This window comes from Callorhinchus milii, unplaced genomic scaffold (assembly GCF_018977255.1).
Source record: "Callorhinchus milii isolate IMCB2004 unplaced genomic scaffold, IMCB_Cmil_1.0 Scaffold11, whole genome shotgun sequence".
NCBI classification, from domain to species: domain Eukaryota; kingdom Metazoa; phylum Chordata; class Chondrichthyes; order Chimaeriformes; family Callorhinchidae; genus Callorhinchus; species Callorhinchus milii.
Window position 1 is genome coordinate 5,481,386 of NW_024704752.1, and position 253,465 is coordinate 5,734,850.

General features: G+C 44.3%; 4 protein-coding genes and 1 non-coding gene across 16 annotated transcripts; 2 read left to right on the forward strand and 3 right to left on the reverse strand.

The window, feature by feature from the left end:
- Positions 1-4,273: 4,273 nt before the first annotated feature.
- Positions 4,274-5,248, reverse strand: LOC103184483 (succinate receptor 1-like). The gene has a single exon (XM_007902496.2). It carries the CDS (start codon positions 5,246-5,248, stop codon positions 4,274-4,276), a length of 975 nt encoding a protein of 324 aa, XP_007900687.2.
- A 7,023-nt stretch (positions 5,249-12,271) lies between these two features.
- LOC103184484 (succinate receptor 1-like) lies at positions 12,272-15,696 on the reverse strand. Its single transcript, XM_007902498.2, has 2 exons — positions 15,664-15,696; positions 12,272-13,285 (listed from the first exon to the last, which is right to left on the reverse strand). Exons 1-2 carry the CDS (start codon positions 15,694-15,696, stop codon positions 12,272-12,274), a joined length of 1,047 nt encoding a protein of 348 aa, XP_007900689.2.
- Positions 15,697-24,449: 8,753 nt separating this feature from the next.
- Positions 24,450-25,439, reverse strand: LOC103184485 (succinate receptor 1-like). Its single transcript, XM_007902499.2, has one exon. It carries the CDS (start codon positions 25,437-25,439, stop codon positions 24,465-24,467), a length of 975 nt encoding a protein of 324 aa, XP_007900690.1. The 3' UTR covers positions 24,450-24,464.
- Positions 25,440-90,045: 64,606 nt separating this feature from the next.
- mbnl1 (muscleblind-like splicing regulator 1) lies at positions 90,046-210,226 on the forward strand. 12 transcript variants are annotated; one of them, XM_042339040.1, is made up of 14 exons: positions 90,098-90,139; positions 125,239-125,281; positions 144,913-145,883; positions 181,420-181,596; positions 187,439-187,477; positions 188,962-189,153; positions 194,483-194,740; positions 195,531-195,584; positions 196,490-196,643; positions 199,314-199,349; positions 199,746-199,808; positions 200,489-200,580; positions 203,402-203,477; positions 206,411-210,226. In XM_042339040.1, the coding sequence occupies exons 3-13, from the start codon at positions 145,710-145,712 to the stop codon at positions 203,456-203,458; spliced, it is 1,296 nt and encodes a 431-aa protein (XP_042194974.1). In that variant the 5' UTR covers positions 90,098-90,139; positions 125,239-125,281; positions 144,913-145,709; the 3' UTR covers positions 203,459-203,477; positions 206,411-210,226. The 12 variants fall into 12 exon arrangements, with proteins under 12 accessions (XP_042194985.1, XP_042194974.1, XP_042194973.1 ...); XM_042339042.1 differs by lacking the exon at positions 90,098-90,139 and adding an exon at positions 111,303-111,561; XM_042339039.1 differs by lacking the exon at positions 125,239-125,281 and having other exon boundaries at positions 90,101-90,139.
- A 32,367-nt stretch (positions 210,227-242,593) lies between these two features.
- On the forward strand, positions 242,594-242,666 carry trnav-uac. The gene has a single exon. It is a non-coding gene; the product is annotated as a tRNA-Val (tRNA).
- The last annotated feature ends 10,799 nt before the right edge of the window (positions 242,667-253,465 follow it).

A 253,465-nucleotide genomic window follows, 5' to 3' on the forward strand; every position in this document is an offset into this window, starting at 1 on the left:
ATGGGGAGAGAGAGTGTGTGTGGGGGGAGGGGGCTAGAGTGATTGAGGGAGAGAGAGAGATTGCAAGAATGATTGACAGAGAGGGAGAGAGAGAGTGATTGAGAGTGAGAGAGATGGGGAGAGAAAGATACAGAGAGAGAGGTGGGAGATTGTTGGCTAACACACCAGGAGAAATTCCCTTCTCTTTTTGAATAGTGCTATGGGATCTTTAACGTCCACCTGAACCTCAGGCAGACTGGACATTGGTGTTACTTCTTATCTGAAGTACGGCATCTCTGACAATGCAGGGCTCTCCCAGCACTGTTGTCAACCTAGACTATATGAGTTTCAAGTCCCGACGTGGTGGTGATAATAATAATAATCCTTGTATTTGATATAGTGCCTTATCATGTCATTGAGATTTCTCAAAACGCTTCACATGATATACTGTAAAGTGAATTGACAGTATATTTTGTTGTCAAATCGCGGCAGCCTTCAATCCCCGACTGTTTGTGGGACACTGCTGTGAGCATTTGGCTGCCACGTTTCGGTCACAAATATACAGTCAATTCAGTTTACAGTATATTCTGTGAAGCGCTTTGCGACGTCGAGAAGACGTGAAAAGTGCTATATCAAATTCAAGGATTATTATTATTTCATATCGCCAACAACAACAAAATTAGACTTGTTTCGCCCCTTTCATGATTGTGCACAGCAGGCATTTTATGCATCAGTTAACCAAAGGCTTGACTTTGGCTTGCTCTGTGCAACTGTTGGAAACTCAGGCCTTTCTCCTTCAACCTCTGACCACTTCCTCTGGAATATTTACTCACTCCCAACATCCGTTTGAAACGAGAAAGAAGTTTCTCCTGGTGTCTTAGCCAACAATCCCCCGTAGCAATGTGCAACGTTCCTATGGACAACTTGGCTCCTATGTTTGCTCACAAAATACACAAACACCTCACTTTGAGGCTTTCTAAGACGCATCGATTATGTGATAAGGCGCTGTATCAAATACAAAGATTATTCCTTGAAGTTAAATCCCCATTAATTAACACACCTTCAGTCATCTTCCCCACACCCCATCCCACTTTCTGTCCTCAACACCCACCCTCAGCTTGGGTGCCAAGCCCAGACTGTCTAACATCTTTCTGATTTGAAAGGCACCATATAAATGTACATTTTTTGTTTAACATGTTAACCACCAGTGATCACCTTCAAGCCCTCCAGTCTTGCTCCACCCCACCTCTGTGATCTCCTAAACCCCTACCAACCTGTCCTCTCCCTTCGCTCGGCGGCTACTGGCATGTTCCACGTCTCCTGCCCTACCCACAACACTATCGGCGGTTTTGCCTTTAGACTTTCTGCCCCACTGGAACTCCATCCTGGAGCCCCTCCACCTCATTCCCTCCCTTGCCTCCTTCAAGGCCCATCTCAAGTCCTTCCTCTTCAACTGTTCCTTTGGTCATCTTCCCACCACTACCTTTCTTGCCCTCCACCCTTCTACTCCCTAGAGGGGTAGATTGCAAGGGGTGTGATGGTGGTTCCTATTGCCTGGTCCAATGCCTTGGGACATCCTTCTGATATGAAAGGTGCTATATAAATGCAATGTTTTATTGTGTGGTTCTAGAGGACTCCCCCACAGTGTGTGAAGGGTTAATGGTTTTCAACATCCACTGAATTCTGTTCGATATAAAAAGAAATATGGATCCTATATGCCCCAAAGTTCCACCCAGTCTTAGCCCAAGAAGATGTTTCTGTCATTAAATGTGAAGACGGTTCCTAGCGTCAGTTTGAAGAATTGTCCACAATTCTGTACATTGTTACCAGTTTCACAATGGAAATGGTCTCTCAGGCTAAGACTGGGTGATGTGATAGTTATCTTATCTGTGATGTCTATCACATCATATACCACCACCTCCTCCTCCTCCGAATTAAGATCCCAGTGATAGACATTATAGATCACACAGCTCTATTGGTAAAGAGAAGGCAGTTTCTCCTGTTGTTCTGGTCAACAATCCCCCAGAGAGAATTGGTCATTCACGCCATGGCTGTTTCAGGGACATTGCTGTATACAAATAGGTTGTCTGTTCTGCAAAACACGCAGTCACTATACTTTACAGTAAATCTTGTGAAACGCTTTGTGGCATCTCAATGGAATGATAAGGCGATATATCAAAGGCAAGGATTATTATTATGAAGTTTATGGAGAAGTTGTACTGCTTCACCACAGCTACAGGGCGCCAACCGGTGGAATTCACCGGTATTGGCTCCTTTTAATAAAGGAACAAAATCCCACCTGGGTCCAGATTGACTCCATTGATGTGGTGTTATCAGAGCTTCCAGAAATTGATGAATTGTTGAATTCCGCCTTGAATTCACTTTTCTGTAGTTTTAGAAAAACAGCTCGGAAGTTAAAGCTGAGCTGAAGAATTTGCCAAATTTTGGACACACTGAATAAGAGTAGACTCATAGAAATTTACAGCACAAAAGAAGGCCAATTGTTTTTCATCCATTCAGTCCTATTTACTTAGTTTACCAACTATCTGAAATCAATGTGATGTAGGTGAAATGTGTTGCCGTAATTGAGGAGAAAGAGTATGTTCCTGTCAGTGTTCTCGTGTCGGTGTGTGTCTGGGTGTGTGACTTTCTTATTAGGTCCTATTTGGTCATCTTTAAAGAGAGGACAGAGGAGGTGCCGGGGAAATTTACTAGGATGAAACCGAGGATGAATGGATTGGACTATGAGTGAAGACTGGAGGACTCCTGTGTTTTATTTAACTTTTTATTTGTGCATCGAACAGAGAATTTAAAGCAAAATCAGTACAAGCTACAGTATCAAGACTTGTACAACAACAACAATAACAACAACAAAATGACATTTGTAAGGGGCCTTTCACATCGGGAGGATGTCTCAAGGTGCTGGACAGACTGAGTAACGGACCTGAGTTGGGGGTCGGGGTGGGGGAGGATGAAGGGCAGGGGGGTGGAAGCAGGGAAATCGAAAGCACGGTCGAAGAGGAGGGTCTTAAGATGCGTCTTGAAGGTGGCGAGGGAGGGGGCAAGGCGGAGGAACTGAGGATGGAGTTCCAGAGGGTGGAGCAGAGTGCCGGAAAGCCTGCCCGACAATGGTGGGGCGAGAGAGGCAGGGGATGTGAAGTAGGCCGGAGCCTGCTGAGCGGAGGGCGCGAACAGGATGGTAGTAATAATAATCCTTACATTTGGATATAACGCTTTTCACCTCTTCTCGACGTCTCAAAGCGCTTCACAGAATAGACTGTAAAGTGAATTAACTGTATATTTGTGGGGGTTTAGGAGGTCACAGAGGTAGGGAGGAGCAAGACTATGGAGGGCTTTGAAGGTGAGGACCAAGACCTTAAACTGTATCCTCTGCTTGATGGGAAACCAGTGGAGGTGGGCAAGGAAAGGTTCACGGAGCTTGGAGCGGGAGAGGAATCAAGCTGCAAAGTTCTGAATGATCTGCAGCTTCTTCGACTATGCCTGTGGTCTTCTCCCCCCACCCCTTGGCTCAGCATCAAACTGCACCACTGTTTAGCATTCCAAGACGCTACCCTGCATGAAGGATACTGGATAAATGTAAGTTGTTCTTACACTTTGAGTTTTCACTCACTCCTTATTCCCTCCCATACCTGCTTATTCCCTTCTCCATTAAGACATCCTCTTAAATGCACGTTATTATACTGCATGGTGCCAATTTAAACCTGTCCCGTTTACAAGCTATTGGAAAGCATGAAAATTTTAGGTGTCGACCTGGCTGAGTTGGTAGCACTCCCAACTCGGAGTCAGAACATTGTGTGTTCAAGCCCTGGGTTGGGACTAGATCTCATAGTCCACACAGACACTTCAATGCAGTGCTGGGTGTGTGATGCATTGTCAGAGGGGCCGACTCCGGATGAGATGTTAAACCAAGGCACCATCTGCCTGTTCAGGTGGACGGGAAAGATCCCCTGGCACTATTCAAAAAGAGAAGGGAGTTTATTTCTCCCGGTTTCCTAGCCAACAAGCGCCCAAATAAAATTGGTCACTCACTCCACGGTTGTTTGTGGGACATTGCTGTGTACAAATTTGCTGCTGCATTTGCCTACAAAATACATAATCGCTACATTTTACAATAAATCCTTTGAAGCGCTTTGAGACATCTTGCTGACAATGAAAGCCACTGTATGAAGTACAAAGATTATTGTTAATCTTGTTTATTACCGGTTGGATTGACGCCAGTTATGGCACCGTGCTGACAATCACTGGTGTTAATTGTCACATCCCGCCCCGTTTGTCACACGATTGTGGTACATGTCTTGGCAGGACCTTGCGGTGAGTAAGCTGGAACCTGTCTCCCGTAAGATGGGAACATTCGGTGGAATAGTGACTTGATGCTGCTCATCAGTGTCTCCCTGAATTGATCTCCCAGTAGGAAATAAAAGATGGGGTTGGTGGCAGCGTTGAGGTAAGCTATGGGCCGGGTGACCGTGTATCCAGCCTTTATATAGGACTTGGTGCAGTTCGAGAAGCCTAGGCTCTCCATCCGAGAGACAATGCGGATATTCCTCATGATGTGGTAAGGAGTGAAGAACATGGTAAAGGAGCCCACAGCCAGGATGACCAGGGTGAGGGGCTTCTCCAGGGAGACGTTCCTATGATGCTGTTTGCTCATCTTCTTCAAGGCTCTGGCTGTCTGGATGCCAGAGAAGATCATGACGCACTGAGGAAAGATGAAGCAGAAGATGGTCAGGCACATGCTGTAAATGAAGTTGTATTGGGCACTTCCCGAGCTGGCATAGTCGGTGCAGCTCCCCCCATTCTGGAGTTCGATGATGACTAACATGGGGATGAGGGCCAAGGTGACAGACACATACAGCAGGAAACACACAAACATGGCTCCCCGTTTGCTCTGAAACCGGTACGTCTTCAGTGGGTTGTTGACCAGCAGGTAGCGATCAACACTGATGCAGGTGAGGAAGAGGATGCTGAGGTACATGTTGTTGTAGAGTAGGAAGCGATCCAGGTGGCATGTGAAGTCACTGAATTGCCATTGGCCCTCATGATTGTACTGGTTGACGAGGAGGGGAAGGGTACAGAGGAATGCCAGGTCGGTGATGGACAGGTTGAAGAGATAGATGTTGCTGCACTTCCACTCCTTCAGGCAAAACACGTAGCCACAAATGACGATGAGGTTCCCGATCAGCCCCACGATGAACTCGATGCTATACATGATCGGCAGGTACTTCGACTCCAGCTTCTTGTTTAACATGAAGCAGGAATCCTGTAGGTTTGAAGCAAACACAGGTTGAATGTTGGACGGGTTGTAACAACTAGCCCTGTGTTTGCCATTGTATCTAATCCATGTCAGCCTGGCTCAGTTGGCGGCTTTCTCGCCTCTGAGTCAGATGATCATGGGTTCCAGCCCCACATCGAGGATTCTGAGCTGATATTCTATGCTGACTCTCCAGTGCAGTGCTATACTGTCAATGTACCTGTGAAGCGCTTTGAGAAGTCTCAACGACGTGATAAGGCGCTATATCAAATAATAATAATCCTTGCATTTGATATAGCGCTTTATCACATCAGAAGGACATCCCAAAGAGCTTCACGGAATTTACTGTGAAATGGAGTGACTGTGTATTTGTAGGCAAACGTGGCAGCACAATTGCACACAGCAACGTCTCACAAACAGCCATGGAATGAGTGACCAATTTTATCAGTGGGATTGTTAGCCAGGACACCGGGAGAAACTCCTCTTTTTGAATAGTGCCATGGGATATTTAACATCCACCTTAACGTGCAGATGGGACCTCAGTTCAATGTCTTATCCAAAGAACGGCAAAACCTACAGACAAGGCGCTCTATCAAACGTAAATATTATTATAATTAGAACTACTCTGTCTGTTACTGTAAATGTGACCAGAATCCTTTGTTGTGTGTTCACAACAGGAACTGTGGAGAAAAGGTCCTCAAATACTGTGGTTCTGACTTCCTATTCCAATTCCTTAATGTGAAGGTCTTTACGTGGTATTTGAAAGTTGGGAGGGAGGGGGCAAGTCGGAGGGATTGGGAGAGAGTTCCAGAGTTTCGGGGCATAATGTCAAAAAGCACGGCCATAGAGGGGGCGAGGGACGAACAGGAGGCCGGAGCCACATGAGCGGAGGCAGGCGGGTAGTTGAGTGAGGTTCAGCAAGTTGGAAAGGTAGGGCGGTGCAAGGGATAAAATAAAGGGGAGAGTTAATTTTTTGGGGTGGTGATGTGATACTTTTCACAAGGCATGTTTTTGTTTACTTTTTGTGCTGGGCTTTAACAATTATCTGATGATTTTAAGTGAGCCCTATCGTCCTGCCCTATGTCTCCCTTCCTGCTCACCTGTTCCAGTCATTAATTACCCTCAGGATAAAGAAAAGCTTCCTGGTCTCTGTCCTGTAATTATCCTATACAACTCTAAACCTGTGTCCTTTTGTTCTATTGTATTGATATATCCGAAAGCATTGAGTTGGGTTTATTTTTTCAATCTCCTTTAAAATGATATGCACCTCAAGATAGAAGTTGATAGATATTTAGGGAGGACACATTTGCAGGGATACAGGAGAGCGGAGGAGTAAGATTAATTTGGACAGCTCTTTCAAAGAGCCAGCATGGACACGATGGGTTGAATGGCCTCTTGTGCTGTATAATTCTACAATTCTATAAGATACTCTCTGAGTTGTCTTTGAAGATTGAAGAGCCTGAGCTTGTCTAATCAATTTCCATAGCTAATTCTTCTAACACCAGAGATCAGCCTTGTTGCTCCCCGCTGCTCTGCCTCTAATAATAACAACAATAATAATACTTACATTTCATACAGTACCTGTCACATCGCGAGGATGTGTCAAAGCACTTGACAAGGTAAACTATAAAGTGTATTGACTGTGTATCTTGTAGACAAATGTGGCAGCCAATTTGCACGCTGCAATATCCCACAAACAGCCATGTAGTGAGTGACCAATGTTTCTGGGAGATTGTTGACAAAAGAGAAACTCCTTTCTCTTTTTGAATTGCGCCGTAGAATCTCGTGCCATAGCACCTTATGTTGAGGTGATCAGAACTGTGTGCAATTCTCCAGGTGGGTCTGATTAGGGCACTGAACAGCCTGAGAATGAGACATGGGATCCAATTCAACAGCACCTAGCACAAGGTTCATTCTGAGAAACACCAGGTTTCTCATGATGAACAAGGAAGCCTTGTGGTGGATGAGAAGCTGATTGCTATCAGCTCCTTGGGTAACACTGTCAGCTCTTTCACAACAACCCCACTGGTCACCCACTAGGTGCTGTGTTCTCAGCTGAGTATGGGTCTAAAGCAAATAATAATAATATATAAGAATAATAATATATATAAGATTTATAAGTTTGATACATAAGAATCAAACAGCATCATGGGATGTTGAACGTCCACCTGAACAGGCAGATAAGACCTCAGTTTAACATCCCATCCGAAGAACAGCACCTCCAACAATGCAGCACATTCCCAGCATTGCATTAGAGTGTCAGCTTAGACTATATGAGTTCAAAGTGCCGATATGGGACTTGAACCAGCAAACTTCTGACTCAGAGGTCCTACCACTGAGCCAGGCTGACATCATTTGAAGAGAAAAAATAGAATAACAATCCTTGCATTTAATGTAGCACTTCAACACATCCTTGAAATGTCTGAAAGTGGTTAATAGGATATTACTGTTAATGTATTGTTAGTGTTCGGAAGTACATATAGTGTCTGGTCATGTGGTTGAAACATCTCAACTGGCTTCACAGATTATAGTGTAAAGGGGATTGACTGAGTATTTTGCGGGCGAAACATGGCAGCTAATTGCGACAGCAGTATCCCATAAACAGTCGTGGATTGAGTGACCAAATATTGATATATATATTTTTTGAAGGGTTTGTTACCCATAGAAAATGATCAGCCAATCTGCTAGGTAAGCATAGACGTGAGCTGTAAGGAAACTTGCCTATGATTATGCTTTTCCCTGGAATCAAACCCAGTTCCTCTTGCTTGGAAGGAGAGCACACTAAGCACTATACTATGGGACCCCACCTGTTGTAAATCCAATTCCCTGATCATTCGCAAAGCCCAGATGTTAAATTCCATCACTAAAAAATGGCTCTGACTTACACTGAAGAGCAGTAAATTCCACTTACCATTCTGGAGTTCTCAGGGGCTTTTGTCTGTCTAGACGTGGTGCATTGGTGCCTTGTGTTTATAATATGATATGCCAGGGAGGGTTAGCAAATACAAGTGTGCTTCCTTTATTATGTTCTGATGCAATTCCACATTTCTATGTACCAATTCATGTATAAACACGCTCTGCACTGCATTTAACTGCTTGTTCATACCGATAGTGACTCAGGCGGATGATATGAGAGAAATAGTGGGAGATAGAGTGATTGACAAAAAGAAAGCAAAAGCAAAGAGTGTGTATGAGAGGGAGAAAGAGCAGAAAGAGTGACTGAGACAGAGGGGAGAGTGCGAGATTGTGTGTGGATGAGAGTGGGAGTGAGAGACAGTAATTGAAAGAGTGTGTATGTGAGAGAGAGAGAGAAGGGGGAGAGAGAGTGTGTGTGTGGGGAAGTAGAGTGATTGAATGAGAGAGGGAGGGAAGGGGAGAGTGAGTGATTGAGGGATAGAGAGTCATTGCAAGAATGATTGACAGAGAGGGAGAGAGAGTGATTGAGAGCGAGATAGATGGTGAGAGAAAAATACAGAAGAGAGGTGGGAGATTGTTGGCAAATGCACCAGGAGAAATTCCCTTCTCTTTTTGAATAGTGCCATGGGATCTTTAATGTCCACCTGAACAGGCAGACCGGGCCTTGGTGTTACTTCCTATCTGAAGTATGGCATATCTGACAATGCAGGGCTCTCCCAGCACTGTTGTCAACCTAGACTGTATGAATTTCAATCCTGACGTGGAGCTTGAACCCATAATGTTCTGACTCAGAGGCAAGAGTGCTGCCAATTAAGTCAGGCTGACACTGAGAGTAAATTTACTATTCATTATAGTTATGGTAAAGGATTGCGTTGCCCTGAGCTTTGCTCAGTTTATTTCATTTAATAATTTGTATTTGACACAGCACCTTTCATGTTGTCTCAAACAGCCTTACAGGATTTACTGTAAAGTGTAGAGACTGTGTTTTGTAGGCAAACGACCTATATGTGAATTTGGCTTTTAAAAGCTTTGCAAAGTTAGTGGTAATAATAATAAAACTCCTTGCATTTGATATAGTGCCTTATCATGTCATTGAGATTTCTCAAAACGCCTCACATGATATACTGTAAAGTGAATTGACTATATTTTGTTGTCGAAACACAGCAGCCTTCAATCCACACTGTTTGTGGGATACTTCTGTGAGCATTTGGCTGCCGCGTTTCGGACACAAATATGCAGTCAATTAACTTTACAGTGCGTTCTGTGAAGCGCTTTGGGATGTCCTCCCGACGTGAAAAGCGCTATATCAAATACAAAGATTATTATTATTATTATTATTACTTCTGTGAGCATTTGGCTGCCGAGTTTCGGGCACAAATATACAGTCAATTCACTTTACAGTATATTCTGTGAAGCGCTTTGCGACGTCGAGAAGACGTGAAAAGCGCTAAATCAAATTCAAGGATTATTATTATTTCATATCGCCAACAACAACAAAATTAAATTTGTTTCGCCCCTTTCATGATTGTGCACAGCAGGCATTTTATGCATCAGTTAAGCAAAGGCTTGACTTTGGCTTGCTCTGTGCAACTGTTGGAAACTCAGGCCTTTCTCCTTCAACCTCTGACCACTTCCTCTGGAATATTTACTCACTCCCAACATCCGTTTGAAACGAGAAACAAGTTTCTCCTGGTGTCTTACCCAACAATCCCCCGTAATAATGTGCAACGTTCCTATGGACAACTTGGCTCCTATGTTCGCTCACAAAATACACAAACACCTCACTTTGAGGCTTTCTAAGACGCATCAATTATGTGATAAGGCGCTGTATCAAAGACAAAGATTATTCCTTGAAGTTACGGTCCCATTAATTAATGCACCTTCAGTCACCTTCCCCACCACCCCCATCCCACTTCCTGCCCTCAACTCCCACCCTCAGCTTGGGTGCCAAGCCCAGACTGTCTAACGTCTTTCTGATTTAAAAGGCACCATATAAATGTCAAATTTTGTTTAGCATTTTAACCACCAGTGATCACCTTCAAGCCCTCCACAGTCTTGCTCCACCCCAGCTCTGTGATCTCCTAAACCCCTACCAACCTGTCCTCTCCCTTCGCTCGGCAGCTACTGGCATGTTCCATGTCTCCTGCCCTACCCACAACACCCTTGGTTGTTGGGCCTTTAGCCTTTCTGCCCCTACCCACTGGAACGCCATCCTGGAGCCCCTCCGCCTCATTCCCTCCCTTGCCTCCTTCAAGGCCCATCTCAAGAACTTCTTCTTCAACTGTTCCTTTGGTCATCTTCCCACCACTACCTTCCTTGCCCTCCACCCTTCTACTCCCTAGAGGGGTAGACTGCAATGGGTGTGATGGTGGTCCCTAATACCTGGTCCAATGCCTTGCGATGTCCTTCTGATATAAAATGTGCTATATAAATGCAATGTGTTGTGTGGTTCTTGAGGACCCCACCACAGTGTGTAAAGGGTTAATGGTTTTGTGTTCAACATCCATTGAATTCTGTTCGATATAAAAAGAAATGAGGTTCCTTCATGCCCCAAATTCCACCCAGTCTTAACCCGAGAAGATGTTACTGTCATTAAATGTGAAGACGGTTCCTAGCGTCAGTTTAAAGAATTGTCCACATTTCTGTACATTGTTACCAGTTCAACAATGGAAATGGTCTCTCAGGCTAAGACTGGGTGATGTGATAGTTATCTTATCATCTGTGATGACTATATCATACACCACCTCCTCCTCTGAGTTAAGATCCCAGTGATAGACGTTATAGATCACATGGTTCACAATCTAATTGTGGAGAAAGAGGATGTTCCTGTCAGTGTTCTCGTATCGGTGTGTGTCTGTGTATATGTGTGTGTATGTGTGGCTTTTTTATTAGGTCCTAGTTTGGTCATCCCACTTAGGAAAGAGATGACAGAGGAGGGTCAGAAGAGATTTACTAGGATGACACTGCGGATGAGTGGATTGGCCTAGGAGTAAAGACTGGAAGACTCCTGCATTTTATTTAACTTTTTATTTGTGCGTCGAACAGAGAATGTAAAACAAAACCAGTAAAAGCTACAGTATCAAGTCCTGTACAACAACAACAAAATGACATTTGTAAAGCGCCTTTCACATCGGGATGACGTCCCAAGGTGCTGGACAGACTGAGTTACAGACCTGAGCTGCGGGTCGGGGTGGAGGAAGGTGAAGGGCAGGAGGTGGAAGCCGGGAAATCAAAAGTATGGTCGAAGAGGAGAGTCTTGAGATGGGTCTTGAAGGCAGCAAGGGAGGGAGTGCGGTGGAAGAACTGCAGGTGGAGTTCCAGAAGGTGGGGGCAGACTAGCGGAAGTTCCGCCTGTCTATTTTGGGGCGAGCAAGGCAGGAGACGCTGCATGAAGGGCCCTCTATAAATGTAAGTTGTTATTATACTTTGAGTTTTCACTCACTCCTTATTCCCTCCCATACCTGCTTATTCCCTTCTCCATTAATACATCCTCTTAAATGCACGTTATTATACTGCATGGTGCCAATTTAAACCTGTCCCATTTACAAGCTATTGGAAAGCATGAAAATTTTAGGTGTCGACCTGGCTGAGTTGGCAGCACTCCCAACTCGGAGTCAGAACATTGTGTGTTCAAGCCCTGGGTTGGGACTAGATCTCATAGTCCACACAGACACTTCAATGCAGTGCTGGGTGTGTGATGCATTGTCAGAGGGGCCGACTCCGGATGAGATGTTAAACCAAGGCACCATCTGCCTGTTCAGGTGGACGGGAAAGATCCCCTGGCACTATTCAAAAAGAGAAGGGAGTTTATTTCTCCCGGTTTCCTAGCCAACAAGCGCCCAAATAAAATTGGTCACTCACTCCACGGTTGTTTGTGGGACATTGCTGTGTGCAAATTTGCTGCTGCATTTGCCTACAAAATACACAATCGCTACATTTTACAATAAATCCTTTGAAGCGCTTTGAGACATCTTGCTGACAATGAAAGCCGCTGTATGAAGTACAAAGATTATTGTTAATCTTGTTTATTACTGGTTGGATGGCGCTAGTTTTGGCACCGTGCTAACAATCACCGGTGTTAATTGTCGCATCCCACCCCGTTTGTCACACGATTGTGGTATATGTCTTGGCAGGACCTTCCGGCGAGCAAGAAACTATGGAAACCCGTCTTCCATAACATGGGAATACTCGGTGGAATAGTGACTTGATGCTGCTCATCAGTGTCTCCCTGAACTTATCTCCCAGGAGGAAATAGAAGATGGTGTTGGTGGCAGCGTTGAGGTAAGCTATGGGCTGGGTGACTGTGTATCCAGCCTTTATATAGGACTTGGTGCAGCTTGTGAAGCCCAGGCTCTTCATCCGAGAGACAATGCGGATATTCCTCATGATGTGGTAAGGAGTGAAGAACATGGTAAAGGAGGTCACAGCCAGGATGACCAGGTTGAGGGGCTTCTCCAGGGAGATGTTCCTACGATGCTGTTTGCTCATCTTCTTCAAGGCTCTGGCTGTCTGGATGCCAGAGAAGATCATGACGCACTGAGGTAAGATGAAGAAGAAGATGGTCAGGCACATGCTGTAGATGAGGCTGCGGTTGGCATTTCCTGAGCTGGCGAAGTCCACACAGGCGGTGATGTTCTCCTCATCGTGGGTGATGTCCTGGGGATCGATGAAGACAAACATTGGTACGAGAGCCAAGGTGACAGACATGTACAGCAGGAAACACACAAGCATGGCTCCCCGTTTGTTCTGAAACTTGTACATCTTCAGTGGGTTCATGACCAGTAGGTAGCGATCGACACTGATGCAGGTGAGGAAGAGGATGCTGAGGTACATGTTGTTGTTGAGAAGAAAGCGGTTAAACTTGCACAGAAAGTCACTGAATTCCCATTGGCTGTTGTTGTTGTACTGTTTGACGAGGAGGGGAAGGGTGCAGAGGAATGCCAGGTCGGTGATGGACAGGTTGAAGAGATAGATGTTGCTGCACTTCCACTCCTTCAGGCAAAACACGTAGCCAAGGATGACGGTCAGGTTTCCGATCAGCCCCACGAAGAACTCAATGCTGTACATGATCGGCAGGTACTCCCACTCCAGGTCTTCGTTTATCTTGGGGCAGATACTCTGTAGATTTGAAGCAAATACAGGCTGAATGCTGGATGTATTGTAACAGCAAGCTTCGTGTTTACCATTGTATCTAATCCTTGTCAGCCTGGCTCAGTTGGCGGCTTTCTCGCCTCTGAGTCAGGTGATCGTGGATTGAGTAACCAAATTATTATTTTTTTCTTGATAGATTATCAGGCATATGGAGTAAGGAAACTTACACAATGTTTCGCCCTGGTCTCTCACCTGTGAGGCGAGTGCTCTAACCACTGAGCTACAGGCTGTATAATACAACAACAACAACAAAATTACATTTATAGAGCGCCTTTCGCATTGGGAGAATGTCCCAAGGCGCTGGACAGTCAAAGGTCAAGATCCATGCATGGGGCAGGGGTGTGGTAGGGGTGAGGGAAGGCAGAGAGGTGGGAGGGCGACCGAAGGCACAATCAAAGAGGAGGGTCTTGAGACCGGCCTTGAAAGAGGCAAGAGAGGAAGCGAGGCGAAGGGACTGTGGGATGGAGTTCCAGAGTGTGGGGGCAGAGAGGCTGAAAGCCTGGCCACCGCGGGAGACATGGAACCGGAGCCCGTTGAACGGATGGAGCGGGCGGGTTGGTAGGGAGTCAGCAGATCAGAGAGGTAGGAGGGGGCAAGGCCATGGATGGTCTTAAAAGTGAGGACGAGGATCTTGAATTTGATCCTCTGAGGGATGGGGAGCCAGTGGAGTCGGGCGAGGGTGGGAGTGATGGGATCATAAAGCCTGGTGCGCGAGAGTGCATGAGCTGCAGAGTTTTGGATGATCTGCAGCTTGTGAAAGGAAGAGTTGGGAAGACCGATGAGGAGGGAATTTCCATAATTGAGCCTTGAGGTGACGAATGCGTGGGTAAGAGCTTTGGCAGCCTGAAGGATGAGGCAGTGGCGGAGTCAGTCAATGTTGCGGAGATGGTGGTAGGCAGTGCCAGTCATGGCGCGGATGTGGGGAAGAAAGGACAGTTCAGGATCAAATGAGACACCTGCGTTACTGAATGGCTTAGTGAGGTTGAGTGTGCAGCAGTGGAGGCTGATGCTGCCAGCACCTGATGTGCAGAAGCACTGGCCTCGGTCTTGCTGACGTTCAGCTGGAGAAAGTTGTCCCTCGTCCAGGACTTGATGTCAGAGAGGCAGTCGGTCAAGGCGCCAGTAGTCCTGGAGTTGAGGGTGGAGGCAGAGGGATAGAGTTGGGTGTCATCCGCATACATGTGAAAATTTACCCGATGTCTGCGGATGATGTCACCAAGGGGGAGCATGTAGAGGGTGAAGAGGAGGGGACCGAGAATAGAGCCCTGAGGAACACCGCATAAAACGGTGCAGGGGCTGGAGGAGAAGCCGTTAGCTGAGACGAAATGGGGCGGTGTGAAAGGTAGGACCTGAACCAGTCAAGGACAGAACCTTGGAGGTTGAGGTGGGAGGAGAGGCGGTGGAGGAGGATTGAATAATCCACAATGTCAAAAGCGGAGGAGCGGACGAGGAGGCAGAGGGAGCCCTGGTCACACATGGTGAGGATGTCATTTGTGACCTTGACCAAAGAAGTTTCCGTGCTGTGGGCAGCACGGAAACCTGAATGGAGAGGCTTATGGAGGGATTGGGAGGAGAGGAAGAGCAAAGCTGGGAGGCAATGGCTCTCTCAAGGATAATAATAATAATGATAATCCTTGCATTTGAAATAGCGCTTCATCACTTCTTCGAGATGTCTCAAAGCGCTTCACAGATTATACTGTAAAGTAAATTGACTACTTTTTGTGTGCAGCCGGTTCAGTCAATTCACTTTACAGTATATCCTGTATTTGGAGTCCTGTAGCTCAGTGGTTAGAGCACTCGCTTTGCAAGTGAGAGACCTGAGTTCAATTCCAGGCAGAGGGCGAAACCTTGGGCAAGTTTCCTTACTCCACATGCCTAATAATAATCCCTCCAAAACCAAAAACAATAATAAATTGGTCATTTTCAATCTACGACTGTTTGTGGGACATTGCTGTGCACAATTGGCTGCCGCGTTCGCCCACAACTATACAGTCAATTCACTTTACAGTGTGTTCTGTGAAGCGCTTTGGGACGTCCTCCCGACGTGAAAAGCGCTATATCAAATGCAAGGATTATTATTATTATTATTATCCTGTGAAGCACTTTGACACGTCTTGAAGACGTGATAAGCCGCTATATCAAATGCAAGGATTATTAATATTATTATTATAGTGCCATGGGATCTTTAATGTCCAGCTGAACAGGCAGATCGGACCTTGGGTTAACGGCTCAGGACCTCAGTTTAAGGGACAACACTTCCAGCAATGCAGCATATCCCCAGCGCTGCATTGAAGCATCAGCCTAGACTGTGTGAGTTCAAGACCTAACTGTGCACTTGAATTCACAATCTTCTGATTCAGAAGCAAGAGCGCTACCATGGCGCAAGCCAGACAAACTCTAGCACCTTAAATTGAGGTGACCAGTACTGTGTGCAATTCTCCAGGTGGGCCTGATCAGTGCATTGAACAGCCTGAGCATGAGATATGGGATCCAACTCAACAGGATCTAGCACAAGGATTGGGTTAAAAAACATCCGGTTTCTTCTCAGAATAAACCAGGAAGTCTTGTGGTGGATGAGAAGCTGATTTCTATCAGCTGCCTGGCTAACACTTACACATTAGTCCCACAGGTCAACTGCTGGGAGCTGTGTTCTCAGCTTAGTGTAGACCTAAAGGAGATAATAATAACATATAAGAATAAAAAACTCACTTCTCTTTTCAAATAGCTCCACGGGTTGCTTAAGATCCACCTGAACAGGCAGACAGGACCTCAGTTTAACATCTCATCCGAACAATGGCACCTCCGACAATGCAGCAAATCCCTAGTGCCGATATGGAACTTGAACCTGCAACCTTCTGACTCAGAGGTGAGAGGGCTACCACTGAGCCAGGCTGACACCAATTTGAAGAGAAACAAAAGCAGAACAATCCTTGCCTTTAATGTAGCATCTTATCATCTCCTCGAAATGTCTGAAAGTGCTCAATAGGATATTACTGCAAAGTGTATTGCCTGTATTTGGAGTACATATAGCGCCTTATCACATGATTGAGACGTCTCAAAGGGTTGCACAGAATATATTCTAAAGTGGATTGACTGTATTTTGTGGGCGAAACGTGGCAGCCAATTGCAAACAGCAGTGTCCCTCAAATAGTCGTGGATTGAGTGACCAAATATTTATATATTTTTTGTAAGGTCTTATTACCCCCAGAGAGCTATCTGCCAATCGACTAACAACTGGGTTCCTACTTACTGTTAGGTAAACAGAGGCATAAGGCATAAGGAAACTTGCCTAAAGTTTCATCTTGCCCGGGAATCAAACCCAGGTCTGTAAATAGTTGGGATTATAGTATAAGAATCATTAGTATTGATCATGTACTGAATAGATGAATTAAGTAGAATGAATTAAAAAAAAAACTGCCATGTGGCATGCATCACACACCCACGGTCCTCGGAAAGAGACACCGAGCTTGGCGGGAGTACACTGGAAGGCGACCCATGGCCACGAAAGACAAGGATAGCTGGATCTGGAGGATGAATGGTAGGCCATCTGTGCTTACAAGGGCATGTGACCTATGGGCAGGAGAGATAAGAACCTGGGATAATTGGACCAGGAGAATGGATGGGAGGCCAGCGAGCATTTAAAACTGAGAAAAAGCTTAAAGTCAGCAGGTCACATGGACAGAGTTAGAAAAAAGGATTGAAACTTCAGGAACGTCTTTTGCAGAAGATACCACTAGTTGGTACAAGGAAAAGCAACTCCCAGGGAAAGAATACCTGGGAAAAGTGCAGGGTGTAGGAAAGAAGTAATGAGAAAAAAAGAGTTAGAACACAGATGGCTGGCGATAAAGAATATAAAAAATTGTAGCCAAAACTTAGAGGTATTCGAGCCTCTGAGGAGAGGAAGGGGACGAACCTCTACGGGAAGGAAGAAGAGCACCTTTGATGGAAAGAGGACCAGTCCAGCTCCCGCCGGAGTGGACCGCAAAGAAGACAAGTTCAGTCCTTGCCGGATTGGACCACCAAAACATGTTTCAGCCAGAAGCAAGCCAGAGCCATTTGCAGCAAACAGCGCACCAGAGACAGTGTTTAACTTTTGTGCCAGCCTTAGAATGTCGTCACGACTTACTGCCTGCTTGGTAGTATCTCTCCTACTTACTAAAACACGCACCCAACATACATACAAAACAGTTCAAGATTATTTAGGCACATTTCATACATCACATAATTTTTTTATATATGTTTAGAATTTTAGTATTGAGTGTATCTTGTTAAGATAGTGCTTTAGTAGTCATTTAAGCGCGACGAGTAATGATAATGCGTCGGATGTAACGTGATGCTTATGCTTATGTGTTTTTTTAAATGATAATAGGTTCTTCGCTTGCGAGGAGAGTGCCATAACCACTATGGTACAACAACCACAAGATTTCATTTATAGAGCGCCTTTCAAGTCAGGAGGACGTCCCAAGGCGCTGGACAGTTGGGTCAGGACCCGAGCAGGGTGGAAATGGTCAGGATGAGGGGAGGGAAGGGAAGGAGCGAGGAGGGTGTAGAGAGTCGAAAGGGGAGCTGAAGGCACGGTCAAAGAGAAAGGTCTTGAGACCGGCCTTGAAGGAGGAAAGGGAGGAAGCAAGGCTGATGGCACAGCGGGATGGAGTTCCAGAGCCTAGGGGCTGAGAGGCTGAAGGCCCGGCCACCGATGTTAGAGCGGTGGATGTGGAGCAGAACGGAGGGTACGGGCAGGTAAGTAGGGGGATAGTAGGTTGGAGAGGTAGGAGGGAGCAAGGCCGTGAATGGCCTTGTAGGTGAGGATGAGGATCTTGAATACAGGACACCACCTGCTGTAAATCCAATCCCCTGATTATTCAAAGTTCACATAGCCCAGATATTAAATTCCATCACTAACTCTGACTTACATTAAAGAGCATTAAATTCTACTTACATTCTGGAGTGCTCTGAGGCTTTCGTCTGCCTGGAAGTGGGGCTTTGGTGCCCTGTGGTTAGAAAATAATACGTTAGCAAGGGTTAGTAAGTGTAGGTACAACTTCCTTGATTACATGCTGATAAGTTCTACGAGCCAACTAATCACCATGAATAAATGTCCTCTGCATTGTATTTACAACAAGAGCCTTAAATCTCACCTCCTGTTAGCCTGTTTTGTCTTAACATTTTAGGTCATGCAGAATTGTTGGTAATGTTTAAATTAGTATTTTTATTTGGGAGCTAAATTAAGGTGTCAGCCTGGCTCAGTCAGTTGTGCTTTTGACTCTGGGTTTTAAGATTGTGGAGTTCTGGTCACCTCCACATCCATCCTTTGAGCTCATATTCTAGGCTGATGCTCCAGTGCAGTGCCAGGGGAGCACTATTTTGTCAGAGATGTTGTCCTTCGGATGAGACGTTGATACGAGGCTCTCATCTGCCTGCTATGGTGGATGCTAAAGATCCAGCAGGACTATTCATAAAGAGAAGAACGTTTCTATAATAATAATAATCCTTGCATTTGATATAGCGCTTTTGAATTGACTGTATATTTGTGAGCCAAATACGGCAGCCAATTGCTCACAACAGTGTCCCACAAACAGTCATGGATTGAAATGACCAGTTTTTTATTATTGCTTTTTTTTCTTGAGGGATTATTATTAGGAGTGTGGAGTAAGGAAACTTGCTGAAGGTTTGAGCCTGCCAGGAATCGAACCCATGTCTCTCACTTGCAAAGCGAGTGCTCTAACCACTGAGCTACAGGATTCCACTTTTCCTCCATCATTTTAACACTATGCTGTTAGTTTTGATATTGCCTCCGATCAGAAACAGTGTGAAAGTCCATAACCAGCAATCCACAGATAGTTTCCTTATTTCTGATACCAGTAATCACAACAAAATCTATTTGATAAATCAAAACATCACAAATCCATGCTCAATAATCATTTTAGGTTTCTACCTTTGAATAATAATTTTAACACAGCAGCCATTTTACGAGTAGTGATAAACAACTATAAAGTGAATGTTAAATATTTTTTCTGGGGAATTGTTGGCCAGGATACCGGGAGAGAGAAACTCCCTTCTCCTTTTGAATAGTGCTATGGGATCTTTCATGTCCACCTGAACAAGCAGCCAGTGAGCTTGGTTTAAAGACACCCAGCACTGCATTGGAGCATCACCTTAGACTGTAAGGTAAGGTTTGAACCCACAATCAACTGACTCAGAAGCAAGACCTCCTTCAAAGGTCAGTACCTTCAGATGACCTGAAGTGAAAGGCGCTATATCAATGCAATTTATTGTTGTTGTAATGCAGCTCCACTGAACTCGGTGATAATAACTGCTTTATTGTTGGTGAAATCAACAATGATAAAATCCACATCCACACATTCTGAAGTCTCCAAGCCTTGGCTCTCGACAACCTGAGTCTAATACTTTCCAGAATTAGATGAGCAAGGTGTATCCCTCCAGGGATAGAGTGCACATTCCATTCCAACAATCTATCCCTGGGATTTACACGTGTAGGTGGGATGCATGGAAATTTCAGTTTGGTTTGGATACTCTTAGGCATGGTGAAGGGTTTCCGCATGTGTCAGACATCTGGTGGACGAAAAATAACCATTCACACGCTGTACAAAGATTTCTGAGAAATGTTAATAAAATAATCATCATGTGATACAGCTCCTAACATGCTGAAATGTTTCAAAGTAATCTAAAGGAAATGATCACAGAGCTTTTTGTTGGTGAACACTTAACCAATTTTCACACAGCAATGTCCCACAATTAGAAGTAGTGTGAAACTTCAATCTTTCTGTGTTTTTCACTGTGTTGGGAAAATATCTCAGCCATCTTGTGTAGATAATAGGATAGACATCACAACTTTTTGGTCAACCTGTAATTAATCATTCCACTTGTAGACAGAGTTATGTGTTATCTTAGTTGATGCTGTAAAGGGGGGCGGTAGGATGGATGTTCTGCAGATGTGAGATCAGATCAGCCTCGAAGGGGATTTTTCATTCAATTGATTTTGTGATATGGAAAAGTAGCTCATTAGGAAAAGGTTGCATTTTACTGATTTGAGGTTGACTGGGAGATATTGTCGTCAAAATTTTCCTATTGATTTTCCACTGAATGAGACCTATACCTTGTATTGCTCTGCATTTGTGCAGTGTCACACTTAGGAAGATGAGACATGGTGAGACATCACCGCAAGACCTTGGATGTTCCTATAAGGTGGCCACAATTGGGCCATAGCATTGCACAAATGAGCAGTCACCATGACTGCAAGTCAAAGCACTTAATTCAGCAACTTCCTGTTTTCCAAACCTCGATTTGCGATTTATGAGAATGAAAATGAACCTTTTTTTTTATTTTCTGAGACGTTACCCTACGTGAAGGCCACTATATAATAATAAGAATCCTTGCATTTGATATAGCACCTTTCATGTCTTTGAGACGTCTCAGAGTACTTCACAGAGTATAATATAAAGTGAATTCACTGTTTATTTCATGGGCGAAATGCGGCAGTCAATTGCACACAGCAGAGTCCAATATAAGTCACGGATTGATGACCAATTATTATTATTTTTATTATTACTTTCTACTAGATAAACAGAGGCATGTGGAGTAAGGAAACTTGCCCAACATTTTGCCCTGCCCGGGAATCAAACGCAGGTCCTCTTGTTTGTGAGACAAGTTCTCTAACCTCTAAGCTACAGGACTCCACAATATAAATGCAAGTTGTCATTGTTGTTATAGCACCTTATCATGTTTGAAAGACTCAAATAATAATTCCTGTAAAGATTAGTGAATGTCTGTGTAGGTGAACGATGCAGATGTTTTGCACACAAAAAGATCAATGAACTGCACTGAGATGAATGACCATTTTTTTGCGAGAGAATTGTGGCCAGGACAGCAAGAGAAACTGTATTCTCTTTTTTAATTGACATGTATCTTGGTTGCTTTGGGTTGAGCGTGGGTCAGAGTTGGATGTGGTCAGGGTTAGGTGGAGACTGGGTTGGGGATGGGGCTTGGATTGGTGGAGGCTGGAGATGGGATTGGGTTGGGGTTGGGGTTGAGTGGAGGCTGGGATGGGACTGGGTTGGTGTTGGGAATTGGGGATGGGGTTGGGTTGGGGATGGGATTGGGTTGGGGCTGGTTTGGGGCTGGGGATGGGGTTGGGGATGGGTTGGGGATGCTTTGGGGTTTGATTGAGTTGGGATTGGGATAGGGTTGGGTTGGGGATGAGTTTGGGATTAGTTGGGTTGGGGATGGATTGGGGTGGGGATGGGTTGAAGATGGGTTGGGGATGGGGTTAGGGATGGCTTGGGGTTGAAATGGATTGGGTTAGTTTGGGGATGGGGTTGGGTTGGGGATGACCTTGGAGATGGGGATGGGATGGGGATGGGGTTGGGGATGGGATTGCAGATGGGGATGGGGTTGGGTGGAGGCTGGGTTGGGTTGGGTTTCGAACCATTGTGTTTGACCACTCTGAGTAGTCACTATTTGTGGGAATAGTTCTTGTAAAGCACATTGAACCTTTTTGATGTTAGTGGGTCTGTATCAATGGCCAGAGTTGTATTGGCTACCAAAGACCACTGTGGTATCAACAACAGCAGCACTTCATGTAGGGTAAAGCTTAGAGGTGGTGAAATACATAGAGCAGATACATGGGTGGGGGAATAATAGCTCAGTCAGTATATGGCACTAAATGCTCCATGATAAATTACCTACATCTTGTCAACGGCAGCGTAAATTCACTCTTTGCATTGTGATCCAGCTGGCCAAAAAAAAATCTTCATTTATATAGTGCCCCTCACACCGGGGAGTGCCTTGGAGCCCTTAATAATGGTGTAGTATCATTCCGAGCTGGGGAGAGAGGGAAGGAGAAGAAAGTCCTAGGTGCAAGCTGAATACGAGCAAAGAGGAGGAATTGAGTCAGGGAGTTCCATAGCTTCGGGCACAGGGGCTGAAAGCAGGGCTACAGTGTGGAGCTGAAGGGACAAGGTACAAGAATAGGGTATAAGCAGGTCGAAGAGGTAATAATAATAATAATCCTTGCATTTTATATAGCAGTTTTCACGTCTTCTAGACGTCTCAAAGCGCTTCACAGAATATACTATAAAGTGAATTGACCGTATATTTGTGGACGAAATGCAGCAGCCAATTGCGCACAATAGTGTCCCACAAACAGTCGTGGATTGAAAATGACCAGTTTATTATTGTTTTGTTTTGGAGGGATTATTATTAGGGCTGGAGTAAGGAAACTTGCCCAAGGTTTTGCCCTGCCTGGAATTGAACCCAGGTGTCTCGCTTGCAAGGTGAGTGCTCTAACCACTGAGCTACAGGTTAGGGAGGTGCCAGCGATAAATGATATGTAAGTATGGGTGAAGATCTTGAAATTGATCCATTCTGCAAGTTTGGCTCGGCAAGGACTGGAGTGATGGGGTGCAGAGTTTGGTACAGGTGAGGAATACGGGTAGCCGAGTTTGAATCAGTGGGACGTTGTGAATGGTGGAGCTGGGGAGATCTGCGAGCCGGGCAGAAGATTAGAGTTTGAAGTGGTGCCACCTAGTGGTTACCATCAGAACCTCAAGTGTGATCTTGGACTTGAGGTTGCGTTAATTGGGAATTGGGACCTGGAAAGAGTTATAAGGAGCTGCACATGTTCTGTTTTTGGTGAGTCAGGTGTCTGACACACAAAGAAACCCATCACACTGCATACGAACATCAAAAAAAAAGCCACACAGACATTTGACGATTTGTTATGTTATTTTGCTAAATGAAGGCATTATATTTAACAAACTCACATAGCTCAGGTGTTACTTCTTACATAAATTATGCAGTAAAATAATCAATAGTTTCCATCAAACAACAAAATATCTTTGTGGCTTGTGGGATAGCTAGAAATCCATTGACTGGCTGACCAATCCAATGGCTTGATCTGTCCAGAGACTGAGTGTTATCATTGACAGCTCAGCGGTCAACCAAGTGTCCAACACACAGGGAAACCCACTACTGTGCTTGAGAGTCTCCAAACCTAAGTGTGTAGGAGTCACCTCCCTGGAGGGACATCCCAAAACGGAGAGTGGGAGGAATAACAATCAACCTTGTATCTAACAGAGTGCCTTTCTTGCCAGGAAGACAGCTCAAAGCGTTTCACAGGATTCACTGTAAAGTGTAGTGACTGTGCATTTATTGACTAACGCAGCTGCTAATTTGTGCACAGTAAAGTCCCACAAACAGCCATGACACGGATAATCGATTTTCTTTGGGGGATTGTCAGCCAGGATTGGTAGAGTGTTTTAGGCACATTTTGCAAACAAAATGCCGAAATCTTTAGTTAAAAAGGCTGAAAATTGAACATTTTGTGATCGGCTAGGTTGGGACCAAGGTCTCTGGTCTGGTTGCTAAAAGTCCATGTTTTGGTCTAGGAAATTATGTGTATTGGGCATCGTGAGCATATCAATTCTGGGAAAGGGAATCCAAAACAAAAAGATACCCTTTTCTTAGGTCCATCAAATTTGCTTTTAAATGTTGTTCTTCTCTCAGCCTTCATAGTGAAAGTGTTCCATGTTCCAAAAAGGATGATTTCCAATGTTGAGGGAACGAGCTGTGAGCAACATTAGATAAGCTCGGGCTCTTCAGAGAAGCTTTTCAGGACAGCCACCACGAAGTTTTTCTTCATGCAGTGAGTAATTAACACCTGGAACAGGTTGCAAGGAAGGGTTGAAGCTAGGAAACTGGGACTCATTTAAAAAGCAGCTTTACACAATGTTAGAGGGATAGTAGGATGGGAATACTTGTGGGATGAAATCAGATGGGCAGAAGGGTCTTCTTCACCCCAACCAATTTTGTGATCTTGTAAACCTCTGAGTGAAAAGATGGCTTTCAGTATTTCCCTCACAACTTCAATCTTCCAGGGCACACGCACATGCCAGGATAAGTCAAAGATGAAAGTCAGCTGACAACATCTGTTGTCTGCCAATATCCCCGGGCAGTGAGACAAAAGGAAACAGGTGTTAGATCAATAATGATTTTTAACATTGCCCCGAACAGGCAGATGGGGGATGTCAGTTCAACATCTCATCTGAAGGACGGCGCTTCTGACAATGCAGTGTTCGAGGTGATGGAAATCTCAGTGCTTTGCTGTTGCCAAAAATTGGTGATATTGTTAACACATCGGTCTTCTCACCAAGCACGAGGTGAATTTCAAACAGATCACCTTCACCCTGTTGGTGAGTGTGTCTCTGAATTTATCTCCCAGCAAGAAATAGAAAATGGGGTTGATGGTTGAGTTGAGGAAGGCGATGGGTCTGGTGACAGCGTAGCTAGCCTTGATGCCCACGATCGTGCATTCAGAAAAGCCAATGCTGTCCATCCGGGACAAGATGCGGACATTCCTCATGATGTGGTAGGGGGTGAAGAGCACCAAGAAAATCACCACGGCCAATATGACCAAGGTCAGGGGCTTCTCCAGGGTGATGTTGTTCGCTCGTTCTTGACTTAACCTGGTTAAGGCCCGGGCTGTCCCTACACAGAAAAAAAACATGACGCACAGAGGGAGGAGGAAGCCACAAACAGTAAGGCACAAGCTGTAGATGAGGTTGTTGCCAGCATTGCCAGAGCTGGCATAGTCCACACACTTAACAACGGTGATATTATTGTGCTCACTTATGTTGTTGGGGCCGATGAAGGTCAGCATGGGGATGATCTCCAGAGTGACAATCAGCCACATGGCCACGCAAATGGCCACGGCAGACTGCTTCCTCTGAAACAAGTGGAGTCTCATTGGGTTGAGCACCAGCAGGTAACGATCGATGCTGGTGCAGGCAAGGAAGAGGATGCTGATGTACATGTTGGCATGAAGGACATAGCGGTTCAGCTTGCACATCACGTCACCAAAGATCCATTTCTTGCCGTTTCCATAATAAACTATAAACATAGGGAGGGTGCAGATAAAGATCAGGTCAGCGATGGACAGGTTGAAGAGATAGATGTTGCTGCACTTCCATTCCTTGAGGCAGAACAAATAGCCACAAATCACAGTCAGGTTCCCGATCAGCCCCACGACAAACTCGATGCTGTACATTGTTGGCAGGTAGTACGTTTCCAAAGCTCCATTGATGTCCGTGCAGGTCTCATTCATTTCCTAGAAATAATAATAATTAATAATCCTTACAATAACAACAACGTGCACTTGTATAGTGTCTTCCACGCAGGGTAGAGTCTCAGAGCATTTAACAGTGGCGGAGCCTGGCTCCGAGCCTGGGGGGAGGTAGCCATAAGCACGGTCGAAAAGGAAGGTTTTGAGGCCGGACTTGAAAAAAGGGAGTGGGGGGGGGAATCGGATGGACTGAGGAGAGTCTTCCGGAGCTTTGGAGCATAGTAGCTGAAAGCGCGACCTCCAATGGTAGAGTGGAGGGTGTGAGGGATAAGAAGGGGCCCAGTGCCAGTCGAGCGTAGGGGCCGGGTGGTGGATTGGGGAGTGAGGAGGTCGGGGAGGTAGGGAGGTGCCAAGAAATGAATGGATTTGAACATGAATGTGAGGATCTGGAAGTCGATCCATTCGGTGATGGGGAGCCAGTGGAGCCTGGCTAGAACTGGTGAGATGTGGGTACGGAGTTTGGTCCAGGTCAGTATGCGGGCAGCAGAGTTCTGAATGAGCTAACTTTTTTGAATAGTGGAGCTGGGTAGCCCAGCGAGCAATGCGTTTGAGTAATCGAGGCAGGAGGTGACAAACGTTTGTACAAGGGTTTCAGCTGCATTTGGGGTAAGATACGGTCGGAGGCGTGCAATGTGGCGGAGGTGGAGGAAGGCGGTCAGGCCCACCTGATTTGGTAGAGTAATTTTGTTAACTTTTGAACTATTCATAGCTGTGTCAGTCTGAGCCTCAAAGCCTGTCTGCTGAGCAGTGTACTGTTGTACAGTGACAGACTGTCAATCAACCAATTCCATTGAGAACCAAGGGAACGGATGGCAACAAAATCAGCATCTTCAGCAATCAGCAAATAGCAGGACTTGAAATTGTGCACAAGGAAGAGAACATATTAAAGGGGAACCTTAAAGGACAAATCCTGACATGGTAAGGCGCCATATCAAATGATCAAATCCAAGTATTGTTACTATATTAATGGTATGTAACACAGCACTGACTGCAAGCTGCATTTGGTTCCTCACCTTCTCTTTGACTCAGTAATGGTGAGTACCTGGATGAAACCAAAAAGGCCCAAGGTGCCTTAATCCTTGGAATGCCAGGCCCCACTCTGAGCACTCCCAGGTCTGGAAGTGACAAAGTTTAGAAAGTTGGCAAAGTTTATACATTAGTTTTCTTATTTCTGGTCAGACCTTAACCTGTCCGCAACCCATTCTTGTCTGTCTTCTGTTTTGTAACTTTGCAGCAAAATTGGGCTGTGCACAAACAGAAGCTGGAAGAAAGGAGCAGATCTGATTTTCCAATATGATCTACATTTATACAGCACCTCTCACATCAGGAGGACATCTCAAAGTGCTTAATGTTAGCTTTTAAAGTTAAATATTACGGTTCATTTGGTTATTTAATATAAGGGTTAATTTAATCATCTTCATAATAATAATATTATTCATAATAATAATCCTTGCATTTATCTGGTCTTTCAGGAGTTTCAAAGCTCTTCACAGAATATACTGTAAAGTGAATTGACTATATTTTGTGGGCAAAATGTGGCAGCCAATTGCTAGGTAAACAAAGTGGAGTAAGGAAACTTGCCTTAGATTTCTCCCTGCCCGGAAATCGAACCCGGGTCCTCTTGCTTGCGAGGCAAGCACACTAACCAATATGCTACAATTACAATTATTTGGATATTAGGGTGAATTTCATTAATTTATTAATGAAGACTGGATTGGTCATCGAATTGGTTGTCTTAGAAATTTGCTAATTTCATGTCTCGTTAATCACAGTGAGAAATTCTGGGTGACTTACTGTTGCCAAATGGAAAAGAACCCTTCACTGTGGCTTATCACAATGAAAGCTTATAAAAGGCCTTAATTTCTATATAAGGTTTCCAGATTTGGTAAGATTTATATTTCATCTACAAGATTCACGATCAATCCACTTTACAGTAAATCCTGTGAAGTGGATGAAAAATGATCCTTCCCTGTGGGTTATAGAGCACTTGCCTCGGAAAGCGACCTGGGTTCGATTTCGGGCAGGGCGAAAAGTTAGCTAAGTTTTCTTACTCCTGGCAGTGAGTAGGAACACGATTATTAGTCAATTGACAAATCACTTTTCCGGGGGTAATAAATCCTTTAAAAAAATTTACATAATAATAATAATTTGGTCACTCAATCCACAACTGTTTGTGGGACACTGCTATGCAAAATTACACAGTCAATTCACTTTACAGTATATTCTCTGAAGCGCTTTGAGATGTCTCGAAGACGTGATAGGGTGCTATATTAAATGCAAGGATTATTTATATCCTGTGAAGTGCTTTGAGGATTATTATTATTATTATAAGATGCAGATCACTCACTTACAATAAGTCAAAGTTTCTAACCGTTTTTAATTTAAAGAGCGTTACAGTACAATGCCACGTACAATTGTACAGCACCTTTCAGGTTGGAATGACATCTCAAAGGTGGAAGGGGGTTAAAAGTTGATGAAGCCCAGTCAAAATGGGTGGGATAAAATCAATGCAAGCTTACCATTTCGCTCAGACTAGTGAAGGGAGACTGCGAGGCTGGCTTTCCTACCTGCTACCTGACAGGTTGTGAGGTAATTTCACAACCTGCATTTTCTTTTTATTGTGACGCACACCCACTGGATTATCACTTACCAGATCCGCAGGATAGCAGGATAGGATAGCTCTGAGTGCCTCGTGTTACTGTGCAAGTGCTTCTGGGCATAGGCATAGACAATGGAATATGATTGTTTCATTTAACGATACCTCACGCATCTTCTTTTCTCTCTTTGTGCAATTGTTTCTGGAATGTAGTGCCTGAACCTCCCCCTGGAAAAATATAAGGTGAACCTTCTATAAGGAACAAGGAAGGGGATTCTCGGAGTGTAAATTCCTCCTTTCTGGCACTCCCCACCCCTTGGCGTTGATGGGCAGGAGCTGTGCAGAAGCTTGGCAACTCAAGGACTTCATTTGGAAAGCCCCGGTATGGCTTTGGGCCTCACTACCTCTGCACTGGTCTGCTTCATATTCCCCACTGCCTAATGACTATCAACAACAACAACAACAACAAGATTCCATTTATAGAGCGCCTTTCACGTCGGGAGGACGTGAAACTGGTGTCTAAAGCCCTAAAGGTCCTAGGTGGACAAGCAGCGGCAATCTAGCCAGCAGTTCAGGAATAGAAAAAGAGGCAGTAGATCTTAGAGTTTCTCATTTATGCCTTGAACTTCCCCTATTAATGCCTTTGTCCATGCTTTTACTGGCTCATTGTTTTTGTAAACTTCCTCAAGTATCATGTGGTTTATTCATCTCCATTGGCTTCTTTCCCCACCGCAGGAGCTGCTCTGAATGGAAAGGGCACACTGAATGTGGATTGGTCCTTTTTGTTTCTCCTGGAAATACTGTGTGGTTTACATAATGTTTATACTGATTGTTGCCAGTTCCTGGCAGCTAACTGTTAATGGTCACGAGGTAGCGATTCAGCGCACAATGGGCCATCCTTCTTCTCCGTTGCCATTGTCAATACCAACAATGCTTACCTCTACAGCACCTTTCACGCAGAGTAAACATCCTGAGTCACTTTACAGAGACCATTCAGAGTAGAGCCCCATAGGATAGTGGTTAGCGCATTCGCCTCACAAGTGAGAGGACCTGGGTTTGATTCCTGGGTGGAACAAACCATTAGGTAAGTTTCCTTACTCCACACGCCTATGTTTACCTAGCAATATGTAGGAACCTGGCCATCAGTCAATTGGTGGATCGCTTTCTGGGGGAAATAACCTCTCCAAAAAAAATAATTTGGTTACTCAATCCATGACTGTATGTGGGACACTACTGTGCACAATTGGCCGATGTGTTTCATCCATAAACACAGAGTCAATCCACTTTACAATTCTGTAAAGTGTTTTGAGATTTCTCAACGATGTGATGAGGCGCTATATCAAATGGAAGGATTATTATTATTAGAGCTCTGTTCCAAAGAAGCTGCCTGTTTGATCTCATCCTTCCAGAAACCCACCCTCCCATCCTCCCCACACAGCAGCAAGTAATGAGCCAGGTCCTGGCTATAACCACTCCTTCTGGTAGCCTGTCCAATCATCGATACCCCTCTGTGTAAAGGAATACTTCCTGATGTCTGTCCTGAAATTGCTCCTCATACTCTTGAACCTGTGTACTCTTGTATTGTCTCCTTGATGCGATCATACCCATCTGGCTCATTCCATTGCTTACTCAGTCTCAGCAAAAGATATTTGTTGCCTCTCCAAATATGACCTGGTCTGCTTCATGTCCCATGCCTTATCCATCCTACCACCGGTGGGCGAGCTATCAGCCATTCTGCTCCCGCTGTCTGGAATTCCATCCCGGAGTTCCTCCGCTTTGCTCCCTCCCTCACCTCGTTCAAAGTCTACCTCAAAACTTCTTTGACCACGTTTTAGGTCATCTTTCCCTTCCCACCCCCTCGGCTCCCACCCTCAGCTCGGATGCCCACTCAGAAGAGTCACATGCTCTGAGACGTCCTACACATGTGGATAGCACTGTATATCGTTTTTTTTTCTCACGCATTTAAGAAAAAAAGTCAAATCTTTAATCTTTGGCCAGGAGGCACATCCTACTCTTTCGCAGTAACATTACAGGCCTATTTAACATCCCCTCATATAGGCAGACATGGCCTTGGACCAATAGAAACATGGCCTTTAACATGTTCTACTACATTTTTCAGAGTGAAAGGAAATGCATTGCAATTTATTGCTTGTTGGCAACACGTCAATCAGTTGTGCTCATGGTGTGGCTGCCAACTCGCAGGTTTCTGGGGATAGAATTTCAAGCCCGTTTGTGTCCAGTTCATTACCACGGGAATTTGGGGCAATCAGTTACTGTCAAGGTGAACAATGAGGCTCTTCCTGCAATCAGATCACGAATGTAAAGTGCGCTTCGCTATTGGACTTAACAATAATAGTAACCCACAAAATACACAATCAATACATTTTACAATACATTCTGGGTGATTGGGCTGCAACATTTGCCTACAAATACACAGTCACTCCATTCCTGTGAAGCACTTTGAGGCATTCTTCTGACATGATAAGGCGTTATACCAAATTCAAGGATTATTTACATATTAACTTGTCAATGCCCCACCCAAGGCTTTGCCTTGACATTTCAATTTCCTGTTGTCAGTTTTATCCTTCAGGCAGAAGAATGGATCCTCAGGTGTCCATTCAAGCACATGTGTTGTCGTGAAGTTACACAAATGTAATTTGTTGTTGTTGGTGTTTTTGAAGTGAGTATTGTTTTGGTCCTCACACCTGAAGAAAACAGATAAAGAAAGTTCTGTATTTTCAGCAAACAGGACAATATTTGCCACGCTCCCTCCCTTGCCTCCTTCAAGGCACGTCTCAAGACCCCCCTTGTTGACTGCGCCTTCGGCCACACTCCTACCCTACCTGCCCTTCACATCCCTTGATCCCCACCCTCCTGATCTGGTCCAAATCTCTGACTGTCCAGTGCTTTGGGACATCCTCCTGACTTGAAAGACACTGCACAAATGTAATTTTGTATTGTACTGTAATGTAAATTTCTATCTTAATAAGGTTCTTGTGATTAATAATTAATAGAATAAAAAGGGGACAGGCAGTGAGGCGGTGATTTGCTTTATTTGCAATATGACTACATAATAATCCTTATTTAATATAGTGCCTTTATCACATCAAAATGTCTTGACTAATGCAGATAGGTTTAAATGGATTTAATAAGAAATTCAACTGGACTTGGGCAGATGTACAATTTAGGCGATTATATCATTTATGAAGATCAGACTTATGAGTTTTACTATATTATTATCTACTATCACTAATACTCTCTGTACTATTTATTTCTTAGCTAAATTAAATTGTAAATTATTTCACCCTCGTTGCATTTGAAATCTTGCTGCGGGCATAAGATAATGGTCCTCAGGACCAGCTGCTGGCCTGCACTATTCCCCTTTCTACGCTACCCACCCTTGCCCATCTCCCACCCGACCTCTCCCTCCTAACAGTGCCTTGACCCTGACCGCTGGCTTCACCATCCCTCCCACACTGGACATGTCTTACCCGACCACTAGTGGTACTCTGGGGCGCATATTGTTATTAAACAGTAAAGAAATACATGGCGCACTGCCCCCATCACCCCGTGTGCTCCCAACCAATTTGATTTTAGACTCCCTGGCCCTGCCTGCCCCACCATATGAGGTTGGGCCTTCAGCATTTCTACTCCCTCCGCCTCGCCCCCTCCCTTGCTTTCTTCAAGGCCCTTCTCAAAACTTTCCTCTTTGATCATGCTTTCGACAGGATAGATTGTGAGTTCAAAGTCCTGATGTGGGTTTTGAACTTACAACCATCTGCCTCTGGCACGAATAGATTACTGCAACTGTCTGTGAGTCCATCGGGTGGAGGTGAATGCAGTTAAAGATTGGTTTGAACAGTGTCTAAGTCTTCGCTCTGTTAGCTGTTAGGGTTTAAGCACATGTCTGTTGCTTTAGTTTTCTCCTTTAGTTCAGTAGTTAGAAAGCAAACAATCATTTGGACTTAATGCTACCTCAGGTGACCCATTAAAGCAAAGAGACATCTGCAAGTGCTTAATGAATGAAGGTAAGAGAATGAGTTTATTGATGCACATCTTTTCAAAGAAAACAGTTATGTAATGAACGTGGCTCAACAGGATGTGTCAAACATCTTTTCGATAATTAGGCACATTAAATGCACATTAATGAAGTAGCTTCGCTTCAGGTCTTCATTTATTGAATGCAAGGTTGGAAGGTGTAATTCTCCAAAGCAAATTAATATGGCATCCACATTGACTTTTCAATCTTAAATAAATGCTTATTTGCTTATATTTTTAATTCATTTTGGCTGGGAGTGGGGATTGAGTTTAGCAGTCTCTGCTGAAATCATTTTTTGGGGGTCAACGAGGTGCCTGGTGCATGTAGTGATATCCAAACCAAACTACTGAGAGTTTCACCTAAAAACTCTTGTCATTGAGAGAACTGTCTGGCAAGCTTTCCTGCTACTTATCCAGCTTGGACCACGTTAACAAGGAGCTGAGTGGAAAGAGTCTTTGCCACCCATGACTGGTCTGCCCTTCCAAATCCTGCCAGGCTGGCTGTGCTGTCATTAGCAGTCTCCTAGAATACTGCAGACCCGCCTGGCTCAGGAACCAAAGACTGCTGCAGAAGGTTGACTTGATTCTGACATTCCATTGCCAAATATGTCACCTTGGAGCTAACTCACCACCTCCCAAAAAATAAATGTATTGCTCTGAGCTGGGGATGACTTGATGGCCCTTACATATGGTTTAGCCGCTCATGTTGGGAGGATGTCTTAAAGCACTTGACAGGATTTACTGTGTCTTTCGCAGATGAATGCGGTATTGCAATTGTGCAATTGTCCCACAAACTGCCATGGAGTGAGTGACCATTTTTATCTGGGGGGGCTATTGGCCAATACACCAGGAGAGAGAAACTCCCTTCTCTTTTCCAATAGCGCCTTAACAGGATCCTTAACATCCAGACTGTTAGGATCCTGAACAGACAGATGGGACCTCAGTTTAATGCCTCATCTGAAGTACAGCATCTCTGACAATGCAGCACCCTCCTGCCCAAAACTGCACTGGAGTTTCAGAATAGAAGATGAGGTCAGAGTCCCTCCGGTAGCTTGAAGCTTCTGATGGAGTGCTGCTGACTGAACTAAGCTGAGACACGATTAAATGTGATGAGGTGAAGGAAAGTGACCATGTTGATTCCCAGTGTTAGGGCTGGAGCTGAGGGTGCACTGTGTCTCGTTGGGTGTGATTTGGAGCAGAGATGCCTTTCCATTTTTCAGCAAAATGTAAATAATTCAATACATCTTGCTCTGGGAGAACTAATTCTTCTAATTAATCAGACAATGCTAATTATTTTCACATGACTCAGCATCCTTCCAGAAATGCTCAAACACACCCTTTGCCCTTTGAGAGTTCTCATACATGCCATCAAATGTTTGTTAATGCTTGTTCATTCTTCGCTGACAACCCAAGGAATGAGTCATACTCTAGCACTCTGCTGAGTTACTGATCTCAGCCTGACACATTTCGTGGAGTCTTGTAGCGTATTGTTAAATAATAATAATCCTTGCATTTGATATAGCACCTTATCACGTTTTCAACACATCTCAAAGCGCTTCACAAAATATACTATCAAGTGAATTGAGCAGCAGCCAATTGCTCACAGCAGTGGCCCACAAACATAAATCCTTAAAGGTAGGAAGGCAAGTGGACAAAACTGTCAAAAAAGCTAATGGAATCTTAGGTTTGATAAATAGGGTGTAGAATATAACAGCATAGAGGCAATGCTAAACTTATATAAATCGTTAGTTAGCCTGAATATTATGTGCAGTGTTGGTCACCCCATTTTAGGAATAGCGTCAAGGCAATAGTAGGGATGCAGAGGAGACTTACTAGGATTACACCAGGGATGAGTGGTTTGGCCTATGGGTGGAGACATTTCTTTCAAGAATAAAGTAGACAGATTTATGTTAGGAAATAATAACTCAGGATACAATACATAGTTTGGGATATGACATGCGACCAGGATGGTGGAAGGTGAACTGAATAAACCTTGGTCTTCTTTCACCTAGCAAATGCTTATGTTCTTATGGAGGAACTGGGACTTTTCCATTGGAACAAAGCAGGTTGATCAAGGTCTTTGGTAACATTACGAGAGGTTTTGATAGTGTCAATAGGGAGGAATTATTTCCACTGGTCGGTGAGACAGTAACGAGAGACAGTAACTAGCATCAATTTAAACTATTTAGAAATGAAGAAACGTGAGGTTAGGAGAAATGTTTTCATACACAGAGCGGTTAGGATATGGAATGTCCTGCTGGGAGTGGTGGTTGTGGCAGAATCCATATTGACTTTCAAGAGGAAACTGGACAGATACCTTAAACAGAGTCAGTGACTGGGGTGTGGGGGGGAAGGACTGGTAAATGGGACTGAAAGGAATACTCTTGAGGGAGCAGCACTGATATGATGGGTCAAATGGCCTTCTTCTGTCCTGTAAATTTCTATGGTTCTGTGTGGTTACAATCTGGCTTTTGCACCCTTTGTGTTAAGGAGGGGAAAATGTGCCAGTGTTTGCATTTGGGGATTACTGTACAAAGCCCCATATGTCACTCAGACTCACAATCAGTTGGGTACACTATGAAACTATGAAACTTCCTCCTGAAGTGAAGGTTTCTATATTATTGTAAATAGTTCCTGCTTTTGCTCAGCTGCTTATCCGGTTCCCTTTTGAAAAACTCCATTGATCCGCCCTCAATAACAACAACAACTTCCTTCACACAGGGTAGGGTCCCAAAGTGCTTAACACTGGCGGAGTCTGACACTGAGGAGGAGGGAGGGGGAGGTGACTGGAAGCACGGTCGAAGAGGAAGGTCTTCAGTGCGACCTGAAGATGAGGAAGGACAGGGCAAGATCTGCCAATTGACTAACATCCCACCTACAGAGGTTTATTGAGTAAGGAAACTTGCCCAAGGTTTTGCCCTGTCTGGAATCAAACCCGAGTCCTCTCGCTTGCGAAGTAAGCATGCTAACCACTACACTACGGGACTGCGCAGTTCCATATGTTGTGGTCCTGCAAATAGCACGTGCTCTTGACTGTTCACCAAAACCTACTAGCCAGCAAGAGTGAACCATGCTATTAGAGTCAGTGTTTGAGGCTCCAGTAAAACATTCTATCCAAATCCTGATGCCCAGCTCTTTCCTTGTACCCTATCATTCTCTTCCTCCACAGAGAACACTGAACGCAATCTCTGTCAATTAAGAGCACCTCACCCAGCTGTGACATGCGGTGCTGCATTCTCGGCTCATGCCCCTTACCCAAGCCACAAGACTGTCTGATTCCTAATCCCCATGTATTTGAAGGCAGCTTGATGTCCAACCTGATATGAAAACTAGGCAGATTGTGAAACCTGAAGGAATACAAATGAGCTTTCTGCAAGTTGCTCTATTAATTATTGAGGCTAAAAGTGTCTCCAGCTGCTCAGAGTTTATTTTGCTTCAGACTCAGGATTGCTATTCTGCACCATTACCAGGGTGAGATACCTGGTGCCCAGATACCTGTGGTCGCTGTGTAACGCTGTATAGATCATTGCATTTTAAAGACAATCTTGTGGGTTGCATTCTGAACAGTTTGTGCATAACCAAATCTCTTTATCTATTTTAGGGGTCAGCCAGGTGTCTGACATATGCGGAAACCCATCACCATGCTTAAGAGTATCCAAACCAAACTGAGATTTCCATGCATCCCACCTATACATGAAGTTTGCAGAGATAGATTGTTGAATGGAATGCGTGCTCTCTCCCTGGAGGGACACAGCCTGCTTACCTAATTCCGGACAGTATTAGGTGCAGGTTGGCAAGTGCCAAGGCTTGGGGACCTCAGAGTGTGTTTGCGGTAACGGCTGCAGTCTAACCAGCAGTTAGACCTCCCTCACCACCTTCAAGACCCACCTCAAGACCCTCCTCTTCGACCGTGCTTTCGATCTCCCTGCTTCCCCCCCACCCCCCTGCCCTCCACCCTCCCCCACCTTGACCCCCAGCTCGGGTCCGTAACTCTGGTCTGTTCCAGCATCTTGGGGCGTCCTCCCAACGTGAAAGATGCTTTACAAATGTAATTTTGTTGTTGTTGTCCAGCTAGAATCACCTAAAAACAACTACTTGTGCATCTATATTCGCTCACATACACACACGCACGTAGATCAGTGTAAGTTGTACTGGGTGCAGTGTTCTGTGATGTTTCAGGACTGCATAAAAGAAAGAAAGACTTCTCTGCATAAAATTAATGTTTACTTTCCCCTCCTAACCTTCATGTTTATATGGTGATTCTCCAAGCTACCGGTAGATGGCCCTAGAGAGGCATATAGACACACAATCATCAGCAGTCAGGATGAAGAAGGCCGTTTGGCCCATTTGATCTCATCCCTGCACATTACCCACCCTGCCCTTCATGGGGACAAGACAGTAACATTCGATAATAATAAATAAGTAATAATCCTTGTATTTGATACAGCGCCTTGTTACGTCTTGGAGACATCGCTAAGTGCTTCACAGAATATACTGTAAAGTGAGTTGTGACTGTGTATTTTGTGGGCGAAACGCGGCATCCAATTGCACACAGCAGTGTCCCACAAACAGTCATGGAGTGAGTGACCAAATGATTTATTTATTGATTTTTAAAGTGATTAAAGACATCCTGCAAATAACTAACAACTGGGTTCCTAGTTACTGCTAAGTAAACAGAGTCACCTGGAGTAAGGAAACTTGCCTAAAGCTTTACCCGCCCGGGAATAGAACACGGGTCCTCTCGCTTGTGAGGTGAGTGCTCTAACTATTACATTACAAGACTCCATGAATATCCAACTGAACAGGCAGACAGGACTTCAGCTTAACATCCCATCCGAAAGTCTTTTCAAATAAATGAGATTATTTCCAGCACACTTATAGCAAATTTATTTAGACTTTGAGTCACATGCTTCAATTTCTCATCAAAGAATTGCAGAAGATGTGATGGATCCAGGGGGGAAAGCGATAGGCGAGGCAGAGGATTGGACTGACAACAGCTGGTTATAAATAGATATTGGTTGGGTGGAGATGGAAGATTGGGTCACAGGGTAATCAGTCTTGAAGCCTTTGTTATTCATAAGGATTATTAATGGCTCTGAAAGGCCTTGTGATGTGAATGTCTGATATTAATTTCTTGATGCCAAGATATGCAGAGAAGTAAAATATCAGTCAAATGGATTTCCATAGCTTGGGCATTATTCTGGACAGATGAGTGGAAAATCATTAAGTATTGATAAGTATAAGTGGAAGAACCATAGAGTTCTGTCAGTGAAATGAAAGCATGATCTACTGCAGCAAGCAGATGGGAGTTCATTCAAAATACAAGTTAAATCCATGAAAACCGTAGAAATTCAGTGTAGATGGAGGCCATTCAGCCCATATTTCCTTCATAATTTATGGACCCATAGAGATTTACAGCACAGATTTTGCACTTTTCACTTTTTCATCCTGAAGACCCTCTGACTCGCTCCTTCCATGCATTCAAAGTACATCTCAAAATACACCTCTGACTGCTTCCATCGGTCATCTTTCCCCTCCCCACCACCCTTGGCTCCCACCTCACCCCACCCAGCTCAAATGCCCACCATGCAGTGTCGAGCGCTTTGAGACATCCTCCCGACGTGTGAAGTGTTATACGAACTGTCTACTTTGACCCTACCTAGTGCCAAAATCAGCGGGTCAGTCTCAGTCAGAGTTTTATCAATGTTTGAATCCCACGCAACCCCCAGTGCGAGTGTCAGCTGGTGACCAATGGGAATATTCAGCGAGATTTGTGATCTACCATTGAGTATTCCATATGGAGGAATTTTGAATTACACAGGGTGTCCACGAAGTTCTCTTACTCCCCAGCTACAATACAAATCGGCTGTCGAATTTGGCTACAAAATATAGTCACAACACTTGACATCAATACTCGGAAGCACTTTGAGATTTTAGAGCTTAGCCACTATCTCATGGGTATTATTATTGTATGGCCATAGCCAGGCCCTGTTCATTTAAATGAATGATTGAAGCAGTTCTGCAATCCCATTGCCAGGCAGATTTCCACTTCATACATGAACTCTCAATGCACAGCAGCAGCTTATGTTTGTGGGAGGTTTTATTGTCTTGCAAACCAAATTCACTGCCCCTCATCCTCACACCACAAGGTTGGTTTGTCCTCTCACTCTCAGTGGCCCCGCCCTCCTTTTGGCCCTTCATTCTAATTGGCCCCTTGTTCCCTTTGGCCCTAGCGGGCATTGGTCATACCTGCCATTGGCCCCTCCTCTCATTGGCCCCTCCTCTCACTGGCCCTGTCCTTCCATTGCCCCCATTTTCCCATTGGTCCCTTGCCCTCATTCATCCCATTGGCCCTCAGCCCCTGAAAAAGCAAGAAACCATAAAAGGATGTGGAAAGGGTTAGACACTTTGGGATATCCTCAGTAGGTTCCCAATTGAAGTAGTAAGACAGTGGTTGGCTTTCCTGGTGAGGTCTAACCTGATCTTGGTAATACAGCGACTGCAGACCAGCGTGGGCTGTGAGGTTGGAAAATGGTACGATCTTAGTCTGGATCATTTCAGTCCTGAAACACTTCTTTACTTACACCCCTCTCTAATGCCTCTTGTACTCTGGAACAGATTTATAATAATAATAATAATCTTGCATTTGATATAGTGCTTTTCATGTCGGGAGGATGTGCCAAAGCGCTTCACAGAACACACTGTAAAGTGAATTGACTGTATATTTGTGGGCGAACGCAGCAGCCAATTGCGCATAGCAATGTCCCACAAGCAGTTGTAGATTGAAAATGACCAATTTATTATTGTTTTTGGTTTTGGAGGGATTGTTATTAGGCTCTGTGTGGAGTAAGGAAACTTGCCCAAGGTTTCGCCCTCTGCCTGGAATTGAACTCAGGTCTCTCACTTGCAAAGCGAGTGCTCTAACCACTGAGCTACAGGACTCCACTATTATTGGGGAGGTTAGAAAAACAAGTCTTTACACAGAGGCTTGAAAAGAGAGAATGTTTAAAAGGCCCAGAGAACATGCAGGATTAGATTGTGTGGCTTGTGTGGAGGTAGACTGACTCAGTAGGTAGAATTCTCGCCTTTGGGTCAGAAAGTTATTGAGACTTTGAGCTCACATTCTAGGCTGATGCTCTCATGTATTGCTAGGGACCTACATTTGGCCTTGGATGAGATGATAAACCAAGGCACCTGTTCAAGTAGACATTAAAGATCCCATGGCGTTACTTGAAAAAAAGAGTAGGGAGTTTCTCAGTGTCCTGGCCAACAATCCCTCGGATAAAATTGGTCATTCACTCCATGGCTGTTCATGGGACATTGCTGTGCAAATTGGTTGCTATATTTGCTGACAAAATATGCAGTCATTGTGCTTTACAGTAAAATCCTGTGAAGCACATTGAGATATCAACTAATGATTTTCATCATTATTATTAATAATAATAAAAAAAGTCTTAGCAGCCTGGAGGGGATGATGGATGGGCCTCAGTATAGTTTCTGTGACGATGTGTACAAACTCTTCCTTTCTGAATGTTTGCGAATTTATCTTAACGGCGGAAGAACAGCTGCATAATAGGACATAGCATGAGGTGACCTGGGTGAATTCATGGTGTCCCAGACAGCCATGTAAGTGATGTCTTGAGCTTTCAAATTCCCTCTCCTGTTGACGTGTTGATGCTGGGCTACACTGTTGTGTGGTTGACGTGAACAGAACGATGGTGCTTTGTACATAACTTCAATGCTAAAAGTCGAACAGTTATCACTTAGCATTGATTCTTTTTGCTTTGAGTTATTTCTTTCATCCCTCCTTTAAGGCACAAGATTAATGTTATTGACTTTGGCTTCTTCACAGTGTGCTTTGCCAAAATGAGTAAAATAGACTGTGAATCAGAAGGAGAACTTTCCTCTCCTCAAATGAGAATTGGTGCACAAATCAGTTATTTATTTATTTTAATGTTTTTTAACTTCAAAATGCCAGTTTGCACAGTCATTCTCTTGCCTCCAGGTCAGAATGCTGTGGGTTCAAGCCCCCATGTTCGGGCTTTGAGCTCATGGTTTAGGCTTCACCCCCTTGGGATGTCCTCCTGACCTGAAAGGCGCTCTACAAATGTAATTTTATTGTTGTTGTTGACAATCCAGGGCAATGCTGAGAAGGGAGGGAGGTGGGGGTGGATGGTGCTCTGCATTGCCAGCTGTGTTATCATTCAGATCAAATGTTATATCTCATTCCTGTCTCTCTGCAGAGTCCTCTTGCTCTACTGTCTTGAAATCATCCTAAAGTATTGATCTGGGTTCACTATTTCAATCCCATTTAACATTTTACACACCTCTTCTAAGGTCCCCTCTGAGTCATCTTCTTTCAAGACTGAAGTTTCTGAGCTTGTATTATCATAACTCATTCCTCTAACACTGGGGATCATCTTCCTTGCTCTCCTCTGCACTGTCTCTAGGGACTGCCCAGACCCTTGCTATATGATCTGTGTGAATCAATCCTATGGACCACTTTTGCCCCAGTAAAGCTCTGGCACGTATCCCAACATGCAATGTGTTAATCATTAACACATGCCTGTGGATGCCATCCTTCAAATGAGATATTAAGCCAATTGCCTGTTCAGGTGGATGTTAAAGATCCCATGGTGCTATTGGAAAAGAGAAGGGAGTTTCTCTCTCCCGGTACCCTGGACAACAATCCCCCGAATACTCACTCCATGTCTGTTTGTGGAATATTGCTTTGTGCAACTGGCTGCTGTATTTTGCCCACAAAGTACAGTCAATCCACTTTATAGTATATCCTGTGAAGCACTTTGAGATGTCTCAATAACACAAGGTGCGATATCAACTGCAAGGATAATTATTATTATCTAAGTGGCAGGCATAGTGGATGAAAGGAAGGAACCTTAATCAATGGTTGACTTTGCAACCCTGAGCCTGTACCCTCTGCTGTCTTGATGTATCTAAAAGTATTGTTTTGGTTTCACTTTCTCAATTCCATTTCAAATGTGGAGTCCAGTAGCTCAGTGGTTAGAACATTTGCCTCGCAAGCGAGAGGACCTGGGTTCGATTCCCGGGCAGGGCGATACCTTTGGGAAGTTGCCTTTCTCTTGCACACCTCTGTTTACCTAGCAGTAATTAGGAATCTAAATATTACTGTGGGTGTGTGTGTGTTTGTGTGCGCGCAAGCGTGCGGGCGTGTATGGTTGTGAGCGAGTTGGGGGGAGGGGGTGCATGAGCAAGCTGTGCGCGCGTAGGGGAGTGTGTGGTGGGGGGGGAATGGGTGCATGGTGTGGGGGGGGTGAACGAGTGTGAGCGAGCGGGGCGGGGTGGGGTGAGTTCTATGTGCTGTTAGCAATGGTCTGGAGGGTAGCAGATGCGATGAACCTCCCAGATGGCCAATGAGGGACAGACGTTTGGTGACTTCACATATTCTTGGCGAATGAGATTGCCTTTCCCCAGCACTGGGCATGTTATTGCTGTATTCCTGAGTTGCATTAAATCAGGTTTCCAGCTGAAACGGTTAATAGCATTTCAGGTTTACCAAAGCCGTCTCTGACTGTACACTGACTGGAGACAGGAAATCGCTGCCTCTCGTTCCGTCCACCTTCTCTCCCCAGACATCGGTGAGTACTTTCTCTCTCTCTCTCTCTCTCTCGGAGAGAATTGAGAAGCTCGTATTGCAGAAACAGGCAAGTAACACACGACAGGCTGGCTGGCTGGTTGGACCCGCTTCACTGCAACAGGTTGCAGGCGATGTGCAAATGTGTGTAATGATTCAGTCCGTTAAGTGCTGAACTGTTGCGTCGAGTTTTGGCAGATTGATGTGATTTCTGTTGCCAGGGACACCTTCCTTTCCACCGGGGTGGGGGGGGGGGGTGGAAATCTGCTGCAGCTAAAGCTGGCTTGTTATGCTTTTGCTGAAAGAGAGAGAGAGAGTACGATGGAGGAGGAGGAGTGAGCGAGCAAGTGCTTGTCACAAGCTGATTGCAGAGTAAATGTGGATGACTTTTCCCCGGTGGATATTGAGGTTGCACAGACTACGCTGATGCTCCAGTGTAGTGCTGGGGTGAAGCACTGCATTGACAGAGGTGCCGTCCTTTGGATGAGACGTTAAACCAAGCTCCTCGTCTGTGCCTGTTCAGGTGGATGTTAAAGATCCTATGGCACTATTTGAGAAGAGAGTTTCTCTCTCCCAGTGTCCTGGCCAACAACTCACTCCATGGCTGTTTGTGGGACATTCATGTACAAATCCCCCTCTCTCACACCTCACTCCTTTCCCTCCCACTTGTTCAGCTAACGCAGGCCTGGATGACCCCCCCTCTCTGTGTCACCATCGGTAGGCGTACCCTCAGCCACTCTCCCCAAACCTCTGGAACTCCCTACCTCAATCCCTCCGTCTCACCCTCTCTTTATCCATCGCTCAATCCCACCTTCAGACCCATCTCGTTGACCTTCCCAGAGTCCCCTCCCTCTTCTCCCTCGCACGGGAGTGGATAGCACTCTGAGACGCTATCCTGCGTGAAGGGTGCTGTGTAAACACAAGTTGTTGTTGCTGATTTGCACAAATTGGCATCCAACTACAAAACACAAAGTCACTACACTTCACGGGAGTACCATAAAAATTATGGCACAGAAGAAGGCCATTCGGCTTATCGTGTCTGTGACACTCCCTCAAGAGCAATCCTTTCAGTCCCATTTACCTGCCTTTCCCCACTTGCACTGCTGTAACTCACTGTCTCACGATGTTTCGATGACTGATATCAAATGCAAGGATTATTTTTATTATTATTTTCTACTAAACCATGAAATTCCTATGCCACTTGGAATGCGATGGGAGTGGAATGCACATTATGGGATGGAAATGGTGTCTCTGTCAGGCCAAAAAACAACAGGTTGCATTTATACTGCACCTTTTATGTTGGAAGGACGTGAAAGGTGCTGTATAAATGGGCTGGACAGTCAAGGGCTTGCACCTGATGTGTGGGTTCTGCACCTGATGAGAAAGGCTTGGTGGGCAAGGTGGGGTAAGGGAGGAAAAATGACCAAAGGCACAGTCAAAGAGGAAGCTCTTGAGATGGGCCTTGACGGGCAAGTGAGGGGATACGGCAGAGGGCTCAGGGATGGAGTTCCGGAGGGTTGGGGGCAGAAAGGCTAAAGGCCTGATCTCTGATGCTGGGGTGGGCAGGGCGAGAAATAGGGAGCAGGCCAGTGCCCACCGAACGGAGGGAACAAGCACATTCGTTTTTAGGGTTTTAAGAGGTCACAGAGGGAGTGAGGAGCAAGGCCACACTATATCCTTGTCTGTTCATAAGAATTACACTGAACATTAGAGCACAGAAACAGACCAGTGGGCCCAACTTGTCTATAGGGGCCCATACTTGTGGAGCCAACAGGTTCCTGTGGTTTACAGTGTGCTTGTTTAGCCTGTGACCGTGCAGTGTCTAAATTCGCAGTGCATATCTAAATTCGCGGACGATGCAAAGCTAGGTGGGAGAGTAAGCTGTGAGGATGACACAGGAAGAATGCAAAGTGAAATAGACAGGCTAGGTAAGTGGGCAAGAAGGTGGCAGATGGAGTATAATGTGGGGAACTGTGAAGTTATTCACCTAGGAAGTAAAAATAGAAAAGCGGATTAGTTTCTAGAAGGGGAGAGACTAGGTAGTGTTAGTGTTCAGAGGGATTTGGGTGTCCTTGTACACCAGTCACAAAAAATTAGCATGCAGGTACAGCAAGCAACTAGGAACGCTAATGCCATGTTGACGTTCATTGCAAAAGATTTAGAATGCAAGAGTAGGGAAGTCTTGCTGCAATTGTTTAAGGCCTTGGTGAGACTGCACCTAGAATATTGTGTGCAGTTTTGGTCTCCTTATTTAAGAAAGGACATACTCGACTTAGAAGGGTTGAGCGTAGGTTCACTAGGTTGGTTCGTGGGATGAGAGGGTTAACGTATGAGGATAGGTTGAGTAAACTAGGCCTATATTCTCTAGAAAATAGAAGAATTAGAAACGATCTTATAGAAACCTATAAGACTCTTAAGGACAGGGAAGATGCCTTGAGACTTTTTCCCCAGGTTGGAAAATTTAAAACTAGGGGTCATAGTCTCAAGATTAAGGGTCAGCCTTTGTTGAGGAAACATTTCTTCACTCAGAGGGTAGTGAATTTGTTGAATTCTCTACCCCAGAAGGTTATGGATGCTCAGTCCTTGAACATATTGAAGACTGAGGTTGATAGATTTCTAATGGATAGAGGAATTAAGCGACATGGGGATAGGGCGGGTAAATGAAATTAGGTTAGAAGATCAGCCATGATCTTATTAAATGGCGGGGTAGGCTCAAGGGGCCGAATGGCCTACTCCTGCTCCTACGTCTTATGGTCTTATGGTGTGCACACGCAGCCATGATTCTGCCTTTAATTAAATGTTCTGAGATGCTATCTGGTGCAAAGAGTGCTATATAAATTCTGGTTGTTGTTATGTTAATCATGTTGTGATCTCTTTCTAATATTCTTCCAAAGTGGTGGATTTTCTTTTTGGTGTAAATGAGCCGAGATGGCTGCAGAAATTGTGATTGATTTTATAAACTTAGGAAATTCAAGTTGATAGTAAAAGTGTGACTTTTGTGAGCCTGAGGGACTTCTATGGTCGCCTCCCCTTCCCCATCGCTCAGTGCCTGCACTGTGCAGCTCTCCGAAGCGCTATCCTGTGTGAAGAGTGCTGTGTAAATGCAGGTTGTTGTTGTTGATTTGCCCCTCTGGGTAAAGAAATCCTTCTTGCCTTGAAGTTGCCCCGTAAGTGATGTTGGGTGGATGTGCTACGATCGGTGTATGTCAGGAGGTCATGGGGTTTCTCTCTCTCTGGGCCAGATTGGCTGCAGGGTTTGTCTACAACCACATGGTCACTACATTAAATTATCACAAAGTGCTCTGTGAAATTATAGGCATGAGTGTGTGACCCTGTTATATCGGGGTATGTTGGAGGCCTTAGAATGAGACCCTATTATATTCCTTATATTTGGTATAGTGCCTATCAAGTTGAAAAGACCTATCAAAGCGCACCACAGGATTTACTATGAAATGGAGTGACCGTTTGTAGATGAATGCTGCAGCCCAATTGTGCACAGCAATGTCCCTCAAACAGCCATGAAAAATATGACCAATTTTTTTTATTTTGGGGGATTGTTGGTTAGGACACTGGGAGAGAGAAACTCCTTTCCCTTTTCCAATAGTGGTCACGGGATCTTTAATGTCCACCTGAATGGGTGGATGGGACAAGCAACAAGCAAAGGGCAGGTGTCCAGTGCTTTAGCTCTAGCTTCTCACATGCCACCCCTGAGAACAGCTTGGGATGGGGGAGGAGAGGGAGAGGTTTCAATGCGACACATTCGATATGATGAATATTGAATTATCACTAAATTCCCTCCAGGGTTGATGAGAGAAATTCCTGCTGACGAGTGTCAAATATAGAGCTGCAGTGTGATAAATAATGGTGAGCTGAATGTGTAATTTGAGATGGGTTTGGATCGCTGGTATGTGTGTGGCTATTTTCTTGTGGTACGCTGAATTTCTCTGGTCTGTGCTAAAGGGAGTTTGAATGGCTACCGCTCAGTGTTGTGCTGATTCATCCCTGCATCAATAATAATCCTCCCCTTTGATATAGTCGTTGAAACATCACAAAGCGCTTCACAAGATTTTACTGTGAAATGCCAGCCACTATGTTTTGTAGGTGATACCGGCAGCCATTTTGCACACAGCAATGCCCCACAAACATCCAAGAAGTAAGTGAACAATTTTATCTGGGGGATTATTGGCCAGGACACCAGCAGAGAGAGAGAGGCAGGGTCTCGGTTTAACGTCTCGCCTGAAAGGCAGCATCTCTGACAATGCAGCACTCCCCTGCCCCGCCACCCCCTCACCCCCAGCACTGCACTACAGCATCAGGCTAGACTATATGAGTTAAAACTTCCGACGTGGGCGTTGAACCCACAACCTTACTGATTCCGAGGAGAGAGTTCTACCCACTGAGTTAGGCTGATCAAAACCTCCTGAATGTAGCCTAATGAGGAAGAAATCCAGCCTGCCTCCAGCCTGCGCCTCACAGTTGGTACTGAGGTGAGGGGCTCAGACCATATGATCACTGTGCTAAACGGTGCAGTGCTATGTGATAGCAGCCGGCCTGCCCTGACTCCCCAGTGTGCAATTTACTGCTTCAACGTGGGAGCAGGAGGCTTTGAGTTGGAAGTCATGTGTGGCAGGCCTGCTCTTACCCTCGCATTCGTATCTTGTATCTTTTACAATTGATGGCAAATTCCTGGAATTGTTTATTATAATAATCATCCTTGCTTTCGATGTAGTGCCTTATCGCGTCGTTGAGACGTCTCAAAGTGCTTCATAGATTGTTCTGTAAAGTGGATTGACTGTGTATTTTGTAGGCGAAACGCGGCAGCCAATTGCACACAGCAGTGTCCTACAAACAGTCGTGGATTGAGTAACCGTATATTTTTATCTTGATGGATTATTACTCTCAGAAGATGATTTTCCAATTGACAAACAAGCAGGTTCCTACTTAATGCTAGGTAAACAGAGGCGTGTGGAGTAAGAAAACTTGCGTAAGGTTTCACCCAGCCTGGGAAGTTGATGCAGTGGTTTATAAACCATCGGTTACCAGTGAGGATCTTTGTCTGACCTTAACACATTAATAATATATTAACAATCTTAACAATAATAATATATAATGTTATAATAATATATTAATAATAACCCCATTTAATATAAAACCTTTCACTTTGAGAGGATGTTTGTGGGACATTGCTGTGTGCAGATCAGCTGCAACTTACAGTCATTACACATTCTTCTGTAAAGCACTTTAAGAGGTTTTGATGATGTGATAAGGCCTCCCACAGTCCCTTTGCCTTGCTCCCTCCCTTACCTCCTTCAAGGCTCATCTCAAGACCCTCTTCTTTGACTGTGCCTTCCGTCCTATCCCTACTCTCCCTGCCCTCCCACCCCTCCCCATCTCAACCTAAGGCTTGGGTCCAAATCTCTGACTGTCTAGTGCCTTGGGACGTCTTCTTGACGTGAAAGGCGCTATACAAATGAAATTTGTTCTTGTCATTGTTGTTGACCCCATGATTTGAACAGCATTGCAGAGCAAATTGTTGTTTTAATCCGTGGAGTGCAGGCAGTGCTTGAGACATTTGTTCTTCATTGTTAGTTATTAACTTCTACACAAAGGTAACTGTACACTGTAGTGTGCGTAACCAGCAGCAAACCCCAGACATAATGCGATTAATTATGCAGAATCTCAGTATATGCAGTGAGGAGCAGGCAGGATGAGAACAGTTACAATAAACACACAGCTCCACGCTGTGTACCTCAAGGTCTCCCATTGTCCTTATAGGAATTGTGAGGAACGCTTTTCAATTCTACATCATCTAATATTTTAATAGTCTCCAGGTCCAGACTGCGTAATTTGGTTTTCCCCATCTTTGCTTCTTAATTGTGCTTCTTTCCTCTGTTGTCTCTCTGTCTGTGTCTCTCTCTATCTGTTTGTCTGAGTCTATCTGTCCCTCTCTCTGTGTGTCTGTCTCTCTGTCCGTGTGTCTGTCTCTCTGTCCGTGTGTCTGTCTCTCTGTCCGCGTGTCTATCTCTCTGTCCGTGTGTCCTGATCGGCAATCTCCCAGAAAATACTGATCATTCACTTCATGGTTGCGGGACCTTGCTGGGTGCAAATTGGCTGCGGTCACAAAACATGTGATATTTTATACCATAATATTTGCACACAGCAAGGTTCTGCAAACAGCCATAATTTGAAAAGCTTTGAAATGAGGCGTTTCTTTGAGGTTCTACATCAAACGCAAGGAATAATATCACCGTCATTACTGTTGCTGTGATATAGATGGTAGGCAACAACCCGCTCATATCTAATATAAAAGAGGCTAGACTATAGATCTGGTGTTTACACTGTGCAGGCTGTAAATCAACCTCAGTAGAAAGGTTCAGTATCAATGAGAGGTCAGGCTGGGAACCTTTGATGTAATGAGCTTTCTGGTAAGCAGTGTGCAAGCGGTCATAATAATATTAATAAAAATTTATGTTGATTTAAGAACGCGGCTCCCAGGTTTAAAATGTCACCGAACTCGTTCACAGTCCAGACCTTCTCTCAGAGCCGTGTCTGCCCAGATCAGCAACTGGCCAATTCAGCCTCACCCACAAGCGCGCGGCTGGTAAAGTGTGGGAATTAATAAAAATTCTCCTGTGAATTCAAACCCTATGTTGGGACTTGGAGCTCATATCATCTGTGCTGACCCTCCAGTGCAGTGATGTGGGTGTATTACATTGTTGCAGCTGCTGTCTTTCAGATGAGACGTTAAACCGAGGTCTGGTCTGTACCAATTCAGGTGGAAGTTAAAGATCCAATGGCACTATTGGAAAATAGAAGTGAGTTTCTCTCCCGATGTCCCAGCCAACAATTCCCCAAATAAAGTTGATCATTCACTTCCTGGTTGTTTTGTAGGATGTTGCTATGCGCAAATTGGCTGTTGTCTTCACCCCCAAAAATAGGGCGTCACTACACTTTACAGTAAAATCCTGCAAAGAACTTTGAGACGTCCACCTGACGTGAAAGATTATTATTGTTGCTTACTGTTGCTCCTTGCACGAGGTTCCAGCAGTTGTAGAGCAGAGGCCAGCAGTTTAAGGAGAGGAAAGGGATAATGAATTAAATATCGGTCTCGGTGAAGGGTTGCTGCTTACAATAAGCGAGGAAAGTAACACGTCGCAGGATTGGAGACCAGGGAGATGTTTCTTGGATGCAGCTTCATGTATTTTAAGATTTGCCAAAATTCAGAAATAAAAAGTTGCCTGAAATTGCCCCATTTAGAACTCTAAACCCACATCTGTTTGGTCTGCTATCTTGGCACATCCGAAACTACAACAACAACAAGATTCCATTTATTGAGTGCCTTTCACGTCAGGAGGGTGATTGATCTGGGTTTAATTTTTTCAATCCCATTTACAATGTCATACATCTCTGTACGGTCCTCGCTTACACCTGAAGAGCCCGAGCTTGTTTAACCATTGTTCATAGCTCGTTCCTCTATCATTGGGGATCAGCCTCGTTGCTCATGGGGTTCTGACTATCAGACATCTTGGATTTCTCAATTTGAGGCGACAGATTTCTGTGATTTGGCCCTCAGGCAGTTGGGTAATTTCTCTGTTTTATTGGGCATTCTTTGTACTTAATTATATTCAGTATAACTGTATTTAGATGTCTACAGGATCGGTGTGTGTGTGAGAGCGCCATCATTTTCATGGCGGATAATGATCTATCTCACCATGTTCGGTGCAACATCTTTTGTAACATGGAGTGAGTGATGGGGAAGTTACTGGTATCAGACATTGTTGCACTCTACTCATCAGCAGCAGAAAATAAAAATTCATTGTAAGAGAAAAAAAATAGGGTGGAGGTAACAATACTTTGTAGGTCAATACAGAGCAATTTTTCCCTACGCTCAGAATAGGCCACTTTACCGCCCCCCCCACCCACCCCACCACCACTCCCCATAACCCACTGTGTTAAGTTGCTTTACAGAATAACACTGTTTCTGAAATAATTTTTGAAACTGGGTCATTTTACAGTAAAGTATTTTTAGGCTGAATCTCAAAAAAGAGTTTTGTTCTGTTTCACATGTGACTTGAATTAAATTCTTGAAAAATGCCTGGGCAAAAGGGCTTTACTGCAAATGAGTTGCTCTCAAACATACGATGACGAGTTTCTGGAACACCCTGCCTGATTTCGAACAGCGAACTCATAATCCTTGCATTTGATACAGCGTCTTAACAGCAAATTGCATAGTTATAGCGCCTTTCATGTCGGGAGGACATCCCGAAGCACTGGACAAATGAGGGGTTTACACAGCGATATCCCACAAACAGCCATGGGGTGAGTCCAACCTTTTGGCTGCTGAGGGCCAGATGCGCTATTTGAGAAATGTCCATAATAATAATAATCCTTGCATTTGATATAGTGCTTTTCACGTCTTCTAGACGTCTCAAAGCGTTTCACAGAATAGACTGTAAAGTGAAATGATTGTGCACAAAACGTGGCAGCCAATTGGGCACAGCAGTGTCCCAGAAACGGTCATGGATTGAAGTGACCAATTTATTGTTTTTTTTTCTTGAGGGATTGTTATCAAGTGTGTGGAGTAAGGAAACTTGCCCAAGGTTTTGCACTGCTGGGAATTGAACCCAGGTCTCTCGCTTGCAAGGCGAGCGCTCTAACCATTGAGCTACAGGACTCCACAATGGGCTGCATGAGCAATATTTTTGTGTTTCCCTTCCAGAAACAGAACATAACATTTAAGTGCTGTGGAGGGAGTTGGTGGGTCAGATGAAATAGAGGGAGGGGGTGTGAGAGGATGAAATTCGGCCTGCTGACCGCCTGTTGGACCACCCTGAGTGGCTAATTTTATCTGGGGGATTGTTGGCCAGGACACTGGGAGGGAGGAACTCCCTTCTGTTTCCGAATAGTATCATGGGATCTTTAACGCCCACCTGAACAGCAGCCTTAGTTTAACTCTAGTGCAGCACCATAATCCGAGCAATGCAGTGGTTCAAAAAAAGTCTTAGGACAACCAGTGAAAAAAGCCAATGTTGCCCACAGGAATCTGCTGTTCCACATTCCAACACAAACAATGACAAAACTCTGTTGTCTTCCCCTGTCGCTGTAAAGCTGAATTCTGTTTCCTTCTATTATGAATGCTGCAAATTGTAAGTGGTGTGAGGGGTGTAAACATGGATAATAAAAGTTACAGAGTGAAATCCTGTCAGGTTTATCAGGAGTAATGCTTTTAATCTCTCTTAAGCCGTAAAGGTTAGCAAGAGGGATAAGCCAATTTGTGTTAGGAAGTTTCCTATAATAGATCGTTTTAATACTTTGCAATTTTATTGACGCTATGCTTGTGTCAGTTGCCCATTAAAATGCGATTTGGTCTGCCACATTCTCCTCAGAATATCCAGAACTACTGAGATGTGGGGAGGGGGGGTGGAAATCACAGGCCTGGAATCTGATTGTGGAGTTCGGAGGATTTAGACACGGAATGAGGTACATTAAAAACACCTTTGCATTTAAGTGTAGTGCCTTTTACCTCGTCGAAATCTCAAAGCACTTCACAGGATTTTTTTCAGTGAAGCGTAGTGACTGCATTTTGTAGGCAAACGAAGCAGCCAATTTGCACACAGCCATCTTCCCACAAACAACAACAAGATTACATTTCTAGAGCGCCTTTCACGTCGGGAGGACGTTTGATGTCCTAGCCATGAAGTGAGAGACCAATTTTCTTTGGGGGATTATGGGGGGGGGGAAGAGGTTTGGCCAGGACACTGGGAGAAACTCCTGTCTCTTTTTCAATAGTGCTATGCGATCTTTAGCATCCACCTGTCCAGACAGACAAGTCCTCGGGTTGATAACATCTCATCTGAAGGACTGCACCTCTGACAGTGCAGCACTCCCCCAGGACTGCACTGGAGTGTCATCTTAGACTGAGTTGAAACTTCTGATCTCACAACCTTGTGGCATGACTCAGAGGTAATTGGAACCACTCTCGCCTCTGACTCAGAAGGCTATGGATTCATGTTTGGAGCTCACAGTCTAGGCTGACATTCCAGTGCAGTCTGGTGGGAACGCTGCAATTTTGGAAATTGAAGAGAGGTTAAACAGAGATACCTTCTGCCTGTTTAGGTGGACATTAAAGATGCTGTGGCACTATTGGAAAAGAGTTTCTCTCTCCCGGTGTCCTGGCTAACATTGCCCGCAATTGATTAGTCACTTCCCACCAGGCTGTTTATGTGACTTTATCTCTTTTACCTTCAAATGCACAGTCACTACACCTGAAATTAAATCATGACGTAAAATCCTGGAAAGGCTATTCAGCATAATATGTCTGTGCTAGTGCTCAGTCCCCCACTGAAGCTCGTTGCTCTAATCTCATTCCCCTGCTGTCTCCTTATCATGTCTACCCATTATGCATCAGATTATCTGTTCAACGCAGAGATGGACTTTTGTGGATCAGAGAAATGGTGTGGTGGTGTAGGTGATGATTCCTCGCGGTCTCTCTCACTACACCTTATCAGACTCTGCTCTCAATGGCAAGCCGTGGGGTTTTTGGGTGGTTAGACACCAGCAGTTATCCCAACGCACACTCTGAAAACCCCCCAAGTCTTGTTTTTACCAACCTGCGCCTAAAACTTTCCAGAATTAGTTAAGTAGGATGCATCCATCCAGGCAGAGAGTACGCATTCCATTCCAGCAATCTATCTCTGGAATTTCCATGTGTAGGTGAAATGCATGGACTTCTCAGTTTAGTTTGGATACTCTTAAGCATGGTTTCTGCAAGTGTCAGTCACCCAACTAACCAAATAAAAAAATCTATTTTTGCTGTATATGAGTTAGTGACGGTCAGTAAACAGTCTAACACTGCTAGACAACAGAAGGCTGGTATTCTGTAGCACAAACATATTAAATCACTGTCGCTTGTTGTTTTCTAAAACACTTGGAGACATCTGTTCCTTTGAGATGACTGTACGAGCTTGGCTGGGGCGGAACGTGTTATTGTGGTTTACGTTAAAGTGAAGTATTGCACAGCGGAGGACAGGGAGCGTGCTGCAAACTAAATCAAACACTGTTACTGACCTTGGTCACCACTGAGGCAAGAATAGATTGTCATTGTTGGTTACACTTGGGACTGGGAGATTGATACTTGGATGGGACCTCATGCTAAAAGTGGGAGGTCAGTGGTGAAATCTTCATATACGGTGATCGCAATCTGCACTGCTTGGTCCCACATAGCCACAGCTGAGACATTTCTACAGGGATTTAATAATAATAATTGCATTTGATATAGCCGCCTTATATCGTCAATGCCTCAAAGTGCTTCACAAGATATACTGTGAGGTGTTGTGAGTGTATTTTGCTGTGCCCACTGCTACCCGCTGAGCCAGGCTGGCACCAATAGCAGGGAAATGAAATTAAAAGATCTAGCGATTATATAATAATCCTTGCATTTGATATAGCACTTTTCACGTCGGGAGGACGTCCCAAAGCGCTTCACAGAACACACTGTAAAGTGAATTGACTGTACATTTGTGGGCGAACGAGGCAGCCGATTGCGCACAGCAATGTCCCACAAACAGTCGTAGATTGAAAATGACCAATTTATTATTGTTTTGTTTTTTTGGAGGGATTATTATTAGGTGTGTGAAGTAAGGAAACTTGCCCAAGGTTTTGCCCTGCCTGGAATTGAACTCAGGTCTCTCGCTTGCAAAGCGAGTGCTCTAACCACTGAGCTACAGGACTCCACTTGGTGGAGTCAAATTGTTGGAAGGGGCTGGATGGGCTGGATGGCCTCCTCCTGTTCCTGGCTCCATTGTAAGAGTAAACTGATTGTGTATGTGAAGCACGTTGAGGAGTGGGAGTCTCTGGGCTGATCTCACTCTGAGGGGACGTGTCTGTTGCCAAGCACTGCCTCAGCAACAAAGCTTGGCGTGGGCATCTCTGTTCAATGAGCAGGTCAGCTCCAGCTCAGACAGTACATAGACAATCACTGGGGCTTCACAGCGCTGAGCTGTGCAATGACATTTCATATAATCGCAGTCCTTGTATCTGACATTAGTTTCTGCATCAAAACATCTAAATTCAGATACAGTAGTGACTGTATCCTTGCTGTCAAGGATAATGACCATGTAGTATGGGGAGACCTGTATTGGTTAGCGGGCTCACCTTGTACCTAGCAGTCAGTAGGACCCTGATTGTTAGTCGATTAATAATTGCTCCAAAAAACATTACTCACTCAATGCACGACTGTCTTTGAGACACTGCTGCGCACATTTAGTTGCCACGTTTTGCCCACGAAATTCAGTCGCTCCACTTTACAGTATATTCTGTGAAGCACTTTGAGATATCTGAATAATGTAATCAGGAGCTATTATCAAAAGTAAGGATTATTATTAGGTGTCAATTGTAGTGACTGTATTTAGAGGGTTTGGGTTAGCTGCAGCACAGTAATAATTTAATCATAAACAATAACAATTTAAGCCAGCGATGCTGTCCAAAATGGCCAATTTATTCAAAAGATTGCTGGCCAGGATATGGAGAAAAACTCCCTTCTCTGTTCAGACAGAGCCACAAGCTCATTAAACATCCCGTGAACAGGCAGATCATTTAATGTTTTGTCCGAGGGATGAGTTTTACCTGTGAAGCAGATGCTGAGATGATTTTCTTGCAGAAAATTGAAGCCTTTGGTTGCAGGAGCACCAGTGTTTGATTGGCTCGATTTGCATTTAGATGGAAGAAAAGTGTGACCTTTGACTTCTGCTTGTGTCCAAAGTCGTCACTGGGAGACGCGTCTAAACAGGAGGAAACTGGGGGAAATATTCCCTGATTTATATTAATATATATCTAATTGTTACCATGGTCTCCAGTTGATATTTTATATACAGTACCACGGTTCACATAAAAGAAAAGGCAAAATACTAAACTTTGCATTTGATACAGCGCCTTATCACGTTGTTGAGACATCTCAAAGCGCTTCACAGAATATATTGTAAAATGTAGTGACTGTATTTTGTGGGTGAAACATAACAGCGAATTGCGCACAACAATATTTCACAAATGGCCATGGAGTGAATAACAATTTAATATAGCACCTTATCCCAATCAATTTTATTTGGGGGTTTGTTGGCCAGGACGCTGGGTGAAACTCCCTTCTCTTTTCCAATAGTGCCATGGGATCTTTAACATCCACCTGAACAGGCAATCGTGACCTCAGTTTAGCATCTCATCCAAAAGTTGGGACCTCTGACAATGCAGTACACCCCCCCTCAACATTGCACTGGAGTGTCAGCTTAGTCTATGCAATTCCACATCCTGACGTGGGGCTTGAACCCCAACCTTCTGACCCCGGAGGCGAGAGTATTACCACTGAGCCAGGTTAAGCTGCAGGATGTTTCAGTGAGGGCTCTGCTCTTGTCTCTTTTCTGGGGAGAGGATCCCACATCCAAATTGACGCCACGTCCTATCCCGTTCCGCTGGTCCAACTCTGGGGCGAATAAACAAATGGAGAGTGTAAAGGTTGCGAATCTCGGACCAGATGCCGTGCAGATGCTTGCGGGCTGATGTCAAGCTTTGGGATGATGTTTCAGTTGCCTGGCAACAACTGAAGCCAGTTGGAATTTATACCAAGTCACTGTTTACACAGGCTTCAGTCTGGCTCAGAGACTATGATGGCTTTTTAACTGATTAACTAACACCAGAGCAGTGTTTCTGGCTGGGTTTGTCCTGAAATTTCAGGCCCTGACGTAGGTCTGCAAACAACACGTGACTTTTGCGACCTATTGTGAATGAGTGAGGAGCAAGTCTGTGGTTTCTGATGCAATCGTGTGTCTGACCCACATGGAAACCCATCTCGAGACCCTCTTCTTCGACCGCGCCTTCAGTCCTTGCCCTCCATGCCTTCCAACTCTCCTGAACCCAACTCCCAGCTCGGGTACAAATTCTTGACTATCTAGCGCCTTGGGACATTCTCCTGACGTGAAGGGTGCAATACAAATGTAATTTGTTGTTGTTGTGCTTTAGACTATCCAAACCTAGAGTTTAATATATATGTTTGCCACCTACATGGAATTCTGTGTCTTGAATGGAATGCATACTTGTTCCCCATAGGGACACACCTTATTCTACACCTGCTTACCTTATTCTAGAGATTATTAAAAGCAGGTTGGTGGGAGCCAAGGCTTGGGTCCCAGAGTGAGCATTGGCCTAAGTGGCTTGCCATCGGGAGCACTGTCTGGCAAGCTTCCCACTGCCAGGCCACCTGGGACCACCCTACCCTTTAATTGATCAATTGGAAAAGAGAAGGGAGTTTCTTTCTCCTGGTGTCCTGGCCGACAATCCCCCAGATAAAGCTTGTCATTCACTTCATGGCTGTTAGTGGGGTCATTCCTGTGTGCTAATCGGCTGCTGTGCTCACACACAAAATACACAGTCACCCCACTGGACAGCACTGGACCTGTGGAAAATCCTCCCGATGTGAAAGGCGCGATATAAATGTAATTTTGTTATTTGTTGTAGCACCATAGAACACACAGAAAATAGCACAGGTCTCCTCTCAGAGCCACTCTGCCCACTGATTAAACCTATTTGTTATATTAAGCCTGGAAATCTCAGTGAATTATTAATATATTAATCACTCTATGATTGCTTTGAGACTGTTTTAAATCTCCAGGAACAGTATAATTCTCAGGACCATTTCAAAGGGCTGATGCAGATAAGAAGTGTTACTTTGATGGACGGTCTCACTTTGAGTGATGATATGCAAAATAAAGACATCAACACATCCCTGGCTGCTTCCGTCACTACCTACAGAGGTGGCAGAATACAGGGTGTAGGGTCATAGGAGCTAACAGAGGTAGAGTGGGGCAAAGCCATGGATGTTATAGACCTAATGATCTACTGCCATACTAAGATCTCCATTTCTAGGACACAGTAATGGTTCCTGGAAACGAAAAAGGAACAACAGAGTGAAGGGCGGAATGATTTTCCAGCCAATCAGAAGGTCTCTGAGGGCTTCACAGGACTTAGAGTGAAGTGTAGTGACAGTATTTTATAGGTGAAGACAATATGCGCACAGCAATGTCCCACAAACAACCACGGAGTGACTGACTAATTTTATCTGGGGGATTATCGGCCAGGACACTGGGAGAGAGAAACTCCCTTCTCTTTTCGAATACCGTAGTGCCATGGGATCTTTTAACATCCACCCGAACAGACAGACGGGACCTCGGTTTAATGTCTCATCTGAAGGACGGGCACCTCCAGGAAAGAAACTTAAATGTGCAGATTTACAAACGGGTTGAATAATGTGGGACACAAATATATATGAAATGGCACAGGGAGGTTTGGAATGGACTATCTTCTCTTAGGGCAGATATGAACAGAGGCACTGTTGTACATATAGAGATTGCATTGCTGACCTGCACCTCATATCCTGTCTGTTCTGTGCTCTGGCAGGTAGCGGTGAACTTTGATGACCTCCCGTTTATCCTGGAAGCTTTACTACCTCCTCTCCAACATGGTCTCCACTCTCTGAACCCTGGTAAGAAAGGCCTTGACGATTAGTTATCCCAGTGCAGGTCAAGTAAAAGTGCGTTGTCTTTCTAATGTACGTGAATAAGGAAATAGTGCTGCACAATAACACTGCAGTGTGTGAAATAGTGTCTCTGTGTAGCTGTCAGTGTGTGATATACAGTTTCAATCATCAGTAAAACGTGTATATTGTAGCTTATTAAATCTCAGTAAACAGATTAATAGAAGATATCATGGAGTAAATTTTGGATCTTTGTGTACAGTGTCATGTTTTCTGTACCATGAAGACATTGTAATAAGATGTTAGAAGAAGACGACAGCTCTTGGACAGTCCAGCCTGTGTTAGAGTGAATTATAAAGTGGCTGACAGTCCAACATTCTCTCGCATCAATGGCAGGAAAGCAGCGATGGATGTAAACTATGTACGATACATTTTAACATTGTGGTTCAACTTAACTTAGATTTACAGAGTCTGTATGGTATGGAAACAGGCCACTCGACCCAACTAGTCTGTGCCAGCTCTATTCCCCTCCACACTTCTATTCTCCTCCCCCACACCCCCCTCACCACCACACTCTCTATTCCCCACCACCACCCTCTCTATTCCCCCCCACCACCACCCTCTCTATTCCCCCCACCCTCCCTATCTCCTCCCTCCCCATGCACCCACTATTCTCCCTCCCACACCCTCTAATCTCCTCTCCCTCATGTGAAGGTCTATCTTTCTCTTGAATGTATCTACACTACCTGCTTCAACTACCGCTTCAGGCTGCGAGTCCCACAATCTCACTACCTTGTGTGTGAAGTAGTTCCTCCAAAATTCTCTTTTTGATCCCCTAGTCACGATTTTATAGTTGTGTCCTCTGTTACAGACTCCCCAACCAGTACAGACAGTCTATTTATGTTAACCTTATCAAACCCTTTTAGAATTTAACACACCTCTATTAGATTGTCCCCATAATTGTCTCTTCTCCAGTGAATGTCACCAAGAGAAATTCAAAGCATTAATGCCAGGTCACACTCTTAACAATATTAATGGGACGTAATGAGTCAGTACAGGAGAGAGGGAGGAGTGGAGGAGGGGGAGAGTGTGGGAGGAGCGGAGGGGTTGAATATATGAAGAATGAATTGGGAGGAGAGAGAAAAGCAATGAGAGGGAAGGATGAAAAGTGTACATTGGGGTAACTGCTGGGGTCTAACCATTTAGCTTGCAATTAAGAGCACTGTTTGGCAAGCTTTCCTGTTGCTTGTCCAGCTAGCACCACCCTACCCTTTAGGGCTTTGGCTTGCAGGATTAACAGGAACTGAGTGGTAAGAGTCCCTGGCCCTAGTTCAAGATAAATTAGCCGTTCACTTTGTTTCAAGTTGTTTGTGGCAACTTGCTAGAGCAAGTAAGTGTCCTGTTTTTTACTGCAAAATCTTGATCATCTGAGAGGTATTTTGACATGATAAATTGCAATACAAAATCCTTGCTTACTTTCTCCGGAGAAAGCAGTGGTGAGCAGCAGCTCCCAGAGCTGTGTGTGTGTGTCACAACTCCCCTGGTGGATACTCCAGTTACTATGTTATAAACAGGGCTCAGTGCAGGCCAGAGGGTTTAACAGGAAACCCCAGCACTCGAGCAATGGAAACATTGAGACTCTGATCGGCAACTAATTCCGCATTCCCCTCGAACGGCGAGGGAGTGCAGAGCCTCTTTGGTTTGGTTTTCGTTGATTTATGTATTCCTGTACACAGCGGCACTCAGAGGTGTGGGATCACAATACAAGGAAACCGTCTGATTTCCCATATTATACCCAGTGGCAGCCGAGAGCATTCGCAGGTCAGCTAGCCGACACCATACAAAGCCCACAAGGAGCAAATCTGTTGAACAGCAATGCTGCTATTTCTTACTCTCTCCTCATCATGTCTGTGCTGGTGCTCGCTCCCCCATTGGAGTTCTCTAATCTCATTCCCCTGGTCTCTCCACATTGTATCTGTGCTGGTGTTCCCTCTCCCATTGGAGCTCTCTACTGTAATCCCATTCCCTGCTCTTTCGAAATACCTTTTCCTCTTATTTTCCAACAGCAGTGATAGCTTGAGTTCAGGAGTAACTTGTGGGAAAGCAACTCTATGTTGTATAACCAAGCAGCGTGAAAAACAACAGGACATTTTTCTTGTGTGATTCACCCCATGAATCATCCCTGTGATATTATCCATCCCCGTCGCCATCATGTCCCCATGGCGGCATGTTATGTTTTCACTGCTCTTTGCTTCATACATTACAGCCCATGTGTTCTGTGGTTCACAATGAGGAGCACCCTATGCTGAGAGACAGAGTTAAAGAAATTGAGGGCTGATTAGATTGAGGTGAATACAATTATAAAGGGTTTGACAGGCTGAATAGTGAGCAACTGTTTCCTGAGGACTAATATTTAATAATAATAATAATCCTTGAATTTGAGCACACAGTCTAGTGCTGCCCTTCGGATGAAATATTAAACCAAAGTCTCATTTCATAGAATCATAGAATTATGCAGTACAGAAGAAGGCAATTCGGCCCATCATGTCTGTGGCAGATCTTTTAAAAGAGCTATCCAATTAAATCCCATTCCCCTGCTCTCTCCCCATAGCTCTGCAAACTCATCCTCCTGAAGTTAACTACTTCTCTCTTAAAAATTGTTATTGAATCAGTTTTGACCACCCTTTCAGGCATTGCATTCCAGATCTGAACAACTCATTGCGTGAAAACAATTCTCCTCATCTCCCCTCTGTTTCTTTTAATAACTATTTTAAATCGGTGTCCTCGGGTTACCTACCCACCCGCCAGTGGAGATTTTAACCTGTTCAAAAAGAGAAGGGAATTTCCCTATCCCGGTGGCCTGCCCAACAATCCCCCAAATAAATAAAATAAAATAAAATTGATCATCGCTGTTTGTGGGACATTGCTGTGTGCAAATTGGCTGCTGCGTTCGCTAACAAAATGCACAGTCGCTTCACTTGATAGTAAATCCGCAAAGCGCTTTGAAACATCCCGACAACATGCTGAGTCGCTGGATCAAATTTGAGGATTATTATTATTATTATTTTTGATTATTAATTTGAAAGATCCTCCTGAATTCAACCCTAATTTGAATTTGAATGGATTGGCATCTTCAGAGTGAGAGAGAAGCTACAGGCTTCGATCCCTGGCCCATCCAGACAAATGGTTAAATGTAAACTTTTTATCTGCCCGGAGAAAATCGCTCAGTCGCTTCATGGCCTTTTTTGTGGGACTTTGTCATGTCCAAATTGGTTGCGGCGTTTTCTTCCACGTACAGTGCGTTCTTCATCAATTCCCTGTGAAGCATTTTGAGAGGTTTATTGGGGATGAATTCAATGCAAGTAATAATAATAATCCCTACATTTGATATAATGCCTTATTACGTCTTATTACCAAACTGACAATTCCATGCAGCCCACCAACACATGGAAATCCAGATAGATTGTTGGAATGGAATGTGCACTCTCTCCATGGATGGAGGCATCCTGGTTACCTAATTCCAGAAAGCATTAGGCACAGGCTGGCAAGAACCAAGGCTTGGGGACCCCACGGTGTGTGTTGGGAGTAACTGCTAGAGTGTAACTAGCTAAAAGTGCATAGCCTGCATTGATAGCACGGTCTGGCAAGCTTTCCCTCTGCTTCTCCAGCTAGGACCACCCTACCCTTTAGGGCTTTGGCTTGTAGGGTTAACAGGAGCTGAGTAGGTGGATTCCCTGCCCCCAGTGAGTGACTGGTCTGCCCTTCCAAGTCCTGCAGACGCACCAGGCTGGCTGACTTATCATCAGCAGTGCCCTAGAATACTGCTGCCATCCTCCCCCCACCCTCCCTTTCTCCATCGCCACGTGTGAACATCAGTTCAATGAGGACACTGCAATAACAAGCGGGCCACTAGATGGCAGTCTCACCAGGCTCATCCACAGCTCCTGTGCCCTGGTTCTGGAGGAGTGGAACCATCGTGTTGCTTGAATCACACGCTGGACGCTTTATGTTAAGATCCGAGAGTTAGCAAAGCATTCTGATCCACATCCCCTTCTTTAGGTTCTGAGCCCTCTCCAAGTCTGTGCTGTCTGAAAGCGAGCATTTCTCAATTGAAGTGTTGTGGCTGCTGCTGTTGCCATTTGGCATTGCTCCAACGGGGCTGACCGAGCGAGGGAGCTGGGGTGACATTAATAGAGATACACTGAGCAAAGAGGGAATCAACGCCAAGTCTAGTTATTAACTCTCTGCTCCCTCACACTATCAACTCAGATAAGACAATGGACTATATTACTAGAAATTTGGAATATAAAAGGCTATCAACTCAGCCTGGCTCAGTAATAGCACTCTTGCCTCTGAGTCAGAAGGTTCAAGCCCCGCGTCGCGACTTGGAATTACATTGTCTATCAGATGACATTCCAATGCAATGCTGGGGATGTGTTGCATTGTTGGAGGTGTCGGTCATTTGGATGAGGGACATTGTATTGCAATCAAATATAAACCAGTTAGAACCTCCAAAAAAAATGGCAACAATAACAAATTGCTTTTTATACGGTGCCTTTCATGTCGGAAGCATGTGGCAGTGTTGGATGATGATGGGGTTTGCACCTGAGCTGTGGGTTGGGATCAGAGTGGGATGGAGGGGTGGTCGAGGCGGGAAGATGACTGAAGGTATGGTCCAAAGGGACGGTCTTGAGACGGGCCTTGAAGGAAGCAAGGGAAGAGGTGAGGCGGGATGGAGTTTCAGAGGGTGCAGCAGAAAGGCTAAAGGCCCGACCTCTGATAGTGGAGCAGGCAGAGTGGGGGATGTGGAGCACTCCAGTGCCTGCAGAGCAGAGGGAGTGGACAGGTTGGTGAAGTTTTAATAGGTCGCAGAGGTTGGTAAGGGGAAGACCATGGAGAGCTTTAACGGTGAGATCAAGAATTTTAAACTCGATCCTCTCAAGGATGGGAAGCCAGTGAAGTTGGGCGAGGATCATCTCATGGAGCTCAGTGCGGGAGAGGACGCGAGATGCAGAGTTCTGTATAATCTGTAGTTTGTGGAGTGAGTTGGGAAGTCCGGCGAGCTAATTTTGCTAACTTTTATTTGACCTGCAAACATATCTGGGGTGGGTCTCGTGGCTGATACTTTACGTTTAGACTAACTAACGGCACTGTCGTGTCACTTTGCTTTAGTACACAAACCGCATATGGGAGACAGGTGTCCTTGAAATCTACAGATTGTGTGGCTCGGGACAATGGCTGATAGATGGTTACTTCACAGTGCAAAATAAGCACATCTTGAATACTGCCCCTTTGTGCACTGACTGAATGCTTCGCTTCGTTTGTTCCTCTTGCTTTATGTTTTGCAAATTAAATTGTGGGTGGATCTGATTTGTAATTATTGCATGAAATTGATTTCTGCATCTGGCGCTCACAAACAGAAGCCAGCTTTTATTCTTCTGCCTGCGATCTCCTCCCATCTCTCCACCCCTCCAGCCGCGCACATGCACACACAGACACACACCCACACACATGTCAAAGTTCCTAAGTGGGGCTCTCCTGAGGCGATTGAAGTGAATTTTGCTCTTAGTCTCGAGGGTTGAGAAGAGTGGGATTTGAGCAAGTCTGAATCTTTGGTTTGTATAGAGCTAATTGTGTGGCTGTTTGTGGGACACTGCTGAGCGCAATTGGCTGCCGTGTTTCACCCACAAAATACAGTCAATTCACTTTATAGTACGGTGTATTCTGTGAAGCGCTTTAGGCATCTCAATGATGTGATAAGGTGCTATCTCAAATGCAAGGATTATGATTATTTTTTTAAATCTCATGAAGGATGTCACCTTGCCTCAGTCGGTAGCACTCTTATCTCTTACACAGAAGCTTGTGAGTTCAATCCCACATCAGGACTTGAAGCTCACAGTGTAGGCTGGAGCTCCAGTGACAGGAAGCCTTGATCATGACATACCTAGAGACCTCCAAAGGAACACTCCAGTCTTTGTGTGTGGCAAAATCAAATAATGTTGCAATCTGGTTCCCTTTACATTGCGTGTCAGTTGGCTCAGTCGAGAACTCTCTCTGCTTTGGATAAGGAGATTGTGAAAGGCGCTATACATACATAGTTTTGTTGTTGTAGGTTTGAACCCATCAGAACTCGGGCGCACAATCCATACTGACACTCCAGTGCAATGCTAAGGGGTTCATTGTCAGAGGTGCCATTCTTTGACTGACTAGCAAAACACGATAGTTGAAGAGTAAGAATATCAAAGTGATGAGGGAGGGAGTAGGGAACTGGGATTAGAGGAGTTAGCTCCAGTAGGTGAGGCAGGACTAGGTCAGGTTCGATGATGATAACAGTAACAGTAAAAGTAATAATAATAATAATCCTTGCATTATCAAGCCGTTGGGACGTCTCAAATCACTTCACAGAATATATTGTAAAGTGAATGAACTGTATATTTTGAGATTGAAATGTGGCAGCTAATTGCTCACAGCAGTGTCCCACAAACAGTCGTAGATTGAGTGACATTAATATTGTTTAAAAAGGGATTATTATCCCCGGTAAGCGATCTGCCAAATGACTAACAACCGGGTTCCTCTTAGTGCTAAGTAAACAGATGCAAGTAGAGTAAGGGAAGGTTTCACCCTGCTCAGAAATCGAACCCAGGTCCTCTCGCTTGCAAGGCGAATGCACTAACCACAATGCTCGATGGGCCAAATGGCCTCCCTGTATGTATGTAATTCACTTAATTAATTATGTAATTAATTAATTACTTAATTAATTAAATGTATGTTTATGATCACACTGCACTGCAGATTAAAATTAAGAATCAGTGATTGACAGCAGCAAATGTGCATTGTACCTGGAGTTTCCAGCCCACTGTTTGTGGGAGTCATCAAGCCTAACCCAAAGTTGATAGCAATATATCCCAGCCTCTTCACTCAACACAAGCCTATAATAATAATAATCCTTGCATTTGATATAATGCCTTATCAGGTCTTCAAGACGTCTGATAGCGCTTCATGGAATACACTGTAAAGTGAATTGACTGCATATTATAATAATCCAGGTATTTATGTGAAGCACAAGGGAAAAAATTGACTATTCAGAGCAAAATAAAAACTTCTGAGAATCACTGAATTGTAAATCTTCATTTAATGAAAACATTTCCCCAGATTAGGCAGTTTATCATCTTTATAGTTTGTGCCAAACCGATTTATCTTCCAAAATGATTTTTCACATGATACTGAACTTCTCAGAAAACCAGCGTGGTGTCAAATTGTCTCATTATCTATTCTAGTTAGGTTAGTTTTTGGCATCTCATCCTCACTCTGTGGGGTTTGTTAATGAGTATCATGTATGTCTGCCTGGCGTACGTGGTAGCATTCTCGCCCCCCAGTCAGAAGGTTATGTGTTCAAGCAACACATCAGGACTTTGAGCTCAATGACTAGGCTGACACTCCAGTGCAGTGCTGGGGGAGTACAGTGTATTGTATGCCCCCAGCAGGTGCTGTCCTTTGAATGAGACATTAAACCAAGTTACCATCTGCCTGTTGAGCTGGACATTAAAGGTCTCATGACATTCTTCGAAAAGAGAAAGTTTTTCTCTCCTCGGGTGTCCTGGCCAACAATTCCATGGCTATTTGTGGGACATTTTTGTGTGCAAGTGAGCTGTTGCGTAAAATGCAGTCAATACATTTTATATAAAATATACAGTGAATTCACTTCTGTAAAGCGCATTGAGATTGTCTCAACCACATGATAAGGTGCAATATCAAATGCAAGGATTATTATTATGTCCTGTGAAGCGTTTTAAGACGTCCTATACCAAATGCAAAGATTATTATTTACCAAATGTCTTATACAATTTCAGCACAATTTGCTTAGTTTTCTATTGAGTGGTCTGTTTGGAAATGTTCTCCAGTCTGACTATGAGATACAGAGGGTATGTGATGTGCAATACTGGAGGATTGTCGTAGAGAGAGAGAGAGAGAGCACAGAAGGTGTGAGGTTGGCAACAAATGATCAAACGTTTAAACGCTCTTCAGAAAGTCGCACTGACTTTGCAAACGTGGAGAGAAATTTTATACGTTCTCTCAAATGGAATGTGGCCAAACTCCCGGCAACAACTTTTTTTGTGCGAGAGCTTGTTTGTATTAAATGGCCCAGGGTTGTGACGGCCGGGCATGTGCTGGCGAGCCAGACGCTAGGCTGAGCCACATGCGTAAGGATATGCCTGCTCCACACAGCTGGAAGCATGCAGTGCCAAGAGTGAATGTTTGGTAACCCTGGCAACGGGAGCGAGGCTGGTGAATCTGGGTGGCTGCTTCATACATTTGGATTCCTGCGTTAACCATTTGTGTCCGCAATCCGGCCCTTTCACTTGCCTTTGGTCTTTCACTGGAGTCTTGTAGCATAATGGTTAGTGAACTCATCTCGCACGCCAGAGGACATGTGTTTGATTCCCAAGCGGGGCCAAACCGAAGGCAAGTTTCCTTACTCCACACGGCTGTTTACCCAGTAGTAAGTAGGAACCCAATTGGTGGAGGTTATGTGGGAAGGCAATCAAGAGGTTCCGTGTTCATCTTCACTTCTCACAGGAAACTGTACAAGGATCTTAGCCTAGACCCTGAGTGCAGAGTTTTGAGGTGTTGGTGTATTGGAATGAATGGGAAGCCTCCACTCTAGGCGTGACCACTATTGTCAGCTGGGCTCAGTCGGTAGCGCTCTTGTATCTGAGTCAGAAGGTTGTGGTTTGAAGCCCCACGTCAGATCTTTGAGCTCACAGTGTAAATATTATTATGATTTTTCAGCGCACTGCTGCATGGTCAGAGGTACTGTCCCTCCAATGAGCCGTTAAACCCGATGTCTGTGCCTGTTCAGGTGGACGCTAAAGATCTCATTTTCACTACCAGAGCCCCTGTCCTACTACACTAAGTGTGTGTTCTACTGTCATATCTGTGCTCACTCTCCCACTGGAGCTTTACACTCTAATCTCATTCCCTGCTCCCTCCCCATCATGTCTGTGCTGGTGCTCGTTCCCCTACAGATATAAAAATAACTATAATTTTCATCTAGAACATGGTGAGCTCCTATTAAATAATCATTCATTAGATCACGCGGCCCACATTAGAACTGCACAAAGCAGCAGAAATTTATCTCTGTGCTGTCAACTGAAAGCTCTCTAACTGCTGTGTACTGTAAGGTGCTGTCTGACTGGCACCTTATGGTATTTTTCTTGTCTTGAGAGGCCTCTGAGGACATCAGCTGATAGAGCATCCAAGCCAGGGTGCACAGCCAGCTGTGAGAAGCTCTTTGTGAAGTCCTCCTGATGCAACAAGCACTGTATCAATGTAAATTGCATTGTGATTCTATTGAGGCACAAAGCGTGGTCTGTAATGCTCAGGCCTTTGCTTGGGCATTCTATCCTGATAGTAGGAAAGAGCACAGCGGCCTGTCACAGAGACAGCGAGAGAACACAAACTACAGTATGTTGTAGTTCATGGAAAGGGGAGAGGGAGGGGTGGGGGAATAATAATGAATAATCCTTACATATAAAAGAACGCTTGCTTCTGATCTAGCGCCTTGGCCTTGGCTCAGTTGGTAGCACGCTTGCTTGCTGTTGCCTGCATTCTGTGCCTTGCCTGGGCGTGTTCGCTGACATGTACACTGCTGTGGGCGCTGCTCACTGCTGTATCAGGAGATGGTTTTAGACTCCAGCAGTCACCCCCAAAAACACACTCAGGGATCCCCCAAGCCTTGTCACTTGTCAACCTGCGCCTAATACTGTACGGAATTGGATGAGCAGAATCCGTCCTTCCAGGGAGAGAATGCGCATTTCATTCCAGATGCCGGGAAATTCATGTGTAAGTGGCATGCATATGTAGAAGGAACAAAATGTGTCCTGTTTGAAGACTTCAACACGGTGATGTGTTTCCACCATGCCAGATACCCAGCTGACAATAAAAGATGGCTAAAATGGCAGAATGGAAAGGAATTGCTTAAGATCACTCAGTTAGTCCTTGGCAGGGACGCTGGTGAGAGACCGAGAAACTGAGAGGAGTGTTCCTCTGAGCCCTGTGGAGTCCGAGCAAGCACTGATTGGGTTGTGATTTGCTCAGTTCGCTGTCTGCGTTAGTCCTAGCCGCCGGAGCCTGGTATAGGAGTAATGTGGAGTCCTGTAGCGTAGTGGCTAGTGTGCTGGCCTCACAAGCGAAAAGACACGGGGTGAAACCTTAAGCAAGTTTCCTTATAATGCACCCCACTCCAAAAAAAAAAGAATAACTCAATCCACGACTGATTGCAGGATGCACTGTGTGCGACTGACTACTGTGTTTCGCCCACAAACACACTTCACAATGTATTCTGGGGGATGGTGAGGCCTTGAGAGATGATACTTTTAGCTGCTGTCTCAGTGAGGGCAGCTCCCACAGCAGAGTGCTTGTGTTATCAGTATTTAAGCAGCATGGAGCTGAGGAGAAACAGTGGCAAGCAAGGAAACCAGATCAGGGAAAAGCCTGTTCATTTCAAGGCAAACAAGGGGGCAGATGGCATTTGTAATAAACATTTCTTTGGCGCAATCTCCCTGCCACAGGCTTGAATCTCAATGAGGACAGGTCTGTACCTGTGTCTGACAGACATTTCAGCAGAGCAGAATGTCTCTACTGGCTTTGCTCTCCCGCTAAAGTCATCCTCTTGCTATATAATCTGCCTTCTCTTTCCCATGCTTCAGTGACCACTAGTGCTGGAGTAGACAAGTGTTGTTTGTGTTGACATTCTGTTATTTATTTATTGTAATAATAATCCTTGTATTTGGTATTGTGCCGACCACGTTGTGAAGACCTCTCAAAGCGCTTCACAGGTTTTACAGTGAAGTGTTGTGACTATGTATTTGTAGGTGAACACAGCAGCCAATTTGCTCATAGCATTGTCTGACAAAAAAACCATAAAGTGAATGATCATAATAATAATCTTTGCATTTGCTATAGAGCCTTATCATGTTCTTGAGATGTCCCAAAGCACTTCACAGAATGTATTGTAAAGTGGAGTGACTGTGGGTTTTGTGGACGAAAAGCCAGTTGCATACAGCAGTGTCCCACAAACAGTCGTGGATCGAGTGACCACATTTTCTTTTTTGGAGGGATTATTACTTCCGGAAAGCGATCCTCCAATCGACTACTTTCTGCTAGGTAAACAGAGTCGTGCGGAGTAAGGAAACTTGCCTAAGGTTCCGCCCCATCCAGGAATTGAACCCAGGTCCTCTCGCTTGCGAGGCGAGTACTCTTATCACTACACTACGGGACTCCTCATATCCTATCTGGGGATATCTTATCTCATATATATTATCTGAGGGGTTGTTGGCCAGGATGTCAGGAGAGAAATTCCCTTTTCTTGTCCTATAGTGCCATGGGATCTTTGGCTTTGCAGGGTTAACAGGAGCCGAATGGGAACAACCCCAGTGCACCTCTGCTTGTACAAGTAATTCTGAAAAGCCGAGCTGGCTGATCTGTCATCAGTGTTGCCTTGGAGTAGTGTCTCAGGAAGCGGACTACCAGACCAACACATTCTTATCTTCACAGCCCTCTGTGTGAGGAAACACTTCCTGACCTCAGGTTTAGACGCCTTGACTTGGAGATTAAGGCACTGCCCCATGTAATGGATACCTGTACCAGATGAAAGGGTTATCCAGTGACCTTTTACAGGATATGTCAATATTTCCAGTTCAAAAAGGAGAAGGGAATTTTCTCGCAGAACAAGTACACTGTAGCAACGATCTTCCCACTCACCTAATCCTGCAAAGCCAAAGATTTCCATGTCATCAGCAGGATTACTGCAGTCCCGCCTGGCTCAGGAACTAGTCTACTGAGACAACCACAGAGGACTAGCTCGATTCTGACATTCCATTGCCAAACGTGTCACCTTAGGGCCAGTTCAGCACCAAGTAGACCCCGCTTACTTCTTCACCCCCCACCACCCCTCCTCGTCCCAGGTGGTTAATTGGTCATTCACATCATGACTGTTTGTGGGTCGTTGCTCTGCGCAAATTGACTGCTGGAGTGGAAATGATACATTACTGGCAGATAAAGGTTGTCTCTTGTTGACAGCAGACTGTCTGGGCAAACTGTAGCCCACAGGGTTTCTCAACAGCCTGAGAACCTGGGACGTTATCAGTTTTGATGGACAAAATTATCATCCAGGACATCAGGAGAAACTGGCTTGTGATTTGTTATTCTTTTCCTGCTTTGCAGCAATGTTCATGGCACTTGCCACCCCGTGAGGTGCCCTCGGGTGGTGGCAGTGTCAACAACATGGCTGCAAAGCAAGAAGAGAACAACAAGTTACATTTGTATAGCACCTTTCCCGTCCGGGGGGGGGGGGGGATGTCCCAAGGTGCTGGACAGTCGGAGATTTGGACCTGTGCTGGGATTTGGGATCAGGAGGGGTGGAGGTCAGTGAGGATATGGGTAGGAGGGTGACCGAAAGACTTGAGACAGACTTTGAAGGAGGCAAAGGAGAGGGCGAGGCAAAGGGACTGTAGGATAGAGTTCCAAAGGGTGTGGGCAGAAAGGCTGAAGCTCCGACTGCCAATTGTGGGGTTGGGCAGAGCAGGGGACTTGGAGAAGGCCGGAACCCGCTGAGCGAGGGAGTTTCTCCCAGCATCCTAGCCAACAATGACAGATGGACAGACAGCAGGAAGCTTACCAATGCTTTGTAAGCTTGTGATGTTTTAGCTGCTTAAACTCCAGTGTCAGGACTCTGGCCAGTACTGGGATCCCAAACCCTTGGGTAGGATGTTGTACAAACATGAGAAAGCAGGAACATTCAGTCCACTGAGCCTTTTCTGCCAAAATTCTTCCATGTTCCGCATCCTGCACCTTCCCCTGATCCCAGGGCCCCACCATATCCCTGAATACTTTCCCTCCTCAAATATCTCTCCTCTCTAAGTGCACTAGCCTGACCCTTGTCTCTGGCTCGCTGTGTTCTAGATTCTGATCACAGATCCTTCCTCATCTCAGTCCTGACCATTCCCCCTGGTTTGATTCCCATAGCGTTGTGGTTCACCTCACAAGCGAGAGGTCCCAGTTTGATTTCCGGGCGGGGCAAAACCTTAGTCAAGTTTCCTTACTCCACACACCTCTGTTTACCTAGGAGGAAGTAGGAATCCGGTTGTTAGTCTATTGGAGGATTGCTTTCCGCGGTTAATAATCCCTCAAAAAAAATGGGGTCACTCAATCCACGACTGTTCATGGGATACTGTTATGTGCAACAGGCTGTCGCGTTTCACCCACAAAATACACAATCCACTTTACAAGATATTCTGTGAGGCACTTTGAGATGTCTCAATGATGTGATGTATCAAATGCCAGGATTATTATTGTTTTAGGGTCACGTTCTACTGATGAACCCACCTAGCTATTAAATTGCTTCCTTAGGAACATAGGAATTGCTACATGATAAAAGACCAAGGTCCATTCTGGTAGTCGCATGCTACAGTAATGGAGATGGTTGATATTAATTATTTTCCTTAAATTCAGCATTGCACAAGTTATGAATAATACAGAATCCCAGAGAGAGAGAAAGAGCGATAGCCCGAGTAAGTGTTGTGGCTTTTCAAGCCTTGAATACCAGGAATTCATTACTAAGAGTGACCATTTGTTGGCAAAGGGAATCCCCTTCCACTCTCCCAAACCACGTGAGACACAGCCAAATCCTGCAAGGCCAAGTTATATTGTTTGCTATACCCAGAAGATGAAAAGCATTATTATAATAATATAATAATCCTTGCATTTGATATAGTGTCCTATCATGTCTTCGAGATGTCTCAAAGCTCTGCACAGCATATACTTAAAGTGAATCAACTGCATATTTTGTGGGTGAAACTCGGCAGCCAATTGTGCACAGCAGTGGCCCAGAAATCTTTGTGGATTAAGTGACCAAATTCTTCTTATTTTTATAGCGATTATTACCCCCGGAAAAGTGATCCGCCAATCGACTAACAAGCGGGCTCCTACTTACTGCTAGGTAAACAGAGGCGTGTGGGATAAGGAAACTTGCCTAAGGTTTCCCCCCTCCCGGGAATCAAACCCGGGTTCTCTCGTTTGTGAGGTGAGCGCTCTAACCACTAAGCTACTCCACAAATGAGTCCAGTGTCCTGACCGCACCCACCGTAACTGGCAACCAGTTCCACTAATTGATTCCTTCTGAGTTAAGAAAACTTCCTGGTGTCTGTCCTGAAACTGTCAACTTGTGCTGCTCGCTCTGATGCATGTGGAATTATGCTCATTGCCATGTGTATCAGCTCCAAATCCCAGTGATCAATGGCTTCCGGCACTAAACTGTGCTAGTGAATATCTGTGCACGAATGAGTCCATATCGTGGGATTTGTGAAAAGCCAGGAATTTCATATTTCCCTTCAGCTTCACTGGGATCTTTGCCAGTTGTCTTCCACTTGTCTTTCCTCACTCTCCTAGTCTGGCTTGGACTCCCTCCAGGCCTCGGCAGTACAGGAGTCTGTAGCTCAATGTGTGGAGGGGAGGGCTGTTTACTCTCATCTCTCTGTGCTCCACTCCCTACCATGCAGACAAGCTGAAGCAGAGCAGAACAATTGGCAGTGGTTTTGCTCTGGGGTTGCATGAGATGTGTACGTCACGAGCATAAATCTTACCCGCACCAAAATTCAACTAAATGTTCAATTTATTTCCAAGGCTGAGGGAGCGGGAGAGTTTATTACATCTCCTGAGAACAATTTTTTGCAATAGTGCGCAGACTGACGCAACAACAAAACATGCCCCCAGCACTAATCACACACAGACACACACGGTGATACCTCCAGACACTTGACTGGATACTTCACTGTCGTCAAGATGTCTCAAAGCACTTCACAGGATTTACTGCAAAGTGCAGTGACTGTTTATTTTTAGGTGAACCCAATAGCTACTTTGCGCACAGCAAGGTCCCACAAACAGTCATGAAGAGTGACCGATTTTATCTGTGGGAACCCACCAGTGCGGTGATGGGGGTGCGCTGCACTGATGGATGTGTCGTCCTTCAGATGAGAACTTAAACTGAGGTCCCAGTTGTCGATTGGCACGGATCGCTTTCTGGGAATAATAATCCCTCAAAATAAAATTGGGTTGCTCAACCCATGACTGTTTGTGGCACACTGCTGTGCATAATTGGCTGTCGCATTTCGCCCACAAAATATAATCAATCCACTTTACAGTATATTCTGTGAAGCGCTTTGAGACGTCTCAATGACGTGATAAGACATTATATCAAAATGCAAGGATTATTATTCCATATTGTGCATCAGGTGCAATCACCGGGGGATTGACTTGTGAACTCTTCCCACAGAGAGGGCCTGTGGCTGCCAAGGGCAGTGTGATCAAGTTTACAGGCAGGCGAGTACGTGAGGAGGGTAAGGCGATTATGTGAGAGAGTGAGGAACAAACATCCTCGGCGTCAGCCTGGCTCAGTGGGTAGCGCTCTCGCCTGTGAGTCAGGAGGCTGTGGGCTCGAGCCCCCCTGTTGGGATTGTAAGCTGACAGTGAAGGCTTTAAACAGCCGGTATGTGCATGTTCAGGTGGACGTTAAAGATTCCCATGACACTATTTGAAAAGATGAGGGAGTTCATTTTCTCCCCTTAACATTTGTCTTCCTATGTCCCATTTCTCTATCAAAATAAATTGATGGATTCTGCTTCATCCCCAGCTGGTGGCAGAGAATTCACTTTCCCACCGCTCTCTTTGAGCGATTTTTTTTCTGAACCTCCCCTTTAATTCTTTTTGTGATATCTTTAAAGCTGGGCTCTTTGGTGACTGGACAGAGAATAGTTGGAAGCATCGTCTCTCATCCTAACGTCATAGGTTTCCCTCCCTTAATCTTCTCAGCAGGTGTCAGCCTGGCTCAGTCAGTAACACTTTTGTCTCTCAATAAAAGGTTGTGGGTTCAAACCCCATCTCGGGACTTTTAGCTCACACAGTCTAAGGTGATGCTCCAGTGCAGCACTTGGGGAGCGCTGTGTTATCTCGAGGTGCCATCCTCAGATGAGACGTTAACCTGAGGCCCTGTCAGTCTGTTCAGGTGGAACGTAAAGATCCCACGGAGCTATTTGAAAAGAGAAGGGAGTTTCTCTCTACACGTGTCCTGGCTAAGAATCCCCCAGATAAAATTGATCATTCACTCCAAGGCTGTTTGTAGAACATTGCTGCGTGCAAATTGGCTGCCGAGTTTCGCCCACAGTCGATCCACTTTACAGTAAATCCTATGAATCACATAAACATTTGAAATGTCCCCCTGATGGGAATCAAATGCAAGGATTATTATTATGATACAGTTTATGATATGATATATTACAACATGTAGGTAATTGCAAGTATCAGGGCTAGAATATGACTCCAGCCTAGCTTGGAGATATCAGTGGCTATGATATTGTATATGGTAGTGTTACAGCTCAGTGTGTGTGTGTTACGATTGAAACCTTGGTCACTAGTAAGCAGTTATTTTCTTCTGGGAGCTGTGCCTAATATTTTCTTTCTGACTCACAACCTTGCTAACTGTGAGGAATTATTAAATTTTTCAAGAATTTCCTGTGCTCCCACCGCACTTTGCTAAATATTTTGACATTAGGCTTGAGGAAATGTGCCTGACATCTATTTCCATCCTACCTCTCCCCTTCCCCAGCCTCACCTGCTAAACCCCACACTCACTCACATTCACTCACATTCACATACACAGGCTCACTCACACAGGTGCCAGCAGGTACACCGACCTTCATCACTGTCACTTCACTCGCTTCCGTTTCTCTGTGAGTTATTGACAGTTACTTGTTTTAACTGCCTTCACCCACCCCCACACACTCATACTCCCACACACACACAAAATCCACAACCACAGGATATGCTGGGGATACGGGTGAGGGCTGTGATTGGGTTTAAATCTAATTGAAGTTAAGAAATTGGAACATGTCGGTACGTGTCCCAAGTCCAGCGCCCGTGTGAACTCTCTGACTTTCAGTGTCTGTCACCCTGCTTTTTGATCCCCCAACACCACTCCCTGGGCCATACCCCTCCCTGGGCAACTTCAGGCACATTAGCCCCAGTTACAGAGTTACATAGAGTTACACCAAATTGCATCTGTATTGTGCAACACCTTACTCCATCGGAAGCACGTCCAAAAACACTGGGACACCAAGATACACAGCTACACTGAATGACGCAGACTGTATAGTATGGAAACACGCCATTCGGCCCAGCCAGTTGGTGCCGGTGTTTATATGCCACACAAGCCCCCACCTTCTTGTTCCCTTCTGACGCACCTGCCCTGGTCCTTTCTCAAGATCACTTAGGAAGACTCTTCAACCCACCTGATCTCATCACTCCAGATCCACTACCCTACCATCACCGTATCAAGCTGGCTTCTAAATGAGTTCCAGTGTCCTGGCTCTTTGGTAACCTGTTCCAGTCGTTAATTACCTCTGGGTAAAGTAAAACATCTTTGTATCTGTCCTGAAATTGCCCTATACACCTCTAAACCCATGCCCTTTTATTCTGCTGCCCTGGTTCATGCTAAAGCATTGTTCTGGGTTTACTCGAGTCCTATAGCTTAGTGGTTTACGTGGAGTCCTGCAGCATATTAGTTAGAACACTCGCCTCACAACTGAGAGGACCTGGGTTTGATTCCTGGGCAGGCCAAAATGTTAGGCAAGTTTCCATACTCCACACGCCTCGGTTTACCTAGCAGTAAGTAGGAACCCAGTTGTTAGTCAATTGGTGGATCTCTTTTCTAGGGTAATAACCCACACAGCGGGGCTAAGGCTGAGCCAGGTGCAAAAAGCCACCAACGTCTTCTGAGAACACAGCAGCACCTGCCCAGCAAGCAGCCTTTTCTGCTGCCAGTATATTGGCTGCGGGAACTCAGCTTGTGATAGATAGCAAGTCAATGTGTGCGTGTCATTTAAAACCTGTTGTGTTTTTTGAGGGGTCAACCGGGTGCCTGACACACTCAAAAACCCATCACCATGCTTTAAGAGTATCCAAACCAACCTGAGAATTCCATACATCCCAGCTACACATGGAAATTTCAGAGATTGATTGTTGGAATGGAATGTACACTCTCTCCCTGGAGGGACAGATCCTAATTCCGGAAAGTATTTGGTGCAGGTTGGCAAGAGCCAAGGCTTGGGCTAACTCCTGGACTCAAACCAGTTAAAACCGCATAGCTTGCCATTAATAACACTGTCTGGCAAGCTTTGCTGCTGCTTGTCCAGCTAGGGCCACCCTACCCATTAGGAGTTTGGCTTGCAAGGCTAACAGGAGTTGAGTGGGATGACTCCCTGTCCCCAGTGACTAGTCTGCCCTTCCTAATCTGCCAATGAGCCAGGCTGGCTGTGCTGTCATCAGCAGTGCCTGTAATATTGCAGACCCACCTGGCTCAAGTACCAGACTACCAAGACTGCCACAGAGGGCTGGTTCAATTCCAATATTCCTTTACCAAACATGTCACCTTGGAGTCAGTTCAGCTCCAAGGAGATCCCGCTTACCACTTCTCCGCAGCAGTTCCCTTAATAAAAATGGTTGCTGGAACCACTTCCAGGTCGTGAAGTAATCATTGACATAATTTTGAGGGTCCTGAGCAGGAATGGTCTGCCCCAGGGACCACACCTTGTTTATAAGGACAAGGAAGGAAACCCCATATTTTCAAGACTTGTACTTGCCTCGCTTTCATTTCCCATTTCAGCTCTCTGAGGTGCTGTCCTCTGTGAGGGCACTATGTGTTGGATTAGGACAGTGTGAGACCCCTATGAGGTCTGGGCTGGCTTTATTGTGTATTTCAGACCTCGCCAATGCTGCTGCCAATGACAGACGATCCACAAACCTCTCTCAGCAGTCTAATCTTAGCAGCGCAGGCTGCAAACTCTAATACAGACAGCTCTGGCAGAAATCTATAGACACATATCAATTGTTAAACCAGATGGAGAAAGTAAATTTGATGCAATCATTTCAGATATACCCATGCAGCAGGACAAGAGGACACAGGTTCACAGCCTCTTATAAAGGGCAGGTCAGGACAGAGCCCAGCCTGATGCAGAGAGTCATTAATATCTGACTTGCTTCAGCACTGATGATTCTCACCGAGAGGCTTCTGACAACCATGGCAGCAATGTGCACTCATACAGTGCCTGTCATTGAGGAAAAAAAGTCTCCAAGCACTTTAGAGAGACAGCGTGAGAGCCTAAGCGATTGGGGGGTGGGGGGAGACAGGATGGGGAGGCCAAGATCATGATCAAAAAAGAGGCTTTTAAATGGGTATTGAGAATGGAAAGATGGAGTGAAGATGAAGTGATTTATAACAAAAATCATCCTTGCATTTGGTACAGCGACTTTCACAGCAGGACAACTCAAAGCTCTTCACAGGAGTTGCCGTGAAATTGCGTGACTGTATTTTGTGGGTGAACATAGCAGCACAATTTGCACACACCAATATCCCACAAGCAGCAATGGAGGATTGTAGGGGATTGTTGGAAAGGACACCGGGAGAGAGAAACTCCCGTCTCTTTTCGAAGAGTGCCATGGGATCTTTAATGTCCACCTGAACAGACGGACAACACCTCAGTTTAACTTCTCATCTGAAGTTCATTAAAATGAATGACTAATTTTATCCGAGGAATTGTCAGCCAGGACATCGGGAGGAACGTCCTTTGATGCTTAAGAGCAGTTCCTTTCAGTGTGATGCCTGACAAGTATTGATGTTTGATGTGTGAAGGCAGTGACATACCCTGCAGGGCAGGTTGTTACCAATCTCACACCTATTCCTGGCCAGGATGAAAGCTAGGCTCAGTGCAGGCACTCTGGCTTCTGAGTCAGAAGGTTGTGGGTTGAAGCCCCATGTCGGGAAAACGTAGACGAAAAAGAACTAGGGTCCATCTAGTTTGCCTTCTACCATCCTGGTAGTCACATGCTACAATAATGGCGATGTTGATAGCAATTAATTCTGTATGGATTAGTCTACAAACCTCCTTCTATTTTCGAGTTGCTCCAGGGAATCTTTAATGTCCGCCTGCAGTTCTGAAGGGTGGCACCACAGCCATGGAGTGAATGATGAATTTTATCTGGGGGATCGTTGGGGAGAACACCGGGGGAGAGAGAAACTCCTTTCCTTTTTGAATATTGCCTTTGTATGAAAAAGTACTTCCTGATTTCACTCCAAAATGCTCTAGCTCTAATTTTAAGATTAAGCCCCCTTGTTCTGGATTCCCCCACCAGAGGAAATAGTTTCTCTGTAGCTAACCTATCAAATCCCTTTATCATTTTAAACACCTCAATCAATCATCCCTCAGCCTTCTAAACTCAAGGGAAGACAAGCCTGCTCTCCCCCTCTCTCTCATTGCACATTTAGTTCCTTGTGCATCAGGAAACACCCTGACTAACCTTTGCTTGGTGCAGAAGGATTGCACTGAGAAAACAACTCACTTGCCATTGCCCAAGCCCTGTATGGACAACCATAAAAGGGAAGAAGTATAATTTCAGTTGTTGGCACTGGGAGTAACAGAGTTAAAATGGGACATTAATAGCCTTAATTCCTATGAAGGTTATAGGTTCAAGCCCTGCATAACAACTTTGAACCCATATAGACCATGCTGACACTCCAGTGAAGTGTGGTGGTGTGCTGCTTTAACAGAGGTGTCATTCTTTGGATTAGACTTTAAACTGAGGTCCTGTCTGCCTGTTCAGGTGGACTTTAAAGATCCCATGGCACGAATGGAAACGAGAAGGGAGTTTCTCTCTCCAGTGTCCTGGCCAACAAATCCTCAGATAAAATTGGTCACTCATTCCATGGCAGTTTGTGGGACTTTTGCTGTGTGCAAACTGGTTGCTGAGTTGGCCTAGAAAATAATCCTGGAAGAATAAGATCAGGTGGCTAATCACTTATCAAGACTAAATATAATAATAATAATTGCATTTGATATAGTACCTTATCACGTCATTGAGATGTCTCGAGGCACTTCAGAGTATACTGTAGTTAATTGACTGTGTATTTTGTGGACGTCAATTGCGCACCGCAGTGTCCCGTAAACAGTGGATTGAGTGACCACATTTTTATTATTGAATTATTTATTCTGATGGATTATTACAGCCAGAAAGCAATCCGCCAATTGACTAACAACTGGGTTCCTAGTTACTGCTAGGTAAACATAGCCATATGGAATTAGAAAACTTGCCTAAGGTTTTGCCCCGCCAGGAATCAAACCTGGATTCTCTCGCTTGTGAGGCATGCGCTCCGACCAATATGCAACTGGGACTGTACAAGGACCTGAGATATTTAACCAATAAGGAAATCTCGATGTGATGTGTCAAACCACTCGGGAGTAATTTCCCACTTAAGCTTCAATTATTGTCAATTTAATTTGAGGCATCTGGCTTTCTATGTATGGAAATCTTCGCTGTTGAGTATTATTTTGAATTAACAATGGCGTACTTCAAAAATGTGATCAATGGCATTCATGCTGTGCTACACCCATATGACTCAATTAGTGGCTAATTCACCCTTGTCCTGCTCGCTTTCAATTGATGGAATTGGTTGAAAGATCATTGTATTGTGAGATTTGTTTCTTGATCTGAGATTGTCCGTCCGGTGTTGATTTTGTAAGTTTCTTTTTAATGACAGATTACATTCTGTCATTCTGCTCGAGTCCTGTAGGGTAGTGGCTAGCACACTCAGCTCGCAAGCGAGAGGGCCCGGGTTCGATTCCTGGGCGGGGCGAAACAGGCAAGATTCCTTACTCCACACTCCTCTGTTTACCTAGCACCCCGGTTGTTAGTTGATTGGTGGATTGCTTTCCGGGGGTAATAATCGCTCCAAAAAAAGGTATTGATCACTCAATCCACAACTGTTTGTGGGACATTGGCTGTGCGCAACTGGCTGCTGAGTTTTGCCCACAGTACAAAGTTAATCCTCTTTACAAGATAATCTGTCAAGCGCTGAAACCTCTCAGCGAAGTGATAAGGCGCTATATCAAATGCAAAGGTTATTATTATTACTGAGGAGTTAATTTCCTTGAACACTCAGGGCAGCAGGTTAGTACCCTGAGCAGAGCTCTGATCTCCTGTGTTCAGAGAGCTTGGTCAATGCGTCCCTCTGGCTCCTGTGAAATTCAATAATTCTAATGCTTAAAAGTAATAATGTGACTTCAATGCTGCAAAGTGAAATGATATTTTAGCAATTGTATTAAAGTTATTTATAAATACTCGGGAGACAAGTGATCAGAACTGGCAGTATGAAGGGCAGCCAGTGCCCGGCCTGCGTCAGGGAACTGGCCTCACAGTGTAGAATGCAAACAGCCCGTTACAAAATGATTAAAATATATTGTTGTCCTAACTGTTAAATAGTGAGTGTGTGTATCCATCCCCATCGATCTGATGTAACAATCCTTGCATTTGATATAGTGCTTTATCATGTCATCGAGACATCTCAAAGCACTTCACAGGATACGCTGTAAATTGGATAGACTGTGTATTTTGTGGTGAAACACGGCAGCCAGTTGCACCCAACAGTGTCCCACAAACAGCCATAGAGTGATCAATTTTATTGGGGGTGGGGGGTGGGATTATTGGCCAGGACACCAGGAAAGAGAAACTCCCTTCTCTTTTCGAATAGTGCCATAAGATCTTTAATGTCCACCTGAAGCAGCAGCTGCGGCAGTGAATTTACTGTATATTTTGTGGGCGAAATGCGGCAGCCAATTGCCTCGCAAACAGCCATGGATTGAGTGACCAATTGTTTTTTAAAAGGGAAAGTAATCCACCAATCAACTAACAACTGGGTTCCTACTTACTACTAGGTAAACAGAGGTGTGCAGTAAGGAAACTCATAAAAGGTTGCGCCCCGCCCGGGAATCAAACCTGGGTCCTCTCGCTTGCGAGGCAAGCGCACTAACCCATGCTCTAATCAATACACTATAGGACTCCACAAGAATGTCTGGCAATGAGACTTAGACCCTATCATAAATACCATATGCACTCTATAATGAGTTCTGCCCTGCGATTCAATAAATAGTGCCCGGTGGAAGACACTGCATTATACATACATTCAGGAGGCATTTAATTGCTCACCAGAGAACCAATCAAGCTACATTTAAAAACAGAACCACGATTCATATTTTGTTGAATTCAAGCACATAAATACAGTACACTTACCTGCCAAGGTGCACACGTCCCATTTTCTCCGGTTTATTTTGGCCTGCCAGGTGTCAGACAGCAACAACAACTTGCACTTATATAGCACCCTCCAGGGTAGTGTCTCAATGCAATTAAAACATCCACCGAAACCCATCGCTGCGCTAATCATCTCCAAATCAGACTAATAAGAGTTCCACATATACACGCTTTGTGATTTGTTTGTTAATGTCCAGGCAGACACTCTCCTATGGTGCTGGGGAAGCGCTGCCCAATTAGAGATGCCATCCTTCGGCTGCGACAAGAAGGAAGCTATTTTTTCCCATTGTCCTGGGTAGAAATGTTCATTCCCTTCATGCCTGTTTGTGGGACGTTGCTATGTGCAAACTGTCTGCCGTGTTCACCTTCAATACACAGTCACTACATTTTACGATAAATGCTGTGAAGCAGGAACTTGCCAAGGGGGAAACTGGAAGAGAGTTAGGGATGTTAGTTGACTTGTCACTCACTGTCTCAAAATGGTGTAAGGCAGCAATAAACAAGGCAAACAGGCTGCTGGGCGAGATTGCTAAATCAGTTGAGTTCAGATCACGAGTCATGCTCTAGCTCTACAGTGCTCTGGTCAGGCCACACCTTGAATACTGCAGACAGCTATGGTCACTGTGACATAAGGGGCTGACCAAGCACCAGAGACTGCATTAGGAGACCAACGAGGCTGATCCCCAGTGTTTGAGGAATGAGATTTTTAAATTTTAAATGAGATTGAAAAAGTAAACCCGGATGAATACTTTAGGATGTATCATGACCACACAATATACAGTCAATTCACTTTACAGTAGCTGTGAAGCACTTTGAGATGTCCCGAAGACGTGATAAGGTGCTATATCAAATGCAAGGATTATTATTATTATGACAGCAGAACAAGTGGACACAGGTTTCGAGATGTAAAGGACAATTTAAGGACAGAAACCAGATGTTTTTCTTTAGAAGAGGGTAAATAATGACTAAACAGTCGTTAAGAAAGGTGATTGAGGCCGGGACTTGTATAAAAAGCAGCTGAATACTGTGATGGGGGTGGGTGGGGGGGGGGAAACGGTACAGTTGGTTCTAGAGGGATAAGACCAGACGGACTGAAGGGCCTTCTTCATCCAGACCGATCTTGAAGGTCGTTAGGATGTCTCAACAATGTGATTAATTGCTGTATCAGATTAAAGGATGATTTTGAAATGGAGTGCACACTTTCTCCCAGGAGAGGTCATCCTGTTCAACTTAACTCTCCTGAAGAGCTTGTGCACAGGTTGGTGAGAGTGATGGTGACCAATAGTTAATTATTAACTCACTTGCAATTTTCCTTTGGCAAAAGAGAATGGTGTAAAGCAGGAAATCAGCCACAACTGATGCACATCAACATCACCCACATCAACATCTTAAACTTGGCAGCTCCTTCCAAACAGTAAAACTGTTCCTCATCTCGGTTCTGCCCCTAACCCCACACACCTCTCTCGGTCATTTGGCATCATTATAATAATCCTTGCATTTGATATAGGGCCTTATCACATTGTTGAGATGTCTCAAAGCGCTTCACAGAATATACTGTAGTGCAATGATTGTATTTTGTCTGCAAAACACGGCAGCCAATTGTGCACAGGAGTGTCCCACAAACAGTTGTGAATTGAGTGATCAAATGGTTTTTTTTGAGGAATTATTATCCCCGGAAATCGACCTTCCAATCAACTACCAACCGGGTCACTACTTACTGCTGGGTAAACAGAACCCAGGTCCTCTCGCTTGCGAGGCGAGTGCTCTAACTAATGCTTGCAAGACTCCACAATCATTGCATTTGGTATAGCACCTTATCATGTCATTGAGACATCTCAAAGATCTTCACAGACTGGAGTGTCATCATAGACTGTGAGCTCAAAGCCGGCGATGTGAGAATTAAACCCACAACCTTCTGACCCAGAGGTGAGAGTGGTACCGACTGATCTTACTGGACTGCCAGGGAAATGGGACATCACAGATTACTCAGTCACATCAGATGCCTGACAGATTAACTGAGGAAACTGAACACCGGACAAGCAGCTACTAAACCATTCTGGAAACTGGATGGAATGGGCTGGCTGGCCATTAGCCGAGCAGGGTCAGAGGTCCCCAGGGACAGATCACAAGCTGGCTACCAGTAATATAATGCACAGCAATGGGGAAAGGGAACCAGCTAACCACATGTCATAAACAGGAAGTCAGCAGGGAGAAGGCTTTTACACTTTTACAATGTTAGTGTTGCAAAGGCTGCTGGTCTTCGACAAAATCCGACCCAGATCCCAGCGCAGGAGGAGCAGGCTTTATTTTGCCAAATAATAATAATAATCCTTGCAATTGATATAGTGTCTTATCACGTTATTGAGACGTCTCAAAGCACTTCACAGAATATACCGTAAACTCAACTGGCTCTATTTGTAGGTGAAAATTGGCAGCCAATTACACACAGCAGTATCCCACAAACAATCGTGGATTGGGTGGCCACAATATTATCGGTTATTAATTTATTAATTAATTAATTAATTTATCTATTTATTTATTTTAAAGCCAATTTTCCGCGGTTCTTAAAACGAAGCTGGCTTTAAAGATTTAACGTGGTTCTGCACCTACTTAACTTTTAAACTAAAATGATCTTTCAGGCTACAAAGGGTGGTGCAATTCCAGATCTATGGAGAGTCAAAACAGGAGACAAAAGCGTTTGTCCTTTAGTGGTTTGAGTGGTTTGAGGCCCTCCTGATTGGCTCGCGTCAGCGCCTCCGCACCTCAGACGTTGACAGCATCAGCATCCAAGGCTGCACTCTCCACCTCTCAAAGCCGGTCAGGAACCTCGGTGTTCTGTTCGACCCTGAGCTGTCCTTTCTCCCTCATATCCGCACCACAACTGGCACCGCCTTCCATCACCTCCGAAATATCGCCAGACTATGGCACCCCTCACGCTGTTGAAACTCTGGTCCACGCCTTTATCACCTCAAGGCTGGACTATGGGAACTCTCTCCTCGCCGGCCTTCCCGGCACCTCCCTCCACAAGCTGCAGGTCATTCAGAACTCTGCAGCTCGTGTACTGTCCCGCACCAGACACCGCGACCACATCACTCCCACCCTCGCTCACCTCCACTGGCTCCCCATCCCCCAGAGGATCGAATTCAAGATCCTCATCCTCACCTGCAAGGCCATTCACGGCCTCGCTCCCTCCTACCTCTCTGACCTAATATCCCCCTACCTACCTGCCCGTACCCTCCGTTCCTCTGACTCCGGTCTGCTCCACATCCCCCGCCCCAACCACCCTACCATCGGTGGCCGGGCCTTCAGCCTCTTAGCCCCTAGGCTCTGGAACTCTATCCCCCAGTGCCTTCGCCGCTTCCTCCCTTTCCTCCTTCAAGGCCGGTCTCAAGACCTTTCTCTTTGACCGTGCCTTCAGCTCCCCTCTCGACTCTCTACCCCCTCCGTGCTCCCTCTCTTCCCTCCCCTCACCCTGACCATTTCCCCCCTGCTCGGGTCCTGACCCAATTGTACAGCGCCTTGGGACATCCTCCTGACGTGAAAGGCGCTCTATAAATGGAATCTTGTTGTTGTTGTTGATAAACTGTTTGGATAGACCTGGCCAAGGGGGAAGCTGAAGGAGATCTAGGGGTGTTGGTTGACTCATCACTCAGTATGTGAAAATAGTGAGAGTTAGCAATAAACAAGGCAAACAGAATGCTGGGCGAGATCAGTTGAAATCAGATCCCCAGATGTCACAGTCAGACAGTGTAGTGCTCTGCTCAGACATACCGAGAGCATTGCACGCAGTTCTGGGCATCATGACATAAGGCACTAGAGACATTGCCAACCCAATCGTTGGCCTCACCCACTCCATCTCCCAGGGAACCTCTGCATTGATTCCCGCAATCAACAAACAACAGCAACCCCAGATTACATTTATACGGCTCCTTTCATGTCGGGAGAATGTCCCAAGGCACTGGACAGTCAAAGGTTTGCACCTGAGTTTTGGCCTGGAGTCAAGAGGGGTGAAGGGTGGTGGTGGTGTACAAATGACCAAAGGCGTGGCCGAAGAAGGTCTTGAGATGGCCTTGTAGGAGGCAAGGGAGGGGGTGAGGTATAGGGGCTCCGGGATGGAGTTCCAGAGGATGGTTCTCCCATAAAATACAGTCACTCCACTTAACACTTAACAGTAAATCTCATTAAGCACTTTGATATGTGTGCTATATAAATGGAAGGATTATTATTATTAAAAGTATGTCCTTTCTGTACAGGCTCGGTGTTTTCGGGTTTGTGTAAGAGGGAGATGAATAGATAGATGTTCCAATGTCTTTGTGGGAAACCATTCGAAGGCTCTGGTTGAGGAGATGGTTCCACTCGCTAGCAGTGTCTGATTGTTATCTCTGCTCTCTTCACATTGCTTTGGCTTCAGTTCCTTTTTATAGATTGAATTTACAAAAAAAAAACACACGCTTAAAATCTGGGTCATCTGGTGATGTGTGCCAGGCCTCGCTGCCTCTGGCTGTGTGAGAACCATGCAATCATTTCTTGTAATCAGTCACTGGTCAGCGATTACCATCACACACATCCCTCATTTTATGTCTCATTTAATAATAATCCTTCTGTCTCATGCAGCAACCTGGCCGATTGAAGCACCTCGAAGCACTTCATATTGTTTACTGCTAGGTGTAGTGACTCTGCATTCATAGATGAACTTTGGCCCATCTGATCTCATCCCAACCTCCTAGAATCCCCACCCTACCATTTCTCCATCACAGCATTGAGCTATTTTTAAATGAGTCCAGTGTCCTGGCATCAACCACCCATCTCAGTAACCCATTGCAGTCATTCTGATAATGATACTACTAAGAATAAGGATAATTAATAATAAATCTTGCATTTGCTACAGCCCTTCATCACATAATTGAGATGTCTCAAAATACTATAAACAACAACAACAAAATTACATTTGTAAAGGGCCTTTCACGTCGGGAGGAAGTCCCAAGGCGCTGAATAGTCAGGGATCAGGACCCGAGCGTGGGGGGGCAGGGTTGGAATGAGGGAGGGTAGAGAGGTAGGAGGGCAGGTGAAGACATGGTCAAAAAGGAGGGTCTTGAGCCGTGCCTTGAGGGAGGAAAGGGAGGGAGCAAGGCGAAGGGATTGTGGGATGGAGTTCCAAAGTGTGGGGGCAGAGAGGCTGAAAGCCTAGACACCGATGGGAAAGGCAGGTCAGGCGGGAGTTATGGAGTAGGCGGAGCCTGCTGAATGGAGGGAATGGACAGATTGATAGGGGTTCAGCAGGTTAGAGAGGTAGGAGGGGGCAAGGCCGTGGAGGGCTTTGAAAGTGAGGATGAGGATTTTGAATTCTATCCTCTGAGGGATGGGGAGTCAGTGAAGCCAGGTGAGGATGGAGGTGATGGGGTCACGGAGCCTGGTCCGGGAGAGGACAGAGCTGCAGACTTTTGGATGATCTGCAGCTTGTGGAGTGAAGAGTTGGGGAAGTCGACAAGGAGGGAGTTTCCGTAGTCGAGCCTTGAGGTGCTGAATGTGTGTATGAGGGTTTCAGTGGCCTAAGGGATGAGGCAGTGGTGGAGTTGGGCAATGTTGTGGAGGTGGGGGAAGGCAGAGCGGGTCATGACACGGATATGGGAGAGAAAGGACAGTTGAGGGTTGAATAAGATGCCCAGTTCCAGACTGGCTTTGTGACGTGGAGTGTGCATCCATAAATACTAATGCTGCCAATGCCTGAGGCGCTAGCGCAAGTCAATCAGGAGGGCCTCGGTCTTGCTAACATTCAGCTGTAGAAAGTTGGCTCTCATCCAGATGTAGCGTAGTGACTGTGCCACCATTGGCGGGAGAGCCTTCAGCCACCCTTTGGAATTCCATCCCCCAATCACTCCGCCTCACCCCCTCCTTAGCCTCCTTCAAGTCCCGCCGCAAAACCCTCCTCTTTGACCATGCCATCAGTCATCCCCCTTTCCCTCTCCTCCCTTCTCCCCCCTGACCCCACCTCAGGTCTGAAATGCTGTACTCTGTCCAGCGCCTTGGGACGTCCTCCTGACGTGAAAGGCACTATACAAATGTAACCTTGTTGTTGTGTATTTGTAGGAGAATGGGGCAGTGAAGTTGCACACAGCAATGTCCTACAAACAGCCGGGAAGTGAATGACCGATTTTTGCCTGGGGGACTGTTGGCCAGAACATATGAGAAAGAAACTCCCTTCTCTTTCCCTTTACTTTCACAAGCACAAGCATGTGCAAAGTTACATCCCCAGACACTGACGTGGAGTAATGCTGTTACATTACTCCACATGCCTGACAATATCCCTCAAGAAAAAAAAACAACAATAAATTGGTCACTTCAATCCACGATTGTTTGTGGGACTCTGCTGTGTGCAGTTGGCTGCCACATTTCGCCCACAAATATACTGTCAATTCACTTACAGTATATTCTGTGAAATGCTTCGAAACCTCTAGAAGACGTGGAAAGCGCTAAATCAAATGCCAGCTTTATTATTCTTATTGTATTACATTTACATCTTCCAGTGCTGGGCAAAACAGCTCCTCCAACTCCATTCCCCAATGGTGTGATTATTGCTTCATATTGAAAGGAAAATATTCCAAACAAGCAACAGAAAGACAATTATTTGGTGTGATTGAGTGTTATAGGGTGCTCTCCTGGCATCTGACTTGATAATAAACATCCTCACCACCAGAGTCTACAGTAAAATCTGGTCAGTATTCATTTCTTTCTCAATTTATTATTACAGTCAGGTTTTTGAATGTTTGCCCCTTTAAACATACTGTTGGGATCATTCAAGGGCATTGGTTCAGAGTCTCTGTGTGTCAATAATGTGCATCAAAACTTTACCACGTATACAGCCCTGGTCACATAAAAGAACCATAGAAATCTAGGATTCAGTAGGAAGCCATTATATTAGCATCAATCCATGCATTTCATACATTACCTTTCATATTGGGAGGATGTCTCAAAGGATTTCTGGGCTTGGTGGAGTCCTGTAATCAAATGGTTAGCTCACTTGCCATACAAGCGAGAGGACCTGGATTCGATTCCTTGGCAGGGCGATACCTTAGGCAAGTTTCCTTACTCCACAAGCCTCTATTTACCTAGCAATACGTAGGAACCTGGTTGTTAGTCAATTGGCGGAGTTAAAAATCCCTCCAAAAATAACTAAGTAGATAAATAAATACATATTTGGTCACTCAATCCATGACAGTTTTTGGGACACTGCTATTCGCAATTGACTGCTGTGTTTTACCCATAAAATACACATTCAATTCACTTTACAGTACATTCTGTGAAGTGCTTTGAGACGTGATAAATAATATCAAATGCAAAGATTATTATTTTATTGTGATGATGACTCTGCAAGCCAAAGCCCTAGTAGGGAGGGTAAACCTAGCTGGGCAAATAGTGAGAAGCTTACCAGTGCGCTGTAACATTAGGTTGGGTTGCTTTAGCTGGTTAAGCCATGTGGTCTTCATTCCTTGGCATCTTAACAATTTAGGCATTAACTCTGGCATGAGATGAACAGGGTGGAGGTTAACCATGATGTAATAGACTTTTGGAACAGGCTCGATGAGCTGAATGGCCTCCTCCTGGTTCTTACCCTCTGAATGATTGCAGCACGAAAAGGCCTTTCAGGTTCATCAAGGCCGATCACTCCACAGATAAAATGTGAAGGCAGATCACATTGAATCTGCTTGATGTGGCCAACCCAGTCATTGTAAACGGCAGAGAGAATCCAGTGTGAGATATAGACTAGAGTAGGGTTTGCTTGTCACTGATGGGCTCGCGGTGGTCTTGTCCTGTCCAGTTCCTCTCTATAGTAGATCCGGATTGTGGTGGCTTTTACACCTCAGTGACCAGTCTGTAGCAGCCGAGCAGAATCAGGCTGATAATCAATGCGTCTCTCCCTATAATAATAATAATCCTTGCATTTGATATAGCGCTTTTCACATTGGCAGGACGTCCCAAAGCACTTCACAGAATATACTGTAAAGTGAGTTGACTGTATATTTGTGGGCGAACGCGGCAGCCAATTGCGCACAGCAATGTCCCACAAACAGTCGTGGATTGAAAATGACCAATTTATTTTTGTTTTGGAGGGATTATTATTAGGCGTGTGGAGTAAGGAAACTTACCCAAGGTTTCGCCCTCTGCCTGGAATTGAACTCAGGTCTCTCACTTGCAAAGCGAGTGCTCTAACCACTGAGCTACAGGACTCCACAATTACATTGAAAAGCTGTGAGTTTGTCCTGCTGGGAGTGTCACAGCGTGAAAGCAGTAGCGCAAATCTACACCGCTGAAGCGAAGAGGGAATAATCTCGTCTGTTATATGTAGCAGTGGGAATCGGGAGCTGGAACCCAAGGCTGGCTCAGAAATGGAAGCAGTGACCTCAGTGGATAAGACCATTAAAAAAGCCAATGGGGCCTGAGGGTTTATAGCTAGGAGTATAGAGTACAAGGATGAAGAGGTCATGTTGAATATAATAATCATAATTCTTGCATTTGATAGAACGCCTTATGCCGTGAGACGTCTCAAAGCGTTTCACAGAATATACTATACATAAGAACATACGAAATAGGAGCAGGAATAGGCCATTTGGCCCCTCAAGCCTGCCCCGCCATTTAATAAGATCATGGCTGATCTTCTAACCTAATTACATTTACCCGCCCTATTCCCATATCCCTCAATCCCTTTAGTTTTTAAAAACTAGTTTGTAAAGTGAAGTGACTGTGTATTTTGTGGACGAAACACAGCAGCCAATTGCACACAAACAGTCATGGGTTGAGTAACCAAATTTTTTGGGGGAGGCTATGATAGGAAGGAGGGAGGGAGCGGAGGCCAGCTTGAGCCTGGCTTTATCTGTGCGTTACAAGCTGAGCAGCAACAGGAGGGACACAGTTCAGGGATTGCTCTGCACCCTGAAACCACCACCCAGATTCTAGGAAAGGGCTCTCACACTGCTGGCTGGCTGGAGCCAGGCCAGATGTCAGCGTTAGATTAGCAGACCGGCCACATTCAGTGTGCCTCAGTAAGAGGAGAAATTAACTATGATCACTTCACAAAGTATACATCAATATTAACCGAAGGCCACGGTTTTGCTTGCATTCACCCGTGATCCTGTGTGTCGGGAGAGTTTGATTTGCTGCACATTGTTTTGTGGTTAGCATGAGGGTTTGAACTATTTTTTTCTTCCCCCCACTCCCCCTATCTCTGTTAATAATAATACTAATTCTTGTATTTGATATAGCGCCTTATTACGCTGTTGAAATGGCAAATGGTCAAAGCACTTTACAGGATATACTGTAAAGTGGTAAAGTGGAGTGACTGTATTTTGTGGGTGAAACGTGCCAGCTAATTGCACACAGCAGCGTCCCACAAACAGTGAAGGATTGAGACCCCCCACATTTTTTATTTGGGGGGTGGGGAGAATTGCTACAACAACAACTTGCATTTATATAGCACCCTTCACGCGGGGCAGCGTCTCGGACCGTTTACCCCCCCGGAAAGCTTTTGGATCTGAATGGCTGGTGCGATCTTTCTGTGCCTATAGCATTTACTGAAGTCTTCTCTTCTCCTCCCACACCCCCCCACCCTCAGGGAGTCTGGCCACTCACGTCTCTCTGCTCAAAGGGGATGTACTGCAATTGGTGCCGAGTTCACTGAAGCCACACTGTCTGATCTGCCACCAACGCTAACAGCCAGCAACAGCCTCCAGCAGGTACGAGCCCAGTTTGTTTTAAACCGTGACATTTGTTTTGCAATGAATTCAACGGAATGATGAAGCAGGAAAACTGTGGGGGTGGGCGGGGGTGGGGAGAGAGCGTGAGCGAGGGAGCGGTGATGTTTGCGGTGGGGGGGCGATTTGTCTTTAACAACAACCAGAAAATAGTTACCAAATGGCACTGTCGTCTGTCGCACTTGAGATCGTTTGGCGAGTGTTAATAGTTCAAGTCAGCATATATCATGGGCGCTGTTTCCAAGCCCTTTAAAGGCTCTGTGTTCGAGTCATCTGTATGACCGTTGCGGTTTCTTTACTGCTTACACAATGATTGAGACCAGTGCGCTCCAGAGTGCCATGTTTTATAAGGGTTTGAAGTGCTGTGGTCGTATGATGTGAGCAGTCAAGGACAACAGTGCAGCTGAGCAACCTTAACACTCTCATAGCGCTGGACCTCAGCACCTGCTCTTGTTATCTCTGATGGAGACCACAGCAGAGGTTCCAGTGAAGGAGGCCCTTCGGCTCTTCTGATCTCCCACTTGCTGATTCCCTGCCCAGCCATTGCCCCACCACTGTTCTGTTAATGACTCCCAGCGTTCTGGCCTCAATCCCTCTTTCCCGGCCTCAACCCCACTCCAGCTGGTGATTGTTCCTCTGTATAAAGAAATACTTCCTGGTGTCTGTCCTAATCCTACCTTTCACACTATGAAACTGTGTCTGGCGCCTGCTCTTACTTTGCTCTCTCATTCCATCCTGTACGCTGTGTTCTTTCCAATGCCAACCTCAGAATGGTGGTGATGATCCTTCACTGAACTTTTCTCCTCTTCACCATAACCGATACACCCAAAGAGCAGAAACCATATTGTTTTTGTGTGTGTGAGTGTCAGTGTGTGTTAGTATACGTGTATCTATTACTACGTGTGTTAATGTGTGTGTGTAAATGTGTCGTGCGCTAATATGCGTGGTGTGTATTACTCTGCATGTTCCTGTGTGCATTAATGTGTGTGTGCATGTTTTGATGTGTGGGTTAATATGTGTGTGTTACTATGGCTATGTTGTGTGTGTGTGTGTGTGTTACTTTGGATATGTTGTGTGTGTGTTACCGTATATGTGTTTTTCTGTGTGTTACTGTGTAAATGTGTGTTTCTGTATGTTACTCTACTGATGGGATTGCAGTCAGTGTGTGTTCCTGTACTCACCCACTTTTTTGGTGAGCCGACAAAAGTCAAAACCCATCACGGTCTTTAAGAGTATCGAACCCAGGCTGAGAATTCCACATATACAACATGGAAATTTCCCTGTGTTCGGAATGGAATGCACACTCTCTCCCCGGAGAAATGCATACTGTGAGTTAGGTTGGCAAGAGACAAGGTTTGGGGACCCCAGAGTTTAGTTTGTTTTGGTCCAACCAGTGAAAAATGTATCACTTGAACTCGGGAGTGGGGTATGAGAGAAGGAGAGTGGGCAAAGTGAGAGAGTACGAGCACAGGGTGGAGAAGGGAGAGTCTAAGAAAGAGGGGCAGGAGATTGTGGATCAAAACTGTGAAAGGGAGAAGGGGGTAGGTGAGGGGCAGCAGGTTTTGGGGAAGAGGGGGTTGGGGGTGTCCCCAGATGGTCATTGGCTCTGTCACCTCTACCCCCCATCCCCCACAGGCCTCCCCAATGGCCTCCCTGTTACTAGTTGCAGAAGGTGGGACGTAACCCGAAAGCAGTGGCTGACTCAAAGGAGGAAGGAGAGTGCGTCTGTGGATCTGATCTTTTCCCTGCACATTGGGCTTCGCTAAACAGTAGGAAATGGCACTTCCACTTTTCTGCTTCCCTCTCGCTGCCTGTAGCTTCTGCTTTCTGTCAGCGCCTTGCAGCGCAGACCCAGGAAGGACATCTCACCAATTGCCATTGAGATCCAACTCTGTCTCCGTCCCTCTCGCTGGTCAATTTATAATATATTAATAATAATAATAATCCTTGCATTTGATATCATGCCTTATTATGTCATTGAGACGTCTCAAAGCGCTTCACAGAATATACTGTAAAGTGGATTGACTGTGTATTTTGTGGGCGAAATGCAGCAGCCAATTTCACCCAGGTGTATCCCACAAACAGTCGTGGATTGAATGACCAAGTTTTTTTCTTTTTGTGAAGGATTATTAACCCGGGAAAGCGATGTGTCAATTGACTAACAACCAGGTTATTACTTGCTGCTAATGTAAAATGTAAGGTTTCGCCCTGCCCGGGACTCAAACCAAGGTTCTCTCGCTTGTGAGGCGAGTGCGCTAACCACAACTCTACGGGATTCCTACTGTAACAGATATGATTATCTTTCACACTGCCTATAATCTCATAACATCACACAGAGCTGCAAGTGTAGTGACTGTATTTTGCAGACAGATGCGGCAGCCATCTTCAGCCCAGCGCTGCACTGGAGCATCAGCCTGGACTGTGAGCTCAAAGTTCTGATGTGTGGCTTGAACCCACGACCTCCCAGTTAATGGTCTGAGGCAGGCGTATAATCTGCTACAAGACTTTTCTCAAGTTGCGACGATTGATTTCTGTTTCCTCGATGCAGCCATTAGCAAAACAAATAATCCTATTTGCCTGAAGCTTGACAGTGGGGACATTGCCCCTTTAATTAGCCCGGCCAAGCCCTGAACTGACTGGAAAAAGCCCAGGGAAGTTATAGCATATCCCAAATGTAATTTAATCTTAATCCTCGTGTTATTTTTGTCTCCAATGTTGCTTAGAATCTACAGCACTGAATTTAGAATCTGCAGCCTCTAATATTTTTTTGAGAGTTTGAGAAAAGGGTCATTACCAGTTTTGTTTAATTCCTGGGGAACGTTTATCGCTGGATTTGACATTGGGGCAGATGCCTGATGCTGTGGAGCCCAGCTCGCTGCTCTCGGCACTCCCTGAGCTAAGCGGCTGCCAGCCTGTGCAGGTGACTGTCTGAGACAGCACAATACCACGTGCACAGTTTGGCTCGAAATGTACAATTTTTTAGATTGGACGACATTAATGGGTCTATCAGATGGACTGCGCTTCTCACAGCATAAATACTGGGCAGACGGAGAGTGGGGGGGAAGGGTGGGAGGGAGATAAAGAGAGAGAGGCTCAGATAGACAGAGATATAGAGGACAGAGAGAAAGAGAGGCTGAGAGAGAGAAGGAGAGAGAGAGACATACACTGTAGACTCTCCACTGTTCTATAACCTTAAACAAAATATACAAAACCCGAACATTCACTGAGTTGGTTGTGATCAGCTCTCTGTGCACCTACAGCACGATGTACAATGTGCCCACAAGACACCAGTCAGTAAACTGTATTAACCAACAGTATTAATCCCCAGGGATTTCACATCCACCCTGAAGCATGTGTGTGTGTGGCGTGTGCTCTGTGTGTGGCGTGTGCTCTCTGTGTGGCGTGTGTGGCATATGTGGCATGTGCCCACTCCTCTGCCCACTCCCTTCACTCAGCTAACACAGACCTGTGGTGCGTCTCCCGAGCCTCTGGACCACCATCGGGAGCCCTATACACTCCTAATCTCTGGAGCTCCCTGCATCAATCCCGCAGCCTCGTCCCCTCTTTATCTATCTTGAAATCCCACCTGAAGACCTACTTCTTTGATCATGTCTATTGTCACTTCCCCCTCGCTTGGCATCCAAACCTCCGACATGCAGCTCCAAAGGGCGCTGTGAAAACAAAGGTTGTTGTTCTTATCACATGTGTCTGTGATGTGACCCTCCAGTGAATGAGACAATATTTTTCCATTTGTAAGTGATTAATTTTCTGGAGATCAGTTGGGTGTCTGACACATGCGGAAACCTATCACTATGCTTAAGAATATTCAAGTCAAACTGAGAATTCTATGCATCCTGCTTACCTAATTCCAGAGAATATTAGGTGTAGGTTGGCAAGAGCCAAGGCTCGGGAATACCAGAGTGTGCGTTAGGGTAACTGCCTGGAGTCTAACCAGCTAAAACTGCATAGCTTGCAATTGGAAGAGCTGTCTGGCAAGTTTTTCTGCTGCTTGTCCAGCGAGGAAAACTACGCGTTAGGACTTTGGCTTGCAGGGTTAACAGGAACTGAGAGGGAGGATTTCCTGCCTCCTGATAATTAATCCACAATCATCAACAACAACAACAAATTTCACGTTGGGAGGATGTCCCAAGGATAATCAGGGATTTGCACCCGACCTTGGGATTGGGTGGGATGCGGGACAAGGAAGGTAGGGGTAGGAGGGTGATCGAAGGATTGATCGAAGAAGAAGGTCTTGAGACGGGCCTTGAAGGAGGCAAGGGAGGGGCGAGGTGGAGGGACTGTGGGATGCATTCCAGAGGGTGGGGGCAGAAATCAGTGATTGCTCGCTGCTGCATTCTACTCGAGACAAGGCGATGCTCTCAGTACTAATGTCACATCGCAGTAAAGAGAGCTCAGGCCGAGGCTTTAATGACTGCATTGATGATAGTAAATTCATCTAGTTCCCTTCACAAGAGCATTGCTCAGAACGTAGAGAAAGGGAACCTCACAACAATAACAACAGAAGCAAAATTAAATTTGTATAGCGCCTTTCACGTCGGGAGGAGGTCCCAAGGCACTGCAACTCACAATCTGCGGGTCTCACATTTATCTCAGCAAGTTAGAACAATTCAAAAGATCTTTACTTGGGTTAAGGTACATTTCACAGCCCACCCCCTCCTTTCATCCCCCTGTCTGTCCATCTCCAGTAAGTTGAATTTAATGAGTTAATTTGATCACTCAATCCAAGATTGTTTGTGGGACATTGCTGTGTGCAATACACGGTCGCTTCACTGAACAGTAAATCCTACGAAGTGCTTTATCAACAACGTGATATGGTGTGATATCAAATACAAGGATCATTATCATTAAACAAGTGCTGCGTAACACTCGTCTCTGAGCCCTCTCCCCTCCCGGCCACCTCTGCCCTCCTGGTTTGCGATCGTCTACCAGAGGGAAGAGTGGCCCACTCTCTAGCCTGTTGATTTCCTTCCTTATTTTAACCTTCCTTATCTCAATCAAATCCCCCCCCCACCCCAACTCGAATTCTCAGCTCAAAGTATGATAACCCCAAGTCATCAGATTGGCAAGTGTCTACTGATTTCAGTGCTTCCTGCGTATAAAGCACATGCCCAGCGTGCCCCAAATGACATCATCGATGCTTCCTGCACATAGTGCACATGTACAGTGCTCAAGAAGTGACACAAGCAATGACCTGACGACCTGGAGGTTGGCCATTTTGCAGGGTGGGAAGATGGCAATGATCCCCAGAAGCCAGCCGGAGGCAGCCCTGTGCCTCCCTCTGGTTGGGGATAGGTAGTCTTCTTCTTTATTCGAATTCAGCTCAGTGGTTTCCTGTGTTTGTGAAAAGTGCTATAAGTGGAGGGCATCTCCCTGTTACTGCTCTCAGCTTCACCTCGCTTGCACTCGCTTTATTTACCCTTGTTATTTTCAGCTCACTTAGTTACCAAGAGCAGAAGCCAGTTTATGGTCCCCCCCCACCACACACACACACACACACATACATACACTCCGCACCTCACTGCGCTTCCTGTCAGCCTGAGCCCCAACGGTCACCACACAGACCGCAGGCACACACACACTCACAAACACACACATACACACACACAAACAGACATACACACTCACACATCTACAAATGCACACATAAACACATACACAATCACACATACACACTCACAAACACATACACACTGACTCACACACAAACATACACTCACTCTCACGCACACATACTCACGCACATACACAGAAACACTCATATACGCAAACACAGACACACATTCTCAGTCTCCAGGCTGCCAAGCTTTCACTCAGTGTGAAGACTAGACCTGGGACAGCCCAACACTCTCCAGACCCCATGTGCCAGATCAAATGCAGTTTTCATGTTCAACGAAAACCAGGATATTTTATGAACCTGGCGTACAGAGTTTTACAACGAAAATATTTATCAATATATTTTAAACAGTTTACTTTGTAAGTAACTGCAGCGAGGTTGTGGGGGGAGTGTGGTGGGGGGGGGCGGGGGGGGTGGTTGGTACTTGAACCTGAGCTCCGGAGAAGGAAGGTGAACAGATTTAGTTTACGCAGGGGGCAGTGAGTGAGTTAGCGAGCACATGTGTTTGTATCTCTCAAAACGCCAAATATTGCTGCGTAACTGAGCTTCATATTGAGCCAGATATCAGTTTTAGAACTATAGAAATATATAATAATAATAATCCTTATATTTGTGAGGATATCCCAAAGAGCTTCACATGATATATTGTAACGAGCAGTGACTGTGTTCTGTGGGCGAATGCACCAGCCAATTTACACACAGCAACATCCCACAAACAGCCATGGAGTGAGTGACCAATTTTATCTGGGAGATTGTTGGCCAAGGCTCCGGGAGAGCGAAACTCCCTTCTCTTTTAGAATAGTGCCATTTACAGCACAGGAAGCCATTTGACCGTTTGTATCTGACGCTGTCAGTTTGATGCTGCGATGGGCAGATGGTCAGGCAAGCATTCTGGAAGAATGAGATCAGATGGACCAAATTCGTCCAATTCAATCATGTGATCGCTTAGCTGAGATGTGTAATGCTAAATGAGAGATGAACAGAGAGATGGAAGATGGGTGTTAATAACAGCAACGAACTAGGAGTGTGAGCAAAGGGCTACGTTTAAGGGGACTGCTGCTTTAAACAGATGGCGTCTAATTATTGCTTCCACACCAGTGTTAGAATCATCAAGGGCTATCTAATGGGCTTTCAGTAATGTGGTCTCCAAAGATATCAGCTCACACCAGGCAGATGGAACCTGAGCTGAAGTGTGAACACTATTCTGAGCAACACGCTCATGAAAACGCCCCCCCACCACAACCCATCCCTACAATGACATGCAAAGGCAATACATGGCAGATGCTTGAGGTAATGAGTCTGAGGTGATCCTAAGAGGAGAATGTGAAGGAAAATTCTACAGTGGCTTAAATGAGTCCAGGGTCCTGGCTCCAACCACTGTTTCTGTCAACTGCCTTGTAATTGTTAATCCCTTTCACATCGCTCTTCGTGTGCCCTCTTGCCCCTATTAAACAAGAGTAACCCTGGGTTGTTTCAGAGGGGTCTGCCCTGTTAACACGCTTATGCCTCTCCTTTAGATAACTAATAATAATAATTGCATTTGATATAGCGCCTTATCATGTCTTGGAGACTTGATAGTCTCGAAGCACTTCACAGAATATACTGTAAAGTGAATTGACCATATATTTTGTGGGCGAAACACAGCAGCCAATTACGCATAGATTGAGTGACCAAATTATTATTTTTTAAAATGCTTTTATTTAAGGGTTTATTACTCCCGAAAAGTGATCCACCAGTCGACTTACAACAGGGTTCCTACTTATTGCTAGATAAATAGAGGCATGTGGAGTAAGGAAACTTGCCCAACATTTCATCCTGCCCATGAATCGAACCCAGATCCTCTCGTTTGCAAGGCGAGTGCTCTAATTACTAACACTACAGGAATCTACGATTGACTTTAGATCAGGGACTTGTGGGGTGGATGGGGGGGTGGTGTGGAAAGTGAATTAAGGACATGTATCTCTATCCACCTTGAGTCACCACTCAGGCTCAAGGAGTGTGAGCCACTGATATCAATCTGATCACGCACACTGTGTTGCAATGCAGCCACAAGAACATTGGCCAAGTACCTATGCATGCTAATTTGTACCCAGAATCTAGGCCATATTGTCCTGGTGACATTCAACCCCCCTGATAAGTGGGCTTCTTAACAAAGACGTGCCACATGTCACACAGGTGCCAGCCCGGTTCAGTTGGTAGCGCTCACGCCACTGAATCACAAGGTTGTGGGTTCAAGCCTAATGTCTGGAACTTTGAGCTCAGTCGAGGCTGACACTCCAATGCAAGTGCAGGGGGTGTGCTGAATTGCAGGAGGTGCTCTCATTTAGATGTGTCGTTAAACCGAGGTCCCATCTGTGCCTGTTCAGGTGGATGTTAAAGATTCCACGACACAATTCGAAAAGAGAAGGAAGTTTCTCTCTCCCAGTGTCCTGGCCAACAATCCCCGAGATAAAATTGGTCATTGACTTCTGAGACTTTGCTGTGCACAAATTGGCTGTCAGATTCATCCACAGCTTATTGGTGCTAGCAATAAGAGCTTCTGTTAAGCTGATGGGCATTGATGGGGGGGAAACGAAGATTGTGTGTGGTGAATTTTGTAAAATTAGCTTCCATTCTAAGTGAGGCTCTGCATTGACACCTTGTGCATTGACACCCAGAGCGGAAGTGCACGCTCCACTGTGCTCATTAATCGGCCACTGGTAGCTTTACCGCCTTTGAGATGCAGATCTTTAATCAGATCCCAAAAGTTGCACTCTTCCACACACTCTGCACATTTTTGCTCTGTCTTCTCAACCCCACAAAGTGATGGTGGTTACACAGACACTATCAGCTCACTCTGTGAAGTCAGTAAGAATGAGCTTACACTGTTTAAGACAGCACACTCTATGTGTGTATGTATGTGTGTGTGTGTGTGGAAAGTCTGGTGCTATGAGCTTGAGGTCTTGAGCTGCAGTTTTTTTGCATTCTGAGCTGGGGAGTGTTATTTAAATCATGTGGTCGATGGGCTCAACCACAGAAGTCTTAAAATTACTCAAGAGGGTGAATTTCCGTTAGCTTTTCACAATGTTACCCTAAAGAGGAGCTGGCTCAGGAATGGCTTCTTTTGAAACGAAACACTTATGAAAATGTCGAACGCTCGGCCGTTAATGTTGAAAGCTTCCAGCCGGAGGCAGCCCCTAGCAGGCCACACTCACCACAACTCTTCCAATCAATTGGGCAACTCAATCACTTACCAATTTTTGGGGGTCAGCCGGATGTCTGATATGTGGAAACCCGTCACCGTGTTTAAGAGTATCCAAACCAAACTGAGAATTCCACCTAGACATGGAAATCCCATAGATTGTTGGAATGGAATCCGCACGCTCTCCTTGGAGGGACACATCCTGTTTAGCTATTTCAAAGTAGGTTGGCAAGAGCCAAGGCTTGGGGACCCCAGAGTGTGTGTAGGGATAAATGCTGGAGTCTAAGCAGCTAAAACCGCATAGCTTGCCATCCATATTGCCTTCTGGCAAGCTTTCCAGCTGCTTGTCCAGCTGGGACCACCCTACCCATTAGGGCTTTGGCTTGCAGGATTAACAAGAGTTGAGTGGGAAGAGTCCCTGGCCTCAGTGACTGGTTTGCTCTTCCAGGAACTGCTATTGAGCCAAGCTGGGCTCATCACTGTCATCCATAGTGCTCTGAAATACTGCGCTTGAGCCTGGCTCAGGAACCAGACTAGAGACCGCCACAGAGGGCTGGCTCGATTCTGACATTCTGTTGTCAAACATTTTATCTTGGAACCAGTTCAGCTCCAAGGAGACCCTGCTTACCTCCCACAAGGAGAATAGTCGCTTACTAATGCAGCACCGAGTTTAAAAAAAAAATCTGCCTGAAACTGTCCAGGAAACGTGCTCTGGCATGGGGGAAGTTAGTGACTTTGTTCAAGCATTTATTTTCTTGTGTAAAAAGGCAGAATTCCTTCCCCAGCTCGAGGCATAATATACACGAGGTGGAGCTCACTGGGAGGGACATGTGATCCTAGGGCTAAGTGTTAGCTGATCTGAGCTAGACCAGCGAGGGGGCTGCAGGACTCACCATTGGTCAGGGAAGGTGGGAAGAACAGCAAGCTGCCCCCAGTGCGCAAGATCACAAGAGAAGTTGAGGAAGACAACTCAGCCCATTTGAAACACATCCACTTAGCGCCTTGAAATGTCCTCTAGATATGAAAAGGCACTGTATCAAATGTAAGGATTCTGAGGTCCACCAGGCCTTGCCTCTTGCCAACCTCCGTGGAATACTTTCCGGAATCAGGTAAGCACGATGGATGCCTCCAGGGAGAGAGTGATCATTCTAGTCCAACAATTTATCTGTGGAATTTCTATGTGTAGGTGGGATGCATGGAAATCTCAGTTTGGTTTGGATACTCTTAAAGATGGTGATGGGTATCTGCATGTGTGACTCCCCATAGATTAAACAAAAAGTAAGGGTTACTATTTATTATTATATATTATAGTCCATGCCCACTCGTCTTACCATCACATCACTCAGATAAACATCTGAATTGAGGCCCGGCTTGAACCACCCTCGCTGTTCCAGGCACTGTCCAGGTCTGTCAGTGCAAGGAGTTACTTGCTGGTGTCTGTCCTGTTCTTACCCTTCACACCTTGAACCTGAGAGAATTGTTCTGGCTTTACTTTCCCAATCCTATTTAAAATTTTGTACACCTGTTCAAGGTCTGCTCTGAGACCTTGTGTAATTGCAGGGCTTTTCAGGGCTGAAGAGCCTGAGCTTGTCTAATCATTTGTACATTTGTAATTTCCTCTGATTAGATGTGGAATTTCCTGCCGGGAGCAATAGTGGAGGCAGAATCCATATTAGCGTTCAAAAGGCAACCTGATAAATATCTAAAAATGATTAAATTACAGGTGGATGGGGAAAGGGCAGGGAAATGGGACTGAAAGGATTGCTCTTAACATCATCGGCACAGACTCGATGGGCAAAATGGCCACCTTCTGTGCTGTCAATTTCTATGGTTCTGAAGTGTCTAGGGCCTGGGTAGCCCCCTATGTCTCAGTGACCAAACTGAAGCAAATGTGGCCTGACCAGAGCACTATATAGCTTGATTATGATGTCTGGGGACCTGAATTCATCTGACTTAATAATGTAGCCAGCATGCTGTTTACCTTGTTGATTGTTGCCTTGTGCTGTTTGGACACGGTGAGCTTGGGTAAAGACATGACCACACTGGATTCTGACGCCTCTTATAATCAACCAGCCATTACCTCTGGTGTCTGGTCTCACAAAGTCTGTGCTTTAACAGTTATATGCTTAATGAGTTCAAGTCACACTTCACACCATCCAGCTGCTTGTTTACGAGATGTTCTTCCCCAGTTGTTGTGATGGCTTTTTCACAACTTGCTCAAATTAGTTAAGCCTGTACGAGCCCTACTCAGCCACTGTCTGTGTGGTAGTTACAGGCCAATCAATAATCATTCTTAGACCCTGGCAGCGAGGATCTGTCTTGTTTTTTTGTGCTATGCCCGGCGTTTACTCTTGTTGCGATCGATAGTAACGGACGCCACAATCAGCAGTCCTGGAAGAAGGGATCAGAAGGGAATCTGGCTTCTGACGGAGATTTTTGCTGAACGGAATTTAATCGCAAAACTCCTTCTCCATTTCTGTGACATTTAATCCTCTGTTTAATCATTGGCTGCCTAGGGCTCTGGGGAAGAACCTGAGCAAGCAGATATTTAGTGTCTGTCTTTATTTTTAACAAAAAAACACTGACTTGGCCACGCTGACCAGAAGGTCGCAGGCTCAAATCCCAGCCAGGGATGAGTTAGCTGATCTCAGCTGGGGCAGTGGCTACCTTGGCCTCAGCCTCTACTCCCAGTTTAGACAGAGGAGGATTATGGTGATCTCTATCAAGCACCAAGGTCCCTTTACTGAAAGGTGTTGTGATGGGCTGGTTTTGGGTAAGGACAGGATCAGAAGTCGCTGTGATGCGTGACCACACAGCCAAACAGCTTGTTTCCTATCTTCTATTAGTCGATCATGCCTTGTTGCAGGGCTGGCATCTGTTGTTGGGTTCTAGAGAGACCATCCTTCTGTTCACTCTGTCTCAGTGACAAGCTCAGTGATCAATCTCAATAGTTTACCAGCTTTTGAAACCCACAAAATTTGCTAAGGGTGAGCAAACTGGCTGCCTCATTTGCCTACAAAGTACAGTCACTGCCCTTTACGCCTTGGGATGTCCTTTGAACGTAAAAGACGCTGTATAAATGTAATTTTGTTGTTGTTACAGTATATACAGGAAGCACTTTTGAGTTTGTTGTGTTCTTCACAATATGAAAGGTGCTGGATCAAATGTAAGGATTATTATTGTTGATAATAAAATGTAAGTGGGGAGAGGCCTTTTTGTTGTTAGTTCTCTTGAGGTGACCATGTTTGTTCACTGAGCAGGTCACTAAACACAGACCTGAATGGTGGTCAGCCTGGTTACAGCTGTACTCTGAGATATTGTGGCCGAAGAACACAAGGTGCTTATTCATCCACTTTAGAAACAATTTGCCTGACAGTTTTCATACAGCAAAACATCTCAAAGGAGCTTCACATGGTCCAACCAGGGTGGGAGAGGTGGAAGGAGAGAGAAGTCAGACAAAAGGTCAAGCTGATGTTTTTTTTTGACGGGTTATGAAAACAGAGGAGGGAGCGGGGTGGATGGATTTAGGGAGAGAGTTCCAGAGGGTGTGTGTGTTTATGTGTGAACAAAATGGCGAAGGCTCATCCTCTAATGGTGAGCAGATGTAGAGAAAGCCTGAGTTGGCGGAGTCCATGAAGTGGGCGAGGAGAGTGGGTTCTGAAGGAGATCCAGTGTTTGGGTGAAGCATGGGCAAAAACAGTGCAACACGACAAAATTAAGCGGGTTCTGTAGTGCTGGTGATACTTCTGTGCAATTTTTTTTTCTCTCTCTGTACAATCTCTGTACAATTAATGTGTGGAATTCCAAGGAAGCTAATGAGCTAGGGAAGCTAATTCAGGAGCAAAGTCACTTACATTACTCACTTCTCCTTTCAGTTGTAGTAAGAGGCATGTCATGTCTTACAGTCCGGAACTTCTGACCTAATTCTGTGTATTTCTACACCTCCTCTACCATCAGTTTCACTACTTGATTGAGGCTGAAGTTAGCACAGCACAGGTCCTGCTGCGACACCATGTACCCACAGGCCTTTGTAAGGACAGACAGGAAGCAAGACTTTTTTTGTTAGCTGGGTGTCTGACACACGTGGAAACCCATCACCATGCTTAAGAGTATCCAAAACCAAACTGAGATTTCCATGGATTCGGGTACAAACCCTTAACTGTCCAGTGCCTTGGGATGTCCCCCCAACATGAAATATAAATGTAATTTTGTTGTTGTCTTTCCGTGCACTCCTTATGCTCTCTGGAGTACACGGCAAAGGCTTGTCTTGTCATACAAAATGTTGGAAGCCTCATTTACTTTCTTGTCAGTGAAGCGCAAGGATGCTTACGTGCACTTGGTGGGGGTTCAGGATTGTGCTCAGCCCCAGGTCCACTAACTTTATCCATCACCTTACAATGGGGGCAGCCCTCCTGTGTTGGGCAGTGACAGAGGTCACACAGATACGGATAAGGATTTGCATCCGAATCCATAGAATCCTTAATTTGGTTTGCATACTCTTAAACATGGTGATGGGTTTTCGTATGTGTCAGACACCCAGCTGACAAAAAAGTCTTGCTTCCTGCCTGTCCTTGCAAAGGCCTGTAAGTACATGGTGTCGTAGTAGGGCCTGTGCTGTATTGTGCTAACTTCAGCCTCACACACACACACACTGCTGTTTCCTTCAGGATAATTGGAATGCCTCCTTTAGAGGAATACTGTCAATCTCTAACCTGCACAGACACTCGGCGAGCAGAACAGTCGAGAATGATACCCTTGAACTCAGAGGAAATTAACGTGAAGCTGTATGAATATCATGGGGGTGTGATATCTGCCGGCAGAATATGTACCACTGGAACTCTCAGTAGGTTTGGGCGTGGACATTACAGAACAGAAAGTGTTAATTTGCTCCACTGTGCCGAATTTAGAGCTCACTCCACCAATTCCCCTGCCCTTTCCCTGTCCCCTTTTATATTCTTCCTCTTTGGATATTTAACCACTTCCCTTTTAAATGCTGTTACATTCTCCATTTCAATAGACATTTGCTTTCTGTGAGTGAAAACCTTTTCCTTAACTCATTCAATGACATATCTGAGCTCACCACTCATATTCCCAAGGCAGCAGCCAATGGGAATAACCTTTCACTCCCGTGTTTTTGGTCAGTTAGGAGTCTGACATATGGGAGGGATTTAGGGAGAGTGTTCCAGAGTTTTGGAGCGTAGTGGCTGAAAGTACGGCCGCCAATGGTGGAACGGAGGTCACGCGGTACAAGCAGGAGCCCGGAGCCAGTCGAGCAGAGGTGGCTGGTAGTAGAGTGTGAAGTAAGCAGGTCAGAAAGGTATGAAGGGATTTGAAGATGAGTGTAAGGATTCCGATACATGGAAATTCCAGAGATAGCTTGTTGGAGCTCCTTATTCCTTTATCCTCACCATGGAACTTTGAAGCCCCAAACCGCAGACAAACATTGGCCCGAGTGTCTCTGTCAGCTATTAATAGAACTCGCACTAAGGACACAAAGCAACTTCAAAAACAAGTTTGATTTTATGAAGCCTCCAATGGCATGTAGACAGCTTGGAGCGTTTTCCTGTAAATGTGCGTTAATCATTCAATGATTCTGTTCACAATGTAAATTCGTCACTGTTGTTTAGACGTCATGTGATGGTGCCAATTTTTGTAAAATATTTTCGTTCTTTACCTTTTCTGAAGGTCTCTAAACCCTTATTTCTTTCTAACAGGTGGAGGGAGGGAGGGAGGGAGGGAGGGTGTTGACCGCTGACCTCGCTCCTCAGCGCCTATTCTCACCTTTGGTCCTAGAATGTTGGCTGACCCTGTCCATGTTGACACACCTCCCAGCAGAGGGCGATCAGGATCTATAAGCCCTAAATTATGTTCTCCCCACCCCAGGGGCATCGAGACCACTTGCAGCGTCCTGTCCATCACCCTTTTTTACTTACCACAACAACTTGCATTTTTATAGCATCCTTCATACAGGGTAGGTTCTTGGCACGCATGACAGTGGCGGAGCCTGACACTGAGCAGGGGGGAGGTGAACATAGGCAGTGTCGAAGAGAAAGGTCTGGCATGATCTGAAACTGGGGAAGGAGGGGGCAAGCTGGAGGATTGAGGGAGAATTCCAGAGTTTTGGGGTATAGTGGCTGGAAGCATGGCCGCCAATGGTGGAGCAGAGGGGATGAGGGGAAGCAGGAGCCCGGAGCCAGTTGAGCAGAGTGGTGGAGCGGGGTGTAAGCAGGTCAGGGAAGTAGGTAGATGCGACGGCATGATGGGATTTGCAGATGGGTGTGAGGATCTTGAAGTTGATTTGTTCTGTGATAAGGAGCCAGTGGAGCCTGGCGAGGCCTGGTGTGATGGAGGTACAGAGCTTACAGCAGGTGAGTGCACAGGTTGCAGTGTTTTGGAGCACTTGGATTTTGTTGATAGTGGAGTTGGGGATACCAGCAAGGAGGGCGTTTGAATAGTTGAGGTGGAAGCTGACGGAAGCACGGACAAGGTGTTCGGCAGCATCGGAGTGATTTATTAAAAAAAAGTCTCTTGCAATTTGCTGTTCTCTTTCGTTCTTCCTGAGTTGGGGAGGGGTAGGCGAGGAGAGGAGAAGAAAATTACAGGAGAGAAAAAAAGCAGTGAAATATTGTTTAAGAAGAAAATAAGGAAATAACTCCACGGAGAATTTGAGATTTTGTTTTTTAAAGGTTTGCTTTGCAACTGTTCAGTCCCTGTATCTGGAACCAATACTTCAATAAGTTTATGTGTGTGGGTGTGTGTGTGGGGTGTGTGCACAATTGGCTGCTGCGTTTCGCCCACAAATGCACAGTCACTCCACTTCATAATGTATTCTGTGAAGCTCTTTGAGCTGTCTCAATAAAGTATCCTTGTGCTATATCAACTGTGAGGATTATTATTTATATTATTAAAGATCTGCCATATCTAAAACTTGTGGAACAGGCTCATAAGCTTAATGGCCTCCTCCTGTTGCCATGTAACCTGGCTCCTACACAGGGTGTTAGCACCAAGGCTTGAGTTTAACTCTTGTTTTGATGATTTTCTTCCCTCCTCAGGTCAGGCCCTTCCCATTAGCCAGTGCTCCACTGAGCACCTTTGCCCACCATTGCGGAGTCCCATCCCGCTCTTTCAGACAGCGATTTGGTAGTGTATCAGCAATGAAGGACACAATCTCACTCAGCACGATCCCTGTCTGGCTGGTGATGTGCTGTAAAGGCAGGGCGTGCAATGGTAAGGAACTGTGAAATTCCACACCTTTACCAAGCTGATAAACTGAACAGTGTCTGGAATTGCACTTTAATGATTACATGTAGAGCATGGGATCTGCTGGGAATGGGTCTGTAGTCGAAATCATGCAATGTGCTCTTTAGACAAACCATGGCTGCAGGTGTCTCTCTGCTCTGACTTCCCCAATCAGGAACAATTAAATCTTCAATGAACAAAAAAATTAGAATAATCCTTGCACTTTATCAAGCTCCTACCACATTGAAATGTATCCCGGGTTTTCTGATAAATGTAGTGACTGCATTATGTAGGCAAATGCAATATGCACATAGCAATGTCCAACAAGTGCCTGAAAATGATATTGCATGGGTTTGGTCTGAGGAGACCTTCTGTTACTTGCGCCCATTTGTTATCTAGGTTTAAAATGTCAAAAAGCCTCTCACTATTTGACGCAACAGTAGAAACTGAACTGTGTATATTTATCAGATCAGATATTGTCACTGCAGTCGCTTAGTTACACGACTGAATTATACCAATTTGCTGTTGATAATTGGCAAACAGATATTCGCATAATTTTCTCACACCATTTTCTGAAATGCTTTCTCAGCCGAAGGACTTACTTTCCCTTGTAGTGGGGGCTTGCATTGAAACATTAAATTGAATATTGTGCCAGTGTTATACAGAAGGATTATTATTGCTAATTCCTTCTTGAAAGCTAATATGGATCCCCTCTTCAACCTTTGCCCGTCAAGGCATTCAACGTACTAACAACCTCTCAGTGTAAAAAAACCCTCCTCTTCTCTCCTGAACTCTGAAATTTCTCACGGGCTTAGCTTTAATGATAGTAATAATAATCCTTGCATTTGATACAGTGCCTTATCATGTTGTTGAGCCATCTCGAAGCGCTTCACAGAATATACTGTAAAGTGAATTGACTGTGCATTTTGTGGGTGAAACTTTTCACCATTTAAGGCCATTGATTTCAAGTGCACAGGATTTGGGACAATTCCTCACATCAGTCTGAGTTTGGAAGCCACAGCTCTTAAAAAGAATCGCCTTCCAAATTAAGATGGAATTAAAGATTTTCTCAAGATCCTGCATGTACTTACACTTTTATCATAACAGTCTTGAGGCCTGAGAGTTTTGGAGCCACATCTCCTCTTCTCCTCTCCTCATCAAAAGGCCTGATACATTTATCATGTGTGATATCCGTCCTCCACACTTATCTCTACTTGTGAGGACAAACACAGAGTGCTGTGCAGTGGAGTTGGGGGAGTCGGGATGTTATTTGACCTCATGGTACAGCAACCCAGCCCAACTCTGTCCTTACTCGTGTATTATTTACACTTTCCAGCAGGGGTCACCAGTGAGCTTAGGAGTGGACATCTGGACCTCTCCCATCACAAGGGCACAGAGGTCAGTTGCACAGTCCATGTGCTGCCTTTGATGAGATGAGTGAGCTGGGCACAGACCGGGGCTCAAACCCTGGGACAATCGCTACCAAAACAATGCCAGCATTTTCTGTTCTGAATGCCTTTTGCGATGAGCTCCCACCACTTCAAGAGTCTCTATCCGGGCTGATTCTGTGAAGAGTGCCTATGCGGATGAAGAAGAGAGAAATTGGAGTGGGGGGGAAGATGGAAACAAATAAAATTTGTTGTTTTTTTTAGTCTAGGACATGTGCTCCACATAATATCATCGGGAAAAAAAAGTAACTGATGAGGCAGGGGATCACAGAGGCAATGGGAATTGGTTTCAGTGTGAGCAGGAACATCCAGTGCTGCCAGGTGTTGGTGTGTTTGTTACAGGTGCACTGTGTGCTGTTTGACTGGTATACACCATTCAAATAGATGGAAATTATCTCTATAAATGATTTGAATCTTTTGGATGCAAATCAGTATTGGCTCCACTCCAGCTCCACAACTTGAGCACTCATCACTGGGGCAGGGAATCAACCCACTCAGCTCCTGTTCACCCTGCAATCCAAAGCTCTAATGAGTAGGGTGGTTCTAGCTGGACACGCAGCGGAAAGCTTGTCAGACAGTGCTTTCAATGGCAAGCTATGTGGTTTTAGCTGGTTGGATTTTGACAGAACAAAATGCACACTCTGAGGTTTCAGAGCCTTGGCTCTTGCCAGCCTGAGTCTAATATTCTCTGGATGAGTCCCTCCAGGGAGACAGTGCATATTCTATTCCAGTATATGGAAATTTCCTTGCATAGGTGGGATCCATGGAACTCTCAGTTTGGTTTGGATACTCTTAAGCATGGTGATGGGTTGGTTACTCATTCCATGGCTGCTTGTGGGACATTGCTGTGTGAAATTGTGCTGCCGTGTTTGCCTACAAATACGCAGTCACTCCATTTCACAGTAATTCCTGTGAATTGTTTTGAGACGTCCTTCTGACATGATTAGGTACTATATCAAATGCAAGGGATTATTATTATTGATAATACATCAAGCTGAAAACCCTCAGCTTTGTGTTAGGTGTTAAGAGTACAGATTCCACCCCACCCTACGATCCTGTGTTTTTTTTAACTCCTGAATTTATTTGTGCATGTCAGAGGTCACGTTGTCAGCTTCATGCCAGATCTCAGACAGCACGGTTGTTTTTTCTGAATGTCAGGGCAGACAATGAAGGTCTGTAGTCTGGCCCATCCACCTCCACTTGCCTGATCCTCCTGATGTGCATGTGGTCACTTGCTCAGTCCGACACCTAATGCTAAACCAAGCCACACTGAGACTGAACAGGTCTGAATTATCTATTTATATTCCTGTATGAGTGCAGACGCACAGTTTAACAGTTAACCATCGTTTATGTGCAGTCATAAATAGCTTAAAGCAGTTAATAGTTATACATGCAGCATCATTGCCTTTGATACATGTGCCTATAATGCCCCAAAATACATCCCAGGAAATTGCTGCCCAGTGTAGTGATTGTGTATTTATAGGTAAATGCAGGGACATAAATGACCAATTTGGAGGATTGTTGGCAAGGATTTGAGGAGAAACTCCCTTCTCGTTTCTTTATGATATATCTGAACAGGCAAACAGGACCTCTGTATATTAATAGCAATCTTTGCATTTGATATAGCGCTTTATCACATCTTGGAGACGTCTCAAAGCGCTTCAAGAAAATACTGTAAAGTCAACTGACTGTTTATTTTGTAGGCGAAACGCAGCAACCAATTAATTGTGCACAGCAAACGGTTGTGGATTGAGTGACCAATTCATTTATTTATTTTTTGAAGGAATTATTTAATATCACATCCAGGGCACAGTACCTCATCACATGCAATACTTTCAGTACATCCAACACTTCGCTGGAACGTCAGACTGGACTGTGAGTTCATAGTCCTCGAAGTGAGGCTTGAACCCAAAACTTTGTGATGCGGAATGGTGGGATTATTATCCCCGGAAAGCGATCTGCCGATCGACTAACCCTAACCCTAAGTGCATCTTATACATAAAGGGGGACTTCAAATGGGATAAATGGGGTAGACTTGACGTGGCGGAGACATAACTTGAGGTGTCATCAAAATCCCAAATATTGATGAGCTTTTATATCACTTCTGAGAGTTGTGCTGCTCCCCGCACCCCCGCCCCCACCCACCGCCCAGGGCAGGGTCAGCCTGGACTGCAAGCTGAGGTGTCACTGTGAGTCCTGAAGCCAGGATTAGGCTGGGGAGTAGTTGTTAGTCTAATCAAATACATTTAGATTCTGGCAACTTTACTACCAAAGTCTTATTTAAAATAGCATAGTCAAATAAAGACATCTTACCCACAGACAACTGTTTAACCCTTCAATTTCTGGAGACAAGTTATTACCTAGTTATCAGCCTCTGCTTGTGACTCATTCACCAAGGATTCTACCCTCTCATGGAAAGGAATAGGGCAGACACCTATGTGAAAGCGATAGTGAACATAATGTCCAGCAGATTATCTTGCATTTGATAACGGGCCTTACTACATTGAAAGGTGCTTCAGAGTTTTTTTGGAGAGTGCTGTTATTTATTTGTAGGAAATCAAAGTAGCAACAGCAGCAATGTGCAATTATGTAGCGCTCTTCCTGCAGAGTAGTAATAATAATAAGGGTAGTGTCTCAGAGTGCTCAACAGCGGAGCTTGGCGCCAAGCTGGGGGCGAGGTGACCGTAGGCACGGTTGTTGAGGAAGTTCTTGAGCGTGATCTGAAAATGAGGATGGAGGGAACACTGCAGAGGGATTGAGGGAGAGAGTTCCAGAGTTTTGGGGGCATAGTGGCTGAAAGCATGGCCGCCGATGGTGGACCAAGGACATGCAGGTGGCAGGAGCCAGCCGAGCGGAGGTAGCAGTTGGTGGAGTGGGGAATAAGCAAGTTGGACAGAAAGGGAGGTGCCAACCTCTCCGATCTAGCTCGGCATCAGGCTGTTAAGTTCTCCGAGACGCTACCCTGCAAAGCAGCCGATTTGCACACTGCACAACGTCCCATAAACAGCAACAAATTGAATGACCAATTTTTTGTCTGGGGGGATTTTTGGTCAGGACACTGGGGAAAACTCCCTTCTCTTTGATTCGTGCCACGGGATCTTTAACAAGCACCCAACAGACAGACGGCATCTCATCTTAACGCTTCATTCACAAAAGGCTCTATATAAATGTAAATTACTGTTGTCGAAAGATGTTTTGTTTAATTCAGCCCTCAGAGGGTTAAACACAAATGTGAGGATTCATGTAAAGCTGGACTGGCTTTTGCATTCATGCGGGAATGGCCTGGGGATGGGGACGAAACACACATACAAGTCCCTACTGTATCTGAATAAGGACATGGCAGCAAATTGCTGGTATCTGACTTCTACCAGTGGAGTTCAGAGGTTATTATAAGCTTTGCATATCAGATGGAAGCTACCAATCAGGTTACATTTGCAGGGGAGAATGGAGCTGTTCCTGTCCAGCTCTTACATCCTCTGGATTCGTTCCCGTTGCAAGGCTGCTCGCCGAGCATAAGATCGAGGTCTGGGGCACAGACCTCAGTGTGCGTGTGCGAGCGTGAGACAGCTGAGGGGCTTTAAACCAAATCCCAAGCCCTCCCGCGCGGTTATGCGCCTCTCACGCTGACAGCGCGTCAGGTAGACCCAGTGCTTCCTGGTAGGGCTTCGCAGCTCGTGGGGGAGGGACTGGGCGCACGCAGATAAGTGTCTGCGAGACTTCTGTTCCTCAGCCCCTTGCACTGCGGAACCCAGCACGCTGTAGCTGCCGTCATGCTCCCCTAAATAACAAGGCCCCTCCGTCCAGGGCAGCTTCATCTCCTCCACCCACTTGAAGCCATGAGTCCCACCGTGCCTCCGGCAATCAGTCCTGTGACTGAGTGCGTCTAAAAGAAATGTAAGAGGTAAGTGTGTGTGTGTGTGTGTGTGTGTGTGTATACGTGTGTGTTTGTGGTGGTGGGGGAGGAATCCTTAGGGAGAGTTGCCGAGGAAGAGAGAATGAGCGGACACTGGTTTGTTTCGCCCACAACATACACAGTCAATCCGCTTTACAGTATATCCTGCGGAGCGCTTTGAGACTTCTTGAACGACGCGACAAGATGCTGGATCAAATGCAAGGATGATGATGATGATGATGATGATGATTGCTGTTATAGCGGTGGGGGGGGGGGGGCATCGAGCCGCTCCATCTTGAGACGGTAACGCAGCAGAAGGTCGAAGCTGCAGTTGCCGAGCGTGAGTCAGACGGCCCCGTCCGTCCCTGTCCCCCGCACGGCCGCAGCGAGGAAACCTTCTCTCCTTCTTTCCTCCTCCTCCTCACTCTCTTCCCCCCCCCCCCACTCCCACCACCCCTTCTCTCTCTCTCTCTCTCTCTCTCTCTCTCGCACATTCCCCCCCTCCCTCCCTCAGTCTCTATCCCCCTTCCCGTTATTCCTCCTCTTGGTGTGTGTGTGGGGGGGGGAGGAGGGAGTGTCCTTACCCCCACCCCCAGCGAGAGAGCAAATACGCAGCTGCGCGTGTTTACCGCCTCCAACCCATCACACCCCGAGACAGACAGACAGACAGACAGACACAGTAGTGGTCGTGGTGGGGCTAACGGCCGTCCACACCGGGGCGGGGGTTCGCGCGTGTGTGTGTGTGTGTGTGTGTGGGGTTCAAAAAAAAACCCCATGTTTTTTTGGGCGGGTACCGACAATTTTTTTTTGGGGGGGGGAAGAGAGGGAGGGAGGGAGGGAGGAGAGAAAAAAAATCTATACGTAACTTATACCGACAAAACTCCCCCCCACCCCCCCCACCTCGAAGATATTTTCCTTACAGTTTGAAAAAGCTCCGAACCATCAATCTGCCGCTCTGTTGCTGCCGCCCATATACAGCGTAGAGAGAGCGAGAGAGAGATACTGAGGGGGGGGGACGGGGGGGGGACGTACGCATCATATTGGGCTACTTTTGGGCTACACACGTATCCGGTTCACTTCTGGTAGCCCAGCGTCACATTGGGCTACTTTGGGCTCGAGAAGCGCCCGGAACGTGGGGCTACTTTGGGCTATTTTTTTTGGTTGGGGGGGGGACGGGGACGGGGGGGACGGACGGACGGGACACTTTGGGGGCGAGAGATGCGCATTTTAATTGCTGGCGGCCCGCGGGAGGCCACGCGATGTTGGGGCTACTTCTGGGACGACAATTTGGTGGACGCGCGCGCGTGTGTGTGTGTGTGAGAGGAGGTTTTATTTTTTAAAGAAATTCTTGCCAACGCGTTATTGGGGCTACGTTTGGGGCTATGATTGGAACTTTCGTCTACAAGTGGGGTTTTTTTTTTGGGGTGGGGTGGGGGGGGGAAATAACCGATAAAAACACATTAACATTGGGGGCGACTGTGAGATGAGAAGAGGGCTACAGACCGATTTGAATCTCTGGCAGAGGGCGCGCGAGCCAATGCGCGCGCAGCGGCGCTAACGGCCGTTGGCGGTCGCGCGTGAGGGCGAGTGGCACGCGGGCCGGACTTCCTCATTGAACTGACTCCGCTGCCACCGCCGCCGCCGCCGCCTTATTTGGGCGGACGGCGCTGTACGCCAGCGCAGCACACGATGGAGTTCGCCAGATGTGTAGAGAGGGGAAGAGCACGAAAGGAAAGGAAAGGAAGACGCCTCGCCTCGCCCTGCCCCGGGCCCGGCCCCGGCCCTCGCCCCGCCTCTGGGAGGGAGGAGAGAGAGAGAGTGAGTGGGAGGGGGGGGGGGGGGGGGGTCGCTCTCGCTGTTGGCGGTGCGTCACTCGACAGCGAGAGTCAGAGCTGCCGAGACAGACAGACACACAGACAGACAGACAGACAGACAGAGGGACAGATAGAGAGACAAACCGCCGAAGTTCGTCTTCCTCTGGAGTTTTATTTCATGCGAAGACGGCGTCCGTTAGCCGCCCCCTGATTTCACTTGTGAGGGAGGAGAGGGGGAGTTGCCCTCCCGGCCCGGCCCGGCCCGGCCCGGGGGTAAGTCACTGACTGACACATGCTCTTCCTCTGCAAATCACACGGTCTCGACAATCTGCACCAGCGTTCACTATATTTTGTAAACCCAAACTAGGGACACGTGTGTGTGTGTGTGTGTATATATATATATATATACGCCACCATTCCTGATGCTGACAGCACTGGGGAAAGCTTGTTGTTGGGGTGTGGGGGAGGTGGGCTTAATGGCTGGGTTTCTCGTGAGGAACGTCTCTGCTTTATTTGGAATTGTACTTGTCTTGTTCTCAGTTTGTTGCTGAACTCAAAACTGGGCAAAATTTGCCTCCAGGGACTACAGTGAATACCTCCCCCCCCCCCCCCCCCCCCCCCCCCCCACACACACACACACACACAGACCTTCCCAGTGGTATGGAGAGAAGATGGATCAAATGGTGCACAGCTCTGCTTCCATCGTTTAATTTCAGACTACCTTCGAGCCTTCGTCTTCGCTCTCCTTCCCTTCTCTCTCTCCTATTCCCCATCTGGTCGCTTTGGGAAGTCCTCCTGACGTGAAAAGCGCCGTACAAATGTCATTTGTTGGTGGTGGTCGCCCAGTACTTACTTTTCCGTGTGTTTGTGTGAGGGTCGGGTGGAGGGTGTTGGATGTGATCCCAAATGAAGAATCGCCTGGGTTGCCCTTTCTGTCCCGCGGCGTGTGGAGGGTGAGAGAGATAGACTAAGGGAGGGAGGAAGGTGGGGAGGAAAATTGATATCTCGAAAGATCTAAACACGATCAGAGGAGGTGGTGTAGCAGTTTAAAATAACCCAGATGTTTGAGTTTTTTCCAGCTGTTTTGAGTCAGTGGCCATAGAGGGATTTAATCTGAAGGAAAAGCGAAGGGAGGGGTTGAGGGATGAGTTTCCTACTGCTGTCCGACTTGCCAGGACCCGGCTTGCGCTGTGTGCCACACCTAGCACCCTCCGTTCCCAGCTTATTTTCAGCTCGAGCATTGCTGGACTATATTTCATTTAATCTGCTTTAAGGGATAATGCAATTTAAAGATCCAGAGGCCTGTGTTTCAAAATCAAACAGTTGGCTGTATGTTTGTTTACATCCAGAACTATCTTTTAATACGATCCACCCCTCAGTACACCCGCTTCACTTTCTCCTTGCTCCCCCACCCCCCCACACTTAAATTCTTCCAACATGCAGTCAGCATGAGCACAGACTCTCTGTGCATTAAAACTGGTTCATGCTGCAACTCCTGGCAAGATGGGGCCTAGGCTTCCCAGGCTTCGTTGCTACCAGTGACTAGTATGTCACGCCACCTAACATTGTAACAGGAGCTCAGCTCGGTATCTCTGATGATTCATTTGCATCATTCCAGTAACTTTTGAGAGAACGCAAAAGATTACAGTATCATTTTTTATTACATTTGGATTAATTTGTCAACCTTTCACTCTACAAAGAGAAATATGAATTCATAGCTGCATCAAATGTTATGCTATTTGGCATTACAGATTATTGAATGAATTAGAAGGAAATTATCTGGGATGATTCAGTTAGTACTATATTCTACTAACAATATCACAGGGTGACCAAAAGGTCTTATTTTTCAGCTACCTTATTATCTGAACATTTTTTAAATTTCTTTAAGACCTATTGGACATTGTAATGGTATCATGACTTATTGGACACCCTGTATTACATTTATTCTTATTTGACATCTGGGTCAATGAGCACATTTGATATCACCACTGTCCAGAAAGTGTTCTGTCTTCTGTTGCCTCCCCTGCTTAAGGAAACAGATGCATCACCATGAATATTGACAGCTCAGTGTTCAGTGAGCTTAGTACAATGATAGTTCCTTGCATCTGATGAAGCACCCATTACCTACAGATGCCTCAAAGTGCTCCACTGTTATTTGCAGTCAAATATAGTGCATGAGGTTTGTGGTGTATAGGTTTGGGAGGCTGGATGCTGGAAGTAACATTTGCTACTTCATCATGTGCCCTTCATCTTCCTTTTGATTTCCCATTAAATGCAGCAGTAGATGTATCAGAGGTTTCTGTTTTGGAGAGAGTTCAGTTGACAACCGAGAACTGTGGTATTTGTAGACTGATTTGTAACTGTGATTGACTAACGGCACAAAGTCTTGATCATCAGAGAGTATTCTGCCTTCTGCTGCTTACCCTGCTCAAGGAAACAGATGCACACCTACCGCCAAACTGGCCATGAATGTGAGCTCCTTTCCTTTCATACACAGGATCAATAGCAATGTGTGCACACAACCATCACTGAAGTGAAGAATGGAACATTCCCTTTCCCTTGGCTCCTACAATTTAGCAGATTTAGGAAAGCAATAGGTGCCCACCTACCACTCACGCACATAGTGTGCATAATAATAATAATCCTTGCATTTGATATAGCGCCTTATGTCTTTGAGGCGTTTCAAAGCGCTTCAACACATATAACATGCACATAACATACACACAATGTACACATAAAATAAACTAATGTCGATCTACTTAAAAACTACCAAGGATCAAACATCTCTTACTTTCTGCATTCTTCTATCTCTCACTCACTAATTCAATAAGGGAAATGGACAACTAATCCTCACAGTAATTAGATGCCGTAACCCTCCAAGAATCGTTTCTCCTGCACCAGCGTATAGCCCTCCATAATGTCCATGACAGAATATATATAAAAAAAAACTTTCATGCATTTAGATAAGGGCATGATGACAGAGCATGGGCGGTGACGGTTTCTTTAGATTCTTTTGATGAGAAATGAGCCATCTGAAAGCCAAGACTATACAGAATTGCCATATCTGGATACGTTGGGGTGTCATTCATTCCTGTGCATTATAATGCTGTCACAGAGAACCACACACAAAACCTAGAATAAACCATATTTTGTTTGCTCTCTTAGTTTCACGGGAGCACTGTAAACCAGACCACCGCACGTAGCAGGTCACTCCACAACATAACAACTGTCTATGTAAAGAAATTCTCTTGATCTACCCCTTTTCTCCTATGCTAATTATCTTAAATTTGGTGCTCTATAGTCGCTGTACCCCCATCCAGTGGAAATAATTTCTTCCTTTTGACTTTAATAAAACTCTCGTAATTTCAAAGACCTATATCAGGACTCCTCTCAAACTCCCTGTTCCACTGACATTTGTCCCAGTTTGACGGCGACTTTCATTTATGTAGCATTTTTCATGCAGGGTAATGGAGTTCCTCTAGTTTCTGCTCATAGATCAATATTGTGTATTAACTTGCTCCTGGGCTTGTAATAACCTATTTGGAATAGTTGCATCAGTGCCAATGGGCTTTCTGCCTTCCAGACACAGGAAATTGCAGAGAGATACTGCTCTGTTACAGGTTTAGGTACCCGAGCCCTGAAATTTCTCTTAGTCTGTGAGGTCATTTTGCCTTAAAATATAAGATTGTGTGGAATTGTAGAAAATTATTTAATTGGAAGTTGATTTGTTTTGTGATCTGCCAGTGGGGGAAACGACAAAAGACTTCCAATTTAAGATGGAAACATTTTCCAACTTTTAAGTGGACTCATAGGCTATGATTGGGTGGAATTCCAGGCTTCGGTGTTACGATTCAAGATAGTGGCTGAAGGAGCCTGCCTTTCACATCTCCTCATTGATAAAATGGCCTCTGATTGCCAATTTAGAGTACACATAAAAAGCCATCAAAAATCATTTGATGAATCACTACTGATGGGGTTGTAAACTGGAGCAAAAAGAATTGTGTAATAACCTGAGTTTGTTCATATGCTTAAGAAAACATTTCGGGGACAGATTTTCACAGATTTGCTCTATGTCTTATGAAAAGTTGATCTTAAAGGCGAGCGTGTGATACTTAATCCATACCCGGGTAGCACATGTTGTGAATCTCTAGTGGACAAAGCAGTCTCATTATGTTCCATGCAAAGGTGCCAATGTTTGTGCTGAAATAGAGAAGGTGCTGCAGTGTTTACTCAAAATTTACCAGGGACGAGGCTTCACAAGCAACCAGTGTTTCTTAGTCTCAAATTTGGGGGAAGGAGAACTCACAGATGGCACAGAATCCATAGTTGGATCTGACAGGTCCAGGGATTGTCATGTGGGGATTTGGGACAATAATGCCACAAGTCATGTTGCATGAAACATTCCATCTGGGTCTAGATTAACTCTATTTTTATGTAGCAGTTTAGAGTGTCCAGAATTTGTCAAAGTCGTAAACACAGCTTTATTATGAAACAGATTTACCATAAATTTCTTTTAAGAATGACAGAAAACCGACTTCAAAGCTAAGATTGAATTCAACAATTTTGCCCAATTCTGGTGTCTTTAAAATGCCACATAAATAGCCAATATCAAGACCCAGGTGGAATTTCACAGCTTAGATAATCATTTAAAATATAATTTTCTCTTTAATGATATTTAAGAGCAGGGGAATTGGACCAATTGGATAGCTCTTTAAAAGAGCCAGCACATGATGGGCTGTGAATGACCTTCTGTGTTGTAAGATTCTATGATTCTATATGACTTAGGGCTGACAGAGGGTTTCTGGTGAGGAAAGTATCCTTTGGCCTGTTTGATCTCATCCTTCCAAAATGTGCACTCCACCATCCTCCCATTAGATCATCAAACTGTTTCTTAAATGAATCCTAGCATCCTGTCCTCAATTGCGCTTCCTAATACTCATTATCAATTACCCACCGTGCAAAGAAATACTCCCAGGTGTCTATCCTGAAATTGTCGTTCACACCCTGTGTTCTCTTGTCGTGCTGTCTTGGCCTAACTGAAAGTGCTGTTCTGGGTTTATTGTCTCTATTTCTTCATCTCTGTCAGGTCCCCTCTGAGATGTCTGTTTTCAAAGCTGAAGTGTCCTAGCTTATCTAGTCGTGCTGCATAGCTCATTTCTTCCACTGACTGCACTGGGGCCTGGATAGCCGCTCTTCATCTTAGCATGAAATGGATCAGGAAGAGGTTGAGGAAGCAGACAGGCTCCACATCCTGGAAAAATGATGTGTCACCTTAGCTGTGATGTTAATAACCATTAACTCGCAGGAAGATGATTTCTGGCTTACGATGATAAGTTACTAATCTTGCCCTATCGCTCGCACAATTGAGAATGGTGAGGACAGGTTTGAATGAAGACCCTACTGGTGCTTCTTTCTTCCCACAACATCCTGGCAACTGGTGATCATAGTGTTAGAAGTGGTCTTGAGTGCCCATGACCTCCTATTGATGACAGCGCAGAGCGCTCGTATTTTTACGATATAGGTCAATACCTCAAGCTTTCTTTCACCTCCTCTGTACGCCCACTGAAAAGCTACATTGCTGGATCCTGTCTTAGATTGTACAGGTAATGCTTGTTTTTATTTCCAGGATTCCCATTAGTTTTATAAGATAATCTCTCACACTCCCTGACTGAGGGAAACATTACTCATAACATGCGTTCCATTGCTTTAATACAATAATAACATGAGCAAACGTATTTTATTAAGTGGAAATGGTTTAAGTTCATTACCATTAAGTTCAAATAAACACAGGAAGTAAGTGTTCAGTGTTGTGTGCTGACAGGCTTTGCCAAAATGTCAGGTGTTGGCGTTGCTTGTTCTGTATTGTGGTGATTTGAAGGCCATTGGGAATAGCATTGAGGCACATAAACACTATTATGGTGCATGCAGTACATGCAATACACAGTCAAATGCCACAAGGCTACTTTTTTTTCAACACCAGTAACTGCATGCTCATCTAAAAATAAAAGTACAGCTTGTTCTGCCAGTAATATACCTGGGCACAGAGCTTCATGTCTGTCAGTCAAAAGCAGCTCCTCTGAATCCCCCCCACACCCCAGTAGTACACTCAGGAGAATAAATAGCAACAATGATAAGCAAAAGAAAGATCTTGAAAGAACTGCAATTTTACTTACTGTATCACATCTTAAAGTAATTAGTGTGAAGTGTAGTGACTATTATTGCAGGCAAACACAGCAGCCATTTTGCACAAGGCAATGTGCCATCAAAAGTTATGGGTGAATGACTAATTATCCATTAGCCAGGACAGCAGGAGAAGCACCCTTCCCTTCTCAAATAGTGCTATGAGTTCTTTAATGTCCACCTGAAAAGGCAGACAAGGTCCTGGTTTAACATCTCTTCCAAAACTGAGGTATTAACCCTATTCTCTTCCATTGAATCCCTTCAATTTAGTAATCTTAACACTGTAAAATATTCTTTTTGACCTTCCCTCTTTAGAATACATGTACTTTGGAATAAAGGTTTAAGGGATTATTCCTATTCAACTTCTGATAGCCCTGCCAAACAAAGGCCCTCCTTGGGACATCCTCCCAGCGTGAAAGGCGCTATACAAATGTAATTTTGTTGAATGGATAGGGTTGTCCTAGCTGCATAAGCAGTGGTAAATTTACCAGATGATGCTTGCAAAGACAAGATGTTAGTTTAAGCTTCAGGAGTGCCCCAGTGTGTGCTCTGGAGTCCCCAAGTTTTGACTCTTGCCAACCTGCTATCGCCTGCAAGCTAAGAAAAGGAGAAGCTGATTGCAGGCAGGAAGTGGAACAATAGCGATGTAGTGTGTCTGTGGTCAGTGCAGCAGTTAGCTAGCTGCTGTAAAGCATCCTGAAAGTGCTTGTCTAGACAAACAGCTTAGGTAGAGAGCTTTCTTCACAATTGTTTTTCATTCCCCCTCTCCTGAAGGTTTTAATTTCTCTTCCCTTCAGTTCCACACGCACCACTGGTACTTCATCCGTGACTCTTAGCAGTCAGTATTTACTGATTATTCTGCTTCAACCGCAGCTCCAGGTGTGCACCAAATGTATGTGGAACATTCACTAGTCTGTTTTTAGCGACTGTTAAGCATGGTGGTGATGTATCAGGCAAACCGAAAAACATAAATGCCTGATTTCCGTCTGTCCACAAATACATGCAAGCACACACACATTACCAATAGATTTCTCATTTGGTTTTTACTAAAAGTATGTTTTCTTTTTCATGGGAATAACAATAATAGTCCTTGTATTTGATACAGCGCCTTATCACTGCTTTGAGGCGTCTCAAAGTGTTTCACAGAATATGCTGTAAAGTGAATTGACTATATTTTCTGGCTGAAACATGGCAGCCAATGGCGCACAGCAGTGTCCCACAAACAGTCATGGATTAAGTGACCAAATTATTATTTTTTGTAGGGATTATTACCCTGGAAAAGCGATCTGCCAATCAACTAACAACCGGGTTCCTACTTACTGCTAGGTAATTAGAAGTGTGTTGAGTAAGGAAACTTGCCCAATGTTTCACCTTGTCCAGGAATCAAACCCAGGTCCTCTTGCTTTTGAGGCGAGTCCTCTAACCACTGAGCTACAGGACTCCACATTTTGTTGATTTAAAGCATTTGTGCTCATTCAAAATGATTATAAATTATTTTTTGAGTTTTGCCCTTGTGTTTTGTTGAAGCCCTCTTGTGCCGCCCACCTTTCCAGGCTAGAGGCCTTACTGACTAGACCTTGATCTTGGAGCTCAGAGTCTTGGACCTGCTCTGCTCCTGAAAGCTTGCCCAGTATTGTATGGTTAAACCTAAAATTACCAAGTGAAACTTCCCCTCAATGTCTTTACAGTCCTTCACATTAAGATGACTTTTCCTTGGAATATGATCACCAGAGGCTCGAAAGCCTGCCAGTCTTCGCCTGTGAGACTCTTTTGTCTTAAATTCAAGACATAGCGGTGGAAAATTCCAAAACCCAGGCTAGGGTGTAAACCAGTTTCCCACCGTTTTTAAAAAGAAACCAGCTTTCAAATGAATGCCAATATCAAAGAATTTTCCACAATTTAGCATCAACTTAAAGTCTCAAAGTGTAAAATTCCTCCTGGGTCTAGATTAGTTATATTTATGTAGCATTTTGAGTGAACCAATAGCAATTCTTACAGTCAGCAAAATATATAGTCAGTTCACTTTACAGTATAGTCTGTGAAGCACTTTGAGACGTCTCAATGTCGTGGATATATCAAATGCAAGGATTATTATAACTGCAGAAAATGAGCTTTAAATTTAAGACTGAATTCAACTGTTTGCCAAATTCCTGGACGTACTGAGGTGCTATGTTAATAGAGTAAATCTAGGCCCAGTGTAATTTCACCCAATGTACCGACAAGGTAGAACTTTGGTGCTCATATGCCCTTCATGTGGTCCATGAAATAAAGATGGATGTTGTTATGCCCTGAGCCCTGTCAATTTGGTCCTCATTCTTTTTGACACGGTATGTTTGAAATCACGTGCTGTATTGGCATCATTGGAGGAGAATTGGCTGGAGGTTTAATGGGGTCATTTTAAATCCAGAATAAACAGGCAAACAAAAGGGGTATTTTCCTTTGAAAGGACCCATTATGCATTTCAGAAATTGCACATCAATTATTCCAGCCTTGAGCTTTCCGCAACCGAGAGACACCCTTCATAATACTTTATACAACTCATGTTTAATTCATTTATTGAATTCACTATTATTTGTGACGATTTTTTTCTCATGAAAGTGCTTATTTTTGTTTTAGATATCGCAAAAGAAAGTGTTATTTTCTTTAATATTTCTTGTTGTCAGAAAAATGTCTGGCTCATTCGATTACTGTCTCGCTTCTGAGTCAGAAGGTTGTGCGTTTGAGTCCCACATTGGTACTCACAGGCTGAGCTGATCACATAGTACATACAAAAACATTGTTGGAAGTGCTGTGCCTCATGTGAGACCCTAAAACCAAGCACAGTCTGCCTCTTCAGGTGGACGTTAAAGATCCCATGGCATGATTCAAAAGGAAAAGGGAATTTCTCTCCAAGTCGTGACCGATAATCCATCAAGTAAAAAGCGTTAGTCATTTACTTCATGGGTGTTTGTGGTAATTGCATTGCGCATAATGGCTGCCATGTGCGCCTGAAAAAAACACGGCCACGTCACTATACATTGTACTCTGTGAAGTGCCTCCAAGTGCCGTTTCGGCAATGTGATTTGGTGCTATGCCAATACAGCGATTGTTGTCTTTCACTTTAGGTCTGTTTGTGGGATCTCACTGTGCGTAAAATGGCTCCTGTGTTTGCCTACAAAAACAGTAAATATGTGACAGCCAATTAATGTAAAGCAACGGAGGATGTTTGATGTGATCAGGGATTCTGAAAAGTGTGGATTCTTTTCTCTTTTCATTGTCAAGAGCTCTGTCCTGTATCTAAAATCTGAAATCAGTAAACTGCAATATTAGGCAATTACAAGATTAAGTAATCAGCCAAGGAAAAACTGCCCAATTGAGTTGCTCTGCACTGGGTATAGATTTGTAATCCTATTGAACCTCAGGACATCTGTGGCTTAACCAAATGTAATATCACTCCTTGCTCTTGTATCAATTTCCTTGCATATTAATAATTCCTGCATTTGATAATTTGCATTTAAACCTGTAAAGAACTCAAAGCCCATCACAGGAAATTGACATTGAGCGTATGTAGTAACTGTACTTAAAGGCTTGCATGGCAGTCAATTTGCACACAGCAAGGCCTCACAAATAGTAATGAAGTGAATGATTAATTTATCTGGAATTTTGTTGGAATACATGGATGAACTCCTTTCTCTTTTCCATGTCCACTTGAACAGGCACAGGCTCAGTTTAACGAAGGAAGGCGCTAACAACAATACAGCGCTTGTTCCACCCACAGTACTGTACTCAGGAGTTGATAGATTTTGGTAGGTCAGGGTATTAAGGGATATGGGGAAAAAGCGGGAAATTGGAATTGAAAGGATTAGTTGAGGTAAGATCAGCCATGATCTAATTAAATGGCAGAACAGGCTTGAAGGGCTGAACAACCTCCTCATGTTCCAATGTTCCTATGTCCTGGACTGTGAGCTCAAAATCATCTGACTTGAGTACGAGAGTGCTACCAACTGAACCAAGCTGGCATCAGTGGCTGGCTGGCCTTCAGTAATATGAATTACACAGAAATTAGGATCTTACAGCTTTAGCACTGACTGAAATTTGAACTAGCAGGGGTCACATGCAGCACCTACCCTGTAATCCAATGACCAAGGGACATATGGCATTGCTGGCAATCAGGCTGCGAGGAAAAGGTCGCCTCAATTGAGAACAGTTTGAGTTGTTGCTCATATGGCAATGTGACTGTAAATCTGATGCAAAATTGTATTCCGTGTTCTTGTGCATCATGTATTGGCAGTGAGCTGGCAGGGAGGCTGCTCCTTGGTTTTGTTCCGTGTCCAGTTCAAGGTTAATAGTAAAGGAGTGTTGTGATCCCAATGCCAATCCACATCCTCCGAGGAGCCAGGCTGGCTGATCTCTCATCAACAGTGCCTTGGAATACTGGAGACCTGTCTGTTTTAGGAACTGGACTACCAACTCTAAAACAGTCCAGGGTGGTTCCAGCAGTGACAATGAGTTAAAGTACCCTTTAGTTTTCTGAGTGGCACAAGTGGCAATGTGGTGACAACCTGTTTACTGATTTTGTTGTTTGCAGAAGGGACGTTTAGCAGTTTAAACAAAGGGGAGCTACTTGGTACCACATTGTAAACTAATAATCTTAATTTGCTTGTTGGTTGCTAATTGCCATTTAAGTACACTATTCACAGCACCCTCCATTCACACGGAATCACGCTGCCTTATAAATTATCCTTCACATGGGTGCTTTGTGGGATCCATTCAGCCCCACCCCTGCTTTTACACACTTGCACAGTTTGGAGTGTTTGAGACTATCCTTTTTGCCAGTGAAAACTGCGTATATCATTAGGAACATTTTCTCTCTTCACCTTCTTTATTCACTTTGTCTTGTTGATCAATAGATAGTATCTATGTATATTGTATTAGATGTTATCGATCTTTAAATGGATACTTGGTATCTGTATGATGTACAGTATTTGTATGTTAGATACATGGTACCATATAGATACCATGTATCTAATATTGGATACATTATAGATACATCTGTTCCAAAAAATAGTATGCCATCAGCTATATTTAATTAACAAATCTTTTAGTTTAAGAGTCAAACCTTGTTGGATTAAGCAGAGCAGCATATAATAGATCTACATGCCCTGTGCTGTAAGGTTGGATTCACAGTTACCTCTTTGCATATGATCAGTAAAATCCCAGCCCGAGGCCCTCTGTGAAAGAAAATGGCTTGCCTGAGTAACTCCTATTCAGATCTTCACCCCAAGGGGGGTTTGTGGAGTCCTGTATCTCAGTAGTTAGAGCACTCGCTTTGCAAGCGAGAGACCTGAGTTCAATTTCAGGCAGAGAGCGAAATCTTGGGCAAATTTCCTTACTCCACACACCTAATAATAATCCCTCCAAAAACAAAACAATAATAAATGGGTCATTTTCAATCTTCGACTGTTGTGGGATATTGCTGTGCGCAATTGTTTGCCGCGTTCCCCACAAATATACAGTCAATTCACTTTACACTGTGTTCTGTGAGGCGCTTTGGGACGTCCTCCCGACGTAAAAAGCACTATATCAAATGCAAGGATTATTATTATTGTTGGGGAAGAGAGATTTTTCCAATAGACACCATATTGATCACTTGATCAAATTTATTTCAATGTGAACTTGTAACTCAAATTAGTTATTGATTTGCCTCCACCAGGTTATGGCTGTCATCTTGAAGAAATTCACATCAACACTTTAAGGTAACCTGTTAATTAACCAGCAACTGAAACCATTGAACCTAAAACATCCGTGACATTGCAGGAAACCATTTCACACATTGTATCCGTGTCGGTGTTTGTACTGCCAGTGAATCCTAATATAATAATAATCAAATAATCCTTATCTCAATTCATTGCCCCCTCTTTCTGCATTTTCTCAGCTATCTGGTATGTCTGATACACCGCACACACACACAATTATCAAAATCAAACTTCTAATTCACAATAACATTGTTCTTGCAAAATAAAGTCTTTGACAAAATGTAAAGTATAGCTGTGTTTTTCTCCACATGACCCATCTAGTCTAATCCCATCCTGTTTACCTCCTACACCCTTTAATATTTCTCGTTTTCAAATTCATGTTTAAAGAATTGAGAGAGACTGCAACAATTTGTGGCAGAGAATGCCATGCTCCCACCATTCTCTGTGTAAAGACTTTTTTTTCCCTTGCCTCCCTTTAAAATCTGTGATTGTTGCTAGTCCATGACTGATTCAGTTATTAGAACCATAGAAATTTACAGCACAGAAAGTCATTCAGCCCATCATGTCTATGCCAGGTCCCATTTACCTGCTGTAGTTTACTCCTTTTCAGGTATTTATCTAGGTTCCTTTTGAAAGCTAATATAGATTCTACCTCAACCACTGTTCCCAGCAGGTCATTCTGTATATCCTAATCTGTATATGAAAAGATACCTCCCCATTTGCTCGTTTTGTATCTTAAATTAATGCCCTCTAGTCATTACCTCACCGACTAAGTTAATCTGGGGACTGAAAACTGAGTTGTGACTAATTGTGACATTAATAACCAAGTTAGTTGCCCTTTAGTTATTAGGCCCGAAACACTAACTATCCAGCGCCTTGGGATGTCGCCCGACGTGAAAGGCGCTATACAAATGTAATTTTGTTGTTGTTGCTGTAGTTTCGCTCCTGGTTATTTGCAGTTAGTTAGCTCCTAATGCTTGTTACTGATTCTCATGATAAAGTCATGATATATTTGACATTGGAATATTTCATATGGAGTTTACCTGAGCGCAACAGGTGCTCTTTTACTGTACGTAGTAGTGTTTTAGTACTATTTTTTTCTAGATCCTTTGTTCACTACTAAATACTCTGCTGAGTCACTACGCCATACTCTGCTTTGAAAAATTGATGTTTTGATGACAAATGATTTGTTATATAATGCCGTTAGAGACTCAACTTCAATAGCTGTTTGTGATGAGACATTCTAACACCCCTCTGTGTAAAACATTGCCTCTAGCCTTCCCCTTTTCCCTCTGGTGATAATCCTCACTTTATGCTGCCTTGATCCTTTTTAGCAGAGATAGATTTTCTTTGTACCATAAAACCATAGATAGCAACTATGTGAAAGTTTGTTAAAATTACTGCCTTGTTTCGCCCATAAAATATACAGTCAATTCACTTTACAGTATATCCTATGAAGCGCTTTGAGACGTCTCGAGGATGTGATAAGACGCTATATCGAATGCAAGGATTATTATTATTAATTCTGCAAAAGGAGATGAGAAAATTTGAAATAAACATGGTGTTCCCTATTCTTATTTATTTGTTCCCTCCCCCCCCACCCTCTTCTCCATGGGGGTGGGGGATGAATAAATAACCACCTGCCTTATTCCGTTTAAAGGAGTAGGCTTGACAGTCGAAATACTTTCACCCTATTTTACATCTGCCTCTCATAACTTATGACCTTTGCAACAAGAGTAGCTGTGCACAGATTAGCAGCAGTTGAACATGACACGGAGCTGACCTAGAACTGCAGCAATGAGAGCTAAATGCTCTGTTCATTCTATGTGCCTGTTATGCCACCAGGACCTGTGCTGAGATACAATCTGCCTTTGGGCTGAGTGGGATGCAGAACTCCAGTTAGGATGTCCATATGTCACAGTGTTTGGATGGCCAGTGTCTGCTTACGATTGGGGCCTGATTAATGGAATGCCGTGTATCACAGGCCCACTCTCATCCAGAGGGGTAATTCTGGAATGCCGTTAACTTGTTATTGCATTACATGCCAGCCAAGTGACTGTGCCTTTCCCACTGACTGTGTAGCAAACCTGCCATTGAAAAAACAGATTTTTCTGTGCTGGCTCTTGCAATGCATATAGCCCACCAGTGATCTTGTAAATGCTGCTAACTGCTCACAGTGGAGCTATGAAGGACTCTGAGATCTATTTGCAGGTACAGTTACAGCTGGGTGAACCCTTCTGCTTTTTTTCCAGAAAGAGAAGCACTTTTTGTTGTAAATTGTGATGATATTGGGGATAACTGACTAAATGTTGAGCCCTTAAGTTTACCTTGGTGTGCACTGACTATGGTTGTTCTCCCACCCAATCTCAGCTAATCCTTGGCACTTGCTGGATCGGGCAGATGCCAAGTACTGATATTTAGAAGGAAACACGTAAATATATTTTAAAAAAAGGAAACACTTGCTTTTATTCAAGGCCTTCTTACTCTCTCATGACTTGTCTTCTTTCCTTCACCCGTGTTAATCACTGTTACGCTGTGTCTGTCACTGTTACGCACAGCAAGGATAAATCTTTCCTTTTCTCTACTTCAAGTTGTTTTGAAATTGGTTTCCCAACTCATCTGGAGTTTTTTCATGCAGACATACAAGTAGACATGCACATAGGCATACCTCCCGTTCCCCCAGCCCCAGATATACACTCTGAGGATGCTTACTTTTGTTCTTGTCTCATTCCTCTTTGTAAAGGTCTGTGGTTGGCCAACACTTTAGACTGTTCCTTATACATTACAAATTGATTTTAATTGCCTGCCCTTCCCCAAGTATTTTATTAAAGGCAGACCCCAGAAATAATTGTGACAAGTTAAAATGATTAACTGGCCTGTGGGCACATGGCCAGTTTGTGCTATAGGCTAGAGCAGAGGTGTACTCTGAAATCACACAAACGTTACCCTGTACTTTGTGTATTTAGAAGCTGGGTGAGGGGCCCGGGATACAAGAACAGCATCACCAGTCTTGCCGAGCAGAGAAAGCCCAGATGTCAAGCATTGGATGGATTTGGGTTTTAAGGGATAAGGGATTTTAGTATAAAGAGGGGGAGGGAGTTTGTAGAAGGAATGTCCAGAGTAGCATCATTTAAGTAGGTGTTATAGATTATAATAGCATAGATTATAATGATTCTTGCATTTAATATTTAATATGTGCCTTTCACATGGGAGGGCCTCTCGAAGAGTTTGTGTTAGAGAGAGAGTGGGCACCAGAAGTGAGGGAAGGATCTCCATGGAACGAGATTGATTTTTTAGAGTTAAAAAAGAATCTATTGCTGAATTGGGTGTTGGAGCTGCTGTGGAGCTTCAATTTGCAGAATGGCGTTCTGTTCATTGTGTATGAGTGTATCACTGACCTGATTCACTCGAAGACATTTTATTCCTTGTGTAGCTACATGCCCTCGCCTGGCCCAAGCTGGAGATTTCTACAATCTTTATTTACAGCTGCAGCAACCCAGTAAAAATGAGCAAACTCCTCTGGCTGTTTGATATTATAATAATCCTTGCATTTGATACCGTGCCTATAACATTTCAAAGTGCTTCACAGGGAAATGCTGTCGAATGACTATTTGAAAATGAACACCGCAGCTAATTTGTGCACAACAATGTCCCATGAACAGCCAGATGGTGACCAGTTGAATAGTGCCATGGGACTTTCTACGTCCACTTGAACAGGCAGTTGCGATCTCTTGCAAAAGACGGCACCTCCAACAAGGCATTGCTGCCCCAATGCTGCACTGCAGCGTCAGCCTGAACTGTGAGCCCGAAGTCAGCAGTGTGGATATTGAATCCAAAACTTTCTGACTCAGAGGTGAGAGCCTGAGCTTGTCAGTTGTTTTGCTGCTCAGCAGAAAGCAGTGTCAGAGTTGGTGGAAGGGAGGCCTGTTCCCGAGCTGGTGGAAGGGAAGCCTGTGTGAGTTAAATAAATAATTGCCTCATTCGGAAGCTGGGTCCAGTGATGCTGGCAGTGGGAGTGTCATTCGCGCTGCGGCCAGCGTCTGTGCAGCTCTTGTGTGATTCTAACTGGATGATGCAGCAGAAAGGGAGCAGGCGCTGACTGCTGGCATACTCAAGGGCACAAAAGTCAGGGGTTTGGGGGTTAGAGGGGAAAGAAGGATAAGCAGTGCATCGTCCTGGGGAAAGAGCTGGCAAATTAACCCCCGAATGCTCCATGGAAATCCCTCAGGCTTCATTTAATTTATGCTGTAGTTCATGCAGACTGTATGTGGGACAGGAATGTAACTGTAAAAGGATGGTAGCATTCTGTGGAATTGCTACATAGCTGAATTCATAGGATTGGTATTTAGATTCCATTGGTTACATTTATGTATCGGAAATCATGCTCAAGTTAAAAAATGCTGATTCTATGTTTCTCTTCTGCTTGTATCCCATCCCATGGGGGGATGGGGGGGGGGCTTGAAATATCCAAGCAATCAAGCACATGCTCAGAAGTTCTGAGATACTCCTGTCAGCTGCTCATCTTATATCCCTGGTTTCCGAAACGTGTTGATGGGGAGACAGGATATGTGTGTGTGTTTTACGTGTCTTTGTGCTGTAATTAGCATGATAGGGAGGTGTCTGACTTGAAAACAAAATTACTAAATTATGTTAATACTGTGCATTTTTCCCCCTATTGATAATGTTTCCTGTCATGAAGGTGTCAGCTTAGCTAAGTGGATAGCATTCCTGTTTCTGAGTAAGCGTCGGGACTTTGAGCTTGTACTCCTAGTGACACTCCAATGCAATACTTGGGGAAGAGGAGCACTGCATTATCGGAGGGATTGTACTTCACACCTTGTACTAGGGCCCTATCTGGCTTTTCAAGTGGATGTTTAAGATCTCGTGACATCAGAAAAGAGAGAGAGAGTTTCTCCTGGCCAACAATCCTTTAGATAAAATTGGTTAGTTCACTGAAACAGAGACATTTCCATGTGTAGGTGGCATGCATATATGAAACTATCAATCTGTTCTGGATACTCTTAAGCATGACGATGGATGTAACAGACATCAGACTGACCCAAAAGTTCTTGGCAGTTTTTTCGGGGCATTGCTGTGTGGATTTGCCTGCATTCACCTACAAAATACAGTCACTGCAGTTAACAGAAGTTTCCGGTGAAGTGCTTCAGGACACTTTGATCTAGGATACATCAAATGGAAGGATTATTATGCAACAATTTATTGAGGGGAAACAACATTGGACCTCAATGGCTTGTAGAGTGTCCATGTGAGTATAGTTTGGGATGTGTTACAAATTATCTGTTCAGTTCTTCCTTTTTTTAAAAAAAAGCCACACTGATGTAGCATATGGTCAACAGACTTGTGCTGACACTCGTTAGCTTACCATGTGGACTCAAAAAAATAAAGCTTGGGCAGATTTTCAAGATTTTAGACAGGAGAAAACAAACTTTAACACACTTCTAAAGCCCCCTACCCCCACCTCCCCAATTTGGAGGCACCTGTGGGCTGTTCAGAGGTGTGATGGCTGATTAAACCACATCCTAACGATTTTGTGGGGGTGCTAGCTGCACAAAGCAAGCTGCAGGCGTGCAGAGACGAGGCCCCTACCAATGTGGTCTTAAGGGGGAAACATACAAAAAAAATTTCGGCATTTTTACTTTAATTTTTAAATTATTGTTTCTTCCCCCACCCCCTTCTTCTCCACTGTTTGAGATGTTTAAGTTCTTGTCTTTTACTTCTAGGGAGGGGAGGAAACAGTTGCACAGATACCCATTGATACCTTAACCTTCCCCAACCACCATTCCCGTGGCCATTATTTATGTGTGAGCGGGACATTTAGTAGCAATTTAGTGACACACAGTTTCTCTTTAAAGATAATATTTCCGCTAAAAGATTTACAGTCAACAGAATACAACTCCAGAGTTCCTGTGAATCTACATTCGGATACACCAAGGGAACAGGACCACAGAGCACAGGCTCAGAGTTGCAAAGGGTAATTTCAGGACACACACCAGGAAGTATTTCTGGATTTAATGGCTGGAAATGGAATTGGTGAAGCTGCGATAGGAGAATTATAAAAGGATATGTGGGCGGCAGGGGGAAAGGCAGGAGAATAGGACTAAACAGAGAATTTTCAGTGAACCATCACAGGCGTGCCACGCTGAATGGTCTGCTGTGCTGTAATGTCCCAGCGACCTGGGATGTCTTCAATTGTGGAGGACGCTATACAATGGTAATTTGTTGCTGTTCTGTTTTTTGTCCTCCGTCTGCCTTCTGATGCCGTTGAAACAGAGACCCTCAATGCCTCTGGAGTTGGGGGAAGTATTGAGGGTTTGCAATAGAATGAATCAGTCAATGCCGTGCAGCAGATATAGAGCTTCCCTCGGTTCCATTGTCCATATCACTCTGGGCTCGGAGCGGATCCTGACAGTGAAAGTGTGGCCTGTAGGTCACACAGCTGCTGAATACACAATAGAACTGACCAGAAGCCGGGAGAACTGCTTTGCAAGGGATTTGGCATGGAGACAGGCAGCAGGAATGACTATCGTTTGTCTGACAATTCATGTCAGCAATGACTCCTCTGCTCACTGCAGTAATTCAGGGGTGTTTACATATTTCGCCTGCTCCTCTCCTATTGGGATATCTCATTCATTTTTCCCTCCGCTGGACTTTGGGTCAAGGGCTCCAATCTGTATCTCTTCCTTTCATGAGCCCTGTTGGTCATAACCAGCACGGTATTGCAGCCGAATACGATCTGTTGCTCACCCAACACTCATGCTCATGGGCTTCCAGCAGAGGGTCTCTAATAATCAACAACAACATTACATTTGTATAGCGCCTTTCACAATGGGGATTCAACTCAATGTAGTCTTAACTCCAGTGAAGTTAAGGGATGCTGGATTGTCACATAAATTACTTTGGATGAGACATTGAACCTATGTGCTTGTTCAGGTGGATGTTAAAGATCCATGACATTATTGAAAAGAACTGGAGAAGTATTTTTGGAAAGGAGGAGAATGGGATGTATCCTTTCTCTTGATCCACATGTTGACTTGGGGGAGTGGGTGGCACAGGTCCTGACATGTGATCTCTGAGAATTGGGTTTTATTTGAGCTTAGACTGAAGACTTCAATTAAGTATTTTCTGATGGGTGAGTGTGAAGGTCCTGTGTGATGCGTGTTTGCTCAGAGCTCCCACACACTTCCAAGATGGTGTGATATCATAGCGCAGAAGACGGTTTGTTCAGTTTACATTGTTATTGTGTCCACAGGACAACGTTAATCTGTACCCAACTCATGTTGTCAGGTGTGTTATGAGTTTCACACAGAGCAGTGATCTCTTGCCTCTTCCTCACATCTCTTTGAGTTAGATGCTGAGGTGCATGTATTGTAATTCAGAGGAAATAAAGTATTTTGCGCTTTGTGATTTCTTGGGTGTCAGGGAATGTTGATGGGATGGTTAAAGTATATTTTTCCCAGTTACTGTTCCACTTCAGGTGTTGCCACAACATCCAGCTACTCTGGCTTGGCTCTGCACTAATTGGTTGATGTTATCCCATGTCAAAGCCTTCTCCCTTCAGATCTCAGCACGTCTCTCTGCGTGGTGCATATTAGTGGTAATTGTATTCCTGTGAGCACAGAATGGGGAGAGGATTGAGCAGCCTAAATCCAGGTTGGAAACTGAACTGAGGCTTACTTACATCAAAACTATGAAAACATTATGCCCGAAGTTCCACCTAGTCCTCAACCTGTGTAAGCATTTTGTCTTAAAATTTAAGATGGCACAGATTTAATCTGGTAGCCGCAATTCTTATTATTCGAAGACAGAATGATCACACAGGCTAAGACTGGGAAGCATTTTGGGCCTATAAATTATGCTTCAAAAATCAGTTGATACTTTTACAAAAAAAGTATTAATTCATACTGTAATATGCAATACAGTTGTCTCCTTTCTAAGGGGCATCATTGAGATTTGATAACAAACAGAAAATGCTAGTCATTACTTCCAAATACCTAACTGTTTTCAAAAGAGCTGCTTTGTGAAAGCACAGACACGCATGATACCGAGGAGCAGATATTTCTTTGCCAGCATGATTCACAGTTTTAACTACAACACGTATTTTTGTTTTCGTAACTATATAAGGAAATGTGAAGTATGCAAGTGAGTACTGTTAACCATTTCTGCCCTGGTGTGGGGTTTAAAGTCCTGTTTGATGGTACTAAATGCCACAGAGATTTTTCAACAACAACCAACAACAACTTGCCTTTATATCATATCCTCACATTGGCTAGTGTCTCAGAGCGCTGCACAGAAGCAGGGTTGGACACCAAGCAGGGGGTGGGGGGCAGGGAGGCCATCATAAGCAAAATTGAAGACGTAGGTCTCAAGGTGAGATTTAAAGTGGGGTATGGATGAAGAAGTCCCTTCGGTCCATTTGATTTTGTCCTTGCAGGACTTTGTCCACCTTACCATCTTCCCATTCCATTGTGGTTACAATTACTACCTGATGTAGCACGATACATTCCCAGATTAAAATCCCACTTTATGCTGAGTTAATGATTTCAGACAAAACAGGAATCAGGGCATTGGACCCGGAAGGGGTGGGGCATTACAGCCTCAAATCCAATACTGATTTGCCCAATGACTGACATTTTACTTGATGTTGGCAAAAGCCATTTTGTCTCAAAATTCAAGTGTGTTTGGGTCTTTCAGAGAACCAGGAAAAGGATGGTGAGTACATTTGTAGGGTTGATATAGGGTTAAGACATCTCAAGGTGCTTCACAAAGATTCTGTAAAGCGCATTGGATGTATTTTGTAGGCCAAAGTGGCAGTCAATTTGCAAACAGCAATGTCTCACAAACAGCCATGTAATGAATGACCAATTTTATCTGGGAAATCGTTGGCCAGAACACCGAGAGAAGCTCTTATCTTTCGCAATAGTGCCATAGGATCTTTAACGTCCACTTGGACAGGCAGATGGGACTGCAGATTAATATTTCGTCTGAAGGATGGCGCCTCCGATAATGCGATGCAGTGTCCCTCAACATGTTCCTAGGCATTAGCTTAGGCTATGAACTCAAAGTCCAACGTGGAGTTTGAATCCACTATGCTGAATTGCTTTAGAACTGCTTGGGTTGTCAGCTTGGACTATGAGCTAATGCAGTGCTATACTGAGGGTTGGAAGGTCTGCATTGTCAGAGTTAATGTTTTAAAAGATAAACTTTCTGAAGTTTCACAAAATATAATTAATTTGACATGAAAGTGAATGTCATTATAAATGCATTAACTCTTCAGATGAGGTTGAAATGTTAAGTGAATCGGCTGGCCATGAAAACCTCCATGGCACTATTTCAAAGAAAATGGGGAGCTTTCCTGTTTGGAGGTTCCCATTCGAAGCAGAAGGTGAAGTCACTTGGCCACTTATTCTTTAAAGAATTGGGCAGATAGAAAATTGACAAAGCCAAAGCTTTATGATGGGTGATAATTGGCACAATCCCCTGAACAAGGTGTTCTCTATCAATCACTGAAACAATGGAGAGACCTTTTCCAATATGGATCTATGAATATTAAGATATTTTCTAAATGATAATAACACAGAAATATCCTGTTTGCTAGCATCAGTGTAATTTGTGAAAGTTACAAACTGATAAGTAACGAGTGGATCTTACAGGGACCTGGTGTGTTTGAAACTAATCCTCCAGAGTTCTGCTTGATCTGGCACCTACTTTACTCCCAATCAATGTAAGTCGGACACACTCTGTGCCCTTGTATGGTCAGAATCCACTGGTTATAACAACAAAAATTACATTTGTAAAGCGCCTCATAAATGTGTTGCTTGCAAATTACACCCTGAAGATCATTTGAAAAGTTATGGGGAGATTTGGGTTTGGACCATGCTGCCATGTTCTAATACAAATCCACAAGTCACTGTACTTTACAGAAAATGCCTTTGAAGTGCTTTGAGATGTTTCAACATTATAGGTAGTATTTTAATAATAATGCAGCAAACGCAGCTTATCCAGTTCCAACTGCACAAAAGCAATACAACCACAATTACCTAGCTGTAAACATGTCAATTTAGCATATCTTTGAAATGTGGGTTATCTGCCACTTTGATTACCCATGGGGTGGAGCAGGGCCAAAGGGGCTTCCAATTCTGGCATCTGATTGAAATTACACTGTATGACTAAGATCCTATATACTCCAGGGAGACCCAGGTTGGTTCAATGTTCAGTGTAAAGTACACTAGGATTAGTGCATATTGGTTTATTGTACTCTAGAGTAGTTTTGCCATTGGCTCGGGGCACTTTGAAATGCTCTCCAGGGAAGATCTTGTTGGTTTTCTATAGTGTTAGTGTGTTAATTGTATGCGACAGGGTACAGAACCAGTACTGTACATTCATGTTAAACTACATTGTGACTATGGCAGTTTAATGTACTGTGCAGGACAGGATACAGGGTAGATAATGTTTACATTGGTTCCATATCCTGCAGTCAAACAGCCTAAATGTGCTGCATTGCTGAAAGTACTGTCCTTCGGATAAGCCATTAAACGAGGTCTAGCCTTCTTGTCCTCTCCCTCCACTTAGCAGGCTGATTCATATCCCCTGACCGGCCCACCCTACCATTGGCGGTCGGGCCTTCAGCCTCTCTGCCCCCACCCTTTGGAACTGCATCCCACAGTCCCTTCGCTTTGATCCCTCCCTTGCCTCCTTCAAGGCATGTCTCAAGACCCTCTTCTTCGACTTCGCTTTCAGCCACCCTCCTACCTCTTCCTTCCAGCCCTCCATCCCCAACCCACTGCTCTGGTCCAAATCCCTGACTGTCCAGCACCTTGAGACGTCCTCCCGATGTGAAAGGCACTATACAAATGTAATTTGTTTGCTGTTATTCAGTAAACATTAAAGATCCCATGACACTAATCTGAAACAGAAGGGAGTTTTCCCAGGTGTCGTGGCCAACAATCTTCCAGATAAAATTGGTCACTGACTTCATGGCTGTTTGTTGGACATTGTTGTGCACAAATTGGCTGCCACATTTGCCTATAAACACACTCACTCCACTTCACAGTAAATCTTGTGAGGCAATTTGAGATGTAAGGTGCTATATTAAATGCAAAGATTGTCTATATTATGGGTGCTTACAGAGATCTTAGATTCAGGTGTTAATTTAATGTACAATATTATGCATACTTAAAAGAGCACTTCTGGAAGGTTTGGGATGCATTTAAAGGTTTAAAGAGTTTGATTGCTGGAAACCTGATATGGAGATCCATTAAAAATAAGTAGTGAGTGTTGATCTGAGGGAGAAGTTTAGACAAACAACCTACCATGTAGATCAGGAATAATGGGAGACCTAATGAGTACAGTACACCCAATAGTTTTCGTGGAGAATGTTGGATTTTGCGAAGAGTGCTGGATTTTGCGGATTCTGCGGACTCAATTTTCTATTGGCCCAGGAAATAACCAATGCCTTCTCACGTGTAAAGTGAAATTGGTAGATATCGGAGAATACAGCTAAATTGGAAACACACAGCTCTATAAACTATCACTGGCTTTAATAAAACCTGTGCTGTTGTGCCACAAGCTGTACCAGCTGGCACCAGTGTCGTCTGGTGGAAAAATCAAGCACTTAATAGAATTTCTTCTACCAACTGAGGCCAAACCTACCTGCCAGGTGAGGCAGGTTAGAATCTGCAACCTTACAGGTGAAACATAAAGGTAAAATTCATTGGTATCCCTAAATATGAAATTTCATCTACAAAAACACAGTTACTACATTTGTGAAACACTTTGAGACATCCTCATGGCGATAAAGGTGCTGTATCAAATTAAGGATCATTATTATTTTTTGTTATTAGTTCTGGGTTTTAAGTACCAGTTATTGAGCAGCAAAGTCAGGTGATATATTGAAGTTAACGGTTAAAGGGAATAATGGCTCAGGCTCTGCAAGGGGATAAATTCCACTGTACATGGATCGAGAAGGGCTTCATCGATCTGTGTGTGTGTGTGTGTGTGGTGGGGGGAATGCAGTCAGTGCTGATATCAACCAATCACAACAGCTTTGTCTAAGACGAAAGAAGATGGTTGCTGTTTGGTTGTTAAAACCACTTCATTTTCTTCTGTAATGTTTTTCTCTCTCCTAATGTGTTGTTCTAGCTGCGGCATCCTGACCAACCCTGTGAAAGTTATTTAAGGTCAGCACTGGCCAGTGACTGAGTGAACATAAGGGCTCAATGCAACATCAACACAGTGCATTTGCCCAGTGAATGTGAGCCAGATATTTTCTAATGGTGTCAAACCCAGATTGTTGGCTGAGAGTTTTAGATACTCCGAACAAGTGATGCGATTCATACCATTATGTGTTAAATAGTGAAGTGTCACTCCCTCCTGCACAAGTGGTTAGCTCACTGACACAAGACTGTTCAGAGCTCTATCTGCTGAACAGAGAAGGTTCGCTCTTTGGTTTATAGCATTTGGAATCAACGGTCTATTCAAGATTGCAGAGCTCATAGGTCACAGATATGGCTCAGGTTGAATGGAGCCCATTGTTCTGTGACGAGCAAAGAATGTATCAGCTGCTCCTCTGCTCTCAAGGAAGAGGAGAGGAACAGCTGATGATTCCTAGTTTGTAATGAACAAGGTTTGCAGAGATGATGAGGCCTAGGTTGGTGACTCAGTGGTTTGTTGGAACCAATTTAAGACAATTGCCAAGAGAGCGAAGGGGGAATGACTAAGAGAATCATTTTTAAGTGGAGAGTTGTTAGGATATGGAATGCTCTGCCATGTGACCTTTCCTTTCGACCACGCCTTTGGGCACCTTCCCCTCCCCCTGGCTCGGTCCCGGGATCCGTAACTGTAAAGCGCTCTGAGATGCCTTCCGGCATGGAGGGCGCTATATAAATCCAAGTTGTTGTTGTTGCAGTGGTTGAGGCAAACATTACCTTTCAAGAGTGAACTAGATATCTAAGAAGGAATAATTTGTAAGGGGATGAGGGAAAAAGTGTTAAATGGGACTGATTAGATTATTCTTTAAAAGAGACAGCACACACGATGGGCTAAATGGCCTTCTCTGCTTCAGGATGTATAGGAGTAAAGTCTGCAGCATTTGCGTTGATTATCTAAGAATTGTATTGTGAAATGTCACAAATTTTACCCCCTAGAAGTTTACAACATTTGCAGTATATTCAGGCTGTTCTGGCGTTTTTCTTCATAGTCACTCAGTGTGATGCTGCTTGTTCACTCACTCTTTCCTTCCAACAAGACACAGTTGCAGAGATTGAGAAAAAGAGGGAGACTGGCACACAGACATCCTAATCAATTCTGGAAGGAACTATCTTGCCTTTTAATTGTCATATTGATTGAGCTTGGCCTCATCATTCAACACATTGCCTGACCCCTGCACAATCCAATCTTGCCTCTTGCCAATGCTCAATTTCAAGCTATTCTTGACTCGTGACCCAAGAGACCACTCTTAATTGCTTCTGCTGGGCAGAAATGCAGATATTTTTAATGTACAAGGTGTCCACACAGTCCTCTTACACCCTGTTACAAAATGATATGAGTGATATGAAATTACGAAGGAGCTAAAACAAGCCGAGGTACATTTCACCTTGTCACTCCATCCATGTTATGGAAGATGTCTCATTGAACATGGCGCCGGATCATTATCTGCCATGAAAATGATGGCGCTCACACCCACCAATCCATCTGAATGTCTAAATACAGTGAAACACTTGTACTGAATACAACTGAATACTTCTAAATACAATTATTATCATCATCCTTCCACATGTTTCAGTTGTTGGTCTGCATATTGTAGAGAAAAAAGATAACAGGACTCTGTGGACATCCTGTACTTGCATACTATGTGTGTGTGCGTGCGTTGGTGTGTCCTCCTTCTTCAAACAAGCTTGGTGCAGAATGTTTGAAAGTGAGAAATTGGTCACCTTTCAATCAAGCTGTGTTGAATGATAAAGCAAAGGTCAATCAGTTCTACAATTAAATAGCAAAATGGTTTCTTCCATCATTGAGAAGATTGGCCTCCACTCCTCCAGGGGTTGATGTGGCATCATAAAGCCAGTGACGCTTGCGAGGCTCAGAGATTTTCATAAACTCAACTATCCATCACTTTTATATTGTATGTGCATCGCCTCAATAAAACAAGACTAATTGTAGTGAGAAGCGGAGCTGAAGTAGCGCTGTTTGAAGACTAGGAGAATTAGTTTGATATGGGTACCACAGGATGGTGTTATAGTGTGATTGACAGAGGTGTATATAACAAGGGATTATTTTCTTGAGAAGAGCTTTAAGGCTGAAGTTAACCAGACAATAACATTCTAAAGTCAGTCTTTGCCAACTGTTATATTTTTCCTGTTATCTGGTGTTCTTTATCCAGCGTGAAGCTATAGCATGTGGCTGTAGAAGAACAAATATCAAAATTTAATAGATTTTCACTCTAGACACATAATAAACTGTTCCTCATTTTTTGTAATTTGTTGTAGGGTGTAGACGGTCACACCTGGGTATAGAAGTAGCTGTGGAAATAAGTATGGTCAGTATGGTTTGTTGAATAAGAAAGAATGCGTGAGTTGGAGGGATTTAGGGAGAGAGTTTCAGAGAGCGGGGAAAGATGGCTGAGGCAATTGATTGATTGAAAGACATTTAAAAGAGAATTACAGAATCATATATTAGGGATTAGCGAAAGGGATTAGAAGGTATGAGAAAAGTACAGAGAATTGGGATAAGGATAGGCATTTTCAATGGTGCAGCAAACCAACACTCATACAGTAGCTGCATTGGATTCCTTCTGTGCTGAAGATTTCTATGGTTTTGCAGTGTGAAATTACAGAGCAGCACCAACTAGAAAACTTTGATGCTGGCTGAAACCCCATCTTGATTAGTTCTTACTCGTCAAATGTTAAAAATGAAATGCATGTGAGCAGCCATAAGGCGCTTGTGACCTGGTCAATTTTGGCTCAGCCTGGTGTGCGGGTGGCTGGGACACATCCTCTTACATAGCGCTCAAGATGTCCTGACTAAAGACTGATGGTGTACAATAGAGATGATAGTCGAGACTGCAGGGTCACATCTTCAGGTGCAGAGAGACAGCTGAGATGGGACCCATAGAGGCCCTCCTGTCAGATTTGTGGAGAGGGTGCTGTCCATGGAGGGGGGTGATAAGAATGTGCTCCTGTGTGGTACATTTGTGGGAATTTCAGGACGTCACCGGGAAGTATTTATTTATCCACAGAGTAGTTAACTTGAAGAGGTTACCGGGAAAGGTGGTTGATGCTAAAATGTTGGATATATTTAAGAGTACGCCTCATGCTGTATTGAGGGGACAGTAGGGTAGAGATTCTCGAAGGATGAGATTTAAAGGCCTTCTTCATCCAAATCTCTTGTTTCTCTATCTTGTGCTGTTCCCTCTGTACTGATGTAATGAAGGGAGTAGTGTGTTTTACTGCCTGATCCAGAAATTGGGATTAAACTTACAATATTGCCGAACATGTTCCTATTCTTAACACATCCTCTTGAACTGCTTTGCAACACAAACACTGATGATGCAAAATAGCCATATGAAGGCTGAATTACAGGCTTAATTAACAGTAGGAACTCATTATGAAACACCATAAATCTTATCGTGCTTCACAGTGTTCCTTGCTGTTGATGCATTGGTGAGGCCCAGGAGTGAGTGGGATTACCTCAGGAGAATATGGTTCTTTTTCATATTATGCTGATATTACGCTGCTGGTGTTGGTCACACATGAGAAGACTGGTTCTGTGCCCTGACCTACTGACTGATTGGAAAAACAAAGCCTGTGAAATGTGTCTTTTGGAGAAGATCCCAATGCCTGTCACTGGTAAAGACTGTGCCTGGGTGATTACCAGTATCCTCGCTGCAGAGCTCCCTTATCAGTGGATTGGGGAATTAACATTTTGCCATTTAGGAGAATAACAACAACAACAACTTGGAACTATGTAGCGCCCTCCACGCCGGACGGCGTCTCTGAGCCCTTTACAGTAACGGATCCCGGGGAGGGGGAGGAAGGTGACCAAAGGCGCTGTCAACAAGAAAGGTCTTCAGCCAAGATTTGAAAATAGGAAGAGAGGGCACGAGGTGAAGGGAGTGAGGAAGGGAGTTCCAGAGCTTCGGGGCTTAGTGGCTGAAAGCACGGCCACCGAGGGTGGAGCGGAGCACTCGGAGGGACAAGGGGGAGGCCAAACCCGGTGGAACAAAAGCAACGGGCACTGTTGTGAGGAGAGAGGAGATCAGAGAGTTGGGGGGTGCAGAGGAATGGAGGGATTTGAAGATAAGAGTGAGGATCTTGAAGTCGATCCTCTTTGGGACAGGCAGCCAGTGCAGTCTGACAAGGACTGGGGTAATCGGGGAGCGGAGTTTGGTGTGGATAAGAATGCGGGCAGCAGAGTTCTGCAAGACCTGGATGTTATGGATGGTAGTGGAGGGGAGACCGGCGAGGAAGGCATTTGAATAGTCCAGCTGAGGTGACAAAGGCATGGACCAGGGTTTCAGCGGCTTTTGAAGTGAGGTATTGGTGGAGACGAGCGATGTATCAGAGGTGGAAGAAAGCGGTGCTGGTGAGGGACCGGATGTGGGGGAGGAAGGATAATTGGGGGTCGAACCTGATGCTTAGGTTGCGTATAATGGTGACAATCTGGATTCACAAAGGATTCCTAAATATTTAATCTTGCCAACTTTAATTCTGTCTTCCCGTTATGTGCATTTATAGGTGTGCATGTAGCATTCCTGAGGTTGGTTGGGAAGCACATCCAGATTCTCTGAAGTCTTTACTTGTATTTCCCTTGCAAATCCAGGTTAAATTCTACATTTTAGACCCATCTTCCAGGTTCAATAATTAATACTACATATCGCAAGCCACAGTGTGGGGAGAGGCTGGGAATGAGGCAGGGAGGGAACTCTTGGGATGACTGCTGAGTTAGGTGCTTGTCAGCTGTTAGCACAGGAAGGAGTGGTGAGAAATGTTATCTTGTTCCCCAATGACAGTTAGGAAACTCACTCTTCAAGCATGCAACTGAACCACAAGGGCCTAAACGGTCCCAGGTGTGAATCCTGCCCTGTGGTCTCAGCCTGGGCAGTTGCTGGAGCTACAATGGGCTGGGGAAGGGAATGAAGTGGCCATGGGTCTCATTCCTGTTCACTGCTGAGTAACTTTGGACCAGATGGAAAGTGAGTTTCTATGCAGGCCTGTTTTCGTCTGTGTCCAGGTTTATGTGTGTGTATCTGTTTGTGTACCAAAAGTCTCTTGACAGCAGTTCCATACGAAGCTCTTTAAGATTTGATAAAGCAGATTAGGATTATCAAATGCAAGGATTATTTGGTGTGTGTGTATGTACACGTGTGTATCTGTCTATGGGAGCTTGTGTAATCCTGTGTTTGTGCATGCTTGTGCGAGTCTGCTTGTGCACGTGCTTGAGTGTGCTTATGTGAGTTCTTGTGAGTGTGTGTTTGTGTGGGAATGCTTATGTGTGTTTGTGTGGGAATGCTTTTGTGTGTGTATGTTTACGTGTTTGTGTGCGCGTATAACTGATTTACTCAGCCTTTTCTGACACATCTGCATCTCAGGTGGTGAAAGGGTTAAAGACGTACAGTGGGTAGTAAATACTCAAGAGGGAAGCAGATCGCAAAGAGACATTGTTTTAATAGGAAACCCTCCCCCCCACCCACTCCCAAACACCCCCTGTGGTGAGATCACTGGGATGCTTTCCTACAGATCTAACATTGAGAATTAGGGCGGTGCTGTTTTTCTGAAGCGCAAGGGAGCCTGGCTCTGAGTACACAGCCACAGCAGCCGCCCTCATTGCACAAGCACCTCTCATGTAAATTTTTTCCCCAAAACATAATTGAGAAGTGATGACATCCCTCAACGCATGAAAAGCTTACACGTACTTGTGCCAAACACTGGCTATCATCTTGGTGAATTATTTGATCAGCTGCAATTAGTAATCAATATTAGTACCTGTTCATTCGCTGCCCCTGTGTGTCTCGCTGCTTAAAGGGCAGTGAGGGCACTGGCCCCTCAAACACCAAAGCTTTTTCGTGAGAACCTGGCACTACGCTGTACAATTTCTTTACTCACAAAAAAATCTATCTTGAACGGGTTGAGCACTGGTTATGGTTGGGGGAGGGGGGTAGAGCAAAAGAGCGGGGGAATGTGTGTTCATCACTTCAGTTGGAGAGTTTTCAATTTTTAGCTCTCTGCCGGCAAATATTTGAGATTTAATTGCACACCGCCCTCTTGCTCTGAGCTAGTGTTAGTTAAACAAACTCCCTCCACACTCTGCTGTGGAAGTGACGAGATGGAGGTGGCTTTTGCTGTAGGGGTGCAGACAGCAGACATGCCCAAACTGAGCGAGGGGCAGGGAGGAATGGGATATTTAGATTTCAAATTACTCTAGCTAGAAAGTGTAGAGTTAGCAGTAAATAGCTCATCCTAGTCTGCTTGCAAATGACAGCAGAACGTGCATAGGTATCAGTAGGGAGAAGACGCTTTGCAAATTCCAAATTGCTATGCTTAATATTTAACGCTAGCATGTAATAGACATGCCCTTTACTTTGGCTGAGGCACGGTTTTGCCAGACGTCCTGACAGCACTGAGATCCCTCTGTTCCCCGCGCAACACGAGCACCGGCTAAAAGAGGTCAGAATAAAGGCAGCTTTTGTTAGGTCTGACTGAGGCCGTGATGTCTTTGACAGACAGACAGACCGCCTGGTCGCTGAGTGGGGAAGATTTAACAGGACGTAAGGAGCAGCGTCTCACACGCTGGAGGCAGGCACAGAATGGTGCCAGTGAAGAGTGCGCTATTCATGGCTGCTTTCCCCCTTGCAGTCGCCGTCCATCCCCCCCCCCCCCCCCCCCCAGCTCTCAGCCCTCGGCCACCTTTTCCCTCCCCACCCTTCAACCCCAGGAGCCAGCCATTGCCTTACCCCTCGTGCAGCAGCTAGCTTCCTCCCCTAGCCCTAGTTGCAGGAGCCAGCACTTCCTCCATTGCTTCCCCCCCACCCCAGGAGCCGCCTGCCTGCCTCACGCCTCCCTCGCAGTGGCCGGACAGGTTGTGTGGGTGTGTCTCAGGCAGGCCAAACTGAGTGGGAAAGGTGCAGGTTCAGGCTGGGAGCTCTGTATGTATGTATATGCTGGGGGAAGGGTGCAGTTGCCGGGAAGCTGGTGGCGAGCTACCGCAGTCAAATTGTAAACTGCATGTTAGGGTGAGTTAAAACACACAAGTCTCCTTGCAGTGGAGTTAGTCGCTTCTGATGGCCGTTCGTGCTCAGAGCATGTGCAGTGAACGTCCGACAAGCTCGACCTTTCATAAGACAGCCCACACTATCGGCTCTCTGCCCAGGATACTGCTGCAATATTTTCCCTAATTGGCTCTCCCTATCATGCACTGCTTCACAAGGAGTGGAAAAGCTTTTTTTTAAAAGAAATTCTCCAATGCTCGGCTGTTTTACACTGCACTGTGAGTGTCCGTGCACAGATAGACTCTGCCTTTGCTCTTGAGGTTTCTTTTTTGGTTTGCTGTTTTGCACACTGTGGGACGGGTGTGGAGTACTGCTTGGTAAAATGTTGATGTGTCTCTTTCTCCTACAGGTTGGTACTGAAAAGTGCCTTTCCTGACGTCCCTGCTGCTTGGAACCGCTTCTAGGGCAGACTGTGCTTTTGCCTTGCTTGCTGCCAATTAAACAGAGACAACAGCACCTCAGCCCTCAGTCTCCAGTGCACTCGCCTCCCCTTCCCTCCCACCTCTCCCCACCCTGTTCCCACCTAGACCCAAAAGAGGGGAAAAAACAGTTTGCAGTGCATCAGCCTGGCATTGCCCTCTGCTGCTCTACTGTAACAATATATATCTAAATATATATATAAGAACAGAAAACTTTCGCTGCAGAATAAAACTAACTTCTGGCTGAAAATCAAGGTTCTTTCAGTTGCCACTGCACACTGGCGATTTTACAATTCAAATAACTTTACTGAAAGTTCAGTGCAAGCGAAGCGATCACCAGCTTTACAGACGCGCTCCAAATTGGCACTTCGGATGGTTGACTGAGGACCCACAGCTAACCTGCGCCAGACCTGACAGATTGGCATCCAGCACCTTGCTGTTAATAGCACTGTTATTTGTTTTTAAAAAAAAGCCTTTTGAAACGACAATCTTAATGACATGAGTTTTTTCTGAGAAGGAAATCCTCTATTTCTATCAAAAGCCTTCTGTAAACTTTTTTTTAAAAAAAGTTTTTTTTAAAAAAAACTGCACGCACTCATAGAGAACGGGAGACTTTGAAAGTATTTTTAAAAAGGGTTTTGTTTTTAATCGACGTTGACGCACCACCGCAGTCTGCCTGTTTTATCTGCACCCTTCGGGAATCCCGCCCTACCTGTAACTCTCAAACATGGCTGTTAACGTGACACAGATCCGAGACACGAAATGGCTGACGCTGGAAGTGTGCAGAGAATTTCAAAGAGGGACATGCTCACGACCAGACACTGAATGTAAATTTGCACATCCATCCAAAAGCTGCCAAGTTGAGAATGGAAGAGTCATTGCCTGCTTTGATTCACTGAAAGTAAGTACAACGTGGTAGAAATACCTCCATTGCTTTCTCTTGCCTGTTGTGCGGTTGAATGTTATGTATCCCATAGAAGTGAGTGATGTGGACCCTGGATCCAGGGTGCGGTAAATGGGGTCAAATCTGCCTTGTGGCTGCTCTCTTTCCCATCCACACCTGACAGGGATAGCCTTGCTTTGCCTAATCTCTTTGTGTTGGTGTAACAGACTGCAAGGCTAGTGGCCTATAAGCTGATGACTAGCAGTTGTATGCGTTGATGGGCCCCCGCTACAGTATTTTATTATGCACATGTGTAAATCTGAATGTGGTTTCTATGAACATTGTCCTGTTTGATGTTCTGAAGCAGTGGTCCAGTGCAGTGGCCTATTGCAAGTAATTGAGATGTCATTTCAGTGTCAGGAGGGAAGATGCAACAATGCAGTCAGAGATGCCAGAGATGTACACACATGCAACTGCCATTTAATGTGTGCCTTCCGACTTATATATTTATATATTTCAGCCACCTCACAAAATGCCAGAACCCCTCAGCTTTATCTTGGGTCCAGGTGCTTAACGAACAGCGAAAAACAACTTAAAATATATGCTTGGAATTTTAGTTAGGAGCGGAAGGGTTAGGCTTGCATTGTGTGCAAGATCTTGCAATAAATAATCTGGATTGAGGCTCTGCTCAGCTGCCCTTGATTCTTACACCACAGGCCCATGCACTGAACCTGGCCTTGAGGCCTGAACAAACTGCCTGAGGCTTATACTGGAGGCTTTGTTTACCCATGGCTTAATATATGAGGCCAGCCAGATCGCATATGGAGTCTGACATATGCGGAACTCATCACCCTGCTTAAGGATTTCCAAACCAAATTGATCTAAATAGATATGCTTACCTAATTCTGGGCAGTATATTGCATTGGTTAGCGAGAGCCAAGGCCCGGGGACCCCAGAATGTGTTTGGGTATTGCTGGAATTCAACTTGCTAGGATCACCTACCGATTTAGGGTTTTGGCTTTCAATTGGAAAGAATCCCAGCTCCCAGTGATTGGCCTGTTTTCCAAGTTTTGCCAGTGTGCCTGTCAGCTGGTCTGTCCTCACTATGCTGTAGTACTGCAGACCTGCCTCCCTAAGTAACCGCTCTGCTGAAATTGCAGAGGGTTGAATCGATTTTCATGTTCTGTTGCGATTTATTTCACCTTGGAATCATGGTGTCAAGGAGACCGCTTACCTCCCCAGTCATGTTGGCTCACTTGACATACATATTGCGCTATTTTGTGGGCATTTTGTTGCCTCAAATGGAATGTATGTTCTGAGATTTCAAGCATTTTGGGGTGTGCTGGTCATTTGGTCAGTGGAAATTTAAGTGGAGTTAATCACTTTTACTGACTTGTTCAAATTAGAATAATGCGGAGGGCGATGTCCTATCTGCTTTTAGAAAAAATACTTCATCCACTGAGATTTTGAGTTTACAGTCTAGGCTGAAGATTCAGTGCGGTACTGGGGAGTGCTACATTGTCTTATGTGCCATGCTTTGATTGGGATGTTAAACTGAAATCTTGTGTGCCTGTTCTTGTGGATGTTAAAAACCCATAGCACAACAACAACAAAAACAACAACTTACATTTGCATAGCGCCTTCAAGTCGGGTGGATGTACCAAGACAACAACAAGAACAACAAAATTACATTTGTATAGTGCCTTTCACATTGGGAGGATGTCCTAAGGCAGTTAGGGATTTGGACCTGAGCTGGCAGTTGGGATCGGAAGAGTGGGAGGGCAGGGGTGGGGGGGGGGTAACTGAAGACATGGTCAAAGATGGGGGTCTTGAGATGAGCTTTGAAGGAGACAAGGAAGCGAGCAAGGCGAAAGGACTGTGGAATGGAGATCCAAAGGGTGGGGGCAGAGAAGCTGAAGGCCTGTCTACCGATGTTGGGGCGGACAGAGCAGGGGACATGGAGCAGGTCACAGCCCGCTGAGCGGAGGGAGTGGACAGGTCGATATGGAGTTAGCAGGTCACAGAGGTAAGGAGGAGCAAAGCCTTCAAGGACTTTGAAAGCGAGAAGGAGGATTTTGAAGCAAATGGGAAGCCAGTGTAGCTGGGCGAGTCATAGAAATAGGGGCACTATTGGAAAAGAGAAGGGAGTTTCTACTGGTCAACAATTCACAAAATAAAATTGGTCATTTCAATGGATGTTTGTGGGAAAATTCTAGTGTGAAACTTGGTGCTATGTTCCCCTACAAATACGGACTACACATAGCTATAGCACAGAAACAGGCAATTCGACCAAACAAGTCCATGCCCACTGCAATTTCCTGTGTAGTCCTTTGAACTGTTCCGACAAAAGGCAATATTAAGCGCTCCAAGACATCGCCCTAATGAAGGAAACTGTATAATGCAAGTTGTTTTTGTTGTATATATTGGTAAAGATTATTATTATATTGTATATTTTTAGTATGTTATATTTTGCACCCCTCTATTACCAGTGATGAAGTGAACTGTTGGCGTTGTAATGAAAATTGCATCACATTCCATTTTAGATTCCAGTTTTGTTTGTGTCTCTTTGTGTCTGAGTGTGAAACGGTGTGTGTCTGTGAGCGTGGGACTCTGTCTGTGAGTGTCTGTACAGCAAACTCTGCCAGTATCAGCCAACCAGTGACGTTGCTGTTTGAGGAAATATTTCAAAATTACCCAGAATGGCCGGAGCCCTGCCCCCTGAGTGGTGTTTGACTGCAAATATGGTAAAAGTATGTAATCCAGGCAAAGATATTCCCTTAACAGGACAGTGAAAGGGACTCGACTATTTGAAATGAATTACTAGAGTGAAAATGGGTAGAGGTTTTTTTTAATACAGGAAGATAATTAGCATGAGTTCACTCTAAACAGGCACCGGGGGAATTTGTAACTTTTTTGACCTTTTTAAGGTTTTACTGGCTAATGGTTCAGATGCCTCTGTAATCAGCGGATTTGCGCTAGGTGTTTTTGTCAGGGCACTGATTTGAGAATGGTACCAGGAATTTCAGAGGGCAAGTTCAGGACAGACACCAGGAAGGTTGGTCGATGCCAGAATGCTGCATTCATTTAAAACGGTTGGATGGTGTGATAGGAGGATGGTAGAGTGGGGAATCTGGACAGAAATGAGCAGAAGGGTCTTAGTCCTCTCTCCTCAGTTTGATTGCCTATGTTATACTGCTTCTTGCTCTCTTTCTCACTCTTAATTACTTTTTGTATATTGGTTTTGTTATAACGTTCAGTTGCTGGTAATACCAGGGGGGAGAAAAATGTGACAGGTGACGTGATATCTTTGGGTTGAAATTCAGCAAATTTAATGGAACATTTAAGAAATATTGCAAATTTACTCTCCACTGTGTTCCACAGCATCCTTAGTCTTGCTGTGCTTCTGAATCCATTAAAGGAAAAGGAGTAGAAGAGAAGTTACCCAGGGGTTAATGTACACAAATCTTTAATGGAGAGAGGGCATGTTAGTAAAGCTGTTAAAGCACATCAAATTGGTGCATGAAGTACAAAGGTAAAGGGTGTAATGCTGAATCTGTTTAATCATTAATTAAGTCACGGTTAGAATATTGTGTCCTGTTTTGGGCATCTAACTCATAGGAAGGATGTCAAGGCCATAGGGAGGTTGCAGAGAAGATTCCCTGGGATGGGAGGCTTTACTTACGAGGAGAAACAGTTTGCTGCAGTGATGGTATAATCAATAGTGTGGGTGTTCTGAAGGATGAGATCAGATGGGTTGAAGAGCCTTCTTCATCTAAACTAATCTTGTGAGCTTGTGCATTGGGATGTTTAATTAGAACACAGAAGGGTGAGAGGAGTCTTGATGGAAGTATTAAATTTTTTTAAGGGTTTTGATAAGGTAAACGGAGGGAAATTTTTCCACTGGTCAGTGGGTCAGTAACAAGAGGACACCAATTAAACAAAAACACTTGGGTTTTTATACATCTCGCCATATTGAAACGCCTCAAAGTTTCAATTACTATCATCAATCACTATCAAGTACCTTAGAGACGAGAATGCTACCAATTGAGCCAAGCTGACTGATACAGCCAACAACAACAAAATTACATTTATAGAGCGCCTTTCACGTGAGGAGAAAGTCACAAGGCGCTGGATAGTCAGGGGTCAGGACCCAAACTTGGGGGAGGGGTGGGGTAGGATGAGGGAAGGCAGAGAGGTTGGAGGGCGACTGAAGGCATGATCGAAGAGGAGGGTCTTGAGACCGGCCTTGAAGGAGGCAAGTGAGGAGACGAGGTGAAGGGCCTGTGGGATGGAGTTCCAGAGTGTGGGGGCAGAGAGACTGAAAGCCCGGCCACCAATGGTAGGGTGGGTCGGACGGGAGACATGGAGCAGGCCGGAGCCCGTTGAACGGATGGAGCGGGCAGGTTGGTAGGGAGTCAGCAGGTCAGAGAGGTAGGAGGGGGCAAGGCCATGGATGGTCTTAAAAGTGAGGACGAGGATCTTGAATTCGACACGAAGCCTGGTGCGTGAGAGTACATGAGCTGCAGAGTTTTGGATGATCTGCTGCTTGTGAAGGGAAGAGTTGGGAAGACTGATGATGAGGGAGTTTCCATAATTGAGCCTCAATGTGACGAATGCGTGGGTGAGGGTTTCGGCAGCCTGAGGGGTGAGGCAGTGGCGGAGTCTGGCAATGTTGTGGAGGTCGTGATAGGCAGTACCACTCATGGCGTGGATGTGGGGGAGAAAGGACAGTTCAGGGTCAAACAAGACACCCAGGTTCCTGACTGGCTTAGTAAGGTTGAGTGTCAGCTGTGGAGGCTGATGCTGCCAGCGCCCGAGGTGCAGAGATGCTGGCGCGAGCCAATCAGGAGGGCCTCGGTCTTACTGACGTTCAGTTGGAACTAAATAGCCACCATCCCTTTGTAGGTTAGAGCCAGCTCAGTCATGATGATTTAATGTAGAATGAAGGGAAAGCCCGGATATGCTGAGACAGATATTGAGTGGGCCTTGTTAAGCAGACAGAAAACAGCCCATGATATAGCAGCATATAAGCCATTGGGAGGAATTTTATGGGAAGGAATACGCTACATTACGATAAGGGACTGAATTGTACAGGAGCAGAAAGAAATGAGGCAGGGCTGCTGGGAAAGATAAGTGCCACAAGGAGTGCAATGTCAGAGTGGCCTCATTAGAGAGAGAGAGATGGAGAATTGTTCATGTAATAAAGCCATTGAGAAACCTAATGACAGCCTGTGTGCTATCATCCTGACAATGTAGCAAGTGCACACAAGAGATAAGACAGTCCAATCTGACTGCCTCTATTGACTGCTCTTGTAACGTATGAATGTTTCACACTTTCAAAATGGGTGTGATTATAATTTTTTTTAAAAAAGGGGAAAACACTAGAGTGTAATTAACGGTCAGAAGAATGAAACCCATGTGTCCTTCCCTCCCCCCGCCCAGGCGTCCCTTAGGAGGAATGGCAATCCTTCCCCAAATTGATAGATATCTACATCATTGATTTCTTAAGCTGACCCCGAAAGAGGAAGCACATGAGAGATAATGCTTTTGTGGTTTGTAACTTTGTGTTAGTAACAGAGTGGCTGTTGTTTAGGCAGAGCACAGTCCCTCACAGTTACAGTTGTCTTCCTTAGGCAAAGGTCCCACCATTGCGGTTTTCCAACTCACTTTTCTGAGGACAATTGACCCCCTTCTTTGACTGGGATATAATTTGACGGTTCCCTTCACTGCCTCTACCTCAACCAAGTAACCGTTACTGTTTTGTCAGTCAAGTGTCTGATACATTGCAGAACCTGTCACAATGCTTAAGAGTACCACCACCACCACAAGACCAACAAAATTACATTTGCATAGCGCCTTTCACGTTGGGAGGAGAGGAGGGTCTTGAGATGGATAGGTCTTGAAGGAGGCAAGGGAGGGGCGAGGCAGAAGGACTGCGGAATGGAGTTCTGGAGAATGGGGGCAGAGTAGCAGAAGACCCGCCCGCCAATGGTGGGGCGAGTGAGGCGGGGGACGTGAAACAGGCCGGAGCCGGCTGAATGGTGGCAGCGGGCAGGATGGTAGGGGTTAGGAGGTCTCAGAGGTAGGAGGGAGCAAGACCATGGAGGGTTTTGAAGGTGAGGACCAGGATCTTAAACTGTATCCTCTGTGTGATGGGAAGCCAGTAGAGTTGAGCGAGGATGGGGCTGATAGGGTCACGGACCCTGGTGCGGGAGAGGACACAGGCTGCAGAGTTCTGGATGATCTGCAGCCTATGGAGGGAGGAGTTGGAGAGACTGACCATCAAGGAGTTTGCATAGTCAAGCCTCAATGTAATGAAAGCGTGTATGAGGTTTCGGTGGCCTGCGGTGTGAGACAATGACAGAGACGGGCGATGTTGCGGAGGTGGGGGAAGTCAAAGTGGGTCATGCCACAAATGTGGGGTAGAAACAATAGTTGAGAGTCAAACAAGGTTCCGGACTGGCTTAGTAAGATGGAGTGTGCATCCATGTATGGTGATGCTGTCAGTGCCTGAGATGTGGAAGTGCTGACAGGAGCCAATCAGGACAGCCTCGATCTTGTTGACGTTCAACTGAAGAAAATCAGCTCTCATCCAGGACTTGATGTCTGGCAGACATTCTGTGAGGACAGCAGTAGTCCTGGAGTCCAGGGTGGTCATCCGTATATATGAAAGTTGACCCCATGTCTGCGGATGACGTCACCTAAAGGGAGCATGTAGATATTGAAAAGGAGGGGCCAAGGACAGAACCCTGTGGAACGCTGCACGAGATGATGCCGGGGCTAGAGGAGAAACCGCTTGTGGAGATGAAGTGGAGATGGTGTGAGAGGTACGATCTGAACAAGTCAAGGACAGAGCTGTGAACATTGAGGTGAGAGGAAAGGCTGTGGATGAGGATGGAGCGGTCGATGGTGTCGAAGGCAGCAGAGAGGCAGAGGAGCCTTGCTCGCAGATGGACAGGATGTCATTTGTCACTTTGACCAGGGCTGATTCTGTGCTGTGAGTGGCACGGAAACCCGATTGGAGAGGTTCGTGAAGGCATTGGCGGGAGAGGATTGAGTGAAGCTGGGAAGCAATGACTCGTTCCAGGACCTTGGAGAGGAAAGAAAGTCTGGAGATGGGATGGTAGTTTGAGAGTAGAGATGGGTCCAGGGAGGGTTTTTTAAGGATAGGTATGATGACGGCAGTTTTAAATGGGGTGGGACAGTACCAGTGGACAGGGAGATTTATGATATCTGTGAGTAGAAGGGCAAGGAGGTGGAGCTGGGAGGTAAGCAGAGGTGTAGGGCTGGGTTTGAGGGAGCAGGTAATTGGTTTCTTGCGGATTATAGTGGTGGTGAGAGAGGAGTGGGAGACAGGTTCGAAGGTGTGGAGGGAGGGAAGGGTAGGGTGTGGGAGGGGGAGATGGAAAGGGTGTAGTAGATAGAAGGGCAGAGGCAGTCGAACTGATCCCCTCAACTTTAGATTCGAGGAAATCCAGCATCGCCTCGCATTTGGCATTGGAGGTGAGGATGGGCGAGGTGTGAGGGTAGGCGGAGGAGCTGGTTGGTGATGGAGAAGAGGAGCCAGGAGTTGTCCTTGGCCTCCTAGATTGTCTTGGCGTAGAACGACGATTTAGCAGAGGTGATAGCCGAGCGGTAGGATTTGATAAGGTCCATCCAGATCTGCCGATTTAAACCAGGTGCATTCAGCAGCACGCAACTGTGCTTTAAGGGAGTGGAGGTGGCTGGTATATCATGGTGACGTACGTGAATAGGAGACGGTTCGGGAAGAGAAGGGAGTGCCTGTATACTGCTTATATACTGACAGCACAGAGGCAATGAGGAGTTTCTGTAAAATAAGATCCACGCTTCAGACAAAATTAATACCTTTACCAACTAATTAGGAATTTGCTGCCTGGACCCCGCCAAAAAAAAACCTAAAATAACTGAGACAAGTTTCTGAATAAGTGAAGGGAAAGTGGATTCAGGGGTGAAATTAGGCCCTGAGCTATGTTCTCCAAGAGACGAGAAGACTCAGGGAGACCTGATTGAAGTATTCCAGTCCCTAAGGGTTATAGATAAACCAAACCCTAATAAAGTGTTTAACACGTGGAGTTGAGCTCAGAGGTATTCAGAAGGTTGAGATGTTGAAACAGACATTTTATTTCTTGCTTGTCGCTTTGTGCCTGGGAGTCAGATATGAGGCTTTAACCCGTGATGGCGGCCCTGGGGTGCTCCACAGCTGAAGGTAGGTTGGTGTTTATCAGAGGAGAAACAGCTTTGGCAAAGTGAGAGCTTTCCTAAAAAAAAGCTTCCAAATTAATACTGAGTTTTAAGAAATATGTATAGTTCTGTGAGAATTTGTATTTTAAGACAACATAGTCTGAGACGAGTGGAAGTTTTAGCCTTAGACTGCTGGATCCTGTGCATGTACCTGTGTGTGTGCGTGTGTGTGTATGTGCGTGTGTGTGTATGTGCGTGCGCACATCTATGTGTGTACATCTGTGTGTGTGTGTACATATCTCTGTGTCCATATGTGCACTTGCCCTGATTTGTTCAATCCTGCCTGCATTCTCTTAGGTGGTGCTTTGGGGTCTTTGTAACTGAAACCTATGGGCAAGTGGAGCTGGGTTAATGGCCCTAGCAGAAGGACTGATACATTAGACAGAGCTGCAAGCAGACATTTTATAAATAGAATCACGGATGATGTAGCATTGAATGTTGTGCACTGAACCAGCCCTGTGACAACAGCTGACAGAAAGGCGGGCAAGCTCGGCAGACTTCCACACTAGCATCCATTAGCGTCTGTTTGCAAAAATTCCACCCATGTGCTCTGGGCTTGGTCTGGCCTCTGTCAACTTTTTGTAGGTTGACTGTAATGTTGAGAAGGTGTAGTTAACATTAAAATCCAAACCATATTTCTCTAAAACTATACATTCATTGCACTCGACTACAATTCCCTATGAAGCACTTTGAGAGGTTATAGGACCTGTATCAAATGCAAGGCCTATAATTCTTTTCTATTTTTTATTCAGTCCTACAGGCCAGCCCCTCTGCCTTGATTATCTGTGACTGTCATATTTGAGCAGTTAGGAGATTTGTTGGTAGAGAGGGAAATTTATTGATAGAGAAGGAAGTTTTTCACATCAGTTAAATTCCACACTGCTGAAATGCACTGAGGCAGTTTACTTGAAGAGTGATCTGAATACACAGCCAGGTGTTTGCAGTCACCTTGTCAGTCTCTATATAGTTTGCATCCAACAGTCTGCAGTTAGCTTGTATAGAGTGTTTCCTGAGAAATGTGTGTCGATGGCAGAGTTAGTTTTGTAAGAATTGGCTTACTTAATCCTGTAGCTAAGATCAGGTTTCCGCATGCTGCCAAGTGTACCCAGTAACACAGCCTGATCCTGGAAGACCTGGGGCTGCAGTTTGGGCCTAAATACGGTTGTTTTCCTCAAATTGAAAGACATCTCTGGAATGCTTCCTTTTAGCATCCTCCACCAGCACAAACTATCTTCTCAGAAATTTTATAAATCATAGACTTGTCAAAAAATCATCAGTATTTTAGCACAGGATGCCAACCGACTCTCTTTATAAAATCAAAGCTTGGGTATAACGTAAAAGACGAAGGAGGGTGAGAGAGCGAGAGTGAGTGAATGAAGAAGAGGGAAAGAGAGAGACGAAGTGGGGAGGTGGAAAGAGAGAGGGGGGGGGCAGGGAGGAAGGGAGAGAGAGAGGGGGAATGGACAGAGAAGTGGGAAAGGAGGGAAAAGGGTGAGTTGTATTCAAAATAGAAGTTGTGTACAAAATGGAGATTTTCTGGTGCCTTTCATTGATGTGCAATGTGGTAATCCAGCTGTTATAATTCAGCTGTCATCCTCCTGACGTGAAAGGCACTATACAAATCTAATTTGTTATTGAACGATCAGAAGAGTAAAATTTTTTGTGTATTTTTGGGAATGGGTGCAGCTATTGTAACCTTGGTTTGGATGTCATCATTGTGTTCCTTGTGGTGTTCTCAACTGGTGAACGTGTGGTAGGCAGGCCATGGGTCTCTGTGTCTCTGTCCCAGTTGGGATTGGCAGCATGATGAGGGAGAGGAAGGGAACCAGGGATCTCTGGTACCGGAGAACAAGGCACTGATTCGTGTGTGAACCTGAATGGTAAATGTCAGCAACCAATTTGACTATGCCGAGCATTCAGGCCAAGCCCAGTACTGTCTTCATCTAACTTTCAGACATGAAACCTTTCTGGCTGGAATCTGTAGATTTGAGTCAGAATTCAGGCTGATGATTGTCAGAGATGTCGTCTTTCAGATGAGACATTAAACCGAGGTTCCACCTGCCCATTCAGGTGGATGCTAAAGATCCCATGACATTATTGGTAAAGAGAAGGAGTTTGCTCCCAGGGTCCTGGCTAAAATCCTCCACATTAATCATGGCTGTTGGTTGGACATTGTGGTGCCATATTCATCTACAAAATGGTCACTTCTCTTTACAGTGAAAGCTCTCTAGGACTTTGAGATGTTTAGGATGCTTAGGATCAGGCACTGTATCAAGTGCAAAGATTATTATTATTAATAAATAAATACAAATTTATGTTAATTTACTTTGTCTGAAAAAAAATCTGCACCTTCCAGCTGTGATCCACAGCTGTGGTTCAGGCCACTTCCAGCAAGCGATTCGATGTTGTGTTGCATCAGGCAGCTGGGGAACAGTTTTAGAGGATGAAGGAGGCATCATGTGAGAGGATTTTTTGCCTTTCAGCTATGTAGTTGATTAGACAAGTTAAAACTGATCCTATTCCTCTGAGGTCAGTCCACATTCTCCTGTGAAACTTGGTGGTCGAATAATAATCGTTGCATTTGATGCACCTCCTATAACATCAACACCCCCCTCTTCTGAGGACCTGAACTCAACTGATTTGGTGATGTAGCCCATTTGGGGGATAGTATGATTTTACCAGCAGCCAGGCCGCTGTGACACACTGCTTCTTTATCCAGAGCCTCAACCGAACACAGAGCATATGTGCTCAATGTATGAAGTACTTTGCAGTGTCTCTCTGATCTTGTGCCCACATAGCCCAGTAATTGGATGACTTGCTTTAGGCTAACTTCGCCAATCATCAAGCTATTTGGCCAGGATTTTTGATTTTAAACTTAGTGAGATTTACAGACCCACTGTGCTGTATACATCTTCCATAGACCCGTAGGACAGTACAATACCATCGTCCCTCACAGTGAGACCAAATGCTGGCCTGTACTGGAATACTTGCCATTAGTTGCAGATTTGTGAACTAGTTTAGTTTCGGCCCAAGCAGCGTCAACATGGCTGTCCAAAACTGTAAAATATATCACCCAGGAAAGAGTTTCAGTGCACAATTTAGAGCACCTTCACATACACGAGGGGGTGAGAACACTTGTTTTCTCAAGTATAGAAACTAGTGTTGTCACTAATCCCCTCCCCCTGTCGCTTCATCATTATCAGTGGCTGAAAAACCGCAGTGACTTACCAGCTCCATGTGCCTCCCCTTTATATGGTTCGCATTCAGAGTTCAGAAGCTGGATAAACGTCACTCCTGATCTCCGTATCGAACCAGCTTTCAAATTACATGACAGTTCAAACTTTCTTTTCAGTTCTTGTTTCGTCTCCAGTCTCCTCCTTCTCTCCAGCACTAGCTTGTGTTGGAGCACACGTTTTCTTTACTCTTGTCCTAGCATGTGGGTGACACTGGCATTTTGTCAGCATTCATTCCTCTGGTTACCCTGAGAGGTGGTTGTGGGGACTTTCTCTATAACACCTGCAATCCTTGTGCTGATGGTGATCCCACCATGGTTTTAGGTGGGGAGTTTCAGCATTTTGACCCAGTTCAATAACTTGTGAGCCCAAGTGACCAATCTTTGTGTTTGAGGTATATTTTACGCTGATTTGTTAAACATGGTTTTATCTCTTTAATACAGTGATATAAAGGGATTTCCTATTGTAACCATGCAGCAAATAGATCACTGTTACGTTCAGTGTATAGTACGCCCAGTTATTGTCAGTGGGCAATTTGACACTGGGGGTATCTCAATCTTGTCCTCATCCAAGATCCACATCCAGGGGAAGTCCTCCTATCTATCAAGGATAGGACGTGTGGCTGATTTGTTCCCCCTGAACTTAGGATCTCCTATTGAAAGTTGTATAAGTGGATGTTGTTGTTGAATTTTCACTGTTATGGATAAACTTGACATTTAAAGTAAAATGGTCTCGGAGGTAATAGTGGCAAACATGGTGCAATAGTGACCTGTATGGCTCAGTCCTACACTGGATGCTGAATTTACTATTAAAGTACAGTCCATATTAAGTTATAAAGTAACTTGTTAAGGCATGAGACGGTTTACATAGCTATGAACCTGCACTATACTGGAAGTGCAGTACATTTCCGGCACTGACTCACTGGCTTCCTACTTGCTGCACGCTCACACAGGAAGCCTACTGGTCCATGCTAGAAGTGACATCAGCAATGACCTGGAGTATATAAAAATAAAAAAATACTTCTCTAGATGTATGGCGCATTGGTCAGATCTTGGATTACCACCTTGCCTAAGGATCTTAGCTATGATGAGATGCTGGGTAAACTTGTGGTATATTCCTTAGAGCAGAGGGATATTTGACTGAGGTATTGATAATAATGAAAGTAATTGACGGGTTAGATTGTGGATAACTCTTTCCTCTTGTAGAGGGATGACTACAAGAGGCAGAGCTTTAAAATCAGAGATAACTCTTTCCTCTTGTAGAGGGATGACTACAAGAGGCAGAGCTTTAAAATCAGAGACAAGGTGGATAGAACTTGGGTCGGGAAATGTTGTTGTGAAGATATGGAAACCTCTGCCCCAGAAAGCTGCTGAGGCGCATTTAATAATAATAATAATAATCCTTGCTTTTGATATAGCGCTTTTCACATAGGGAGGACGTCCCAAAGCGCTTCACAGAACACACTATATTTGTGCGCAAACGCGGCAGCCAATTGCGCACAGCAATGTCCCACAAACAGTCGCAGATTGAAAATGACCAATTTATTACTGTTTTGTTTTTTGGAGGGATTATTGGAGGGATGTTTAAAGGAGAGGTAGATATATCTGGGAAGTGCAGATATCAACAGGCATGGCAAAACAGCTAGGCATTGAGATAACAAGGTGTTGGAATAGGCTGAATAGTCTCCTCTTGCTCCTGTTTTCCTAATTTTCGGTGATAGGATCAGTTAGCTTAATACACATTAAAGGCCAGTGGAGAAAATAACAGGGCAAACATCTTACCTCCGCATTGGGGGAACCTTTGATTTCCCCCAATTGTGAGCCCTCAGTAACACAAAGTATGTTGATTGTGTATTGCCTTTTACAGTCGCACAAGAGAGTGAAAATATACTGGGTTTCAGATTGTGCAGCTTGCTTTCTGTCTTGTCATGCGTGATCCAAATGATTTGGTGTGTTTATACATTTCTGCACTGGTCCAGCAGAAAACTACACTGCCCCCTGTGTCTTCCTTGGCTTCTGTAAGCCACTGAACATCTGCACTAAGTATTCAAGCTTCTCTTTGTTTATATCCATGGGCCATCAATTCTATGTTTTTCCTTTATATAAATGTACTATTTTTCAAGTATTTTTCCAATTTTTTCTTCACTGGCACATGCCTTTCTGCGCTTTGTATGACCTGTGCTTGGTATTGGCCTCCTCTTGCTGGGTTATGGTATATGATTAGCTCTGCTACCCTCCCAAGTGGCTGTTGTTTGTATGTGCTCTGGGCGGTGAATGTTGGCAAGGCATTCGACTATTCAGGGTGTCACAATTAAGACTAACCTCTCCCCACCTGGCTTCCACACAAACACACAACCAGTTGAGTGTACTTTAGAGGGACCAGGCAGTGTCCTACACTGCTATATCCTCTCCTCTGCACCCTGTGCAGTGGTATAATCTACCCTGTGCCCTGCACTGCTGTATCTGCACACTCTGAAATATTCCTTCTCTTAAGATATCTATCTAATTCTGCAGGATCCCAAGACATGTTTGAATGAAGAAGATCCTTTGCACCCATCCTCCCATTACAGCATCAAGCTATTTTCTAAATGGGTCTGTAATCTTGGCCTCAACCATGCTTCCTGGTAACTGTATTCTAATTGTTAATTACCCTTTGGATGTAAAAACAGAAAAGTTGGATTAAAAGTTTGTCTCGGTCTAATTTACTGGTGTAATGGAACCAGTGGGCTGAATGGCCTCCTGTTCCTGTATCAGTCAGGGAAAGGGTATCAATGAGGTTACCAGGCACTATCTGGTTTACATTTGTATGCCTTGTGGATATGTGGGGGCACCTCCACCTGTCTTCTCGTGGCTTGGTGTTCAGATTTTGTGCTGCTCTCCACCATATCAAGGGTCAAGTTGGTCTGTGGCAGGTGCATACATATTTCACCGCTGACAGTGGGAATGTTTGGCCTGTAAAAGTACTCTGAGATAGTGGTAGGTGGCTCTAAATAGAATAATGCTTGATAGCACCTGTTGCAAAGCTTCCAATTTATCGTGCGCTCTTAATGACCCTGTCACTTGGTCTGATATGGAGAGGTCCATCGCCTTCAGGGCAAGGTGTTGTGTTCTTAGAAAGTATTTCCCAATCAATGCTGGGGGTGCATTGCGTTGTCAATGTTGCCATCTTTCGGACATCTATACTTTTCAGGTGGATGTTGAAGAATGCCATTGCATTTATGGAAAAGTATTTCTCTCACTTGTCCTGGCCAATAATCCTCAAGATAAATTCACCATTCACCTCCTGGCTTTGTATTGGCTTTGCTACGTACAAATCAGTTGCCATGTTCTCCTGCAGATAGTTACTACACTGACATCTGTTCCTGCTTTTGTGACACTTCGATGTATAAGGCACTATAAAAATGCAAGTTTTTGAATTTTCTCAAACGTTTCACATTAAAAACACTGAAATGTTTCAGCCTGACACTTGCATGTGACATGATTATCACATGATCACTGACGGTCTCGCTCTTTCTCTTTCACACGTACACACTTTTTAAGTCACAAACTGTTGTTATTCTATGCACCAGTGGTCGTTGTGCCTAACCACCTCGGGTCAAACATAAAAAGGTTAGGCCACTGACAGTGTGAAAGTAATCGAGTGTGTTCAAGAGATCTTTGACAGGTTCCATAAATATTGAGGCTTTTCCATTCCAATGTGTGAGCAGAATGTCAGCTTCTCTGCATTCTGTTTTCTGATAATCCTTGGGCTCCTCTTTGAGGAATGAATGTCTGCTCTGAGTTAGGAGTAATTTTTTCTGGTTACTCGGGTGTCTGACACATGAGGAAGCGCATCACCATGCTTAAGAATATCCAAACGAAACTGGGAATTCCCACCTACACATAGAAATTCCAGAGCTAAATTGTTGGAATGTGCACTCTGTCCCTAGAGGGATGCATCCTGTTTACTTAATTCTGGAAAGTATTAAGCGCAGGTTGGCAGAAGCCAAGGCTTGGGGACCCCAGAGTGTTCGTCGGGGTAACTGCTGGAGTATAACCAGCTAAAAACGCATAGTTTGCCATTGATATCACTGTTTGGCAAGCTTTCCTCCTGCTTACCCTACCCAGTAGGGCTTTGGCTTGCAGGATTAATAGAAGCTGAGTGGGATGCATGAGACAAATTGCAGTAGATGGTATCTTGCTCATGTTTTTTCTGAGACTAGACTGGAATTGCTGGGTTCGTCATACCAAGTGCTGACAGCAGTGACCTCATCTGATCTACATATTAATTGTATCTTAACAAATTTTCATGCCAATTTGGATCAGCATTTTGCATTTAGGACTTGATGTAAATCTAGCTTGAGCAGATGGGAATGCAAATCTCCTGTGCTGGATCAAAGTAAGCATCATCTTTAACCCTTTCAAAATGACCGAAGAAAAGTCACCGCAATGAATAACAAAGGACATTCAGATGATCAAAGGCAAGTCTCAAACATATCTGAAGCCCAATAACCCAACCAGTGATTACTAGTCTAACCATTTTGCCTTAAGATTTAAGATGCGATATTATAAAAAAATTATTCAGTTCAATATTGAGTTAGCAGTTCAGGGTGAACAGGAGCTGAGTGGGAGGATTCCCTGCCACCAGTGACTGGTCTGCCCTTCCAAGTCCTACTGATGAACCACGCTGACTGTGCTTTAATCAGGAGTGCCCTTGAGTACTGCAGATCAGCCTGGTGCAGAAAACAGGTTTTCAAATTTAGATTGGATTCAAGAATTTTCCATGATTGTGGAAGATGAAGCAAAATGATCTTACAGCTAGGTGGTATTTCAGGCCTCTGTGTACCATTTCCATCAACCAGGGTAATTGATCGCACTGCTGCTCCTTTTCCTATAGATTTGTGCTAATTTCTCCAACAATTTTACTAAATGTTGCAGAAAGTTCCTGCGGGAAAAAGTACTGAATCTAACACAGACAAAGCAGAGGTCACAAACTTTTGTTTGGGAGCACTGGAAAGGCCAGAACATATTTTTAGAACTGAGTCAGACTGTCGGCCATTTGCAATGTGCACCAAAGCAGCTGGTTAGCAGAATTGGAGCTCACAGATTCTTTGGCTAATGCACTCCCAATATCATTTACCATCAGGAATAACCGAGGTGCCTCAGAACTGTTGATCTTCATGGCAAAAGGAGAATATATTATGATCCTTGTTTTTGATACAGTGCTTTTTTGCAACAAAACAAATCTGAAAACAGTAATTAATTGTTATCAAGTGTAGCGATTATGTATTTGTAGGCCAACAGTGCAGACAATTTTCACAGAGCAATGTCCCACAAACAGCCATAAAGTGAATGACTGATGTACCTGGAGGAATATTGGCCAGGATACCAGCAGAAACTCGCTTTACCTTTCAAATAGTGCCAAAGAATCTTTAACATCCACCGAGACGGAATCTGAGTCAATCTCTCACCTGCAGATGGGAATGCAAATCTCCTGTGCTGGATCAAAGTAAGCATCATCTTTAACCCTTTCAAAATGACCGAAGAAAAGTCACCGCAATGAATAACAAAGGACATTCAGATGATCAAAGGCAAGTCTCAAACATATCTGAAGCCCAATAACCCAACCAGTGATTACTAGTCTAACCATTTTGCCTTAAGATTTAAGATGCGATATTATAAAAAAATTATTCAGTTCAATATTGAGTTAGCAGTTCAGGGTGAACAGGAGCTGAGTGGGAGGATTCCCTGCCACCAGTGACTGGTCTGCCTCTGACAATGCAGCACACCTCGTGCACTGTACTGGAGTGTCAGCCTGGACTATGATTGGTTAGATTTGGTTGGAAGTAACTGATTTGCAGAGCATTGGTGTAAAGTGGGAATATGCATCTCTTGATTGTGGCAATAGAGATGTAATGTAACATTTCAAGTAATTTCATTTCACAAAATATACAAGTCAGTTCACTTTGCAATATATTCTGTGAAGCGCTTTGAGACATCTCAAAAGACATGATAAAGTGCTATGTCAAATGCGAGTATGATTATTATTAATAGACACGACCAGGAAAGGCATCGGCCGCCTAGCTGATCCAAAGATGAATATTGGTACGCTTGTCTGCTCTGTATCATACTCCTCGATTGATGTCTTTGCCAAACAGTAGTCTAGTTCTCTCTTGAATTTGCTGACACAATCTATCTCCCTCAATCACCTAAGCCACACACACCCCTCTCTGTGTAACGTAGTTAACTCTAAATTTAGGCTATGCCCCCTTGTTGTACAGTTTCTGTCTGTGTTAAACACATTATTAGGATCTTGAATATTTCAGTCAGATCTCGCCTGAGCCTTCTCTTCTCCAGTGAGAAGAGAATGTGAACATTCTCGGCTTCTGCAGCATCCTTGTAGCTCAAGGATTTGACTCCAGCTCTGAGTCTCGAGGCCTTCTCTGCCCCCACTCTCGAGCACTGAGACTTTCTTGGAAAGATGGCAATACTGCATCCCTGGCGCAGGAACCCCCAACAGAGAGCAAACCGAGAGCTGCTCAGGGGTTCAATAAACGTGAATGTTGGCTTTGTTTATGAGGTTCCAGCACAAAGTTAGCCTGGCCTCCAAAGGTCAAAGTTAATGAAATGGAATAGGTACTATAAACATTGAACCACCTCAGTCTGACACCCTTAACATTCCTTTACCTTTGAGCCGGTCTGACTTCCTGTTATGGTACTGTGACAATCGGAGCACTGTAGTGCAGGGAGGAGCTTTGGAAACTGCCTCCAGTTTAATAGAGTAGCAGCTAATAACGCATATGTTAATATGCCAGAAGGGCTCCTGCTGGAAGCTCAGGCCTATCTATTTCACCACAAATGAATCACATTTGGTCATTTTGATTTCTGCTCCACAATCCACCCTTCTGTAAAGTAGGCGCTGGCTCCCTGTAAACTGCACAGGTACAGTTTGCCTTTGCTGAGTTGATGGAATTGCACACAGCTTGGATTTGAAACCTAGCACAGTGCAAGACTCTTGCAGACAGGTGCCAGTTCCCATTTCTTCTGTCTTGAGACAGATGGATCGCATTAAATTGCTCTCCATGTAGGAGAGAGTGCCATTTCTCCCAAATTACAAAATTAACAAACTCCTTTGTAAGAAAATCCCTTTACTTGTCACCATTTTATAGAATTAGAGAATGTTGCAGTACACAAATGGACCATTTGGCTCATCTAATCCATGCTTTCGCTCCACACGAGCCACCCAGTCTGATCCCACTCTCTGTTCGCATTGAATACAGCGCCAACGTTATCTGTGTCTCAAAGCACTCTGCACGGAATTGCTGTCAAGTGTAGTGACTGAAGTCTTCCTCTGACATAGAAGGTTGAGGGGCAACGTAATGGAGATGTTCAAGATAATCAAAGGATTTGAGAGGATAAATAGTGAGGAGACTGCTGGAGCAGAGTCATTAAAAAGGGAATTAGACAGGCACAGCGCATGCAGAAGAAGGGTATTAGAGAACACAGGGAAATAGCAGGTAATTGGAATTTGGAAAGACATCTTAAATAGATGGACATTTCTCCGAATTTCAGCGTTTTGGGACATCCTCCCGACGTGAAAGGCACTCTATAAATGTAATTTTGTTGTTGTTGTTGTGGTTAGAATGGCCTCCTGCCATAAAAAATAATGGCAACTGTGCTTTTGGTGTTTTGCGGCACTACTAGGATTGTGTGCCTGGGAATCTGCTCCATCCATTGTGCCTTTTTAAAGCATTTGTTAACAGGTTGGATTGAGCTAATATCTCAATTGCATCCAAATCTCCTTTCTCAGATGCTATAATTCCTTACAATTTTTACCATACCATGTACTGGGCCCTGCAAATGCTACCTGCACATGCCATGCTGGGAGTGGGCAAGGGCGGGGAATTAGAGTTGAGTTACAGATCAGTCATGATCTTATAGCATGGAACAGGCTCGAGGAGCTGAATGGCCTACTCTTATTCCTATAGGAATAGTGCTGTGAGCATATTAGCTCAAACGTAAAACTGTTGATGGAAGCTCTGGTGCTATCGTGGATGAATACAAAAGAAGCATTTTGTACTGCTCGTATTTACACGCTACTTGTGAAACCAAACACGTTTTAACCTTCAAAAAGACCGACAGGCAACCAGCCTGGTTTGAGTGTACAGAACCTACTGCAGATGTCCAATTATTCTGACTATCTTCAACCGTGAAACTCAGAGCATGGAAGGAAAGCATCTAAGACTTTGAAACATTGGATTATTAACATTGCCATGATAGGACAGCAAGGGGAGAGATTCATCTGCCTGCAGCAGATAATTTCTCTTAGTTGAGATAGAAACATAGAAGCTTAATGCACAGGATGTCATTCAGCCCATTGTACCTCTGCCATTTTCCAAGTAGCTCTTTATTATTAATCCAACTCTCCCACATCTCTTAATATTTTTACTGTTCAGGTGATTTTTCCATTTCCCTTTTTGAATGATTCTGTTGATCGTCCTCAATCGCCACTTGTTGGAATGAATTCCAAATCCAAGAAAGCCTTTAAGCATTCCTTCTAACCTCTCCTTTGATTTTTTTTCTGCTAACAATCCTGAGTCTGTGTGGAAGAAATAGTTTTTCTCTATTTACTCTCTTGTGTCCCTTCATTGGGGTTGATAATTTCATGTGAACCATTAATTATCAAATTAGGATGGCTGATGTAATTTGGGGAGTGAAGAGGAAAACACCTCAATTGTATCCCCTCTGCACATGTGCCAAATTTAGCTCTGCTTCTCTTCACATGTACATTGTATTATATGGCCTTGCATCATTCTAGTCATAAGATTGGTTCAAATGAAGAGGTCTCTTCAGCCCATTTGATCTCATCCTTCCAGAATCCCTGCCCTCCCGTCTTCCCATTACAGCATCAAATTTTATAAAATGCGCCAAGCATTCTACCCTTAACCAATCTTCCAGGCAACCTTTTAAAAATAGATGCACACTGTGTCCTCCTCATTTGCTATGACCTCCTTCCTAATAAACAGTCTTGGCTTTATCTCCAATGCAGTCAGTGGGTTAGGCTGTGGCTGCTAAACACTTGATCGTGTGTTAGTAGCCTCCGATTAAATAAGCCTTAACGATGAGCGACATGCTCACAAAAAGCGAGATTCTGAGACTTGCTTTTATTATTTGCAAAATCGAGAAACAAAATAACTGAGTGAGTCAGAGGCTCCTGTGGGACTTCCCAGACAGCCGTATGCGTCTGCCAGAATTCGGCTGCTTCCCTCCATTCCATTTGTTAAAAGCTGCAGACTCTGACACCATTAGCCTTACTAAATGCAGGAGGAGAGTATGGATTTGTCAAATTATTTGGAAGCTGTGTTCTTTGATGCTAATTCTGCACTGCTTGACAGGAATTCGGTGTGATCTGGTATTTTCATGCAGACCTGATGTTTTTGCTACATTCTTAGATATTTCAGGGGCTGGGTAAAATAAATAAAATCTTGCCTTTACTAAAATTAAACAGCCCAACCCAAATCTTAGTAGTTACGAGAAAATATAGGGTGCCAAAATAAAAACAGTCAGGCAGTGGTTGATGCAACAAAGAATATAAGTAGCACAACACATCACCATGACCACAGAAAGGAGGCCATTCCATCCATTGTAGTAGCGTTGGTGTTTGTTTGCTCCTATTGTCAAACCACCTATTCTAACCAATTTCCTCTATGTACACGGCACATAACGCCCATTTGTTTACACACAGTTTATACATTATTTACACATGGTGAATATTAACATTTTTCCTTCCTTCTGCTGGGAGAAACTCCTCCATCACTGGCTCATTTGCGCTGCTCAAGTGCTGGATCTTTCACACTCGCCAGTCAATAAATGGTTTTATTAAGTGCTGATCAATGGTCTGTAAAGTAAACCAGCTCTGCTCCCAGCGCCTGACTTTGCACATTGAATTATATCCAATGGCAGAACCTTCAATAAAGCAGTTCTCCTCCAGCAACAACGTGAACTTGTACAGCACCTTTCATATAGGAAACCGCTTCAGAGCACCTCGTGGGTGGAGTGCGATCCCGAGCATGGAGTGGTGAGGGGGTGGTAGGTAGGAGGGAAATGACCAAAGGCAAGGCCGAAGAGATAGGTTTTGAAAGCAGAGAGGAAGGCTGCAAGAGGCAGAGAAAGTTTGGTAGTATCGATCACTCTCCCCTCAACCCAGCTTTTCTGATTGGCAGGTTAACGTAGGGCAGGAGCGTAACGACACAAAATTTGTGTTGTTGAAAATAACCGGCCAACAGCCAGCTTCCCCTTTCCAACTCCCACCTGGATCCTGACCCATTGTTTCCCTAAGGGAAGTGTCTCACCTCTGTGCAAGGCTTCTCCGCTTGGCTAAACTCAGCAGCTGGCCTGAGAAATGACCATCCATGGTTTCATGCCCAAGACCAGGAGCTGAACATATGGGGAAATTGGCCAATGCCTTTGCATGACTAGTGCGACATGTTCCTGTAAATGTGCAAAGACCATCTGGAGGGTTGCTGTAGGGGAGCACTTAATATTTCCACATGGGTTGTGTTTTGACTGTGAAATAAAAGTCCGTATGGGAAGCAGACAGGGATGGGGGTAGGGTTTTTAGACAGGAGACATGGACACAGTGATTTTATAGGATCAGACAACTTAATAAGAAACAGTGAGTTGAAAATGTGACGTTTTATAACTGATTGGTAATACATTTGGTAGTTATATAATCTGTTACAATGCAGTGCATTTTTCACCTTTTGATATCTGGTGCTGACATGAATGGACCTTTTACATCACTGAGAAGATGCTGCTCATCATTTCCTAGGCTTCAGTGTTGATATTTAATGGTAACTTCAGCACTAGAAGTATGTAATAACCGACCCCTGTGGTCCTACTCCCTCCACTCTGCCAGCTCAGCTGGGCCCCGAATCCCTGTTAACCCAGCTCTACATTTACATCTCCTGCCAACTCAGCTCTATGTTGCATCCCTTGTCAAATCAGTTTGCATCCCCTACCCCTCTGTCTCATCATCGGTAGGCAACCATTCAGCCGCTTTGCCCTGCTCTCTGAAACCTCCTAAATCCTTCCACCTCTCACCCTCACTCTCATTTCAAATCCCTTCTAAGAACCTACTTTTTTTGACTGCACCTTCAGCTACCTCCCTCCTACCCTATCGCCTATCACACACCCAACAGGTTTCTACTCCATCTCTGTAAATGCTTTCAGAAGTTTTACTACACAAAAGTTGAAATGTAACTTCAAATTGTAAACTAGTCATGGTATGTGGGGTAAGTATGAAGAGTGAGGTGTGTACCAGTCCTTATGTTTGGGTTAAGGACAGAATGATTCATTAAAAAAACAAATTATTTCTAACAAATCCATCTTGCATTAAATGATGCAAGTAACAGTCATTTGCTCTCCCAATGGTCTGTTTGATGAAGCTCTGAGACAGTGATATAGGCCCTAGGTAGCAGGTTGAAGATCCGCTTTCTCTCCTGCCTGTCAAGGTGTTGAATGTTTCAGCTGAGTTAGCGCATTCCAGAGCAGCTTTGCTGTTCGTCTTCAAAAGCTTCCTAAAAACTACTACTTGAATCATGCTGATGATCACCTCACCCACTCCTGTGTCTGTAAAGCCCTACGAGATGTCACTCCACCAGAAGGGTATGATACAAGCACAAGTTGTTTTTGTTGTTGTTGACGTGCTCTGTTCTGAACTGAACCACAGGAGGTGGAATTTGATCCAACATCATCTGAGCCAGCAGACATGCAATGGAGTAAGAGGATCATTTTTATCCAGCGCATCTTTTAATAGAAGTTCTCAAAGCAAAAATAGAGCGGAGAGACACGCTCAACAGGTGCAAGACACGCATAACGAAACCACTTCTTTGGTCTGAAGGGAAATGTTTACACTGCACTTGTATGTCTGTGATACAACCCCCCCCCCTCCCCTCCAGACTCACCTGCTACAAGGTTATTGGTTTTCATGCATTTAACCAAAGAAGCTGGCAAGCCTGAAACCGAGGGGGTGACAGAGGCTGAGTGAAGTCCTGGGCCCAGTCTTTCAGGTGCATCACGACAAGGAGTTGCGTTCCCCATAGACTGAGCAGAGAATAGCAAGTGAGGATGCGTGATTTAATCTATTTAAAAGAGCGCTGTTTCCAATTAATAATCTCTTGGCTCCTCAGCGCTTGGAAATACTGACTCCACTGGTATGGCTTGTGAGGAGACTGAACGCTTCAGCCTGCACCAGCTGCTATTTAGTGGTAGAACTCTCAACCTACGCTTAAAGGCCTCGGGTGTGACAGTAATGTATCCTAGCCCCAAATTTCACCCAGTCATAGCCTGTGAAAATATGTCATAAAAGTTAGGATAGTGCAGATTTGTGGAAAATTCTTCAATTCAGCCGTTATTTGCAAGCTGTTTTTCCTGTATTTCATTAAAAATAAACTGGCTTGTAAATTATGACTTCAACAATTTTCCACAATTCTGCACATTTGTAAATTTTTAGACAAAATATTTCTATGGGCCAAAAGTTGATGGAATTTCAGGGCACCTGTGTTCAAGGATCTTTACATAACCTTTTTACCATTTTGTTTATAAGGGCTGGAAATCACCACTTGTCTTGAATAATTTATTATTTTGCCACAGTGACACAACACCTCCCCAAACTCCATTACAATAGATGGGTCCAAAGCTGTTTCCTGCAGCCGTTGGACTTGATAATAATGTAATAATAATCCTTGCATTTAGTACAGTGCCCATCATGTCTTCTTAACATTTCTGTCAACTGTAGTGACCTGGAGTTAGTGTTAATTATCCAGATTACTTACTCCAGATTACTTGGAATAACACGAGCATCAATAAAGTGATATACATTCCTGATTGTGTTTCGGTTATAGCCAGTGTAACTGTATGTGAATCCTGCAGTCAATTTGAGCACAGCAATGTCCCACAAACAGCTATGTAATGATTGATTTTTTTTATCTATGGATTTGCTGGCCAGGACAATGGGAGGAACTTCTCTTTTCCAGTAGTGCCGTAGGATCTTTAACATCCATCTGACCAGCACAAACACAGACAGATTCTCAGTTTAACATTCATTTGAAGATATCTTTGATGATACAGCACACCCTACTAGCACTACACTGGAATGTCAGCCTTGACTGGGAGCTCAAAGTCCCTGGCATTCTTTACCCTGATATTACAATTACACAACTGACGCAATTTTGGATCCCCTCCATTCATTTCCCAGCCAGGAATTTCAAGAGTCTTTAGCTTTACAGTCGGAGTGCGCAGCCTGGGGTTAGTTGTCAGGATTATTTACTTAACTGGAATAACATCAGGGTCAATCAAGTGATATACATTCCTGATTGTGTCCAGTTTATAGGAGTTCCCAGTCACTGGGTGAGGAAATGAGATTGTGTGAAAGTATCAATAATAATAACTTGCATTTGATAGAGCCCCTTATCACATCTTCAAGAAGTCTCAAAGCGCTTCACAGAATATACTGTAAAGTGAATTGACTGTCTATTTTGTGGGCGAAACGCGGCAGTCAATTGCGCACAGCAGTGTCCCACAAACAGTCGTGGAATGATTTATTATTTTTTTGAAGGAATTATTAAGCTCGGATCCGCCAATCGCCCTGCTGGGAATCAAACCCAGATCTCTCGCTTGCGAGGCGAATGCTCTAACCACTGAGCTACATCTATGCATCTATGCTAGTGTCTGTGTGTGCATGGTCTGTGTGCATGCTAACAACCCAGGCGTTTGGTCACCTTCCTCCCCCTCCCCTTAGCTCGGCGCCGGGATCCATAACTGTAAAGCACTCTGAGACGCCGTCGGGCATGGAGGATGCTATATAAATCCAAGTTGTTGTTGTTGTCTGCTCTGTCTCTCTGTATGTCTGAGACCACTTGTATACTGATCAGTGTACTGATCAGTATACAGGGTTCTCACAGTGTGGAATTGGTGTGTTTTCAGCGTAATGAAAATTTGATTATTTCTATTGGTAGTTAACCGTTTTATGGGGTGATAAAGTGGACTTGGGTTGAATAAAGTACACTGTAGTTAGTGTATGTGGGTTGGTGTCCATTATATTTCTGCGTGTGCAGGAACCAGTTTAGTATTACTTTCTCCTCAAAATTGTAATTGATTCTCCATCACATATCAAACAAATGCCAATCCCTCCCCATCTCGCACACAGTGCTGCAGGATGGATTGCACGTGGCTGTATCACTTCATTTGATCTTTCAGTGTAATGAATATCAGCATTTAAAACCAATACATTCTGGGGAACAATTAAAGCTGATGTTAACGTGATACAGTCTTTAGTCACTTTAACTATAAAGTCACCTCCAATCCAATCCAGTAAACCATTGCTCTCCAGGTCCTGCCAGACAACTGCACATTTATTTTGCTTCAAAACTTAACTGAATGGTTAACAACTTGCACAGTGCTTTTTGCATAAGGTAAACATCTCGAAGCGCTTCATTCAGACAGTGAGTGGCACCAAGCAGGAAGGAGAGTAAAGGTTGGACATATAAAGTGGTGGTGGGTGGCAGGGGAGAGGTAAGCGAATGGGACTAAATGGAGAGCTCTTTCAGAGAGCCAGCACTTACCCCTGGGCCAAAAGGCCTTCTTCTGGGCTGTAAGAGATAAATAACCGATACAATACTATGAATACCACAGTTCTTGTGTCTTTAAAAGGGACGTTCACAGGCAAGGATTTGATATTGGTTTACAAAAGATGCAATACTTTGGTTCTAGATGTGCCACCCATCACCAGGGCAAAGGTGACAGAGCTCCAAGGTGCCTGAACCAAAGTCTTTACCTCTGAGCACTTATTAGGAAACAGGGATGAGGATTGATTGAACGTACTGTTGTTTGGAGTGTAGATGTTTTTTAAATAGGAAACGAGAGGCTTCCACAAATAAAAAAGGTGTTATTAGATATTGCTCCCCAAGGCTCATTACTCTGTTCCTTGCTGCTTAGGCCAGGTTTTCCAGTAGAGCAGAAGCTCTGTTCTGCTGAGGAATTTCCATTCTGAAATGCGTGATTGTAGAAATGGAATAAAGTCACGAACCAGTTGCACGCGGAGCCTGCAGGGAACCAGGCCAGAGTGGCCACTCTTTCTCATTGGTGAGGCTGCCCCTCCCCATGTCAGTATAAGGCAGCCTTTCTGTTTGCTGGAGGCTGGGTTAGGACAGCTTGAACTCATTCAACTCTCGACAATGCATGTCCTGGGCTCCTTCGTCTGCACTGTCAGCCCTGGGTAGCCTCCTGACCCAGGGATTCCCATGAGAATGTGCCATCAGGCACTATTGCTTGCTGTTGGAACATTGCATCTTGGTGCTATCTTGATGTCGTGGAGTCCTGTAGCTCAGTCGTGGAGTCCTGTAGCTCAGTGGTTAGAGCACTCACTTTACAAGCGAGAGACCTGAGTTCAATTCCAGGCAGAGGGCGAAACCTTGGGCAAGTTTCCTTACTCCACACAGAGCCTAATAATAATCCCTCCAAAACCCAAAACAATAATAAATTGGTCATTTTCAATCTACGACTGTTTGTGGGACATTGCTGTGCGCAATTGGCTGCCGTGTTCGCCCACAAATATACAGTCAATTCACTTTACAGTGTGTTCTGTGCAGCGCTTTGGGACGTCCTCCCGACGTGAAAAGAGCTATATCAAATGCAAGGATTATTATTATATAGTTTCACCCATAAAATAGTCAATCCACTTTACAGTACATCTTGTGAAGCACTTTGAGACGAGTCGATGATGTGATACAACACTATATCAAATGCAAAGATTATTATTATAGAGACTTTGGGATCTTTTCTGTGGTATTTCTTCAGTGGAGCAATGAAGATAACCTTAGTAACCTTAATATGTCGCCCCCAATTCATGGAAATTTTGCTCCGCCTTCCCCTACATCCCAGGCGCAGTTCCTGTGGGTCCACAGGGATTCTTGTTTCTTAATAAGAATCTCCTTTATGAAATGTTTCTTACACAATCACAGAATGTTCCAGCACAGAAGCGGATCGTTCGGCCCATCCAGACTATGCTGGAACTTTTCTCCACATACACCATTCTCACGCTCGTTCCCCTTAATTCTAGCATCTAATTAATCCCCCAACAAAAGAATTTACGGACTTTGCCCTAATAACTGCACATGCCACACTCCTGTAAGTGGGAAGTTTCCAGGTGTTAAGGCAACAATTCCACAAGAACAGCTGCTAGCCGAGTAGACTTTTCACTTTCTCTGAGCTACCCAGGGATTGAATGGAGCCTCCACCTGTTGTCTATTATTGTGCTTCATCTCACTGGGGAGAATCTGAATATCTTTGCTTGTATTATGCCAGGTTTGCCAGTAATGTTTTGCAAGTCACTATTCTGCTGTGTATCACGGAAGCCTTATGTGTAATTCCATACAGCTAGCTAACATTCATAGCCCACCTTTGACTTTCTTTTGAAATCATTAGGCCAGCAGTGTTTTTTATAAGCAAACTTAGAACCCAAATACTGAATCCATCTCTTGGGCTGGTCGCACTGCTCAGTTTGCACCTCGGCGCTTGCCTTCTCCTGGCTGAGCTAAAGGTTGATTTTGACTCAATCACACTGTTGCTTTTCCTTGTTCTAGATAATTAACAGGTGACCTGTGACCTCATGTAATAGTTCCTCATTGGGAATGCTGTAAATTGCTTTGTGGTAATGTGGGGGAAATCCAGTGTTAATGGAAGTTCTTTCGGATGTACAAGCTATTGAGTCTTTCTTCGTTATAGTTTCTAGTCGGAATCCTTCAGCATTGATCATAACCTCAATACTTTTGTTATGTTTCTCCAGTGCAGTTTCTGGTGTTAGACATGTGAAGGAGTGGGATGCTTTTCGTGTGTCTGTGTATACACAGTGTACAGAATGGCGTAAGCAGCGAAAAGCTGTGGAAAATGTGATGCTTTTTCACTCTCCACTTTGGCTCAGAAGTAAATATTTTTTAAATGTCATGCTTTTTGGCCCAACTAATCCCATCTTCCAGATTTTCAATTTCTGTCAGTGGTGCCATCAGCAGCTAGGATTCGAATGGAACCAGTACCCTCCCACAATCCCCTCCCCTTTGCTCCATATTGCTATTTCCTGGATTTGTGTGGGTATGCCATAGATACCAGGCAAGATTCAGATTGTACAAGGCCCTTTGAACCATTTGATCTCAGCCTTCCACAACACCAACCCTCTAATCACAGCATCATTTTTTCTTAAATGAGTCCCAGCATGCTGACCTCAACCACTCTTCCTGCTCACCCTGTTCCAGCTACTCATTCTCCTCTGTGTAAAGAAATATTTCCTGGTGTTTCTCCTAACTTATCCTTCTCACCCCTGAACCTTTGTTCTCTTGTCCTGCTGCCGTGGTGTATCTGAATGTATTGTTCTGCAATGCCATTTTGAATCTTCTGTACCTCTACAAGTCCCCTGAGACATCTCTTCTCATGACTGAAGAGACTGTGTTTATTCAGAATGTGACGAATGGCTATGAATAGAGGACTGACTGGCTGTAAGACCACTAGTTCTTGAATGTTTAAGATTCAAGCAACTTCCAAATTCAGGTTCACTGTGAGATGGGCCCAGTCACATCTCCAAGCTTCAGATATCCGTCACCCTCAAACTGACAAAAGGCCCCTCCATTGGACTTGACCACCCACATTGACAGTTAGATAGTGGACCACTCCTCTCTTGTAGAAGGATGTATTACATGTTGGCAAAGGCTTCAAATCAGAATTTAGGAAGCATTTCTTCACACAGATAGTTATGAAGATGGCATTAAGGACGGGACAAGGATTACACCTTCTGCCAACAATTCTTACACAGCCCCTATAACTAAAAAGTTTCACAACATTTCACAGGTAATTGTTGTTAACTGTAATGACTGTATTTGTGGGCATACAGCAAAGTCCCACAAACAGGCCTAATGTTCAGTTTTACCAGTAAGATTGTTGGCTAGGACGCTGTGAGAAATTCCATTCTATTTTCAAATAAATATTTTAACATCCTCCTAAGTGGGCAGATGGGATCTCAGTTTAACATCTCATCCGAATAATGGGGCCCATGACAATACAAAATTGCAAAATATAAATGCAAAATTACATTTGTAGAGCGCATTTCACTTTGGGACGATGTCCCAAGGCACTGGATAGTCAGGGATTTGGACCCGAACAGGGGTTTGGGATCAGGGAGTGTAGGAGGGTGGCCGAAGGCACTGTCGAAAAGGAGGGTCTTAAGAGTACCATTCGCTCCAACACTGCACCAGAACATCTGCATGGACTACACAGATGTGTTCTAATATTTTATTCACCTGCAGACAATGTACACAAGGTGAATGCTTCATCCAGGGCAGGAATATCTCCTATGTTGGTTCCCTTCAGCTGTGGCACCTGCATCACTTCAAGGTTGCAGTCTGCATTGAATCGGCCCCTGCTGCAGAATCCTCAAAGGCACACAGGCTGAGCAGCATTGATTTTATAACCTGACTCACATGCAAGCTTCTCCCCTGATGGCAGCCATGTGACAGTGGAGAGCGAGTGTAGTTTCCAGAGTTGACATTGTGAAGCTCTATGTGATGCAGCCGCATTGGGATTCTCTACAGGTTCCATTTCAATGACAAGACTGCGTCCTCTCCCCATGCCTGGTCTCACAGACAAGTATCTATTGACATTTATTCTTCTGGATGCCACAAATCGGCACTTGAACCTGGGATTTATTTAAACTGTGTGACATTGGCACTGCTTTGACGAAGAATGAGTTAGATATTCATTCTTCAAAGGATTATTTTTACATTAAGAAACCTGAGGGAAAAGTTTTGACAAGACAGTGTCAAGGACAGGCAAAGAGAGGAAATGAACTAATGTAGCGAGTAGGTCACGTGCAGGGTTTAAAAGCTAGCATTGCTGCTAACCTCCAGCAGTTACCCCAATATATGTTCTGGGATCCCCTAAGCGTTGACTTTGGTTAACCTGTACCTAAATTCTCTGGGATTAAGTGAATAGGGTGAGAGTGTGTGCCTGCCCCAGACAAAAGAAAACGGTACATATTTAAGGCTTGGTATTTTGGTTGGGATACTTAAGAATGATGATGAGCTGCCCAACAAAAAAAAATCAGTGTCACAGAAGACTACAGAATGAAGCTTTCCTCCCAATCATGTTTTGTGTGTGTCGGAGTTTTGACCCAAGGTCTGAACTGAGGTTCAGCTTTTCTATGTCAGTTGTTCTTAATCCACCAGCCAGCATTCTGAGCTCTTGTATATTATCATTACTCTGAACTTGCCTCTCTTATTGCTCCCAAGCTCCTACGCTCTCCCCCCCAACCCCCCCCCACACACATACATCCTCAATGTGCTGCACGGTCTCCTCCGCTAACTCATTCTTCTCATTCTTTCCCAGGATTTCAGCTCTGTAGAACTTCCCCCCCACTCCCTTTCTCCAAGAGTATAAGCTTCTAAACCCCCGAAGCCTGGCATAGCTTCACCACCACATCTTGATTTATCTTGTCTCCTCCTTTATCTCTCCTCCTCTGTACAGTCTTAGTAGTGCCCTGCAATATGGGCTTTGGCTCTTTGCCTGGGATTCTCAATAAGCCCCCACAAAGGTTCACTCTGCTGATAAAAGGATATATTTTGCTTGTGAGCAAAAGATTTTTTTTCCCATCGACTGCCTGATGTTGGTTTCTAGCCTGGTGACATCCATTTAATCAGAACTAATTGTGTTCTTTGAAGCTAGCTTTTCGTTATTTTATATAAAATTATTTTCATTGTGCCGTTCACTCCATATTCTGTTTAAACTCGCCGGTTGCTCTTCACCTCAGCCTCATTAATTGGTTGGATGTGTAGAGGTTTGTAAACAAACTAGTTCTCTGTGGAAAATTCCAGCATGCTGTTTTAATAGGCTCACAGTCTAGGCTGACACTCCAGCAGTAACTGTTCGTAGGATGTTACTGGTGTGTATCACTACTGTGTTTGCCTGTAAAAATATCACTACCACTTGTAATAACTACAGTGCTTCTCGAAAGTTTTGATAAAATTCTTTCTTCATCCATTTTCCATGTTTTTTTCTGATTGAGTATGTGTGTGTCGGTAAAGAATGTATATCTGAGTGTGGTTGCACCTTGAGTCGTCCTCTCAACATGAAAGGCACTATATAAATGCAATTTTTTTTGTTCTTGAGTGTCTGTGTGAGAATGTGTGTATCTGTAAAATGTATGCATATCTATCTGTTGTGCGTATATAATTATCTGTGAGTGTCTCAATGCTGGCTAGCAGTGTGTATTACATTCTTGCTACCCTGGTGAGATTAAGCCACGGAGTGTTAACATCCTGTGCCATCAACAGGAGGTTTGAAAAGATTGTGAGCGGCTGATTGCCGAGTTTCCTGCAGTTAGTATAGTATGAACCTCAACCTGGGAGAAAATGCTGATTGAAGCCAATCTGAAGTTTGTTGGCTTTAAGTGAAGAGACTGGAGCTCGTGTTGTAGATGTCACTCTGTCAGAGATGTGTCCTGTGATCCAGCAGTTAGCCTCAGTTAACACCTCAGTTAGCCTGTTTAGAACCTTCTAGACTTGCTGATTTATAGCTGAGGATAACATAGTCTATCGAAAACATCATGTGATCTCAGTGTCTCTCCCCTCTCACTTTCACATTCCCAGTGAAACTTTATCAGAGACTCTTGCTCCCATAGCAGATCAGCCCGGTACTTCAAGATGCTATCCTACAAGGAAGGTGCTATATAAAATGTGAGTCATTGTCCTGACTTCATGTTTGACAGACCTGCTGAAGACCTTTCTTTTCAACCTCGCCTTTGGTCACCTTCCCACCCCTCCCCCGGCTCGGTCCCGGGATCCTAAACTGTAAAGCGCTCTGAGACGCCGGCCAGCGAGGAGGACGCTATATAAATTTAAGTTGTTGTTGTTGACACTTGGTTGGACAAGCTCTCTTCATGTTTCAGCCACAGCCAAGCAGATTGCAGAATGAGGCTTTCCTCCTGATACTGATGGTGTTTCCATTTGACCTGTGAGGTGTGACCTTCCTTGAAAAAGCATGTTTAAGCATATATAATATTGTAGAGTTTGTGTTAATGTGCCATGTTAGACCAAGAGGGTATCTCAATAAAAACATCCCAGGCCTGCAGACTGGCTGGATCGCCGACAAAATATACAATCCTGTGCACTTTACAATATATTCTATGAATCGCCCTCAAAGACTTGATAAGGCACTATATCAACGTAAGGATTATAATTATTATTGTTGCCTCAATCGCAGAACTGAGAAAAACTGGCTGGATTGTCTCTCGCATTTTAGTACTGGAGCTCTTGTCGTTCGAAATATGTGCCTAATCATGTGGCTTGGTGACAGTTCTCAGCCTGCAGCTGAATCCCATGTGTCGGAAAGTTATCAAGTCCACTCTCTACTTCGCTGCTCAGAAAAACAATGGGAATAATGTTTTCTAAGGGAAATTTCAAAAGAATGATGTTTTCTTTTCAGTTTCACATCTTTCCCACTCACTCCCTTTGTACACCAGCAGCAACTGGTTGGTAAACACTGAAGTAACTGAACAATAATGTCAGTCTGTTTGGATGCTTTGATGAGGCCGTGCCAATGTACAAAATGACATTCTTTTGAATGCCACAAATCAGCACGTGAACCTGGGATTAATTTAAAGTGTGTGACATTGGCACGGCTGATAAACAAAACGTCAAAGAAACTTTCTTTCCCTGTATTTATTCAGGATGGAGAGGAGGGGAATTCCATTATACAAAGCGTGTCCAAAACAGATCAAGTCAGTTCTCTAAATTGTGAAGAAAATAATACTTGTTTCTTAATAATAATCCTTGCATTTGATATAGAGCCTTATCACGTCTTCGAGATGTCTCAAAGTGCTTCACAGAATACTTTGTAAGGTGAATTTACTGTATATTTTGTGGGCGATACACGCAGCAATGTCCCATAAACAGTCATGGATTGAGTGACCAAATTATTATTATTTTTAAAAAAAAATTTTGAAGGGCTTATTATATCTGGAAAAGCAATTCGCAAATTGACTAACAACCAGGTTCCTGCTCGGTAAATAGGTGGGTGGAGTAAGGAAACTTGCTCAACGTTTCGCCCTGCTCAGGAATCGAAACCAGGTCCTTTCTCTTGCGAGATGAGTGTTCTAACCACTAAGCTACAGGACTACATTGTAAAGTGCTTTTTTTTAACATGAAAGGCGCTGTGCATGTAAATTATTAAGAAATGCATGACCATCTATATAGGGCTCGGTATCCATTTTGATTGGTTTGAAGAGAAATAAGCAGTTACAGCTTGCTCAAGTATTACGATTTTAACTGGTGGTACCATTGCTCAGTGGGTAAGATGTGTGTCCAAGCTGTGGGCAAGAAGATGCTGATAATGCTCTGATGCATTTCACGCAGAGAATGGCGCTCACCAGGAAACTTGCAAGGAGTTTCTGATGCCTGCTGTTCTCCTAGTGAGGCCTCAAACCTGTGCGTGTCAGATGTCAAATGACCAACTAATGACTACAGCAACAACTCATAAGTATATAGCGCACTTCACACAGGGTAGTGTTTCATAGTGCTAAACTGTGACTATCTTTGTGGGTGTGGGTGGGATGGGAAGAAGGGAGTGTTGGTAAGCAAGGTCTCCTTGGAGCTGAGATGGTTCCAGGATAATATGCAGGGAAGGTTTGGATGAAGAAGTGTTTCAGTATTTTTTTTAAAATGTAATCGTGTTCAATTTGATCCATTTAAGGGGAAGCTAGATAAGAAAGGAATAAAAGGTTATGCTGATAGGCTTAGTTGAGGAAGGGCAGGAGCATAAATGCCAGCATAGACCAGTGGGGCCAAATGGCCTGTTTCTATGCTGTATATTCTATGTAATAATTCTATGTAATTACTTTTGTAATTTTCCCCGCTTTTGACATATGCCTCTTTGCTCCTCGTCTGGCCTCATGCTAGAAAAACTGCTTTTGCTGCCAGATATTTCTTGTGGTAACAAAACATATTTTCCCTCTTTTGGCTTGGATTTTCGTGCCGAGGTTTCACTCCGTCACTGAAATTTTCTGTATGAAAGAGAAACGTCATGAAACGCAGCTAGCCTTGGATCGCATGTGTGTGGCACCAGGGGTATGAGGGACTGCAGCCCGTTTACAATAAAGTGCGTGTTGTGCTAGTTTTGCCACGCACGGGAGTGTAATCAGCAACGCCCAGATGTGCTGTAAGATTCCTATCTACAACAATGGAGAATTGAGAGAACAGAAAGAAGTCTTTTCTCCCCCACCCCTCCCCACTCCCCCTCCTGTGAAAGAGTAATGAGTTCCAGCCTGGTGGTGGTGGTCATGGCATGCCTGCCTTTTTCGGGTGTTTGTGACATCTAGATGATGCTCTGTATATCCTGGCACTCTAGTCCTTTCAGAACACGCACATGTGTTCTCTAAGCGCCATCTCTCCACATGGTTGCAGATTAACATTGGAACTTGCCAAGCTACTCTCAATGCTATTTGTGAGCCCTGCTGTCTACAGCTGCAAACTTTGCTCTCAATGAGTGAAACATCAGCCACTGGGTAGGAAAACGCCTGACATTATCAAACGCGCTCTTAATACATAGGCACTCACGCTTTACAACATTACCAAATAGTCTCAAGTGCAGAGCACACCACTAGTCTAAGTGACTCTGATCTTCTGACTGTAATCTTGCACCTTTCACTTTAGTGAGAGGCTCAGACCTTTTTTTCATGGTATAATTGTAAGATTCAAGGCTTGGAGTCACCATGACAACAGCCTCTCCCGATTGGAATCACGTAGAAGCTGCTCTGGTGAGTCAGCCAGAGAAAATTGGGTAATGTTATACTGTGAAGCATCCTTGAAAACTGAGATTTGTACATGGCACAAGCCAAATGGCACCTGTCTTTGTTGTGCCAGTGATGTATCAGCCAGCAATTTGCAGTCAGGTGGAAAATAATCAATGGCACGTGGTTAGCATTGGGGAACTGTTATCTTGACCTTTAAATATGTTTTTTTCCTCTCTTCTCCCCCTGCTCAGGGCCGTTGCTCCAGAGAGAACTGCAAGTATCTCCATCCTCCTCCTCACTTGAAAACACAGCTTGAGATAAATGGACGGAATAACCTGATACAGCAGAAAAACATGGCCATGCTAGCCCAACAGATGCAGCTAGCCAATGCCATGATGCCTGGCACTCCACTGCAGCCCGTGGTGAGCGTACGTTCATTCTACAGTTCATTCCTTCACACGCTTGACTCCTCTTAAGAGAGTTATTAAGCAGCAGGTCACCAGAAAGAAGCAAAGTATAATCTATAAAGAATATTTTATTCTCAGTCTGCCATTTAGTATGCTTATAGGATTTTTGGTTTGTTTTTCTCCAGAATGCTATGTCTTTTATTTTCTTCCCTCCCCCTCTGGGCTTCACAGCTTGCAAGGCAAATAAAGTAAGCTTCAGGCCTACTCCCTGGCCTCAGCCTCTCCCTATGTTGAACTGGGTATAAGGAGATTTTGCCTCCTCAGTCTGTGTCCTGGTTACTTTTTTGCCCTCCAGACTCGCTCCTCTCCACAGCCTGCAGATTGGGAAGGTTTACAGCAGTGTTGCTCCACTCCCTATAGCAATCAGCAATCTCCCTCAGGGTGCAGAGCTGGGACTAGACTCAGAGTTCACGTCTGCTGTGCCTAAATGCTTATTATTTTATCTTTCCTGTTGGTTTCCTGAATATTTTCACCGGAGAAGATTAAATAGGGGAATCCCTAACTTCCACGCATTGAGTGCAGCACAATAGGTACAAACATGTTTTCTTTACAAAGAATCAGTTTCCTCTCCATTTAATGTGAAAATGGAGTGTAAAGCCCTGAAGAACCAAACCACGTCCCTGAACTCCCATTGCCCTTCCCAATCTATTAGCATTTAAAGTCTGACTAGATATCACTGGGTACAATCATCATAAGCGTTTTTGATGTGTACTAGGTCTGAGCTGCATGTCAGTGAGAAAATCTGCATTTGGTGACTAGTAAAACCATCCAGCTAACGAGGCTTGAAGTTAACATTTGTAGTGTAATGCTCTGTTGCACATTTTCTGTTGATTTCCTGAATATTGTCATCAGAATATTCTAGAGGGTGGAACATTACGACATTTCCTAGCAGATATGTGAGATATGTGAGAATTATCATATGGAAACTGTTAAAGAAACAGTGGAATCTCACTCAATGGATTATAGATTTGGATTTGAGTCTGAACATCAACCTCCCCCCCCCCCCCCCCCCGCCCCCACTGACTTAAACACGATGGTTTGGTGCAGAATTGTTCAATAGCCATAAGAATATAAGAACTTCAAGGGAAAGAAGACCCAAGTTCCATCTAGTTCGCCTTCCACCATCCTGGTAGTCACTTGACATGTCGTGTTCCAAACTATATACTGTATCCCGAGATATTATTTTCCAGCAGAAATTTATCTAATTTGTTCATGAAACAAACAACATTTTCTGCTTCCACCATCTCCCTAGGTAGAGTGATCCATAAATTTAATACTCGCTCACTGAAGTAGTGTTTGTTCTGAATTTACTCCCCTTCAATCGCAGGCCATCTTGGATTCCCACTCAGGGATAATGTCACAAATACTTTCTAATAGACGACCCTTCTCCTAGGTAGTGTCTGAGCACTTGATTCACAGGATTACATTTGATCATGTCTCAGTCTCAGTTGTACAAATGCACTGTTCTTCATGATCAGGGGTATGAAAAGCCTTCAGATCCGACCATTGTGCTGAAGTCGGGAGGGAACGAGAGGATGTTTCTTCACATCCGAAAATGGTCAACAATCATCGACTAAAATGACAATACCTGCATGAGCTTGGGGTCTGTGCGGTGTTCAGCCTCCGTCATACCAGCATGATCCATTCATCTCTGAACATTCTGTGATTATCACACCTTGCAACCCAGCTATCTTCAGCTGTTGGGGGTGGGATGGGGAAGCCAGTTTTGGAACAATGGTTTGCACACCATAGAAGACAGTATTGCAACTCAATAACATGTAACGGTGCAGAGCAAATACAGGGGTTTGCCACACACCAAGTCCCTTTGAGAGTCAGGACCATACACTGGAAAACACAGTCATGCAATCGCAATGACTGTGTTCAACCAAAGCTTTGTGCAGCTAGTTTCAATACAGATCAGCAGAACAGTATTCAGCAGTACCACAATGCTGTTTACAGAGGTCTCAGTCTTCAACAATTCTTAACTCTTTATAAAACCCCAGACTTTCCAAGACTTGAATTTTACTCTCATATCTGAGGTTCTTCCATCCCCCCTCTCACAGTCTTGGATAGGACATGAGAGAAGACACTACTATCATGGTCAGTGTCTCTCAGGACTTTCCTCTCTTGTTTGTTTATTTCAAAAACATAAGTTGATATGCTCTTCCTGCTCCTTGCATCTCTGGCATGGCATTCCAATCGTCTTCTATCTCCAGAAGACTCCTACTTCAGGCTTCTCTCTCATTGCTCCTGCGATGACCCTTGACTTAGTTCTTGACTGTGACCCTTGATTTAGTTCTGCGCTGGAACTGCCACTACAGTAACGGGCTGATCAAGGCACATCATCAATAATGTTTTAAATAATAATGTAGTATACTCAATTGAATAATAACAATCCTTGTATTTGGTATAATGCCTTACCACATCAGAAGGACATCTCAAAAGCGTTTCACAGGATTTACTGTGAATTGGAGTGACTGCAAATTTGTAGGCAACTGTGCCAGCACAATTTGCGCACAACAATGTCTCAGAAATAGCCATGGGCCAATTTTATTTGGTGGATTGTTTACCAGGACACCGCAAGAAACTCCTTTCTCTTTTCAATTTGTACCATGGAATCTTTAACGTCCACCTGAACACGCAGACAGGAACTCGGTTTGATGTCTCATCCGAAGGACGGACAAAAAAACACCCAAAAACCACAGCATAATTTCATACACCCATGTAATGCCATAGGCAAGGTCAACGTGACACCCAATCACTGGAAGAGTCGGTTGATCGCAAGTCTGCAAAAAAAGATATTATAAGGATGATTTACAAATTCTTGGCCAGACTGAGCAGTTGTCACTGCCAAGCTCTACTTCCAGCCATTTTGGCAAGATTACCACACATTAATATCCAAGAATTGGGTGCTTATGCGCTGTGCTGTGCCAATGTCCCGTTTATCTGTTGCGCAGACAACATGGATGCCTGAGTTCAGGAAGCTTATGATTATTGTGTGGCCATTTCAGTTCAATAACTCTCAGCTTTTGAAGGGAAAGGAAAAACTGCATGTTGGAGATAATTGTAGAACCATAACAGGCAATGATTTTCTTTCCAGTGAAACTCACAGAGACTCATTTTCGACATAACACAATTTACTGACGTTGTGGTGCCCACAACACCATCACCCACATTCTGGGCTGCTTGTCAATCATGTGTGGCTGTCATGCTGCACTGCAATATAATACTGGGGACAAGTCGAAACATGGAATCAAGAAACATTGAAGATATCTAAAGAGAGCTGAGCATTCTTTTTCAGGTGATGCCTCTATCAAAACCTAAAAAGACTATTTGTAGTTCACGCCCAAGTAAGCTTCTCCTATTGCTCACAGCTTCTCTGTGTAGAATTCAGGATTCTCTTTTGTCCAAGTTATGTGTCTTGATTGTGTAGAAAGTCCGCTGAATAGCTGTGATCAAATGAAACTGCTTTTCATATCTCCACTGCTCCAAGGCTCACGCACAGATTCTTACTCTAGAGAGATACAGTGGCCAAAGGCAGAATAGACTGTCTTCACATGACATTCCCGATCCCAATCGAGAGAAGGAGAATCTGACAGAGAGACAGTATCAGTCTTAAACCTGGTATTATTATTACCACAAGGAGCTCTCTTACACAGTTATGCTCTTACATTCAGACTCTGACCAAGTCTGTTTTCTTACATCTGTGTACATCACCCACCTCTACCACAAAGTCACCCCCAACATCTTGCCTTGCATTTGATATTTAAAGCTTCCCCAACCCAGGTTTTTATCTTTAATCACAATCAAGTCACATTCAGTTCATATTTCCTTATTATTAAATGCGAGTGACTAAGTGTGAGACAGCTGTGGAAGGTGGTGCAGTGAGCAGCACAGTATATTTAAACTCAATGTGCACTGCACAGCGCAACATTGAGAGATACGTGTTCAAGAACAGCATCACGTACTTCAATCTTTTGAGATGCATCAGAATTGTTTTTAGTTTCCTGACAGCATTGAAGAGCATTTTCAGAAATTTCCAAATAATTCTGACCTGTTGAGTTAATGACTGGGACCTTTCCTATCTTCTGAAAGGGAGACATTCTGCTGCGGCATCTTTGATAGCATTCTGAATTGAACTATGACGTTTCCGTATTATTAAAGAGTATGGAAACACACACTCCCTCAGCTTTCCCTGTCATATTGTATCTTCATGTAAAACTGATGGTTACATATGCCAGAGAAAGCTGTGAGTGTGGGAGTCGGAGAAGAAAACATCCAGGGCAAGCAATGTCTTTTAAAACTTGACTGTTTCCCATTATCAGATCCCTGCTCTCATAGTTCTCAAAATATGCAACTGGCTGAGTGTAACATGTTTGTTATGTATCATGCCTCTTTTGTGTTGTGCGTTCAAAATAAAAGTAATAATAATCCTTGCATTTGATATAGCGCATTTCACATCGTAAGGACGACTTACAAATGCTTCACAGGATTTACTGTGAAGTGTAGTGACGGTGTATTTTGTAGGCGAAAGAGCAGCCAACTTTTGCATTTCAAAGTGCCACAAACAGTTATGAAGTGAATGACCTGGGGCATTGTTGGCCAAGACATAGGGAGAAACTCCCTTCTCTTTTCCAATAGTGCTTTGAGATCTTTAATGCCCACCTACACAGACAGACCGGATTGGATTTCGGTTTATTGACTCATCTGGAAGTATGGCATCTCCAACAATGCAGTGTTCCTGAACAATGGCCTGGAATATCAGTCACTTGCTGTGTGAGTTCCATTTCCCGACACAGGGATTGACTTGGAGGCGAGAGTGATAAATTGAGTGGAAGGAATACATTTATCGTGATAATCATCAGATATTAAATTTTTGCCTTGTGTACCTTACAATAAAATGGAACTTAGTTGTATCTATATTTAGCATTACAGAGCCCTCCTTGAGCCCTGACCCTGTTCTGTTAAATTCTATTCTATCCTCTGCTGGTTTTGGTCTGTTCATACACCTCACTGTGACACTATGGCTCACTATACATAGTGCATTCACTGAGACATGCTGCTCTTAACTTGCAGCTAGGCCAGGAGGCTTCCCATGTTCAGTTGCCCACTGAATTGCCCTCCAGAGCAGACAAGTGCATCTCAAGTCTGGCACTTTAACATGCTGCTCGAGCTTCTGAACTGTGTAATATTCAGCTCTGTATCCTTGCCTCTTTGTGCTCGCAGGTAAAATTCTAACTATCTTCCTACATCAAGGGTGAGATTATCAAAGACCTGCAAACAGCCATCAAGTACATAGCCAATTAATTGAAAGCATTGTTGACCAAGACACTGATCCATTCTCTATTAAAATAGCTTTAAAATGTATTTAATCTGAACAGGCAGTCGTGACCTCAGTTTTATACCTCAGCCAACTCCTCTGATGTTGCCCTCACCTACCACTGCTCTGGAATGTTAACCTTGACTGCAAGTTCAAAAGCCCCGACGTGGGGCTCGAACCTACAACTCTAATCTCAGGATGAGAGGGCTACGAACTGAGCCAGGTTGAAACTAATCCACACTGTGGGGATGGCTTGATCTAGACAATGGGGACATATCCGATTGCTCGGTACTGAACTCCCTTCACCCTGATGAGCAAAATACAAGCCCGCTCAATGCATCGGATCCAAAGGGTAGAACTTTTTTTGGTTAAGTTATGGTTGATTATAATGAGTTCAGTGGTGATTAGTGGTGACCATGCTATTATAACCAGGGCTAAAACAATGCAGCAAAATATCCACTTGTTCCTCTGATGTGTTGGCAGATGGCGGATGTTGGACAGCGTGGGTGGTGGTTTAACGAGGTAAATACAATAGGAAGAAAACTGTTTTCACTCATTGTCTCTTTGCCTGATAAGGAAGTGATGGGGAAAGGGAGGGTATTTTATCAAAGTGCAGAAGGTGGGGGTGGGGGGCAGAGCGAATATTGCGCTAATCAATAACAGTAGACTTTTTAATTTCCAACAGAATCTAGTTCTAGTGTAAGATTAATTATTTTTCAAAAAAACTGTGATTAAGCAGGAATTTAAGTTTTTTGTTAAATATTACTTTTGGATTAACAAAGTCAAAATAGAAAGTTTTAAAATTTAGCGCTAATTTCAACACACCTGATTAATGTAATAAAATGTATGCATTGTCTAACGGAGAATAAAGTAAGTGTAAACACTCTGTATGAAGCAAACAACAGCTTTCTGGGAATGTTTAAGCATCGTATTTGTTTTAATCTGAGGCACTAACATTGCCCTTTTCTCAGAGAGCTGATGTGATTGAGTAAGGAAATAAATATTGATTCTGTTACACTGTATTTCACTGCTGGGATGTTACTGTTGGAGTTGCTGTTGATTACCATGTAACCGTCACATTACAGACTGCATGACTGATCCACAAGGCGACGGGGGTATTGTAGCCCTGACAATGCCTCACACTGTTCATTCAGCCAGCACTAGGCACGATGCTCCCATTCTGCTTTTTCTTATTTGTNAAAAAAATTGGTTCAGTGCTTCATGACACATTCAACATTTTTCACCTAAAACGCCTTGGCCCCCATCCCCACATTCGAGAAGCTGGACGCTTGGTGTTGAAGACAGTTTCTAGTCGTTATCTCACCTATCAGTTTCTCGCCTGCAGATGTACCGCCCAAAATGTCATTTCCTATGGCTTTTCTGCTGGTTAATGGAGTAAAGATTAGGGTGTCCCGCTAACCAGGGTCAAACAATCCAGCTTCACTAACTGGAGGAGGGGAAGGCGGACACTCTAGAGACGTTCTACATGTGATAAATTTTCTTTTAACCTTACTTGTAAATGATTGACCCAGTCCCACATCTATTATTCCATCACTTTCAGACCACACGGTCACTCAGAGAGTGTCTACATACCTCATCTGCCAGGGTCTGACACTTTGGTGTATCACACTTTCGTGTATCACCCTTCGGTGGTCTCACCTGTCTGTATCTCACCTGTTGGTACCTCACCTCTCAGTATCCTACTAGTCGGTTCCTCACCTGTCCATGTCTCATCTGTTTATATGCTCACACAACTATTTCCTGTCCTGTTTAACAGTTAACAGGATTGGTTGACTTTTGGTCTCGTTCAACTGTTTACCTTTTTTTGTTTGAAGTATGATTGCATTTGTGTCTCATTGCCTCAAATACAGATACACTCTGTCTAGACAGTGAAATGGGAGCTGGGTATGAACCCATTTAACGGGCAGCACAGGAGGTTAGTGCAATGAATGAGCATGAGACTCTGCTCACAGTTCAGTAACACATCATCTTTCTTTCTATTTCAGCCAATGTTTTCTGTCACGCCAGGTCTGGCAGCTAATCCAACCGCAGCCTTCAATCCGTACTTGGGTCCTGTGTCCCCAAGCTTGGTCCAAACTGAAATCCTACCTAGTGCACCAATGCTAGTCACAGGGAACCATGCCATGCAAGTGCCCACCGCTACTGCACAGAAGTTAATGCGAACAGATCGCTTGGAGGTGAGTTGAGGCTTCCTCTCAGTGGATTACGAAAAGAGGGTGAAAATTGTGAGGTTACCACGTGTTAATCGACGTTGCTGGTGTTAATTAACATATGGATCAAATGCAGGGATCTGATAATATTTTACTTTTGATATAGCACCATAGTGCATCTTTGAAACACCTCAAAGTGCTTAACAGGATTTACTAAAAGTGTAGTGACTGGGTATTTTGTAGATGAATGTGGCAGCCAAATTGCATGCATCAATGACCAACAACACCAACATCAAAATCACATTTATATAGCGCCTTTCACGTCGGGAGGACGTACCAAGGCGCTGACCAATTTTTCTCGGGGAGTTTCGGCCAGGACATGGCGAGAAACTCCCTTCAATTCTCGAATAATCTCATGGGTCTTTACCATCCACCTGAGCAGGCAGACAGTACTGCATTGGAGCATCAGCCTGGACAATAAACTCAAAGTTCCAATTTGGGTTTGAACCCAAATCCTCAGAGGTGAGAGTGCTGCCAACTGAGCCAGGCTGACACTAAACACATGTACTAGACCCCAAAAGTGCTTGAGTTGATCCGCACTAAATCCCTATTTCCTAAATTCAGTGGTTGACCGAGACTTCACCATCCATTGATAGAAACTCCTAAACTGAAAACACACGACTGCAGAGTGGACATCATACACTGCGTATCATTGTGAGAGTGGGAAAATGTCTGAATTGAATTGCAGTTGAACTGCTATTTAGGACAAGGGTGAGTTGAGAAGGAGGAGAGTGGTGGGGGTGGTGAGGGATGCCTGCTAGCAGGGGAGGGCTGAGTCCCAGAGATACCTTTTCCAAGAGAGAGAGAAATGTTTTATACTCTCTCAAAAAAACATCTAAGCACCGATCTCAGTGGAATCCAGCTCGATGTAAACACGAACCTTCTTATCAATTTAATCACTGCATTAAGAATGCAAGAGGCGATTCCTTTCCCCTGACTGACTTTAATTACAACTGTAGTAACCAGGGCGATAGTATATGTTGTGAATATAAATCATATAGGATTCCCCTGCTATTACTGAATGGACGTAGAGGCAAGGCAGCGAAATGGAATGAAAGACTTGGTAGATCTAACCGTAGAGCTTACTGGAAGGGCTGATTGGATTCCTCCTGTTCCTCAGTGTAACAGTCCTGTATAACACTCCTGCTGCTACCATGTAACAGTGGGGAAGCTGTTCACAAAGCAGGTCACTGAGAATTATGGAGACAAACAACTTATTTTAATAAATCCAATCACTTCTGTGTTTTCCTTCGTTCCTTCCTTCCAGGGGATTGAATTAATGATTAAAAGGGGCTTTGCTCCAGAAATCAAAAATATAATTTGCTCACGTCTTCACACATTGAGCGTCAGATCAAACCGAGCTTATTTACAAACACGCTGAGTTCATTATTTTTTAGAGATGGAGATAGAGATGTGGAATCAATTTCAATTGTACACACACACCTACTGACCTGATCTGTCTCTTTCCTGTTGTTTGGGATCAAAGCCACAGGAAGTCAGGGAACTCTCAGCAAACACTGTAAACAACCAATGCATTTTACATTTCTAATAAAAAAATTAAAATATCCAATATAGAAATGCCTAATGGCTAAATAATTGACACTCAGGTCATTAGCAGCTCTTTCTCATATAAATGGGGAGAAGAAATTGGGAGGGGTGAAGTATAAACACTGGCACAGACTTGTTGGGTGGTGCCTATTTCTACGCAATTGTAGAATGCCTTTCACTTAGGGAGGACATCCCAAGTCTGTAATTCAATGTACTCCTGGACTCAGAAGATTACTGGGGTGAAAATAGTGTTAAAAAGTTTAAACGGGAAAATACCCAGTGATGGCCTCACCATGGGCATGGACAGAGCATATCAATGAGGCTGATCTCCAGTGTTAGAGACAGCATAGAGGAGGAAATCAATGAGAATGATCTTCAGTGTTAGACAGTGTAGAGGAGATCAATAAGACTGATCTCCAGTGTTAGATGCAGCACAGAGAAAAATAACAAGGCCGATTCCCAGTGTTTAGAGACAGTGCAGAAGAGATAAACGAGGCTGATCCCCAATGAACCCCTCTGAGTAAAGAAATACTTGCCATACTCTGTCATAGACTAACTCTTCATAATCCCGAACCTGTGCACACATGTCCTGCCTCCTCGGTTTAACGTTCTAAGTATATTTTCTCAGTCATTTAAAGTAATGTACAAAATCCATGAACTGGAGTAATGTGAATCAGTGAGAAACACCCTTCTAGCACATCTCTTCCTGCTGTTGATGGAATGACTGATCAGACAGTTGTTAGTTCACTGTAAATTAGCCACTGCTCCACACTAACATCCTGCTAATCCCTGGGGGTGGGGAGAGTTACTCTACACCACGGTTATTCTGTAGCCAATTAATCCCTGTGGGCTCCGAGCTATTCAATTCATGCAGAATGTTGTACAGAGGTGCCCCGGGGTGTTTATATTGCTGGACCCCTGTTATAATGTGGTGGTTTGGAGTGGGGGAGGATTGTAAAATGAGATCCCACATGATAAAGGGTTGTGTTAGAGTTTGGCTTCCAGGTCATCAGGTCACCGATGACTGTGCTTCTCACATCACCAAACCGGCTAAAACTGTACATGTGCACAGAACGGGAGACAGTAGTGTACCCCAGAGTCCACCTGAGTTGTCTAATAATCCTACAATAATAGTCCTTGCATTTAATATAGTGCCTTATTACTTTGTTGAGACATCTCAACCTGCTTCACAGAATATATTGTCAAGTGGATTGACTGTGTATTTTGTGGACAAAATGCGGCAGCCAATTGCGCACAGCATTGCCCCACAAACAGTCATGGATTGAGTGACCAATTTATTTTTTGAAGGGATTATTACCCCCGGAAAGTGATCCACCAATCGACTATCAATCAGGTACTGCTAGGTAAACAGAGGCGTGTGGAGAAAAAAAACTTGCCCAAGTTTTCGTCACGGGCGGGAATCAAATCCTCTTGATTGTGAGGCGAGTGTGCTACCCACTATGCTACAGGACTCCACAATACGACCTGAAGCGCAATGTACTGGGGTCTAACTGTGACTGCAATGCAATTTTAAGCATATCATTTAACTTCATATTTGGAATGCTGTTTATCATATAACGTTCACATGTGCTAAACTGACTGAACGGAGCAGGGTGGCTGGCGTTCAGGCCCCAGTGAACGAGGTGTTGCGTTCGACTCGGAGACAGACGTTCGCTGCTCCTTATTTCAGACATTCTTTCTGTTTTCCATTTTGTTTACTTTTGCAATTTTTTTCTCCTTACCTTTATGCAGCAGGGAAGGTGGAAGTGTTTTGAGGTAGGTGAAAGGTTAATTAGTACATCAGTAACACAGAGTTCATGGAGGGTCACACCGTTGGTGCTAATAATGCCGCTAGGATATTTTTAAACCAAGTGCAGGCTCTTCTGATCCAGTGAGAGACAGCGCCACACAGACTGGAAAGTTACACATTCGATCCTGGCTCTGTGCTGAGTTATCCGATCTCAGGCAGGGCTGCAGCTCGCCTCAGTGCCCTGGCTCAAGGAGGAGGGGAGGAAGTGGGATGCAAAATCACCCCACTCCTGGTTGCCACTCTTTGTTGGAAAGCATGCAGGTCAGGATAAAATTGGCTTAGGATGAGGTCACAGCTAAACTGACTGAACTATGTGCCCATGCAGTGGCTCCAGAACTGTGTCTGTGAGCATCTCGTGACCAGTCCATGCCGTTTAACTGGCTACCTTATTTACGAGGAAACTGTCCCTGGTGTCAGAAAGGTCAACTGACACTGGGTTGGTCAAGGACTAGGCTGAATTTCCATGCCAAGAACAATCTAAGCTGTTTCCTTCTGTCCTGATGAGAACAATGGAGAGGACAGAGGGATGGCAAGACAAAGCCAAGGTGAACACACAAGTGATATGCCATCGTAACAAGCATAGGCAAATGGACCACCACATTTCCCAGCCAAGTGCACACTCGTGCGGTTTATGTAGTTTTGCCTTCGACCTTGAAAAAGAAATCACAACAGATGTGTTTCAGGAGAATACGTTTGCAAATTCTCCAACAACAGGTTTCTGCTGCTGAGGTCAAACAAAATGCCAGGGTTCATGACAGTTTTGAAGTGAGAATATTATCATGGAGTCCGTTGTGAAATCATACATGTTTTATCCCTATTTATAATAATTTCCCGAAACACACCCCAAAGAATAACTCAAACACGTTTTCCTGCCTGTGCACACTTTCACACTAGTATATTTGCACCAGCAAGTACATTTTATGGGGTGTCCACAAAGTCATGCATACTCTCTTACAAAACAGCAATCTGAGACGAGGGAGGAGCTGAAACAAGCTGTCGGAGATGCCTTTCGCCCTTGTCACTCCATCCATGTTACGGAAGATGTCGCACCACATATGGCGACGGATCATTATCTGCCATGGAAATGATGCGCTCACCTGGTTCCCCTGGATATCTAAATGCAGTTAACCAGTTGTACTTAATAAAATTAAGTACTTCTAAATAGAATTATCCTCATTCTTTTACGTTTCAGTTGGTGGTCAGTGCACTGTAGAAAATAATACCAGGGTAACAGGACCTTGTGGACACCTGTGTTCACACATGGCGAGAAATCTCACCTGGTTCCAGATTTACTCTATTAATATAGAACGTCCAGAACTTGGAAAAAATTTCAACACCAACCGCCTTTAAAGGCATTAAAGATTCCATACGCTATTGGAAAAGAGAAGTGAGTTTCTCTCTCCCGGTGTCCTGGCCAACCATCCCCCAAATAAAATTGGTCACTCGCTCCATGGCTTGTTGTGCCCAAATTGGCTGCCACATTTGCGCACAAGTGCACAGTCACTACAATGGATAGCAACTACTTGTGAAGCTCTTTGAGAGGTTTTGACATTATAGGCATTCTATGGAGTGCAAGGATTATTATTATTCTATTTGGACTGTTTGTCGGCAAACTTAAAATATAACACTCTTCTGTCATCCGGCATTGACTGGACAGCTTCCTGCACATAGTGCTTGGTGAAGAGGGTCTCCTGAGAGGGTCAGCGGTGTTTGATTAACTGACGGAAACATTTGCGAGAGCGCTGATCCTTCGGTTTCCTGCAACATCAGTCTTCACCTGTTGTCCCCCAAGCATATATTAAGCATCACTGGGTTTGATTTCATGGACTCAGTATGTTCTGATGGGGTCAGACTATCTTATACGGTGTTGGCCCCCACTCTGCGTCACGGGGGATGGTTGAGGTGTTAGAGAGTGAGTGGCTGCGGTTGCTTTTTCAGGTCTGCAGGGAGTTCCAGCGCGGAAACTGCACCCGAGGTGAGAACGATTGTCGCTTTGCCCACCCGGCCGACATCGCGATGGTGGACACCAACGACAACACGGTGACCGTCTGCATGGATTACATCAAGGGCCGGTGCTCCCGGGAAAAGTGCAAGTACTTTCACCCCCCCGCCCACCTGCAGGCCAAGATCAAGGCAGCCCAGCACCAAGTCAACCAAGCCGCTGCCGCCCAGGCTGCTGCCACTGCTGCCGCCATGGTGAGTACATGCCGGCTTCTGACCAAAACTGCGAGACGCCGTGCGCGGGCTTAGTGTTAAACCCCACCTCTACACACCCAACACTGCTTATGTTCTCCTCCCTTGAATAACGTAAAGCCCACTGGCACGTTCAGAGCAAATTACGCATAGCCTCGTAGCGCAGCTTATTAAAATACCATTGTACGCCCGTCTGATAAATAGAGCAGAACTTTTAACATCTGAGTCCCTAATAACCGCTTCCAACCGGTTCAGAGCCTTTGCATTAGTTGTCTAGACTGTGTAATATCTCTCTCTCTCTCTCCTCTCATTACTGTTTTACTGAATACACCGAATGCTAGTTCACGGTAAAGCTTGTTCTGCGGTCATTTTAGTGGCGTAGTTTAATTAATCCGTGGGGGGGGGTGGGGTGGGAGGAGAGGAGATGGATGTTGTGTTCAGGTTCCTCGTGAGACCCTCTCACGAGAAACAAAACGCAGGGACGCAGCACCTTCCCCCCTCGCCTCCCCTCCCCACCCTCTCTTGTCCCGCTTCAATAGGACGACAGTGTTTGTAATTAACTTTAATACGCGTGTTTAGCCTCACAATAATGAGTCCGTAGTGCCTTTACTGTGCATGCTTAGTCGTGTTATTTGTTGTATATGGCATTCCGATGATTGGTTTTTTTTTATTTGTTTTTTTCCTCACCTACGCACAATGCACTGCTGCTCCCCATGATGCACCTCTGCTTGCTGTTTATGTTAATGCGCTTGAATCCCCATTGCCATCATGTGCTCGCTGCCTGTTAATTAAGACTCAGTCGGCTGTCAAATCACTGAAGCGACCCCTCGAGGCAACCTTTGACCTGGTACTATGACCTTTCACCTTTTAGCTTGGCATGTAGCATTATTAGAGTTACAGGTTGTAACTTTTAAAAGAATCGAGATCTAGAGTATTTTTCTTTGGAGGGGGGTGTTGGGGTGTATCGGGAGGTGGTTGGTGGGGGAGTAAGCGACGGGTCTGATCGCGGCAATGCACGGCGGTGATCCAAGTGGCCCAATGGTTTCACGATTTGTTTCAAAGAAGGATTTAATTTCACAAAAATCTAATCATTTCGCCTCCCTCAATTACAAAGAACATCTGCAAAGATGTCTGAAAAGCAGCCACCGGGGCTGACTGAAGCTCCACACCAAATTCATCACCGTGTATTGCCCTGACAGAAAGCTTTGAGTGCGGGAGGGGGCGTTAAAATTTTTATTCATAATACTGTAATCTGTATCGATGAGGATGCATGGCTTGTGTTAAAGTCTTAATATGTAAACGTTTGTTATCAGTGTTTAGACTCTTGCATGCTTTGGTGCGGTCTGCATGGGAGGGGGGGTGCGGGGTATTACTTCAATTTTTAGAGATTACTACATATCTTTTATTAATTGCTCTTTAAGTCTAGTTAACATTGCTTTCAGCAGTGCAAGTGCGTCTTTCTGTTTATTTGTAGACTTGAGCTTTGCAATGTAGAGCGTAGATACGTACAGTAAAGTGCAAATCAGCCAGTTCAGCCAGTTAAAAACAGTAACGCTTGCTTCTTTTAAGCTCCGTTTTATCATTGTTGTTTTTTAATTTAGACCCTCGTCCTGTTTTAGCTGGTAAAGAAAGTTTGTCGCTTGCTTGCTTTTAATGGCTAGATATGAAAATGGATGCCTTCTTCCCACACTGTGTACTGATTTCCTGTTCTTGTTTCACTCTCGTTCCCCTCACTCCACCTTTCGATTGTAGGGGCTACCTCCAGGCATACTCCCTCCGCTACCAAAGAGACCTGCTCTAGAAAAAGCCAATGGTGCCACCACAGTCTTTAACGCTGGTGTTTTCCAATATCAACAAGCCCTAGCAAGCATGCAGCTGCAGCAACAAACAGCCTTCATCCCTCCAGGTAAGCCTGACGACTCTGATGCTAGTGCTGGACAGATGTTGTTGTGAAGCACCTTACACCATCCCACTAACAAAACCAATCCCATGATCGGATCTCAGTGTTTGATCTGCTTGGGTCTCTTTCCTCTCTCGGTTTACATGGTGAACGCTTTCTTTGCTCCAACGCAAGCAGATAGGAGGAATAGCTCAGTGCTCTGCCTGGGGCCTGACCTAGTTATTGAGCATCAGCAATAATAATAATAATAATAATCCTTGCATTTGATATAGCGCTTTTCACGTCGGGAGGACATCCCAAAGCGCTTCACAGAACACACTGTAAAGTGAATTGACTGTATATTTGTGGGCGAACGCAGCAGCCAATTGCGCACAGCAATGTCCCACAAACAGTCGTAGATTGCAAATGACCAATTTATTATTGCTTTTGGTTTTTGGAGGGATTATTATTAGGCTCTGTGTCGAGTAAGGAAACTTGCCCAAGGTTTCGCCCTCTGCCTGGAATTGAACTCGGGTCTCTCGCTTGCAAAAGCGAGTGCTCTAACCACTGAGCTACAGGACTCCACAATGGTAGTGCTTTAAAACCACTCTTGTTGCACCACGCACCAATTTCTCAGACTGTGGGTGGGCTAAGGGTTCATTCTACATACAGACCGGCAATACAAGTTATACATTCCTGATCTTCTAGATTGCTAATGTCTGGAGGCCAGAATAAACCCAGATGGTACTTTCAAACAACTGCATGTGAATGCAACCCAAAGTGCAATTGAGTGCAAGTGAGGAGAGTGGCTGAATTAAGTCAGTTTTCTTTTCTCCTGAACCCAAAAGTCATCCTTCAGGGCAGCAGAACTCACCCGCCCCAGAGCTGAAATATTTATGGAGTGACACTGCAGAATTAGATAGTGTAACGGGAGGGGGAGAGAGTTAATGAGCATGGTATTTTTGTTTGAGACTAAGAAACCTCGGGCTTTTCATTAATTTTTTTTACCAAAAGCACTGCAAATGTCACGTGTTCGATACCCAGTTAATTGGTCATTTCTTCTTAAAGGGTATTTAATATCACTGTTTTAAGTAAATGTAAGAAAGTTCATGTTGAGTAAACACAGAGAGAGCAGCCACCAGGTCTAACCTGCATCACAGGTCATTTCCATTCTCCTATCTGCTTCCGTTGCCTGAGTTTTTAATGTTTTGGTTAAAAGACTGTACTTCACAAAGGTTTGCTGCAGGTCTCTGGGCAAGAAAACCCTCCCACCCCCCCCACCCCAATTTAACATATATTCAAGTATAATATAACTATAATATAATTGAAATTATATTACACTCACAGACACACAAGTATAATATAATCACTGGTTGATCATTGGTGGCCAACTTCTTTAGTTGGCTAACAAAATACCACTGTTATAGTTAGAAATCCCTGGTCTTTTGAGTAAAATGTGGCTTTGAGTCTATCAGATCAGAATTGGTAAAGCTAAGAAAGTGGCAGCAGCGTTTAGCGAGAAGTGGCCACAGTAAAGAGACCTGCAGCATTCAACCCATCCAAATATTTGGCCATTAGTGCAGCCAACCTGATGATTTAGTCACTGCCGCTTCATGTTTGATTTGCTTCACATTTGACTCCAGGCTATGTGTGCTGGTGCAAACAGCTTCTCTCTCTTGCTGTTATCCACCGTCGTGACTTTGTGTTAGAAATCTGCGTAGTTGCATTTTCGTGGCTTTGGCTTTGAGAGTCTAATTGCATATCCGCTTCCTCTGAGTCTCTGACGATTTTGCTCAGGACCTTTATGCTGCCACTGAACATAGCGCAGCAAGGGTTAACCACCGACAGCCACCTCTTAGTGACTAAAGGCTCCAAATTTCCACCCAGCCTCAGGTTGTGAGACTGTTTCTGCCTTAAAATGTAACGTGCTGAGTATTATGACATATTCTTCAGTCCATCCTTAATTTGGAAGTGGTTTCTTTTTAAGAATTGCAGCTTCCAAATTAAGAGTGAATTCTGCACCATCTTAAATTTCAAGACAAAATGGTTTCACAGGTTAAGACTAGGAGGATTAGCCTCGTCAATAGTTAGCCAAATTTTGTCATAGTATTAGAGTTAGGATTAGAGCTACCCAGGCAGCAGTAGAGATGATATATTGAGCTGCAGGGCAGTGAGAGAGATCTATTGTGATGGGCAGAGCAGCTGTAGAGATTATAGTTAGGTACAGTGCAGCAGTAGGGATCTAAAGTGAGATGGAGAGCAGTGGTAGTGTGAGATGTAGGATAGTAGTGATCTATATTGAGATGTAGAGCAGTGGTACGGATATATAGTGACACGTAGAGCAGTGTAGAGATCAACAGTGAGGAGCAGGGCAGTAGGGGGAACGTATATTGAGGCCTCGTGAGCTGCTGTGGTCCCTGGTGCTGCGGGTGGCAGTGTAAAGAGGTGGTTTTATAACCAAATCGCTAAGCGTAAGCTTACCAGCACACATGTGTAAGTCTGTATCTCACAAAGCACACTGTTTCTAATAGAGCAGCTAATGTATGATTTGATTGTGCTGACCCAGCACAGACCACTGTTTCCCTCAATAACATTTGTTTCCTCCTTGTTCCCATGGTTTCTAATGACACGTGTGATGGGTTTTTTAATTCTTTTCCCCTTCAAATCCACCTTCCTGTTGCAATGCATGATGGGCAGGCTCAATATTGTGCATGACACCAGCTACAAGTGTTGGTAGGTGCCAGCTTTGTTTCTTGATTATCTGTACACATAGAATTACATGTGACCCCCTTCGAAATCCACTCTCGAGATTAGCTATCCTTCAGCCAGTGAATTAATGCCCTATAGCATACCACCCTACTCCGCTCAGCCAACCGTCCTTTGGCAATCCAAACATTTTTGAGACCCCGGCTCGGGGTCAGACTGAACCACCTTCAAGCACACATCGCAGGCACCTCGAGGCACTGAGCAACAGTTTAAATCACCATACTCTTTACATTTCATATAGCGCCTGATCATCACGTCCCAAAAGCGCTTCACAGGATATACACCAGCATTGTAATCTGTTTGTTCCCTCTTCTCCCACCTGGCTCTCTTGCTTTACACAAAATGCTTTATTTTCACATCCAGAAGCGCTTCACTGGCTTGAAGCAAGTTGCTGGTTAGGACAAAAGCGGGAGTTGAATTTGACAGGTCTGAGCACTTGGTTTAGAATTATCAGCTTTTACTCTATAAATTCAGTAAAATGCAGCTTTTAATTATGATATATGAAGAGATCAACTTTAATAATTTTTTATGGCATTCATAAAATAACTATTTGTACAATGTTGTAATGGAGAGATGTCCTTATTTTGAAGCATATGATTAATCTGACTTTAACTTATTGGTAGTTTGATAGGCTGCTTATAGCAAATATTGTCATTAATATTGTATCAGTTGATGTTTGCGTCAAATTTATGGTTTTATTGTAACAAATGTTTTTTATTTATTTTATTTTTCTCCTCTGCCCTTCCCTCTCTTTCTCTGATTTTTCTCTTTTTCTCTCTGTATTTCTGTCTCCGTCTCGGCATGGGTCTTGTCCCTCTTTCTTTGCCTCTTTCTTTGCCTCTGCCTTGCTGTCTGTCTATGTTTCTGTCAATATCTATCTGTATCATCTATCTTTCTCTCTCTCCCTCGGTCTATCTCTCTGTCCCTTCTCTCGGTCTATTTCCCTCTTCCCCCACCTTCTCTCTTCAACACTCCCCCTTCCACCCGGTCTCTCCCTCCCTTTCTCTCTGTCCCCCTCTTTCTCTCTCTCTCTCTCTCTCTCTCTCTCTCTCCCCCTCTCTCCCCACCCTGCCCCATTCTGCTTTGACGTGCCTTTACCTGGATAGTACCCATGATGCACGGAGCCACACCTGCCACTGTGTCCGCAGCAGCCACATCAACCAGTGTGCCCTTCGCCGCCTCCGCCACAGCCAACCAGGTTTGCAAATTTACAGGCAATCTTTCTCACAAGCACCTCACCCGCAGCCATTTGAAATGTGTACAGAGTGTTCACAAAGCCGAGTTACCCTCCTTTCTCCCCGCACCCCCCACCATCATAGTGCACTGATCAACAACTGAAACATGTGGAAGAACGATGATAATTGTATTTAGAAGTACGTAATTGTATTCAGTACAAATGGTTAACTGTGTTTAGACGTCCAGAGGATTGGTGGGTGTTAGCGCCATCATTTTCATGGCAGATAATGATCCATCGCCATGTTTCAGCTCCTCCGTAACCTCATATCTCTGGTGTAACAATGGGGTTGAGAGGATGTGGTGGACATCCTGTCTATTTTCACTGACATGCATTCGGGACCCTGAGTGACAGAATTAAAATATGCAGCCCATTTAATGAACAAAATATCAGTTATTTACTTCCATCAGAAAGCTTTTATTTGAGTCTGTGACCAGCTTTTTATTGTGTACTTCAGTTTTATGCAGTGGAACTTTATTTTTCTTTAATTTATCATCATGCATCGAGATGAGGGGTGTTGACACTGGGAAATACTTTCCCATATTGGGCACCAAAGTGTAACCAACTCAGCATTGCCAGGTCAACTTAGCATGAGGCAGAGACAGAATAAAACTCCCTCCGTCTACACTGTCACATCCAGCACTCCCAGATACAGCACTAGTTAGATACAGAATAAAGCTTCCTCTACTAAGCTCTCATGCTCTGAGTGATTGGGTAAACTCACACACTGGTGTTTCAGACACAGTGTCATTAACATGAGTCACAAGTAGTGATGCCTGCTGGTAACTGGATGCAGACCACGTTGACCTGCCGAGTTCCACTTTGTTTACAGAAGCACTTGTGGGTTCTACTCCTCAAGGCCAGTATGTGCAATAAGAACGTGAATGCAGCTATCCCCAAGCCATGGTGAGGATCTGTACATCAAACGCCCCTCCAAACACACCTGTCCAGAGTTACCTTGACCCTAAAAAGGTCATGTCTCCTGACCGGAAATCGTATTGTTATTGGCCAAAGCTCTTTCTCACTGAGGGACAAGAACAACCAGCCATGTGCCATGATAAATTATTCCTCGTGGCGTCTTTAATGTGCAGCGTAGAGTCCTGTTCTAGGTAGTAGCACCCTTTGTCTCGTGGTAATATCCCCTCTTGGAGTTTGGTCGCTGCTGAAGTTGCCTCTGTGTAGAAACCACAGTGTGCTTCCTGCCATTATATTGATTCTGATTCTTTCCACTCCCTGTCGCAGCAGATAAGCTCACAGGAGGAGGTTTGGACAGGAGCCAGTCTGGCTGGGGAAATGGTCAGAGCTCAAACAATATATATATATATAAATCAGAAATAGTTTTGCTTTATTGACAATGGGCTGAACATTTTAATGGAACATATGAAGATCTCTGATTCCTTTACAAGTGTTTGAATCCCCAGCAAGTTCCCAATATTAGGGTGCAATCACCAGCTCCCCTAACAGCACGAGAAGTCAGAACAGGCACAGCAACAACAACAAGATTACACTTGTATAGCGCCTTTCATGTCGGTAGATTTCTTCAGCTTGTAGTTGAACCCTGCTGGGAAGCAAGGTTAGCAGGATCCCCACCCTCTCTTTGCTGAATTTGAGATGGGCCAGCAGTCAGGGTTACAAATGTCCCAGAGGTTCGGGAGAGGAAAATCAACCGGGACTCCTGCTACTGATCACTATCCAGTGCTCCCTGCTGGAAGGTTGAGGGTAGGATCCAGCTCAGCTCCAATGTTCCCTTGGACTAAGACATCACGGGGTGTCCATGACCCTGTAATTAATCTAATCCTTGCATTTGATAATACACCTTATCACATTGTCGAAACGTCTCAAAGCGCTTCACAGGATATACTGTAAAGTGCAGTGACTATTTTGTGGATGAACCGTGGCAGCCAGTTGCTCACAGCAATGTCCCACAAACAGCCATGGTGTGAGTGATCAACTTTACGTGGGGGATTGTTGGCCAGTACACCAGGAGAAACTCCTTTTTTTTGAAATTGGTGCCATAGGATCTTTAATGTCCACCTTGAACAGGTAATCGGGACCTCAGTTTAACATCTCATCCAAAAAATGACACCTCCATATTTGTTAAATACAGAATCCTGTTCCTCATCATTTAATATCATTGCACAGAGCTTTGGACTCTTGTTTCTTTCCTAGAGAGTGACATTTTTCCTAAAGAAAATATTTCCTCTTCCTGCCCCTATTTTCATGAGAGAGTGACTCACACTAGGGCGCGGCTCCAGAGCTTGTTTCATTTCCCAAAGTCCATTGTAGGAGAAAGCACAGAGACTGTGAGGTTTTGTTAGACTGCAAAGTGCATCTTAATCCTGCCCTCACTTATGGAACAACCTGACATACCATAGCTACAAGAGCACAATTCCCTCACTTGACATAAACTGAAGTGTATGACGCTACTTCCAATGCAAGGATCATTATTCTACCCTCTACTCTGTGACGGTGAATAGCAGCTTACAAGAGTGTGGAGTAACGGGTGGAGATCAAAATGCTGCCCCGTCCACCATGTCCATCACACTCACACCCACATCCCTCTGGTTTGCCCCCCAGGCTCCTTTATGCTCCCAGAAAACACAATTAGCCATTTTGCAAATATTGCACAGGAGATGCCGTTGTGTATGTTCTAAGTTATTGCAGTTATTTGTACTGTGAACATTTTTTTTCCAGTTAATAGCTGTCTTTAGCCTTTTCCATGTTAGTTGGATGTGTTTGATGAGCCACACATATTAACCTGGTGTCATTCTCTTCCTCTCTGCAGATGCCCATAATATCTTTAGATCATCTGACTAGCCACAAGTATGTTACTCAAATGTAGGACGTTCCTTGATGAAAGAGTAAGTAGATTCATTTCCTTGGTTTTCTTCCTTCCATAGTATCAGCAAAATGATTTCATGCATTGGGGTTTATTTGTTCAGTTTTCACCTGGTCTCCCCACTCTCTTCAAAGCATGAGGAGGTGTTCGGTTCCCTCCTGTGCTTCAGACAAAAGGCTGTTCTGCCTATGTATGTGTGTACCTTCATAGACATCTCAGAAGGGACCTGAAAGAGGGGTATTGGTTTCTAAATGGGAATTGAGAAAATAAATCAGAACAATAATTTCAGATAAGCCAAGACAGCAGGACAAGAGGTGAACAAGTTCAGCTGCAAAGATCAAGTTCAAAACCAACAGGAAGTATTGTCATCCACAGGGTCATTAACATCTGGAACAGATTACAGTTTCAGGGACTCCTTTAAGAAACGGCTCATTGGGTATTCTAGAACGATGAGATCAAATGGGCACAAGGTCTTTCTATTTCCCAACCTCTCTTGTTGTGAAGGATTGTGAAGTCCTAGAGATGTGCTGCCCCCAGGAGGTTGTTTGTGTTAATTGTCCTGATAAGGTCGCCATAATTTTACAATGGCATATTCTGACTTTGTGGCACTGTTATAAACCCACAAACTTATCTTTGGAATGATAGATAATATCTTATCTTTGGAATAATAGATAATGGTTTTAATTCATTTTCACCCCTTCAACATATGCTCACACACTCACGTGCGTATACAAACACGCACGTGTATACACGTTTGCGGTTGTGTGTGCTGTGCTTTCTATCTGTACTCCTGCTTGTGCATGTCAGAGATGTGAGAAATTAATTCAAACATATTTTGTAACAATTACATACAGACAAAGCTTTTTGATCGGTTTTGTGAGGGAACCACTTGTTGTGGGTGTTTCCATGGAAACGGGCAGTTTGGCAGCAGCAACCTTATCAATATACATCAGGGCATCTTGCAACATATCCTTCACATTCACTCAAATATCTTTTCAGTCAGAAGCTCTGGAGCACACTTGTGACTGTGCGTGTGTGTGTGGGAGAGGGTGTGAGGAGCTCAAGATAACAAAGGACGGGAAATCTAAGCCAAATAAAAAAAACAGAAAATGGCCCGTGCCTCAACACACAATTAAAACAACTTAATCCGCCTTAATTCTGCAAATCCTCATTTGTGCCAGCCTGATACTAAGAGGAGAAAATCATTCTTTTCTCTCAGGCACCTTCAATAAATATATAATCCTTGCATTTTGATTTCACCTCATCGAAATGTCTCAACCTCTTCACGGGATTTACAGCCAAGTGTAGTGATGATTTATTTTGCACGAACATCTGCCTCCATGTGCCAGATGTGAAGAGTCATTTATGCTTATTATTATTTTAATCCAATTGAGCATTCCCCCCTCAAAATCTGGCTGGCAGCGTGTCAGCGTGAGGCTTTCTCATCTTCATTGTCTTTAGTGTAGCGGACTGGTTCCTGCTATTCAACAACAACAAAATTTTGCATTTATATAGTGCCCTTCACACGAGATAGCGTCTTGGACCTCTTGACAGTAGCAGAGCCTGGGAGATTTGAGTATGATGTCCGTAAGCACGGTAGAAAGGTCTGAACACAGGCAAGGATGAGACAATGTAGAGGGATTGAGGCCAGGTCATTGGTGGCCTTTGGCTGAGGATGAGATAAAGTCAAGATCTGAGCGGAACATTACTGGGATAAATTGTTACATCCTAAGTGTAACAACCTCACCTGCAGGGGATAAACACAGTGCATTTCTGAATACGAAATGTATCCTTATCGGATTCCTGCAATAATCGGCCCGAAATTTCAGTCTTTTCAAACAGTTTTGCTTTAAAATTTAGGATGTGCAGAATTGTGGTAAATTCTTACATCAAATCTTAATTTAGCAGCTGATTTCTTTCTAAACATTGCGGGCAAAGGCTTTCCAAGTTTAGACTGGAGTTAAGAATTTGCACAATTTGGTATCACCTTGTGCTAAAAATTTGTTCTTCGGGACGTGCTGGCGAAAATTTCTTTCAGTGTTGTGCCCATCGCCTTTGGCGATGTTGGGCACTAATGGGATTTTCCAATTGCAGTCACGCATAGCCAATGCCCTGCGAGGAATGCTGGACCAAATTATTACCCATAATGTTTTAGAAATGAGAGAATTGTGCGTTTCTTAAGGAGAAATCCGTTTAGGAAAAATCGCAAATGAGATTTAATTCTACTGAGTTCCTGAGAAATTATCTTGTAGCCTAGTTTCTTGTGGTAAAGAAGAATTCTCCCAGCTTCATTCTCGTCACAGTATGTCTTTGTCATACAGCTGTGCAACTTCCTCCCCCACCCCTGCCCAGACTGTCTGGAGTTATTACAAGTTTATTACACTGCAGAGGAGCTTCACTCTGTTTGTATGCCAGGCTCTGGTTGCCTTGGAAGAGCATCTTTTGCCCAGCCAAGTGCTGACTATACGAGACACGCTCAGAGGCATGGGTTCTAAACAGTGACTGCAGTTAACAACACTGCCAGCAGGCGGCCAAACTTGTGCTTGTTTCCCTCGTCTCACCCCCTTCGCCCCATCTTATACCTCTGATGTGAAAGATGCTGCGTAAAATGCAAGCATTATTATATTTGTTATTAATAATGAATGGAATCATAAAATGTGACTTGGGTTTATGTCCAGTGAAATTCGGCTATGTCTATGTACTTGCTCCCGCACTGCAGCTCTCCAATCCCAGAATAGCTAGAACAGATTACCAGAACGGGTGTTTGGGGCTCAAAGGCAGAACTCAGTAAGAAATGTCTTGATGTTATGTTGGGAGCATGGGAATTCTGGCAGGAGGAGATGAAATGGTCTGAAGGGCTTTCTTCACCTAAATCTCAGTTGTGATTAATCTGTCTCTGTAGCATTAAATGTGCATCAGGAATTATAGCTGCTTTGTTCTCTCTGGTCCCTGTAGATCAGCATGAAGAGATGGCAGTACGCTGGAGCTCCTTCCAGGGCAAGAGTGAGCAGCCATTCTGTAAATACCACCATCCGATTCCCAATCCCACAACAGTGAAACCTTCTACATTTTGCATGCTTACGAAATGGGAGAATGGTTCATCAGGAACAAAATGTCCAATTGGAAAAATCCAAATGCCGCAAACTGAGACTTCCACCCAGCCTTGAGTGTTTCACCAGCAGCAGAGCTGGGAGAAGGTCTCAATCAACATCCAGCGTCATTCGCCTTTTCTCGTACTGAATTATGCATCAAATCCGAGATATGCATAACGTAGCCTATTTCTTACATACAGTATGTCTTGTCTCTTGGATGGAAAGGTAAACAACGATGTACACTTTAATATATAGTATGTATAGGTACCTCCTAGACCAAGCCCATCATTTTCGATGTTAGGAATTAAATGTTTTATTTCAAGTTTACAAAATGGAAAACTGAAAAAAAAAACAAAAAAAAAAAACGGTGCACCTTGTATTTAAAAAATACTATTTTGCCATTAGTGTCAACTTGATTGTGCATGCACAGTGTTCTGTGTTAAGGGTTATATTCTAATAAGATTGTGAGAAGGATTTAAAGAGGCAATGGACAGAGATGAATGTGCTGAGCAAACAACCCGCAACGGTGTCTGACCTTTGTTTTAAAGCACACCATAGCTTTAAATGACGTGTTGTAAGGGGTACACATTAAGTGCCATAGACTGTGCATTTAACTCACAGAGTATTATTACTGCAGTGTTAACACATTTACCGAATAGCCACATTTTGCTCCTGCTAATGCTCCGTCATTAACCTTTTCCATGCCAAAGTTCTCTCTGAAAATGGCACCTTTGCTTCCCAATAACAGAAATGAAACTTTGGGAGCCTTGAGGATGAACTTGTTTGTTGTTCTGCTCTATACAATCGTTATCTGTTAATGCCCAGCGAGGGATATTAATCATATTTAAGACGTGCCATCTTGACTTTGCCAGCGTTGGCAAGTGTTAGTAACAGACCCCTTCACCAAATGCTTCAGAGGAATCATGCTGTGGCATGGGGGGGATTGTTAGCTACAAACTAAGAGTCAAACCACTTCAGCCCCGAAGGTGCCATTTTGCAGAGACCTAAGATTCAACCATTTGTGCAGTTTAATTTGCTCCGATTTGTTCCTCTGTCACAAGTCGATTCGACTATAAACGTTTCTGCGGCGGTGGATCCTGCCTTTGTTCGATCAAAGTCACACACCTATATTCTCTCCCACGCGCGCACGCACACGCACGTAAAAAAAAACCAAATGCACCCACGCGAGAGTGACTCTAAATTAGAAAATCGCAAAGGAGGAAAGAAGCACTGTTATAAGGATGCATGATAAACCAAAACAGGAATTAAATGAAGATGTTTATTAAAATTAGCAACGGGGTGGGATATGTTTTTGGGTGGATTTTATATGTGATTTTTTTCAGAGTAACTGCATTTAAGCCTTATATAAAAAAAACACACAGGTAAAATTATACTGTGTATTTTAATGGTTCATCCAAAAGAAATCTCTTTTTCCTCCCCCCCCCCTCCCCCCACCCCCCTTTCAGATCTTTTGCAGCTTGTTAAGGTGATAGCTTCGCTCTGCTCCGCTCAGCCTGTTCTATGCTGTAGCGGGGCCAGGTGTGTTAGTGAGACAGAAACCGGAGAAGTGAAAGTTCAATTCCTGAATTTTCCATACTTCCGAGCTGAACGCAGGGTTATAAGTAGATAAAGTCAGGAGATGCGCTTGATAGTTTAAGATGGTCGCATTGATTTTTATTGATTGTACTATACATCTATTAAAGCCTTAGATTATATTACGGGTTGGAACCCATTTTAAATGTTATTTCAATCCTGTTTAAGGACATCTAGGTGTAGACTCTATTGTTAATGTAGCCCTTTTATCCTCCTTTCCTTCTTTCAATTTGTAGTTTCTTACATATATAAAAAAAATAGATTTTGTTTTCATTTTTTTTCTATTATGTTTCAATGTTGGATACAGTTTTAATATTTTTTTTAGTTGATAGAATATTTTTGTTTATTAGGATTTAACAGATTAAAAAGTGTCTAAAGTTTTATAGCTTTTTTTCTCCTCCATAATTTACTCATAGTGTTGAATTTACATGTAAGTGTCATTTAATTCTTAAACAGCTAAAGAATGATTTATATTTTACCGACTTACACTTAAATGTAAGCATGTCCGTCATTGTTTCCCTCCTGTAGGTTGCATTTAGAGAACAAATGATATTTTGTACGGATAACTTACAATGATGCACTCATTGGGAAGTTAAGTTGTTGCTATGGCAACAATCCTGGCAGACAATAACGTAATATTTTAATGATTTATTTTCTTTGTAATTAAGTCAAGATGGAAATCTCTAGGTTCCTAGAAATTAGAATTGAAGTTATTTTCTACTGTAATCATTCAGGTTGTAAGATATTGTTTCAGTATTTTTTAAAATCCCTAATCTGGTTCGTCAGACGTTTCTTGAGACAGAAGCTGCATAATCGATAGATTGAGGGATTTTTCTTTTTTTAAAAAAAATGTCATGAATTCAAATATTAATCGAAAGCTTACTTTTTAAGGAAAAAAAGTCAAGAATGAATCTGATTGTGTGCAAAAAAAACTCTTCAGAGGTTGATTATGCAGCAATTAGAGAAAGCGAGGGATGGGAAGCCTGGAAGGTGGTTGACTCTTTGCACTTCTGTACATAGTCAAACAAAGAAAACCTGTAAAATAGTAAGATCTTATTTTGAATAAAAAAAATGTCTATAATAACGAGGAATTTTGTTAAGGTAATTAAAAACGACAGGCTGAACAAAAAAAACTTTAAAAAACTTGCAAAAAAAAAAGAGGGCAGCGAGAGTGACACTCTGAACCGCCCCCGAAAAAGGCAAAATAATGCTTTGCTTCATGTGGCAGTTTGTAGTTTGCCAGGATTATTTTCAGCTAAGAGTGATAAGATATCCTTTCAAGATCTCACGACTGATAACTAACTCCCCACAGGGTTTGAAACAAAGCTCCAAATCATTTTACAGAACAGGTTCATCAGCTGTTAACAGGTTAATGTTCACTAGCAAAATATCTCCACGTCACTTAAGAGAGATATATATATATAACAAATATATATATTTAAGAAAGTGAAAGACATCTTCACATCAATGAATATATATACAATATACAAAATATATATGTATAAAAAAAGAGAGAAATTTATCTAAAAAAAATTATCTACTGCATGTCTAGAGGTTTTCAAACAACAGCAAGGAAAGGAAGGTAAAATTAGACGTCTTATATACTGATCAATCGGTTCTGTAAACTGAATTTGGTCATTCGCTTATCCAGGGAAAGCGAGGAATGGTTCGTACAACTGAAACAAAACAAAATGACTCGTCACTTTCATTTCAACTTTGGAAGAAATGTCTGTTTTAATTTTTTTTGATAAATAAACCAAAAACACACACACACACAGAGTCAGGCACAAAAATAATAATAAAGCCTCACTGAGCTCAATGCTCTTGCAGTTGCTGGTCCTTTTCGCAGTTGAGAGTCGATTTTTAGATAATGAAAATACCCCCTCCCTCCCCGACCCACCTTCCCCCCTAGCCAAAAAGCTCTTAAACAACAACAACTTGCATTTATATAGTGCCCTCGATGGCATCTCGGAGCGCTTAAAACAAACGCACTTAAAAAAGTCAAATGCATATTTTTCCTCCTTCCCTCCCCCACCAAACCAGAGAGAAGACAAGTTTCATTTTATGAAGAAATAAATATTTTTAATAAAAATTCGAAGAATTAAAAAAAATGCAAAAAAAATTTGATCATTTTAAGTTCCCACGAAAAAATCAGTAAAATCGCTACTTATTTTTGTTGCAAAGAAAATTGCAAACAAACCAACCTGTACCTTCACCTGCTAAAAGGACAGATAGATGCTTGGTTTTACTCTTGTATAATCATGGACTTACTTTTGCTTGTAGTTTGATAACGTACACTTCTCTCCTTGGCTGCAAGTTGTTTTTTCCTGCTTATTTCATTATTACCGCTATATCTTTGATTCTTGCTGTATGGAAAAAAAATTAAAAAAAAAACAAAATTGCCAAAAACGCAAAAAATGGTCTGCATTTCACTTTATTGATTGAAGGTTGTTCAGCTTAGCTCGCTGCATGGCATCCCCTTTCTCCTCTCCCACTCTCCTCACTTGCTCCCCCTCATTCTCTCCCTCTTCCCTCCCAATCCCTCTCTCCTTCTCTGGCAAGTTTATCTGGGAAAGAGTGTTACATGGGACCACGGCAGTGCACGGGACACAGAGAGACTGTTGGGGTCCAGTATTAAAGAAAATCCTACACTGCTCTGCCTCTCGCACCTGTCAATGATTGTAGCTGTCTGGTTCCCACTTGAATTTGCTGACACAATCTGCGTCCGTGACGTGTCCACTCTCCACACTCTCCGCTCTGTGTGTAAAGTGTTTCACTCTGGACTGGTTGCTCACTGTCCCGCTCCTGACCTTGGAGACCGCAGCTTCTCGTTATGACTGTTAAACTGGTTATTAGGGTTTTCTTTATAACCTTTAGGGTCGGGAATATTTCAGTCAGATTTCCCTGAGCCTTCTCTTCTCCAGGGGAATCATTCCGCTTCCAAAGCCTCTCCAGGTACCACTGGTCCGGATTCCAGCTCAGTGTAGTTGTCTATTCTTCCACTGCACCCCCCCCCCACACACGTACGCAATAGAATGCCAAAACATTCTTATGTTGACTGTATAATGGAGTTGGCAATGAAGTTCCAGGTAATTTCGCACAGCGGTGACCCACAACCAGTCGTGGATTGAAGTGGCCAAATTTTTATGTTTTTTTTTGGAGGGATTATTACTCTCAGAAAGCAATCTGCCAATGGACTAACAACCGAGTTCCTGCTTACTGCTAGATAAACAGCGGAGTGTGGAGTAAGGAAACTTACTCTAAGGTTTTGCCCTGACTGGGAATCGAACCTGGGTTCTCTTGCTTGCGAGGTGCTCTTACCCTTACTCTGGCACTCCCAACATAGGAATAGGATTGAATAGGGCATAGATGAATGTTTCACTCAGAGAATGGCTGTATAATGTATGCAAGGCACAAGTTGTGGAGGATCCGGGGAGGCAGGGGTCCAACCAGATAATAACGAACAGGAAAGACCGTTCAGTTCTGGCTAAAGGTGCTGCAGTGTGTTCTGCAAAGGAGCATTTGGATCACATCAGTCACACAAATTTAACCCAAGAGCACAAGCAAGTTTCAAAATTCACTGGCTTTTTGTTTCACTTTTGAAAAAGCGTGATGCTCAACATGCATTATTTGCTCTCGCGACTGAGGAGCCGAGCGCTGTGAGGGGAAGTGCTTTTGCTTGGAATTCAATGGAAAATGACAGGAGATCTCAACCCCAGCCCAGAGCAGGGGTTACATTCTTCATCCACCTGATATCCATTCCCAGTACTGTCAGCAGTCCAGCTCAAACCATAGCACTCTCGCTTCTGAGTCATGAGGTTGTGGGTTCAAGTCCCCCACGTCAGCACTCAGTCTATGCTGACACTCCGGGGAGCACGGTATTGTCAGAGTTCGGATGAGCCTTAGTTAAACTGAGGTCCCATCTGCCTGTTCAGGTGGATGTTAAAGATCCCATGGCACTATTCAAAAAGAGACGGGAGTTTAACCTGGTGTCATGGCCAACAAACCTCCAAATAAAATTGGCCACTCACTTCATGGATGTGTGGGGGATATTGCTGTGCATAATTGGCCTCTGTGTTTGCCTACAAATAAACAGTCACTACACTGTACAGGGTGTTTACAAAGTCCTGTTACGCCCATTTTTTTTCCTACAGTGCACTGACCAACAACTGAAACGTGGAAGAATGATGATAATTGTATTTAGAAGTAGTCAGTACAGGTGTTTAACTGTATTTAGACGTCCAGAGGATCGGTGTGAGTGTGTGAGCGTCATCATTTTCATGGCAGATAATGATCCGTTACAATGATCGGAGCGACATCTGTAACATGGAATGAGTGAGGAGGAAGTTACTGGTATCAGACATTATTACACTCGACTCGTCTGCAACTGAAAATAAGAATTCAAGGTAAGAAAACGGGGCGGGCGGGGAACAGGAGTTTTGTGAATCCTGTGAAGCTCTTTGAGACATCCTCCGGATGTGAGAAGTCGCTGTATCAAATGTAAGGGTTATGATTATTATTAGCCTGTGCCCGGTTCAGTGTGACCCTCACTCACATCATCAATAGTCCTTCTACACATTTCAGGCTTTAAGACTCGGGTTTACCAGTTCTGGACTATGCCACCAGATGGCGCACTTACCACCAGATTGTGGGAATCCGCACAGGGAGGCTGCCCACTTGGAGCTCTCTCTCCCCATCGTGTCTGTGCTGGTGCTCCCCCACCGAACCTCTCTACTCTAACACCATGTCTCTTTCTCCATATCCTCCCCCCAGAGGAAGGACAGGCAGCGATTTGTGAATGTTTGAGAACTATGTCAGGCAGGGTTGGGGAGAGAGATCCCCAAGCCTTGGCTCTTGCCAACCTGCGTCTAATACTTTCTGAGATTAGGTAAGGAGGATGTGTCCCTCCAGGGAGGGAGTGCACATTCCATTCCAACAATTTATCCATGTGCCGGTTTGGCACCAAATCCCAGTTTGGTTGGGATACCCTTAAACATGGTGATGGCTTTAGGCATTTGTGTCAAGACACCCGGCTAACCAGAAAACAAATGATGAGATGATGAGATCAGAGGTGTTGATGGTGCAAGACAAGTGAAGGCAATAGTGAGAGATTATAGAAAGAAGAAAAAATGTATCTGAGACTAAGAGGCTGTGTGAATGGTTATGAAAGGAGGGATGAAGTGCCTGTAGGTGGCGCCTCAGACAACACAATGTCAACCTCGGTGTGTTTGATAAATAGCTGGTTGTGTTGAGGTGAATTCAACCCATAGATTGTTCAGACCCAGTCAACAGTGTTACTCAGGAAGTTAACGTAGAATATACAAGAGTGTTTTTTTGTCTTAAAATCTAAGGATGGTGGAAAATTATGAAATCCACTCTTAATTTGGAAGCCGGACATAGAATTATACAGCACAGAAGGAGGCCATTTGGCCTATCGTATCTGAAAAGAGCTACCCAAATCAATCCCACTTCCCCCGCTCTCTCCTGCAAACTTGTCCTCCCCAAATAATTATCTACCTCGAATCTTAAAAGTTATTGATTCGACTTCCACCACCCTTTCATGCAATGCATTCCAGATCCAAACAACTCAATGTGTAAAACATTTTCTCTGAACCTCCCCTCTGCTTCTTTCAGCAACTATTTAAAATCAGTGTCCTCGGGTTACTGACTCATCCATCAGTGAAAATAGTTTCTCCTTGTTCACCCTATCGGATCCCCTCACCATTTTGAAGACTTCTGTTAAGTCTCCTCTTAACCTTTTCTGCTCCAAGGAAAATAATCCTAGCTTCTCTAGCCTGTCCTCATAACTGAAGTCCCTCATTCCTTGTACTATCCTTGTAAATCACCTTTGCACCCTCTCCAATGCCTTAATATCCTTCCTAAAGTGTGGTGCCCAGAACTGAACACTGTCTCTCGCTGAGGTCTAACCAGTGTTTTATAAAGGTTCATCATTGACTTTTGTATTCTATACCCCTATTTATAAAGCCTTATATCCCGTATGCTTCATTAACAGCTTTGTCTACCTATCCTGCCACCTTCAAAGATTTACTTATATGCAACCCCAGGTCCCACAGTTCCTTCACCCCCTTTAAGATTGTACCGTCAGCTTATATTGCCTCTCCTCATTCTTCTTCCCAAAATGCTTCACTTTGTATTTCTCCACATTAAGCTTCATCTGCCACGTGTCTTGCCCGTTTTACCAGTCTGTCTCTGTCCTCTTGCAGTCTGCTACTACCCTCCTCATTGTTTACTACTTTTCCTAGCTTCGTATCATCTTGGAAATTGTACTCCCTATACCGAGTCCAGGTCATTTATATAGATCAAAAACAGCAGTGGTCCCAATACCGATCCCTGGGGGACAACACTGCACACTTCCCTCCAGCCAGAAAAATAAACCTTCACCATCATTCTCTGCTTTCTGTCTCCCAGCCAGTTCTGTATCCATGCTGCCATTGACCCTTTAACACCACAAGCTTCTACCTTGCTTACAAGTAACATAACAACACACAAAAAAATCTCACAGGCTGAGACTAGGCGGAATTCTGGGTCATTGTTTTGTAGTTTAAAAAAAAGTGGAGTTGTGAAAATATCTAAGGAACAGATCACAGGTCGTTTCCTGTTTAATAACTACCGGCTCATTTCCAAGTTGCCTTTCCTTCCTAAAGTTCTGGAATCTGTTGTTGCAAATCAACTTCATTCACACATATATCTCCCTCCACTCCCTACTCGAGCCCCTGCAGTCTGGGTTCTGCCCAGCCCACATGAGACAATGTTCATCAAATCACTAATGAAGTCCTCTCCATCCGTGACCACGGCCCCTTCTGCCTCCTTGTCCTCCTGGACCTCTCCACTGCATTCGACACACAGTCGATCACGCCGTCCTCCTCCACCGCGTCTTTTCTTCCCTCAATTACCTCAGTGGGACCACACGTGCCTGGGTCAAGTCCTACTTAACCAACCACCCTTGGCGCTGGATGCAGAATGGGCTCATTATAAGCAAACATATATAGGAGCGGTTCAAAGGAAGGTGATCGATAATGATGGTCCTTGTATTTGACATCACGCCTTACCATATCATCAAGAAATCTTCGAGATCTGAGTTCAATTCCAGGCAGGGCGAAACCTTGGGCAAGTTTCCTTACTCCACACGCCTAATAATAATCCCTCCAAAACAAAAGACAATAATAAATTGGTCATTTTCAATCTACGATTGTTTGTGGGACATTGCTGTGTGCAATTGGCTGCTGCGTTCGCCCACAAATATACAGTCAATTTACTTTACAGTGTCTTCTGTGAAGCGCTTTGGGACGTCCTCCCGACGTGAAAAGCGCTATATCAAATGCAAGGATTATTATTATTATTCTGTGAAGCGCTTTGGGACGTCCTCCCGACGTGAAAAGCGCTATATCGAATGCAAGGATTATTATTATTATTATTATCAAGACATCTCAAAGTGCTTCACGGGATTTTACTAGAGAATGCAGTGACTGTATTTGTAGGTGAATGCAGCATTGAATTTGCACACAGGGAAGGCACACACGAACTGCCATGGAGTGAGCAATCAATTTTATTTGGGGGATTGTTGGGTCAGGACACTGGGAGAGAGAAACTCCCTTCTTTTTTCGAATAGCGCAACAGGATCTTTAACGTCCACCTGAACAGGCCGACCGGGAGCTCGGTTTAACGCCTCATCCGAAGGACGGCACTCCCGACAATGCAACTCACCCCCAGCATTGAAATGGAATGTCAGCTTAGACAAGTACCGATATAGGGCTTTAACCCACAACCTTCTGCCTCAGAGGCAAGAATGCGACCGACTGAGCCAGGCTGACACACACACACACACAGACACACATTTGAGTGCAAGTTTTGGTGGCAGTTGTAGTTGATCGTACTCAGTGTTGCAGTTTAGCTGACTTACTGATCTGGTGTGTGGCTGAGCAAGACCTGTAGGTCATTTGTTTCACACAAGGTTGAGGTTTGCTCAACAATATAAATCCTCTGGTGATCAGGAGGCCTCTGGCGTTTGGGAACAGCTTAGCTGGGAGACAAATAGAGAGGGAGGTGGGGAAGGGGGGGATGCATTGGTTGTTTCCTGCCTCATGTACACTTGAGAGAGTAAAGCCTTTCGGTGGCCAGGCTGCAGGGATGAGCTGTGAGAGTGGAGGAACTGAGCGAGGTCTGCTGTGCTCTCAGCCTGAATACCTCTGCGGCTTGGCTGAGCTTTGCCGAGTGTCAAACCAATGCAAGGGAGAAAGCGAGTGGGAATCCTGTGGTTCAGCGCTCTGAGGCACTATCCAGCGTGAAAGGTCTATAGAAATGCTGATCTTTAGAAAATACTGCATGAGCTGGGCTTTCTGTGGGTCGCTGTCACTGTGAGGGAGTGACTCTGGTTGTCTGCGTGCGTGCGTGCGTGTGTGTGTTGTGTATAAGAGACTGTGTGTGTGTGTCTGGCCTGCTCCATGACCCCCAACCCACCTGCCCCACTATTGGCCACTCTGCCCCCAACCTCTGGAATTCCATCCCCCAGTCACTCCGCCTCGCCCCCTCCTTAGCCTCCTTCAAGTCCCGCCTCAAGACCCTCCACTTCGACCATGCCATCCCCCCTTCCGCTCCCCTCCCTTACCCTCCCAACCCCAGCTCGGGTGTGAAATGCTGTACACTGTCCAGCGCCTTGGGACATCCTCATGACGTGAAAGGCGCTATACAAATGTAATCGTTGTTGTTGTTGTTATTGTTGTTGTGTTTGGGGAAAGGGAACCTTTCACACCCAGCTGATCTAACCTGTGCAGCCCGGTGCCCTCTCTGTATGTCTGTGATAAACACTTCCTGATGCCATTGACAACCAAACACACTGGGGAAGGAGCTGGGCTGGAGACAGACACATACGAGGGCAGTGGGATAGGAGTGGGGACTCGTGCCCCATCAATGGCAGCTCAGGCTCCCTCTCTCCTCAGGAGTGAACCCCCCCGGCCCCCCCATCGCTCAGAGGGGGCTACTCACCCCACCTCCCCACCCCACTCCGCAGACGAACAGAAACAAGTCTGCTGAGTTTCTGAGTTTTCCAGCAGCTGTTGGGGAAATCACAGTCTGATTATATCATTTGCCAAACGCCCCCCCGCCTCGCCCCCCCACAGGAGTGAATCAGATGATTATTCAGGAAACGTTTTGATTGCTGGACATCTGCACATCTGGCGGAGCCAATACTAGCGGAGTGACGCCAGTTGTGCTGGCCTTGGCCTTGGCTTTGGCCTGTTCCTCCCTCTCTCCCCCCACCCCACACACAGCGTTCTTCTCAGCTGTGCTTGTCCTCTGAACATCACGACCACCACAGGTTAGCTAACATCCGTCACTCAGCCAGCATTTTTTCACTTCTCCTCACCACATTCAATTTGGCACCAATTTCCCTCCACGTCTCCCTGCCCGTCCCACCCCATCGTTGACGGTCAGGCCTTCAGCCTCTCTGCTCACACCCTCTGGAACTTTATCCTCCAGTCCCTTCACCTTGCTCCCTCCCTTGCTTCCTTCAAAGCACATCTCAACTCCCCCCCTCGACCACTCTTCTGGCCACCCTTCTATCCCTACACTCCCAGCCCTCCACCCATCCTGATCCCATCTCCCTGCTCGGGCCCAAATCCCTGATTGTCCAGTATCTTGGGCCGTGCCCCCCAACGAGAAAAGTGGTATACAAATATAATTTATTGTTGTCGTTGTTGTTGAGGCCGCTTTCTTGAAGGTTGTGTTTATACAATACAAAATGACATTTATAAAGAGCCTTTCAGGTCGGGAGGACGTCCCAACATGAAAGCCCCCTTACACATGAAGTGGGGTCTCGGAGCGCTGCCCCCTCTGTAACCCAATGTCCTTCTTAACTTTCAAAGAAGTGATGAACATTTGCGGTGTTAATTATCTCGGCGGCAGACTTGATACCCAATTTCGGATGCTGGTGTCATAGAGGAAGGGGCCACAAGGTGGCAGTGCCACCACCACCGATCTGGTCAAACGAAACAATCCATCTCCGGAGTTTTCCATGTGTAGGTGGGATGCATGGAATTCTCAGTCTGGTTTGGATTCACTTAAGCAATGGTGACGGGTTTCCGCATGTGTCATGTCAGACACAAAAAAATTTTGGGCAGATGAGGGGAATCTCAGAGCTTAGCAGACTCCAGGCTGACGTGCTCGGCAATGGAATATTGAAATGAAACTCATTCTTTCTGATGGTCTCTAGTCCTGTTTCTGAGCCAGGTGGGGTCTGCAGTACTGCACAGGGCACTGCTGGTGACATTCTGGCAGACCAGTCACTGGGTGGGGTGGGGAGGGGGGGGGGGGGGGGGATGTGGGGGTGGGGGTGCAGGCATTCTTTGTAGACCACAAATAATAACAGTAATCTTTGCATTTGGTGTAGCGCTTTTCACATCGGAGGGATGTCCCAAAGCGCTCGTAGGATATACTGTAAGTGTAGTGACTGCATTTTTGTAGGTGAATGGGGTGGGTGTGGTGTTCCTAGCTGGACAAGCAGCAGGAATTAAAGCAAATCCACTTTGCAGTATATTCTGTGAAGCGCAATGAGGCATCTCAACGACATGATAAAGGCACTATATCAAATGCAAGGATTCTTATTATTATTCTCTCCTTCACTCCTCTCCCATATTCCTCCTCTCCTACACTCCTACACTCGTGTTCCTTTGTTCTCTGACAGATGTAATATGTACCCAGGGTTATTGCACTAATAGTCCTTGAACTCTAGCTAATCTTTCACATCGTAAATCAGGGCTGAGAAATCCATGTTCATGTTGACCGAGTGACGTCGCAGGTCAAGGCCTGAGCCAAGTCCAACTCTCTACCACTGGGCTTTTCACAACAGCTACCTCGTTCTCACTATGCCTGATGGCCAGTTTGTCCCTTTTGGCTGATACTGTTGAGTCCTGTATCGTAGTGGTTAGTGCACAAGCGAGAGGACCCAGAACCCGTTTGTTAGTCGATTGTCGGATCGCTTTTCGGGGGTAATAATGCCTCCAAAAAAAAATGTGGTCACTCAATCCATGACTGTTTGTGGGACACTAGTGTGTGCAATTGGCTGCTGTTTTTCGCCCACAAGATGTACGGTCAATCCACTTTATTCACATCCTGGCTGTGTGTGGGAGAAGTTACTGTAATTAAACTACCTGCTGCGTTTGCCTACAAGATACACAGTCACTACATTTTGCAGTAAAAGTGAAGTGGATTTGAGATATTTTGATGTTGAAGGCCCTCTATCAAAACCAAGGATTGTTATTAATAACAACAACAACTTGCATTTAAGCAGCACCCACCATTGCCGGGATGCTTGACGAAGGGTAAGGTCTTCAGGTGCAATTATAAATCATAATAAAAAAAACCTAAAAATGGGGAAAGCGGAGGGTTAGAGAAAAGCATTCCCTATTATTAATAATAAATAATAAAGACTATTCCAGTGTGTCCATTTTTATTCCCCTGATCGTTCAGATACGTGATCGTTCATTCTCTGGCACGGAGCCAGGCCTCTTGTGATGTGCAGTGCTCTCTGTAGTGTTATTCAGAGTTAGTAGCGTCTATGTTTGGACAAGTTGTATCAACATGTGCTGGTTGACCTTTGAATGTGTGTGCGTGTATTTTCCTGTGGCGTTTAAATGACTTCTGGTCGGGACTATTAATGGTAACAAGGCAGACTATAATGATGGTTATTTCCTTCAAGTGCTACTGAACAGCCCTTGATATAGAGCCTGGAAATGGCAAATCGCTGGCAAGTGGATTGGCAAAATCAATTTTCGCACAGCAAGGTTCCAACAAGCTTGAAGGTGGATGATGAATAATAATGTATAGTATATAATAAAGAATAATCCTTGCATTTGATTTAGTGCCTTATCACATCATCGAGGCATCTCAAAGCGCTTCGCAGGATATACTGTAAAGTGGATTGACTGTATATTTTGCGGGCGAAAAGCGGCAGCCAATTTGCAATCCCACAAACAGCCATGGAACCATGACCAATGTTATTTGGGGGATTGTTGGCCAGGACACGTGGAGAAAGAAACTCCCATCTCTTTTTGAATAGTGCCATGGGAATCTTTAACATCCACCTAAATAGTCAGATGGGATCTCGGTTTAGCGTCTCGTTGAAGGACAGCAGCACTTCCAACAATGCAACCACCCTCATCTGTGTGCAGTTTTGGTCTCCTTATTTAAGGAAGGATGTACTTCTTGCCTTGGAGGCGGTGCAGCGTAGATTTACTAGGTTAGTACCAGGGATGAAGGGGATGAGTTACGAGGATAGGCTGACCAATTTGGGCCTATAGTCTCTAGAATATAGAAGAATTAGAGGGGATCTTATAGAAACCTAAAAGATCATCAAGAGGATGATAGAGTAGATAGTGGGAGATTGTTTCCCCTGGTTGGAGAAACTAAAACCAGGGGTCACAACCTTAAAATCAAAGGCAGCCCTTTCACACTGAGTTGAGGAAGAACTTCTTCACTCAAAGGGTGGTGAATGTATGGAACTCACTACCCCAAAGGGCTGTTGACGCTCAGTCCTTGAGCATATTCAAGACTGAGATAGATATATTTCTTATTGCAAAAGGGATTAAGGGATATGGGGATAAGGCAGGGTTATGGTATTAGCTGGAGTTAGATAGAAGATCAGCCATGATTGAATGGCGGGGCAGGTTCGAATGGCCTACTCCTGCTCCTACATGTTATGTTATCCCATCACTGCATCTGAGTGTCAGCTTAGACTGTGTGATTCCATGTCTCGAATCACATGATTCACAATCACATGATTGTGAACTTGTTAACGATCATGAGGTTGGTTGGGGGTGAAGAAGGCCCTTTGGCCCATTTGATCACATCATTGCAGAATCAGGGTTCCAGTGAGGTCAGGTTCCTGCTGACATGAACTCAGACTTTACTCTCTAATGTAATCATGCTGGAAAAATGCAGTATTTTGTTGTGTCCTCAGTATTTACTCGGCTGGTCCAAGTTAGATACACAGTGTTGTATATAGAAGTGCAGCATCATGCTGTCAAACCCACACAACGTGTCTGCTGGCCCTGCTTGGTTTATGTCTCACTGAAGCTTGGTTACATTGTGTGTTCCACGTGTCTCAGATATTCACAATCCAGGACCGAGTTGCTGACCGTGAGGAACCTGGGTTTGAAGGAGCCTCCTGGTTGTCTCGTTGATTAATTAATCAACAAAATTAATTAGGACTTACCGTCACTCTAACGGGATTGGCAAATCCCCCTTAACTCTCGCCTCTAAATATACACCCGTGAACCAAGAGAACATAGAACCATAATAATTCACAGCCCAGAAGATTTTGCCCACAAAATACACAGTCACTCCACTTAATGTATCCTGTGAAGCACTCTGGGACATCTCATTGACGCGATAAGGCGCTACATCAAATGTAAGAATTATTATTTTTATTAAGGCCATTTGGCCCATTATGTCTGTTCCCTCAAGAGCAATCCTTTCAGGCCCACTTCCCCGCCCTTTCCCTTAAACCCCTGCAGCTGACTCTGTTGAAGGTATTATTCTAGTTCCCTTTTGAAAGCCAATATGGACTTCCCCTCAACCAACATTCTTCAGGCCAACAGCACAGTCCTACCCGGTTATGTCGACATTGCGGGCACCCAGCAGAATTTGTTGACATAAGCAGGTGTCGATATATAAAAAAATGAACTAGTTTGTGTCAGTCACTGGCAGCCGAGCTACAAGCTGGGGAAGTTGTAGTTCAGACACACACTGAGCTGTTTTTGTTGAAATAAACGGGCTTGCAATAAGTTGGAAAATACACGTGTATACATGTATTTATGTATGTATATTTGTATATATTGTAAATGTGTATACAACAACACGAACAGCAAATTGCATTTATATAACGACGTTCACACGGAGAGGATGTGCCAAAGGCAGTGGACATATTCATGTGTTTATACATGTATATATGTCTATGTGTTTGTGTATCCTTCGTGAACCCAGCCTTGGGTGAAATTTGTGGCATTTCATTCTGCATTCCTCGCGTTAATTAAGGGAAAGAGAGAGAGAGAGAGTTGCTAAACGCCGTTACCAGCTATGGTTTTAGACTTTTCCAGAGGAGCAGATTTTCATTGATGTGAGTTGTGTAGAGCTGGGAGCAGAGATGTGCTGAGACCTGTCTGGCTGTCAGCTTTGTTGGCAGATCTTTAATCAGCAAATGTAGAACCTGAACTTGCTCTGAAGGAGGATTGAGTCACTGTGTTGGGTTAGACACACCAATGTCAATGATCTGAGAACTACACAACACAGGGGAGAAAAATCTACTCTAGATCTACTCATCGTGTTTGTGCTGGTGCTCACTCCCGCACTGGAGCGCTCTACTCTAATCGCATTCCCTGCTCTTTTGATGCACCATTTCATAATACACCCAGGGAAGTAAATGTAAACTGAAACCAGGGTTTCTGATTTCAGCGTAGATGTGAACATGAGCAATATGTCTTTTCACGTCTATCATCGAGAACGGTCTTAACCTGTGAACCTTCCAAATACCTCAACAACAAGTGTGGACAGGCCTGTGTGAGTTTACTTTATACTGTAAATAGCTCAATCTGTTTTGCCCAAACAGTGCAAACACACAGCTGAATTTTGTTCTATTGTGGTTGCTTCCAGGACTCATAGTGCTGGAAGCAACCACAATAGAACAAAATGATGTCTCAAAGTGCTTCCTAGAATATATTGTAAAAGTATAGTGTCTGTCTATTTTGTGGGCAAAACGCAGCAGCCAATTGCGTACAGCAGTGTCCCATAAACAGTCATGGATTCAGTGACCAAATTCCTTTTTATTTTTTAGTTTGTTTTTAAGGGATTATTACCCCCGGAAAAGCGATCTGCCAATCAACTAACAACTTAGTTTCTACTTAGTTTCTATTTACTGTGAGGTAAGCAGAGGCGTGTGGAGTAAGGAAATTTGCCCAACGTTTCGCCCCGCCCAGGAATCAAACCCAGGTCCTCTCGGTTGCGAGGTGAGTGCTCTAACAACTACATGAGTCAGAATGGAATGACGTGGATACTTACCTCAGAGATGGTGATGGTCTCCATTAGGCAAATGATTAACGTATCAGATAAGAAACAAGAGAACCGAGAAACAGACCCAATACCTAATGGCTCGCCTTGTTATCCAAGGTTTCCATTATCTTTTGGAGCTGTGGGTTAATGCAGAATGTGCACTGAGGCATGGAAACTTGGCTTGCGTTAGGATACTGTGTGCTGTTTGCTCTGCTCTTTGGAAGAAAGCTTTGTCATCATTTCCGGGTCAAATGTAGTTTAGTTCCACAAACATTCCCCAAATCTTAATCCATTAATTTTGACTTGAAAACTTGTATCTTATCAGGTGATGTTAAAGATCCCATTGCATGATTGGAAAAGAGAAGAAGTTTCTCCCGTTGTCCTGGCTAGTGTGTTAGCCTGGCTCAGTCGGTAGCACTCTCATCTCTGAGTCAGAAGGTATGGGTAGAAGCCCCATGTCAGGGCTTTGAGCTCATTCTCTAGGTTTCCCACTCCAGTGCAATGCTGGGGAGTTCTGCGATGTTGGAAGTGCCGTCTTTCCAATGAGATGTTAAACCTGTTGATGTGGACGTTAAAAACCCCGCAGCACTATTCAGAAAGAGAAGGGAGTTTCTCTCCAGTATCCTGGCCAAAAATCCCCCAGAGAAAATCGTTCAGTCATTTTTATGGTTTGTAGGACATCGCTGTGTGCAGAATACATAGTCTCTACACTTTGCAGTATATCCTGTTGAGTGCTTTGGGATTCCCTCCCGACGGAAAACTGCTGTAGGAAATGCAAGGATCAATAGTTTTACAGTATTATGTTCTATGGGGCGATGGGAATTAATAATAAGTTTTGAAATAATAATCGTTGGATTTGATATAGGACCTTATCAAGGTGTTGCAATGTCTTAAAGCGCTTCACAGAATATACTGTAATGTGAGGTGACTGTGTACTTTGTGGGCAAAATGCAGCAGCCAATTGTGCAAAGCAGTGTCCCACAAACAGTCGTGCATGAATGTCGACAATGTTGGCGGTGGGAGAGTGGGGGGTTGGAGGGTGGTGGGTGCGGGGTGTTTGGAAGCAAAGTGATCTACCAATCAACTAACAACCAGGTTCCTACTTACTGCTAGGTAAACGGAGGTGTGTGGAGTAAGGAAACTTGCCTAAGGTTTCACCCTGCCTGAGAATCAAACCTGGATCCTCTCGCTTGCAAGGCGAGCGCACTGAGGTAGTGTCTATTTTGTATTTTTTTTGAAAACAAAAATAGGGTTAGGAGAGATGGGAAGTGAACACACACGATAGACTGGCATCCTGTTGTGTGGCTCAGTGGCCTCCTTGGGCTGTTTCCCCTGATTGTGGGGTGAACTGTGCTGCACCATCGCAGATTAATCGAAGAAATTGTTTATAAATTCACTAGTAACTCATTTCAGAGACGCAGTGATGAGTCACAGGATGTAAACCGTTCCACGTTGCTGCTTATTTATTTATGCTAACTGGGAGAGGGGTCTGTCATCATCTGCTGTCCTGTCGTTCTATTTACTTTATAGCCACGAATCTTGATGTAATTTAAACATCACAAGGATGATTTCAGCCCAGCTCCAAACTCTGCAGGTAGGGCCACTGAGGCTGGAGATCATCCTTCCCCTGGGCTCTTCACTGTATGATGGAGATCCTTATGTGCTGTGATGCTTAATAATCATAATAATCATAAATATCCTTGCATATCATATAAAGCCTTATCACACTGTCCAGACATCTCAAAGCGCTTCACAGGATATATTGTAAACTTAATTGACTGTGTATTCTGTGGGTGAAATGCAGCAGCCAGCTGCACACAGCAATGATCTACAAACAGCCGTAGAGTGAGGGACCGATTTTCTAGCCAGGGGATTGTAGGCCAGGACAGCGGGAGAGACAAAACTACTTTCTCTTTTCGAATAGTGCTATGGGATCTTTAATGTTTAATGAATGGGTAAATGGGAGCTCGGTTTAATGTCTCATCTGAAGGACGGCACCTCTGAATAAGTGCAAGTTGTTGTATTTGTGTCCTCTCTCTGTAAAGCTTGGCTTGTTCTTTCTCTGATTGAGATAACTGCTTGGCAGGAGTATTCCACCAGACAATCCTGAGTTCATAAACTTGTTCATTCAGTTAAAAGGAACTTTCAGAAACATGCATTGACTCATTGTTACTAACTTAATTAATGACTCAGTTACTAATCTTCCTGTGTGGTTGTGATAACCCTGATAAACTAATAATAAAATCCTTGCATTTGATATAGCGCTTTTCACGTCTTCTAGACGTCTCAAAGCGCTTCACAGAATATACTGTAAAGTGAATTGACTGTATATTTGTGGGTGAAATGCGGCAGCCAAATTGCGCACAGCAGCGTCCCACATACAGTCGTGCATTGAAGTGACCAATTTATATTGTTTTTTTTTCTTGAGGGATTATTATTAAGCATGTGGAGTAAGGAAACTTGCCCAAGGTTTTGCCCTGGTCTCTCGCTTGAGAGGCGAATACTCTAACCACTGAGCTAAACTGGCTCCACTACCAGCTATTATGATAATAATAACAATTCGTGCATTTGATATTACGATGTTTCAACATCCAACTAAACAGGCACAATGGGACCTCAGTTTAATGTCTCATCTGAAGGACGGCACCTTTAACAATGCAGCCCCCAACCCCCACCACCCACCCCAGCACAATACTGGGTGGTCAGCCTGGATTTATTTCAGTTAGGAGTTTGTACCTTTGCAGTGGAACAAACTTTGTTTAATTTCGAATCAAATCTCTGCCAGATGCTGTGCAGTTTGGGATGTGAGCCAGCAAGAATGGATTTAAGGTCATGCAATTGGGGAATTTGCACGAGAGTCTAACAATCGGAAGTAACTTATCCGGTTCTCCCACTCTAATCTGCTGATCAGCCCTTCCATCGCCTACTGGCTGAGGCCAGAACTCGGAGCATTTAACAGGAACACGTACAGCCTGACCCCCTCCCACCCTCCTCCATCAAACTCAGTAACAGCAGCCTTGCGATTACACAGCATCTACACACTCTGTAAAACAAACATGTTGAACTCTTCGTAAAATGCAACTTGATTTGAAACGCAGCAATTGTTATACACAAAGTAGACACGGCAGCCCGGTATATATCTGGGACATGATATGTGCGTGCGACTGCCAGGAAAGTGAACTGGATGGTCTTTGGTCTTCTTTCTTATGTTCTTATGTTCTCATCCGCACCAGTTAGCCATCGGCTAATTCCTGCAAACAGGAAGACGAGATGCCAATCCACTTCAATTTGGAGTAAATTCAGGATGAGGAGATTCCAGTCTGGCTGTTTCTCCTCCAAGTCTGAAGTTTGTGCGGTCAAACCCCAGGTCAGGACTAAGCTGACATTCAAGTGTAGAGCTGTGGGGGTGGGGGGGTGGGACGGGGTTACATTGTCGGAGGTGTCATCCTTTGTATGAGACGTTAAACTGAGATCCCGTCTGCCTGTTCCGGTGGATATTAAAGATCCCAGGGCACAACTCGAAAAGAGAAGGGAGGTTCTCTCTCCCCATGTCCTGGCTAAATAAAATTGGTCATGTGAGACATTGCTGTGCGAAACTGGCTGGTACACTTCACCCACAAAATTACACAGTCACTCTACTTCACAAAGTTGGGAAACGTTTGAGACATCTTGACCACACGATAAAACGTTGTATCAAATGTAAAAAAAATTATCATCATATAAGCTGGGCGATAAATACCCCCCATTTCTCTGGAATAGTGAAAAATAATAACGCAATTGGAGAATAGAGGCGAAGATTTGGAAACAAATAATAAACTTTAAGACTGAATGTTCTGACGTGGGCAAAGACTAGTTTATAGATTGAAAGATGGATGCATCTTTCATTCTGAATGAATTTCACCCAGTTTAGTACTTAGGACATTTGATCTGCTGTTATTTGATCTGTGAGGACGGAGATACGGTTGCTATGGATATCAGTGAAGAGCAAACACTGTCTTTACCAATTCAATCCAGCTATTCTTGGACTTATGTGGATTCCTCTTGGCTCAAGCTCTAATTTGATACGCCAGGTTTTGAACTCATGCACTTGATGCATTTTGGAAGCATTTTTTCCACACAAAGGGTAATGAAAATCTAGAACTCCCTCACACAAAAGGCTGTGGATGCTGAATCCATTCAAATTTTCAAGACTGAAGTGGATACATTTTTGTTAGGTGACGGTATCAAGGGATATGAGGCAAGGGTGGGTAATTAGAGTTGAGATACAGATCAGACATGATCTACGAGAATGGCAGAACAGGCTTGAGGGGTTGAATGGCCTACTCCTGTTGCTATGTTCCTATATGCAGTATCTGTTCCTCTCTTGCTCTGTCTCTCTCTCCTCCCCTACTTGCCCCCCAGCGCTCCCCATCCCACCCCTATGTTTAGGAAGAGGCAGAGCTCCAGAAAGAATGAAATCTCTCTAACAAAAGGCGCCACAGCTCTAGCCCTTTAACTTGGGCTTTCTCCAAAGTAAAATCACTGCTCTTGTCATCTCTGGTCTTCCCCATCTCCCTCTTCCCAGTCACCTCACTCCCCCATCTCCCCATTGCCCACTTCTTCCTGTTCTCCTCTTTCCCCCCTCCTCTCATCTCCTTGCACTCCCACTTCGCCAGCTCCCTTGTTTCTGGAAAATATTTTGTCTCAAACCACCTCACAGTATATTCTGTAAAGTGACTATGTGTATTTGTAGGCGAGCGCTGAAGCCAATTTGCAAACAGTGATGTCCCACACACAGCCATGAAGTGAATAATTAATTTTATCTAGAGGATAGTTGGCCAGGACATCGCTAGAGACAGTAAAGCTCGAGGACATCAGTGTATTGGAGATAAGAAGGTGAAGGGACATGATTGAGGGCTTCACATGCAGCTTGTGAAAAAGTGGATCATAAAATAAGCTGTTGAGTGAACAAATTCCTTATGCTATTAAATGTCACAATGTTAACCAATAAGTGTTAAAAACCATCCTCATTTCATTGTACAAGTAATTATAATAATAATAATTTTTCCATTCACATAGCGCCTTATCATGTCATTGTGACTTCTCAAAGCACTTCACAGAATATATTGCAAAGTGAATTGACTGTATTTTGCGGGTGAAACGTGGCAGGCATTTGCACAACAAACAGTTGTGGATTGAATGACTACATTTTTCAGGGGAAAGCGACTAACAATTGGGTTCTTGCTTACTGCTAGATAAGCAGAGAGAGGCCTGTGGAGTAAGGAAATTTGCCTAAGGTTTTGCCCTGCCCGGGAATCAAACCCATGTCCTGTTGCTTGCAAAGCGAGCACGCTAACCAGCTACAGGACTCCAGTTCTATACTAAGAGAGCCTTTGACCTGCTGTCTGAAATGCACATTTCTGAAGAACGGTAGAGTAATTCTCAGCTGACTTGGAATCTTGCTTTGTTTTTAAACAGATGCTAAAACTATTCACTTCCAACGCACAGCCGTATTTACTTTGGCTCCAACGCATAGTCAAACATTTGGATTTAAATGTCAAACACATTGCCAGAAATATTGTATTTAGATATTTAGATAAAACCTTCACATTTAGATAGTTCCAGTGGGGTGGAGTTCCAAAGGCCTGACCTGGGTAGGTGGGGGAGGTGGAGCAAGCTGGAGCCCGCTGAGCGGGGGGAGCCGTCAGGAGGGTATGGAAATCACAGGTCACAGAGGTAAGGAGGGCAAAAAGCGCTCCCTTTTTGGTTTATAAATAAATAACAATTCTTACGTTTGATACAAAGCCTTTCGCATCGAGAGGGCATCTCCAAGTGCTTCAGAGGATTTACTGTAAAGTGTAGTAACTGTGTATTTTGTAGACGAACGTGGCAGCCAAATCGCTAGAAGTGCCATCCTTCGGGTGAGACGTTAAATCGAGCTCCTGTTTACCTGTTCAGGTGGACGTTAAAAATGTTATTGTTAGCTTTAACTTCGAGAGATCCTTGATGAAAGGAATGGATTATTTACCCCTAAGTTAACGCATGGAAAATTCCAAAACATTCTCAGACGCTGATGGTTACGAAGGAGATGATTTTATGCTGGGTGTCATTGGGGGAGATGTATGCTCTTCCTTGTTGCATGATGTGTCTATTCAAGGGCAGAGCACAAAACCAATGTCCTCTACTCTGTTTTTAATTTTGAAAATTAATTTTTTATCAGGCTTTTTAATAATTTACAGGAAATTATGAGCAAACAAAAGTAGCCCTGAATATTTACATCTATAATACATGGTACATATATCACAAGGGGGGTTTGGATGAAGAAGGAAGGTGTTTCAGTTCACTGGATCTTATCCGCCTATTGTCCTTCATCACAGCTCTCGGCTGTTTCTTGAATAAGTCACAGCTAATTTGGGTGGTGTCTGTCATACATTATCCCTTTACACCCCTCACCCTTTGCCCTCTTGCATTGTTGCCTTGGCCCATCTGAAAGTACACAAGGTGTTCACAAAGTCCTGTTACCCACCCCCTCATCTAATTTTTTTCTTGCAATGAATTTTTATTTTCTGTTTCAGCCTTGTCGAGTGTAACACTGTCCGATACCATTAACTTCCTCCTCGCTCCATCCATGTTATGGAGCACCGAACATGGCGATGGATCATTATCTGTCATGAAAATAATGACGCTCACACACAGCGATCCTCTGGATATCTAAATATAGTTAAACACGTACTGAATACAATTAAGTACTTCTAAATGCAATTAGGATAATTATTGCACATGTTTCAGTTTCTAGCGCCTTGGGATGTTCTCCTGATGTGAAAGGCACTATACAAATGTAATTTTATTGTTTGTTGGACAGTGCACTGTAGAAAAATTGCTGGGGCTAACAGGACTTTGTGAACACCCTGTACAGTATTGTTCTGGGTTTACATTATCAATCCCATTGAGAGTCTTACACACCTCTCTGCGAGGTCCCCTCTGAGCTTTATCTTTGCTAGAACCTCAGCTTGTCTAATCGTTGCTCATAGATCATTTTTTTTCTATTTTTTTCTATACAAACACACCTACAAGCAAATGCTGTAAAATGGTTTGAGATGTTCCAACAAGTGATAAGGTGCTGTATTACCAGCAGTAAGTAGGAACTTGGTTGTTAGTTGATTGGCGGATCGCTTTCCGGGGGTAATAATCCCTTCAAAAAAAATTGGTCGCTCAACTGTTTGTGAGACACTGCTGCTCGCAATTGGCTGCCACGTTTTGCCCACAAAACATATACAGTCAATTCAATTTACAGTATATTCTGTGAAGGGTTTTGAGACGTCTCAACAACATGATAAGACACTATATCAAATGCAAGGATTCTTCTTATTATTATTATTATTAGTCCCTGTATCGCCTCCAGGGCCTGACTCCTGTTCCTGGATGTCTGTGTTCCTATTTACTTGGAGAGGTGAGTGCTTTGTTTAAAATGTTTGAAGTGCAGAAAAGTTCACTACAATCTAGTCTACCATCATCTACCAGCACCTATTGGTATCCATTGGCCTGTAGCATCGATCTCAACTGCTCTGCTGTTTGGGTTTAGCGCAGACCAGAGATCATAATTGAGTCATTACCCTCTGGATTACTAGTGGAATACCATTGACAACGGTCGCAGCCAGGCTCAGTTGGTAGCACTCTCGCCTCTGAGTCAGAAGGTCCTGAGTTCAAACCCTATGTCGGGACTTTGAACTCGCTAACTCTCCAATGCGGTTCTGGGGGAGCACAGCATTGTCAGAGGTGTCATCCTTAGACTGAGATGTTGAACGGATGTTGAAGATCCCATGGCACTATTCAAAAAGAGAAGGGAATTTCTCCTGGTTTTGAGAACACTGTCTGGCAAGCTTTCCCGCTGTTTGTCAGTTATAACTATCCTACACATTAGGGCTTTGACTTGCAGGTTTAACAGGAGCTGAGTGGGAGGGTTCCTTGCCCCTAGTGATTGGTCTCGCCCACAAACAAATATACAGTCTATCCACTTTACAATATATTCTGTAAAGTGATTTGAGATGTCTCAATGACGTGATTTGGCACTATATCAAATACAATGATTATTAATGATATTATTATATTCCCCTTAGGTTACAGGTTATCAATACCACACTGTATTTATGTTGAGCTGTTTCTTGTGTATCTCCCATTGTCACTCCAGATGCATTAACTCCAATTACAAGGTGGGCTTGACATGTTCTGCTGTGTCAATTTAATTCAAAAATACATTAAAGGATTATATAATAAAGGCATATCTTTCAAACCCGACACAGTCCAGGCCCAGCAGTGCTATGTATGTAAGAATGCCCTTTTGTGCCTTTAATGAAATCAATTCTAATGCAATCTGAGGATGGAGTAAAAATGTCTGTATTGGATTATTCGCCACATGCATTGCGTGATCTGCACCTTAATTCCAATATGGGACCATTTGCTGAGATGTGTTCCTACCCACAAATTCTATTAGTTTTCAAAGGTGTCAGGAGTGATTTTCAACCAGTGATGAATGTGACGGCAAAAATGCAATTTGCTCCAGTTGATGTGATCATCCTGGTTCACAGATTGTCTCTCCCCGTGTCTAATTGTTGATAAAGGTATAAGACCTTTCAAACGGCAAAGTTATGTCGAGAGCGTCACATCAACCTGCTCCATACTTCCCGCCATTTCCATTTACATCAGATGGATTTGCCCAAAACAATACTACACAATAAGCCAGGCAATTTTTCTCTCTCTGTGACATTCCCTCTCTTTTTCTGACTCTCTGATTTCGCTCTTTCTCTCTCTCTGACTTTCTGTCTCTCTGTCTCTCTTTCTGACTTTCTCTCTCTCTGCCTTTTTATTTTTCACTCCCTTTGACTTTCTCACTCCATCTCTCCATGGCTTTTTCTCTCTCTTTGACCTTCTCTCTCTCTCTGACTTTCTCTTTATCTCTCATTCTATCTCTCTCTCTTTGACTTCTCGTTCTCATTGCCTCTCTCCCTGCCTCTCACCTTCAACCAGACCTGTAACAAAGTTTGGCAGCTCAGTCACACTGATACAACCTTCCGTATCCTGCATTTGCCGATGTCACTGATCCCAATACCTCCGCGTGTGTGATTTATTTACAGGTATAATTTATGGCTGAAGACAGGGATAGAGATAGGGTAACGGGTAGAGAGACAAAGTTAAAGCAAGAGATACAGAAAGTTAAAGTGATATTGCTCTGCGAAAATTGGCTGCCAAGTTTGCCTACAAAATAAAGTCACTGCGCTTTACAGCATATCCCTGATGTAGGGGGGGGCTTGAACTCACACAACTTTCTGCCACAGAGGCTTGAGCGTTACCACCTGAGCCAGGCCGACACCATCCAAGGACTGACCTTGAAAAAGGTTAGCTGTTAAATGGATTGGTTAATCAGCGCAAAGAGGCAGGTTGGGGGCCTTGGGACCGTTAAAGATTCTATTATTTACTTCTAATCTCGCACTGATTTTTGTCGATTCGCTGTTATTGCCTTATCTAGTGAGATGAAAGGTCAGCAGACTCACAATACACTACTGGAGAGTTCCATACAAGGGAGTTCTTACACAAACTGAGTGTTAGGGCACAGTAATTCCGTCCCCCCTCCACACACACACAAAACCCTCAGAAAATTATTCAGATTATCTCCATTACAGTCCGGACTGGTCTGTGGGGTAGGGATTCTATCCGTTTGGCTGCTGTTAACTCCGCAAGCCAAAGCCCTAATATGTGGAATGGTGTTAAAAGCAAAATATATACTTTGTAAACTCACTTCTGTCCTGAAAGACAGCACTTCGGGGGAAAGGAAATACAGCATATTCTGTGAAGCGCTTTGAGACGTCTAGAAAACGTGAAAAGCGCTATATCAAATGCAAGGATTATTATTTTATTATTATATTATTAAAGGTGAGCAGAGACAGCACTAGAGGGCACATAGAACCTACAATTAGGACAGAAGCTACCACTATTAATATAATAACAATCCTTGCATTTCATATAGCGTTGTATCACATCGTCGAAATGTCTTAAAGTGCTTCACACAATATACTGTAAAGTATAGTGACTGTGTATTTTGAAGGTGAACACAACTGCCAATTTGCACACAGCAATATTCTAAAAACAGCCATGGATCGAGTGATCAATTTTATTTGGCCAGGATATTGGGAGAAACACCCTTCTCTTTTTGAGTAGCCCCATGGGATCTTTAATATCCACCTGAACGGGCAGACGGGACCTCGGTTTAACGTCTCATCCGAGACACGGCACCTCTGACAAATCCTTCACATTAATTCCTGAGAAGCACTGAGACGTCCTCCTGATGTGAAAGGGTCTGAATCAAATGGGAGGATTATTATTATTAGCTTAAAGGATTGCGTTAAAGCCATTTTCTTTCCACTAACCTTGTGAAGCCTCTTGCCCAGCAGAAAGCCGGACATTCATCACAATAAAGATACTCGGTTGGACATATTTTTTCATAAATGTTTAATGGCGTCAGCTGAATGCACTGATGTAGGATGGAATGTAAGATCAGCCGCGTTCTGTTAGGGATCAATCTCAAGCACTTTACCAGCTATTTCCACCGCTAAACAGCAGGGCAGAGAGGTTTAAAGCTTTTAAAATCAATTCTTTATGATGGAGGTAAAATCTTTACTATCTGCCCGTTTCTCAGGCCCTCTGCACTACACAGAGGAAGCATTGCTCCGTGTCAATCTCAGCTGTGCCAGTTTGTTTTTCAGAGTGGCTGGGAAGCTGTACTCGGGATGTCCACAAAATCCTGTTACTCCTATGTTTTTTTTTGTTCAGCCGGGTGTCTGACGCATGCGGAAACCAATCACCGTGCTTTAAGAGTATCCAAACTGAGAATTCCAAGCATCCCACCTACACATGGAAATCCCAGAGATAGATTGTTGGAATGGAATGCGCACTCTCTCCCTGGAGGGACACATCCTACTTACCTACTCCTGGAAAATATTAGGTGCAGGTTGGCTAGAGCCAAGGCTTGGGGAATCTAGGGTGTGTGTTAAATGCTGTTGGAGTCTAAACAGTATGTTTTTTTTACACAGTGCACTGACCAACAATTGAATGATGTGGAAGAACGATGATAATTGTATTTAGAAGTACATAATTGTATTCAGTACAAGTGGTTAACTGTGTTTAGACGTCCAGAGGATCGGTGTGAGTGTGAGCCCTATCATTTTTATGACAGATAATGATTCATCGCCATGTTCGGTGAAACATGGATGTAGTGATGAGGAATTTAATGGAATCAGACATTGTTACGCTCGACTCGTCTGCAACAGAACATAACATTTCATTGTAAGGAAAAAAAACATGGGGCGTAACAGGACTTTGTGAGCACAGTGGGGCAGGTGATCTCAGGATCATTGAGTGTTAGATTTAAGCTGGTCTCAGCCGCTCTTTCCATGCACAGGAAACTCTTGCGACTTTCAAGTGACTGTATTTTGTGAATCTTGTTAAAGAGTGGAACTTGTGACCTTCTTTCTAAGTTTCGGAAGACTGATCCCCAGTGTTAGAGGCAGAGCAGAGAAGAGCGACCTAGGTTGATTCAAAACTACAGTGACATTATGAAAATTCGACTTATCTGTGGGTAGCAATCCCTGTGCACTCGCTTGTTCACTGACTTGCTGACTCACAAAGCCTGTGGGAAGCAGTGTGGGAGGGCTGCCAGTCCACATGTCTCCAGCGAATTGCAGCTGGGCTGTTTTACACATCAGTGGCCAGTACATTCCATCATTAACATCTAACTGAACAGTGGTTAGCCTCTCCCGCACTTTCTTCCCATGTGCGAAACTTCAGAGGGATTGTAAATGTGATTCATGTCATTTGTCAGGTCCAGAGCAGAAGGAAGAGCAGCCTCTTAATTGACAGTGATTTGCGTAAGTGTTAATAAAAAATAATTCTTGCATTTGATAAAGCGCCTTTTCACTTTGTCGAGAAATAGAAACATAGAAACAGGAGTAGGCCATTCAGCCACTCGAACCGAATAGTGCCATGGGATCTTTAACGTCCACTTGAACAGGCAGCCGGGATCTTGTTCTAACTGAAGGACGACACTTCTAACAATGGAACATCCTCCTGACGTGAAAGGCATTATACAAATGTAATTTGTTGTTGTTGTTGCAACACACACCCCCCCCCCGAGCCCTGCATTGGGGTGTCAGCTTAGACAATGTGATTAAAAATCCCGATGTGGGACTGGATCTCACAACCTTCTCTTGGCAAGAGTGCTAACAACTGAGCCAGGCTAACACACAAGTGGGAGTCTATTTTGGCTTATTGCCCATTTCACTCAGATTGAATCACTGCTTCCCCCCTCATCCCCCCTCCCCCCCCCCCACATGCCTGGGCCTTGAGGTTAAATGTTCCCGAGCTGATTACCACATTGCAACCGTTACAGGCAGTGAAGGCTTTCAACCCATTGGTGTAGGCTGAGCAAGAATTAGTTTGAGAGGGGGCCCCAGTGAGACTGAGCGAATAAACACATTGCATTAGCTGTCAGAACGGAGTCAGACCCTCGAGGAGAAAGAATTCCTGGTAAGTCCACGGAAAGTCAGAGATTTCTCTGAGGAAGATTTCACAGGCTTGTTGAAGGGGGAGTAACCGGTGGCCATTTGGTTTACATCATTTCCTTAACATATAAAAGAAATTTGGAAATAATTTAGTATAGCGCACTTCATGTCGGGAGGACATCTCAAAGGACTTCATAGAGCATACTGCAACGTGCAGTGACTGTTTATTTTATGGCAGCAACTAATTTGCACACAGCACATTGTCCCACAAACCACTGTGAAAGTGGTGGAACATACAACAAAGTGGAGTCCTGTAGCGTAATGGTTAGCACACTTGTTTTGTAAGCGAGAGGTTGATTCCCAGGGCGAAACCTTAGGCAAGTTTCCTTACTCAACACTCCTCTATTTTACCTAGCAGTCAGTAGGAACCCAGGTGTAAGTCGATTGGGGATCACTTTCCGGGGGTAATAATTCCTTTTTAAAAAAATAATTTGGTTACTCAATCCACGACTCTTTGTGGGCCATTGCTCCGTGCAATTGGCTACTGTATTTTGCCCACAAAATACACAGTCAGTCCACTTTACAATATATTCAATATGTGTGGAGTTCTGTAGCTCAGTGGTTGTAGCACTCGCCTCACAAGTGAGAGATCTGGGTTTGATTCCCGGCAGGGCGAAATCTTGGACAAGTTTCCTTACTCCACACGTCTCTGTTCACCTAGCAGTAAGTAGGAACCCTGGTTGTTAGTCGATTGGCAGATTACTTTTCCGGGGGTAATAATTCCTTCAAAATAAATAAAAATTATTTGGTCACTCACTCCACGACTGTTTGTGGGGCACTGTTGTACGCAATTGGCTGCCGCGTTTCTCCCACAAAATATACTTTACAGTATATTACACTATACTTCACTTTACAGTATATTCTGTGAAGCACTTTGAGACGTCTCGAAGATGTGATAAGGCGCAATATCAAATGCAAGGATTATTATAAGTAGCAAAAACTTACATGCGTTGAAGCAAATCCTCACATTACTGCTGGGTGCGGTCAGAAGGGTGCTGTTGACTTGCATAGCATGTCCAACGAATGAAAGGTTCGCAAACCCGAGACTGTTGCCCTTTTAAGACAGCAGATAAGAGGACCAGGCTGTCTCTTATCAACGTTATTTTGTGAAATGCTAAATCATTCAGCATGTTCGTTTCTACAGCCATTCACTTCAAAGGGTAAAGGATAACTAGTCTGATTAGACTTTAAATAAATATTTTATTTTGACACACGGGTCACAAGATTGGTTCATGTGAAGAAGTTCTGTTCAGCCCATCTGATCCCATCCTCCCAGAACATCCAAACTCCACTCGTCGCATCACAGCACTCTGTCCTACTGGGTAAAGATCTATTTCCTGGAACTGCCCTTTGTAATCCCGAACCTCTTTGTTTTGCTGCATCTGAAAGTATTGATCGTCTGAATCCCATTTATATCTCTCTAAGGTCCTCACTGCAACATCTCTTTGAAAGGCTGAAGAGCCTTAACTAGTCTAATTGTTGCTCATGGTTATAATATTCCTTGCATTTGGTGTAGTGCCTTATCACGTCGTTGAGACGTCTCAAAGCACTTCACCGGCTATAAGTCAAGTAAATTGACTGTATATTTTATGGGCGAAATACTGGAGCCAATTGCGCCAATTGAGCTCAAAATTCTGACAACCTTCTGACTCAGAGGCGAGGGAGCTACTAACTGAACCAAGTTGACATCTGAACGAGTTTCTTTAACAACTCGCACAAATGTTTAACTCTGAAATGTAATCCCTTCAATCCCTTTCGTTTTGAAATCTACCATTCTCAGATTTCAATATTTTTTTAAATTAAATTGATTTTGAATTGGGCTGGCAATACACCCCATTTCTTTCACTGTCAGATTACCACAATACTTAAAAGACACAACTGAACAAGAAAGAACACGAAACAGAAAGGGAGAAAATGGAACTGAGAAAATGAAAGGGAAGAGATCAGCCTACCCTCGGAGCTGATAATATCAATGGCATCAAATTCAAGAAGGACGTTAGCTATGTAATAATAATGCCAATAATAACAATATAAGAAATAAGGAACTAGAGATCAGCAAATACATCAATCTACAAATTGAATGCAGATGTATGCGGCAATGTAAAAGAAACATGGTTCCTATAATCATCGGTGCAACTGGGACAATTCATAAGACTATTCAGAAATGGCTTGACAAAATACCTGGCAAACAAAATATCAACCTCCTGCAAAATGTAGATATTTTAGGGCGTTCAAACAGACTAAGAAAAGTAACATATGTAACGTGGCAGTGTTATTGGTCTGGCTGACCATCACTGAAAACCACTTAGAAACAACCTCTCCACAGTGACTTAAACTATAATAACATAATAATAATAATAAGTATTAGTATGTTTGACCCTACCCCCCCCACCTCCCTAATGACCTGACATATTAAGACACTCGATACAACACTGAGACATACAGAGCAGGAGGTACCAGCTTCAAATCCTGCTGGGTGCTGAGTCAGCTGATGGTGTGAGGTTGGGGTTAGGGTTACGGATTGGGATTGATTTTAGATTCTGGAAGCGTCTTGTGTTTGCTGGAGTCGTATATAATTGATCCTGGTTAGCGTGGGGGTGGGGGTTGGAGTTAAAGGTTGAGATTGGGGTTAGGGGTGGTCTCGGGTTGGGGTTGGGGGTTAGGGGTGGTCTCAGGTGAAGGGTAAATGGAACGGTGTTCGACTTCTCCCTGGAGATCAGTGTCGGTGGAAGCGTGTCGATGTGTGTTGAATGGATAAGGTTCAGCTGTTAGTTCAATGATATATAAAATAGGGAATGCCAGTTCAGTGCCTTTCTAAAATTAGATGGTCTGAGATATGATAGCCTGGCCTGGCTGTAATTCACGTCTCTGCTTATGCAGCTTTATAATAGCTTCTCTAGAATTCTGAGCACACTGGCGTCCATGTCTAAATGACCTATGTTCAGTTCAGTCTGTGTCTATGTTTATCAACAAAATTACTGTTCCTTTAAGACCGAAAAAGTGTGATGTATGAAAATCATTCATAATAATCATTATCCTTGCACTTGATACAATGCCTTTCACATCAGAAGGAAGTTTCAAACAGCTTTCACAGGATTTACCGTAAACTGCATGAGCCAACAGTTAATAATAATAATAATAATAATAAGCTTTGCTATTGATATGTTATTTTCGCCCACAAAATACACGGTCAATCCACTTGACAATGTTTTCTGTGAAGCACTTTGAGACGTTTCAATGACGTGATTATGCGCTATATCAAATGCAAGGATTATTATTATTATTAATATTATATAGCTCCTTATTATCTTGTTCAGACATCTCAATGCGCTTCACAAATATATTGTAAAGTGTATTGACTGTGTATTTTGTGGGTGAGATGCAGCAGCCAATTGCACACAGAAGTGTCTCACAATCAATCATGGATTGAGATTTTTTTTAGGGATTATTACCCCCGGAAAGTGATCTGCCAATCGCATTAAAAACCGGGTTCCTATTTATTACTAGATAAACAGAAGCATGTTAAGTAAGGAAACTTGCCTAAATTAGAGATGGAAATATAATCTCTGTCCTTTCTCTCTCCGGACGTCCTATCTCAGAATAATTTACTGTTTTTATAATCCGTGTCTGAGCGTCACCATTAAACAACGTGTTACTCATTTAAAGAATCCCTTTGAACCTTGGTAGTGAATATTGCCAATACTTGCATGAACCTTTGAGTCCAATCACGGAATCCTGGCATTGAATGTGATTGCTTATCTCTGTTCAACGGTGAACTCTGTTTTATGGTCTGCTTCCTGCTGCCAAGACCCCAGTACATGATTGTTGAACAATCTGCTCAGCTCTTGCCTGGCACCTGTTCTGGTTCCGTCACATCTCGGTTGCTTTCTGGCACAAGTGAGATGAACGAGTTGACACACATTTTACCAGGAGATCAGATTAGCTTAAGATTTGCAGAGAGGACCTCAGAACCTACAAGCAGTGCTGAACCCATCTCTTCTCTCACACTAGACCCCACGACCCATCAGCCCTGTCTAGCCAGGCTCCACTCATTCCCTGTCCCCATAGTAGATCCTTGTTCTTGCTTTCAGACCCTGCCATTCACTTGATCCACTCTACCTCTGCAGTCTTGCCCCAGACCCACTGCCCCTCTGCTAATTCTGGCCTGCTCCGTGTCCCCTGCCCACTATGCTATTCCATTGTTGGGCAAACTTTCATCCATCTTCCTCCCACCCCTCCCCAATCTCTCCATCTCACCACCTTGCTTTCTCCTTGCTGCTCGTTCAAAAGCTGATGAAAATCCTCTTTCTTTGATTGCATTGTCACGGGTACCGTTTTAAGGATTAAATGTTAATCTGAAGTTACAGATCCCATGGTGCTATTTGAAAAGAGAAAGGAGTTTCTCTCTCATGGTGTCCTGGACAATAATCCCCCAAATAAAATTGGTCACTCACTCCATGTCTGTTTGTGGAACATTCCTGCGTGCAATTTGGCTGCCAGGTTTGCCTACAAATACACAATCAATACACATCACAATAAATCCTATGAATGGGTTTGAGCCATCTCAACAATGTGATAAGGGGTTGTTATCATCTTCAGTAAACATTGGATGATTTTCAGTCTAAATGCTCTATCGTGGCTGTCATTGTGCGTCAGCTATAGAGAATTTCCTGGCTATCAGTGTGTGTCATCTTGGTCAGTGGTAGTGCATGCGCCTCTGAGTCAGAAGGTTGTGGGTTCAAGCCCTGCGATAGGGCTTGGAATCATACAGTCTAAGCTGATACTCCAATACAGTGCTGGGGGTGTTGCATTGTCGGAAGTACCATCATTCAGATGAGACATTAAACCGAGGACTGGGATGCCTCTTCAGGTGGATGTTAAAGATCCCAAGGCACTATTCAAAAAGAGAAGTGAGTTTCTCTTTCCTGATGTCCTGGACAACAATCCCCCAAATACAAAATTGATCACTCACTCCATGGCTGTTTGTGGGACTTTGCTGTGCATAATTGGCTGCTGCGTTTTGCTAACAAAATGCGCAGTCAATTCACTTTACAGTATACAGTTTACAGTGGTTTGAGAAATCTCAATGATGTTAAAAGGCACTGTATCAAATGCAAGGATTATTATTAGTCATACTATAAGAGCATGGATAAAACACAAATTGGGGTACAACTGCCCACGGCATCTATATTGCATAAAGTAATGAATGTGCAGAAGGATTTCAAGTCTATAACCTTACTTTGCAACTCAGGAAACAACAACTTGGATTTATATATATCGCCCTTCACGTAGAGTAATGTCTCGGAGTGCTTTTCCAGTTATTAGATAGATATAAATCGCTTGAGCTTTGCTCTTCTGCTTATTTACATCCTTTGAACTCCTGTATGAGGATATTATCTTCTAATCCCCCTTAGTGATCCACCTTGCTCACATTTCAGAGGGAATTTACATGAGGGACAGGGCAGAGGGGAGTGGAGTAGGGGAATAGGAGGGATGGAGGTGTCTGTGGAGTATAAACACCGGCACGGACCAGAATGGCTTGTTTCCGTCCTGTAACGTTCTGTGTAACTCTTTTGTCAGACACCCAGCTGACCAAAATCCTCTCAAGTTCTGTACACCTTCCTCCCCTAGTGCCTGGAGCTGCCGTGAGTGTACCCACTGTGTGTGTGAATATTTCTGAATGGTTCACTGAACCATTTCAAGGCTTTTGGTTATGTAACTTGCTCATTTATGCTACAGTACAAAAGGAGGGTGAGATCCTATTCAAGACACTTTTGCACTGCAGTGGAGAAAATATTTTTTTACACTTTCAGCAACTTGAATCAGAAGGAATTTATGACCATGAGAGCCATGTGGTGTCATTAGCACATTCCTGAATGAACTGCTCAGCTCTTTGCTGCCATTGAAAGGCTCAGGGTAGATTTGTGCTCGGCATCAGTGAGGGGCAATGTACTAGGTACAAGGAATGATTTGGTGTCACAGGCTCTTGGGCAAGAGAGAAGCAGCCCCAAGGATTTAGTCAAGGAACCACTTAGACATTTACAATAATAATAATCCTTGCATTTTGATATAGTTGCCTTACCACGTCATTGAGACGCTTCATAGAATATAGTGTAAAGTAGAATGACTGTGTACTTTGTGGGCAATACGTGGCAGCCAATTGCAAGCACCAATGTCACACAAACATTCGTAGATTGAATGACCAAATTATTCTTTCTTTATTTTTTTTGAAGGGATTATTATTGCCGAAAAGCGATCCGCCAATCGATTAACAACTGGGTTCCTACTTACTGCTAGGTAAACAGAGTCGTGTGAAGTAAGGAAACTTGCCTAAGGTTCCACCCTGCCCAGGAATTGAACCCAGCACCTCTTGCTTGCGAGGTGAGTGCTCTAACTTATAGGTTCCAGGACTCCCGATGTAAAAGGTGCTATATAAGTGCAATTTGTTGCTATTGTCTCAAGGTGCTTCACAGGATTTTACTGTAGAGTGACTGTGTGTTTTGTAAGTGAACTTGTCAGCTAATTTGGACTATATAAATGCAAGTTGGTATTGTTGTTTTTGACCAATTTTAACTGGGGATTGTCGGCCAGGAGAAACTCTGCTTTTTCCCAGCAGTGTCAGGATTAACGGGAACTGATCATTCACTCTTCGCTTCCGCAGTTCAGAACTTCAAAGCTCCCTTCTTCAATTACTGCTTTGTGTCTGTGCCAGTCCTTTCTCTCCTTATGCTGCAAAGCGGATTGCATCTGCATTTGTTGCTTAGTTCCTTCCCATCGACTGATCTCTTTGGCAATAATACTGGAGTCCTGTAGCTTAGTGGTTAGAGCACTTGCCTTACAAGCTAGCGGATCTGGGTTTGATTCCCAGTAGGGCGAAACGTTGGGCAAGTTTCCTTACTCCACACACCTCTGTTTACCGACCAGTAAGTAGGAACTTGGTTGTTAGTCGATTGGTGAATTGCCTTTCTGAGGGTAATGATTCCTTCAAAATAAAAATAATTTGGTCACTCAATCCACGACTGTTTGTGGGACATTGCTGTGCGCAATTGGCTGCTGCGTTCGCCCACAAATATACAGTCAATTCACTTTACAGTGTATTCTGTGAAGCGCTTTGGGACGTCCTCCCGACGTGAAAAGCGCTATATCAAATGCAAGGATTATTATTATTATATAAAATGTAAGGATTATTATTATTATTATAACGCCCCTCAGCTACTTGCCAAGGAGGTTTGCAATTGATGAGAGAAATACTCAGAACAAGGATGTGAGAGGCTGGAGTTGTCAGCGGGGCTCTGTTGGTCACACTCTTTCCCTCAGGTCAATATTATTAATAATAATGCTTACATTTGGTACAGCCAATTATCATGTCGGAAGAATGTCTCAAAGCACTTCATAGGATTTACTGTGAAATGGAGCGACTGTGTATCTGTTCAGGTAGATATTTAGGTGTCAGTCTGGCTCAGTCGGTAGCACTTTGCCTCTGAGTCAGACCTTTGTGGGTTCAAACCCAACTTTAGTTTCATCCAGTAGTTTAAAATGCTGGGGAGCGTTGTATTATCAAAGGTGCCATTGTTTGGATGAAAAGTGGTCCCATTGGTGCCTGTTCAGGTGGCTGTTGAATATCCGATGACACTATTCGAAAAGAGGAATGAGTTTCTCCCGGTCCTGTCCTGGCTGACAGCCCCCCGGGTAAAATTAGTCATTCACTTCATGGGGCCATTGCTGGCATGTTGCTGAGTGCAAATTGGCTGCCAGGTTGGCCTACAAATACAGTCACTACACTTTACACTATAATTCTGTGAAGCACTTTGAGATGTCCTCTCAATATGATAAAGAGTTGTATCAAATGCAAGTATCATTATAATTATTGTTATTAATATTAATAAGATATAATATTAATTATATGTCTTGCATTTGATATAGCACTTTATCACCACAGAGTGACACAGGCTGACAAAAATTGGCTGCTCTGTTCTTCTATGAATACACAGTTATTATACTTAGCAGTAATTACTGTATATCCTGTAAACCACTTTGAGATGCCTTGACAATCTGATAAGGTGTTACATCAAATGCAAGGATTATTATTATTAATTATTATGAAAACCTCCCCTAATGTTAAAGACCTCGATCAGGTCGCCCTGCCACCTGCTTTGTTCCATTGGAAAATGTCTCAGTTCTTCCAGTTGCTGTTCATGGGCCAAACCATTCAACGTCATCCTAGTAAATATCTTTGTGCACAAATTAGCTGTGTTTATGGTACAGGTTTGAGTGCTTTCCAAAGGTGGTCAGGATAATTTTAAGCTTGGGTAATGCTGAATATTTAATTTAGAAATAGAATTTTTTTTGTGCTGTGAAAACAATTATCCCTTTTTAACTGCGCAATCACCAGGGCCGCTGTAATCCACGTTGTGATTACAAATTAGATAGCATCATTAGTTTAAAGTGGGAATGGGGCGCAGGTGTAAATCTGTCCTATGGCTGAGTTATCTCTGACTCATTTTGTAAATACAGCGCAGAGGGAGTTCAGGTGAACGCTTACATTATGTAACCACAAGGTTGCGAATGGTTAGCTCTTTAAAAGAGCCAGATTAGCCACGATGCCCAGACAACCTGCAAATCAGAGGCGAGAGGGCTAGCAACTGAGCCAGCCTGACCCCAAGATCTCAAAGGAAGAAAGACTTGGAATCACACAATCGAAGCTGACACTCCAATGCAGTCCTGGGTGTGGGAGGGTTTCATTGTCAGACACGATGTCTTTCGGATGAGACATTAAACCAAGGCCCCATTAGCCAGATTAGGCGAATGTTAAAGAACCCGCGGCCCTTTTTGAAAAGTGAAGGGAGTTTCTCTCTCCCGGTATCCCTGGACAACAATTCCCCAAAATAAAACTGGTCACTCACTCCACAGCTGTTTGTGGCAAAATGACCAACTTTACTTGGGGGATTGTTGGTCAGGACACCGGGAGAGAGAAACTCTCTTGTCTATTCGAACTATGCCATGGAATCTTTAACAGGCAGACGGGAGCTTGGCTTTAACGTCTCATCTGAAGGACAGCACCTCTGACACTGTCAGCGTAGATTATGGGATTTCAAGTTCCGATTTAGGGCTTGAACCTATAACCTTCAGACTCAAGAGACAAAGAGCGCTGTAAGGAAAAGCAGAAGCTGCTCGCTTTCCAGCCTTTGAAATAATTCCCAGCCACTTGGCTAAAAAAAAACTGGCACCAGTTGCATGTTGAATATTTCCTATTGAATTATAGCCAGGTTAAAAGAGTGGAGCGGTGACAATGTGGGATGTTACATTAGCTGGAGAGTATCCAATGTTCTTTGTCTCGCTGCAAACCTACTTGCGTTCCCTTACCGACTTGACTTTTCTTTTCACCATCGAAGGCCTTGTACCTGTTCCCCCCACCCCCATCTCTGTAAATGCATCACAGAGAGCCTCCGACCCTTTCCTCCTTCAGTTATCTTTGCCCTCCCCACCACCACCACCAACCCCACCACACCATGTTAGAAAACGTAGATTGATTTCTTTTTTCCCATTACTGTGAGGCACACAAGCAAACTCACACAAGCAAACTCACACAAGCAAAGTCAGGAGCACCCCTGGATCAAGCTCGGTGGGTTTCTTTTTCACAGCTGTCTCGTTGCACACCATTTGCTTCCCAGGGACGAGGAATTCATTCTGTCCGCAAAGCCACTCACTATCCAGACTCCGGCCACCCTCCCAGTCTGTCCTGGCAGGATTGATGTATTACAAGCTGCTGAACATGTAAATAAAGACATCAACAACCGAGCGCTTCACAGTGAAGGAGTCGGATGCTGAGCAAGTCAGGGGGACCGGGGAGGTGACCATTAGACACAGTTGAACAGGTAGGTTATAAACTGGGAAAAGTGCGGAATCGTTTGACCAAAATTGCTGGGAAATTTGGCAAATTTTGAAGGAAAATGACTTGCCATTAATTGCTGCTATGGAGGTACATTTTACTGCCAATCTACAATGTTTCACTTTATTGATGCAAACTAAACTTGAGGAAATAACACATATTAGTTTGCTGCAATTTTTAAAATTAATTTCTTCTTTATCAAAAACTGGGTGGCTTATTTGGTGGTGGGGGGGGGGGGTGGTGGAGAGGGGGAGGGATGACGACACACCAACAGAGCCCCTATTTTCTCCCCACTGGCACATGCTTTCCTGCCCCTGGTCTGGACTCTGCTGGGAAGTGGTTCCATGGAGGCTTGTTGCCCTCCTGTCCCCACCCTGTGCTACTGTCCCCGTGTGAGCCTTTGGCAATGGGTGTTGGCAGGTCATTCAAATGTATAGGGCATCACAGATAAACATGACCTCTCCCCACAAGTATGATTGACAAAGTTCAATCATTTTAAAATTCTCTCTGTCTGGCAGGTGTCTATGCCCTATCTGCCCCATCATGTGTGGGCGAACTTTCAGCCATTCTGCCTCATCTGTCTGGAGATCCATCCTGGATTGACGAAATAATAATAATAATCTGTCCATTTGATCTAGCACTTTATAATGTCATTGAGATGTCTCAAAGTGCTTCACACGGTATACTGCAAAGGGAATTGACTGAGTATTTTGTGGGAGTAATGCAAAAATTGGAATGGGCAACTTTTGATTTTAAAAATTCTTACTGTCAGAAAAAAGGAGGGGTGGAAAGAAAGATTGAAATAGGAACTGAGAGAGAAAAGAGGAAGACCTTTTATTGTTTATTGATTGCGTCAGCAAATTCAAATAGGAGCTGGATATAGAATGTATTACTATGTGTCAGCCTGGCTCATTTGATAGCACTTTCGCCTTTTGAGTCAGGACATTGTGGATTCAAGCACCAAGTCATAGTAATCCTTGCATTTGACATTGCACCTTATCACCTCATTGAGATAATAATAATAATAATCCTTGCATTTGATATAGCGCTTTTCACGTCGGGAGGACGTCCCAAAGTGCTTCACAGAGTATGCTGTAAAGTGAATTGACTGTGTATTTTGTGGGAGAAACACGGCAGCCAATTGCACACAGGAGCGTCCCACAAACAGTCGTGGAGTTTAACCAGCTAAAAGCAAGAATGTGGATTAAGGGGATGAGAGACGCAAACATGTACCTCTGGAAGCTTCAGATATTCTGCATTCCTAGGTTGCTGCAAATTCAAACTATTTCATGGGGGTTAGGAGATAAAATAAGAATAGAGAGCAAAGTGAATGCAAAAAATGCAGCCTGTCTTCAAGCCTCTTTTCACTTTATCAGACTTGCTGTGATGGAAATGAATTGATCAGTAATCTGTGAATCGCACACTCACACGCCACGTGTGTGATAGCTTAGAACATTCTAAATGGGATTATAATAATAATCCTTACAGTTGATATAGTGCCTTTTCACAGCATCGAGATGTCTCAAAGCACTTCACGGAAACTTCACTGACAACCTACTTATTGCTAGGTACCAGAGGTGTGTGGAGTAAGGAAACTTGCCTAAAATTTCACCCCGCCCAGGATTCAAACCCAGGTCTCACTTGTGAGACGAGTGAGCTAACCACTAAACTACAGGAGTCCGAACTCTACAGATTGAGAAAGTAAACCCGTATTGTTCCAACCATATTCAGGATGTTCCAAGCCAGTAGAACAAGTTTTAGAGATCTAAAGGGAAATTTTAGATCAGACACAAGGGACTATTTTTTTACCCATGATCTAGATAATAACATGAACAGGGTTACCAGGAAGGGTGGTTGAGGCCAGGTCACTGGAATTCATTTAAAAAGCAGCTCGATGCTGTGATAGGAGACGGTAGGGCGGATGTTCTGCAAGGATGAGATCAAATGGGCTGGAGGGCCTTCGTCACCTGGATCTCTCTTGTGACCTTGTGATGGTGAGCGTGAGGTTAGGTGAGGGCTGGCTGCTGGAAATGGTAAGGGCTTTTCCGGGACCTTGACAAGTGCAAACAGCCACTGGAACACAGAAGCAATTAATAGTCGCTCCATGATGGGGTGGAAAGTTAGACAAACAGAGCACTTCTGTCAGGCAATTTGGAGTCAGGGGAAAAGCAGAGATTTGTAAAGAGAGATTGATTTTCTTGTTTGATCACTCTAATAGGAAATGTAAAGCCTTGACCTGCTTTTAAGTTCCGATTGACACCATTGACATGAGAAGAGGCTAATTGTGGACGGGCTGTGGAATGAGCAGGCTGAATGTTCTAGAATTTGGGGGAGATTCAAGAAATCGGTGCAAAGTACACATATTTGTTTAACTGGTGTTTCGCCTTCAGAAAGTGGACGACCTGCGATTTTGATACTGGGCTCATTCGGTTACTGGCAGGTTGCCACAGGTGGCCACGTGCTCACTTCCAGCTCAGAAGGTTGTGGGTTCAAGCCCCACGTTTGGACTTTGAGTTCACAGTCAAGGCTGACTCTCCAATGCAGAGATGGGGAAGTGCTCCATTGTCAAAGGTGTCATCCTTCGGATGAGGTGTTATACTGAGGTCCTAACTCTACCTGTTCTGGGACACTACCCTGCGTGAGGGGCGCTATATAAATGCATGTTGCTGTTGTTGTTAACACTCTGAAAGTGAAGGCTTTGGATGTAACCTGGTTTATCACAAGTTACAGGTGCAAAATAACTGGATAGAGCAGGAGTTGCAGGCAATCTCCCCGCTCACACTGGATTTTACTATGTGGAACCACATGCGTCTGCAGTGAGAACAGCACTGAGGGCAGCACAGAACCACAACAGACAGACAGACACAGAAACAGACTGGGCACAAATGACAGTGTTGGTCAGTTTACATACTCTTTCAGTTCCGCCTGAAAGTAACCTCACCATCAGAGGCTGCAGTCAGCACTGTGAGCTGACAGCCCAGTTCTTCACTTACACAAAAGATTTATTTTTACATAAGTTTTCATTAATAATCTTTTCAGGGGTAGTCTACACACTTGACATCTCTGTCTCTCTGTGTGTCTCTCTATCTCTGTATCTGTTTGTGGGATACAGAGATAGATCTGTTTGTGTTTGTGATCTGTATCTGTTTGTGGGACACTGCTGTGCGCAATTGGCTGCAACATTTCGCCCACAAATATACGGTCAATTCACCTTACAGTCTATTCTGTGAAGCGCTTTGAGACGTTGAGAAGACGTGAAAAGCGCTATATCAAATGCAAGGATTATTATTATTATCTCTCTATGTCGCTGTGTGTGTGTGTGTGTCTCTCTGTCTGTGTTTCTCTCTGTGTCTCTTTCTCTGTTTTTCTCCCGGTCTCTCTGCATGTGTGTATGTGTGTCTGTCTCTCTTGTATGCCTCTTTCTGTCTCTTTCTGACAGAAAGACATTATTCAAAAGGAGAAGAGAGTTTCTCTCTCCTGGTGTCCTGGCCAACAATCTCTCAAGATAAAATTGGTCACTACAGGGCTGTTTGTGGGACGTTGCTGTGTTCATTTAGAGTAAAACACTTCACGACGTTGTGATTTTGTAGGCATTAAATCAAAGGAAAATTACTGTTATTGTACTTTTTCTCTGAAATAATCGTGCAACAGATTGAGCTGCAAGAAGTAATTAATTTTTAACCGAACAACACCTGGAAAGAGAAGCAGACAGTCCTCATACCCAGTGTCTCTCTGCGCTGCAACGTGAAGTGTGCACAGCAGTGTCCCAGTTGTGGATTGAGTGACCAAATTATTATTCTTTTTTTGAAGTGATTATTACCCCCAGAAAGTGATCCTCCAAATCAACCAACAACTAGGTGCCTACTTACAGCTATGTAAACAGAGGCGTATGGAGTAACGAAACTTGCTTAAGGCTTTGCCCCAGCCAGGAATCGAACCCTGTTACTCTCATTTGTGAGGCGAGTGCTCTAACCAATATGCTAAAGACTTCACATTATGAATGAAGCCAGAATTTGTGACACTGCCAAAGCCATTTTAGAGTAATGAGTTATGATAAGAAAGTTGGTTGATAAGATCTTGTATCCAATTTGATTGCTGACAGTGGTTTCAAATTCAAATCGCAGTTTCAAATAATAGTTACAGATGTTATCGAGTCAATGGTTATGCACGGACTAGACAGTGTAGTGGTTTCCTTACTCCACATGTCTCTGTTTGCCTAGCAGTAAGTAAGAAAACGCTTGTTAATCGATTGGCAGATCGGTTTCTGGTGGTAATAATCCCTCAAAAAGTTTGGTCACTCAATCTACGACTATCTGTGGGACACTGCAGTGCGCAATTTCATCCACCCGGGAACTGAACCCAGGTCCTCTTGCTTGCGAATCGTTGCGTTAATCACTACATTGCAAGACTCCACAAGTATAGGATGGGTACCACAGCACGCGTAAGGTTTTCCCACATAAACAGTTACTACACTTGACAACAAAGCCTTGTAAAATGCTTTGAGAACATGGTGACACGAAGGCGATGATATCAGACTCTTCTTTTGTGCAATGGTGGGAACTGGCAAAAGGCACTCAGAATGTTCGTTTTAAGATCCACTAAAATGAGCCAAGGCACCAACAATGCTGCAAAATAAAACAGTAAAACAGCAGCCATGTGGACATAAATTTGGCACAGGTTTTTTTCAGATCAGGAGGAGGCAATAAGTATCCATCAAACACATATTAGTGGGTACTATGTTTAGATTTATTGAGTGTTCAGTTAAAGCACACGCACTGTTTATTATTGTGAAGACACAGCTGAATATATAGACTGCTGCATTGCTCAAATTAAATGCTCTGCTTCTTTGTAATTGGAAGTCAAATATATGATTACAGATAGGGGATTGATGCTCTCTTCCTACCGGTTCTATCACTGATGTATATTTCCTCCCTCTGGATTGCTCTGGCCATTACCAACACTCCCTCACAGACCAAATGGCCCCGGGATTTAAGATGACTTGAGCAATTCTCTCAGACTTGAGATGGCAAGATGATTATGGATAAGACATGATACATAAACACTTTTAACTTACTGTAATGGGTATTGTTAAAGTGGATTCTGATTGATTCCAAACTATCTGCGATGCTCATAATAATAATCCTTGCTCTTTTGTAGCATTTTATTACGTCAAGGCATGTCCAAGTGCTTCGCTGTAATCGACCGTGTATTTTGTTGGCAAAAATGGCAGCCAATTTGCACCCAGCAATCCCACAAACAGCCATCAAGTGCATGACTGATTTTATCTAGGGAGGGTTGTTGGCCAGGAACTGGGAGAGAGAAACTCTCTTCTCTTTTCCATGGAATGTTTAACATCCACCTGAATAGGCACGGTTGGGATCGTACTAGGATTTCAGCTCACAGTCTAGCTGACAATCCAACACTGTACTGGGGGAGTACTGAGTACTGAGGATTTGAACTTGTAACCTGTAATTTTTGGATTATATAAGTGGCTATTATACTCAAGCACACACATAGACACATGCTCATATACACACACATACATAATCACACTCGGATGCACAGACACTCACAAACACACATAGACCCCCATCCCACACACCCGAGACATACACCAAAACACACACACCACACACACACACAGATACATACACAGAAACTCATGCATACACAAAAGTATGCATAGATAGGCACACACATGCATATACATAGAGACACGCACACACATAAACACACACACGTACAATTAAACACACACACACACACACACACGTCTGTGACACATGGGTGTAAACGCCACCACAAAATTAGTGCAGAGCATTAGCTTGCAACATCAAGACATCAGAGAGCTGTCCCCACAACAGAGAAGCTACAAAAACATCATGAACGGATGAGAAGTACTTGTAATTTTCATGTTTTATACTTCCTTTCCCACTCTCAATTACTCATTTATCCGTGTTGAGTGGCAACAGGGTTCTGGCAGGATGAACTCGCAGGAGACAGATAACCAATTATGTTGAAAAATGCATCTTCAAAAGCAGATTTAAAAAAATGTAAATTTCCATTAAAGGACAATTATCTCTGCAGTTAAGAGTACATCAAAATGCTTGTTTATATTGTCTGCTCTATCTCCGGAAAATATTCCCACCAGCTGTAGGGTTCAACCTCCGCCTCACTGATTTCATGTCCATTACTCATCGATTTTATTTGGATTTTGTGTTAATTTCATATTGATTTCAGGTTGATTTCACATGGATGTATGTGTGTGGGTGTGGGTGTGGGTGTGTTTGTGAGCGCATACACTTGGCTTACCATGCCGTCAAGATGCCTCAACACTGTCGTTGCATATGATATACATAGTAGGGTATAGAATATTAACTGTACGAAAAACCTGACAAGCCCAATGAAGTTTGGAATCGCTTGTTTCAGTGGTGGCACAGGGAGCTAATTAATTACCTTTGGAGTTTTAATTCTCTACATATTCCCCGGATGCTTTATTTCCTCTTCGGTATTTTTATGAGTGATCTATTATTGAGCGGACAGCTTCTGTCAAGTCTGTGAGTCAAAGTGTGTGTGTGTGTCGCTCACCCACTCTTTCTAATTTATGCACCTCAGGTGTGAGGTCAGATGAAAGAAACAGACTGGTTGTATGGGTTCTGAAAACAACACCTCCCGCTTCCGCCACAGCGCAGGCAAAGGGGAGCAGCGGCTGAAACAGTCGCTCGGCAATTTAGCAAACCACAACAACGATTGCCACGCCACGCGCCTGATCGAGCCGGCGAGACTCTTCGCGGCGTGCGTGGCGAAGTGAAGTGGAGTGACGACTTGGCGGCGGCGGCGCGTGGCCAAGACAGAACGTTGCGGGCAAAGAAAAACGACATAAATTACATTAGGGCTGTGTGGTTTTGTGTGTACCATGTGGACCTGGGCTGTGTTGGTGTGTGTGTGTGAGTGTGTGCGTGCGTGCGTGCAACCTGTATCCCACATACATTGTGGCAACTCACGCACTCACCCTGGGGGACAGGTGTCACACAAGGCGACTGACAAATGAAACCTGTTGGTGTCTTGGCTCAGACTGTGTGATCAGCTGCAGGGAGGGGGCTGGGCAGAGCTGGGCTGGGCAGAGCAGGGCTGGGCAGGGCAGGAGTGGGCAGGGCAGGGCTGGGCGGCAGGGCTGGGCAGGGCAGGGCTGGGGTGGGCAGGGCAGGGCAGGGCTGGGGTGGGCAGGGCTGGGGCTGGGGGGTGGGGTGGGCAGGGCTGGGCTGGGGTGGGGCTGGGTGGGGTGGGCAGGCTGGGCTGGGGTGGGCAGGGCTGGGCTGGGCTGGGGTGGGCAGGGCAGGGCAGGGCTGGGGTGGGCAGGGTGGGCAGGGCAGGGCTGGGGTGGGCAGGGCTGGGGTGGGCAGGGCAGGGCTGGGGTAGGGGCAGGGTGGGCAGGGCTGGGGTGGGCAGGGCAGGGCAGGGCAGGGCCTGGGAGGGTGGCAGGGCTGGGGGCAGGGCAGGGGCAGGGCTGGGTGGGCAGGGCAGGGCAGGGGTTGGCAGGGCAGGGCTGGGGTGGGCAGGGCAGGGCAGTGGTGTGGAGGAAGTGTTGCCTGTGCCTGTGCCTGTGCCCCGCCTGGAGTGACGCTCTGACTTGGATCAGGAGAGGAGAGAGAGAGGAGAGAGAGGAGAGAGAGAGGGAGAAGAGCTTTGGTGTGTGAGCTGTGCCCCCACTCCCCGCTGTGTGGGCAGCCTCTGGCACCCAATGGGAGACCCCCCACCCAGTCAGTGGGCAGAGAGCCGAGAGGGA

Coding starts and splice junctions, on each gene's coding strand:
- LOC103184484 (XM_007902498.2), bottom strand. CDS start 15,696: ATGGTAGCGCTCTTGCTTCTGAATCAGAAGATT. Junction 13,286..15,663: donor TGCTTCTGAATCAGAAGATT/GTGAATTCAAGT, acceptor TCAAATCTACAG/AGTATCTGCCCCAAGATAAA.
- mbnl1 (XM_042339040.1), top strand. CDS start 145,710: ATGGCTGTTAACGTGACACAGATCCGAGACACGAAATGGCTGACGCTG. Junction 187,478..188,961: donor GTGGGTGGTGGTTTAACGAG/GTAAATACAATA, acceptor TTTCTATTTCAG/CCAATGTTTTCTGTCACGCC. Junction 199,809..200,488: donor GCGGGAGTTGAATTTGACAG/GTCTGAGCACTT, acceptor TTACCTGGATAG/TACCCATGATGCACGGAGCC.
- LOC103184483 (XM_007902496.2), bottom strand. CDS start 5,248: ATGTTAAACAAGAAGCTGGAGTCGAAGTACCTGCCGATCATGTATAGC.
- LOC103184485 (XM_007902499.2), bottom strand. CDS start 25,439: ATGAATGAGACCTGCACGGACATCAATGGAGCTTTGGAAACGTACTAC.